The sequence below is a fragment of the Lepus europaeus genome, unplaced genomic scaffold, assembly GCF_033115175.1.
Source record: "Lepus europaeus isolate LE1 unplaced genomic scaffold, mLepTim1.pri SCAFFOLD_102, whole genome shotgun sequence".
Classification (NCBI taxonomy): Eukaryota; Metazoa; Chordata; class Mammalia; order Lagomorpha; family Leporidae; genus Lepus; species Lepus europaeus.
In genome coordinates, this window is record NW_026909020.1 from 15,537 (window position 1) to 303,894 (window position 288,358).

Here is a 288,358-nt window from a genome sequence, read left to right on the forward strand (position 1 = left end):
GCCCTAGGGGCTTGTCGGGCGGGGCCGACGCACGGTGGGTGGGTGAGGATGGCTTCTGCTGGCACACACCCACTCCTGAAGCCCACTGGGGGACGGTCCAAGGGCGATGAGCTTGGAGCTCGGGCACGGGGGCTGTCCCAGCAGGGCCTCCCGAGGGTGGACCGATATGCGCCAGGGGCCTTCCAGTGTTGCCTAAAGGCCCGGGGGCCTCGCCCTCTTGCGTCCCCCAGCAAGCACCTGCTGGGTTCCCGCCACCACCCTTGGACCGGGATGAGGTGCCACTTTGTGCCTGGAAGCCCCGCCCACAGGCAAGAAGCCCCCAAGGCCCGCGGGCGCGCCCGACCCTGCAGCCCCGCTGCAGCCCCAGGAAACGGGATGTCTGAGTGGGCAGCCCCCATTGCACAAGCCTTCCCCGGGCCGAAAACACGGAGTGCCCCGCGCCTCCCCGGGTTGCAAATAGGCCCCCCGGGAAGCCTCACCTGCCCTAGGGGCTTGTCGGGCGGGGCCGACGCACAGTGGGTGAGTGGGGAGGGCTGCTGCTGGCACACACCCACTCCTGAAGCCCACTGGGGGACGGTCCAAGGGCGATGCGCTCGGGTTCGGGCACGGGGGCTGTCCCAGCAGGGCCTCCCGAGGGTGGACCGATACGCCCCAGGGGCCTTCCAGTGTTGCCTAAAAGCCCGGGGGGCCTCGCCCTCTTGCATCCCCCAGCAAGCACCTGCTGGGTTCCCGCCACCACCCTTGGGCCGGGATGAGGTGCCACCTTGTGCGTGGAAGCCCCGCCCACAGGCAAGAAGCCCTCAAGGCCCGAGGACGCACCCGACCCTGCAGCACCGCTGCAGCCCCAGGGAACGGGATGTCTGAGTGGGCAGCCCCCACTGCCCAAGCCTCCGCTGCAAGTTCCCCGAAGGGCTGGTGGCGGCTGTGCCTCAGCAGCCAGCCTCCCTCCCTCCCTCCCTCCCTCCGTGCCTCCCTCCCTGCCTCCCTCTGGTCGGGCACTGCAAGCCACACAGCCACTTGTGTCCCTTGTGTCCCTGGAGGCCGCAGCGCGTTTTGGGTTTTGGCGCGGACGGGCCCCTCTCGGCTTCCGTAGTCCATTTGCCCCCGGAGCCTGCCAGACCCCTGGTTCTAGGAGGCTGCCCAGGCGGCGCTGCCAACTGCCCCCAGGTGCTGGCTAGCCACAGCGGCCGGCCACGGGGGGAGCTCACACACCTGCGCGTGTCCCCGGGCCGCACACACGGACTGCCACGCGCCTCCCTGGGTTGCAAATAGGCCCCCCGGCAAGCCTCGCCCGCCCTAGGGGCTTGTCGGGCGGGACCGACGCACCGTGGGTGAGTGGGGACGGCTGCTGCTGGCACACACCCACTCCTGAAGCCCACTGGAGTATGGTCCAAGGGCGATGAGCTCGGGCTCGGGCACGGGGGCTGTCCCAGCAGGGCCTCCTGAGGGTGGACCGATATGCCCCAGGGGCCTTCCAGTGTTGCCTAAAGGCCCGGGGGGCCTCGCCCTCTTGCGTCCCCCAGCAAGCACCTGCTGGGTTCCCGCAACCACTCTTGGGCCGGGATGAGGTGCCACCTTGTGCGTGGAAGCCCCGCCCACAGGCAGGAAGCCCCCAAGGCCCGCGGGCACACCCGACCCTGCAGCCCCGCTGCAGCCCCAGGGAACGGGATGTCTGAGTGGGCAGCCCCCACTGCCCAAGCCTCCGCTGCCAGATCCCCGAAGGGCTGGTTGCGGCTGCGCCTCAGCAGCCAGCCTCCCTCCCTCCCTCCCTGCCTCCCTCTGGTCGGGCACTGCAAGCCACACAGCCACTTGTATCCCCTGTGTCCCTGGAGGCCGCAGCGCGTTTTGGATTTTGGCGCGGACGGGCCCCTCTCGGCTTCCGTAGTCCATTTGCCCCTGGAGCCTGCCAGACCCCTGGCTCTAGGAGGCTGCCCAGGCGTCGCTGCCAACAGCCGTCAGGTGCTGGCTAGCCGCAGCGGCCGGCCACGGGGGGAGCACATAGACCTGCGAGTGTCCCCGGGCCGCACACACGGACTGCCCCGCGCCTCCCCGGGTTGCAAATAGGCCCCCCGGGAAGCCTCGCCCCCCTAGGGGCTTGTCGGGCGGGGCCAATGCATGGTGGGTGAGTGGGGAGGGCTGCTGCTGGCACACACCCACTCCTGAAGCCAACTGGGGGATGGTTCAAGGGCGATGTGCTCGGGCTCGGGGACGGGGGCTGTCCCAGCAGGGCCTCCCGAGGGTGGACCGATACGCCCCAGGGGCCTTCCAGTGTTGCCTAAAGGCCCGAGGGGCCTCACCCTCTGCGTCCCCCAAGAAGCACCTGCTGTGTTCCCGCCACCACCCTTGGGCCGGGATGAGGTGCCACCTTGTGCGTGGAAGCCCCGCCCACAGGCAAGAAGCCCCCAAGGCCCGCGGGCCCCCCTACCCTGCAGCCCCGCTGCAGCCCCAGGGAACGGGATCTCTGAGTGGGCAGCCCCCACTGCCCAAGCCTCCGCTGCCAGTTCCCCGAAGGGCTGGTGGCGGCTGCGCCTCAGCAGCCTGCCTCCCTCTGGTCGGGCACTGCAAGCCACACAGCCACTTGTGTCCCCTGTGTCCCTGGAGGCCGCAGCGCGTTTTGGGTTTTGGCGCGGACGGGCCCCTCTCGGCTTCCGTAGTCCATTTGCCCCCGGAGCCTGCCAGACCCCTGGCTCTAGGAGGCTGCCCAGGCGGCGCTGCCAACAGCCCCCAGGTGCTGGCTAGCTGCAGCGGCCGGCCACGGGGGGAGCACACACACCTGCGGGTGTCCCCGGGCCGCACACATGGACTGCCCCGCGCCTCCCGGTGTTGCAAATAGGCCCCCCGGGAAGCCTCGCCCGCCCTAGGGGCTTGTCGAGGGGGGCCGACGCACGGTGGGTGAGTGGGGAGGGCTGCTACTGGCAAACACCCACTCCTGAATCCCACTGGGGATGGTCTAAAGGCGATGAGCTTGGAGCTCGGGCACGGGGGCTGACCCAGCAGGGCCTACCGAGGGTGGACCGATACGCCCCAGGGGCCTTCCAGTGTTGCCTAAAGGCCCGGGGGGCCTCGCCCTCTTGCGTCCCCCAGCAAGCACCTGCTGGGTTCCCGCCACCACCCTTGGACCGGGATGAGGTGCCACCTTGTACCTGGAAGCCCCGCCCACAGGCAAGAAGCCCACAAGGCCCGCGGGCATGCCCGACCCTGCAGTCCCGCTGCAGCCCCAGGGAACGGGATGTCTGAGCGGGCAGGCACCACTGCCCAAGCCTCCGCTGCCAGTTCCCCGAAGGACTGGTGGCGGCTGCGCCTCAGCAACCAGACTCCCTCCCTCCCTGCCTCCCTCTGGTCAGGCACTGCAAGCCACACAGCCACTTGTGTCCCCTGTTTCTGGAAGCCGCAGCGCGTTTTGGGTTTTGGTGCGGATGGGCCCCTCTCGGCTTCTGTAGTCCATTTGCCAACGGAGCCTGCCAGACCCCTGGCTCTAGGAGGCTGCCCAGGCGGCGCTGCCTACAGCCCCCAGGTGCTGGCTAGCCACAGCGGCCGGCCACGGGGTGAGCACACACACCTGCGGGTGTCCCCGGGCCGCACACATGGACTGCTCCGCGCCTCCCCGGGTTGCAAATAGGCCCCCCGGGAAGCCTCGCCCTCCCTAGGGGCTTGTCGGGCGGGGCCGACGCACGGTGGGTGAGTGGGAAGGGCTGCTGCTGGCACACACCCACTCCTGAAGCCCACTGGAGTACGGTCCAAGGGCGATGAGCTCGGGCTCGGTTACGGGGGCTGTCCCAGCAGGGCCTCCCGAGGGTGGACCGATACGCCCCAGGGGCCTTCCAGTGTTGCCTAAAGGCCCGGGAGGCCTCGCCCTCTTGCGTCCCCCAGCAAGCACCTGCTGGGTTCCCGCCACCACCCTTGGGCCGGGATGAGGTGCCACCTTCTGCGTGGAAGCCCCGCCCACAGGCAAGAAGCCCCCAAGGCCCGCGGGCGCGCCCGACCCTGCAGCCCCGCTGCAGCCCCAGGGAACGGGATGTCTGAGTGGGCAGCCCCCACTGCCCAAGCCTCCGCTGCCAGTTCCCCGAAGGGCTGGTGGCGGCTGCGCCTCAGCAGCCAGCCTCCCTCCCTCCCTCCCTCCCTCCCTCACTCCCTCTCTGCCTCCCTCTGGTCGGGCACTGCAAGCCACACAGCCACTTGTGTCCCCTGTGTCCCTGGAGGCCGCAGCGCATTTTGGGTTTTGGCGCGGACGGGCCCCTCTCGGCTTCTGTAGTCCATTTGCCCCCGGAGCCTGCCAGACCCTTGGCTCTAGGAGGCTGCCCAGGCAGCGCTGCCAACAGCCCCCAGGTGCTGGCTAGCCGCAGCGGCCGACCACGGGGGGAGCACAGACACCTGCGGGTGTCCCCGGGCCGCACACACGGACTGCCCCGCGCCTCGCCGTGTTGCAAATAGGCCCCCCGGGAAGCCTCGCCCGCCCTAGGGGCTTGGGCTTGTCGGGCGAGGCCGACGCACATTGGGTGAGTGGGGAGGGCTGCTGCTGGCACACACCCACTCCTGAAGCCCACTGGGGGACGGTCCAAGGGCGATGAGCTCGGAGCTCGGGCACTGGGGCTGTCCCAGCAGGGCCTCCCGAGGGTGGACCGATACGCCCCAGGGGCCTTCCAGTGTTGCCTAAAGGCCCGGGGGGCCTCGCCCTCTTGCGTCCCCCAGCAAGCACCTGCTGGGTTCCCGCCACCACCCTTGGGCCGGGATGAGGTGCCACCTTGTGCGTGGAAGCCCCGCCCACAGGCAAGAAGCCCCCAAGGCCCGCGGGCGCGCCCGACCCTGCAGCCCCGCTGCAGCCCCAGGGAAAGGATGTCCGAGTGGGCAGCCCCCACTGCCCAAGCCTCCGCTGCCAGTTCCCCGAAGGGCTGGTGGCGGCTGCGCCTCAGCAGCCAGCCTCCCTCCCTCCCTCCCTGCCTCCCTCTGGTCGGGCACTGTAAGCCACACAGCCACTTGTGTCCCCTGTGTCCCTGGAAGCCGCAGCGCATTTTGGGTTTTGGCGCGGATGGGCCCCTCTTGGCTTCCATAGTCCATTTGCCCCCGGAGCCTGCCAGACCCCTGCCTCTAGGAGGCTGCCCAGGCGGCGGCGCTACCAACAGCCCCCAGGTGCTATCTAGCCACAGCGGCCGGCCCCGGGGGGAGCACACACACCTGCAGCTGTCCCCGGGCCGAACACACGGAGTGCCCCGCGCCTCCCCGGGTTGCAAATAGGCCCCCTGGGAAGCCTCACCTGCCCTAGGGGCTTGTCGGGCGGGGCCGACGCACGGTGGGTGAGTGGGGAGGGCTGCTGCTGGCACACACCCACTCCTGAAGCCCACTGGGGGACAGTCCAAGGGCGATGCGCTCGGGTTCGGGCACGGGGGCTGTCCCAGCAGGGCCTCCCGAGGGTGGACCGATAAGTCCCAGGGGCCTTCCAGTGTTGCCTAAATGCCCGGGGGGCCTCGCCCTCTTGCATCCCCCAGCAAGCACCTGCTGGGTTCCCGCCACCACCCTTTTGCCAGGATGAGGTGCCACCTTGTGCGTGGAAGCCCCGCCCACAGGCAAGAAGCCCCTTAGGCCCGCGGACGCACCCGACCCTGCAGCACCGCTGCAGCCCCAGGGAACGGGATGTCTGAGTGGGCAGCCCCCACTGCCCAAGCCTCCGCTGCCAGTTCCCCGAAGGGCTGGTGGCGGCTGCGCCTCAGCAGCCAGCCTCCCTCCCTCCCTCCCTCCCTCCCTGCCTCCCTCTGGTCGGGCACTGCAAGCCACACAGCCACTTGTGTCCCCTGTGTCCCTGGAGGCCGCAGCGCGTTTTGGGTTTTGGCGCGGACGGGCCCCTCTCGGCTTCCGTAGTCCATTTGCCCCCGGAGCCTGCCAGACCCCTGGCTCTAGGAGGCTGCCCAGGCGGCGCTGCCAACAGCCCCCAGGTGCTGGCTAGCTGCAGCGGCCGGCCACGGGGGGAGCACACACACCTGCGGGTGTCCCCGGGCCGCACACATGGACTGCCCCGCGCCTCCCGGTGTTGCAAATAGGCCCCCCGGGAAGCCTCGCCCGCCCTAGGGGCTTGTCGAGGGGGGCCGACGCACGGTGGGTGAGTGGGGAGGGCTGCTACTGGCAAACACCCACTCCTGAATCCCACTGGGGATGGTCTAAGGGCGATGAGCTTGGAGCTCGGGCACGGGGGCTGACCCAGCAGGGCCTACCGAGGGTGGACCGATACGCCCCAGGGGCCTTCCAGTGTTGCCTAAAGGCCCGGGGGGCCTCGCCCTCTTGCGTCCCCCAGCAAGCACCTGCTGGGTTCCCGCCACCACCCTTGGACCGGGATGAGGTGCCACCTTGTACCTGGAAGCCCCGCCCACAGGCAAGAAGCCCCCAAGGCCCGCGGGCACGCCCGACCCTGCAGCCCCGCTGCAGCCCCAGGGAACGGGATGTCTGAGCGGGCAGGCACCACTGCCCAAGCCTCCGCTGCCAGTTCCCCGAAGGACTGGTGGCGGCTGCGCCTCAGCAACCAGACTCCCTCCCTCCCTGCCTCCCTCTGGTCAGGCACTGCAAGCCACACAGCCACTTGTGTCCCCTGTTTCTGGAAGCCGCAGCGTGTTTTGGGTTTTGGCGCGGACGGGCCCCTCTCGGCTTCTGTAGTCCATTTGCCAACGGAGCCGGCCAGACCCCTGGCTCTAGGAGGCTGCCCAGGCGGCGCTGCCTACAGCCCCCAGGTGCTGGCTAGCCACAGCGGCCGGCCACGGGGTGAGCACACACACCTGTGGGTGTCCCCGGGCCACACACATGGACTGCCCCGCGCCTCCCCGGGTTGCAAATAGGCCCCCCAGGAAGCCTCGCCCGCCCTAGGGGCTTGTCGGGCGGGGCCGACGCACGGTGGGTGAGTGGGAAGGGCTGCTGCTGGCACACACCCACTCCTGAAGCCCACTGGAGTACGGTCCAAGGGCGAAGAGCTCGGGCTCGGTTACGGGGGCTGTCCCAGCAGGGCCTCCCGAGGGTGGACCGATACTCCCCAGGGGCCTTCCAGTGTTGCCTAAAGGCCCGGGAGGCCTCGCCCTCTTGCGTCCCCCAGCAAGCACCTGCTGGGTTCCCGCCACCACCCTTGGGCCGGGATGAGGTGCCACCTTCTGCGTGGAAGCCCCGCCCACAGGCAAGAAGCCCCCAAGGCCCGCGGGCGCGCCCGACCCTGCAGCCCCGCTGCAGCCCCAGGGAACGGGATGTCCGAGAGGGGAGCCCCCACTGCCCAAGCCTCCGCTGCCAGTTCCCCGAAGGGCTGGTGGCGGCTGCGCCTCAGCAGCCAGCCTCCCTCCCTCCCTCCCTGCCTCCCTCTGGTCGGGCACTGCAAGCCACACAGCCACTTGTGTCCCCTGTGTCCCTCCCTGGAGGCCACAGCGCGTTTTGTGTTTGGGCGCGGACGGGCCCCTCTCAGCTTCCGTAGTCCATTTGCCCCCGGAGCCTGCCAGACCCCTGGCTCTAGGAGGCTGCCCAGGTGGCGCTGCCAACAGCTCCCAGGTGCTGGCTAGCCACAGCGGCCAGCCATGGGGGGAGCACACACATCTGCGTGTGTCCCCGGGCCGCACACACGGACTGCCCCGCGCCTCTCCCCGGGTTGCAAATAGGCCCCCCGGGAAGCCTATCCCGCCCTAGGGGCTTGGGCTTGTCGGGCGAGGCCGACGCACAGTGGGTGAGTGGGGAGGGCTGCTGCTGGCACACACCCACTCCTGAAGCCCACTGGGGGAAGGTTCAAGGGCAATGAGCTCGGGCTCGGGCACGGGGGCTGTCCCAGCAGGCCTCCCGTGGGTGGACCGATACGCCCCAGGGGCTTTCCAGTGTTGCCTAAAGGCCCGGGGGGCCTCGCCCTCTTGCGTCCCCCTGCAAGCACCTGCTGGGTTTCCGCCACCACCCTTGGGCCGGGATGATGTGCCACCTTGTCCGTGGACGCCCCGCCCACAGGCAAGATGCCCCCAAGGCCCGCGGGCGCGCCCGACCCTGCAGCCCCGCTGCAGCCCCAGGGAATGGGATGTTTGAGTGGGCAGCACCCACTGCCGAAGCCTCCGCTGCCAGTTCCCCGAAGGGCTGGTGGCGGCTGTGGCTCAGCAGCCGGCCTCCCTCCCTCCCTGCCTCCCTCTGGTCAGGCACTGCAAGCCACACAGCCACTTGTGTCCCCTGTGTCCCTGGTGGCTGCAGCGCGTTTTGAGTTTTGGCGCGGACGGGCCCCTCTCGGCTTCCGTAGTCCATTTGCTCCCGGAGCCTGCCAGACCCCTGGCTCTAGGAGGCTGCCCAGGCGGCGCTGCCAACAGCCCCCAGTTGCTGGCTAGCCGCAGCGGCCGGCCATGGGGGGACCACACACACCTGCGCGTGTCCCCGGGCCGCACACACGGACTGCCCCGCGCCTCCCCCTGTTGCAAATCGCCCCCCGGGAAGCCTCGCCCGCCCTAGGGGCTTGTCGGGCGGGGCCGACGCACGGTGGGTGAGTGGGGAAGGCTGCTGCTGGCACACACCCACTCCTGAAGCCCACTGGGGGACGGTCCAAGGGCGATGAGCTCGGGCTCGGGCACGGGGCCTGTCCCAGCAGGGCCTCCCGAGGGTGGACCGATACGCCCCAGGGGCCTTCCAGTGTTGCCTAAAGGCCCGGGGGGCCTTGCCCTCTTGCGTCCCCCAGCAAGCACCTGCTGGGTTCCCACCACCACCCTTTGGCCGGGATGAGGTGCCACCTTGTGCGTGGAAGCCCCTCCCACAGGCAAGAAGCCCCTTAGGCCCGCGGGCGCGCCCGACCCTGCAGCCCCGCTGCAGCCCCAGGGAACGGGATGTCTGAGTGGGCAGCCCCCACTGCCCAAGCCTCCGCTGCCAGTTCCCCGAAGGGCTGGTGGCGGCTGCGCCTCAGCAGCCAGCCTCCCTCCCTCCCTCCCTCTCTCCCTCCCTCCCTCCCTGCCTCCCTCTGGTCGGGCACTGCAAGCCACACAGCCACTTGTGTCCCCTGTGTCCCTCCCTGGAGGCCGCAGCGCGTTTTGGGTTTTGGCGCGGACGGGCCCCTCTCGGCTTCCGTAGTCCATTTGCCCCCGGAGCCTGCCAGACCCCTCGCTCTAGGAGGCTGCCCAGGCGGCACTGCCAACAGCCGCCAGGTGCTGGCTAGCCGCAGCGGCCGACCACGGTGGGAGCACACACACCTGCGGGTGTCCCCGGGCCGCACACACGGACTGCCCTGCGCCTCCCCGGGTTGCAAATAGGCCCCCCGGGAAGCCTCGCCCGCCCTAGGGGCTTGGGCTTGTCGGGCGAGGCCGACGCACAGTGGGTGAGTGGGGAGGGCTGCTGCTGGCACACACACACTCCTGAAGCCCACTGGGGGAAGGTTCAAGGGCAATGAGCTCGGAGCTCGGGCACGGGGGCTGTCCCAGCAGGGCCTCCCGAGGGTGGACCGATACGCCCCAGGGGCCTTCCAGTGTTGCCTAAAGGCCCGGGGGGCCTCGCCCTCTTGCGTCCCCCTGTAAGCACCTGCTGGGTTCCCGCCACCACCCTTGGGCCGGGATGAGGTGCCACCTTGTGCGTGGAAGCCCCGCCCACAGGCAAGAAGCCCCCAAGGCCCGCGGGCGCGCCCTACCCTGCAGCCCCGCTACAGCCCCAGGGAACGGGATGTCTGAGTGGGCAGCCCCCACTGCCCAAGCCTCCGCTGCCAGTTCCCCGAAGGGCTGGTGGCAGCTGTGCCTCAGCAGCCAGCCTCCCTCCCTCCCTGCCTCCCTCTGGTCGGGCACTGCAAGCCACACAGCCACTTGTGTCCCCTGTGTCCCTGGAGGCCGCAGCGCGTTTTGGGTTTTGGCGCGGACAGGCCCCTCTCGGCTTCCATAATCCATTTGCCCCCGGAGCCTGCCAGACCCCTGGCTCTAGGAGGCTGCCCAGGCGGCACTGCCAACAGCTCCCAGGTGCTGGCTAGCCACAGCGGCCGGCCACGGGGGGAGCACACACACCTGCGCGTGTCCCCAGGCCGCACACACGGACAGCCCTGCACCTCCCGGTGTTGCAAATAGGCCCCCCGGGAAGCCTCGCCCACACTAGGGGCTTGTCGGGCGGGGCCGACGCACGGTGGGTGAGTGGGGAGGGCTGCTGCTGGCACACAACCACTCCTGAAGCCCACTGGGGGACGGTCCAAGGGTGATGAGCTCAGAGCTCGGGCACGGGGGCTGTCCCAGCAGGGACTCCTGAGGGTGAACCGATACGCCCCAGGTGCCTTCCAGGGTTGCCTAAAGGCCCGGGGGGCCTCGCACTCTTGCATCCCCCAGCAAGCACCTGCTGGGTTTCCGCCACAACCCTTGGGCCGGGATGAGGTGCCACCTTGTGCGTGGAAGCCCCGCCCACAGGCAAGAAGCCCCCAAGGCCCGCGGGCGCGCCCTACCCTGCAGCCCCGCTACAGCCCCAGGGAATGGGATGTCTGAGTGGGCAGCCCCCACTGCCCAAGCCTCCGCTGCCATTTCACCGAAGGGCTGGTGGCGGCTGTGCCTCAGCAGCCAGCCTCCCTCCCTCCCTGCCTCCCTCTGGTTAGGCACTGCAAGCCACACAGCCACTTGTGTCCCCTGTGTCCCTGGAGGCCGCAGCGCGTTTTGGGTTTTGGCGCGGACGGGCCCCTCTCGGCTTCTGTAGTCCATTTGCCCCCGGAGGCTGCCAGACCCCTGGCTCTAGGAGCCTGCCCCGGCGTCGCTGCGAACAGCCCCCAGGTGCTGGCTAGATGCAGCGGCCGGCCATGGGGGGAGCACACACACCTGCGGGTGTCCCCGGGCCGCACACACGGACTGCCCCGCGCCTCCCCGGGTTGCAAATAGGCCCCCCGGGAAGCCTCGCCCGCCCTAGGGGCTTGTCGGGCGGGGCCGACGCACGGTGGGTGAGTGGGAAGGGCTGCTGCTGGCACACACCCACTCCTGAAGCCCACTGGAGTACGGTCCAAGGGCGATGAGCTCGGGCTCGGTTACGGGGGCTGTCCCAGCAGGGCCTCCCGAGGGTGGACCGATACGCCCCAGGGGCCTTCCAGTGTTGCCTAAATGCCCGGGAGGCGTCGCCCTCTTGCGTCCCCCAGCAAGCACCTGCTGGGTTCCCGCCACCACCCTTGGGCTGGGATGAGGTGCTACCTTGTGCGTGGAAGCCCCACCCACAGGCAAGAAGCCCCCAAGGCCCGTGGGCGCGCCTGACCCTGCAGCCCCGCTACAGCCCCAGGGAACGGGATGTCTGAGTGGGCAGCCCCCACTGCCCAAGCCTCCGCTGCCAGTTCCCCGAAGGGCTGGTGGCAGCTGCGCCTCTGCAGCCAGCCTCCCTCCCTCCCTCCCTCCCTCCCTGCCTCCCTCTGGTCGGGCACTGCAAGCCACACAGCCACTTGTGTCCCCTGTGTCCCTGGAGGCCGCAGCGCGTTTTGGGTTTTGGCGCGGACGGGCCCCTCTCGGCTTCCATCTTCTAATGCTATCCCAGGCTATAGCTGAGAGCTGGATTGGAAGAGGAACAGCCAGGACTAGAATTAGTGCCCATATGGGATACCGGCGCTTCAGGCTAGGGCTTTAACCGCTGTACCATGGCGCCAGCTCCTCGATTCTTCTGTAAGTTTCCACTAGAACCATGTAAAACATCTTGAAGCTATGACAATAAAAAAAAAAATTTGAAACCAATGTGCATTCAGCTCAGATGGCTTTAAATCTTGCAGCCATGCTCAATTTGTCCTGATTCTGAATTATATTTCTTTATGCTTTTCCAACCTAACTAAATCTTATAAACATCTTAAAATCCAATGTAGGCCGGAGCCGCAGCTCACTAGGGTTATCCTCTGCCTGCAGTGCTGGTACCCTGGGTTCTATTCCCGGTTGGGGTGCCAGATTCTGTCCCGCTTGCTGCTCTTTCAGTCCAGCTCTCTGCTGTGGCCTGGGAAGGCAGTGGAGGATGGCCCAAGTCCTTGTACCCCGCACATGTATGGGAGACCAGCAGGAAGAATCTGGCTCCTGGTTTCGGATTGGCACAGCGTGCCAGCCGTAGCGACCTTTTGGGGGGTAAACCAATGGAAGAAAACCTTTCTCTCTCTCTCTGCCTGTTTCTAACTCTGCCTGTCAAAAATAAATACAATGTGAAAGAAGCTGAGGAATAAACAACTTACTGGCAACATATTCTTTTTTGTTGGTCTTGGGTACATGAAGATTTCTCCAGGATCTTATCTGTAAGAGAAACTATTCAGAGAGAGTGGTGAGACAAATAGTCTAGATTCTCCCTAGATTCCATTGTGCTAGCAAGATCATGAAGGAAAGGCATATAGACAAATGGGCATATTAGCTGGGCAACAGAAATAAAGTACCCGCCCTATGGGGGAATATAGGCTTTACACATGGGAAGAGCAGCAAAGACCCTGAAAGAGCACACACAACTCTACCAATCCCTCAGGTTAAACAGAAACTATTGTTAGGCTAATTAAAATATTCATTTGTTACCAATTCTGTAAAAAAAAAATAATCAGTGCCAAGGCCATCACTGTGGGGTAGTGGGTAAAGCTTCCTGCTGCAGTGTGCGCGTCTCACATGGACACCAAATTGAGTCCTACCTGCTCCACTTCTGATCTAGATCTCTGCTATGGACTGGGAAAGCAGTGGATGAAAACCCAAGTCCTGGGACCAGCACTGTGGCACACTGGGTTAATCTTCCACCTGCAGGACTGGCATCCCACATGGGCACTGGTTCTAGTCCCAGTTGCTTCTCTTCCAGTACAGCTCTCTGCTGTGGCCCGGGAGGGCAGTGGAGAATGGCCCCGGTGCTTGGGCTCCTGCACCCATGTGGGAGACCAGAAAGGGTCACCTGGCTCCTGTCTTCAGGTTGGCGCAGCTCCAGCTATGGTGGCCATTTGCAGGGTGAACCAATGGAAGGAAGACCTTTCTCTTTGTCTCTCTCTCTCACGGTCTATAACCCTTCTGTGGTGACTGTTCCTCACCACTGCCGGAGAATTAGGCAGGCTGCCCACAGCTTGCCTTAACCGAGGAGGGGAAAGTGCGCCACCTGCCACTCAGCCTTCCCCAAACCCAGGGGACAATCAGGCGCGGCGTGGAGCCCAGTCGAAGCAGGGTCTCACTTTATTGTAAAAGAGAGGTTGTATAGGCTGGCGCCGTGGCTTAACAGGCTAATCCTCCGCCTTGCGGCGCCGGCACACCAGCTTCTATTCCCGGTTGCCCCTCTTCCAGTCCAGCTCTCTGCTATGGCCCGGGAAGGCAATGGAGGATGGCCCAAGTCCTTGGGCCCTGCACCCGCATGGGAGACCAGGAGAAGCACCTGGCTCCTGGCTTCGGATCAGAGAGATGTGCTGGCCACAGTGGCCACTGGAGGGTGAACCAACGGCAAAAAGGAAGACCTTTCTCTCTGTCTCTCTCTCTCTCTCTCTCTCTCTCTCACTACCCACTCTGCCTGTCAAAAAAAGAGGTGGTGTATATAGCTGAGGTACAGGTTGGATGGTACAGAGTGGATGAGGGCATGTGGGCAAGGGGTGGGGTGTTGTGATGCAAAAGGGCCTTAGCAACTCCTATTGTACCACCTTAATGATCCTTAGGGAGAAGCACCCTGGGGCTGGGGTGTTTGCTACCAGGGAATTGAAACTTAAAGACAGGTTTTCAAATTTGAGGCAGGCTCAGGAAGTTCCTCTAGGCCTTTCCGGATTCAGCTTCCCCCACACCCTACCTGTCAAATGAGGGGAGGGGAGAGAAGACCCAAGTCCTTGGGTCCCTTGCACCAACATGGGAGATTTGGAAAAAATCTCCAGGCTCCTGGCTTCAGATTGGCCCAGCCTCAGCCAATGAGGCCATTTGGGGAGTGATCAGCAGATGTAAAACCATCTCTCTTTCTGCCTCTGCCTCTCTGTAACAGCCTTTGAAATAAATAAATAAATAAACCATAAAAAAGTCACTGCCTAAATAATTTATACTATTCATCAGGATTGTCCAATATTTAATTAGCAGTACACTAAAAAGAAATCTGTTTTCATTAGTATCTATATTACACAGAAAATTACTCAGGCAATACTAACTGTTTTCCTTGCAGCATCTCTCGTTTTTATGTATCTAAAATTCCCTTAAAGTATACAGCTTAAAGTTAGTTTTTGGCCACAATTATATGTATAGGAAAAATCGACATAATATATCTATTACAGCTTTCTTTAACTGTTCAATGACACTCCTCTCTGTATACAAACCTTGATAGAATTCTTCTCCACAGGGACCCCTGACATTTTCCAGTTCACTTTTGTTCTAGCCCATGAGACAACAGTCAATATGATACCACATAATTTGAAAAGTATTTTGCCTTTGGGAGTTTGCCTTCTTGTACAGTAATCATGTGGAGAATCCTGAGACTTGCCTGTTGGACACATGGGGCCTAGGTCACAGGCTGCACAAACCAGACATTGGAAGCGTAGGCATCATGCTACACTAGGTTAAGCTACTTCTCTGGACATACCACATATATATATCAGAGTGCTTGGTGTGTCTCCTGGCTATTTCAGACCTCCAAACCAACTTACTTCAAGTATTTTTTAAGTTATTTTTTAAAGTTTTAGTTATTTATTTGAAATGCATAGTTACAGAGACACAGAGACAGAGAGAGAGGTCTTCCATTTGCTGGTTCACTCCCCAGGTGGCTGCAATGGCTAGAGCTACACTGATCCAAAACCAGGAGCCAGGGGCTTCTTCCAGATCTCCCTCCCACACAGGCCCAAGGGCCCAAGGCCATGGGCCATCTTCTACTTTCTCAGGCCATAACAGAGAGCTGGATTGGAATCGGGCAGCCAGAACTCAATCTGATGCCCATATGGATTGCTGGCAATGCAGGTGGTGACTTTACTCATGACACCACAGCACCGGCACCACAAGTGTTCTTTTGAGTCAACAGGTCATGGTGCAAAAACTTGGATTTTTGCCATCTGCATGGAAACCCACATGGAGTCCCTGCATCCTGGCTTTCATAGATAGCACCCTGGCTGTTGTGGGCTTTTGCAGAGTGATCAGGCAGCCTTGGTTGGCAGTGTTCATATTTTTAAATATTTCACTTTTCTAGATTTTTGAGTCCGTATTCTGAGTCCTATTGCTTCTTTATTACCAAGAATTCCAAGACCTAACTCAGCATGGGTGCTATGGATAGCATAATGTGAGAGTTAAGATGAGGTGAGAGAACTCCCAACATTGTATCTAGTTAGCATACCTTAGAAATAGTGGCAGTCTGTAGAAGTTACAAATCTACCTACCAGAGTGGTGGGACATTTAGGGGATTTTAATGATTTCCCAAAGTTTATTAAAAGGAAAAATGGTAACATGGTTAAGGGCTTGCTTCCCATGATTCCTAACCATCTTCATCTTCCTGCACTACACACCCTCACCCATCACTCTCATCCATCCATGATCCATACCCACCCTGCCATGGCTTGCCTGGGCCACAGCTGGGTGCCCAGCCATGGCTGTGGGAGGGAGCTCCAATAGGAGAATAGCAGCTGTCCTAGGCACATGATCACAGCTGGGGGAGGGACATGGATAGCAGAGCACCACCACTCCAGTGGGCCCGGTGGGTGCTTGCCTGTGCCAAGGGTGGAGACTAAGCCCCGACCCCCCTGTCCCCAGTTTTGGGCTTGCCAGAGTACACCTGTGAAATGCATGTCAGTAGAGAATTGTGGTTACCAACGAGTGAGGGGAGAAATGGTGGGTTAAGGACAAAGGAGATACATTGGTCATGGGGCACAAAGTTTCCAGTAGACAGGAGAAATGAGTCTACAGCTGTACTGCAAAGCATGGAAACTACAAAGCTGTATTTCATATTTCAGCTTGTTAAGAGAGGCTTTTGAAAATACCCACCATACAGTATAGGAGGTGATGAATGAGTTATTCTGATTAGACAATTCCAGAATTAACACTCATCAAATGATCGCATTGTATCCCACAGGTATCTATAGCTATTTCTCAGTTGAATAGTTTAAAAAGGCAAAGATTGGCTGGTGCCATGGCTTAACAGGCTAATCCTCCACCTTGCGGTGCCGGTACACTGGCTTCTAGTCCTGGTTGGGGCGCCGGATTCTGTCCTGGTTGCCCCTCTTCCAGGCCAGCTCTCTGCTATGGCCCGGGAAAGCAGTGGAGGATGGCCCAAGTCCTTGGGCCCTGCACCCACATGGGAGACCAGGAGAAGCACCTGGCTCCTGGCTTCGGATCAGCGCGATACACTGGCCGCAGCAGCCATTGGAGGGTGAACCAACGGCAAAAAGGAAGACCTTTCTCTCTGTCTTTCTCTCACTATCCACTCTGCCTGTGAAAAATAAATAAATAAAAAATAAAAATAAATTTGGAAAGGATGACATTTTGGCATAGTAAGCTCACTACCTATGATGCCAGCATATAATATGGACACCTTTTACCTAATCCCAATTTAATTCCTCCCGAATATTCTTTTTTATGGTAGATTTAAATGATTTTTTTTTACCATTCCTTTGGATAACACTGATTGTGAAAAATTTACCTAAATAATACCTGGGTTTTTAAATTTTGTTTTGTTTTTATTTTTTTGTTTTATTCATTTGAAAGAGCTATAGAGAGAGGTAGAGACACAGAGAGGTATTCCATCTGCTGGTTTACTCCCCAGGTGGCTGCAATGTCCAGAGTTTTGCCAATTTGAAGCCAGGAGCCAGGAACTTCTTCTGGGTCTCCCATATGGGTGCAGGGGCCCAAGGGTTTGGGCCATTTATACTGCCTTCCCAGGCCATAGCAGAGAGCTGGGTCAAAAGAGGAGCAGCTGGGACTAGAATTGACATCATAGGGATGCTGGTGCTTCAGGCCAGGGCTTTAACCCACTGTGTCACTGCACCGATGCCTACAGTACCTGTTTTAAATCATTCAACTCACTATGAGCTATCAATGAACAGTTCTTCCACAAAGAATTTTAAATACTCCTACTCTATGTAAGTATTATGTCCATCAAGCCCTATGTCCTTTTTGATCTAAGTTCTCCCATCTTCTTGGCATATATTATATAGATGACATTTTGGTGGCTGGACCTCAGATTTGCCTTTTCATCTTCAACATCAAAATAGATCACTTAATCTTGTGTGTCTTAACCTAATTGATATCTATCTTCCCTTCTGAAAACAGGAAGAGAAAAATTTTCTCCAATTATCTTTTCAAAATGCTCTAACAGATTATGTGGATGATATTTCTCAAAACCTCCAAAAGGACTACCATTTCACTTTCTTCTGTTGTACCTATTTCTTTTCATTTCATTATCTCTGAAACTCCTATTCCTCAAGCCTTCACAGTGTTTTCTGGAGAAAGAAAGAACAGCAGCTTGTTATATTTCACCATTGGACTTCTCCATGTTACATAACCCCTGGAAAACTCACATCAATAGCATTTCTATATCAATCTAACAACTTGAAATTTATGATATTACAACTAGATAATACTTTTCATGTAAAGGGAGCCGAATTAACCATCATCTCTGTAAGTTGAAAACTACATCTTTTGTTGATTCCCAGGGATCCACAAAGAAATCAAGGTCAAAGCAGTTAATTTAGAACCCGGTGTGCTGGCGCCTCAAGGCAGAGGATTAGCATGTTGAGCCAAGGGGCCAGCCCAGTGAGTTTCTAGTTTTATCATGAGAATAGAAGGGAAGTTAACAATCCCACCCTTTGAACCTAGTTTTACCAAGAGAATTTGCCTATTGCATAGTTCCCAAGGTTTTTGGTTTTAACAAGAGCAGGCTAGACAAGATTATGATTCTGTCCTTCTGATGAGATTGTTAGCTGTTATTATTCTGCTCATCCAAATCGTGGTTCAAAAACTGCACTCCATTTTTCAGGTGTCCCTCTTTGGAGACCCCCTAGTGGCTGCTGTGGCAAGAGCTTTCTCATGTAAATAAATCTTGCTTTGCTCACTGCCTGTCCACATGGAAATTCCTTGTGAGACAGGCACCCCAGGCACCTTCCTTCATCACCATTTTCCCCCATTAATTTGGTGTGGTGATTCATGGCAGAGTTGCCAGTCTCTGGTTTCAGATGTCATGGCTTGTCGCTAGATCAATGACAGTGCTTAAGTTCTCTGATTCCTCCTGGTGGTCCTCAAACCTTCCAGCACCTGTGTCCTTCAGCTCTGTCTCAGCCTAACAGAGACCTGGGGCTCCCCTGCTCTCTTAAAAACCTACTGTAAATTTCCACAGATGCCCCTATGAAGTTGATTATGAGGAGGACTTAATAATAACTCGGATTTCTAATGGTTGGGTGTCTACTTCTCACTGTTTCTACACACACACACACACACACCTCACTCATGAACAAAATATTTCTCAGGTACAAAATTAGGTAACGTTATCAGACTCAGTACCCTCCTTTGCACCAGGCAAACAGGTTTCTCCTGGTGTGCCTTTATTGGAGGGGCAGGGTTTTGTAGTGTAAAGTGCTGGGCTGCTTTCCCAGGCCTGCCTCTAAGGCTGCTGCATTCCTTCTGCAGAGCACATGTTTTGTTTCCCATGGCTGCTTTCACACACATAGGCTAATTTCTATCTTCCTGTCTAAAAATAGTATTAAGAGCATGAAAATCTTTTTTTAATTTATTTGACAGATAGAGTTAGTGAGAAAGACAGAGAGAAAGGTCTTCCTTCTGTTGGTTCACCCCCCCAAATGGTCGCTATGGCAGAAGCTACACCGATCCAAAGCTAGGAGCCTGGTGCTTCCTCCTGGTCTCCCATGTGGGTGTGGGGGCCCAAGCACCTGGACCATCCTCCATTGCCTTCCTGGGACACAGCAGAGAGCTGGACTGGAAGAGGAGCTACCTGGACTAGAACCCAACACCCATATGAGATGCCTGCAGATGGAGGATTAGCCGATTGAGCCATGGCACTGGCCCCATGAAAACCTTGAATAGAAGAATACCCTTAGAAACAAAACCTGAAGGAATTGTCTGATTACATGAAAAAAATTAAACACATTAAGAAAAGACAGAAGAATCAAGTATCCTAGTGTTACCGGAGAAATTGCAGGGTTCTTGTCTTCGCGCAAGAAAGAATTCAGGCATGAGACAGAGAGTAGCGGGAGGTAAAACAGCAAGGTTTATTAGGAAGGAACCTCTGTAAGGACGGATGGGCACCTCTCCAGACAGAGCCTGAGAGACTGGGGTGGGGGGGAAGGAGGGAGGTTACAGGTTCCATGTTGAGTGGAGAGATTACACATGACCAGGCCAGGCGGGCGGCTCAGCAAAGATGCAGAGAGCTGAGCGCACAGTCCAGTTGAGGCTGGGAGTTTTTAAGGAGATGGGTCTTGCTTCCCCACCTCTGCTCCTCTTGGAACAAAGGGCTTTTTGGATGTAAATAGAAAAACTTCTCTTGAAGGTCTGAAACAAAGGACTTTATGGATGCAAATGTTATCAGACAAGAGGAAGCCAGCAGGGTGTTTGAGATGCAGATACTAGGCTGCACCTGGGAGATTGTGGAAGCTTGTCAGGCAGAAGGGGTGGGAACCGCCACCTGGCAGGTTAGCAGGTTGAAGGGGGCAGGGCAGGATGTGAACTCTGGGCTGCCCCTGAAACATTGTCATGATGACTTTGAGATGCAGATGCATCTCATGCTGGACATAGATGTCTTCTCTTTAGGCCTGTTACACACACAGAAGCTCATAACTGACTTCCTACCTAACACTTCCACCCAGCTTCCCTCCTCTACAGAGCACTGAAGCTATTCCTCCTCTTCTGGCTTTCTCTCTTCTTACTGAAATGTGCTCTGACTTAGGGATGTATGCAGACACACACCTACCCAAACCACACTCTCTGCCTCCCGACTATATTCCTATCTTTCCACCTGGTGACTGGGTTTATCTAAAACAAAATGAGGCTGCTCTAAAAACAAAGTGGAGTGGGCCCTACCAGGTGATATTGACTACCCCCACCGCAGCCAAACTCAAAGGGCACCCTCCCTGGGTGCATTTTACTTCATTAAAACTAGTTACATCTCCCTCATAAGAGTCCACCCCCACAGGACCCACCTCGCTCAGGTCGACATACTAACACGATGCATTTACAAGGTAACTCTGCCTCATTTTGGCCATTGTTTCCACCATGGGCCATGGCTCTAGTGTCTCTTTTGCCCTCATAATCATCGTGCTCCTATTTCTGCCATGCATAATTAATCCATTCCAAAGGTTCTTGCAGGAACAAATAACTGCTCTATCTCAAGCCAACTCACAGGAGCAATGCAAGACTGCTCTTCTCCAATCAATCTGATCCCAAGTATAGGTCACTGCTCAAGTCCTGGCTCCATGGCTAAGCCCCCTCTCAGCAGGAAGTAGCCAGACAGAAATTGGCACCCCTCTCCTTATCTGTACTCAGAGTCAGGATTGATGGAACAATGACAGAAGCCTCAGGTATTCTCCCTCATTGCCCACAATAGGTAAACACTGGAATGTATTCCTTGTCCTCAAAACTCAACTGGATTTCATACCCTATTGCCTTCATACTCCACTCCTTACAGCCACCTGAAAGACCAGCTGCTCTCAACACCTGAAAGACCAGTTGGCCCCTTCCCAAAATATAAAAAGGCCCAGCCCCTGGGGTTGGGGCCTTCTGTCCCGTGCTCCACTAGTGTGCATGTGGGCAGTTGATCACCCACCTCTACAGACTTATTTTCTCTGAATAAGTTCAGTCTGGCTGTAAATTTGTACACTGCCCCCTCTCTATTCTGCACCTCTTTCCCTAACATTTTGGTGCCCTGTGTGGGGAAGCAAAAATCTGCAACTCTTTTCCTAACAATTACCAATGCTCAATTTTGAGAAACTCATTCAGAAGTAATTTCCTTCTAATCTCAGCCAAAGTAATCTCACACAAAATTATCTGCTACAAATCTTCTGTAACATTCTTATATTACCTAAGTTATTTATTCTGTTTTGTACCTCCCTCTCCTTGCCAAACACCAGTTTTATTTCAGGTTAGACAAAGATCACTTGCTTCCTTTGTTATTCAAAACACATCTTGAGCACCAAGACACATTCTCATGTTTATAGATTCCTTAACATTTCTCTCCCCTATCTATTGGTTCCTTAATTTGCAATTTAAAGTGATCCCAAAAAAGCCTCTAAAATAAGAACAAAGCATTTTAATAAAACATAAATTTCAAATTATTTTAAAGTAGTCAAATCCAAAAGTCCATTGTCTTTTACAACTTTTACAAGGCCAACAGTACAAAAGTTTGAAAACATTTCTTTTATGTTTACCAATTTATTATTAACAAGTACAGACTTTTTAAGAAACTAAAATATTGGACTAGCATGGTTATAATCTTGAGTCATGTTTTGCCAAAGAACAACTCGAGGAGTTAAATTTTACTTCAAACAGGAATTAATGAACATTGCATTATACCACTAACCTGTATCATTTTTTCTTGTCCAAATTGAACATTTATGACTGAGTATCCAAAAAAAGTAAGTATGACTTTTGCTTGACCAGCAAACCCAGGGACAAAACCCTGATGATATTTCAATTTGTATCTATCAACAAAGTTAAAACAACCTATCAGATGCTTACTTAGGTCGCATGAATCAAAATATATTTTTGGCTGGCGCCACGGCTCACTAGGCTAATCCTCCACTTGTGGAACCCGCACACCAGGTTCTAGTCCCAGTCAGAGTGCCGCATTGATTGCCTGTATTTTAACCAAGACAAACAAATTTTCACACAGTGACTCTTCCAAACAATATTTCCCTTGTGGAGGGACTGATCAGAGTCTTAGAATATCATCTCCCCAGGGCCGGTGCTGTGGTATACTAGGCTAAAGCCTCTGCCTGAGGTGCTGACCTCCCATCTTAGAGCTGGTGTCCCATACGGGTGCCAGTTCTGTTCCTGGCTGCTCCTCTTCTGATGCAGCTCTCTGCTATGGCCTGAGAAAGCAGTCAAAAATGGCCCAAGTCCTTGGCCTCTGCACCCATGTGGGAGACCTGGAAGAAGCTTCTGGCTTCAGATCAGCCCATCTCCGGCTGTTGCAACCATTTGAGAAGTGAACCAGTGGATGTAAGACCTTTCTCTTTGTCTCTCCCTCTCTCTGTAACTCTACCTCTCAAATAAATAAATAAAAATCTTTAAAAAAAAATCTACCACCAGTGGGTACTGGAACAAATGACCTAAGCCAGGTCCAAATGGCATGAAACCTAAATGTCAGAGAAAGAGGATTCCCAGTGAGTATCATGTTTGATCTAGCCAGTCTTGGAGCCTCAACTGCCCAGCAAATACCATTTCTTTGTGTCAACACATATTCAGAGGGAGCTGATGCCAAGGCAGGGAGAAAAGGGAGAGTCTCCCAGAAAGGATTCTAGGCCTTTGCTTGGGCTATCTCTGAAATCCCTGCCCAGGGTCCGTTCATAACCAGCAGCCACCGGCTGAGAGCTGATGCAGGGAGACAGCCTCACACCCCTAGGAAGAGCTGTGCTAAGAGGACTTGCTTGTGGACTTGGTGACCTGCTTTCTAGCTGAGGGGAATTCTGTGATCCAGGAGGAGAAATAAGGGACAGGGATCCCAAAACTCACAGCTTCTCCCCCAATGCCGTGTATGAAGTCTGGATTCTCCCTGAGGACCCACGAACCCTAACCACACAATTTGGAAAAATACAGAGCTCTAGGGCTGAGCCAAAGTCACCACATTCAGGAATGAAACAAGATATCCAGGGTCCCATGCCAGCTGCCATCCTGCAAGCCAGAGGCACCTGCCCCCCCCACACTCACCTCATTCCAGATTCTGAGCTGCCCAGGCATCCTTCTGAGGGCTCTTGTACTGCGAGAAGTGCACAGAGAGGGAAGGGCTGAGCATCGTGGCACCTCCATGAGTATCAGACTGGAGAAGCTGTTTAGCAGCATACAGAAAGAGACCTCACTCCCATGAGTCTGATTGGACAGCTTGCTGAGCCAGTGAACAGGCAGCACATCAGATGATGCAGCCAGAGTCACACCTACCAGATTTCCCCAAGGGGTTGGGGGGAGGGGTGCAGTTCATCCAGGCTGTGGCTGGTGGGGGAAGTGAGGGTTGAGTCTTGGGCTCAGGTCTGGTGGTGCTCACGGGGGCCTAGCTATCCTAAGAGCCAGGGCTGCTGTCACCTTCCTGCTGACCCAACCACACAAGATTGGAGACCCTCCCTCCACTGTCTGTGATCCTGCTGGGAGCTTAGGACCTGGAGCTTCCAATAACCTCCTTCACAAGGGATACAAGTCACTCACAATTTACTGAATGTTGAGCTTTTCATCCTCTTCATGTTGTTGGCTTAATTTCCTTTTAGGTTTTCAATTTTGGGTTTTTTTTAATGATTAAAAAATATTTGCTGGCTCCGCAGCTCACTAGGCCTGCAGCACTGGTACTCCGGTTCTAGTCCCAGTTGGGGCACCGGTTCTGTCCTGGTTGCTCCTCTTCCTGTCCAGCTCTCTGCTGTGGCCCAGGAAGGCAGTGGAGGATGGCCCAAGTGCTTGGGCCCTACACCCACATGGGAGGCCAGGAGGAGGCACCTGGCTCCCTGCTTCGGATCAGCAAAGCCATTTGGGGGGTGAACAAATGGAAGGAAGACCTTTCTCTCTGTCTCTCTCTCACTAAGTCTGCCTGTCAAAAAAAAGAAAGAAAGAAAGAAAGAAAATATCTAAAGGTATTCTATAGAGGTTTTCTAGTCTGAATTGTGTCCTTTAAAATAGCTATCTATTTTTTCCTGCTGCTACATGGGAAGCCAGTTGACATATATTGATCTTGTACTCACTCATATCACTTAATTCTCTTAGCTTAAATTTTGTTTTGCATTGCCTCTGTAGATTGTAGAGTGATCCACATATATTGAAAATTTTGTTGCTTAAAAATTGAATCTGGGGCTGGCACCGTGGTGCAGTGGGTTAATCCTCCACCTGTGGTGCTGGCATTGGGAAAACAGTATAAGACGGCCCAAGTGCTTGGGCCCCTGTACCCATGTGGGAGACCAGGAAGAAGCTCATGCTCCTGGTTTCAGATCAGCCCATCTCCAGCCATTGCAACCATTTGGGGAGTAAACCAATGGAAGGAAGAGTTTTCTCTCTGTCTCTTCCTCTCTCTGTCTGTAACTCTACCTCTCAAATAAATAAATAAAACCTTAAACATAAATTAATTAATCCTTTTACTTAATGCTTCCATTTTTTGTTTCACTTTCCTAACTACACTTCCAGTACAATGTTGGAGAACGAGAATTTAAGGAGTCAGCTTTGGGTAAACTCCCAGGAAAAGAGGTGTTTTTTTTTTTTTAAGATTTTATTTTATTTATTCCAAAGTCAGAGTTACACACACACAGAGAGAAGTAGAGGCAGAGGGAGGGAGAGAGAGAGAGAGAGAGAGAGAGAGAGAGAGAGAGAGAGAGAGAGAGGTCTTCCATCTGCTGGTTCACTCCCTGGTTGGACTCAATGGCCAGAGCTATGTTGATCCAAAGCCAGGAGCCAGGAACTTATGTGTCTCCTACATGAGGACAGAAGCTCAAGGACTTGGGCCATCTTCCACTGCATTCCCAGGCAACAGCAGAGAGCTGAATCAGAAGTGGAGCAGCTGGGATTTAAACTGACACCCATATGGGATGCTGGTGCTGGCCCCAAGAGCTTTCAATGTCATGTTATTTATACTGGTTGCTATAGGTTCATCATAGACAATTTTAATTATAATAAAGAAATTCTGATATTTTACTTCTCTGCTTACAGGGTTTTTTTTAAGGCCAGATGCTGAATTTAATCAAATGCTTCCTAGCATTTAATTTAAATAATCACGTGATTTTTCTCCTTGAATTTTTATGATTTATTTGGAAGGCATACTGACAGAGAATTTGATCCATTGGTTCATGTCCCAAATGATCACAACAACCAAGCTAGGCTAAGCTGAAGCCAAAAGTCAGGAACACCAACTAGGTCTCACACATGAGTGTCAGAGACTCAAGTATTTGGGTCATTTTCTGCTTTCCTAGGTACAACAGCAGGGAACTGGGCAAAATGTCAATCATTCAGGATTCAAACCACTCTGATATGGGACTCCAGCATCGCAACTGGCATCACAACTGGCATCACTGTGCCACAAGGGCAGCCATTGATTTTGAGTGTTTTTCTTTTTTAGGAAATAGCTTGATTGACCAGATTTGTATATACTTGAAAGGCAGTTATGAACACACACGCACACACACAGAGAAAGAGAGAGAGGATGAATCTATCAGTGATGGCTAGGTCTGGGACAGGTTGAAGCAGGAGTCTTGACCTCCATCTGGGTCTCCACAAGGGTGCAGAGGGCCAAAGCCTTAGGTCATCTTTCACTGCATTCTCAGGCCTATTAGCAGGGAACTAGATCAGAAGTGCAGAAGGGGCTGGCGCTGTTGCGTAGCAGGTAAAGCCACTGCCTGCAGTGCCAGCTTCCCAAATGGATTCCAGTTTGAGTTCCAGCTGCTCCATTACTGATCCAGCTCTCTGCTGAAGTCTGGGAAAGCAGTAGAAAGTGATCCAAGTCCTTGGGCCCCTGCACCCATGTGGGAGACCCAGAGAAAGCTCCCGGCTCCTGAATTAGCTCAGATCCAACCATTGCGGCCATCTGGGGAGTGAACTAATGGATGGAAGACCTCTTTCTCTCTCTCTCTGACTCTGTCTCTCTGTAGCTCTGCCTTTCAAATAAATAAATACATCTTAAAAAATAAAGAAATACAGCAGTTAGTACACGAAGCCGTGCCCATGTAAGATGTCATCCTTGCAGGCAGTGGCCCCAAGATATATTTTTAATAACTGTAATGCTTGATATCTTAAGAATATTTCAATAGGTAAACACACACATAAATGGCATGCATCCCAGGGTTCATCCTTACCGTTTGGGTAGGGGCTAAACACCAAGGACTCCTCAGCACCTCAACTCAGAACCACTTTCAGTGGGCTTATACATTACACTAAAGAATAAACTTGCTTGAAGTGTTCCACAAATAAAAATCAACAAAATGTGGCAATTGAACTCTCTAGGGAGCAACAGTGATGATGCAATAAAACTGCCATCCAGTGAAGTATTGGCGCCTGTCTGTTGGGTCTTGTACCTACTCATGTAGTTTAAGGGAGCACAGGGAGGCTGAGGAGACTTCAGCTGACAAAACCTGTCCTTTGGAGGTTCAGAAAAGGGAGCAGCAGCATCTTTCTGTAACTTGGGGTCCCAGCAGGGAAATCTTGTGACGTTTTCTTCCAGTAGCACAGAGGCTGCTTCTCTCCTCCAGAGTCAGGCCCCAGATTTCAGGTCTCTACAACATTTAAATGTTCTTTTGCACCCCCATCCAGTGCTGAAGTCTTCTATGACCCCTTGCTAGCTGACAGCTGCTGTCATTTCAGCATCCCTTGTGACCTGGAGGATGGATGGGCTCTTGTGGCAACAGTGTCCTGTTCAAAACTGAATCTCAGAGGAAACAGGTTTGGAGGAGTGGTATCTCGGTTTCAGAATATGAGGAACACTGTCAACATGTTAAGGTACTGTAGTGTCTGACACATATAACACCCCTTGACAAATACTTGCTATCCAAGGAGAACTCTCGAAACTTCTGGGGGGTGGGAGAATGCTGTTGTGGCATAGTGGGTTAAGCCACTTCCTGTGATGCCAGCATTCCCATGTGGGTGCCAATTTGAGTCTTGGATGCTCCATTTCTGATCCAGCTCCATGCTAGTGCGGCATGTGGGAGATCTGGATGAAGCTCCGTGTTCGGGCTTCAGTTTGGCCCATTCCTGGATTTTGCAGGGATTTGTGGAGTGAACCAGTGGAAGGAAGGTCTCTCTCTGTCTCATCTCTCTCTCTCTATGTCTCATCTCTCTCTCTTTCTCTCTCTCCCTCTTTCTCTCTGTAACTCTGTGTTTCAAATAAGTAAATTTTTAAAAAGGACATTAAAAAAAACCTGCCAAATATTCTACATGCTGGGCACAGGACCAGCTCCCAATGTCTTGGTTCCCCTTCATTGTAGCATTGTTATCACACCATTGCATTTGTTAGCTAGGTGATTTCACAGACACAATCAGGAAGATACAGATTTCATTTAAAAAAAGATTTATTTATTTATTTATTTATTTATGTATTTATTTGAAAGGCAGAATGGCTGGCATTGTGGAGTAATGGGGAAAGCCACTGCCTGTGATGCTGGCATGCCATATGTTTATGTTCTGGCTGCTCCATTCCAATCCAGCTCCCTGCTAATGGTCTGGAAAAAGCAACAGAGGATGGCACAAGTGTTTGAGCCCCAACCACTCACATGGAGACTAGAAGAATCTCCAAACTCATGGCTTTAGCCTGAACCAGCACTAGCCATTGTAGCCATCTGGAGGGAGGGAACAAGCAGATGGAAGATTTCTCCCTCTGTATCTCTCCCTCTCTCTGTGGAACTCTGACTTTCAAAAGAAACAAATAAATATTTTAAAAATTAAAAAAGGGTGAGTGATACAGAAGGAGAGAGGCAGAGAGATATAGTTGAGAGAGAGAGAGAGAGAGAGAGAGAGAGAGATCTTCAATCTACTAATCTACTATTCAAATGGCCACAGTATCTGAGGCTGAGCTAGGACAAATCCAGGAGCCTGCAACTCCATTCAGGTCTCCCATGTGAGTGTAGGGGCCAAAGTACTTAGGTGATGACTCCAGTGCTTTCCCACATGTATTAACAGGGAGTTGGATTGGAAGAAGAGAAATAAGGACTCAAATGAATGCTCATACAAGATGCTGGTATTGCAGGTTGTGGCTGAACATTTGCACCACAGTGCTGAACATGGTTTTCAGATTTCTGTTGGTCACTGTGGATGTCATGTAGAAAGCATATTTTCTTGGAAGCAAGCAGTTAGACGGTTGCTCCAAAGACACCATGCTAATCTGTCATACAGATCTACATGTACTAGAAATCTCACATTGAGTATGCACACTGTCATCAAATGTCAGACAATAGTAACATTTACTATGACACTGCAGTGGATGTTAAAGCAGTTTAGAGTGTGAACCAAACTTTGAAAAGTTGGTGGATGTTGGTGAAGCATGAAGACCTGCATAGTAGACATTCCTGTAATTTCAGTATTTGTCTAAGAAAGATACTTGCTTACAACAGCTTGAATTAGAGCATCTCCCTGAGTCTTATCCTTCTGTTGAAAGGATTCTGGGATGCAGCATTGACATCATTGCTGAGGGTTTGCAATATGCTTAGTGTCTTGATCTATAAATATGCGCATCTCCGCTGAATGGTGTGTGACTTGTCTGTGGGCTTTTTGTTGGGTCAGTCCATGTTGGGCTGTTTTGTTGCACTGGAGCTTACCCATGTCATGCAAAAGCTGGAAGTGATAAGTGATATCACATGGAGGCTGCTAAAGTAGCATGTGTGGCACTTTTCCTGCATCAAGTCAAAAGCCTATGCCCTCATTTACACCATGAGGCGAGTTAGAGACAGTGGGAGGATGTTAATAGGTGAGAAAACAAGAGCCCTGGGAACAGACCATCCAGAGAGGGGAGCACAAGAAGGAGACTAATATGTGAAAGAGCCTGAGACACTGGAACATTTGGAAGAAAAGACAAGCAAAGAAATAACCTGAGGTGTGTTAAATATCCTCCAAGAACAAATCTGACTGAAACCTACATTTGTTCTCAGGAAAATAGACTTTTCTTCACCTTCCACTGCAGTTTAGCTCACAGGTTCCAGTGCAAATCTAGAGTAGGAAATAATCATCGAGAACATGAACATAAAACTCACTTGCTGGGACTGGCATTGTGGTACAGCACATTAAACTATCACTTATGATGCCTGCATCCCCTATCAGAGTGCCAACTTGAATTCTAGCTGTGTTCTTTCTGATCCAATTTCCTAACCTGTGCCTCGGAATTAGCAGATAATGGCCTGATTACTTGACTCCTTGCCACCCACATGAAGTACTCAGATGGGGTTCTTGACTTCTGGCTTCAGTCTGGCCCAGGTTCAACTGTTGGAGCCATTTAGGAGAGGGAACCAGTGAATGGAAATCTCTCTCTTTATCCCTCCCCTATGTATGTGTATCTCCCTTCTCACTCTGCCTTTCAGCAAAATAAATGAATCTCTAAAATATCTCCCTTCAGGATCAAGCATCTGGGGGATATTACACTTTAGGAAGAAGTGGATTGATTTGTTCAGAGTACTCAAAGCAGTTTCTTTTTTTTTTCTTTTTTGACAGGCAGAGTGGACAGTGAGAGAAAGAGACAGAGAGAAAGGTCTTCCTTTGCCATTGGTTCACCCTCCAATGGCTGCTGTGGCTGGTGCACCACGCCTACTCAAAGGCAGGAGCCAGGTGCTTATGCTGGTCTCCCATGGGGTGCAGGGCCCAAGCACTTGGGCCATCCTCCACTGTACTCCCTGGCCACAGCAGAGAGCTGGCCTGGAAGAGGGGCAACCAGGACAGTATCTGGTGCCCTGAACAGGACTAGAACCCAGTGTGCCAGCACTGCAAGGTGGAGGATTAGCCTATTGAGCTGCGGTGCCGGCCCTCAAAGCAGTTTCTTTATATCCCCATTCTTTGTACATACTTATGTTTTTATAGTACTTATTACAGCATCAGTGTGAATTTTCATTCATTTTCTCAAATCTAGTGTGTGACCTATTAAAAAGCAGCCTTCCTGATTGTGTGTCTTTTTGCTGCTCCATCCCAAATACTTAGAATAGTGTCTAGTGACTGACATGTGAAGATCATTTGTTGAATGAACAAACTGAACTATTTACTAAATGTTAATGAAGGAGCTTATGTGCAATCATTCCATTTATAAAATAAAGCTCAGCTGACTATGAAATGTTTATATTGTATAGAAAATATATATGAATTTGCAATCTGCCTTTGAACTCAGTCATAAGCATCAGCATCCAGGTCTCCTTAATTTGTTGTGGGCAGTAAGAAGACTTCTGCCTGCTCTGTTTAAAGATCCCCATGGTTCTCAGTGTTCAGAGAGCTTTTCTGCTGGTGACCTTCCATGTCCACCTGGTTTCTCTTTGTACCAAGCCTGGACTTGAGGATTGTGATTGTGGCTATGGATCCCAGGTCAAAACTCAAAATGTACCCACTGAAATATTCTCTGATTTCCTTTTTGATTTCCTCTTCAAGCCAATGGCTGTTTGACACTGTGTGGATTGACATCCACATACGTGTGACTTTTCCCATTTTTCTGGAATTGATTTCTATTTTTATTCTATTAGAGTTATGAAAGACAATGATATGACTCCAATTTTCTAAATGTTGTTGATGCATATTTTCTGAATTAACAGATGATCCCACCTGGAGACTTTAGACAGCTGTTGAGAAGAACACATGTTCTGCCTCTGCCAGGTAGAATGCTCTCTGTGTAACTGTTAGGAAAAGTTGATTTATAATATTGTTCAAATCCACCATTCTTTACTGATTTCCCACCTAGGTATTCTATTCTGTGTTGAAAGTGGAGTATTGATATGTTCTGCTTGTTCCCTTGCTGTTTATCTCTTCAGAGCTGTCAACATTTGCTTATATATTCTGATGATCTGAGGTTGGGTATGCATGTTGTTCAACCTAGAAAAGTACACAGAGGAACACGCAAGAATATCAAGAATAATATGGAAACAAAATGAGGAATTCAAAAAACACATAGAACAATGAAGAAGAATCAATCAATTTTCAAGATGTAGAAAATGGTGAATAAAAAGAAAAAAATCAAATAGAAAACTTTTACTCCAAGGAACACAACAGAAGAAATATTTTGTTATGCAGAAATGGGGTTGGACTTGTATGATCCTCCAGCTTTGATGCATTTCCCTGGCACAAATCCATGTCTTCTACTGAGAGCATCATTCCAGGACTTCTTCAGGGAGGGCTCCATCCCACCTGTCAGTGCAAGTGGTAAGTGAGGATAGAACTAGCTCCTGCTGCAGGGGCAAGGGTCATGCTTGTTCTTCCTGCTGTGGCATTGTTGGTGCATGAGGAGTTGGGGCTCAGGGGTGCACATTTTAGGAGGGAATGTATAGGGCCCAGGATTTAGCCCTGGCTATGGACATCTCTGTGTTCAGCTCAAGGCACACCTGCTTCCACCTAAGTGTAAGATGCCCAGTGGTGACCACATTATGTTTCCCTCAAACACAGCCAGGAGGGAGGGAACCCAGGCCACACCCACACAGAACATGGCTTCTGCACTCTGTCATCAGTGTCTTTAGTGAGAGAGGATTGCATCTGATTCTTATTTCAAAAAAAATGACATAGCAACTCAGCAAAATGGAATCAGCGATGTTACTATTTTGAAAATGGGCAAATATAAGCGATTATACAAAATTAATAAGTATTAACTGCACTTCTGAGAAAGCATAACATTAACTTTTATGAGATGTGTATTTGGCCACTTTTCAAATCAACTTTTTTTTAAAAGAGCTGTGTTGTTTATTTGAAAGGCATAGTTAGCGAAAGAGAGGTAGACAGAAAGAGATCTTCATCTGCTGGTTCACTCCCCAAATGCCCAGAGTGGGCCGAGCTAGGCCAATCTGAATCCAGGAGCCAGGAGTTTCTTCCAGGTCCCCCATGTGGGTGAAGGGGCCCAAGTATTTGGGCCATCTTCCTCTGCTTTCCCAGGCACATTAGCAGAGAGTTGGATGTGAAGTGGAGCACCCAGGACTTGAACCGGCACCCTTGTGGGATGCTGACATTGCAGGCCAGGGCTTTAACCTGTTGTGCCACAGCTCTAGCCCCCATTTGACCACTTTTAAAATGTATTGTTAGTGTGGTCCTGAAAAAAATATAGCTGATGAATTTTATCATCTTAAGTATTTCTGAGTGTATGGTTGAGTAATATTGAGTATATGCACATTGCTATGGGACCAATATTCAGAACTGTTTTTCCTTATGAGACTGAAACACTCTACCCATTGAATGAAAGTTTTTTTATAATTTCACCACCTCCAGATCCCAGCAATTGCCATTCTACTTGCCATTGCCCAGACCATGGAGTCTTTAGGAGGTATGGTGATATTTCAGGGTCACATAACTGAGAGGGTAGAGGGAACCCTCCTGGATCTCAGTCTGTCTCTGCAAAGTTGGGTTCGGATTATACCTGGAAACTCCCTGGGGTTTTCAGATTGGGCTATGTGGCATATATGTGTGTGATTATGGACATGGCATGAGGCAGATGGAGGATGAGACTTTGGAGAGGTCTTTTCTGCTGAGGAATCCCATGAAAGAGGATCCCAAGAAATGAAATCAATTTCTTGATGAAAGTCTACAATGGGACCTGGAACTCAGTGTGTCTAAGCTTTCTTTGCTGAAGCCCCACTGGAGAAAGCCATCTGTTCTGCTGCTTTGTCCTGACTTTCCAGGGGCCCAGCCTCAAGAAATCCTGGATGTGAATACTTTATAACTGAGATATTGGCTCAGCTCTTGCTATTGACACCTCGGGCATTTGGGCAGGAAGCATCCCATGGTGACATGGGTTGTCCCGAAGAAGGAAACTCTAGGCAAGGTCACCACTCTGATCCCATTTGGGTATTGCAACATTACTTCCCCTTTTGTGGGTATTTTTTGGGAGCCTCATGTAGGGTGTCCTGTCCCATCTAGGAACAATTTATTGGAAGAATTAAAATCTGGGTCAGCCTGTTAGGTCTGCAATCTAGGTCATGACGGCAGAATGGGAAGAGGAATGTTGTGCTGGCACTCATGTTTTATGTGAATCCTAAGCTAGAGAAATGTTCACACAGAAATCTCTGCTCCACCTTGCTAACAGAAAGTTACCTGGAACAGAAAGAGTATTAATAGCCAGATGGGGTTAGGATACCTCCAGACCTGGCTTTAGAACCACTGCAGGAAGTTGAAAATGTATTTAACGGAGTCATACACTTCTCCCTGGGTGATGGGCAATTTCACCACACTGACAATGAAGCCCAATGCTGATTCACCTTGAGTGCAAATGCAGAGGGATCTTCATAACCATGGCCAGTAATGGCCAATAAGACCTCCTGCTCCTGTTCTTTAAAAACAAACAAACAAAAAACCCAGGTGCATAATTTGATGAAGATAGAAAGATTTTCAGCTACATGTCCAGTGTCGGTGGTAATGTAAAATGATGCAACCACCACAGAAAACAGTTTGTTCTTCATTACATTGAAAATAAAATTTTTATATGATCTGATAATCTCAGTTCTGATTATATATCTAAAGTTATTTAAAGTTCAATATAAATAAGGTATTAGCACTATTTGCCACAGCATAATTCACTGTAGCCAAGACTTCTAGTGTGGCCTGCACTCAACAGTGGAAAGTTATGCAGGCACAGAAGAAAAGAAAATTCTATGTCATGGATGAACAGTGAGGTTCTTTTCCTAAGTGAAATTAGCCACAACTATCAGTCCCCCAAGGACAAGGATTCCAACATATGAAGTATTTAAAGTAGTCAGAGAGGCCAGTGCTGTAGTGCAGTAGTTTAAAGCCCCACCTGCAGTGTCGGCAATCCATATGGGTGCCTATTCAATTCCTGGCTATTCCACTTCTGACCCAGCTCTCTGTTATGGCCTGGGGAAGCAGTAGAAGATGGCCCAAGTCCTTGGTCCCCTGTACCTGTGTGGGAGATCTGGAAGAAACTTCCAGAAGCTCCTGGCTCCTGGCTTCAGATTGGCTCAGCTCTGGCTGGCTGTTGTGGTCATTTGGGGAGTGAACCTGTGGATGGAAGATCGCTCTCTGGCTCCACCTCTCTCTGTAACTCTTTCAATTAAATAAAATAAATCTTTTTAAAAAATAGAATATGAGAAGCATAAAGTAGAAGGGTAGTTATGGATGGTGGGGGGGTATGCTATTCAGTAGAAATGGAATTTTTAGGTGAAAAAATCCTAGAGATCTGGTGTGTGTGTGTAGACACATGTACATGTCACTTACCTTAGAGTGACATCTGTGCTTGTGAGATACAGTACTCAAGCCCTCTTCTACCTGACCTTGTATAAGAAAAGGGCTCCCCCTCTTGGTCTTTGGTCACTCTTCAGGTGCTTGTGAGTAGGATTGGTGGCAAGCTATTACCAAATGTGTGGAGATTCATGATTAGAGTCATCTAGGAATACTGGGAAAGACTGCAATGCAATATCTCCTCTCTCCCCAGCTTGGTCTCCTTAGTTTCCACACTGTATTTTGGTGAGAATGCAAGAAGATACACCAATCTCTGATGAGTTTATTACAATACAATTGAAATAGAATCCTATGAATGGATCTTCCTTTACAGAAAAGTCTCATCTTGGCCTGAGACTTCTAAATGCATCCAACAATATTAGTTCCAGTTTTATTTATTTTATTTTATTTGTTTAAAGATTTATTGACTTATTTGAAAATCAGAGTTACACAGAAAGAAGAGAGGCAGAGAGAGAGACAGAGAGACAGAGAGAGGCGTCTTCCTCTGATGGTTTACTCCCCAATTGGCTGCGACAGCCAGAACTGAACCAATCTGAAGCCAGGAGCTAGGAGCTTCTTTCAGTTCTCCTACATGGGTGCAGGGGCTCAAGGACTTGGGCCATCTTCCACTGCCTTCCCATGCCACAGCAGAAAGCTGGACTGGAAGAGGAGCAACCGGGACAGAATCCAGCACCCCAACCAGGACTAGAACCTGGGGTGCCTGCGCCGCAGGTGGAAGATTAACCAAATGAGCTGTGCTGCTGGCCTCCCAGGCAGGTTTGTAAAGATGGCCAAATGTGACTGTGGAGAATAAGATTTCTGCCAAAGCAAAGATATTTTCTTCCTAGTACACAGTGTGTGGTGCAGGGACTCAGTATAGTTTATGGTCCACTAACAAGAAGAGCACTGAGCCTTGTGGGAAGGTTGGCTTCCTGAAGACATGCAGCTGCTTTTCTAGACATGCTTATCTAATATGTCTTGCTAAACATGTTAAAGAGAATCCTTGGAGTTAGATGAGCATATGTATGAGCTGTACAATATGTGGTTGTATCCTTTTATTATTATTATTATTTTTCTCACAGACATAGTTAGTGAAAGAGAGAGACAGGGAGAAAGCTCTTCCTGCCATTGGTTCACACCCAAATGCCTGCTGTGGCTGGTGCTGCAAAGATCCTAAGCCAGGAGCCAGGTGCTTCCTTCTGGTCTCCCATGGGTGCAGGGCCCAAGTACTTGGGCCATCCTCCACTGCCTTCCCGGACAACAGCAGAAAGATGGACAGGAGGAGGGACAAACAGGACAGAATCTGCCCCGGACCTGGACTAGAACCCATGGTGCCAGCGAACAGGTGCCATCGCTGGCAGGTTCCCCGAAGGGCTGGCGCCAGCTGTGCCTCAGCAGCCAGCCTCCCTCCGTCCCTCTGGTCGGGCACTGCAAGCCACACAGCCACTTGTGTCCCCTGTGTCCCTGGAGGCCACAGTGCATTTTGGGTTTTGGAGCGGTGGGCCCCGCCTCGGCTTCCATAGTCCAATTGCCCCCAGAGCCTGCCAGACCCCTGGCTCTAGGAGGCTGCCCAGGCGGCGCTGCCAACAGCCCCCAGGTGCTGGATAGCCACAGCGGCCGGCCACGGGGGGAGCACACACACCTGCAGGTGTCCCCAGGCCACACACACGGACTGCCCCGCGCCTCCCCGGGTTGCAAATAGGCCCCCCGGGAAGCCCAGCCCACCCTAGGGGCTTGTCGGGCGGGGCCAATGCACGGTGGGTGAGTGGGGAGGGCTGCTGCTGGCACACACCCACACCTGAAGCCCACTGGGGGACGGTCCAAGGGCGATGAGCTTGGAGCTCGGGCATGGGCTGTCCCAGCAGGGCCTCCCGGGAGGGTGGACCGATATGCCCGCGGGCCCTCCAGTGTTGCCTAAAGGCCCGGGGGGCCTCGCCCTCTTGCATCCCCCAGCACCTGCTGGGTTCCCGCCACCACCCTTGGGCCGGGATGAGGTGCCACCTTGTGCGTGGAAGCCCCGCCCACAGGCAAGAAGCCCCCAAGGCCCACGGGTGCGCCTGACCCTGCAGCCCCGCTGCAGCCCCAGGGAACGGGATGTCTGAGTGGGCAGCCCCCACTGACCAAGCCTCCGCTGCCAGTTCCCCGAAGGGCTGGTGGCGGCTGTGCCTCAGCAGCCAGCCTCCCTCCCTCCCACCCTCCTTCCCTGCATCCCTCTGGTTGGGCACTGAAAGCCACACAGCCACTTGTGTCCCCTGTGTCCCTGGAAGCCGTAGCACATTTTGGGTTTTGGCGCAGACGGGCCCCTCTCGGCTTCCGTAGTCCATTTGCCCCCGGAGCCTGCCAGACCCCTGGCTCTAGGAGGCTGCCCAGGCAGCGCTGCCAACAGCCCCAAGGTGCTGGCTAGCCACAGCGGCCGGCCACGGGGGGAGCACACACACCTGCGGGTGTCCCCAGGCCGCACACACGGACTGCCCCGCGCCTCCCCGGGTTGCAAATAGGCACCCCGGGAAGCCCCGTCCACCCTAGGGGCTTGTCTGGTGGGGCCGATGCATGGTGGGTGAGTAGGGAGGGCTGCTGCTGGCACACACCCACTCCTGAAGCCCACTGGGGGACGGTCCAAGGGCGATGAGCTCGGAGCTCGGGCACGGGGGCTGTCCCAGCAGGGCCTCCCGAGGGTGGACCGATACGCCCGCGGGCCCTCCAGTGTTGCCTAAAGGCCCGGGAGGCCTCGCGCTCTTGCGGTCCCCCAGCACCTGCTGGGTTCCCGCCACCACCCTTGGGCCGGGATGAGGTGCCACCTTGTGCCTGAAAGCCCCGCCCACAGGCAAGAAGCCCCCAAGCCCCATGGGCGCGCCTGACCCTGCAGCCCCGCTGCAGCCCCAGGGAATGGGATGTCTGAGTGGGCAGCCCCCACTGCCCAAGCCTCCGCTGCCAGTTCCCCGAAGTGCTGGTGGCGGCTGCGCCTCAGCAGCCAGCCTCCCTCCCTCCTTCCCTGCCTCCCTCTGGTCGGGCACTGCAAGCCACACAGCCACTTGTGTCCCCTGTGTCCCTGGAGTCCGCAGCACGTTTTGGGTTTTGGCGCGGACGGGCCCCTCTCGGCTTCCGTAGTCCATTTGCCCCTGGAGCCTGTCAGAGCCCTGGCTCTAGGAGGCTGCCCAGGCGGCGCTGCCAACAGCCCCCAGGTGCTGGCTAGCCGCAATGGCTGGCCACGTGGGGAGCACACACACCTGCGGGTGTCCCCGGGCCGCACACATGGACTACCCCGCGCCTCCCCGGGTTGCAAATAGGCCCCCCGGGAAGCCCCGCCTGCCCTAGGGGCTTGTCTGGCAGGGCCGACGCACGGTGGGTGAGTGGGGAGGGCTGCTGCTGGGACACACACCCACTCCTGAAGCCCACTGGGGGACGGTCCAAGGGCGATGAGCTCGGAGCTCGGGCACGGGCTGTCCCAGCAGGGCCTCCCGGGAGGGTGGACCGATACGCCGGCATGCCCTCCAGTGTTGCCTAAAGGAACTGCGACAAGCAAACATGATATTTCTGTTTGTATAGATGACATTTTATCCACTCGCCTAACGAAAAGACTTTCCTTTTCTCCAAAACCATTTTTACTGGGATTTTCTCGGTCCATTGCACACGAAATCCAAACCACTTGGTCTGGATATGACTGGATGAAACCAGAAATATACAGTTGTGTTTTGGCTAACTCAATCCCAAATATTGTGAAAGCCTCTGTGTTTGTGTTTTCTGGATATTATCGATGGACTTTATGGTTTTGAATGTATTTTTCAGGGAACATTTCATTTTGTACCATTGGAACACTAATTGGTTCATCATGAGAAAACCAGCTCTACACATTCGTATTTTCTAGGGAGAAAGCTAGAGGAACTGCGGTAAACAAACATGATATTTCCGTTTGTATAGATGACATTTTATGCCTTTTCTCCAATACCATTTTTACTCTGATTTTCTCGGGCCATTGCATACAATTCCACACCAGTATATACAAATATGACTGGATGAAACCAGAAATATCCGGTTTTGTTTTGGCTAACTCAATCACAGATATTGCTACAGCCTCTGTGTTTGTGTTTTCTGGATATTATCAACGGACTTTATTGTTTTGAAAGTCTTTTATTGGGGAACATTTTATTTCGAGCTTGCATACAGTAATTGGTTCCACACTAGACACCAGCTCTACATATTCGTATTTTCTAGGGAGAAAGCTAGAAGAAGTGCTGCAAACAAACATGATATTTCTGTTTGTATAGATGACATTTTATGCACTTGCCTAATGAAAAGACTTTGCTTTTCTCCAAAACCATTTTTACTGTGATTTTCTCGGTCCATTGAATACAAATTTCACACCAGTTTGTCCGGATATGACTGCATGAAACTGGAAATATCTGGTTTTGTTTTGGGGAACTCAATCCCAGATATTGCTACAGCGTCTGTGTTTGTGTATTCCAGATATTATCCACGGACTTTATTGCTTTGAATTTTTTTTTATCAGGAAACATTGAAGTTTTTTCTTGGAAACACTAAGTGGTTCCACATGGAGATACTAGCTCTACACATTCGTATTTTCTAGGGAGAAAGCTAGAGGAACTGTGACAAACAAACCTGATATTTCTTTTTGTATAGATGACATTTTATGCACTTGCCTAACGAAAAGAAATGCTTTTCACCAAAACCATTTTTCTGTGATTTCTCGGTACACTTCATACGAAATCCACACCAGTTTGTCCAGATATGACTGAATGAAACCAGAAATATCCAGTTGTGTTTTGGCTAACGCAATCCCAGATATTGCTATAGGCTCTTTGTTTCTATATTTTGATATTATCAATGGACTTTATTGTTTTGAATGTTTTTTAAAGGGGAACATTTTATTTTGATCTTGGAAACACTAATTGGTTCCACATGGAGACACCAGCTCTACACATTCGTATTTTCTAGGGAGAAAGCTAGAAGAACTGCGGCAAACAAACATGATATTTCTGTTTGTGTAGATGACATTTTATGCACTTGCCTAACGAAAAGACTTTGCTGTTCTCCAAAACCATTTTTCTGTGATTTTCTCGGTCCACTGCATACGAATTCCACACGAGTTTGTCCGGATACGACTGGATGAAAAGAGAAATATCCGGTTATGTTTTGGCTAACTCAATCCGAAATATTGCTACAGACTGTGTTTGTGTTTTCTGGATATTATCGATGGACTTTATTGTTTTGAATGTTTTTATCAGGGAACATTTAATTTTCTGCTTGGAATCACTAATTGGTTCCACATGGAGATACCAGCTCTACACATTCGTGTTTTCTAGGGAGAAAGCTAGAGGAACTGCGACAAGCAAACATGATATTTCTGTTTGTATAGATGACATTTTATGCAGTTGCCTAACGAAAAGACTTTCCTTTTCTCCAAAACCATTTTTACTGTGATTTTCTAGGTCCATAGCATACGACATCCAAACGATTTTGTCTGGATATGACTGGATGAAACCAGAATTATCCGGTTGTGTTTTGGCTAACTCAATCCCAAATATTGTGAAAGCCTCTGTGTTTGTGTTTTCTGGATATTATCGATAGACTTTATGGTTTTGAATGTTTTTTTCAGGGAACATATCATTTTGTACCGTTGAAACACTAATTGGTTCATCATGGGAACACCAGCTCTACACATTCGTATATTCTAGGGAGAAAGCTAGAGGAACTGCGGCAAACCAACATCATATTTCTGTTTGTGTAGATGACATTTTATGCACTTAGCTAACAAAAAGTTTTGCTTTTCTCCAACACCATTTTTACTGTGATTTTCTCGGTCCATTGCATATGAATTCCACACCACAATGTCCGGATATGCCTGGATGAAAGGAGAAATATCCGGTTGTGTTTTGGCTAACTCAATGCGAAATATTTTGAAACCCTCTGTGTTTGTGTTTTCCTGATATTATCGATGGACTTTATTGCATTGAATGTTTTTATCAGGGAACATTTCATTTTGTACCGTAGAAACACTAATTGGATCCACATGGGGACACTAGCTCTACATATTCATATTTTCTAAGGAGAAAGCTAGAGGAACTGCAGCAAACAAACATGATATTTCTTTTAGTATCGATGACATTTTATGCACTTGCCTAACGAAAAGACTTTGCTTTTCTCCAAAACCATTTTTCCTGTGATTTTCTCAGTCCATTGCATACAAATTCCACACCAGTTTGTCCGGATATGACAGGATGAATGCGGAAATATCCGGTTTTATTTTGGCTAACTCAATGCCAGATATTGCTACAGCCTCTGTGTTTGTGTTTTCTGGATATTATCAATGGACTTTATTGTTTTCAGTATTTTTTATCGGGGAACATTTCATTTTGAGCTTGGATAGAGTAATTGGTTGCACATGGAGATACCAGCTCTACACATTCGTGTTTTCTAGGCATAAAGCTAGAGGAACTGCGACAAGCAAACATGATATTTCTGTTTGTATAGATGACATTTTATGCACTTGCCTAACGAAAAGACTTTGCTTTTCTCCAAAACCATTTTTACTGGGATTTTCTCAGTCATTACACACGAAATCCAAACCACTTTGTCTGGATATGACTGGATGAAACCAGAAATATACAGTTGTGTTTTGGCTAACTCAATCCCAAATATTGTGAAAGCCTCTGTGTTTGTGTTTTCTGGATATTATCGATGGACTTTATGGTTTTGAATGTTTTTTACAGGGAACATTTCATTTTGTACCATTGAAAAACTAATTGGTATATCATGGGAAAACCAGCTCTACACATTCGTATTTTCTAGGGAGAAAGCTAGAGGAACTGCGGTAAACAAACATGATATTTCCGTTTGTATAGATGACATTTTATGCACTTGCCTAACGAAAACACTTTCCTTTTCTCCAATACCAATTTTACTGTGATTTTCTTGGTCCACTGCATACGAATTCCACACCACTTTGTCCGGTTATGACTGCATGAAACCAGAATTATCGGGTTGTGTTTTTGCTAACTCAATCCTAAATATTGTGAAAGACTCTATGTTTGTTTTTTCTGGATATTATCGATGGAATGTATTGTTTTGAATGTTTTTTATCAGGGAACATTTCATTTTGTACCATTGAAACACTAAGTGGTTCATCATGGGGACACCAGCCCTACACGTTCGTATTTTCTAGGGAGAAAGCTAGAGGAACTGTGGCAAATATGATATTTATGTTTGTATCGATGACATTTGATGCACTTGCCTAACGAAAAGACTTTGCTTTTCTCCAAAACCATTTTTACAGTGATTTTCTCTGTCCATTGCATACGAATTCCACACCAGTATATCCAAATATGACTGCATGAAACCAGAAATATCCGGTTTTGTTTTGGCTAACTCAATCACAGATATTGCTACAGCCTCTGTGTTTGTGTTTTCTGGATATTATCAACAGACTTTATTGTTTTGAAAGTCTTTTATTGGGGAACATTTTATTTCGAGCTTGCATACAGTAATTGATTCCACACTGGACACCAGCTGTACATATTCGTATTTTCTAGGGAGAAAGCTAGAAGAAGTGCTGCAAACGAACATGATATTTCTGTTTGTATAGATGACATTTTATGCACTTGCCTAATGAAAAGACTTTGCTTTTCTCCAAAACCATTATTAATGTGATTTTCTCGGTCCATTGCATACGAATTCCACACCAGTCCGGACATGACTGGATGAAACCGGAAATATGCGGTTTTGTTTTAGGTAACTCAATCCCAGATATTGCTACCGCCTCTGTGTGTGTATTCCTGATATTATCCACGGAGTTTATTGTTTTGAATGTGTTTTATCAGGGAATATTTAATTTTGTACCGTTGAAAAACTAATTTGCTCCACATGGAGACACCAGCGCTACATATTCGTATTTTCTAGGGAGAAAGCTAGAGGAACTGCGACAAACAAACATGATATTTCTGTTTGTATAGATGACATTTTATGCAGTTGCCTAACGAAAAGACTTTGCTTTTCTCCAAAACCATTTTTACTGTGATTTTCTTGGTGCATTGCATACAAATTCCACACCAGTTTGTCCAGATATGACTGGATGCCAACGGAAATATCCGGCTGTGTTTTGGCTAACTCAATCCGAAATATTTTGAAAGCCTCTGTGTTTGTTTTTTCTGGTGAATATCCACGGACTTTATTGTTTTGCAGGTTTTTATCAGGGAACATTTAATTTGGTACCGATGAAACACTAATTGGTTCATCATGTGGACACCAGCTCCACACATTCGTATTTTCTAGGGAAAAAGCTAGAGGAACTGCGGTAAACAAACATGATATTTCTGTTTGTATAGATGACATTTTATGCACTTGCCTAACGAAAAGACTTTGCTTTTCTCCAAAACCATTTTTACTGTGATTTCTCGGTGCATTGCATACGAATTCCGCACCAGTTTGTCCGGATATGATAGGATGAAACCGGAAATATCCGGTTTTGTTTTGGGTAACTCAATCCCAGATATTTCTACAGCCTTGTGTTTGTGTAATCCTGATATTATCCACAGACTTTATTGTTTTGAATGTTTTTTATCAGAGAACTTTAATTTTCTGCTGCGAAACACTAATTGTTTACACAGGGACAGCAGCTCTACACATTCGTATTTTCTAGGGAGAAAGCTAGAGGAACTGCGGCAAACAAACATGATATTTCTGTTTGTATCAATGACATTTTATCTACTTGCCTAATGAAAAGACTTTGCTTTTCTCCAAAACGATTTTTACTGTGATTTTCTCGGTCCATTGCATACGAATTCCAAGCCACTTTGTCCGGATATGACTGGATGAAACCGGAAATATCCGGTTGTGTTTTGGCTAACTCAATCCGAAATATTGTGAAAGTTTCTGTGTTTGTGTTTTCTGGATATTATCGATGGACTTTCATGTTTTGAATGTTTTTATCAGGGAACATTTAATTTTGTACCGTAGAAACACTAATTGGTTCTTCATTGGAACAGGAGCTCTACACATTCGTATTTTCTGGGGAGAAAGCTAGAGGAACTGCGACAAACCAACATGATATTTCTGTTTGTATCGATGACATTTGATGCACTTGCCTAATGAAAAGACTTTGCTTTTCTCCAAATCCATTTTTACTGTGATTTTCTTGGTCCATTGCATACGAATTCCACACCAGTTTTTCTGGATATGACTGGATATAAACCAGAAATATCCAGTTTTGTTTTGGCTAACTCAATCCCAGATATTGCTACAGCCTCTGTGTTTGTGTTTTCTGGATATTATCGATGGAATTTATTGTTTTGAATGTTTTTTAAAGGGGAACATTTTATTTTGAGCTTGGATACAGTAATTGGTTCCACATGGAGACACCAGCTCTACATATTGTTATTTTCTATGGAAAAAGCTAGAGGAACTGCGGCAAACAAACATGATATTTCTGTTTGTATAGATGGCATTTTATGCAGTTGCCTAACGAAAAGACTTTGGTTTTCTCCAAAACCATTTTTACTGGGATATTCTCAGCCCATTGCATACGAATTCCACACCACTTTGTCCGGATATGACTGGATGAAACCGGAAATATCCGGTTTTGTTTTGGCTAACTCAATCCCAGATATTGCTACAGCCTCTGTGTTTGTGTTTTCCTGATATTATCAATGGACTTTATTGTTTTGAATATTTTTCATCAGGGAACATTCAATTTTTTGCTTGGAAACACTAATTGGTTCCACATGGAGACACCAGCTCTACACATTCGTAATTTCTAGGGAGATAGCTAGAGGAACTGCGACAAACAGACATGATATTTCTATTTGTATCGATGACATGTGATGCACTTGCCTAACGAAAAGACTTTACTTTTCCCGAAAACCATTTTTACTGTGATTTTCTCAGTCCATTGCATACGAATTCCACACCAGTTTGTCCGGATATGTCTGGATGACTCTGGAAATATCTGGTTGTGTTTTGGCTAACTCAATCCCAGATATTGCTACAGCCTCTGTGTTTGTGTTTTCTGGATATTATCAACGGACTTTATTGTTTTGAATGTTTTTTATCGGGGAACATTTTATTTTGAGCTTGGATAGAGTAATTGGTTGCACATGGAGACACCAGCTCTACACATTCGTATTTTCTAGGCAGAAAGTTAGAGGAACTGCGACAAGCAAACATGATATTTCTGTTTGTATAGATGACATTTTATGCAGTTGCCTAACGAAAAGACTTTCCTTTTCTCCAAAACCATTTTTACTGGGATTTTCTCGGTCCATTGCACACGAAATCCAATCCACTTTGTCTGGATATGACTGGATGAAACCAGAAATATACAGATGTGTTTTGGCTAACTCAATCCCAAATATTGTGAAAGCCTCTGTGTTTGTGTTTTCTGGATATTAACGATGGACTTTATGGTTCTGCATGCATTTTTCAGGGAACATTTAATTTTGTACCGTTGAAACACTAATTGGTTCATCATGGGAATACCAGCTCTACACATTCGTATTTTCTAGGGAGAAAGCTAGAGGAACTGCGGCAAACAAACATGATATTTCCGTTTGTATAGATGACATTTTATGCACTTGCCTAACGAAAATTCTTTCCTTTTCTCCAATACCAATTTTACTGTGATTTTCTCGGTGCATTGCATACGAATTCCACACCAGTTTGTCCGGATATGACTGGATGAAACCAGAAATATCCGGTTGTGTTTTGGCTAACTCAATCCGAAATATTGTGAAAGACTCTATGTTTGTGTTTTCTGGATATTATCGATGGGCTTTATTGTTTTGAATGTTTTTATCAGGGAACATTTAATTTTGTACCGTAGAAACACTAATTGGTTCATCATGGGGACACCAGCCCTACACATTCGTATTTTCTAGGAAGAAAGCTAGAGGAACTGTGGCAAACATGATATTTCTGTTTGTATAGATGACATTTTATGCACTTGCCTAAGGAAAAGACTGTGCTTTTCTCCAAAACCATTTTTACTAGGATTTTCTTGGTCCATTGCATATGAATTCCACACCAGTTTGTCCAGATATTACAGGATGAAACCGGAAATACCCAGTTTTGTTTTGGCTTACTCGATCCCAGATATTGCTACAGCCTCTGTGTTTGAGTTTTCTGGATATTATCGATGGACTTTATTGTTTTGAATGTTTTTTATAGGGGAACATTTTATTTTGAGCTTGGATACAGTAATTGGTTCCACATGGAGACACCAGCTCTACGTATTCTTATTTTCTAGGGAGAAAGCTAGAGGAACTGCCGCAAACAAACATGATATTTCTGTTTGTATCGATGATATTTTATGCACTTGCGTAACGAAAAGACTTTGCTTTTCTCCAAATCCATTTTTACTGTGATTTTCTCAGCCCATTACATACGAATTCCACACCAGTTTGTCCGGATATGACTGGATGAAACCAGAAATATCCGGTTGTGTTTTGGCTAACTCAATCCGAAATATTGTGAAAGTTTCTGTGTTTGTGTTTTCTGGATATTGTCGATGGACTTTCTTGTTTTGAATGTTTTTATCAGGGAACATTTAATTTTGTACCGTAGAAACACTAATTGGTTCATCATGGGGACACCAGCTCTACACATTCGTATTTTCTAGGGAGAAAGCTAGAGGAACTGCGGCAAAGCAACATGATATTTCTGTTTGTATCGATGATATTTTATGCACTTGCCTAACAAAAAGACTTTGCTTTTCTCCAAAACCATTTTTACTGTGATTTTCTTGGACCTTTGCATACGAATTCCGCACCACAATATCCGGATATGACTGGATGAAACCAGAAATATCCGGTTGTGTTTTGGCTAACTCAATGCAAAATATTGTGAAAGCCTCTTTGTTTGTGTTTTCCTGATATTATCGATGGACTTTATTGTATTGAATGTTTTTATCAGGGAACATTTAATTTTGTACCGTAGAAACACTAATTGGATCCACATGGGGACACCAGCTCTACATTTTCATATTTTCTAAGGAGAAAGCTAGAGGAAATGCAGCAGCAAATAAACATGATATTTCTTTTAGTATCGATGTCATTTTATGCACTTGCCTAACGAAAAGACTTTGCTTTTCTCCAAAACCATTTTTACTGTGATTTTCTCAGTCCATTGCATACAAATTCCACACCAGTTTGTCCGGATATGACAGGATGAAACCGGAAATATCCGGTTTTGTTTTGGGTAACTCAATCCCAGATATTTCTACAGCCTCTGTGTTTGTGTTTTCTGGATATTATCAATGGACTTTATTGTTTTGAATATTTTTCATCAGGGAACACTCAATGTTTTGCTTGGAAACACTAATTGGTTCCACATGGAGACACCAGCTCTACACATTCATAAAATCTAGCGAGATAGCTAGAGGAACTGCGACAAACAAACATGATATTTCTGTTTGTATCGATGACATTTTATGCACTTGCCTAACAAAAAGACTTTGCTTTTCTCCAAAACCATTTTTACTGTGATTTTCTCGGTCCATTGCATACGAATTCCACACCAGTTTGTCCGGATATGACTGGATGAAACTGGAAATATCTGGTTGTGTTTTGGCTAACTCAATTCCAGATATTGCTACAGCCTCTGTGTTTGTGTTTTCTGGATATTATCAACGGACTTTATTGTTTTGAATGTTTTTTTTATCGGGGAACATTTTATTTTGAGCTTGGATAGAGTAATTGGTTGCACATGGAGACTCCAGCTCTACACATTCGTATTTTCTAGGCAGAAAGCTAGAGGAACTGCGAGAAGCAAACATGATATTTCTGTTTGCATCGATGACATTTTATGCACTTGCCTAACGAAAACACTTTCCTTTTCTCCAATACCATTTTTACTGTGATTTTCTCGGTCCATTGCATACAAATTCCACACCAGTTTGTCCGGATATGAGTGGATGAAACCAGAAATATCCGGTTTTGTTTTGGCTAACTCAATTCGAAATATTGTGAAAGACTCTATGTTTGTGTTTTCTGGATATTATCGTTGGAATTTATTGTTTTGAAGGTTTTTATCAGGGAACATTTAATTTTGTACCGTAGAAACACTAATTGTTTCATCATGGGGACACCAGCCCTACACATTCGTATTTTCTAGGGAGAAAGCTAGAGGAACTGCGGCAAACAAACATGATATTTCTGTTTGCATCGATGACATTTTATGCACTTGCCTAACGAAAAGACTTTGCTTTTCTCCAAAACCATTTTTACTGTGATTTTCTCGGTCCATTACATACGAATTCCACACCAGTATATCCGAATATGACTGGATGAAACCAGAAATATCCGGTTTTTTTTTGGCTAACTCAATCACAGATACTGCTATAGACTCTGTGTTTGTTTTTTCTGGATATTATCAACAGACTTTATTGTTTTGAAAATCTTTTATTGGGGAACATTTTATTTCGAGCTTGCATGCAGAAATTGGTTCCACACTAGACACCAGCTCTACATATTCTTATTTTCTAGGGAGAAAGCTAGAGAAGTGCTGCAAACAAACATGATATTTCTGTTTGTATAGATGACATTTTATGCACTTGCCTAATGAAAAGACTTTGCTTTTCTCCAAAACCATTTTTACTCTGTTTTTCTGGGTCCATTGCATACGAATTCAACCCCAATTTTTCCGGATATGACTGGATGAAACCAGAAATGTCCGGTTGTGTTTTGGCTAACTCTATCGGAAATATTGTGAAAGCCTCTGTGTTTTTTTTTTCCTGATATTATCGATGGACTTTATTGTTTTGAATATTTTTAGCAGGGAACATTTAATTTTGTACCATAGAAACACTAATTGGTTCATCATGGGGACACCAGCTCTACACATTCGTATTTTCTAGGGAGAAAGCTAGGGGAACTGCGGCAAACAAACATGATATTTCTGTTTGTATCGATGATATTTTATGCATTGCATAACGAAAAGACTTTGCTTTTCTAAAAACCATTTTTACTGTGATTTTCTTGGTCCATTGCATACAAATTCCACAGCATTTTGTCCGGATATGACTGGATGAAACCAGAAATATGCGGTTTTGTTTTGGCTAACTCAATCCCAGATATTGCTACAGCCTCTTTGTTTGTGTAATCCTGATATTATCCACAGACTTTATTGTTTTGAATGTTTTTTATCAGGGAACTTTAATTTTCTGCTGCGAAACACTAATTGTTTCCACAGGGACTCCAGCTCTACACATTCGTATTTTCTAGGGAGAAAGCTAGAGGAACTGCGACAAACAAACATGATATTTCTGTTTCTATCGATGACATTTTATCTACTTGCCTAATGAAAAGACTTTGCTTTTCTCCAAAACCATTTTACTGTGATTTTCTCGGTCCACTGCATACGAATTCCAAGCCACTTTGTCCGGATATGACTGGATGAAACCAGAAGTATCTGGTTGTGTTTTGGCTAACTCAATCCGAAATATTGTGAAAGTTTCTGTGTTTGTGTTTTCTGGATATTATCGATGGACTTTATTGTTTTGAATGTTTTTATCAGGGAACATTTAATTTTGTACCATAGAAACACTAATTGGTTTACATGGAGACACCAGCTCTACATATTCTTATTTTCTAGGGAGATAGCTAGAGGAACTGCGGCAAACAAACATGATATTTCTATTTGTATCGATGATATTTAATGCATTGCATAACGAAAAGACTTTGCTTTTCTAAAAACCATTTTTACTGTGATTTTCTCGGTCCATTGCATACGAATTCCACACCACTTTGTCCGGATATGACTGGATGAAACCAGAAGTATCTGGTTGTGTTTTGTCTAACTCAATGCGACATATTGTGAAAGTTTCTCTGTTTGTGTTTTCTGGATATTATTGATGGAGTTTATTGTTTTGAAGGTTTTTATCAGGGAACATTTAATTCTGTACCGTAGAAACACTAATTGGTCATAATGGGGACACCATCTCTACACATTCGTATTTTCTAGATAGAAAGCTAGAGGAACTGCGGGAAACAAACATGATTTTTCTGTTGTATAGATGACATTTTATGCAATTGCCTAACGAAAAGACTTTGCCTTTCTCAAAAACCATTTGTACTGTGATTTTCTCGGTCCATTGCATACGAATTCCACACAAGTTTGTCCGGATATGACTGGATGAAGCCAGAAATATCCAGTTGTGTTTAGGCTAACTCAATCTGAAATATAGTGAAAGACGCTGTGTTTGTGTTTTCCTGATATTATCGATGGACTTTATTGTTTTGAATGTTTTTATCAGGGAACATTTAATTTTCTGCTTGGAAACACTAATTGGAAATATCCGGTTTGTTTTGGCTAACTCAATCCCAGATATTGCTACAGCCTCTGTGTGTGTGTATTCCTGATATTATCCACAGACTTAATTGTTTTGAATGTTTTTTATTAGGGAACTTTAATTTTATGCTGGGAATCACTAATTGTTTCCACATGGAGACACCAGCTCTACACATTCGTATTTTCTAAGGACAAAGCTAGAGGAAATGCGGCAAACAAACATGATATTTCTGTTTGTATCAATGACATTTATGCACTTGCCTAATGAAAAGACGTTTCTTTTCTCCAAAATCATTTTTACTGTGATTTTCTCGGTCCATTAAATACGAATTCCACACCAGTTTGTCCGGATATGGCTGGATGAATACAGAAATATCCGGTTGTGTTTTGGCTAACTCAATCCCAGATATTGCTATAGCCTCTGTGTATGTGTATTACTGATATTATCCACGGAGTGTACTGTTTTGCATGTTTTTATCAGGGAACATTTAATTTTGTGCTTAGAAACACTAATTGGCTCTACATGGAGACACCAGCTCTACAAATTCGTAGTTTCTAGGGAGAAAGCTAGAGGAACTGCAACAAATAAACATGATATTTCTGTTTGTATAGATCACATTTTATGCACTTGCCTAACGAAAAGACTTTGCTGTTCTCCAAAGCCATTTTTACTCTGATTTTCTCGGTCCATTGCATACAAATTCCACACCACTTTGTCCGGATATGACTGGATGAAGCCAGAAATATCCGGTTGTGTTTTGGCTAACTCAATCTGAAATATAGTGAAAGACGCTGTGTTTGTGTTTTCCTGATATTATCGATGGACTTTATTGTTTTGAATGTTTTTATCAGGGAACATTTAATTTTGTGCTTGGAAACACTAATTGGTTCCACATGGAGACACCAGCTCTACACATTCATATTTTCTATGGAGATATCTAGAGGAACTGCGACAAATGAACCTGATATCTCTGTTTGTAAGATGATATTTATCTACTTGCCTAATGAAAAGACTTTGCTTTTCTCCAAAACCATTTTTACTGTGATTTTCCCTGTCCATTGCATATGAATTCCAAACCACTTTGTCCGGATATGACTGGATGAAACAAGAAATATCTGGTTCTGTTTTGGCTAACTGAATCCGAAATATTGCTACAGCCTCTGTGTTTGTGTTTTCCAGATGTTATCGACGGACTTTATTGTTTTGAATGTTTTTATCAGGGAACATTTAATTTTGTACCACTGAAACACTAATTGGTTCATCATGGGGGCACCAGCTCTACATATTCGTATTTTCAAGGAGAAAGCTAGAGGAACTGCGGCAAAAAAACCTGATATTTCTGTTTGTGTAGATGACATTTTATGCACTTGCCTAACGAAAACACTTTCCTTTTCTCCATAACCATTTTTAATTTGATTTTCTCGGTCCATTGCATATGAATTCTAAACCACTTTGTCCGGATACGACTGGATGAAACCAGAAACATCCGGTTGTGTTTTGGCTAACTCAATCCGAAATATTGTGAAAGCCTCTGTGTTTGTGTTTTCTGGATATTATCGATGGACTTAATTGTTTTGAATGTTTTTATCAGGGAATATTTAATTTTGTACCGTAGAAACACTAATTGGTTCATCATGGGCACACCATCTCTACACATTCGTATTTTTTAGGGAGAAAGCTAGAGGAACTGTGGCAAACAAACATGATATTTCTGTGTGTATAGAAGACATTTTATGCACTTGCCTTACGAAAAGAGTTTGCTTTTCTCCAAAACCATTTTTACTCTGATTTTCTTGGTCCACTGCATACGAATTCTGCACCAGTTTGTCCGGATATGACTGGATGAAACCAGAAATATCCGGTTGTGTTTTGTCTAACTCAATCCGAAATATTGTGAAAGCCTCTGTGTTTGTGTTTTCTGGATATTATCAATGGATTATTGTTTTGAATGTTTTTATCAGGGAACATTTCATTTTGTACCGTTGAAACACTAAGTGGTTCATCATGGGGACACCAGCTCTACACATTCGTATTTTCTAGGGAGAAAGCTAGAGGAACTGTGGCAAATAAACATCATATTTCTGTTTGTATAGATGACATTTTATGCACTTGCCTAACGAAAAGACTTTGCTTTTCTCCAAAACCATTTTTAATTTGATTTTCTCGGTCCATTGCATACGAATTCCACCCCACTTTGTCCGGATATGACTAGATGAAACCAGAAATATCCGGTTGTGTTTTGGCTAACTCAATCCGAAATATTGTGAAAGCCTCTGTGTTTGTGTTTACTGGATATTACCGATGGACTTTATTGTTTTGAATGTTTTTATCAGGGAATATTTAATTTTGTACCGTAGAAACACTAATTGGTTCCACATGGGGACACCAGCTCTACACATTCGTATTTTCTAAGGAGAAAGCTAGAGGAACTGCGACAAATAAATATGATATTTCTATTTTTATAAATGACATTTTATGCACTTGCCTAACGAAAAGAGTTTGCTTTTCTCCAAAACCATTTTTACTGTGATTTTCTCGGTCCATTGCATACGAATTCCACTCCAGTTTGTCCGGATATTTCTGGATGAAACAGGAAGTATTCGGTTTTGTTGGCTAACTCAATCCCAGATATTGCTACAGCCTCTGTGTTTGTGTTTTCCGGTTACAATTAACGGACTTTATTGTTTTGAATTTTTTTATCAGGGAACATTTAATTTTGTGCTTCGAAACACTAATTGGTTCCACATGGAGACACCAGCTCAACATATTCGTATATTCTAGGGAGAAAGCTAGGCGAACTGCTAAAAACAAACATGATATTTTTGTTTGTATAGGTTACTTTTTATGCACTTGCCTAATGAAAAGACTTTGCTTTTCCCCAAAACCATTTTTGCAGTGATTTTCTCGGTCCAATGCATACGAATTCCACACCACCTTTTCCAGAAATGACTGGATAAAACCAGAATTATCCGGTTGTGTTTTGTCTAACTCAATCCAAAATATTGTGAAAGCCTCTGTGTTTGTGTTTTCTGGATATTATCCACGGACTTTATTGTTTTGAAGGTTTTTATCAGGGAACATTTAAATTTGTGCTTGGAAACACTAATTGTTTCCACATGGAGACACCAGCTCCACACATTCGTATTTTCTAGGGAGAAAGCTAGAGGAACTGCGACAAACAAACATGATATTTCTGTTTGTATCGATGACATTTTATGCACGTGCCTAATGAAAAGACTTTGCTTTTCTCCAAAAGCATTTATACGTTGATTTTCTCGGTACATTGCATATGAATTCACACCACTTGTCCGATTTGACTGGATGAAACCGGAAATATCTGCTTATGTTCTGGCTAACTCATTCTCAGATATTGCTACAGCCTCTGTGTTTGTGTTTTCTGGATATTATCGATGGACTTTATTGTTTTGAATTTTTTTATCAGGGAACATTTTATTTTGAGCTTGGATACAGTAATTGGTTTCACATGGAGACACCAGCTCTACACATTCGTATTTTCTAGGGAGAAAGCTAGAGGAACTGCGTCAAATAAACATCATATTTCTGTTTGTATAGATGACATTTTATGCACTTGCCTAACGAAAAGAGTTTGCTTTTCTCCAAAACCATTTTTACTGTGATTTTCTCGGTCCATTGCATACGTATTCCACACCAGTTTGTCCGGATTTGACAGGATGAAACCTGAAATATCCGGTTTTGTTTTGGCTAACTCAATCCCAGATATTGCTACAGCCTCTGTGTTTGTGTTTTCTGGATATTATCAATGGATTTTATTGTTTTGGATGTTTTTTATCTGGGAAAATTTAATTTTATGTTTGGAAACACTATTTGGACCTACATGGAGAAACCAGCTCTACGTATTCGTATTTTCTAGGGAGAAAGCTAGAGGAACTGTGGCAAACAAACATGATATTTCTGTTTGTTAGATGACATTTTATGCACTTCCCTAATGAAAAGACTTTCCTTTTCTCCAAAACCATTTTTACTGTGATTTTCTAGGTCCATTGCATACGAATTCCACACCACTTTGTCCGGGTATGACTGGATGAAACCAGAAATATCCGGTTGTGTTTTGGCTAACTCACTCCGAAATATTGCTGCAGCTTCTGTATTTGTGTATTCCTGATATTATCCACGGACTTTATTGTTTTGAATGTTTGTTATCAGGGAACATTTAATTTTGTGCTTCGAAACACTAATTGGTTCCACATGGAGACACCAGCTCTACACATTCCTATTTTCTAGGGAGAAAGCTAGAGGAACTGTGGCAAACAAACATGATATTTCTGTTTGTTAGATGACATTTTATGCACTTCCCTAATGAAAAGACTTTCCTTTTCTCCAAAACCATTTTTACTGTGATTTTCTCGGTCCATTGCATACGAATTCCAAACCCCCTTTTCCGAATATGACTGGATGAAACCAGAAATATCTGGGTGTGTTTTGGTTAACTCAGTCTGAAATATTGCTGCAGCCTCTGTTTTTGTGTTTCTGATATTATCGAAGGATTTTATTGTTTTGAATGTTTTTTTTTCAGGGAACATTTAATTTTGTGCTTGGAAACACTAATTCTTTCCACATGGAGACACCAGCTCTACACATTCGTATTTTCTAGGGAGAAAGCTAGAGGAACTTTGACAAACAAACATGATATTTCTGTTTGTCTAGATGACATTTTATGCCTTCCCTAACCAAAAGACGTTGCTTTTCTCCAAAACCATCTTTACTTTGATTTTCCCGCATCATTGCATACAAATTCCACACCAGTTTGTCCGGATATGACTGGATGAAACCGGAAATATCCGGTTTTGTTTTGGCTAACTCAATCCGAAATATTGCTACAGCTTCTGTGTTTGTGTATTCCTGATATTATCCACGGACTTTATTGTTTTGAATGCTTTTTTTCATGGAACATTTAATTTTGTGCTTGGAAACACTAATTGGTTCCACATGGTGACACCAGTTCTACACATTTGTATTTTCTAGGGAGATATCTAGAGGAACTGCGACAAACAAACATGATATCTCTGTTTCTATAGATGATATTTATCTACTTGCCTAATGAAAAGACTTTGCTTTTCTCCAAACCATTTTTACTGTGATTTTCTCTGTCCATTGCATATGAATTCCAAACCACTTTGTCCGGATACGACTGGATGAAACCAGAAATATCCGGTTGTGTTTTGGCTAACTCAATCCCAGATATTGCTATAGCCTCTGTGTATGTGTATTACTGATATTATCCACGGAGTGTACTGTTTTGCATGTTTTTATCAGGGAACATTTAATTTTGTGCTTAGAAACACTAATTGGCTCCACATGGAGACACCAGCTCTACAAATTCGTAGTTTCTAGGGAGAAAGCTAGAGGAACTGCAACAAATAAACATGATATTTCTGTTTGTATAGATCACATTTTATGCACTTGCCTAACGAAAAGACTTTGCTGTTCTCCAAAACCATTTTTACTCTGATTTTCTCGGTCCATTGCATACAAATTCCACACCACTTTGTCCGGATATGACTGGATGAAGCCAGAAATATCCGGTTGTGTTTTGGCTAACTCAATCTGAAATATAGTGAAAGACGCTGTGTTTGTGTTTTCCTGATATTATCGATGGACTTTATTGTTTTGAATGTTTTTATCAGGGAACATTTAATTTTGTGCTTGGAAACACTAATTGGTTCCACATGGAGACACCAGCTCTACACATTCATATTTTCTATGGAGATATCTAGAGGAACTGCGACAAATGAACCTGATATCTCTGTTTGTAAGATGATATTTATCTACTTGCCTAATGAAAAGACTTTGCTTTTCTCCAAAACCATTTTTACTGTGATTTTCCCTGTCCATTGCATATGAATTCCAAACCACTTTGTCCGGATATGACTGGATGAAACAAGAAATATCTGGTTCTGTTTTGGCTAACTGAATCCGAAATATTGCTACAGCCTCTGTGTTTGTGTTTTCCAGATGTTATCGACGGACTTTATTGTTTTGAATGTTTTTATCAGGGAACATTTAATTTTGTACCACTGAAACACTAATTGGTTCATCATGGGGGCACCAGCTCTACATATTCGTATTTTCAAGGAGAAAGCTAGAGGAACTGCGGCAAAAAAACCTGATATTTCTGTTTGTGTAGATGACATTTTATGCACTTGCCTAACGAAAACACTTTCCTTTTCTCCATAACCATTTTTAATTTGATTTTCTCGGTCCATTGCATATGAATTCTAAACCACTTTGTCCGGATACGACTGGATGAAACCAGAAACATCCGGTTGTGTTTTGGCTAACTCAATCCGAAATATTGTGAAAGCCTCTGTGTTTGTGTTTTCTGGATATTATCGATGGATTTAATTGTTTTGAATGTTTTTATCAGGGAATATTTAATTTTGTACCGTAGAAACACTAATTGGTTCATCATGGGCACACCATCTCTACACATTCGTATTTTTTAGGGAGAAAGCTAGAGGAACTGTGGCAAACAAACATGATATTTCTGTGTGTATAGAAGACATTTTATGCACTTGCCTTACGAAAAGAGTTTGCTTTTCTCCAAAACCATTTTTACTCTGATTTTCTTGGTCCACTGCATACGAATTCTGCACCAGTTTGTCCGGATATGACTGGATGAAACCAGAAATATCCGGTTGTGTTTTGTCTAACTCAATCCGAAATATTGTGAAAGCCTCTGTGTTTGTGTTTTCTGGATATTATCAATGGATTATTGTTTTGAATGTTTTTATCAGGGAACATTTCATTTTGTACCGTTGAAACACTAAGTGGTTCATCATGGGGACACCAGCTCTACACATTCGTATTTTCTAGGGAGAAAGCTAGAGGAACTGTGGCAAATAAACATCATATTTCTGTTTGTATAGATGACATTTTATGCACTTGCCTAACGAAAAGACTTTGCTTTTCTCCAAAACCATTTTTAATTTGATTTTCTCGGTCCATTGCATACGAATTCCACCCCACTTTGTCCGGATATGACTAGATGAAACCAGAAATATTGTGAAAGCCTCTGTGTTTGTGTTTTCTGGATATTACCGATGGACTTTATTGTTTTGAATGTTTTTATCAGGGAATATTTAATTTTGTACCGTAGAAACACTAATTGGTTCCACATGGGGACACCAGCTCTACACATCCGAACTGCGACAAATAAATATGATATTTCTATTTTTATAAATGACATTTTATGCACTTGCCTAACGAAAAGAGTTTGCTTTTCTCCAAAACCATTTTTACTGTGATTTTCTCGGTCCATTGCATACGAATTCCACACCAGTTTGTCCGGATATTTCTGGATGAAACAGGAAGTATTCGGTTTTGTTGGCTAACTCAATCCCAGATATTGCTACAGCCTCTGTGTTTGTGTTTTCCGGTTACAATTAACGGACTTTATTGTTTTGAATTTTTTTTATCAGGGAACATTTAATTTTGTGCTTTGAAACACTAATTGGTTCCACATGGAGACACCAGCTCAACATATTCGTATATTCTAGGGAGAAAGCTAGGCGAACTGCTAAAAACAAACATGATATTTTTGTTTGTATAGGTGACTTTTTATGCACTTGCCTAATGAAAAGACTTTGCTTTTCCCCAAAACCATTTTTGCGGTGATTTTCTCGGTCCAATGCATACGAATTCCACACCACCTTTTCCAGAAATGACTGGATAAAACCAGAATTATCCGGTTGTGTTTTGTCTAACTCAATCCAAAATATTGTGAAAGCCTCTGTGTTTGTGTTTTCTGGATATTATCCACGGACTTTATTGTTTTGAAGGTTTTTATCAGGGAACATTTAAATTTGTGCTTGGAAACACTAATTGTTTCCACATGGAGACACCAGCTCCACACATTCGTATTTTCTAGGGAGAAAGCTAGAGGAACTGCGACAAACAAACATGATATTTCTGTTTGTATCGATGACATTTTATGCACGTGCCTAATGAAAAGACTTTGCTTTTCTCCAAAAGCATTTATACGTTGATTTTCTCGGTACATTGCATATGAATTCACACCACTTGTCCGATTTGACTGGATGAAACCGGAAATATCTGCTTATGTTCTGGCTAACTCATTCTCAGATATTGCTACAGCCTCTGTGTTTGTGTTTTCTGGATATTATCGATGGACTTTATTGTTTTGAATGTTTTTATCAGGGAACATTTCATTTTGTACCGTTGAAACACTAAGTGGTTCATCATGGGGACACCAGCTCTACACATTCGTATTTTCTAGGGAGAAAGCTAGAGGAACTGCGTCAAATAAACATCATATTTCTGTTTGTATAGATGACATTTTATGCACTTCCCTAACGAAAAGAGTTTGCTTTTCTCCAAACTTAATTTTACTGTGATTTTCTTGGGCCATTGCATACGTATTCCACACCAGTTTGTCCGGATTTGACAGGATGAAACCTGAAATATCCGGTTTTGTTTTGGCTAACTCAATCCCAGATATTGCTACAGCCTCTGTGTTTGTGTTTTCTGGATATTATCAATGGATTTTATTGTTTTGGATGTTTTTTATCTGGGAAAATTTAATTTTATGTTTGGAAACACTATTTGGACCTACATGGAGAAACCAGCTCTACGTATTCGTATTTTCTAGGGAGAAAGCTAGAGGAACTGTGGCAAACAAACATGATATTTCTGTTTGTTAGATGACATTTTATGCACTTCCCTAATGAAAAGACTTTCCTTTTCTCCAAAACCATTTTTACTGTGATTTTCTAGGTCCATTGCATACGAATTCCACACCACTTTGTCCGGGTATGACTGGATGAAACCAGAAATATCCGGTTGTGTTTTGGCTAACTCACTCCGAAATATTGCTGCAGCTTCTGTATTTGTGTATTCCTGATATTATCCACGGACTTTATTGTTTTGAATGTTTGTTATCAGGGAACATTTAATTTTGTGCTTCGAAACACTAATTGGTTCCACATGGAGACACCAGCTCTACACATTCCTATTTTCTAGGGAGAAAGCTAGAGGAACTGCTGCAAACAAACATGATATTTCTGTTTGTATCGATGATATTTTATCTACTTGCCTTAGGAAAAGACTTGGCTTTTCTCCAAAACCAATTTTACTGTGATTTTCTCGGTCCATTGCATACGAATTCCAAACCCCCTTTTCCGAATATGACTGGATGAAACCAGAAATATCTGGGTGTGTTTTGGTTAACTCAGTCTGAAATATTGCTGCAGCCTCTGTTTTTGTGTTTCTGATATTATCGAAGGATTTTATTGTTTTGAATGTTTTTTTTTCAGGGAACATTTAATTTTGTGCTTGGAAACACTAATTCTTTCCACATGGAGACACCAGCTCTACACATTCGTATTTTCTAGGGAGAAAGCTAGAGGAACTTTGACAAACAAACATGATATTTCTGTTTGTCTAGATGACATTTTATGCCTTCCCTAACCAAAAGACGTTGCTTTTCTCCAAAACCATCTTTACTTTGATTTTCCCGCATCATTGCATACAAATTCCACACCAGTTTGTCCGGATATGACTGGATGAAACCAGAAATATCTGGTTGTGTTTTGGCTAACTCAATCCCAGATATTGCTATAGCCTCTGTGTATGTGTATTACTGATATTATCCACGGAGTGTACTGTTTTGCATGTTTTTATCAGGGAACATTTAATTTTGTGCTTAGAAACACTAATTGGCTCCACATGGAGACACCAGCTCTACAAATTCGTAGTTTCTAGGGAGAAAGCTAGAGGAACTGCAACAAATAAACATGATATTTCTGTTTGTATAGATCACATTTTATGCACTTGCCTAACGAAAAGACTTTGCTGTTCTCCAAAGCCATTTTTACTCTGATTTTCTCGGTCCATTGCATACAAATTCCACACCACTTTGTCCTGATATGACTGGATGAAGCCAGAAATATCCGGTTGTGTTTTGGCTAACTCAATCTGAAATATAGTGAAAGACGCTGTGTTTGTGTTTTCCTGATATTATCGATGGACTTTATTGTTTTGAATGTTTTTATCGGAACATTTAATTTTGTGCTTGGAAACACTAATTGGTTCCACATGGAGACACCAGCTCTACACATTCATATTTTCTATGGAGATATCTAGAGGAACTGCGACAAACAAACATGATATCTCTGTTTGTAAGATGATATTTATCTACTTGCCTAATGAAAAGACTTTGCTTTTCTCCAAAACCATTTTTACTGTGATTTTCCCTGTCCATTGCATATGAATTCCAAACCACTTTGTCCGGATATGACTGGATGAAACAAGAAATATCTGGTTCTGTTTTGGCTAACTGAATCCGAAATATTGCTACAGCCTCTGTGTTTGTGTTTTCCAGATGTTATCGACGGACTTTATTGTTTTGAATGTTTTTATCAGGGAACATTTAATTTTGTACCACTGAAACACTAATTGGTTCATCATGGGGGCACCAGCTCTACATATTCGTATTTTCAAGGAGAAAGCTAGAGGAACTGCGGCAAAAAAACCTGATATTTCTGTTTGTGTAGATGACATTTTATGCACTTGCCTAACGAAAACACTTTCCTTTTCTCCATAACCATTTTTAATTTGATTTTCTCGGTCCATTGCATATGAATTCTAAACCACTTTGTCCGGATACGACTGGATGAAACCAGAAACATCCGGTTGTGTTTTGGCTAACTCAATCCGAAATATTGTGAAAGCCTCTGTGTTTGTGTTTTCTGGATATTATCGATGGACTTAATTGTTTTGAATGTTTTTATCAGGGAATATTTAATTTTGTACCGTAGAAACACTAATTGGTTCATCATGGGCACACCATCTCTACACATTCGTATTTTTTAGGGAGAAAGCTAGAGGAACTGTGGCAAACAAACATGATATTTCTGTGTGTATAGAAGACATTTTATGCACTTGCCTTACGAAAAGAGTTTGCTTTTCTCCAAAACCATTTTTACTCTGATTTTCTTGGTCCACTGCATACGAATTCTGCACCAGTTTGTCCGGATATGACTGGATGAAACCAGAAATATCCGGTTGTGTTTTGTCTAACTCAATCCGAAATATTGTGAAAGCCTCTGTGTTTGTGTTTTCTGGATATTATCAATGGATTATTGTTTTGAATGTTTTTATCAGGGAACATTTCATTTTGTACCGTTGAAACACTAAGTGGTTCATCATGGGGACACCAGCTCTACACATTCGTATTTTCTAGGGAGAAAGCTAGAGGAACTGTGGCAAATAAACATCATATTTCTGTTTGTATAGATGACATTTTATGCACTTGCCTAACGAAAAGACTTTGCTTTTCTCCAAAACCATTTTTAATTTGATTTTCTCGGTCCATTGCATACGAATTCCACCCCACTTTGTCCGGATATGACTAGATGAAACCAGAAATATTGTGAAAGCCTCTGTGTTTGTGTTTTCTGGATATTACCGATGGACTTTATTGTTTTGAATGTTTTTATCAGGGAATATTTAATTTTGTACCGTAGAAACACTAATTGGTTCCACATGGGGACACCAGCTCTACACATCCGAACTGCGACAAATAAATATGATATTTCTATTTTTATAAATGACATTTTATGCACTTGCCTAACGAAAAGAGTTTGCTTTTCTCCAAAACCATTTTTACTGTGATTTTCTCGGTCCATTGCATACGAATTCCACACCAGTTTGTCCGGATATTTCTGGATGAAACAGGAAGTATTCGGTTTTGTTGGCTAACTCAATCCCAGATATTGCTACAGCCTCTGTGTTTGTGTTTTCCGGTTACAATTAACGGACTTTATTGTTTTGAATTTTTTTTATCAGGGAACATTTAATTTTGTGCTTTGAAACACTAATTGGTTCCACATGGAGACACCAGCTCAACATATTCGTATATTCTAGGGAGAAAGCTAGGCGAACTGCTAAAAACAAACATGATATTTTTGTTTGTATAGGTGACTTTTTATGCACTTGCCTAATGAAAAGACTTTGCTTTTCCCCAAAACCATTTTTGCGGTGATTTTCTCGGTCCAATGCATACGAATTCCACACCACCTTTTCCAGAAATGACTGGATAAAACCAGAATTATCCGGTTGTGTTTTGTCTAACTCAATCCAAAATATTGTGAAAGCCTCTGTGTTTGTGTTTTCTGGATATTATCCACGGACTTTATTGTTTTGAAGGTTTTTATCAGGGAACATTTAAATTTGTGCTTGGAAACACTAATTGTTTCCACATGGAGACACCAGCTCCACACATTCGTATTTTCTAGGGAGAAAGCTAGAGGAACTGCGACAAACAAACATGATATTTCTGTTTGTATCGATGACATTTTATGCACGTGCCTAATGAAAAGACTTTGCTTTTCTCCAAAAGCATTTATACGTTGATTTTCTCGGTACATTGCATATGAATTCACACCACTTGTCCGATTTGACTGGATGAAACCGGAAATATCTGCTTATGTTCTGGCTAACTCATTCTCAGATATTGCTACAGCCTCTGTGTTTGTGTTTTCTGGATATTATCGATGGACTTTATTGTTTTGAATGTTTTTATCAGGGAACATTTCATTTTGTACCGTTGAAACACTAAGTGGTTCATCATGGGGACACCAGCTCTACACATTCGTATTTTCTAGGGAGAAAGCTAGAGGAACTGCGTCAAATAAACATCATATTTCTGTTTGTATAGATGACATTTTATGCACTTCCCTAACGAAAAGAGTTTGCTTTTCTCCAAACTTAATTTTACTGTGATTTTCTTGGTCCATTGCATACGTATTCCACACCAGTTTGTCCGGATTTGACAGGATGAAACCTGAAATATCCGGTTTTGTTTTGGCTAACTCAATCCCAGATATTGCTACGGCCTCTGTGTTTGTGTTTTCTGGATATTATCAATGGATTTTATTGTTTTGGATGTTTTTTATCTGGGAAAATTTAATTTTATGTTTGGAAACACTATTTGGACCTACATGGAGAAACCAGCTCTACGTATTCGTATTTTCTAGGGAGAAAGCTAGAGGAACTGTGGCAAACAAACATGATATTTCTGTTTGTTAGATGACATTTTATGCACTTCCCTAATGAAAAGACTTTCCTTTTCTCCAAAACCATTTTTACTGTGATTTTCTAGGTCCATTGCATACGAATTCCACACCACTTTGTCCGGGTATGACTGGATGAAACCAGAAATATCCGGTTGTGTTTTGGCTAACTCACTCCGAAATATTGCTGCAGCTTCTGTATTTGTGTATTCCTGATATTATCCACGGACTTTATTGTTTTGAATGTTTGTTATCAGGGAACATTTAATTTTGTGCTTCGAAACACTAATTGGTTCCACATGGAGACACCAGCTCTACACATTCCTATTTTCTAGGGAGAAAGCTAGAGGAACTGCTGCAAACAAACATGATATTTCTGTTTGTATCTATGATATTTTATCTACTTGCCTTAGGAAAAGACTTGGCTTTTCTCCAAAACCAATTTTACTGTGATTTTCTCGGTCCATTGCATACGAATTCCAAACCCCCTTTTCCGAATATGACTGGATGAAACCAGAAATATCTGGGTGTGTTTTGGTTAACTCAGTCTGAAATATTGCTGCAGCCTCTGTTTTTGTGTTTCTGATATTATCGAAGGATTTTATTGTTTTGAATGTTTTTTTTTCAGGGAACATTTAATTTTGTGCTTGGAAACACTAATTCTTTCCACATGGAGACACCAGCTCTACACATTCGTATTTTCTAGGGAGAAAGCTAGAGGAACTTTGACAAACAAACATGATATTTCTGTTTGTCTAGATGACATTTTATGCCTTCCCTAACCAAAAGACGTTGCTTTTCTCCAAAACCATCTTTACTTTGATTTTCCCGCATCATTGCATACAAATTCCACACCAGTTTGTCCGGATATGACTGGATGAAACCAGAAATATCTGGTTGTGTTTTGGCTAACTCAATCCCAGATATTGCTATAGCCTCTGTGTATGTGTATTACTGATATTATCCACGGAGTGTACTGTTTTGCATGTTTTTATCAGGGAACATTTAATTTTGTGCTTAGAAACACTAATTGGCTCCACATGGAGACACCAGCTCTACAAATTCGTAGTTTCTACGGAGAAAGCTAGAGGAACTGCAACAAATAAACATGATATTTCTGTTTGTATAGATCACATTTTATGCACTTGCCTAACGAAAAGACTTTGCTGTTCTCCAAAGCCATTTTTACTCTGATTTTCTCGGTCCATTGCATACAAATTCCACACCACTTTGTCCTGATATGACTGGATGAAGCCAGAAATATCCGGTTGTGTTTTGGCTAACTCAATCTGAAATATAGTGAAAGACGCTGTGTTTGTGTTTTCCTGATATTATCGATGGACTTTATTGTTTTGAATGTTTTTATCGGAACATTTAATTTTGTGCTTGGAAACACTAATTGGTTCCACATGGAGACACCAGCTCTACACATTCATATTTTCTATGGAGATATCTAGAGGAACTGCGACAAACAAACATGATATCTCTGTTTGTAAGATGATATTTATCTACTTGCCTAATGAAAAGACTTTGCTTTTCTCCAAAACCATTTTTACTGTGATTTTCCCTGTCCATTGCATATGAATTCCAAACCACTTTGTCCGGATATGACTGGATGAAACAAGAAATATCTGGTTCTGTTTTGGCTAACTGAATCCGAAATATTGCTACAGCCTCTGTATTTGTGTTTTCCAGATGTTATCGACGGACTTTATTGTTTTGAATGTTTTTATCAGGGAACATTTAATTTTGTACCACTGAAACACTAATTGGTTCATCATGGGGGCACCAGCTCTACATATTCGTATTTTCAAGGAGAAAGCTAGAGGAACTGCGGCAAAAAAACCTGATATTTCTGTTTGTGTAGATGACATTTTATGCACTTGCCTAACGAAAACACTTTCCTTTTCTCCATAACCATTTTTAATTTGATTTTCTCGGTCCATTGCATATGAATTCTAAACCACTTTGTCCGGATACGACTGGATGAAACCAGAAACATCCGGTTGTGTTTTGGCTAACTCAATCCGAAATATTGTGAAAGCCTCTGTGTTTGTGTTTTCTGGATATTATCGATGGACTTAATTGTTTTGAATGTTTTTATCAGGGAATATTTAATTTTGTACCGTAGAAACACTAATTGGTTCATCATGGGCACACCATCTCTACACATTCGTATTTTTTAGGGAGAAAGCTAGAGGAACTGTGGCAAACAAACATGATATTTCTGTGTGTATAGAAGACATTTTATGCACTTGCCTTACGAAAAGAGTTTGCTTTTCTCCAAAACCATTTTTACTCTGATTTTCTTGGTCCACTGCATACGAATTCTGCACCAGTTTGTCCGGATATGACTGGATGAAACCAGAAATATCCGGTTGTGTTTTGTCTAACTCAATCCGAAATATTGTGAAAGCCTCTGTGTTTGTGTTTTCTGGATATTATCAATGGATTATTGTTTTGAATGTTTTTATCAGGGAACATTTCATTTTGTACCGTTGAAACACTAAGTGGTTCATCATGGGGACACCAGCTCTACACATTCGTATTTTCTAGGGAGAAAGCTAGAGGAACTGTGGCAAATAAACATCATATTTCTGTTTGTATAGATGACATTTTATGCACTTGCCTAACGAAAAGACTTTGCTTTTCTCCAAAACCATTTTTAATTTGATTTTCTCGGTCCATTGCATACGAATTCCACCCCACTTTGTCCGGATATGACTAGATGAAACCAGAAATATTGTGAAAGCCTCTGTGTTTGTGTTTTCTGGATATTACCGATGGACTTTATTGTTTTGAATGTTTTTATCAGGGAATATTTAATTTTGTACCGTAGAAACACTAATTGGTTCCACATGGGGACACCAGCTCTACACATCCGAACTGCGACAAATAAATATGATATTTCTATTTTTATAAATGACATTTTATGCACTTGCCTAACGAAAAGAGTTTGCTTTTCTCCAAAACCATTTTTACTGTGATTTTCTCGGTCCATTGCATACGAATTCCACACCAGTTTGTCCGGATATTTCTGGATGAAACAGGAAGTATTCGGTTTTGTTGGCTAACTCAATCCCAGATATTGCTACAGCCTCTGTGTTTGTGTTTTCCGGTTACAATTAACGGACTTTATTGTTTTGAATTTTTTTTATCAGGGAACATTTAATTTTGTGCTTTGAAACACTAATTGGTTCCACATGGAGACACCAGCTCAACATATTCGTATATTCTAGGGAGAAAGCTAGGCGAACTGCTAAAAACAAACATGATATTTTTGTTTGTATAGGTGACTTTTTATGCACTTGCCTAATGAAAAGACTTTGCTTTTCCCCAAAACCATTTTTGCGGTGATTTTCTCGGTCCAATGCATACGAATTCCACACCACCTTTTCCAGAAATGACTGGATAAAACCAGAATTATCCGGTTGTGTTTTGTCTAACTCAATCCAAAATATTGTGAAAGCCTCTGTGTTTGTGTTTTCTGGATATTATCCACGGACTTTATTGTTTTGAAGGTTTTTATCAGGGAACATTTAAATTTGTGCTTGGAAACACTAATTGTTTCCACATGGAGACACCAGCTCCACACATTCGTATTTTCTAGGGAGAAAGCTAGAGGAACTGCGACAAACAAACATGATATTTCTGTTTGTATCGATGACATTTTATGCACGTGCCTAATGAAAAGACTTTGCTTTTCTCCAAAAGCATTTATACGTTGATTTTCTCGGTACATTGCATATGAATTCACACCACTTGTCCGATTTGACTGGATGAAACCGGAAATATCTGCTTATGTTCTGGCTAACTCATTCTCAGATATTGCTACAGCCTCTGTGTTTGTGTTTTCTGGATATTATCGATGGACTTTATTGTTTTGAATTTTTTTATCAGGGAACATTTTATTTTGAGCTTGGATACAGTAATTGGTTTCACATGGAGACACCAGCTCTACACATTCGTATTTTCTAGGGAGAAAGCTAGAGGAACTGCGTCAAATAAACATCATATTTCTGTTTGTATAGATGACATTTTATGCACTTGCCTAACGAAAAGAGTTTGCTTTTCTCCAAAACCATTTTTACTGTGATTTTCTCGGTCCATTGCATACGTATTCCACACCAGTTTGTCCGGATTTGACAGGATGAAACCTGAAATATCCGGTTTTGTTTTGGCTAACTCAATCCCAGATATTGCTACGGCCTCTGTGTTTGTGTTTTCTGGATATTATCAATGGATTTTATTGTTTTGGATGTTTTTTATCTGGGAAAATTTAATTTTATGTTTGGAAACACTATTTGGACCTACATGGAGAAACCAGCTCTACGTATTCGTATTTTCTAGGGAGAAAGCTAGAGGAACTGTGGCAAACAAACATGATATTTCTGTTTGTTAGATGACATTTTATGCACTTCCCTAATGAAAAGACTTTCCTTTTCTCCAAAACCATTTTTACTGTGATTTTCTCGGTCCATTGCATACGAATTCCAAACCCCCTTTTCCGAATATGACTGGATGAAACCAGAAATATCTGGGTGTGTTTTGGTTAACTCAGTCTGAAATATTGCTGCAGCCTCTGTTTTTGTGTTTCTGATATTATCGAAGGATTTTATTGTTTTGAATGTTTTTTTTCAGGGAACATTTAATTTTGTGCTTGGAAACACTAATTCTTTCCACATGGAGACACCAGCTCTACACATTCGTATTTTCTAGGGAGAAAGCTAGAGGAACTTTGACAAACAAACATGATATTTCTGTTTGTCTAGATGACATTTTATGCCTTCCCTAACCAAAAGACGTTGCTTTTCTCCAAAACCATCTTTACTTTGATTTTCCCGCATCATTGCATACAAATTCCACACCAGTTTGTCCGGATATGACTGGATGAAACCGGAAATATCCGGTTTTGTTTTGGCTAACTCAATCCGAAATATTGCTACAGCTTCTGTGTTTGTGTATTCCTGATATTATCCACGGACTTTATTGTTTTGAATGCTTTTTTTCATGGAACATTTAATTTTGTGCTTGGAAACACTAATTGGTTCCACATGGTGACACCAGTTCTACACATTTGTATTTTCTAGGGAGATATCTAGAGGAACTGCGACAAACAAACATGATATCTCTGTTTCTATAGATGATATTTATCTACTTGCCTAATGAAAAGACTTTGCTTTTCTCCAAACCATTTTTACTGTGATTTTCTCTGTCCATTGCATATGAATTCCAAACCACTTTGTCCGGATACGACTGGATGAAACCAGAAATATCCGGTTGTGTTTTGGCTAACTCAATCCCAGATATTGCTATAGCCTCTGTGTATGTGTATTACTGATATTATCCACGGAGTGTACTGTTTTGCATGTTTTTATCAGGGAACATTTAATTTTGTGCTTAGAAACACTAATTGGCTCCACATGGAGACACCAGCTCTACAAATTCGTAGTTTCTAGGGAGAAAGCTAGAGGAACTGCAACAAATAAACATGATATTTCTGTTTGTATAGATCACATTTTATGCACTTGCCTAACGAAAAGACTTTGCTGTTCTCCAAAGCCATTTTTACTCTGATTTTCTCGGTCCATTGCATACAAATTCCACACCACTTTGTCCTGATATGACTGGATGAAGCCAGAAATATCCGGTTGTGTTTTGGCTAACTCAATCTGAAATATAGTGAAAGACGCTGTGTTTGTGTTTTCCTGATATTATCGATGGACTTTATTGTTTTGAATGTTTTTATCAGGGAACATTTAATTTTGTGCTTGGAAACACTAATTGGTTCCACATGGAGACACCAGCTCTACACATTCATATTTTCTATGGAGATATCTAGAGGAACTGCGACAAACAAACATGATATCTCTGTTTGTAAGATGATATTTATCTACTTGCCTAATGAAAAGACTTTGCTTTTCTCCAAAACCATTTTTACTGTGATTTTCCCTGTCCATTGCATATGAATTCCAAACCACTTTGTCCGGATATGACTGGATGAAACAAGAAATATCTGGTTCTGTTTTGGCTAACTGAATCCGAAATATTGCTACAGCCTCTGTGTTTGTGTTTTCCAGATGTTATCGACGGACTTTATTGTTTTGAATGTTTTTATCAGGGAACATTTAATTTTGTACCACTGAAACACTAATTGGTTCATCATGGGGGCACCAGCTCTACATATTCGTATTTTCAAGGAGAAAGCTAGAGGAACTGCGGCAAAAAAACCTGATATTTCTGTTTGTGTAGATGACATTTTATGCACTTGCCTAACGAAAACACTTTCCTTTTCTCCATAACCATTTTTAATTTGATTTTCTCGGTCCATTGCATATGAATTCTAAACCACTTTGTCCGGATACGACTGGATGAAACCAGAAACATCCGGTTGTGTTTTGGCTAACTCAATCCGAAATATTGTGAAAGCCTCTGTGTTTGTGTTTTCTGGATATTATCGATGGACTTAATTGTTTTGAATGTTTTTATCAGGGAATATTTAATTTTGTACCGTAGAAACACTAATTGGTTCATCATGGGCACACCATCTCTACACATTCGTATTTTTTAGGGAGAAAGCTAGAGGAACTGTGGCAAACAAACATGATATTTCTGTGTGTATAGAAGACATTTTATGCACTTGCCTTACGAAAAGAGTTTGCTTTTCTCCAAAACCATTTTTACTCTGATTTTCTTGGTCCACTGCATACGAATTCTGCACCAGTTTGTCCGGATATGACTGGATGAAACCAGAAATATCCGGTTGTGTTTTGTCTAACTCAATCCGAAATATTGTGAAAGCCTCTGTGTTTGTGTTTTCTGGATATTATCAATGGATTATTGTTTTGAATGTTTTTATCAGGGAACATTTCATTTTGTACCGTTGAAACACTAAGTGGTTCATCATGGGGACACCAGCTCTACACATTCGTATTTTCTAGGGAGAAAGCTAGAGGAACTGTGGCAAATAAACATCATATTTCTGTTTGTATAGATGACATTTTATGCACTTGCCTAACGAAAAGACTTTGCTTTTCTCCAAAACCATTTTTAATTTGATTTTCTCGGTCCATTGCATACGAATTCCACCCCACTTTGTCCGGATATGACTAGATGAAACCAGAAATATCTGGTTGTGTTTTGGCTAACTCAATCCGAAATATTGTGAAAGCCTCTGTGTTTGTGTTTTCTGGATATTACCGATGGACTTTATTGTTTTGAATGTTTTTATCAGGGAATATTTAATTTTGTACCGTAGAAACACTAATTGGTTCCACATGGGGACACCAGCTCTACACATCCGTATTTTCTAAGGAGAAAGCTAGAGGAACTGCGACAAATAAATATGATATTTCTATTTTTATAAATGACATTTTATGCACTTGCCTAACGAAAAGAGTTTGCTTTTCTCCAAAACCATTTTTACTGTGATTTTCTCGGTCCATTGCATACGAATTCCACACCAGTTTGTCCGGATATTTCTGGATGAAACAGGAAGTATTCGGTTTTGTTGGCTAACTCAATCCCAGATATTGCTACAGCCTCTGTGTTTGTGTTTTCCGGTTACAATTAACGGACTTTATTGTTTTGAATTTTTTTTATCAGGGAACATTTAATTTTGTGCTTTGAAACACTAATTGGTTCCACATGGAGACACCAGCTCAACATATTCGTATATTCTAGGGAGAAAGCTAGGCGAACTGCTAAAAACAAACATGATATTTTTGTTTGTATAGGTGACTTTTTATGCACTTGCCTAATGAAAAGACTTTGCTTTTCCCCAAAACCATTTTTGCGGTGATTTTCTCGGTCCAATGCATACGAATTCCACACCACCTTTTCCAGAAATGACTGGATAAAACCAGAATTATCCGGTTGTGTTTTGTCTAACTCAATCCAAAATATTGTGAAAGCCTCTGTGTTTGTGTTTTCTGGATATTATCCACGGACTTTATTGTTTTGAAGGTTTTTATCAGGGAACATTTAAATTTGTGCTTGGAAACACTAATTGTTTCCACATGGAGACACCAGCTCCACACATTCGTATTTTCTAGGGAGAAAGCTAGAGGAACTGCGACAAACAAACATGATATTTCTGTTTGTATCGATGACATTTTATGCACGTGCCTAATGAAAAGACTTTGCTTTTCTCCAAAAGCATTTATACGTTGATTTTCTCGGTACATTGCATATGAATTCACACCACTTGTCCGATTTGACTGGATGAAACCGGAAATATCTGCTTATGTTCTGGCTAACTCATTCTCAGATATTGCTACAGCCTCTGTGTTTGTGTTTTCTGGATATTATCGATGGACTTTATTGTTTTGAATTTTTTTATCAGGGAACATTTTATTTTGAGCTTGGATACAGTAATTGGTTTCACATGGAGACACCAGCTCTACACATTCGTATTTTCTAGGGAGAAAGCTAGAGGAACTGCGTCAAATAAACATCATATTTCTGTTTGTATAGATGACATTTTATGCACTTGCCTAACGAAAAGAGTTTGCTTTTCTCCAAAACCATTTTTACTGTGATTTTCTCGGTCCATTGCATACGTATTCCACACCAGTTTGTCCGGATTTGACAGGATGAAACCTGAAATATCCGGTTTTGTTTTGGCTAACTCAATCCCAGATATTGCTACGGCCTCTGTGTTTGTGTTTTCTGGATATTATCAATGGATTTTATTGTTTTGGATGTTTTTTATCTGGGAAAATTTAATTTTATGTTTGGAAACACTATTTGGACCTACATGGAGAAACCAGCTCTACGTATTCGTATTTTCTAGGGAGAAAGCTAGAGGAACTGTGGCAAACAAACATGATATTTCTGTTTGTTAGATGACATTTTATGCACTTCCCTAATGAAAAGACTTTCCTTTTCTCCAAAACCATTTTTACTGTGATTTTCTCGGTCCATTGCATACGAATTCCAAACCCCCTTTTCCGAATATGACTGGATGAAACCAGAAATATCTGGGTGTGTTTTGGTTAACTCAGTCTGAAATATTGCTGCAGCCTCTGTTTTTGTGTTTCTGATATTATCGAAGGATTTTATTGTTTTGAATGTTTTTTTTCAGGGAACATTTAATTTTGTGCTTGGAAACACTAATTCTTTCCACATGGAGACACCAGCTCTACACATTCGTATTTTCTAGGGAGAAAGCTAGAGGAACTTTGACAAACAAACATGATATTTCTGTTTGTCTAGATGACATTTTATGCCTTCCCTAACCAAAAGACGTTGCTTTTCTCCAAAACCATCTTTACTTTGATTTTCCCGCATCATTGCATACAAATTCCACACCAGTTTGTCCGGATATGACTGGATGAAACCGGAAATATCCGGTTTTGTTTTGGCTAACTCAATCCGAAATATTGCTACAGCTTCTGTGTTTGTGTATTCCTGATATTATCCACGGACTTTATTGTTTTGAATGCTTTTTTTCATGGAACATTTAATTTTGTGCTTGGAAACACTAATTGGTTCCACATGGTGACACCAGTTCTACACATTTGTATTTTCTAGGGAGATATCTAGAGGAACTGCGACAAACAAACATGATATCTCTGTTTCTATAGATGATATTTATCTACTTGCCTAATGAAAAGACTTTGCTTTTCTCCAAACCATTTTTACTGTGATTTTCTCTGTCCATTGCATATGAATTCCAAACCACTTTGTCCGGATACGACTGGATGAAACCAGAAATATCCGGTTGTGTTTTGGCTAACTCAATCCCAGATATTGCTATAGCCTCTGTGTATGTGTATTACTGATATTATCCACGGAGTGTACTGTTTTGCATGTTTTTATCAGGGAACATTTAATTTTGTGCTTAGAAACACTAATTGGCTCCACATGGAGACACCAGCTCTACAAATTCGTAGTTTCTAGGGAGAAAGCTAGAGGAACTGCAACAAATAAACATGATATTTCTGTTTGTATAGATCACATTTTATGCACTTGCCTAACGAAAAGACTTTGCTGTTCTCCAAAGCCATTTTTACTCTGATTTTCTCGGTCCATTGCATACAAATTCCACACCACTTTGTCCTGATATGACTGGATGAAGCCAGAAATATCCGGTTGTGTTTTGGCTAACTCAATCTGAAATATAGTGAAAGACGCTGTGTTTGTGTTTTCCTGATATTATCGATGGACTTTATTGTTTTGAATGTTTTTATCAGGGAACATTTAATTTTGTGCTTGGAAACACTAATTGGTTCCACATGGAGACACCAGCTCTACACATTCATATTTTCTATGGAGATATCTAGAGGAACTGCGACAAACAAACATGATATCTCTGTTTGTAAGATGATATTTATCTACTTGCCTAATGAAAAGACTTTGCTTTTCTCCAAAACCATTTTTACTGTGATTTTCCCTGTCCATTGCATATGAATTCCAAACCACTTTGTCCGGATATGACTGGATGAAACAAGAAATATCTGGTTCTGTTTTGGCTAACTGAATCCGAAATATTGCTACAGCCTCTGTGTTTGTGTTTTCCAGATGTTATCGACGGACTTTATTGTTTTGAATGTTTTTATCAGGGAACATTTAATTTTGTACCACTGAAACACTAATTGGTTCATCATGGGGGCACCAGCTCTACATATTCGTATTTTCAAGGAGAAAGCTAGAGGAACTGCGGCAAAAAAACCTGATATTTCTGTTTGTGTAGATGACATTTTATGCACTTGCCTAACGAAAACACTTTCCTTTTCTCCATAACCATTTTTAATTTGATTTTCTCAGTCCATTGCATATGAATTCTAAACCACTTTGTCCGGATACGACTGGATGAAACCAGAAACATCCGGTTGTGTTTTGGCTAACTCAATCCGAAATATTGTGAAAGCCTCTGTGTTTGTGTTTTCTGGATATTATCGATGGACTTAATTGTTTTGAATGTTTTTATCAGGGAATATTTAATTTTGTACCGTAGAAACACTAATTGGTTCATCATGGGCACACCATCTCTACACATTCGTATTTTTTAGGGAGAAAGCTAGAGGAACTGTGGCAAACAAACATGATATTTCTGTGTGTAGAAGACATTTTATGCACTTGCCTTACGAAAAGAGTTTGCTTTTCTCCAAAACCATTTTTACTCTGATTTTCTTGGTCCACTGCATACGAATTCTGCACCAGTTTGTCCGGATATGACTGGATGAAACCAGAAATATCCGGTTGTGTTTTGTCTAACTCAATCCGAAATATTGTGAAAGCCTCTGTGTTTGTGTTTTCTGGATATTATCAATGGATTATTGTTTTGAATGTTTTTATCAGGGAACATTTCATTTTGTACCGTTGAAACACTAAGTGGTTCATCATGGGGACACCAGCTCTACACATTCGTATTTTCTAGGGAGAAAGCTAGAGGAACTGTGGCAAATAAACATCATATTTCTGTTTGTATAGATGACATTTTATGCACTTGCCTAACGAAAAGACTTTGCTTTTCTCCAAAACCATTTTTAATTTGATTTTCTCGGTCCATTGCATACGAATTCCACCCCACTTTGTCCGGATATGACTAGATGAAACCAGAAATATCTGGTTGTGTTTTGGCTAACTCAATCCGAAATATTGTGAAAGCCTCTGTGTTTGTGTTTTCTGGATATTACCGATGGACTTTATTGTTTTGAATGTTTTTATCAGGGAATATTTAATTTTGTACCGTAGAAACACTAATTGGTTCCACATGGGGACACCAGCTCTACACATCCGTATTTTCTAAGGAGAAAGCTAGAGGAACTGCGACAAATAAATATGATATTTCTATTTTTATAAATGACATTTTATGCACTTGCCTAACGAAAAGAGTTTGCTTTTCTCCAAAACCATTTTTACTGTGATTTTCTCGGTCCATTGCATACGAATTCCACACCAGTTTGTCCGGATATTTCTGGATGAAACAGGAAGTATTCGGTTTTGTTGGCTAACTCAATCCCAGATATTGCTACAGCCTCTGTGTTTGTGTTTTCCGGTTACAATTAACGGACTTTATTGTTTTGAATTTTTTTTATCAGGGAACATTTAATTTTGTGCTTTGAAACACTAATTGGTTCCACATGGAGACACCAGCTCAACATATTCGTATATTCTAGGGAGAAAGCTAGGCGAACTGCTAAAAACAAACATGATATTTTTGTTTGTATAGGTGACTTTTTATGCACTTGCCTAATGAAAAGACTTTGCTTTTCCCCAAAACCATTTTTGCGGTGATTTTCTCGGTCCAATGCATACGAATTCCACACCACCTTTTCCAGAAATGACTGGATAAAACCAGAATTATCCAGTTGTGTTTTGTCTAACTCAATCCAAAATATTGTGAAAGCCTCTGTGTTTGTGTTTTCTGGATATTATCCACGGACTTTATTGTTTTGAAGGTTTTTATCAGGGAACATTTAAATTTGTGCTTGGAAACACTAATTGTTTCCACATGGAGACACCAGCTCCACACATTCGTATTTTCTAGGGAGAAAGCTAGAGGAACTGCGACAAACAAACATGATATTTCTGTTTGTATCGATGACATTTTATGCACGTGCCTAATGAAAAGACTTTGCTTTTCTCCAAAAGCATTTATACGTTGATTTTCTCGGTACATTGCATATGAATTCACACCACTTGTCCGATTTGACTGGATGAAACCGGAAATATCTGCTTATGTTCTGGCTAACTCATTCTCAGATATTGCTACAGCCTCTGTGTTTGTGTTTTCTGGATATTATCGATGGACTTTATTGTTTTGAATTTTTTTATCAGGGAACATTTTATTTTGAGCTTGGATACAGTAATTGGTTTCACATGGAGACACCAGCTCTACACATTCGTATTTTCTAGGGAGAAAGCTAGAGGAACTGCGTCAAATAAACATCATATTTCTGTTTGTATAGATGACATTTTATGCACTTCCCTAACGAAAAGAGTTTGCTTTTCTCCAAACTTAATTTTACTGTGATTTTCTTGGTCCATTGCATACGTATTCCACACCAGTTTGTCCGGATTTGACAGGATGAAACCTGAAATATCCGGTTTTGTTTTGGCTAACTCAATCCCAGATATTGCTACGGCCTCTGTGTTTGTGTTTTCTGGATATTATCAATGGATTTTATTGTTTTGGATGTTTTTTATCTGGGAAAATTTAATTTTATGTTTGGAAACACTATTTGGACCTACATGGAGACACCAGCTCTACGTATTCGTATTTTCTAGGGAGAAAGCTAGAGGAACTGTGGCAAACAAACATGATATTTCTGTTTGTTAGATGACATTTTATGCACTTCCCTAATGAAAAGACTTTCCTTTTCTCCAAAACCATTTTTACTGTGATTTTCTAGGTCCATTGCATACGAATTCCACACCACTTTGTCCGGGTATGACTGGATGAAACCAGAAATATCCGGTTGTGTTTTGGCTAACTCACTCCGAAATATTGCTGCAGCTTCTGTATTTGTGTATTCCTGATATTATCCACGGACTTTATTGTTTTGAATGTTTGTTATCAGGGAACATTTAATTTTGTGCTTCGAAACACTAATTGGTTCCACATGGAGACACCAGCTCTACACATTCCTATTTTCTAGGGAGAAAGCTAGAGGAACTGCTGCAAACAAACATGATATTTCTGTTTGTATCGATGATATTTTATCTATTTGTCTTAGGAAAAGACTTGGCTTTTCTCCAAAACCAATTTTACTGTGATTTTCTCGGTCCATTGCATACGAATTCCAAACCCCCTTTTCCGAATATGACTGGATGAAACCAGAAATATCTGGGTGTGTTTTGGTTAACTCAGTCTGAAATATTGCTGCAGCCTCTGTTTTTGTGTTTCTGATATTATCGAAGGATTTTATTGTTTTGAATGTTTTTTTTTCAGGGAACATTTAATTTTGTGCTTGGAAACACTAATTCTTTCCACATGGAGACACCAGCTCTACACATTCGTATTTTCTAGGGAGAAAGCTAGAGGAACTTTGACAAACAAACATGATATTTCTGTTTGTCTAGATGACATTTTATGCCTTCCCTAACCAAAAGACGTTGCTTTTCTCCAAAACCATCTTTACTTTGATTTTCCCGCATCATTGCATACAAATTCCACACCAGTTTGTCCGGATATGACTGGATGAAACCGGAAATATCCGGTTTTGTTTTGGCTAACTCAATCTGAAATATTGCTACAGCTTCTGTGTTTGTGTATTCCTGATATTATCCACGGACTTTATTGTTTTGAATGCTTTTTTTCATGGAACATTTAATTTTGTGCTTGGAAACACTAATTGGTTCCACATGGTGACACCAGTTCTACACATTTGTATTTTCTAGGGAGATATCTAGAGGAACTGCGACAAACAAACATGATATCTCTGTTTCTATAGATGATATTTATCTACTTGCCTAATGAAAAGACTTTGCTTTTCTCCAAACCATTTTTACTGTGATTTTCTCTGTCCATTGCATATGAATTCCAAACCACTTTGTCCGGATACGACTGGATGAAACCAGAAATATCCGGTTGTGTTTTGGCTAACTCAATCCGAAATGTTCTGAAAGCCTCTGTGTTTGTGTTTTCTGGATATTACTGATGGACTTATTATTTTGAGTGTTTTTATCAGGGAACATTTCATTTTGTACCACTGAAAAACTAATTGGTTCATCATGGGAACACCAGCTCTACACATTCGAATTTTCTAGGGAGAAAGCTAGAGGAACTACTGCAAACAAACATGATATATCTATTTGTATAGATGACATTTTATGCACTTGCCTAACGAAAAGACTTTGCTTTTCTCCAAAACCATTTTTAATTTGATTTTCTCGGTCCATTGCATATGAATTCCACCCCACTTTGTCCAGATATGACTAGATGAAACCAGAAATATCTGGTTGTGTTTTGGCTAACTCAATCCGAAATATTGTGAAAGCCTCTGTGTTTGTGTTTTCTGGATATTACCGATGGACTTTATTGTTTTGTATGTTTTTATCAGGGAATATTTAATTTTGTACCGTAGAAACACTAATTGGTTCCACATGGGGACACCAGCTCTACACATCCGTATTTTCTAAGGAGAAAGCTAGAGGAACTGCGACAAATAAACATGGTATTTCTGTTTTTATAAATGACATTTTATGCACTTGCCTAACGAAAAGACTTTGCTTTTCTCCAAAACCATTTTTACTGTGATTTTCTCGGTCCATTGCATACGAATTCCACCCCACTTTGTCCAGATATGACTAGATGAAACCAGAAATATCTGGTTGTGTTTTGGCTAACTCAATCCGAAATATTGTGAAAGCCTCTGTGTTTGTGTTTTCTGGATATTACCGATGGACTTTATTGTTTTGAATGTTTTTATCAGGGAATATTTAATTTTGTACCGTAGAAACACTAATTGGTTCCACATGGGGACACCAGCTCTACACATTCGTATTTTCTAAGGAGAAAGCTAGAGGAACTGCGACAAATAAACATGGTATTTCTGTTTTTATAAATGACATTTTATGCACTTGCCTAACGAAAAGACTTTGCTTTTCTCCAAAACCATTTTTACTGTGATTTTCTCGGTCCATTGCATACAATTCCACACCAGTTTGTCCGGATATTTCTGATGAAACAGGAAGTATCCGGTTTTGTTGGCTAACTCAATCCCAGATATTGCTACAGCCTCTGTGTTTGTGTTTTCCGGATACTATTAACGGACTTTATTGTTTTGAATTTTTTTTATCAGGGAACATTTAATTTTGTGCTTTGAAACACTAATTGGTTCCACATGGAGACACCAGCTCAACATATTCGTATATTCTAGGGAGAAAGCTAGGCGAACTGCTAAAAACAAACATGATATTTTTGTTTGTATAGGTGACTTTTTATGCACTTGCCTAATGAAAAGACTTTGCTTTTCCCCAAAACCATTTTTGCGGTGATTTTCTCGGTCCAATGCATACGAATTCCACACCACCTTTTCCAGAAATGACTGGATAAAACCAGAATTATCCGGTTGTGTTTTGTCTAACTCAATCCAAAATATTGTGAAAGCCTCTGTGTTTGTGTTTTCTGGATATTATCCACGGACTTTATTGTTTTGAAGGTTTTTATCAGGGAACATTTAAATTTGTGCTTGGAAACACTAATTGTTTCCACATGGAGACACCAGCTCCACACATTCGTATTTTCTAGGGAGAAAGCTAGAGGAACTGCGACAAACAAACATGATATTTCTGTTTGTATCGATGACATTTTATGCACGTGCCTAATGAAAAGACTTTGCTTTTCTCCAAAAGCATTTATACGTTGATTTTCTCGGTACATTGCATATGAATTCACACCACTTGTCCGATTTGACTGGATGAAACCGGAAATATCCGCTTATGTTCTGGCTAACTCAATCTCAGATATTGCTACAGCCTCTGTGTTTGTGTTTTCTGGATATTATCGATGGACTTTATTGTTTTGAATTTTTTTTATCAGGGAACATTTTATTTTGAGCTTGGATACAGTAATTGGTTTCACATGGAGACACCAGCTCTACACATTCGTATTTTCTAGGGAGAAAGCTAGAGGAACTGTGGCAAATAAACATCATATTTCTGTTTGTATAGATGACATTTTATGCACTTGCCTAACGAAAAGACTTTCCTTTTCTCCAAACTTAATTTTACTGTGATTTTCTCGGTCCATTGCATACGTATTCCACACCAGTTTGTCCGGACATGACTGGATGAAACCAGAAATATCCGGTTGTGTTTGGGCTAACTCAATCCGAAATATTGTGAAAGCCTCTGTGTTTGTGTTTTCTGGATATTATCGATGGACTTATTGTTTTGAATGTTTTTATCAAGGAACATTTAATTTTGTACCATTGAAACACTAATTGGTTCATCATGGGAACACTGGCTCTCCACATTCTTATTTTCTAGGGAGAAAGCTAGAGGAACTGCAGCAAACAAACCTGATATTTCTGTTACTATAGTTGACATTTATTGCAGTTGCCTAACGAACAGACTTTGCTTTTCTCCAAAACCATTTTTACTGTGATTTTCTCGGTTCATTGCATACGCATTCCACACCACTTTGTCCGGATATGACTGGCTGAAACCGGAAATATCCGGTTGTGTTTTCGCTAACTCAATCCGAAATATTGTGATAGATTCTGTGTTTGTGTTTTCCTGATATTATCCACGGACTTTATTGTTTTGTATGTTTTCATCAGGGAACATTTAATTTTGTGCTTGGAAACACTAATTGGTTCCACATGGGGACACCAGCTCTACACATTCGTATTTTCTAGGGAGAAAGCTAGAGGAACTGCGGCAAACAAACAGTATATGTCTGTTTGTCTGGATGGCATTTTATGCATTTGCCTAACGAAAAGACTTTGCTTTTCTCCAAAACCATTTTTACTGTCATTTACTCGGTCCATTGCATACGAATTCCAAACCACTTTGTCCGGATATGACTGGATGAAACCAGAAATATCCGGTTGTTTTTTGGCTAACTCAAGCCGAAATATTGTGAAAGCCTCTGTGTTTGTGTTTTCTGGATATTATCGATGGACTTTATTGTTTTGAATGTTTTTATCAGGGAACATTTAAGTTTGTACCGTTGAAAAACTAATGGGTTCATCATGGGGACACCAGCTCTACACATTCGTATTTTCTAGGGATAAAACTAGAGGAACTGCGGCAAACAAACATGATATTTCTGTTTGTATAGGTTATATTTTATGCACTTGCATAACGAAAAGACTTTGCTTTTCTCCAAAACCATCTTTACTTTGATTTTCTCGCATCATTGCATACAAATTCCACACCAGTTTGTCCGGATATGAATGGATGAAACCGGAAATATCCGGTTTTGTTTTGGCTAACTCAATCCGAAATATTGCTACAGCTTCTGTGTTTGTGTATTCCTGATATTATCCACGGACTTTATTGTTTTGAATGCTTTTTTTCATGGAACATTTAATTTTGTGCTTGGAAACACTAATTGGTTCCACATGGTGACACCAGTTCTACACATTTGTATTTTCTAGGGAGATATCTAGAGGAACTGCGACAAACAAACATGATATCTCTGTTTCTATAGATGATATTTATCTACTTGCCTAATGAAAAGACTTTGCTTTTCTCCAAACCATTTTTACTGTGATTTTCTCTGTCCATTGCATATGAATTCCAAACCACTTTGTCCGGATACGACTGGATGAAACCAGAAATATCCGGTTGTGTTTTGGCTAACTCAATCCGAAATGTTCTGAAAGCCTCTGTGTTTGTGTTTTCTGGATATTACTGATGGACTTATTATTTTGAGTGTTTTTATCAGGGAACATTTCATTTTGTACCACTGAAAAACTAATTGGTTCATCATGGGAACACCAGCTCTACACATTCGAATTTTCTAGGGAGAAAGCTAGAGGAACTACTGCAAACAAACATGATATATCTATTTGTATAGATGACATTTTATGCACTTGCCTAATGAAAAGACTTTGCTTTTCTCCAAAACCATTTTTACTGTGATTTTCTCGGTCCATTGCATACGAATTCCACCCCACTTTGTCCAGATATGACTAGATGAAACCAGAAATATCTGGTTGTGTTTTGGCTAACTCAATCCGAAATATTGTGAAAGCCTCTGTGTTTGTGTTTTCTGGATATTACCGATGGACTTTATTGTTTTGAATGTTTTTATCAGGGAATATTTAATTTTGTACCGTAGAAACACTAATTGGTTCCACATGGGGACACCAGCTCTACACATTCGTATTTTCTAAGGAGAAAGCTAGAGGAACTGCGACAAATAAACATGGTATTTCTGTTTTTATAAATGACATTTTATGCACTTGCCTAACGAAAAGACTTTGCTTTTCTCCAAAACCATTTTTACTGTGATTTTCTCGGTCCATTGCATACAATTCCACACCAGTTTGTCCGGATATTTCTGATGAAACAGGAAGTATCCGGTTTTGTTGGCTAACTCAATCCCAGATATTGCTACAGCCTCTGTGTTTGTGTTTTCCGGATACTATTAACGGACTTTATTGTTTTGAATTTTTTTTATCAGGGAACATTTAATTTTGTGCTTTGAAACACTAATTAGTTCCACATGGAGACACCAGCTCAACATATTCGTATATTCTAGGGAGAAAGCTAGGCGAACTGCTAAAAACAAACATGATATTTTTGTTTGTATAGGTGACTTTTTATGCACTTGCCTAATGAAAAGACTTTGCTTTTCCCCAAAACCATTTTTGCGGTGATTTTCTCGGTCCAATGCATACGAATTCCACACCACCTTTTCCAGAAATGACTGGATAAAACCAGAATTATCCGGTTGTGTTTTGTCTAACTCAATCCAAAATATTGTGAAAGCCTCTGTGTTTGTGTTTTCTGGATATTATCCACGGACTTTATTGTTTTGAAGGTTTTTATCAGGGAACATTTAAATTTGTGCTTGGAAACACTAATTGTTTCCACATGGAGACACCAGCTCCACACATTCGTATTTTCTAGGGAGAAAGCTAGAGGAACTGCGACAAACAAACATGATATTTCTGTTTGTATCGATGACATTTTATGCACGTGCCTAATGAAAAGACTTTGCTTTTCTCCAAAAGCATTTATACGTTGATTTTCTCGGTACATTGCATATGAATTCACACCACTTGTCCGATTTGACTGGATGAAACCGGAAATATCCGCTTATGTTCTGGCTAACTCAATCTCAGATATTGCTACAGCCTCTGTGTTTGTGTTTTCTGGATATTATCGATGGACTTTATTGTTTTGAATTTTTTTTATCAGGGAACATTTTATTTTGAGCTTGGATACAGTAATTGGTTTCACATGGAGACACCAGCTCTACACATTCGTATTTTCTAGGGAGAAAGCTAGAGGAACTGTGGCAAATAAACATCATATTTCTGTTTGTATAGATGACATTTTATGCACTTGCCTAACGAAAAGACTTTCCTTTTCTCCAAACTTAATTTTACTGTGATTTTCTCGGTCCATTGCATACGTATTCCACACCAGTTTGTCCGGACATGACTGGATGAAACCAGAAATATCCGGTTGTGTTTGGGCTAACTCAATCCGAAATATTGTGAAAGCCTCTCTGTTTGTGTTTTCTGGATATTATCGATGGACTTATTGTTTTGAATGTTTTTATCAAGGAACATTTAATTTTGTACCATTGAAACACTAATTGGTTCATCGTGGGAACACTGGCTCTCCACATTCTTATTTTCTAGGGAGAAAGCTAGAGGAACTGCAGCAAACAAACCTGATATTTCTGTTACTATAGTTGACATTTATTGCAGTTGCCTAACGAACAGACTTTGCTTTTCTCCAAAACCATTTTTACTGTGATTTTCTCGGTTCATTGCATACGCATTCCACACCACTTTGTCCGGATATGACTGGCTGAAACCGGAAATATCCGGTTGTGTTTTCGCTAACTCAATCCGAAATATTGTGATAGATTCTGTGTTCGTGTTTTCCTGATATTATCCACGGACTTTATTGTTTTGTATGTTTTTATCAGGGAACATTTAATTTTGTGCTTGGAAACACTAATTGGTTCCACATGGGGACACCAGCTCTACACATTCGTATTTTCTAGGGAGAAAGCTAGAGGAACTGCGGCAAACAAACAGTATATGTCTGTTTGTCTGGATGGCATTTTATGCATTTGCCTAACGAAAAGACTTTGCTTTTCTCCAAAACCATTTTTACTGTCATTTACTCGGTCCATTGCATACGAATTCCAAACCACTTTGTCCGGATATGACTGGATGAAACCAGAAATATCCGGTTGTTTTTTGGCTAACTCAAGCCGAAATATTGTGAAAGCCTCTGTGTTTGTGTTTTCTGGATATTATCGATGGACTTTATTGTTTTGAATGTTTTTATCAGGGAACATTTAAGTTTGTACCATTGAAAAACTAAGGGGTTCATCATGGGGACACCAGCTCTACACATTCGTATTTTCTAGGGATAAAACTAGAGGAACTGCGGCAAACAAACATGATATTTCTGTTTGTATAGGTTATATTTTATGCACTTGCATAACGAAAAGACTTTGCTTTTCTCCAAAACCATCTTTACTTTGATTTTCTCGCATCATTGCATACAAATTCCACACCAGTTTGTCCAGATATGACTGGATGAAACCGGAAATATCCGGTTTTGTTTTGGCTAACTCAATCCGAAATATTGCTACAGCTTCTGTGTTTGTGTATTCCTGATATTATCCACGGACTTTATTGTTTTGAATGCTTTTTTTCATGGAACATTTAATTTTGTGCTTGGAAACACTAATTGGTTCCACATGGTGACACCAGTTCTACACATTTGTATTTTCTAGGGAGATATCTAGAGAAACTGCGACAAACAAACATGATATCTCTGTTTCTATAGATGATATTTATCTACTTGCCTAATGAAAAGACTTTGCTTTTCTCCAAACCATTTTTACTGTGATTTTCTCTGTCCATTGCATATGAATTCCAAACCACTTTGTCCGGATACGACTGGATGAAACCAGAAATATCCGGTTGTGTTTTGGCTAACTCAATCCGAAATGTTCTGAAAGCCTCTGTGTTTGTGTTTTCTGGATATTACCGATGGACTTATTATTTTGAGTGTTTTTATCAGGGAACATTTCATTTTGTACCACTGAAAAACTAATTGGTTCATCATGGGAACACCAGCTCTACACATTCGAATTTTCTAGGGAGAAAGCTAGAGGAACTACTGCAAACAACCATGATATATCTATTTGTATAGATGACATTTTATGCACTTGCCTAATGAAAAGACTTTGCTTTTCTCCAAAACCATTTTTAATTTGATTTTCTCGGTCCATTGCATACGAATTCCACCCCACTTTGTCCAGATATGACTAGATGAAACCAGAAATATCTGGTTGTGTTTTGGCTAACTCAATCCGAAATATTGTGAAAGCCTCTGTGTTTGTGTTTTCTGGATATTATCGATGGACTTATTGTTTTGAATGTTTTTATCAAGGAACATTTAATTTTGTACCATTGAAACACTAATTGGTTCATCATGGGAACACTGGCTCTCCACATTCTTATTTTCTAGGGAGAAAGCTAGAGGAACTGCAGCAAACAAACCTGATATTTCTGTTACTATAGTTGACATTTATTGCAGTTGCCTAACGAACAGACTTTGCTTTTCTCCAAAACCATTTTTACTGTGATTTTCTCGGTTCATTGCATACGCATTCCACACCACTTTGTCCGGATATGACTGGCTGAAACCGGAAATATCCGGTTGTGTTTTCGCTAACTCAATCCGAAATATTGTGATAGATTCTGTGTTTGTGTTTTCCTGATATTATCCACGGACTTTATTGTTTTGTATGTTTTCATCAGGGAACATTTAATTTTGTGCTTGGAAACACTAATTGGTTCCACATGGGGACACCAGCTCTACACATTCGTATTTTCTAGGGAGAAAGCTAGAGGAACTGCGGCAAACAAACAGTATATGTCTGTTTGTCTGGATGGCATTTTATGCATTTGCCTAACGAAAAGACTTTGCTTTTCTCCAAAACCATTTTTACTGTCATTTACTCGGTCCATTGCATACGAATTCCAAACCACTTTGTCCGGATATGACTGGATGAAACCAGAAATATCCGGTTGTTTTTTGGCTAACTCAAGCCGAAATATTGTGAAAGCCTCTGTGTTTGTGTTTTCTGGATATTATCGATGGACTTTATTGTTTTGAATGTTTTTATCAGGGAACATTTAAGTTTGTACCGTTGAAAAACTAATGGGTTCATCATGGGGACACCAGCTCTACACATTCGTATTTTCTAGGGATAAAACTAGAGGAACTGCGGCAAACAAACATGATATTTCTGTTTGTATAGGTTATATTTTATGCACTTGCATAACGAAAAGACTTTGCTTTTCTCCAAAACCATCTTTACTTTGATTTTCTCGCATCATTGCATACAAATTCCACACCAGTTTGTCCGGATATGAATGGATGAAACCGGAAATATCCGGTTTTGTTTTGGCTAACTCAATCCGAAATATTGCTACAGCTTCTGTGTTTGTGTATTCCTGATATTATCCACGGACTTTATTGTTTTGAATGCTTTTTTTCATGGAACATTTAATTTTGTGCTTGGAAACACTAATTGGTTCCACATGGTGACACCAGTTCTACACATTTGTATTTTCTAGGGAGATATCTAGAGGAACTGCGACAAACAAACATGATATCTCTGTTTCTATAGATGATATTTATCTACTTGCCTAATGAAAAGACTTTGCTTTTCTCCAAACCATTTTTACTGTGATTTTCTCTGTCCATTGCATATGAATTCCAAACCACTTTGTCCGGATACGACTGGATGAAACCAGAAATATCCGGTTGTGTTTTGGCTAACTCAATCCGAAATGTTCTGAAAGCCTCTGTGTTTGTGTTTTCTGGATATTACTGATGGACTTATTATTTTGAGTGTTTTTATCAGGGAACATTTCATTTTGTACCACTGAAAAACTAATTGGTTCATCATGGGAACACCAGCTCTACACATTCGAATTTTCTAGGGAGAAAGCTAGAGGAACTACTGCAAACAAACATGATATATCTATTTGTATAGATGACATTTTATGCACTTGCCTAATGAAAAGACTTTGCTTTTCTCCAAAACCATTTTTACTGTGATTTTCTCGGTCCATTGCATACGAATTCCACCCCACTTTGTCCAGATATGACTAGATGAAACCAGAAATATCTGGTTGTGTTTTGGCTAACTCAATCCGAAATATTGTGAAAGCCTCTGTGTTTGTGTTTTCTGGATATTACCGATGGACTTTATTGTTTTGAATGTTTTTATCAGGGAATATTTAATTTTGTACCGTAGAAACACTAATTGGTTCCACATGGGGACACCAGCTCTACACATTCGTATTTTCTAAGGAGAAAGCTAGAGGAACTGCGACAAATAAACATGGTATTTCTGTTTTTATAAATGACATTTTATGCACTTGCCTAACGAAAAGACTTTGCTTTTCTCCAAAACCATTTTTACTGTGATTTTCTCGGTCCATTGCATACAATTCCACACCAGTTTGTCCGGATATTTCTGATGAAACAGGAAGTATCCGGTTTTGTTGGCTAACTCAATCCCAGATATTGCTACAGCCTCTGTGTTTGTGTTTTCCGGATACTATTAACGGACTTTATTGTTTTGAATTTTTTTTATCAGGGAACATTTAATTTTGTGCTTTGAAACACTAATTAGTTCCACATGGAGACACCAGCTCAACATATTCGTATATTCTAGGGAGAAAGCTAGGCGAACTGCTAAAAACAAACATGATATTTTTGTTTGTATAGGTGACTTTTTATGCACTTGCCTAATGAAAAGACTTTGCTTTTCCCCAAAACCATTTTTGCGGTGATTTTCTCGGTCCAATGCATACGAATTCCACACCACCTTTTCCAGAAATGACTGGATAAAACCAGAATTATCCGGTTGTGTTTTGTCTAACTCAATCCAAAATATTGTGAAAGCCTCTGTGTTTGTGTTTTCTGGATATTATCCACGGACTTTATTGTTTTGAAGGTTTTTATCAGGGAACATTTAAATTTGTGCTTGGAAACACTAATTGTTTCCACATGGAGACACCAGCTCCACACATTCGTATTTTCTAGGGAGAAAGCTAGAGGAACTGCGACAAACAAACATGATATTTCTGTTTGTATCGATGACATTTTATGCACGTGCCTAATGAAAAGACTTTGCTTTTCTCCAAAAGCATTTATACGTTGATTTTCTCGGTACATTGCATATGAATTCACACCACTTGTCCGATTTGACTGGATGAAACCGGAAATATCCGCTTATGTTCTGGCTAACTCAATCTCAGATATTGCTACAGCCTCTGTGTTTGTGTTTTCTGGATATTATCGATGGACTTTATTGTTTTGAATTTTTTTTATCAGGGAACATTTTATTTTGAGCTTGGATACAGTAATTGGTTTCACATGGAGACACCAGCTCTACACATTCGTATTTTCTAGGGAGAAAGCTAGAGGAACTGTGGCAAATAAACATCATATTTCTGTTTGTATAGATGACATTTTATGCACTTGCCTAACGAAAAGACTTTCCTTTTCTCCAAACTTAATTTTACTGTGATTTTCTCGGTCCATTGCATACGTATTCCACACCAGTTTGTCCGGACATGACTGGATGAAACCAGAAATATCCGGTTGTGTTTGGGCTAACTCAATCCGAAATATTGTGAAAGCCTCTCTGTTTGTGTTTTCTGGATATTATCGATGGACTTATTGTTTTGAATGTTTTTATCAAGGAACATTTAATTTTGTACCATTGAAACACTAATTGGTTCATCATGGGAACACTGGCTCTCCACATTCTTATTTTCTAGGGAGAAAGCTAGAGGAACTGCAGCAAACAAACCTGATATTTCTGTTACTATAGTTGACATTTATTGCAGTTGCCTAACGAACAGACTTTGCTTTTCTCCAAAACCATTTTTACTGTGATTTTCTCGGTTCATTGCATACGCATTCCACACCACTTTGTCCGGATATGACTGGCTGAAACCGGAAATATCTGGTTGTGTTTTCGCTAACTCAATCCGAAATATTGTGATAGATTCTGTGTTCGTGTTTTCCTGATATTATCCACGGACTTTATTGTTTTGTATGTTTTTATCAGGGAACATTTAATTTTGTGCTTGGAAACACTAATTGGTTCCACATGGGGACACCAGCTCTACACATTCGTATTTTCTAGGGAGAAAGCTAGAGGAACTGCGGCAAACAAACAGTATATGTCTGTTTGTCTGGATGGCATTTTATGCATTTGCCTAACGAAAAGACTTTGCTTTTCTCCAAAACCATTTTTACTGTCATTTACTCGGTCCATTGCATACGAATTCCAAACCACTTTGTCCGGATATGACTGGATGAAACCAGAAATATCCGGTTGTTTTTTGGCTAACTCAAGCCGAAATATTGTGAAAGCCTCTGTGTTTGTGTTTTCTGGATATTATCGATGGACTTTATTGTTTTGAATGTTTTTATCAGGGAACATTTAAGTTTGTACCATTGAAAAACTAAGGGGTTCATCATGGGGACACCAGCTCTACACATTCGTATTTTCTAGGGATAAAACTAGAGGAACTGCGGCAAACAAACATGATATTTCTGTTTGTATAGGTTATATTTTATGCACTTGCATAACGAAAAGACTTTGCTTTTCTCCAAAACCATCTTTACTTTGATTTTCTCGCATCATTGCATACAAATTCCACACCAGTTTGTCCGGATATGACTGGATGAAACCGGAAATATCCGGTTTTGTTTTGGCTAACTCAATCCGAAATATTGCTACAGCTTCTGTGTTTGTGTATTCCTGATATTATCCACGGACTTTATTGTTTTGAATGCTTTTTTTCATGGAACATTTAATTTTGTGCTTGGAAACACTAATTGGTTCCACATGGTGACACCAGTTCTACACATTTGTATTTTCTAGGGAGATATCTAGAGAAACTGCGACAAACAAACATGATATCTCTGTTTCTATAGATGATATTTATCTACTTGCCTAATGAAAAGACTTTGCTTTTCTCCAAACCATTTTTACTGTGATTTTCTCTGTCCATTGCATATGAATTCCAAACCACTTTGTCCGGATACGACTGGATGAAACCAGAAATATCCGGTTGTGTTTTGGCTAACTCAATCCGAAATGTTCTGAAAGCCTCTGTGTTTGTGTTTTCTGGATATTACCGATGGACTTATTATTTTGAGTGTTTTTATCAGGGAACATTTCATTTTGTACCACTGAAAAACTAATTGGTTCATCATGGGAACACCAGCTCTACACATTCGAATTTTCTAGGGAGAAAGCTAGAGGAACTACTGCAAACAACCATGATATATCTATTTGTATAGATGACATTTTATGCACTTGCCTAATGAAAAGACTTTGCTTTTCTCCAAAACCATTTTTACTGTGATTTTCTCGGTCCATTGCATACGAATTCCACCCCACTTTGTCCAGATATGACTAGATGAAACCAGAAATATCTGGTTGTGTTTTGGCTAACTCAATCCGAAATATTGTGAAAGCCTCTGTGTTTGTGTTTTCTGGATATTATCGATGGACTTATTGTTTTGAATGTTTTTATCAAGGAACATTTAATTTTGTACCATTGAAACACTAATTGGTTCATCATGGGAACACTGGCTCTCCACATTCTTATTTTCTAGGGAGAAAGCTAGAGGAACTGCAGCAAACAAACCTGATATTTCTGTTACTATAGTTGACATTTATTGCAGTTGCCTAACGAACAGACTTTGCTTTTCTCCAAAACCATTTTTACTGTGATTTTCTCGGTCCATTGCCTACGAATTCCACAGCAGTGTCTCCGGATATGACTGGATGAAACCGGAAATATCCGGTTTTGTTTGGCTAACTCAATCACAGATATTGCTACAGCTTCTGTGTTAGTGTATTCCTGATATTATCCACGAACTTTATTGTTTTGAATGTTTTTTATTAGGGAACATTTAATTTTGTGCTTGGAAACACTAATTGTTTCCACATGGAGATACAGGCTCTACATACTTCTAATTTCTAGGGAGAAAGCTAGAGGAACTGCAGCAAACCAACATGATATTTCTGTTTGTATAGATGACATTTTATGCACTTCCCTAATGAAAAGACTTTGCTTTTCTCCAAAACCATTTTTACTGTGATTTTCTCAGTCCATTGCATACGAATTACACACCAGTTAGTCCGGATATGACTGGTTGAATACAGAAATATCCGCTTGTGTTTTGGCTAACTCAATCCCAGATATTGCTACAGCCTCTGTATTTCTGTATTCCTGATATTATCCACTCAGTTTATTGTTTTCAATGTTTTTTATCAGGGAACATTTAATTTTCTCCTTGGTAAGACCAATTGGTTCCGCATGGAGACACCAGCTCTACACATTCATATTTTCTAGGGAGAAATCTAGTGGAACTGTGGCAAACAAACATGATATTTCTGTTAGTATAGATGACATTTTATGCACTTGCCTAATGAAAAGACTTGGCTTTTCTCCAAAACCAATTTTACTGTGATTTTCTCGGTCCGTTGCATACGAATTCCACACCACTTTGTCCAGATATGACTGGATAAAACCGGAAATATCCGGTTTTGTTTTGGCTAACTCAATCCCAGATATTGCTACAGCCTCTGTGTTTGTGTTTTCTGGATATTATCAACGGACTTTATTGTTTTGGATGTTATTTATCAGGGAACATTTAATTTTGTGCTTGGAAAGACTAGTTGGTTCCACATGCAGACACCAGCTCTACACATTCGTATTTTCTAGGGAGAAAGCTAGAAGAACTGTGGCAAACAATCATGATATTTCTGTTTGTATAGATGACATTTTATGCACTTCCCTAATGAAAAGACTTTGCTTTTCTCCAAAACCATTTTTACTGTGATTTTCTCAGTCCATTGCATACGAATTACACACCAGTTAGTCCGGATATGACTGGTTGAATACAGAAATATCCGCTTGTGTTTTGGCTAACTCAATCCCAGATATTGCTACAGCCTCTGTATTTCTGTATTCCTGATATTATCCACTCAGTTTATTGTTTTCAATGTTTTTTATCAGGGAACATTTAATTTTCTCCTTGGTAAGACCAATTGGTTCCGCATGGAGACACCAGCTCTACACATTCATATTTTCTAGGGAGAAATCTAGTGGAACTGTGGCAAACAAACATGATATATCTGTTAGTATAGATGACATTTTATGCACTTGCCTAATGAAAAGACTTGGCTTTTCTCCAAAACCAATTTTACTGTGATTTTCTCGGTCCATTGCATACGAATTCCACACCACTTTGTCCAGATATGACTGGATGAACCCCGAAGTATCCGATTGTGTTTTGGCTAACTCAATCCCAGATATTGCTACATCCTCTGTGTTTGTATTTTCTGGATATTATCGATGGACTGGTTGTTTTGAATGTGTTTTTCAGGGAACATTTTATTCTGTACCGTAGAAACACTAACTGGTTCATCATGGGGACACCAGCTCTACACATTCGTATTTTCTAGGGAGAAATCTAGAGGAACTGTGGCAAAAAAACATGATATTTCTGTTTGCATCGATGACATTTTATGCACTTGCCTAATGAAAAGACTTTGCTTTTCTCCAAAACCATTTTTACTGTGATTTTCTCGGTCCATTGCATACGAATTCAACACCACTTTGTCCAGATATGACTGGATAAAACCGGAAATATCCGGTTTTGTTTTGGCTAACTCAATCCCAGATATTGCTACAGCCTCTGTGTTTGTGTTTTCTGGATATTATCAACGGACTTTATTGTTTTGGATGTTATTTATCAGGGAACATTTAATTTTGTGCTTGGAAAGACTAGTTGGTTCCACATGCAGACACCAGCTCTACACATTCGTATTTTCTAGGGAGAAAGCTAGAAGAACTGTGGCAAACAATCATGATATTTCTGTTTGTATAGATGACATTTTATGCACTTGCCTAATGAAAAGACATTGCTTTTCTCCAAAACCATTTTAACTCTGATTTTCTCGGTCCATTGCATACGAATTCCACAACACTTTGTCCAGATATCTGGATGAATACAGAAATATCCGGTTTTGTTTGGCTAAATCTATTCCAGATATTGCTACAGCCACTGTATTCGTTTTTTCTGGATATCATTAATGGAATTTTTTGTTTTGAATGTTTTTATCAGGGAACATTTTATTTCAAGCTTGGATACAGTAATTGGTCCCACATGGAGACACCAGCTCTACACATTCGTATTTTCTAGTGAGAAAGCTAGAGGAACTGTGGCAAACAAACATGACATTTCTGTTTGTATAGATGACATTTTATGCACTTGCCTAACGAAAAGAATTTGCTTTTCTCCAAAATCATTTTTACTGTGATTTTCTCGGTCCATTGCATACGAATTCCACACCAGTTTTACTGGATATGACTGGATGAAACCGGAAATATCCGCTTTTTTTTGGCTAACTCAATCCCAGATTTTGCTACATCCTCTGTGTTTGTGTTTTCTTGATATTATCCACGGACTTTATTGTTTTGAATGTTTTTTATCAGGAAACATTTTATTTTGAACTTGGATACAGTAATTGGTTCCACATGGAGACACCAGCTCTACACATTCGTATTTTCTAGGGAGAAAGCTAGAGGAACTCTGGCAAACAAACATGACATTTCTGTTTGTATAGATGACATTTTATGCACTGGCCTAACCAAAATACGTTGCTTTTCTAAAAAACCATTTTTACTGTGATTTTCTTGGTCCATTGCATACGAATTCCAAACCACTTTGTCCGGTATGACTGGATGAAACCAGAAATATACGGTTGTGTTTTGGCTAATTCAATCCAAAATATTGTGATAGCCTCTGTGTTTGTGTTTTCCGGATATTATCCACGGACTTCATTGTTTTGAATGTTTTTTATCAGGGAACATTTAATTTTTTTTAACTTTTATTTAATGAATATAAATTTCCAGTGTACAGCTTATGGATTACAATGGCTGCCCCCTCCCATAACTTCCCTCCCACCCGCATCCCTCCCCTCTCCCGCTCCCTCTCCCCTTCCATTCACATCAAGATTCATTTTCAATTCTGTTTATATACAGAAGATCAATTTAGTATAGAGTTTTCCATGGTTTGCACCCACATAGAAACACAAAGTGAAACATACTGTTTGAGTACTAGTTATAGCATTAAAGCAAAATGTACAGTACATTAAGGACAGAGATCCCACATGAGGAGCAAGTGCACAGTGACTCCTTTTGTTGACCCTACAAATTGACACTCTAGTTTATGGCGCCAGTAACCACCCTAGGCTGTCGTCATGAGTTGCCAAGGCTATGGAAGCCTTCCAAGTTTGCCGACTCTGATCATATTTAGACAAGGTCATAAAAGACAGAGTGAGGATAGTAACCAATGATCCTAAGAGTGGCATTTACCAGGTTTGAACAATTATACAGCATTAAGTGGGGAAGAGGACCATCAGTACACACAGGTTGGGAGTAGAGCCATTGGTGGTAGAGTAGAGGTTATGATTACAAAGGAATGAGGCCCAAGTGCGCTAGTCAGGGTCTAGAACAAAGGACAGAGTCTTTATTAGAGGAGCTAAGAAAGGTGCTGTCTAAGCTACCATTAAGTTTTCTGATTGAGAGGCAAATAGAACCTGACAGAAGGGGCTTGATTATAATCTGGTGGGCTTTAGGCCTTGTAAGTTAAGAGGCCCAGACCTATCTCTCTCTTCACATGGGGTATATCCTAAGGGAGGTGTGAACCTCCTAGGGGAAGGCACTCTGTTGACTTTCATTACTTGGCTGGCCTGGGAGAGAGCTGGCCAGGTAAAGGCAGGGGGCATCTCTAACAAGAAATTTACAGTTCTGCCTGCAATGTTGCTGACCCTACTTGGCCGTCCCCTCAGCTACAGTGTTCACTTTGGAAGTTGGGCTGAGTGAAGGGCTTTTCAGCTTAGAGCCAATAAGATCTGTGGCTCTGACCTGGGCATCCTTCGACTCCAGGGCAGGTCCATTTCCAGTGATCCAACTCTTGGCAGAGCTGCCAGGGCTCTTCACAAGCTGACTTCTGCTGAAGCCCAGGCTTACCACATTGAAAGCCACTGCAGTGGACTGGCCTGTTGGGTCTCCTTGAGGGCAGATCACTGTACAGATCAGCCATTAATAGGCCTGCCACCCATTGCTTCTGATGCCGAGCTTTCTTTTCCTCCTGGTTTGTGTTAAAGCAGACCAGAGGATGCAAGTCAAGGGAGTGCCCGTGTCCCATCTCTAATCTTCGGTGGCCTGAACTACAAGTCTATAGTCACAGGCATGTTCTGTAGTAGTTTTTCTAAGGTAGACAATGCCCATGAGGAAAATTATATTCTCACTTAAAAACTTTCTTTCCCTTCGGTCTGAGAGGGAGGTTTTTTCTACTTACTGTATACTTCGCTGATGGCGAAGTGAATCTAGCTATGAGATTATTATTTAAGTTCTTATTTTGGCTATGCTGTTACAGAAAAATGTTAGCCATCTCTTTTATAAGGTCTAAAGATTAAATTGCACGTCCTACAGATGCCTTCATAATAGAATTAGTTTCCTACCTTGAAGAGAATAGAGAAATGAAAGAACAAGTTGGGCTTAGAATAGAGAATTGAGGGAGCAAGTCCTAGATCACTTGCTAACAATAGCAATATTACATGAATACTTAGCAAACCGTTTCAACCATTAGATAACAACTTAAGAAAACATTTACCAGAAGGTCCAATGCCTTCTATAAATTTTAAGAATCATGTATTTGAAAACACCTCTTAAATATCTAACATGGTGTAGTTTGTTTAGCCAGTAAACTTAAGCACAACCATCTAAAATATTTTTAGTTTCTTTCTACCAACAAGTTTAAAACATATGATACACAGATTCAGGTCACACGAATTAAAATGTATCTTTGATTGATTTTAGCAGCTTAAATTTATGGACAATCTTATCCATAAGCCATTTAAAATAAAACTCTTAATAAACGTTCCCCATGTGGACATACACTATGTACACACGCATAACATAGCATAATAGACCAATATAGCAATTTTAATAATAGCTTTTAAAATCTTTAACTCCTTTTGTAGATTGCCAATTGATTTGAATTGCTTTTTGTTTTCAGTAACCTCAGTTAACCATACTTTCTCTCAGTTGGTACTGTTAATACAGTATTGGCTTCATCTGTTTACAGAGCCATCCCAAAGTACTGAATACAATAGAAGTGGCTGGAAAAAGTCCATAGGAACCTATAGGAGGACAGCTAAACACAGAACCAACAATGCTTTAGTTTTATGAGCAGCAAATCATATATAACTGTGGATGACAAAAGACTTTAAGTCGCCATGTTTAAAATTATAAACTCATCAGCCAACAAGAGGCACTTGCTTACTTCACAGTATTTTTGAAAGCACCTGTAGGATTTTACAAGTATTTAACCCTTTAGGCCTCTGGGGCTTTCTCATTAAGATAACTATCATGTCTAGTAACACAAGATCATTAGACTTTTTACTTCTCCAACATTTCTATTCATAGCATTTTCCATTATAGAAACTTAAAGTTTGGTACCACATCACACCTTCACAGTACTTCTAATATAATCCAAATAGCCTGATTAGTTGGTGTCTCTATAAGATGAGAGACATAGGTCCTTCGATTTTTTCAGTTGGGCCCAAATTGGAAAAACCAAAGTCCAGGATTTACTGGAAATTTTAGAGTCCAGCTTGTTTGAAACTTTGATTTTTTGAATGCCTGTCAAGAATGCCAAGAAGGCTCAAAATCCAAAATATCTGGTTGAAATAAGATTCCTTAAAATCATGACATAACATAGACCAAATTTGATCATTGTTACAAGGTGATTATTCAAATCTTTGAAAATAAGCACATATTTAAATAACCCATAGCTCTTAATAAAAGTTCAGCTGTTTTTGAACAATTAGAATTTAACAGACATCAAGAGAACATAGTAGATTACTTTAGCACATTGCTTTCACAGAGCATCAGGTTTAATTCTATGTCAAAGAGAAATTGAGCTTCCTGTGATCTTTTGCTGTGAGGTTTCCTTCCTTTACCTTCTTTCATATTGGTGACCATGTTTCTGTGTTTCTGTGTGTAACATATCTTTAAGCATCTTTTGCAGGGCAGGATGAGTGGCAACAAATTCTTTCAGTTTCTGTTTGCTATGAAAAGTCTTAATTTCACCTTCATTCACAAATGAGAGCTTTGCAGGATATAATATTCCGGGCTGGCAGTTTTTCTCTCTTAGTGCCTGGGCTATGTCTCTTCATTCCCTTCTAGCTTGTAGGGTTTCTGATGAGAAGTCTGCTGTGAGTCTAATTGGAGATCCTCTAAGAGTAATCTGACATTTCTCTCTTGCACCTTTTAGAATCTTTTCTTTATGTTTCACTGTGGTGAGTTTGATTACAACGTGTCGTTGTGAGGATCTCTTTTGGTCATGTTTATTAGGGGTTCTATAAGCTTCCTGTACTAAGATGCCTCTGTCCTTCTCCAAACCTGGGAAATTTTCTGCTAGTATCTCACTGAAAATGCCTTCTAATCCTTTCTCCCTCTCCATGCCTTCAGGAACTCCTAGAACCCGAATGTTAGGTTTTTTAATAGTATCCTGTAGATTCCCGACAATATTTTTTAGATTTCTAATTTCTTCTTCTTTTCTTTGATTTGCCTGTTTCCTCTCCTGTTCTCTGTCTTCTAAGTCTGATATTCTCTCTTCTGCTTCGCCCATTCTGTTTTTAAGGCTCTCTAATGTGTTTGTCATTTGATCTATTGAATTCTTCATTTCATTATGATTTCTCGTCACTATCACAGTTTCTCGTTCTACTAGTTGTTTCATTTCATTTTGATTCCTCCTTAATATTTCATTTTCACGAGAGAGATTTTTCTATCTTGTCCATTAAGGATTTCTCTAGTTCAAGAATTTGTTTTTGAGAACTTCTTAATGTTCTTATCAATTTTTTGAGATCCGCTTCTTGCATTTCTTCGATCTCATCATCTTCATAATCTTGAATTGGGGTGTCTTTTTCATTTGGGGGCGTCATAGTGTCTTCCTTGTTCTTGTTAGCTTGGTTTTTGCGTTTGTTGTTTGGCATGTTGTAGATATTTGCTTTCTTCACTGTGGTGTTTTTTCTTGTTACATTATGGCTCTATATTAAGTGGACTGTCTGCTTTCGGTGGAGGCTTAGAGGCTTGAGATGAGTGTGGCCTGAGAGCTGTGTTTGATTCCTCAGGGTTGAGGGTGTGTCAAAGATGACACTCCCAGGTTAGGCGTGGTAAATCTCTCTTTCTTTTGATTCAAAAGGGAAGTAATTCCGCACAGCTGAACGTAATTGGAGGTAGTTAGCAGGCGAATGATATACCCCCAGGAGCCAGAGATCAGCTCTTTCCCAAGGACCACACAGGGAATCTCTGCTGCCCTCGGTGTGGGCTCCAATTCTCCTGCAGTCTCCCACTGGGTTGCCAAGTTAGATGCTAATCTCCTGTTATTTCACCCCTCCCCCCAGAATCAGGTTTTTCTGCTAGGCTCTGGGCTGGTGCAGACCTGAGGTCACCCTGCTTATGATGTATGTCCAAAATGGCGCCTGCTCTTTGTCTTGCTAGCCTTTGAGAGGTGAGGGGAGAGAGAGAAACTCGTGTCCGTATCGGTCACTTTTTTTTTCCTCTCTCTCTTCTAGTTAGCCTGGTGAATTTTCCCCACAGAGTTTCAAGCCTCATTCCCTGTAGTCTCCTCTTTCCGCTTGCCCGCTGGTTTCTCGGGCTATTAAGGTTCAGCTCACCTCGCGTTCCAGCGCTGGTGTGTTGACTCTGCCGCTGGGGTCCCGAACTTGGACTCCCAAGCTCTCCACGCAGGTCCACTGTGAATCACTAGTTCCAGAAGAGTTTCCTCTGCTGTTTCTTCACCTACACTTCCTTGACCCTGCAGTATCTCCACTTTTATGAACCTGTGTCTTGCCGAACTACCAATGTGCTCCTTTCCTATTCTGCCATCTTGCCGCTCTCCAAGGAACATTTAATTTTGTGCTTGGAAACACTAATTGGTTCCACATGGAGACACCAGCTCTACACATTCTTATTTTCTAGGGAGAAAGCTCGAGGAACTGTGGCAAACAAACATGATATTTTTGTTTGTATAGATGACATTTTATGCACTTGCCTAACGAAAAGACTTTGCTTTTCTCCAAAAGCATTTTTACTGTGATTTTCTCGGTCCATTGCATACGAATTCCAAACCACTTTGTCCGCATATGACTGAATGAAAACAGAAATATCCGGTTGTTCTTTGGCTAACTCAATGCGAAATATTGTGAAAGTTTCTAGGTTAGTGTTTTCTGGATATTATCGATGGACTTTCTTATTTTGAATGTTTTTATTAGGGAACATTTAATTTTGTACCATAGACACAAACTGGTTCATCATGGGGACACCAGCTCTACACATTCGTATTTTCTAGTGAGAAATCAAGAGGAACTGCGGCAAACAAACATGATATTTCTGTGTGTATAGATGACATTTTATGCACTTGTCTAAAGAAAAGACTTTGCTTTTCTCCAAAACCATTTTTACTGTGATTTTCTCCGTCCATTGCATACAAATTCCACACCAGTTTGTCCGGATATGACTGGATGAAACAGGAAATATCCGGTTCTGTTTTGGCTAACTCAATCCCAGATATTGCTACCGCTTCTGTGTATGTTTATTCCTGATATTATCCACGGAGTTTACTGTTTTGCATGTTTTTAATCAGGGAATATTTAATTTTGTGCTTGGAAACACTAATTGCACATGGAGACACCAGCTCTACACATTCTTATTTTCTAGGGAGAAAGCTCGAGGAACTGCAGTAAACAAACATTATATATCTGTTTCTACCAATGACATTTTATGCACTTGCCTAACGAAAAGACTTTGCTTTTCTCCAAAAGCATTTTTACTGTGATTTTCTCGGTCCATTGCATACGAATTCCAAACCACTTTGTCCGCATATGACAGGATGAAACCAGAAATATCCGGTTGTTCTTTGGCTAACTCAATGTGAAATATTGTGAAAGATTCTGTGTTAGTGTTTTCTGGATATTATCGATGGACTTTCTTGTTTTGAATGTAATTGTCAGTGAACATTTAATTTTGTACCGTAGAAACACTAACTGGTTCATCATGGGGACCCAGCTCTACACATTCATATTTTCTAGGGAGAAATCTAGAGGAACTGCGGCAAACAAACATGATATTTCTGTTTGTATAGATGACATTTTATGCACTTGCCTAACGAAAGACTTTGCTTTTCTCCAAAACCATTTTTACTCTGAATTTTTCCGTCCATTGCATACGAATTCCACACCAATTTGTCCGGATTTGATTGGATGAAACCGGAAATATCCGGTTTTGTTTTGGCTAACTCAATCCCAGATATGCTACAGCCTCTTTGTTTGTGTATTCCTGATATTATCTACAGATTTTATTGTTTTGAATGTTTTTTATCAGGAACATTTAATTTTGTGCTTCGAAACACTAATTGATTCCACATGGAGACACCACCTCTACACATTCGTATTTTCTAGGGAGAAACCTGGAGGAACTGCGACAAACAAACATGATATTATTGTTTGTATAGATGACTTTTTATGCACTTGCATACCAAAAAGACTTTGCTTTTCCAGAAAACCATTTTTACTGTGATTTTCTCGGTCCATTGCATACGAATTCCACAGCACTTTGTCCGGATATGACTGGATGAAACCAGAAATATCCGGTTGTGTTGGGGCTAACTCAATCCGAAATATTGTGAAACACTCTGTGTTTGTGTTTTCTGGATATTATCGATGGACTTATTGTTTTGAATGTTTTTATCAGGGAACATTTAATTTTGTACCATTGAAACAATAATTGATTCATCATGGGAACACTGGCTCTAGACATTCGTATTTTCTAGGGAGAAAGCTAGAGGAACTGCGGCAAACAAACATGATATTTCTGTCTGTATCGTTGACATTTTATGCACTTGCCTAGCGAAAAGACTTTGCTTTTCTCCAAAACCATTTTTACTGTGATTTTCTCGGTCCATTTCTTACAAATTCCACACCACTTTGTCCAGATATGACTGGATGAAACCAGAAATATCCGGTTGTGTTTTGACTAACTCAATCCGAAATATTGTGATAGATTCTGTGTTTGTGTTTTCCTGATATTATCCACAGACTTTATTGTTTTGAATGTTTTTATCGGGGAACATTTAATTTTGTACCGTTGAAACACTAATTGGTTCCACATGCAGACACCAGCTTTACACATTCGTATTTTCTAGGGAGAAAGCTAGAGGAACTGTGGCAAACAAACACGATATTTCTGTTTGTATAGATGACATTTTATGCACTTGCCTAAGAAAAGACTTTTCTTTTCTCCAAAACCATTTTTACTGTGATTTTCTCAGTCCATTGCATACGAATTCCACACCAGTTTGTCCGGATATGACTGGATGTAACCCGAAATATCCGGTTGTGTTTTGGATAACTCAACGGAAATATTGTGAAAGCCTCTGTGTTTGTGTTTTCTGGATATTATCGATGGCCTTTTTTTTAATGTTTTTATCAGGGAACATTTAATTTTGTAGCGTAGAAACACTAATTGGTTCATCATGGGAACACCAGCTCCATTGCATATGAATTCACTTTGTCCAGATATGACTGGATGAAATCAGAAATATACGGCTGTGTTTTGGCTAACTCAATCAGAACTATTGCTACAGCCTCTGTGTTTGTTTTTTCTGGATATTATCGATGGACTTATTTTTTGAATGTTTTTATCAGTGAACATTTAATTTTGTACTGTTGAAACACTAATTGGTTCATAATGGGAACACAAGCTCTACGCATTCGTATTTTCTAGGGAGAAAGCTAGAGGAACTGCGGCAAACAAACATGATATTTCTGTTTGTATCGATGACATTTTATGCACTTGCCTAACAAATAGACTTTGTTTTTCTCCAAAATCATTTTACTGTGATTTTCTCAGTCCATTGCATATGAATTCCACACCAGTTTGTCCGGATATGACCTGATGAAACCGGAAATATCCGGTTGTGTTTTGGCTAACTCAATCCCAGATATTGCTACAGACTCTGTGTTCTTGTATTGCTGATAAAACCACAGACTTTATTTTTTTGAATGTTTTTTTAATTAGGGAACATTATATTTTTAGCTTGGAAACACTAATTGTTTCCACATGGAGACACCAGCTCTACACATTCGTATTTTCTAGGGAGAAAGCTAGAGGAACTGCGGCAAAAAACATGATATTTCTGTTTGTATAGAAGACATTTTATGCACTTGCCTAACGAAAACGCTTTGCTTTTCTCCAAAACCATTTTTACTCTGATTTTCTCGGTCCATTGCATAAGAATTCTACACCACTTTGTCCAGATATGACTGGATGAAACCAGAAATATCTGTTTGTGTTTTAGCTAACTCAATCCAAAATATTGCTTCAGCCTCTGTGTTCGTGTATTGCTGATATTATCCACGGACTTTATTTTTTTGAGTGTTTTTTTCAGGGAACATTTAATTTTGTTCTTGGAAACACTAATTCAGGGAACATTTCATTTTGTATTGTGGAAACACTAATTGTTTCCTCATGGCAACACCAGCTCTACGCATTCGTAAATATCTGGTTGTGTTTTGCCTAACACAATCCCAGATATAGCTACAGCCTCTTTGTTTGTTTTTTCTGGATATTATCGATGGACTTTGTTGTTTTGAATGTTTTTTATCGGGTAACATTTTATTTTGAGCTTGGATACAGTAACTGGTTCCACATGGAGACACCTGCTCTGCATATTTGTATTTTCCAGGAAGAAAACTAGAGGAACTGTGGCAAACAAACATGATATTTCTGTTTCCATAGATGACAGTTTATGCATTTGCCTAACGAAAAGTATTTGCTTTTCTCCAAAACCATTTTTACTGTGATTTTCTCTGTCAATTGCATACGAATTCCAAACCACTTTGTCCGCATATGACTGGATGAAACCAGAAATATCAGATTGTGTTTCGGCTAACTGAATCCAAAATATTGTGAAAGCCTCTGTGTTTGTGTTTTCTGGATATTATCGATGGACTTTATTGTTTTGAATGTTTTTATCGGGGAACATTTCATTTTTTACCGTAGAAACACTAATTGGTTCATCATTTGAACACCAGCTCTACACATTCATATTTTCTAGGGAGAAAGCTCGAGGAACTGTGACAAACAAACATGATATTTCTGTTTGTATAGATGACATTTTATGCACTTGCCTAACGAAAATACGTTGCTTTTTTCCAAAACCATTTTTACTCTGATTTTCTTGGCCCATTGCATACATATTCCACAACACTTTGTCCAGATATGGTTGGATGAAACCAGAAATATCCGGTTGTGTTTTGACTAACTGAATCCGAAATATTGTGAAAGCCTCTATGTTTGAGTTTACTGGATATTATCGAGGGACTTATTGTTTTGTATGTTTTTTATCAGGGAACATTTAATTTTATTCTTGGAAACACTAATTGGTTCTACATGGAAACACCAGCTCTACACATTCATATTTTCTAGGGAGAAAGCTAGAGGAACAGCCGCAAACAAACAGGATATTTCTGTTTGTATAGATGACATTTTATGCACTTGCCTAACGAAAATATGTTGCTTTTCTCCAAAACCATTTTTACTGTGATTTTCTCGGTCCATTGCATACAAATTCCAAACCACTTTGTCAGGATATCACTCGATGAAAACAGAAATATCCGGGCTGTCGCCGTGGCTCAACAGGCTAATCCTCCGCCTTGCAGCACCGGCACACTGGGTTCTAGTCCCAGTCGGGGCACCGATCCTGTCCCGGTTACCCCTCTTCCAGGCCAGCTCTCTGCTGTGGCCAGGGAGTGCAGTGGAGGATGGCCCAAGTGCTTGGGTGCTGCACCCCATGGGAGACCAGGAGAAGCACCTGGCTCCTGCCATCGGAACAGCGTGGTGTGCCAGCCACAGCGCGCCTACCGCGGCGGCCATTGGAGGGTGAACCAACAGCAAAAGGAAGACCTTTCTCTGTCTCTCTCTCTCACTGTCCACTCTGCCTGTCAAAAATAAAAAAAAAAATAATAAAATAAAAAAAAAGAAAACAGAAATATCCGGTAGTGTTTTGGCTAACTAAATCCGAAATTTTGCTACAGCCTCTGTGTTTGTGTTTTACTGATATTATTGATGGGCTTCATTGTTTTGAATGTTTTTATAAGGGAACATTTCATTTTGTACCGTAGAAACACTAATTGGTTCATCATGGGCACACCATCTCTACACATTCATATTTTCTAGGGAGAAAGCTAGAGGAACTGTGGCAAACAAACATGATATTTCTGTTTGTATAGATGACATTTTATGTACTTGCCTAACGAAATGACTTTGATTTTCTCCAAAACCATTTTTACTCTGAATTTCTCCGTCCATTGCATACGAATTCCACACTACTTTTTCCGGATCTGAATGGATGAAACCAGAAATATCCGGTTGAGTTTTAGCTAACTCAATCCGTAATATTGTGAAAGCCTCTGTGTTTGTGTTTTCTGGATATTATCGATGGACTTTATTGCTTTGAATATTTTTATCAGGGAACATTTAATTGTGTACCATAGAAACACTAATTGGTTCATCATGGGGACACCAGGTCTACACATTTGTAGTTTCTAGGAGAAAGGTAGAGGAACTGTGGCAAATAAACATGATATTTCTGTTTGTATCGATGACATTTTATGCACTTGCCTAACGAAAATATTTGCTTTTCTCCAAAATCATTTTTACTGTGATTTTCTCAGTCCATTGCATACAAATTCCACACTACTTTGTCCGGATATGACTGGATGAAACCAGAAATATCCGGTTGTGTTTTGGCTAACTCAATCTGAAATATTGTGAAAGACTATGTGTTTGTGTTTTCTGGATATTATTAATGGACTTTATTGTTTTGAATGTTTTTATCAGGGAACATTTAATTTTGTACCGTTGAAACACTAATTGGTTCATCATACGAAGACCAACTCCACACATTCTTATTTTCTAGGAAGAAAGCTAGAGGAACTGTCACAAACAAACATGATATTTCTGTTTGTATAGATGACATTTTATGCACTTGCCTAACGAAAAGACTTTGCTTTTCTCCAAAACCATTTTTACTGTGATTTTCTCGGTCCATTGCATACGAATTACACACCACTTTGTCCAGATATGACTGGATGTAAACAGAAATATCTGGTAGCGTTTTGGCTAACTAAATCCGAAATATTGCTACAGCCTCTGTGTTTGTGTTTTCCGGATATTATCCACGGACTTTATTGTTTTGAATGTTTTTATCAGGGAACATTTCATTTTGTACCGTAGAAACACTAATTGGTTCATCATGGGCACACCAGCTCTACACATTCGTATTTTCTAGTGAGAAAGCTAGAGGAACTGTGGCAAACAAACATGACATTTCTGTTTGTATAGATGACATTTTATGCATTGCCTAACGAAAAAACTTTGCTTTTCTCCAAAACCATTTTTACTCTGATTTTCTCGGTCCATTGCATACAAATTCCACACCAGTTTGTCCGGATATGACTGGATGAAACCGGAAATATCCGGTTCTGTTTTGGCTAAATCAATCCCAGATATTGCTTCCGCCTCTGTGTATGTTTATTCCTGATATTATCCACGGAGTTTACTGTTTTGCATGTTTTTAATCAGGGAACATTTAATTTTGTGCTTGGAAACACTAATTGGCTGCACATGGAGACACCAGCTCTACATATTTGTGTTTTCTAGGGAGAAATCTAGAGGAACTGCACAAAACAAACATTATATATCTGTTTCTATCAATGACACTTTATGCACTTGCCTAATGAAAAGACTTTGTTTTTCTCCAAAACCATATTTACTGTGATTTTTCGGTCCATTGCATATGCATTCCACACCACTTTGTCCGCATATGACTGGATGAAACCAGAAATATCCGTTTGTGTATTGGCTAACTCAATGCGAAATATTGTGAAAGTTTCTGTGTTTCTGTTTTCTGGATATTATCGATGGCCTTTTTTTTAATGTTTTTATCAGGGAACATTTAATTTTGTAGCGTAGAAACACTAATTGGTTCATCATGGGAACACCAGCTCCATTGCATACGAATTCACTTTGTCCAGATATGACTGGATGAAACCAGAAATATATGGCTGTGTTTTGGCTAACTCAATCAGAACTATTGCTACAGCCTCTGTGTTTGTTTTTTCTGGATATTATCGATGGACTTATTGTTTGAATGTTTTTATCAGCGAACATTTCATTTTGTACTGTTGAAACACTAATTGGTTCATAATGGGAACACAAGCTCTACGGATTCGTATTTTCTAGGGAGAAAGCTAGAGGAACTGTGGCAAACAAACATGATATTTCTGTTTGTATCGATGACATTTTATGCACTTGCCTAACAAAAAGACTTTGTTTTTCTCCAAAACCATTTTTACTCTGATTTTCTAGGTCCTTTACATATGAATTCCACACCAGTTTGTCCGGATATGACTGGATGAAACCAGAAATATCCGGTTGTGTTTTGGCTAACTCAATCCCAGATATTGCTACAGACTCTGTGTTCATGTATTCCTGATATTATCCACAGACTTTATTTTTTTGAATGTTTTTTTAATCAGGGAACATTATATTTTTAGCTTGGAAACACTAATTGTTTCCACATGGAGACACCAGCTCTACACATTCGTATTTTCTAGGGAGAAAGCTAGAGGAACTGCGGCAAAAAAACATGATATTTCTGTTTGTATAGAAGACATTTTATGCACTTGCCTAACGAAAACGCTTTGCTTTTCTCCAAAACCATTTTTACTCTGATTTTCTCAGTCCATTGCATAAGAATTCCACACCACTTTTTCCAGATATGACTGGATGAAGCCAGAAATATCTGTTTGTGTTTTAGCTAACTCAATCCAAAATATTGCTTCAGCCTCTGTGTTCGTGTATTGCTGATATTATCCACGGACTTTATTTTTTTGAGTGTTTTTTCAGGGAACATAATTTTGTTCTTGGAAATACTAATTCAGGGAACATTTCATTTTGTACTGTGGAAACACTAATTGTTTCCACATGGCGACACCAGCTCTACGCATTCGTAAATATCCGGTTGTGTTTTGCCTAACACAATCCCAGATATAGCTACAGCCTCTTTGTTTGTTTTTTTCTGGATATTATTGATGGACTTTGTTGTTTTGAATGTTTTTTATCGGGTAACATTTTATTTTGAGCTTGGATACAGTAATTGGTTCCACATGGAGACACCAGCTCTACATATTTGTATTTTCTAGGAAGAAAGCTAGAGGAACTGTGGCAAACAAACATGATATTTCTGTTTCCATAGATGACAGTTTATGCACTTGCCTAACGAAAAGTCTTTCCTTTTCTCCAAAACCATTTTTACTTTGATTTTCTCTGTCCATTGCATACGAATTCCAAACCACTTTGTCCGCATATGACTGGATGAAACCAGAAATATCAGATTGTGTTTTGGCTAACTGAATCCGAAATATTGTGAAAGACTCTGTGTTTGTGTTTTCTGGATATTATCGATGGACTTTATTGTTTTGAATGTTTTTATCAGGGAACATTTCATTTTGTACCGTAGAAACACAAATTGGTTCATCATGGGGACACCAATTCTACGCATTCGTATTTTCTAGGGAGAAAGCTCGAGGAACTGCGGCAAACAAACATGATATTTCTGTTTGTATAGATGAGATTTTATGCACTTGCCTAACGAAAATACGTTGCTTTTTTCCAAAACCATTTTTTCTCTGATTTTCTCGGCCCATTGCATACAAATTCCACACCACTTTGTCCGGATATGATTGGATGAAACCAGATATCCGGTTGTGTTTTGACTAACTGAATCCGAAATATTGTGAAAGCCTCTGTGTTTGTGTTTTTTGGATATTATCGAGGGACTTATTGTTTTGAATGTTTTTTATCAGGGAACATTTAATTTTATTCTTGGAAACACTAGTTGGTTCCACATGGAGACACCAGCTCTACACATTCGTATTTTCTAGGGAGAAAGCTCGAGGAACTGCGGCAAACAAACATGATATTTCTGTTTGTATAGATGACATTTGATGCACTTGCCTAACGAAGACTTTGCTTTTCTCCAAAACCATTTTTACTGTGATTTTCTCGGTCCATTACATATGAATTCCACACCAGTTTGTCCAGATATGACTGGATGCAACCGGAAATATCCGGTTTGTTTTGGCTAACTCAATCCCAGGTATTGTTACCGCCTCTGTGTTTGTGTATTCCGGATATTATCCACAGACTTTATTGATTTCACTATTTTTTATCAGGGAACATTTAATTTTGTGCTGTAAAACACTAATTTTTTATACATGGAGACACCAGCTCTACAAATTCATATTTTGTAGGGAGAAAGCTAGAGGAACTGCGGCAAACAAATGTGATATTTCTGTTTGTATAGATGACATTTTATGCACTTGCCTAACGAAAAAACTTTGCTTTTCACCAAAACCATTTTTACTGTGATTTTCACGGTCCATTGCATCTGAATTCCACACGACTTTGTCCAGATATGACTGGATGAAACCAGAAATATCCGGTTGTGTTTTGGGTAACTCAATCCCAGATATTGCTACAGCCTCTGTATTCATGTATTCCTGATATTATCCACAGACTTTATTTTTTTGAATGTTTTTTATCAGGGAACATTTAATTTTGGGCTTGGAAACACTAATTGGTTCCACATGGAGACACCAGCTAACACATTCGTATTTTCTAGGGAGAAAGCTAGAGGAACTGCGGCCAACAAACATGAAATTTCTGTGTGTATAGATGACATTTTATGCATTGCCTAATGAAAAAACTTTGCTTTTCTCCAAAACCATTTTACTGTGATTTTCACGGTCCATTGCATCCGAATACCACACCAGTTTGTCTGGATATGAAGGGATGAAAACAGAAATATCCGGTTGTGTTTTGGCTAACTCAATCCGAAATATTGTGAAACACTCTGTGTTTGTGTATTCCTGATATTATCTACGGACTTTTTTGTTTTGAATATTTTTATCAGCGAACATTTAATTTTCTACAATGGAAACACTAATTGGTTCATCATGGGGACACCAATTCTACACATTCGTATTTTCTAGGGAGAAAGCTAGAGGAACTGCGGCAAACAAACTTGATATTTCTGTTTGTATAGATGACATTTTATCTACTTGCCTTATGAAAAGTCTTTACTTTTATTGAAATCCATATTTACTGAGATTTTCTCGGTCCACTGCATACGATATCCACACCACTTTGTCCGGATATGACTGGATGAAACCCGAAATATCTGGTTGTGTTTTGGCTAACTCAATCCGAAATATTACTACAGCCTCTGTGTTTGTGTTTTCTGGATATTAGCGATGGACATATTGTTTTGAATGTTTTTGTAAGGGAACATTTAATTTTGTACCATTGAAACAGTAATTGGTTCATCATGGGAACACCAGCTCTACACATTCGTATTTTCTAAGAAGAAAGCTAGAGGAACTGCGGCAAACAAACATGATATTTCTGTTTGTATCGATGACATTTGATGCACTTGCCTAACGAAAGACTTTGCTTTTCTCCAAAACTATTTTTACTGTGATTTTCTCGGTCCATTGCATACGAATTCCACGCTAGTTTGTCCGGATATGGCTAGATGAAACCGGAAATATCCAGTTTTGTTTTGGCTAACTCAATCCCAGATATTGCTACAGCCTCTGTGTTAGTGTTTTCTGGATATTATCAACGGATTTTATTGTTTTGAATATTTTTTATCAGGGTAACATTTTATTTTGTTCTTGGAATCACTAATTGGTTCCACATGGAGACACCAGCTCTACACATTCGTATTTTCTATGGACAAAGCTAGCGGAACTGCGGCAAACAAACATGATATTTCTGTTTGTATAGATGACATTTTATGCACTTGCCTAACGAAAAGACTGCTTTTCTCCAAAACCATTTTCACTGTGATTTTCACGGCCCATTGCATACGAATTCCGCACGACTTTGTCCAGATATGACTGGATGAAACCAGAAATATCCGGTTGTGTTTTGGCTAACTCAATCCCAGATATTGCCACAGCATCTGTCTGTGTTTTCTAGATATCATCGATGGGCTTTATTGTTTTGAATGTTTTTATCAGGGAACATTTCATTTTGTACTGTAGAAACACTAATTGGTTCATCATGGGTGAAAGAATTAGGCAGGTTAGGCAGGTTTAAGATGGAGTTGTTTGAGTTAACTGCATATTGTTCTGCTTCTGTACAAGTTGGCTGGGCTTGCAATAAGCTTGCAAGAAATGTGACTGCTTTCATAAGATGGCTGAGCTTGCAACATGTAACCATTTTTAGGAACTATAAAGGCTGAAGTTAACAGAAAATGTACCCAACCTGTATCCTGTTACAACACTACAAGTTACCACACACTACATACCCGGCTTGACGACCCCTGCCCTTGCTTGCTCAAGCTAAAGATAAAAACCGCAAGGCACGTACAGCATGTAACTTCTTCCTGTACCCTGTAACCATTTAAGTTACCCAATGAAATTGTAACACAGTGGAAATATGCTAATGTTGTGGTTTTAAGCCTTAAATACTCTGTGAAACTGATGAACGGGGCCGCTCTCTCTGCACTGCACTAGAGGGTGCTGTTGAGACGGCCCATTTGCAAATGAAATAAACTTCCCTCTTGCTCTTTGCATCGATTGGAGTGGAGCTCGTGTATCTGGGGTGCGGTCGATTTGTGGGACACCTGCTCTGGGGGTCCTACATTTTGGGGGCTCGTCCGGGATCCGAGATCCCAGACCCACGCTCCATCCTCCAATCGGAGGTAAGCTCCTTCTTTTCTGTGATTCTGTAAAATTTTCTGTTGATTGTTTCTGTAGGCGCCCTTTTGAAATTGTGCCTGTACAGGACCTGTATCTGTAGTGAGTCAGTAGTAGGAGGGGACAGACGTGTCTGAGCCCCCTGGCTCAAGCCTCTGGAGGATGCTCCAGTGGCAGTTTGGGAGGAGAAGGAGGTGGACTTTGTCTCCCTCCTTCTTCGGGTGAGCCTGGCTGCTAGGCAGCCGCTCCCGAGCCTGCCTGTCAGGCGGCTGCTCCCATCGGAAGTTTTGGTTTCAGTTTTGTCTCGTTCCATTGTCGCGTGCAGTGTGTTTGTGTGTTTTGTAATTACGTTCTGTGTTATAATTTACTTACCTTTTTTCTTCAATATGGGACAGGGATTAACTACACCTCTAAGCCTCACTTTAGGTCATTGGAAAGAGGTCCGAGAGCGGGCCCAAAACTTGTCTGTGGGAGTGCGGAAGAAGAATTGGACAGTTTTTTGTACGTCCGAATGGCCAGCCTTCAATGTCGGGTGGCCACGGGATGGGACTTTTGACTCTCATATTATCTTACAGGTGAAGAGCCAGGTCTGTAAGGAAGGGAAAGAGGGGCACCCGGATCAAGTGCCCTACATCTTTGTGTGGGAGGACCTGGCGCAAAACCCCCCAAAATGGGTAAAACCTTTCCTCCTTTCCAACAGGGTGGTGGCGGAGCTCGATCCCGCTACACCCGCCACCGCCCTGAGGATGGAGCCCAGTCCCGAGTCGCCGGCAGCCGCCCTGGTGGCGGAGTTGAGCCCCAAATCCACTCCGCCCTCATCCGCGACACCCCTAATGTCGAAGCTCGCGGATCGAAGCAATTCCCCAGTAGGAGGCTCCTCCTCAACCCTTTACCCATTAAAGGAGCTAGACTCCCTCAAATCTAAGAAACCCTCAGTCCTCCCGGGCGGGCAGGAGGACCTCTTACTCTTTGATATCCCACCACCTTACGCCCCCCTCCCGGAAGGGCCTATGGCACCTTCCCCGGATTCTACACAGGAAGGAGGGGAGGGAGAACCGCCGGCTCGCTTGACCCCCATGAGTGCCAGACTGCGTCTACATCGAAGGGGGGGGGAAGAGGACGATCAGTGGGAAGCTCAGGCTTTCCCCCTTCGCTCAGTGGGGGATCACATGCAATACTGGCCGTTTTCAGCCTCAGACTTGTATAATTGGAAAACCCATAACCCGTCTTTTTCCCAAGACCCACAGGCTTTAACAGGGTTAATCGAATCTATCCTTTTGACCCACCAACCGACTTGGGATGATTGCCAGCAGCTTTTGCAGACCCTCCTGACTACGGAGGAAAGACAACGAGTTCTCACGGAAGCTTGGAAGAGCGTTCCGCGGGATAATGGTCAACCCACCCAACTGCCAAACGAAATTGATGCAGCATTTCCGTTGACCAGACCAGATTGGGATTTCAATACGGCAGCCAGTAGGGAACGACTCCGTCTCTATTGCCAGATTCTCCTGACAGGTCTCAGAGGGGCAGGGAGGCGCCCCACCAATTTGGCTAAGGTACATGCCATAATCCAGGGTAAGGAAGAGACCCCGGCGGGGTTTCTGGAGAGGTTGATGGAGGGATACCGAATGTACACCCCGTTTGATCCCCAGGTCCCAGACCGACAGTCAGATGTAATAATGTCTTTCATAGGCCAGTCGGCCCCAGACATCCGGACGCGGCTGCAGAGGCTGGAGGGCCTACAGGGCTATACATTGCCGGACCTCCTAAAGGAAGCAGAAAGAATCTTCAATAAGAGAGAAACCGAGGAGGAAAAAGAGGAAAGATTACAAAAGGAGCGGGATCAGAGAGATAAAAAGAAAAATAGGGAATTAGCTAAAATCTTGGTCACCGCAGTGAACAAATCAAACAGGCAAGGTAGGTCAGGTTACGGTAGAGGTCAGACAGGGAAATACCCGGGAGACAATAATAAACCGCGGTTAGGTCGGGACCAATGCGCGTACTGCAAGGAGAAAGGACACTGGTATAGAGACTGTCCAAATAAAAATGCCACCAGAGAAAAGAGGGAAAAGGACATTCCAGTCCTTCACCTGGAGGAAGACGATGACTAGGGGGGTCAGGGCCAGGAGCCTCCCCCTGAGCCCCGGGTAACCTTAAGAGTGGGAGGCAGGCCGGTCACATTCCTAGTGGACACAGGAGCTCAACACTCTGTCTTAAACAAAAATACCGGCCCCCTTAGCTCAAAAACCTCATTTGTCCAGGGAGTGGCTGGAGGAAAGATGTACCGATGGACCACAGAACGCCAGGTAGACCTAGCCACCGGCCGGGTCACCCACTTGTTTCTCCTAGTGCCAGACTGTCCATACCCCTTATTAGGAAGAGACTTACTATCCAAAGTAGGAGCCCAGATCCACTTCCAGAAGGAAGGGGCCTCAGTAGCAGACCCTAGGGGACGTCCTCTACAAGTATTGACCCTTCAATTGGAAGATGAACATCGTCTATACGACAAAAGGGGAACGGAGGCCCCGCTAGCACCTGAGTGGCTAGAAAAATTTCCGGGGTCCTGGGCAGAGACTGGGGGAATAGGATTAGCAATTCAGCAGCCACCCATAATAGTAAATGTAAAGCCCACGGCTGAACCAATATCTGTATGGCAGTACCCGATGACTAAGGAAGCAAAGGATGGAATTCAGCCCCACATTAAGAGACTATTGGATTTAAAAATACTAAAGCCTTGCCAGTCCCCCTGGAACACGCCGTTATTGCTGGTAAGGAAACCAGGCACTAATGATTTCCGACCTGTGCAGGACTTACGCGAGGTAAATCGCCAGGTTGAAGATATACACCCGACAGTGCCAAATCCGTATAACTTGCTGAGTACCTTGCCCCCGTCACGTACCTGGTATACAGTGTTAGATTTAAAAGATGCTTTCTTCTGCCTGAGATTGAGCCCCCAGAGCCAACCCTTATTTGCCTTCGAGTGGAAGGATCCGGAGACCGGATTTTCAGGGCAGTTGACTTGGACACGGCTTCCTCAGGGATTCAAGAACTCGCCCACACTATTCGATGAGGCCCTACACCATGACTTGGCCAGTTTCAGGGTGAGTAACCCTCAATGGACGCTCTTACAGTATGTGGACGACCTGCTATTGGCAGCAGAAACTGAAGCGGACTGTAAACAAGGTACGGAAGCTTTGCTTAGAAGACTAGGTGAACTGGGATATCGCGCTTCTGCTAAAAAGGCCCAAATATGTGCCCGTCAGGTAGTCTACCTGGGCTATAAACTGGAAGGGGGCAGGAGGTGGCTTACGGAGGGGCGTAAAAAGGCGGTGGCACTCATCCCTCCACCCAAAAACCCACGCCAGTTGAGGGAATTTTTGGGGAGCGCCGGCTTCTGCCGCTTGTGGATTCCTGGGTTTGCAGAAATTGCGGCCTCTCTATATCCCCTCACAAGGGCCAATTCCCCCTACATATGGGGAGAAGAACAACAACTGGCTTTCGACAAACTGAAAAAGGCCCTCTTGGAAGCCCCCGCGCTGAGCCTACCTGACCCCAACAAGCCATTCACCCTTTATATAGATGAGAAAGGGGGAATTGCAAAAGGAGTCCTGACCCAAAAATTGGGACCTTGGAAGAGGCCAGTGGCCTATTTTTCAAAAAAATTGGACAGTGTCGCCTCTGGGTGGCCTCCATGTCTCCGCATGATAGCAGCGGTGGCCACAATTGTAAAAGACTCTGACAAACTGACTTTGGGACAGCCGCTGACCGTAGTGACGTCTCACACCATCGAGACGGTCATACGTCAGCCACCAGATCGATGGTTATCGAATGCCAGAATCACCCACTACCAGGCGATGTTGCTTAACCCCGAGTGCATTCGGTTTGAAACAACGGCCTCCCTCAATCCCGCCATGCTGCTGCCGGAACCAGGAGACCAAACGCAGGTCAGTCATAACTGCCGACAGGTGCTGGCCAAGGTCCACGGGGCCCGTGAGGACCTGACAGATCAGCCCCTACCAGATGCCGAGTACACCTGGTATACTGATGGCAGCAGCTTCCTCCATCAAGGTGAGAGGAGGGCAGGGGCGGCGGTGGTCGACGGGAAGACTGTTGTTTAGGCCTCTGCCTTACCACCAGGCACTTCAGCCCAAAAAGCTCAGTTAATTGCACTAACTCAAGCCCTAAAGCGGGCAAAGGCAAGGAGAGTAAACATTTATACGGACAGTCGGTACGCCTTTGCCACTGCACATGTGCATGGTGAAATATACAAAAGAAGGCGACTGCTAACTTCGGGAGGCAGAGAAATCAAAAATAAACAAGAAATCCTAGACCTCCTACAGGCCCTCTTCCTACCAAAGAAGGTGAGCATCATGCATTGCCCAGGTCACCAAAAAGGAGAGGACCCAGTGGCACAAGGTAACCGGATGGCAGATGAGGTGGCCAGGGCCAGTGCCTTAGGTAGCGACATGTTAAACTTTAACGCGCTGAACTCCCCCAGCCGGGAGCCAGTTTGGACTTATACCGAACAGGATGTGGCAGCTATACAAAGGCTGGGGGAATATATAATGAAGCTACCAAAAATTGGAAGATACAGGACAAGGTTGTGCTACCCAAAAAGGAAACTAAGAGACTAGTACAAGATTTACACAGATGGACTCACTTAGGATATAAAAAGCTAAAAACTTTGCTGGACAGAGAAGAGACTTCTCATTTTTTATTAGGGCTAGATACAGCGGTAAAGCAAACCATAGAGGCCTGCATCCCATGCGCCAAAGTAAATCCCAAATGCTCCAAAATACCTGAAGGAATAAGAGTGCGGGGAGCTAGACCAGGAACTAATTGGGAAATAGACTTCACCGAGATCCACCCTGGCAGGTATGGGATAAAGTACCTGTTAGTGTTTGTAGACACTTTTTCTTGCTGGCCCGAAGCTTACCCGGTGAAAAAGGAAACGGCACAAGTGGTGGTCAAAAAGCTGTTAGAAGAAATCTTCCCGCGGTTTGGCCTGCCTAAGGTATTGGGGTCAGATAATGGACCCGCTTTCGTCTCCCGGGTAAGTCAGTTGGTGGCCAAGGTGCTGGGGATTGATTGGAAATTACATTGTGCATACAGACCCCAGAGTTCAGGTCAGGTAGAACGTATGAACAGAACAATTAAAGAGACTCTAACTAAATTAATAGTGGAGACTGGCACTAGAGACTGGGTCGAGTTGCTGCCAATGGCTTTGTTTAGAGCTCGTAACACACCTTCTATATGTGGACTAACACCTTATGAAATATTGTATGGAGGCCCCCCACCCGCGGCGGATCTGTTAGGACCCAGTATTGACTCTTTTGCAACTTCCCCTACCCTGCAGACTCGTTTCCGTGCCTTGCAGCTGATTCACAAGCACATAGGGAAGCAGCTGGCTGCCGCATATCAGTCCAAAAGCCCCGTGCTCCCACACTCGTTCCAGGCTGGGGACACCGTCTACGTTCGCAGGCACCAGACCAAGAATCTTGAGCCGCGCTGGAAAGGACCTTACACAGTACTACTGACCACACCAACGGCGGTAAAGGTGGACGGGATCGCCGCCTGGATTCACGTGTCGCACGTCAAGAAGGCAGCAACTGAACAGAGTCAAGGGACAGGCAGCCCTGCCGACAAGCCGACACCGGAATGGAGACTACAACGCACTCAAAACCCCCTCAAGATAAGACTATTTCGCTCTTAGTATTCTTTTTCAGCATGGTTGTAGTAAACTCAAGTCCTCATATCTCTTATCATATTACTTGGCAGCTTATTAATTTAAGAACCGGAGCAATTGTCAATAGCACCTCTGGTTTTAATGTTCTTAGTGATTATTTTCCTGATTTGTATTTTGACCTTTGCCAACTTTTTGACGCTGATGATGTATGTGTTGGGAGGGGAGGAACCTATGTCTGTCCCGGGGGAAAGAATGGAAAATCCCTTCCAGGTTGTGGGGGCCCCGAAGTAGGATACTGTGAAAAATGGGGATGTGAAACCACTGGAAGTGCACACTGGAAACCCTCATCTTCATGGGACCTGATTACTATCGGGGCGGCTCCAGGCATAACATTTAACAACTGTGGGGGTAGGGACTGCAGTACTTGTATAAAGGGGACGTTGGGTAGGTGCCACCTCCAGATCCTTCGCTTCACAGATAAGGGAAAACAGGACAAATGGGTCGGGCCTAAATCATGGGGTATATACTTGTATAGACCGGCCAGAGACCCCTTTGCCCTATTCGCCTTGGGCCGGACGGTTACTGTCGCAACCGTATCGGTTGGACCAAATAAAATATTAACAGATCAGAGGAGCCCAACCTCCCCACACTTTGCAAAGGGGAAATCTCTTGGGCAGGTACCCGTCAGAAATCGGCCCAGTCAGACGCCTGCCAGCAGTCAGTCCAGTCTGGCTTCCCCAACACCCGTTTTCCCGAATGAGCACGTAGTAGCAACGCTTCCTCCACCTGGCCCCGAAAATTCCTCCTTACCCGGAACGGGGGATAGGCTCCTCAACCTAATACATGGGGCCTTCCAAGCATTGAATGGCTCTGACCCCAATAGGACCCGGGATTGCTGGCTGTGCCTTGCCTCACCTCCCCCTTATTATGAGGGAGTAGCTGTCATTGGGAATTGGACCAACCATACCATTGTCCCTCCCCAGTGCTCCAATCTGCCATCCCACCGACTAACTCTTACAGAAGTATCAGGACAGAGACTTTGCGTAGGCTCCATTCCCCCTCAATATCAGGGCCTCTGTAATAAAACTATGACTCTCAAACCAGGCACCTATTATTTAACAGGACCAAATGGGACATTTTGGGCATGCAATACAGGCCTAACCCCCTGCTTGGCAGGACAAGCTCATAATCAAACTCATGAATGGTGCGTCATGGTTGAAGTATGGCCTCGGGTCACACTACATGACCCTGAGGAAGTCTACCGACAATATGAGGGAAATCTCCGGCTCCCTAGGGAACCCCTATCCATAACGCTAGCCCTCATATTGGGAGGACTCACAGTCGGGGGCATCGGAGCAGGCATAGGTACCGGAGCCACTGCTGTGTCAAAGACAAATCAGTTTCACCTGTTACAGCAAGCTATGCATTCAGATTTACAAGCTTTAGAAGAATCCGTCAGTGCCTAGGAAAAGTCCCTAACTTCACTTTCCGAGGTAGTATTACAAAATAGAAGGGGGCTGGACCTGGTATTTTTAAAGGAAGGGGGACTCTGTGCAGCCCTAAAGGAAGAGTGTTGTTTCTATGCGGATCACACTGGAGTGGAAAGAGATAGCATGGCAAAATTAAGGGAAAGACTAAAACAACGACAGAGCCATTTTGAGGCAGGACAGTCATGGTTTCAGAGCTGGTTTAACTCATCCCCTTGGTTAACAACCCTAATTTCCACCATTACAGGACCCTTAATAATATTACTTTTAATTTTAACCTTTGGACCCTGCATAATAAATAGGCTTCTTCAGTTTATTAAAAGTAGATTGTCTATCACCCACGCCTTGGTCCTGACCCAGCAGTACCAAAGTTTAAAAACGGAGGACATAGAAGAAAAATTTCAGGATACAGCTATTCCTTAAATTTTAAGATTAATTTGCCAAAAACAAGAGGAGGGAATGAAAGAATTAGGCAGGTTAGGCAGGTTTAAGATGGAGTTGTTTGAGCTAACTGCATATTGTTCTGCTTCTGTACAAGTTGGCTGGGCTTGCAATAAGCTTGCAAGAAATGTGACCGCTTTCATAAGATGGCTGAGCTTGCAACATGTAACCGTTTTTAGGAACTATAAAGGCTGAAGTTAACAGAAAATGTACCCAACCTGTATCCTGTTACAACACTACAAGTTACCACACACTACATACCCGGCTTGACGACCCCTGCCCTTGCTTGCTCAAGCTAAAGATAAAAACCGCAAGGCACGTACAGCATGTAACTTCTTCCTGTACCCTGTAACCATTTAAGTTACCCAATGAAATTGTAACACAGTGGAAATATGCTAATGTTGTGGTTTTAAGCCTTAAATACTCTGTGAAACTGATGAACGGGGCCGCTCTCTCTGCACTGCACTAGAGGGTGCTGTTGAGACGGCCCATTTGCAAATGAAATGAACTTCCCTCTTGCTCTTTGCATCAATTGGAGTGGAGCTCGTGTATCTGGGGTGCGGTCGATTTGTGGGACACCTGCTCCGGGGGTCCTACAATGGGCACACCATCTCTACACATTCGTATTTTCTAGGGAGAAAGCTAGAGGAACTGCGGCAAACAAACATGATATTTCTGTTTGTATAGATGACATTTTATGCATTGCCTAACGAAAAACCTTTGCTTTTCTCCAAAACCATTTTTACTGTGATTTTCACGGTCCATTGCATCCGAATTCCACACCAGTTTGTCCGGATATGAAGGGATGAAAACAGAAATATCTGGTTGTGTTTTGGCTAACTCAATCCGAAATATTGTGAAACACTCTGTGTTTGTGTATTCCTGATATTATCCACGGACTTTATTGTTTTGAATGCTTTTATCAGGTAACATTTAAATTTGTACCATTGAAACACTAAGTGGTTGATCATGGGAAGAACAGCTCTACACATTCGTATTTTCTAGGGAGAAAGCTAGAGGAACTGCGGCAAACAAACATGATATTTCTGTTTGTATAGAGGACATTTTATGCACTTCCCTAATGAAAAGACTTTCCTTTTCTCCAAAACCATTTTTACTGTGATTTTCGCGGTCCATTGCATACGAATTCCACACCACTTTGTCCGCATATGACTGGATGAAACCAGAAATATCCGTTTGTGTATTGGCTAACTCAATGCGAAATATTGTGAAAGTTTCTGTGTTTGTGTTTTCTGGATATTATCGATGGCCTTTTATTTAATGTTTTTATCAGGGAACATTTAATTTTGTAGCGTAGAAACACTAATTGGTTCATCATGGGAACACCAGCTCCATTGCATACGAATTCACTTTGTCCAGATATGACTGGATGAAACCAGAAATATATGGCTGTGTTTTGGCTAACTCAATCAGAAATATTGCTACAGCCTCTGTGTTTGTTTTTTCTGGATATTATCGATGGACTTATTGTTTGAATGTTTTTATCAGCGAACATTTCATTTTGTACTGTTGAAACACTAATTGGTTCACAATGGGAACACAAGATCTACGCATTCGTATTTTCTAGGGAGAAAGCTAGAGGAACTGTGGCAAACAAACATGATATTTCTGTTTGTATCGATGACATTTTATGCACTTGCCTAACAAAAAGACTTTGTTTTTCTCCAAAATCATTTTTACTGTGATTTTCTCGGTCCATTACATATGAATTCCACACCAGTTTGTCCGGATATGACTGGATGAAACCGGAAATATCCGGTTGTGTTTTGGCTAACTCAATCCCAGATATTGCTACAGACTCTGTGTTCATGTATTCCTGATATTATCCACAGACTTTATTTTTTTGAATGTTTTTTTAATCAGGGAACATTATATTTTTAGCTTGGAAACACTAATTGTTTCCACATGGAGACACCAGCTCTACACATTCGTATTTTCTAGGGAGAAAGCTAGAGGAACTGCGGCAAAAAAACATGATATTTCTGTTTGTATAGAAGACATTTTATGCACTTGCCTAATGAAAAGACTTTCCTTTTCTCCAAAACCATTTTTACTCAGATTTTCTCGGTCCATTGCATAAGAATTCTACACCACTTTGTCCAGATATGACTGGATGAAACCAGAAATATCTGTTTGTGTTTTAGCTAACTCAATCCAAAATATTGCTACAGCCTCTGTGTTCGTGTATTGCTGATATTATCCACGGACTTTATTTTTTTGAGTGTTTTTTCAGGAAACATTTAATTTTGTTCTTCGAAATACTAATTCAGGGAACATTTCATTTTGTACTGTGGAAACACTAATTGTTTCCACATGGCGACACCAGCTCTACGCATTCGTAAATATCCGGTTGTGTTTTGCCTAACACAATCCCAGATATAGCTACAGCCTCTTTGTTTGTTTTTTTCTGGATATTATTGATGGACTTTGTTGTTTTGAATGTTTTTTATCGGGTAACATTTTATTTTGAGCTTGGATACAGTAATTGGTTCCACATGGAGACACCAGCTCTACATATTTGTATTTTCTAGGAAGAAAGCTAGAGGAACTGTGGCAAACAAACATGATATTTCTGTTTCCATAGATGACAGTTTATGCACTTGCCTAACGAAAAGTCTTTCCTTTTCTCCAAAACCATTTTTACTTTGATTTTCTCTGTCCATTGCATACGAATTCCAAACCACTTTGTCCGCATATGACTGGATGAAACCAGAAATATCAGATTGTGTTTTGGCTAACTGAATCCGAAATATTGTGAAAGACTCTGTGTTTGTGTTTTCTGGATATTATCAATGGACTTTATTGTTTTGAATGTTTTTATCAGGGAACATTTCATTTTGTACCGTAGAAACACTAATTGCTTCATCATGGGGACACCAATTCTACGCATTCGTATTTTCTAGGGAGAAAGCTCGAGGAACTGCGGCAAACAAACATGATATTTCTGTTTGTATAGATGAGATTTTATGCACTTGCCTAACGAAAATACGTTGCTTTTCTCCAAAACCATTTTTTCTCTGATTTTCTCGGCCCATTGCATACAAATTCCACACCACTTTGTCCGGATATGATTGGATGAAACCAGATATCCGGTTGTGTTTTGACTAACTGAATCCGAAATATTGTGAAAACCTCTGTGTTTGTGTTTTTTGGATATTATCGAGGGACTTATTGTTTTGAATGTTTTTTATCAGGGAACATTTAATTTTATTCTTGGAAACACTAATTGGTTCCACATGGAGACACCAGCTCTACACATTCGTATTTTCTAGGGAGAAAGCTCGAGGAACTGCGGCAAACAAACATGATATTTCTGTTTATATAGATGACATTTTATGCACTTGCCTAACGAAATGACTTTGCTTTCTCCAAAACATTTTTGCTATGATTTTCTCCGTCCATTGCATACGAATTCCACATCAGTTTGTCCAGATATGACTGGATGAAACCGGAAATATCCGGTTGTGTTTTGGCTAACTGAATCCTAGATATTGCTACAGCCTCTGTGTTCATGTATTCCTGATATTATCCACAGACTTTATTTTTTTGAATGTTTTTTTATCAGGGAACATTTAATTTTGGGCTTGGAAACATTTTATGCACTTGCCTAATGAAAAGACTTTGGTTTTCTCGATAACCTTTTTTACTGTGATTTTCTCGATCCATTGCATACGAATTCCACACCACCTTGTCCGGATATGACTGGATGAAACCAGAAATGTCCGGTTTTGTTCTGGCTAACTCAATCCCAGATATTGCTACAGCCTCTGTGTTTGTTTTTTCCGGATTTTATCAATTGGTTTTATTCTTTTGAATATTTTTTTATCGGGGAACATTTTATTTTGAGTTTGGATACAGTAATTGCTTCCACATGGAGACACCAGCTCTACACATTCGTATTTTCTAGGGAGAAAGCTAGAGGATCTGTGGCAGACAAACATGATATTTCTGTTTGTTATGATGATATTTTATCTACTTGCCTAATGAAAAGACTTTGCTTTTCTCCAAAACCATTTTTACTGTGATTTTCTCGGTCCATTGCATACGAATTCCGCACCAGTTTGTCCGGATATGACGGGATGAAACTGGAAATATCCGGATTTCTTCTGGCTAACTCATCACAGAAATTGCTACAGCCTTTGTATATGTGTATTCCTGATATTATCCACAGAGTTTAATGTTTGGAATGTTTTTTAACAGGGAGCATTTAATTTTGGTCTTGGAAACACTAATTGGTTCCACATGGCGACACCAGCTGTATACATTCCTATGTTCTAGGGCGAAAGCTAGAGGAACTGCGACAAAAAAACATGATATTTCTGTTTGTATAGATGACATTTATGCTCATGCCTAACGAAAAGACTTTGCTTTTCTCCAAAACCATTTTTACTGTGATTTTCTCGGTCCATTGCATAGGAATTCCACACCACTTTATCCGGATATGACTGGATAAAACCAGGAATATCCGGATGAGTTTTGGCTAACTCAATCCGAAATATTGTGAAAGCCTCTGTGTTTGTGTTTTCCTAATTTTATCGATGTACTTTATTGTTTTGAATATTTTTTATCAGGGAACATTTAATTTTGTCCTTGGAAAGACTAATTTGTTCCACATGGAAACACCAGCTCTACACATTCGTATTTTCGAGGGAGAAAGCTAGAGGAACTGCAGCAAACAAACATGATATTTCTGTTTGTATAGATGACATTTTATGCACTTGCCTAATGAAAAGACTTTGCTTATCTCCAAAACCATTTTTAGTGTGATATTCTCGGTCCATTGCATACGAATTCCACACCAGTTTGTCTGGATATGACTGGAAAACCGGAAATATCCGGTTGTGTTTTGGCTAACTCAATCCCAGATATTGATACAGTCTCTGTTTTTTTTATGATATAATCAATGGACTTTATTGTTTTCAATGTTTTTTTTTCGGGGAACATTTTATTTTGAGCTTGGATACAGTAATTATTTCCACATGGAGAACCCAGCTCTACACATTCGTATTTTCTAGGGAGAAAGCTAGAGGAACTGCGGCTAACAAACATGATATTTCTGTTTGTATCGATGACATTTTATGCACTTGCCTAATGAAAAGACTTTACTTTTCTCCAAAACCTTTTTTACTGTGATTTTCTTGGTAAATTGCATACGAATTCCACACTACATTGTCCGGATATGACTGGATGAAACCGCAAGTATCTGGTTTTTTTATGGCTCACTGAATCCCAGATATTGCTACAGCCTCTGTGTTTGTTTTTTCTGGATATTCAATGGACTTTATTGTTTTAAAAGTTTTTTATCAGGGAACATTTTGTTTTGAGCTTGTATACAGTAATTGGTTAAAATGGGGACACCAGCGCTACAGATTCATATTTTCTAAGGAGAAAGCTAGAGGAACTGCGGCAAACAAACATGATATTTCTCTTTGTATCAATGACATTTTATGCACTTGCCTACTGAAAAGACTTTACTTTTCTCCAATACCATTTTTACTCTGATTTTCTCCTTCCATTGCATATGAATTCCAAACCACTTTGTCCGGATATGACTGGATGAAACCAGGAATATCCGGCTGTGTTTTGGCTAACTCAATCCCAGATATTGCTACAGCCTCTGTGTTTGTGTTTTCCTGATATTATCGATGGACTTATTGTTTTGAATGTTTTTTATCAGGGAACATTTAATTTTGTGCTTGGAAACACTAACTGGTTCCACATGGAGACACCAGCTCTACACATTTGTATTTTCAAGGGAGAAAGCTAGAGGAACTGTGACAAACAAACATGATATTTCTGTTTGTACAGATGACATTTTATGCACTTGCCTAATGAAAAGATTTTGCTTTTCTCCAAAAACATTTTTACTGTGATTTTCTCGGTCCATTGTATACGAATTCCACACAACTTTGTCTGGATTTGACTGGATGAAAACAGAAATATCCCGTTTCGTTTTGGCTAACTCAATCCCAGATATTGCTACAGCCTCTGTGTTTGTGTATTCCTGATATTATCCACGCAGTTTATTTTTTTGAATGTTTTTTATCGGGGAACATTTTATTTTGAGCTTGGATACAGTAATTGGTTCCACATGGATACACAATCTCTAGACATTCGTATTTTCTAGGGAGAAAGGTAGAGGAACTGCGGCAAAGAAACAGGATATTTCTGTTTGTATAGATGACATTTTATGCACTTGCCTAATGAAAAGACTTTGCTTTTCTCCAAAACCAATTTTTACTGTGATTTTCTCGGTGCATTGCATACGAGTTCCACACCACTTTGTCTTGATATGACTGGATGAAACCAGAAATATCCGGTTGTGTTTGGGCTAACTCAATCCGAAATATTGTGAAAGCCTCTATGTTTGTGTTTTCTGGATATTATCGATGGACTTCATTGCTTTCAATGTTTTCATCAGGGAACATTTATTTTTATACGGTTGAAACACTAATTGGTTCATCATGGGAACACTAGCTGTACACATTCGTATTTTCTAGGGAGAAAGCTAGAGGAACTGCGGCAAACAAACATGATATTTCTGTTTGTATAGTTGACATTTTTTGCAGTTGCCTAACGAAAAGACTTTCCTTTTCTCCAAATCCATTTTTACTGTGATTATCTCGGTCCATTGTATACGAATTCCACACCAGTTTGTCCGGATATGACTGGATGAAACCAGAAATATCCGGTTGTGTTTCGGCTAGCTCAATCTGAAATATTGTGAAAGTTTCTGTGTTTGTTTTTTTCTGGTTATTATCGATGGACTTTATTGTTTTGAATGTATTTTTATCGGGGAACATTTTATTTTGTACCATAGAATCACTGATTGGTTCATCATGGTGACACCAGCTCTACACATTCGTATTTTCTAGGGAGAAAACTAGAGGAACTGCGGCAAACAAACATGATATTTCTTTGTCTATAGGTTACATTTTATGCACTTGCATAACGAAAAGACTTTGCTTTTCTCCAAAACCATTTTTACTGTGATTTTCTCGGTCCATTGCATACGAATTCTACAGCAGTGTCTCCGGATATGACTGGAAGAAACAGGAAATATCCGGTTGTGTTTGGGCTAACTCAATCCGAAATATTGTGAAAGCCTCTGTGTTTGTGTTTTCTGGATATTATCGATGGACTTTATTGTTTTGAATGTTTTTAATAGGGAACCTTTAATTATGTACCGTAGAAGCACTAATTGGTTCCACATGGGGACACCAGCTCTACACATTCTTATTTTCTGGGGAGAAAGCTAGAGGAACTGCGGCAAACAAACATGATATTTCTGTTTGTACAGATGACATTTTATGCATTTGCCGAATGAAAAGACTTTGCTTTTCTCCAAAACTATTTTTACTGTGATTTTCTCGGTCCATTGCATACGAATTCCACACCACTTTGTCCGGATCTGACTGGATGAAACCAGAAATATCCGGTTGTGTTTGGCTAACTCAATCCGAAATATTGTGAAAGTTTCTGTGTTTGTTTTTTCTGGAAATTATCGATGGACTTTATTGTTTTGAATGTATTTTTATCGGGGAACATTTAATTTTGTACCATAGAAACACTAATTGGTTCATCATGGTGACACCAGCTCTACACATTCGTATTTTCTAGGGAGAAAACTAGAGGAACTGCGGCACACAAACATGATATTTCTGTTTGTATAGGTTACATTTTATGCACTTGCATAACGAAAAGACTTTGCTTTTCTCCAAAACCATTTTTACTGTGATTTTCTCGGTCCATTGCATACGAATTCTACAGCAGTGTCTCCGGATATGACTGGAAGAAACAGGAAATATCCGGTTTTGTTTTGGCTAACTCAATCCCAGATATTGCTACAGCCTCTGTGTTTGTGTTTTCTGGATATTATCGATGGACTTTATTGTTTTGAATGTTTTTTATCAGGGAACATTTAATTGTGTCCTTAGAAACACTAATTTTTTCCACATGAAGACACAAGCTCTACACATTCGTATTTTCTAAGGAGAAAGCTAGAGGAACTGCGGCAAACAAACAGGATATTTCTGTTTGTATAGATGACATTTTATGCACTTCCCTAACGAAAAGCCTTTGATTTTCTCCAAAACCATTTTTACTGTGATTTTCTCGGTCCATTGCATACGAATTCCACACCACTTTGTCCGCATATGACTGGATGAAACCAGAAATATCCGGTTGTGTTTTGGCTAACTCAATCCGCAATATTGTGAAATCTTCTGTGTTTGTGTTTTCTGGAAATTATCGATGGAATTTATTGTTTTGAATATTTTTATCAGGGAACATTTAATTTTGTACCATAGAAACACTAATTGGTTCATCATGGGGACACCAGCTCTTCACATTCGTATTTTCTAGGGAGAAAACTAGAGGAACTGCGGCAAACAAACATGATATTTCTGTTTGTATAAGTTACATTTTATGCACTTGCAAAATGAAAAGACTTTGCTTTTCTCCAAAACCATTTTTAGTGTGATATTCTCGGTCCATTGCATACGAATTCTCCAGCAGTGTCTCCGGATATGACTGGAAAACCGGAAATCTCCAGTTGTGTTTTGGCTAACTCAATCCCAGATACTGCTACAGTCTCTGTTTTTTTAGGATATTATCAATGGACTTTATTGTTTTGAATGTTTTTTTATGGGGAACATTTTATTTTGAGCTTGGATACAGTAATTGGTTCCACATGGAGAACCCAGCTCTACACATTCGTATTTTCTAGGGAGAAAGCTAGAGGAACTGCGGCTAACAAACATGATATTTCTGTTTGTATCGATGACATTTTATGCACTTGCCTAATGAAAAGACTTTACTTTTCTCCAAAACCATTTTTAACGTGATTTTCTCGGTAAATTACATACGAATTCCACACTACATTGTCCGGATATGACTGGATGAAACCGCAAGTATCTGGTTTTTTTATGGCTCACTGAATCCCAGATATTGCTACAGCCTCTGTGTTTGTTTTTTCTGGATATTCAATGGACTTTATTGTTTTGAAAGTTTTTTATCGGGGAACATTTTGTTTTGAGCTTGTATACAGTAATTGGTTAAAATGGGGACACCAGCACTACAGATTCATATTTTCTAAGGAGAAAGCTAGAGGAACTGCTGCAAACAAACATGATATTTCTCTTTGTATCGATGACATTTTATGCACTTGCCTACTGAAAAGACTTTACTTTTCTCCAATACCATTTTTACTCTGATTTTCTCCTTCCATTGCATATGAATTCCAAACCACTTTGTCCGGATATGACTGGATGAAACCAGGAATATCCGGTTGTGTTTTGGCTAACGCAATCCCAGATATTGCTACAGCCTCTGTGTTTGTGTTTTCCTGATATTATCGATGGACTTATTGTTTTGAATGTTTTTTATCAGGGAACATTTAATTTTGTGCTTGGAAACACTAACTGGTTCCACATGGAGACACCAGCTCTACACATTTGTATTTTCAAGGGAGAAAGCTAGAGGAACTGCGACAAACAAACATGATATTTCTGTTTGTACAGATGACATTTTATGCACTTGCCTAATGAAAAGATTTTGCTTTTCTCCAAAAACATTTTTACTGTGATTTTCTCGGTCCATTGTATACGAATTCCACACAACTTTGTCTGGATTTGACTGGATGAAAATAGAAATATCCCGTTTCTTTTTGGCGTACTCAATCCCAGATATTGCTACAGCCTCTGTGTTTGTGTATTCCTGATATTATCCACGCAGTTTATTTTTTTGAATGTTTTTTATCGGGGAACATTTTATTTTGAGCTTAGATACAGGAATTGGTTCCACATGGAGACACAATCTCTAGACATTCGTATTTTCTAGGGAGAAATGTAGAGGAACTGCGGCAAAGAAACAGGATATTTCTGTTTGTATAGATGACATTTTATGCACTTGCCTAATGAAAAGACTTTGCTTTTCTCCAAAACCATTTTTACTGTGATTTTCTCGGTGCATTGCATACGAGTTCCACACCACTTTGTCTTGATATGACTGGATGAAACCAGAAATATCCGGTTGTGTTTTGGCTAACTCAATCCGAAATATTGTGAAAGCCTCTATGTTTGTGTTTTCTGGATATTATCGATGGACTTTATTGCTTTCAATGATTTTATCAGGGAACATTTAATTTTGTACGGTTGAAACACTAATTGGTTCATCATGGGAACACTAACTGTACACATTCGTATTTTCTAGGGAGAAAGCTAGAGGAACTGCGGCAAACAAACATGATATTTCTGTTTGTATAGTTGACATTTTTTGCAGTTGCCTAAGGAAAAGACTTTGCTTTTCTCCAAATCCATTTTTACTGTGATTATCTCGGTCCATTGCATACGAATTCCACACCACTTTGTCCGGATATGACTGGATGAAACCAGAAATATCCGGTTGTGTTTCGGCTAGCTCAATCCGAATTATTGTGAATGTTTCTGTGTTTGTTTTTTCTGGTTATTATCGATGGACTTTATTGTTTTGAATGTATTTTTATCGGGGAACATTTTATTTTGTACCATAGAAACACTAATTGGTTCATCATGTGGACACCAGCTCTACACATTCGTATTTTCTAGGGAGAAAACTAGAGGAACTGCGGCAAACAAACATGATATTTCTGTTTGTATAGGTTACATTTTATGCACTTGCATAACGAAAAGACTTTGCTTTTCTCCAAAACCATTTTTACTGTGATTTTCTCGGTCCGTTGCATACGAATTCTACAGCAGTGTCTCCGGATATGACTGGAAGGAACAGGAAATATCCGGTTTTGTTTTGGCTAACTCAATCCGAAATATTGTGAAAGCCTCTGTGTTTGTGTTTTCTGGATATTATCGATGGACTTTATTGTTTTGAATGTTTTTTATCAGGGAACATTTAATTGTGTCCTTAGAAACACTAATTTTTTCCACATGAAGACACAAGCTCTACACATTCGTATTTTCTAAGGAGAAAGCTAGAGGAACTGCGGCAAACAAACAGGATATTTCTGTTTGTATATGTTACATTTTATGCACTTGCAAAACGAAAAGACTTTGCTTTTCTCCAAAACCATTTTTAGTGTGATATTCTCGGTCCATTGCATACGAATTCCACCCCAGTTTGTCCGGATATGACTGGAAAACCGGAAATATCCGGTTGTGTTTTGGCTAACTCAATCCCAGATACTGCTACAGTCTCTGTTTTTTTAGGATATTATCAATGGACTTTATTGTTTTGAATGTTTTTTTATCGGGGAACATTTTATTTTGAGCTTGGATACAGTAATTGGTTCCACATGGAGAACCCAGCTCTACACATTCGTATTTTCTAGGGAGAAAGCTAGAGGAACTGCGGCTAACAAACATGATATTTCTGTTTGTATCGATGACATTTTATGCACTTGCCTAATGAAAAGACTTTACTTTTCTCCAAAACCATTTTTACTGTGATTTTCTTGGTAAATTGCATACGAATTCCACACTACATTGTCTGGATATGACTGGATGAAACCGCAAGTATCTGGTTTTTTTATGGCTCACTGAATCCCAGATATTGCTACAGCCTCTGTATTTGTTTTTTCTGGATATTCAATGGACTTTATTGTTTTAAAAGTTTTTTATCGGGGAACATTTTGTTTTGAGCTTGTATACAGTAATTGGTTAAAATGGAGACACCAGCGCTACAGATTCATATTTTCTAAGGAGAAAGCTAGAGGAACTGCTGCAAACAAACATGATATTTCTCTTTGTATCGATGACATTTTATGCACTTGCCTACTGAAAAGACTTTACTTTTCTCCAATACCATTTTTACTCTGATTTTCTCCTTCCATTGCATATGAATTCCAAACCACTTTGTCCGGATATGACTGGATGAAACCAGGAATATCCGGTTGTGTTTTGGCTAACGCAATCCCAGATATTGCTACAGCCTCTGTGTTTGTGTTTTCCTGATATTATCGATGGACTTATGGTTTTGAATGTTTTTTATCAGGGAACATTTAATTTTGTGCTTGGAAACACTAACTGGTTCCACATGGAGACACCAGCTCTACATATTCGTATTTTCAAGGGAGAAAGCTAGAGGAACTGCGACAAACAAACACGATATTTCTGTTTGTACAGATGACATTTTATGCACTTGCCTAATGAAAAGATTTTGCTTTTCTCCAAAAACATTTTTACTGTGATTTTCTCGGTCCATTGTATACGAATTCCACACAACTTTGTCTGGATTTGACTGGATGAAAACAGAAATATCCCGTTTCGTTTTGGCTAACTCAATCCCAGATATTGCTACAGCCTCTGTGTTTGTGTATTCCTGATATTATCCATGCAGTTTATTTTTTTGAATGTTTTTTATCGGGGAACATTTTATTTTGAGCTTGGATACAGTAATTGGTTCCACATGGAGACACAATCTCTACACATTCGTATTTTCTAGGGAGAAAGGTAGAGGAACTGCGGCAAAGAAACAGGATATTTCTGTTTGTATAGATGACATTTTATGCACTTGCCTAATGAAAAGACTTTGCTTTTCTCCAAAACCATTTTTACTGTGATTTTCTCGGTGCATTGCATACGAGTTCCACACCACTTTGTCTTGATATGACTGGATGAAACCAGAAATATCCGGTTGTGTTTTGGCTAACTCAATCCGAAATATTGTGAAAGCCTCTATGTTTGTGTTTTCTGGATATTATCGATGGACTTTATTGCTTTCAATGTTTTTATCAGGGAACATTTAATTTTGTACGGTTGAAACACTAATTGGTTCATCATGGGAACACTAGCTGTACACATTCGTATTTTCTAGGGAGAAAGCTAGAGGAACTGCGGCAAACAAACATGATATTTCTGTTTGTATAGTTGACATTTTTTGCAGTTGCCTAAGGAAAAGACTTTCCTTTTCTCCAAATCCATTTTTACTGTGATTATCTCGGTCCATTGTATACGAATTCCACACCAGTTTGTCCGGATACGACTGGATGAAACCAGAAATATCCGGTTGTGTTTTGGCTAGCTCAATCCGAAATATTGTGAAAATTTCTGTGTTTGTTTTTTCTGGTTATTATCGATGGACTTTATTGTTTTGAATGTATTTTTATCGGGGAACATTTTATTTTGTACCATAGAATCACTAATTGGTTCATCATGGTGACACCAGCTCTACACATTCGTATTTTCCTGGGAGAAAACTAGAGGAACTGCGGCAAACAAACATGATATTTCTGTTTGTATAGGTTACATTTTATGCACTTGCATAACGAAAAGACTTTGCTTTTCTCCAAAACCATTTTTACTGTGATTTTCTCGGTCCATTTCATATGAATTCTACAGCAGTGTCTCCGGATATGACTGGAAGAAACAGGAAATATCCGGTTTTGTTTTGGCTAACTCAATCCGAAATATTGTGAAAGCCTCTGTGTTTGTGTTTTCTGGATATTATCGATGGACTTTATTGTTTTGAATGTTTTTAATAGGGAACCTTTAATTATGTACCGTAGAAGCACTAATTGGTTCCACATGGGGACACCAGCTCTACACATTCGTATTTTCTAAGGAGAAAGCTAGAGGAACTGCGACAAATAAATATGATATTTCTGTTTGTACAGATGACATTTTATGCATTTGCCTAATTAAAAGACTTTGCTTTTCTCCAAAACTATTTTTACTGTGATTTTCTCGGTCCATTGCATACGAATTCCACACCACTTTGTCCAGATCTGACTGGATGAAACCAGAAATATCCGGTTGTGTTTGGCTAACTCAATCCGAAATATTGTGAAATCTTCTGTGTTTGTTTTTTCTGGATATTATCGATGGACTTTATTGTTTTGAATGTATTTTTATCGGGGAACATTTTATTTTGTACCATAGAATCACTAATTGGTTCATCATGGTGATACCAGCTCTACACATTCGTATTTTCTAGGGAGAAAGCTAGAGGAACTGCGGCAAACAAACATGATATTTCTGTTTGTATAGGTTACATTTTATGCACTTGCATAACGAAAAGACTTTGCTTTTCTCCAAAACCATTTTTACTGTGATTTTCTCGGTCCATTGCATACGAATTCTACAGCAGTGTCTCCGGATATGACTGGAAGAAACAGGAAATATCCGGTTTTGTTTTGGCTAACTCAATCCGAAATATTGTGAAAGCCTCTGTGTTTGTGTTTTCTGGATATTATCGATGGACTTTATTGTTTTGAATGTTTTTTATCAGGGAACATTTAATTGTGTCCTTAGAAACACTAATTTTTTCCACATGAAGACACAAGCTCTACACATTCGTATTTTCTAAGGAGAAAGCTAGAGGAACTGCGGCAAACAAACAGGATATTTCTGTTTGTATATGTTACATTTTATGCACTTGCAAAACGAAAAGACTTTGCTTTTCTCCAAAACCATTTTTAGTGTGATATTCTCGGTCCATTGCATACGAATTCTCCAGCAGTGTCTCCGGATATGACTGGAAAACCGGAAATCTCCGGTTGTGTTTTGGCTAACTCAATCCCAGATACTGCTACAGTCTCTGTTTTTTTAGGATATTATCAATGGACTTTATTGTTTTGAATGTTTTTTTATGGGGAACATTTTATTTTGAGCTTGGATACAGTAATTGGTTCCACATGGAGAACCCAGCTCTACACATTCGTATTTTCTAGGGAGAAAGCTAGAGGAACTGCGGCTAACAAACATGATATTTCTGTTTGTATCGATGACATTTTATGCACTTGCCTAATGAAAAGACTTTACTTTTCTCCAAAACCATTTTTACTGTGATTTTCTTGGTAAATTGCATACGAATTCCACACTACATTGTCCGGATATGACTGGATGAAACCGCAAGTATCTGGTTTTTTTATGGCTCACTGAATCCCAGATATTGCTACAGCCTCTGTGTTTGTTTTTCCTGGATATTCAATGGACTTTATTGTTTTGAAAGTTTTTTATCGGGGAACATTTTGTTTTGAGCTTGTATACAGTAATTGGTTAAAATGGAGACACCAGCGCTACAGATTCATATTTTCTAAGGAGAAAGCTAGAGGAACTGCTGCAAACAAACATGATATTTCTCTTTGTATCGATGACATTTTCTGCACTTGCCTACTGAAAAGACTTTACTTTTCTCCAATACCATTTTTACTCTGATTTTCTCCTTCCATTGCATATGAATTCCAAACCACTTTGTCCGGATATGACTGGATGAAACCAGGAATATCCGGTTGTGTTTTGGCTAACGCAATCCCAGATATTGCTACAGCCTCTGTGTTTGTGTTTTCCTGATATTATCGATGGACTTATTGTTTTGAATGTATTTTATCAGGGAACATTTAATTTTGTGCTTGGAAACACTAACTGGTTCCACATGGAGACACCAGCTCTACACATTCGTATTTTCAAGGGAGAAAGCTAGAGGAACTGCGACAAACAAACACGATATTTCTGTTTGTACAGATGACATTTTATGCACTTGCCTAATGAAAAGATTTTGCTTTTCTCCAAAAACATTTTTACTGTGATTTTCTCGGTCCATTGTATACGAATTCCACACAACTTTGTCTGGATTTGACTGGATGAAAACAGAAATATCCCGTTTCGTTTTGGCTAACTCAATCCCAGATATTGCTACAGCCTCTGTGTTTGTGTATTCCTGATATTATCCATGCAGTTTATTTTTTTGAATGTTTTTTATCGGGGAACATTTTATTTTGAGCTTGGATACAGTAATTGGTTCCACATGGAGACACAATCTCTACACATTCGTATTTTCTAGGGAGAAAGCTAGAGGAACTGCGGCAAACAAACATGATATTTCTGTTTGTATAGTTGACATTTTTTGCAGTTGCCTAACGAAAAGACTTTGCTTTTCTCCAAATCCATTTTTACTGTGATTATCTCGGTCCATTGTATACGAATTCCACACCAGTTTGTCCGGATACGACTGGATGAAACCAGAAATATCCGGTTGTGTTTTGGCTAGCTCAATCCGAAATATTGTGAAAGTTTCTGTGTTTGTTTTTTTCTGGTTATTATCGATGGACTTTATTGTTTTGAATGTATTTTTATCGGGGAACATTTTATTTTGTACCATAGAAACACTGATTGGTTCATCATGGTGACACCAGCTCTACACATTCGTATTTTCTAGGGAGAAAACTAGAGGAACTGCGGCAAACAAACATGATATTTCTGTTTGTATAGGTTACATTTTATGCACTTGCATAACGAAAAGACTTTGCTTTTCTCCAAAACCATTTTTACTGTGATTTTCTCGGTCCATTGCATACGAATTCTACAGCCGTGTCTCCGGATATGACTGGAAGAAACAGGAAATATCCGGTTTTGTTTTGGCTAACTCAATCCGAAATATTGTGAAAGCCTCTGTGTTTGTGTTTTCTGGATATTATCGATGGACTTTATTGTTTTGAATGTTTTAAATAGGGAACCTTTAATTATGTACCGTAGAAGCACTAATTGGTTCCACATGGGGACACCAGCTCTACATATTCGTATTTTCTAAGGAGAAAGCTAGAGGAACTGCGACAAATAAATATGATATTTCTGTTTGTACAGATGACATTTTATGCATTTGCCTAATTAAAAGACTTTGCTTTTCTCCAAACCATTTTTACTGTGATTTTCTCGGTCCATTGCATACGAATTCCACATCACTTTGTCCGGATCTGACTGGATGAAACCAGAAATATCCGGTTGTGTTTGGCTAACTCAATCTGAAATATTGTGAAATCTTCTTTGTTTTTTTTTTCAGGATATTATCGATGGACTTTATTGTTTTGAATGTATTTTTATCGGGGAACATTTTATTTTGTACCATAGAAACACTAATTGGTTCATCATGGTGACACCAGCTCTACACATTCGTATTTTCTAGGGAGAAAGCTAGAGGAACTGCGGCAAACAAACATGATATTTCTTTTTGTATAGGTTACATTTTATGCACTTGCATAACGAAAAGACTTTGATTTTCTCCAAAACCATTTTTACTGTGATTTTCTCGGTCCATTGCATACGAATTCTACAGCAGTGTCTCCGGATATGACTGGAAGAAACAGGAAATATCCGGTTTTGTTTTGGCTAACTCAATCCGAAATATTGTGAAAGCCTCTGTGTTTGTGTTTTCTGGATATTATCGATGGACTTTATTGTTTTGAATGTTTTTTATCAGGGAACATTTAATTGTGTCCTTAGAAACACTAATTTTTTCCACATGAAGACACAAGCTCTACACATTCGTATTTTCTAAGGAGAAAGCTAGAGGAACTGCGGCAAACAAACAGGATATTTCTGTTTGTATAGATGACATTTTATGCACTTCCCTAACGAAAAGCCTTTGATTTTCTCCAAAACCATTTTTACTGTGATTTTCTCGGTCCATTGCATACGCATCCACACCACTTTGTCCGCATATGACTGGATGAAACCAGAAATATCCGGTTGTGTTTTGGCTAACTCAATCCGCAATATTGTGAAATCTTCTGTGTTTGTGTTTTCTGGAAATTATCGATGGACTTTATTGTTTTGAATATTTTTATCAGGTAACATTTAATTTTGTACCATAGAAACACTAATTGGTTCATCATGGGGACACCAGCTCTTCACATTCGTATTTGCTAGGGAGAAAACTAGAGGAACTGCGGCAAACAAACAGGATATTTCTGTTTGTATATGTTACATTTTATGCACTTGCAAAACGAAAAGACTTTGCTTTTCTCCAAAACCATTTTTAGTGTGATATTCTCGGTCCATTGCATACGAATTCCACCCCAGTTTGTCCAGATATGACTGGAAAACCAGAAATATCTGGTTGTGTTTTGGCTAACTCAATCCCAGATACTGCTACAGTCTCTGTTTTTTTAGGATATTATCAATGGACTTTATTGTTTTGAATGTTTTTTTATCGGGGAACATTTTATTTTGAGCTTGGATACAGTAATTGGTTCCACATGGAGAACCCAGCTCTACACATTCGTATTTTCTAGGGAGAAAGCTAGAGGAACTGCGGCTAACAAACATGATATTTCTGTTTGTATCGATGACATTTTATGCACTTGCCTAATGAAAAGACTTTACTTTTCTCCAAAACCATTTTTACTGTGATTTTCTCGGTAAATTGCATACGAATTCCACACTACATTGTCCGGATATGACTGGATGAAACCGCAAGTATCTGGTTTTTTTATGGCTCACTGAATCCCAGATATTGCTACAGCCTCTGTGTTTGTTTTTTCTGGATATTCAATGGACTTTATTGTTTTGAAAGTTTTTTATCGGGGAACATTTTGTTTTGAGCTTGTATACAGTAATTGGTTAAAATGGAGACACCAGCGCTACAGATTCATATTTTCTAAGGAGAAAGCTAGAGGAACTGCGGCAAACAAACATGATATTTCTCTTTGTATCGATGACATTTTCTGCACTTGCCTACTGAAAAGACTTTACTTTTCTCCAATATCATTTTTACTCTGATTTTCTCCTTCCATTGCATATGAATTCCAAACCACCTTGTCCGGATATGACTGGATGAAACCAGGAATATCTGGTTGTGTTTTGGCTAACGCAATCCCAGATATTGCTACAGCCTCTGTGTTTGTGTTTTCCTGATATTATCGATGGACTTATTGTTTTGAATGTTTTTTATCAGGGAACATTTAATTTTGTGCTTGGAAACACTAACTGGTTCCACATGGAGACACCAGCTCTACACATTCGTATTTTCAAGGGAGAAAGCTAGAGGAACTGCGACAAACAAACATGATATTTCTGTTTGTACAGATGACATTTTATGCACTTGCCTAATGAAAAGATTTTGCTTTTCTCCAAAAACATTTTTACTGTGATTTTCTCGGTCCATTGTATACAAATTCCACACAACTTTGTCTGGATTTGACTGGATGAAAACAGAAATATCCAGTTTCATTTTGGCTAACTCAATCCCAGATATTGCTACAGCCTCTGTGTTTGTGTATTCCTGATATTATCCACGCAGTTTATTTTTTTGAATGTTTTTTATCGGGGAACATTTTTTTTGAGCTTGGATACAGTAATTGGTTCCACATGGAGACACAATCTCTACACATTCGTATTTTCTAGGGAGAAAGGTAGAGGAACTGCGGCAAAGAAACAGGATATTTCTGTTTGTATAGATGACATTTTATGCACTTGCCTAATGAAAAGACTTTGCTTTTCTCCAAAACCATTTTTACTGTGATTTTCTCGGTGCATTGCATACGAGTTCCACACCACTTTGTCTTGATATGACTGGATGAAACCAGAAATATCCGGTTGTGTTTGGGTTAACTCAATCCGAAATATTGAGAAAGCCTCTATGTTTGTGTTTTCTGGATATTATCGATGGACTTTATTGCTTTCAATGTTTTTATCAGGGAACATTTAATTTTGTATGGTTGAAGCACTAATTGGTTCATCATGGGAACACTAGCTGTACACATTCGTATTTTCTAGGGAGAAAGCTAGAGGAACTGCGGCAAACAAACATGGTATTTCTGTTTGTATAGTTGACATTTTTTGCAGTTGCCTAAGGAAAAGACTTTCCTTTTCTCCAAATCCATTTTTACTGTGATTATCTCGGTCCATTGTATACGAATTCCACACCAGTTTGTCCGGATACGACTGGATGAAACCAGAAATATCCGGTTGTGTTTCGGCTAGCTCAATCCGAAATATTGTGAAAGTTTCTGTGTTTGTTTTTTTCTGGTTATTATCGATGGACTTTATTGTTTTGAATGTATTTTTATCGGGGAACATTTTATTTTGTACCATAGAAACACTGATTGGTTCATCATGGTGACACCAGCTCTACACATTCGTATTTTCTAGGGAGAAAACTAGAGGAACTGCGGCAAACAAACATGATATTTCTGTTTGTATAGGTTACATTTTATGCACTTGCATAACGAAAAGACTTTGCTTTTCTCCAAAACCATTTTTACTGTGATTTTCTCGGTCCATTTCATACGAATTCTACAGCAGTGTCTCCGGATATGACTGGAAGAAACAGGAAATATCCGGTTTTGTTTTGGCTAACTCAATCCGAAATATTGTGAAAGCCTCTGTGTTTGTGTTTTCTGGATATTATCGATGGACTTTATTGTTTTGAATGTTTTTAATAGGGAACCTTTAATTATGTACTGTAGAAGCACTAATTGGTTCCACATGGGGACACCAGCTCTACACATTCGTATTTTCTAAGGAGAAAGCTAGAGGAACTGCGACAAATAAATATGATATTTCTGTTTGTACAGAAGACATTTTATGCACTTGCAAAATGAAAAGACTTTGCTTTTCTCCAAAACCGTTTTTAGTGTGATATTCTCGGTCCATTGCATACGATTTCCACACCAGTTTGTCCGGATCTGACTGGAAAACCGGAAATATCCGGTTGTGTTTTGGCTAACTCAATCCCAGATACTGCTACAGTCTCTGTTTTTTTTAGGATATTATCAATGGACTTTATTGTTTTGAATGTTTTTTTTATCGGGGAACATTTTATTTTGAGCTTGGATACAGTAATTGGTTCCACATGGAGAACCGAGCTCTACACATTCGTATTTTCTAGGGAGAAAGCTAGAGGAACTGCGGCTAACAAACATGATATTTCTGTTTGTATCGATGACATTTTAAGCACTTGCCTAATGAAAAGACTTTACTTTTCTCCAAAACCATTTTTACTGTGATTTTCTCGGTAAATTGCATACGAATTCCACACTACATTGTCCGGATATGACTGGATGAAACCGCAAGTATCTGGTTTTTTTATGGCTCACTGAATCCCAGATATTGCTACAGCCTCTGTATTTGTTTTTTCTGGATATTCAATGGACTTTATTGTTTTAAAAGTTTTTTATCGGGGAACATTTTGTTTTGAGCTTGTATACAGTAATTGGTTAAAATGGAGACACCAGCGCTACAGATTCATATTTTCTAAGGAGAAAGCTAGAGGAACTGCTGCAAACAAACATGATATTTCTCTTTGTATCGATGACATTTTATGCACTTGCCTACTGAAAAGACTTTACTTTTCTCCAATACCATTTTTACTCTGATTTTCTCCTTCCATTGCATATGAATTCCAAACCACTTTGTCCGGATATGACTGGATGAAACCAGGAATATCCGGTTGTGTTTTGGCTAACGCAATCCCAGATATTGCTACAGCCTCTGTGTTTGTGTTTTCCTGATATTATCGATGGACTTATTGTTTTGAATGTTTTTTATCAGGGAACATTTAATTTTGTGCTTGGAAACACTAACTGGTTCCACATGGAGACACCAGCTCTACATATTCGTATTTTCAAGGGAGAAAGCTAGAGGAACTGCGACAAACAAACACGATATTTCTGTTTGTACAGATGACATTTTATGCACTTGCCTAATGAAAAGATTTTGCTTTTCTCCAAAAACATTTTTACTGTGATTTTCTCGGTCCATTGTATACAAATTCCACACAACTTTGTCTGGATTTGACTGGATGAAAACAGAAATATCCCGTTTCGTTTTGGCTAACTCAATCCCAGATATTGCTACAGCCTCTGTGTTTGTGTATTCCTGATATTATCCATGCAGTTTATTTTTTTGAATGTTTTTTATCGGGGAACATTTTATTTTGAGCTTGGATACAGTAATTGGTTCCACATGGAGACACAATCTCTACACATTCGTATTTTCTAGGGAGAAAGGTAGAGGAACTGCGGCAAAGAAACAGGATATTTCTGTTTGTATAGATGACATTTTATGCACTTGCCTAATGAAAAGACTTTGCTTTTCTCCAAAACCATTTTTACTGTGATTTTCTCGGTGCATTGCATACGAGTTCCACACCACTTTGTCTTGATATGACTGGATGAAACCAGAAATATCCGGTTGTGTTTTGGCTAACTCAATCCGAAATATTGTGAAAGCCTCTATGTTTGTGTTTTCTGGATATTATCGATGGACTTTATTGCTTTCAATGTTTTTATCAGGGAACATTTAATTTTGTACGGTTGAAACACTAATTGGTTCATCATGGGAACACTAGCTGTACACATTCGTATTTTCTAGGGAGAAAGCTAGAGGAACTGCGGCAAACAAACATGATATTTCTGTTTGTATAGTTGACATTTTTTGCAGTTGCCTAAGGAAAAGACTTTCCTTTTCTCCAAATCCATTTTTACTGTGATTATCTCGGTCCATTGTATACGAATTCCACACCAGTTTGTCCGGATACGACTGGATGAAACCAGAAATATCCGGTTGTGTTTTGGCTAGCTCAATCCGAAATATTGTGAAAATTTCTGTGTTTGTTTTTTCTGGTTATTATCGATGGACTTTATTGTTTTGAATGTATTTTTATCGGGGAACATTTTATTTTGTACCATAGAATCACTAATTGGTTCATCATGGTGACACCAGCTCTACACATTCGTATTTTCCTGGGAGAAAACTAGAGGAACTGCGGCAAACAAACATGATATTTCTGTTTGTATAGGTTACATTTTATGCACTTGCATAACGAAAAGACTTTGCTTTTCTCCAAAACCATTTTTACTGTGATTTTCTCGGTCCATTTCATATGAATTCTACAGCAGTGTCTCCGGATATGACTGGAAGAAACAGGAAATATCCGGTTTTGTTTTGGCTAACTCAATCCGAAATATTGTGAAAGCCTCTGTGTTTGTGTTTTCTGGATATTATCGATGGACTTTATTGTTTTGAATGTTTTTAATAGGGAACCTTTAATTATGTACCGTAGAAGCACTAATTGGTTCCACATGGGGACACCAGCTCTACACATTCGTATTTTCTAAGGAGAAAGCTAGAGGAACTGCGACAAATAAATATGATATTTCTGTTTGTACAGATGACATTTTATGCATTTGCCTAATTAAAAGACTTTGCTTTTCTCCAAAACTATTTTTACTGTGATTTTCTCAGTCCATTGCATACGAATTCCACACCACTTTGTCCAGATCTGACTGGATGAAACCAGAAATATCCGGTTGTGTTTGGCTAACTCAATCCGAAATATTGTGAAATCTTCTGTGTTTGTTTTTTCTGGATATTATCGATGGACTTTATTGTTTTGAATGTATTTTTATCGGGGAACATTTTATTTTGTACCATAGAATCACTAATTGGTTCATCATGGTGACACCAGCTCTACACATTCGTATTTTCTAGGGAGAAAGCTAGAGGAACTGCGGCAAACAAACATGATATTTCTGTTTGTATAGGTTACATTTTATGCACTTGCATAACGAAAAGACTTTGCTTTTCTCCAAAACCATTTTTACTGTGATTTTCTCGGTCCATTGCATACGAATTCTACAGCAGTGTCTCCGGATATGACTGGAAGAAACAGGAAATATCCGGTTTTGTTTTGGCTAACTCAATCCGAAATATTGTGAAAGCCTCTGTGTTTGTGTTTTCTGGATATTATCGATGGACTTTATTGTTTTGAATGTTTTTTATCAGGGAACATTTAATTGTGTCCTTAGAAACACTAATTTTTTCCACATGAAGACACAAGCTCTACACATTCGTATTTTCTAAGGAGAAAGCTAGAGGAACTGCGGCAAACAAACAGGATATTTCTGTTTGTATATGTTACATTTTATGCACTTGCAAAACGAAAAGACTTTGCTTTTCTCCAAAACCATTTTTAGTGTGATATTCTCGGTCCATTGCATATGAATTCCACCCCAGTTTGTCCGGATATGACTGGAAAACCGGAAATATCCGGTTGTGTTTTGGCTAACTCAATCCCAGATACTGCTACAGTCTCTGTTTTTTTAGGATATTATCAATGGACTTTATTGTTTTGAATGTTTTTTTATCGGGGAACATTTTATTTTGAGCTTGGATACAGTAATTGGTTCCACATGGAGAACCCAGCTCTACACATTCGTATTTTCTAGGGAGAAAGCTAGAGGAACTGCGGCTAACAAACATGATATTTCTGTTTGTATCGATGACATTTTATGCACTTGCCTAATGAAAAGACTTTACTTTTCTCCAAAACCATTTTTACTGTGATTTTCTTGGTAAATTGCATACGAATTCCACACTACATTGTCCGGATATGACTGGATGAAACCGCAAGTATCTGGTTTTTTTATGGCTCACTGAATCCCAGATATTGCTACAGCCTCTGTGTTTGTGTATTCCTGATATTATCCATGCAGTTTATTTTTTTGAATGTTTTTTATCGGGGAACATTTTATTTTGAGCTTGGATACAGTAATTGGTTCCACATGGAGACACAATCTCTACACATTCGTATTTTCTAGGGAGAAAGTTAGAGGAACTGCGGCAAAGAAACAGGATATTTCTGTTTGTATAGATGACATTTTATGCACTTGCCTAATGAAAAGACTTTGCTTTTCTCCAAAACCATTTTTACTGTGATTTTCTCGGTCCATTGTATACGAATTCCACACCAGTTTGTCCGGATATGACTGGATGAAACCAGAAATATCCGGTTGTGTTTCGGCTAGCTCAATCCGAAATATTGTGAAAGTTTCTGTGTTTGTTTTTTCTGGTTATTATCGATGGACTTTATTGTTTTGAATGTATTTTTATCCGGGAACATTTTATTTTGTACCATAGAATCACTAATTGGTTCATCATGGTGACACCAGCTCTCCACATTCGTATTTTCTAGGGAGAAAACTAGAGGAACTGCGGCAAACAAACATGATATTTCTGTTTGTATAGGTTACATTTTATGCACTTGCATAACGAAAAGACTTTGCTTTTCTCCAAAACCATTTAACTGTGATTTTCTCGGTCCATTGCATACGAATTCTACAGCAGTGTCTCCGGATATGACTGGAAGAAACAGGAAATATCCGGTTTTGTTTTGGTTAACTCAATCCGCAATATTGTGAAATCTTCTGTGTTTGTGTTTTCTGGAAATTATCGATGGACTTTATTGTTTTGAATATTCTTATTAGGGAACATTTAATTTTGTACCATAGAAACACTAATTGGTTCATCATGGGACACCAGCTCTTCACATTCGTATTTGCTAGGGAGAAAACTAGAGGAACTGCGGCAAACAAACATGATATTTCTGTTTGTATATGTTACATTTTATGCACTTGCAAAACGAAAAGACTTTGCTTTTCTCCAAAACCATTTTTAGTGTGATATTCTCGGTCCATTGCATACGAATTCCACACCAGTTTGTCCGGATATGACTGGAAAACCGGAAATATCCGGTTGTGTTTTGGCTAACTCAATCCCAGATACTGCTACAGTCTCTGTTTTTTTTAGGATATTATCAATGGACTTTATTGTTTTGAATGTTTTTTTATCGGGGAACATTTTATTTTGAGCTTGGATACAGTAATTGGTTCCACATGGAGAACCCAGCTCTACACATTCGTATTTTCTAGGGAGAAAGCTAGAGGTACTGCGGCTAACAAACATGATATTTCTGTTTGTATCGATGACATTTTATGCACTTGCCTAATGAAAAGACTTTACTTTTCTCCAAAACCATTTTTACTGTGATTTTCTCGGTAAATTGCATACGAATTCCACACTACATTGTCCGGATATGACTGGATGAAACCGCAAGTATCTGGTTTTTTTATGGCTCACTGAATCCCAGATATTGCTACAGCCTCTGTGTTTGTTTTTTCTGGATATTCAATGGACTTTATTGTTTTGAAAGTTTTTTATCGGGGAACATTTTGTTTTGAGCTTGTATACAGTAATTGGTTAAAATGGAGACACCAGCGCTACAGATTCATATTTTCTAAGGAGAAAGCTAGAGGAACTGCGGCAAACAAACATGATATTTCTCTTTGTATCGATGACATTTTCTGCACTTGCCTACTGAAAAGACTTTACTTTTCTCCAATACCATTTTTACTCTGATTTTCTCCTTCCATTGCATATGAATTCCAAACCACCTTGTCCGGATATGACTGGATGAAACCAGGAATATCCGGTTGAGTTTTGGCTAACGCAATCCCAGATATTGCTACAGCCTCTGTGTTTGTGTTTTCCTGATATTATCGATGGACTTATTGTTTTGAATGTTTTTTATCAGGGAACATTTAATTTTGTGCTTGGAAACACTAACTGGTTCCACATGGAGACACCAGCTCTACACATTCGTATTTTCAAGGGAGAAAGCTAGAGGAACTGCGACAAACAAACATGATATTTCTGTTTGTACAGATGACATTTTATGCACTTGCCTAATGAAAAGATTTTGCTTTTCTCCAAAAACATTTTTACTGTGATTTTCTCGGTCCATTGTATACAAATTCCACACAACTTTGTCTGGATTTGACTGGATGAAAACAGAAATATCCAGTTTCATTTTGGCTAACTCAATCCCAGATATTGCTACAGCCTCTGTGTTTGTGTATTCCTGATATTATCCACGCAGTTTATTTTTTTGAATGTTTTTTATCGGGGAACATTTTTTTTGAGCTTGGATACAGTAATTGGTTCCACATGGAGACACAATCTCTACACATTCGTATTTTCTAGGGAGAAAGGTAGAGGAACTGCGGCAAAGAAACAGGATATTTCTGTTTGTATAGATGACATTTTATGCACTTGCCTAATGAAAAGACTTTGCTTTACTCCAAAACCATTTTTACTGTGATTTTCTCGGTGCATTGCATACGAGTTCCACACCACTTTGTCTTGATATGACTGGATGAAACCAGAAATATCCGGTTGTGTTTGGGCTAACTCAATCCGAAATATTGTGAAAGCCTCTATGTTTGTGTTTTCTGGATATTATCGATGGACTTTATTGCTTTCAATGTTTTTATCAGGGAACATTTAATTTTGTACGGTTGAAGCACTAATTGGTTCATCATGGGAACACTAGCTGTACACATTCGTATTTTCTAGGGAGAAAGCTAGAGGAACTGCGGCAAACAAACATGATATTTCTGTTTGTATAGTTGACATTTTTTGCAGTTGCCTAACGAAAAGACTTTGCTTTTCTCCAAATCCATTTTTACTGTGATTATCTCGGTCCATTGTATACGAATTCCACACCAGTTTGTCCGGATACGACTGGATGAAACCAGAAATATCCGGTTGTGTTTCGGTTAGCTCAATCCGAAATATTGTGAAAGTTTCTGTGTTTGTTTTTTTCTGGTTATTATCGATGGGCTTTATTGTTTTGAATGTATTTTTATCGGGGAACATTTTATTTTGTACCATAGAATCACTAATTGGTTCATCATGGTGACACCAGCTCTACACATTCGTATTTTCTAGGGAGAAAACTAGAGGAACTGCGGCAAACAAACATGATATTTCTGTTTGTATAGGTTACATTTTATGCACTTGCATAACGAAAAGACTTTGCTTTTCTCCAAAACCATTTTTACTGTGATTTTCTCGGTGCATTGCATACGAGTTCCACACCACTTTGTCTTGATATGACTGGATGAAACCAGAAATATCCGGTTGTGTTTTGGCTAACTCAATCCGAAATATTGTGAAAGCCTCTATGTTTGTGTTTTCTGGATATTATCGATGGACTTTATTGCTTTCAATGTTTTTATCAGGGAACATTTAATTTTGTACGGTTGAAGCACTAATTGGTTCATCATGGGAACACTAGCTGTACACATTCGTATTTTCTAGGGAGAAAGCTAGAGGAACTGCGGCAAACAAACATGATATTTCTGTTTGTATAGTTGACATTTTTTGCAGTTGCCTAACGAAAAGACTTTGCTTTTCTCCAAATCCATTTTTACTGTGATTATCTCGGTCCATTGTATACGAATTCCACACCAGTTTGTCCGGATACGACTGGATGAAACCAGAAATATCCGGTTGTGTTTCGGTTAGCTCAATCCGAAATATTGTGAAAGTTTCTGTGTTTGTTTTTTTCTGGTTATTATCGATGGGCTTTATTGTTTTGAATGTATTTTTATCGGGGAACATTTTATTTTGTACCATAGAATCACTAATTGGTTCATCATGGTGACACCAGCTCTACACATTCGTATTTTCTAGGGAGAAAACTAGAGGAACTGCGGCAAACAAACATGATATTTCTGTTTGTATAGGTTACATTTTATGCACTTGCATAACGAAAAGACTTTGCTTTTCTCCAAAACCATTTTTACTGTGATTTTCTCGGTCCATTTCATACGAATTCTACAGCAGTGTCTCCGGATATGACTGGAAGAAACAGGAAATATCCGGTTTTGTTTTGGCTAACTCAATCCGAAATATTGTGAAAGCCTCTGTGTTTGTGTTTTCTGGATATTATCGATGGACTTTATTGTTTTGAATGTTTTTAATAGGGAACCTTTAATTATGTACCGTAGAAGCACTAATTGGTTCCACATGGGGACACCAGCTCTACACATTCGTATTTTCTAAGGGGAAAGCTAGAGGAACTGCGACAAATAAATATGATATTTCTGTTTGTACAGAAGACATTTTATGCACTTGCAAAATGAAAAGACTTTGCTTTTCTCCAAAACCATTTTTAGTGTGATATTCTCGGTCCATTGCATACGATTTCCACACCAGTTTGTCCGGATCTGACTGGAAAACCGGAAATATCTGGTTTCATTTTGGCTAACTCAATCCCAGATACTGCTACAGTCTCTGTTTTTTTAGGATATTATCAATGGACTTTATTGTTTTGAATGTTTTTTTATCGGGGAACATTTTATTTTGAGCTTGGATACAGTAATTGGTTCCACATGGAGAACCCAGCTCTACACATTCGTATTTTCTAGGGAGAAAGCTAGAGGAACTGCGGCTAACAAACATGATATTTCTGTTTGTATCGATGACATTTTAAGCACTTGCCTAATGAAAAGACTTTACTTTTCTCCAAAACCATTTTTACTGTGATTTTCTCGGTAAATTGCATACGAATTCCACACTACATTGTCCGGATATGACTGGATGAAACCGCAAGTATCTGGTTTTTTTATGGCTCACTGAATCCCAGATATTGCTACAGCCTCTGTGTTTGTTTTTTCTGGATATTCAATGGACTTTATTGTTTTGAAAGTTTTTTATCGGGGAACATTTTGTTTTGAGCTTGTATACAGTAATTGGTTAAAATGGAGACACCAGCGCTACAGATTCATATTTTCTAAGGAGAAAGCTAGAGGAACTGCGGCAAACAAACATGATATTTCTCTTTGTATCGATGACATTTTATGCACTTGCCTACTGAAAAGACTTTACTTTTCTCCAATACCATTTTTACTCTGATTTTCTCCTTCCATTGCATATGAATTCCAAACCACTTTGTCCGGATATGACTGGATGAAACCAGGAATATCCGGTTGAGTTTTGGCTAACGCAATCCCAGATATTGCTACAGCCTCTGTGTTTGTGTTTTCCTGATATTATCGATGGACTTATTGTTTTGAATGTATTTTATCAGGGAACATTTAATTTTGTGCTTGGAAACACTAACTGGTTCCACATGGAGACACCAGCTCTACACATTCGTATTTTCAAGGGAGAAAGCTAGAGGAACTGCGACAAACAAACATGATATTTCTGTTTGTACAGATGACATTTTATGCACTTGACTAATGAAAAGATTTTGCTTTTCTCCAAAAACATTTTTACTGTGATTTTCTCGGTCCATTGTATACGAATTCCACACAACTTTGTCTGGATTTGACTGGATGAAAACAGAAATATCCAGTTTCATTTTGGCTAACTCAATCCCAGATATTGCTACAGCCTCTGTGTTTGTGTATTCCTGATATTTTCCACGCAGTTTATTTTTTTGAATGTTTATTATCGGGGAACATTTTATTTTGAACTTGGATACAGTAATTGGTTCCACATGGAGACACAATCTCTACACATTCGTATTTTCTAGGGAGAAAGTTAGAGGAACTGCAGCAAAGAAACAGGATATTTCTGTTTGTATAGATGACATTTTATGCACTTGCCTAATGAAAAGACTTTGCTTTTCTCCAAAACCATTTTTACTGTGATTTTCTCGGTGCATTGCATACGAGTTCCACACCACTTTGTCTTGATATGACTGGATGAAACCAGAAATATCCGGTTGTGTTTGGGCTAACTCAATCCGAAATATTGTGAAAGCCTCTATGTTTGTGTTTTCTGGATATTATCGATGGACATTATTGCTTTCAATGTTTTTATCAGGGAACATTTAATTTTGTACGGTTGAAACACTAATTGGTTCATCATGGGAACACTAGCTGTACACATTCGTATTTTCTAGGGAGAAAGCTAGAGGAACTGCGGCAAACAAACATGATATTTCTGTTTGTATAGTTGACATTTTATGCACTTGCCTAATGAAAAGACTTTGCTTTTCTCCAAAACCATTTTTACTGTGATTTTCTCGGTCCATTGTATACGAATTCCACACCAGTTTGTCCGGATATGACTGGATGAAACCAGAAATATCCGGTTGTGTTTCGGCTAGCTCAATCCGAAATATTGTGAAAGTTTCTGTGTTTTTTTTTTCTGGTTATTATCGATGGACTTTATTGTTTTGAATGTATTTTTATCCGGGAACATTTTATTTTGTACCATAGAATCACTAATTGGTTCATCATGGTGACACCAGCTCTCCACATTCGTATTTTCTAGGGAGAAAACTAGAGGAACTGCGGCAAACAAACATGATATTTCTGTTTGTATAGGTTACATTTTATGCACTTGCATAACGAAAAGACTTTGCTTTTCTCCAAAACCATTTAACTGTGATTTTCTCGGTCCATTGCATACGAATTCTACAGCAGTGTCTCCGGATATGACTGGAAGAAACAGGAAATATCCGGTTTTGTTTTGGTTAACTCAATCCGCAATATTGTGAAATCTTCTGTGTTTGTGTTTTCTGGAAATTATCGATGGACTTTATTGTTTTGAATATTCTTATTAGGGAACATTTAATTTTGTACCATAGAAACACTAATTGGTTCATCATGGGACACCAGCTCTTCACATTCGTATTTGCTAGGGAGAAAACTAGAGGAACTGCGGCAAACAAACATGATATTTCTGTTTGTATATGTTACATTTTATGCACTTGCAAAACGAAAAGACTTTGCTTTTCTCCAAAACCATTTTTAGTGTGATATTCTCGGTCCATTGCATACGAATTCCACACCAGTTTGTCCGGATATGACTGGAAAACCGGAAATATCCGGTTGTGTTTTGGCTAACTCAATCCCAGATACTGCTACAGTCTCTGTTTTTTTTAGGATATTATCAATGGACTTTATTGTTTTGAATGTTTTTTTATCGGGGAACATTTTATTTTGAGCTTGGATACAGTAATTGGTTCCACATGGAGAACCCAGCTCTACACATTCGTATTTTCTAGGGAGAAAGCTAGAGGTACTGCGGCTAACAAACATGATATTTCTGTTTGTATCGATGACATTTTATGCACTTGCCTAATGAAAAGACTTTACTTTTCTCCAAAACCATTTTTACTGTGATTTTCTCGGTAAATTGCATACGAATTCCACACTACATTGTCCGGATATGACTGGATGAAACCGCAAGTATCTGGTTTTTTTATGGCTCACTGAATCCCAGATATTGCTACAGCCTCTGTGTTTGTTTTTTCTGGATATTCAATGGACTTTATTGTTTTGAAAGTTTTTTATCGGGGAACATTTTGTTTTGAGCTTGTATACAGTAATTGGTTAAAATGGAGACACCAGCGCTACAGATTCATATTTTCTAAGGAGAAAGCTAGAGGAACTGCGGCAAACAAACATGATATTTCTCTTTGTATCGATGACATTTTCTGCACTTGCCTACTGAAAAGACTTTACTTTTCTCCAATACCATTTTTACTCTGATTTTCTCCTTCCATTGCATATGAATTCCAAACCACCTTGTCCGGATATGACTGGATGAAACCAGGAATATCCGGTTGAGTTTTGGCTAACGCAATCCCAGATATTGCTACAGCCTCTGTGTTTGTGTTTTCCTGATATTATCGATGGACTTATTGTTTTGAATGTTTTTTATCAGGGAACATTTAATTTTGTGCTTGGAAACACTAACTGGTTCCACATGGAGACACCAGCTCTACACATTCATATTTTCAAGGGAGAAAGCTAGAGGAACTGCGACAAACAAACATGATATTTCTGTTTGTACAGATGACATTTTATGCACTTGCCTAATGAAAAGATTTTGCTTTTCTCCAAAAACATTTTTACTGTGATTTTCTCGGTCCATTGTATACAAATTCCACACAACTTTGTCTGGATTTGACTGGATGAAAACAGAAATATCCAGTTTCATTTTGGCTAACTCAATCCCAGATATTGCTACAGCCTCTGTGTTTGTGTATTCCTGATATTATCCACGCAGTTTATTTTTTTGAATGTTTTTTATCGGGGAACATTTTTTTTGAGCTTGGATACAGTAATTGGTTCCACATGGAGACACAATCTCTACACATTCGTATTTTCTAGGGAGAAAGGTAGAGGAACTGCGGCAAAGAAACAGGATATTTCTGTTTGTATAGATGACATTTTATGCACTTGCCTAATGAAAAGACTTTGCTTTTCTCCAAAACCATTTTTACTGTGATTTTCTCGGTGCATTGCATACGAGTTCCACACCACTTTGTCTTGATATGACTGGATGAAACCAGAAATATCCGGTTGTGTTTGGGCTAACTCAATCCGAAATATTGTGAAAGCCTCTATGTTTGTGTTTTCTGGATATTATCGATGGACTTTATTGCTTTCAATGTTTTTATCAGGGAACATTTAATTTTGTACGGTTGAAGCACTAATTGGTTCATCATGGGAACACTAGCTGTACACATTCGTATTTTCTAGGGAGAAAGCTAGAGGAACTGCGGCAAACAAACATGATATTTCTGTTTGTATAGTTGACATTTTTTGCAGTTGCCTAACGAAAAGACTTTGCTTTTCTCCAAATCCATTTTTACTGTGATTATCTCGGTCCATTGTATACGAATTCCACACCAGTTTGTCCGGATACGACTGGATGAAACCAGAAATATCCGGTTGTGTTTCGGTTAGCTCAATCCGAAATATTGTGAAAGTTTCTGTGTTTGTTTTTTTCTGGTTATTATCGATGGGCTTTATTGTTTTGAATGTATTTTTATCGGGGAACATTTTATTTTGTACCATAGAATCACTAATTGGTTCATCATGGTGACACCAGCTCTACACATTCGTATTTTCTAGGGAGAAAACTAGAGGAACTGCGGCAAACAAACATGATATTTCTGTTTGTATAGGTTACATTTTATGCACTTGCATAACGAAAAGACTTTGCTTTTCTCCAAAACCATTTTTACTGTGATTTTCTCGGTGCATTGCATACGAGTTCCACACCACTTTGTCTTGATATGACTGGATGAAACCAGAAATATCCGGTTGTGTTTTGGCTAACTCAATCCGAAATATTGTGAAAGCCTCTATGTTTGTGTTTTCTGGATATTATCGATGGACTTTATTGCTTTCAATGTTTTTATCAGGGAACATTTAATTTTGTACGGTTGAAGCACTAATTGGTTCATCATGGGAACACTAGCTGTACACATTCGTATTTTCTAGGGAGAAAGCTAGAGGAACTGCGACAAACAAACACGATATTTCTGTTTGTATAGTTGACATTTTTTGCAGTTGCCTAACGAAAAGACTTTGCTTTTCTCCAAATCCATTTTTACTGTGATTATCTCGGTCCATTGTATACGAATTCCACACCAGTTTGTCCGGATACGACTGGATGAAACCAGAAATATCCGGTTGTGTTTCGGTTAGCTCAATCCGAAATATTGTGAAAGTTTCTGTGTTTGTTTTTTTCTGGTTATTATCGATGGGCTTTATTGTTTTGAATGTATTTTTATCGGGGAACATTTTATTTTGTACCATAGAATCACTAATTGGTTCATCATGGTGACACCAGCTCTACACATTCGTATTTTCTAGGGAGAAAACTAGAGGAACTGCGGCAAACAAACATGATATTTCTGTTTGTATAGGTTACATTTTATGCACTTGCATAACGAAAAGACTTTGCTTTTCTCCAAAACCATTTTTACTGTGATTTTCTCGGTCCATTTCATACGAATTCTACAGCAGTGTCTCCGGATATGACTGGAAGAAACAGGAAATATCCGGTTTTGTTTTGGCTAACTCAATCCGAAATATTGTGAAAGCCTCTGTGTTTGTGTTTTCTGGATATTATCGATGGACTTTATTGTTTTGAATGTTTTTAATAGGGAACCTTTAATTATGTACCGTAGAAGCACTAATTGGTTCCACATGGGGACACCAGCTCTACACATTCGTATTTTCTAAGGGGAAAGCTAGAGGAACTGCGACAAATAAATATGATATTTCTGTTTGTACAGAAGACATTTTATGCACTTGCAAAATGAAAAGACTTTGCTTTTCTCCAAAACCATTTTTAGTGTGATATTCTCGGTCCATTGCATACGATTTCCACACCAGTTTGTCCGGATCTGACTGGAAAACCGGAAATATCCGGTTTCATTTTGGCTAACTCAATCCCAGATACTGCTACAGTCTCTGTTTTTTTAGGATATTATCAATGGACTTTATTGTTTTGAATGTTTTTTTATCGGGGAACATTTTATTTTGAGCTTGGATACAGTAATTGGTTCCACATGGAGAACCCAGCTCTACACATTCGTATTTTCTAGGGAGAAAGCTAGAGGAACTGCGGCTAACAAACATGATATTTCTGTTTGTATCGATGACATTTTAAGCACTTGCCTAATGAAAAGACTTTACTTTTCTCCAAAACCATTTTTACTGTGATTTTCTCGGTAAATTGCATACGAATTCCACACTACATTGTCCGGATATGACTGGATGAAACCGCAAGTATCTGGTTTTTTTATGGCTCACTGAATCCCAGATATTGCTACAGCCTCTGTGTTTGTTTTTTCTGGATATTCAATGGACTTTATTGTTTTGAAAGTTTTTTATCGGGGAACATTTTGTTTTGAGCTTGTATACAGTAATTGGTTAAAATGGAGACACCAGCGCTACAGATTCATATTTTCTAAGGAGAAAGCTAGAGGAACTGCGGCAAACAAACATGATATTTCTCTTTGTATCGATGACATTTTATGCACTTGCCTACTGAAAAGACTTTACTTTTCTCCAATACCATTTTTACTCTGATTTTCTCCTTCCATTGCATATGAATTCCAAACCACTTTGTCCGGATATGACTGGATGAAACCAGGAATATCCGGTTGAGTTTTGGCTAACGCAATCCCAGATATTGCTACAGCCTCTGTGTTTGTGTTTTCCTGATATTATCGATGGACTTATTGTTTTGAATGTATTTTATCAGGGAACATTTAATTTTGTGCTTGGAAACACTAACTGGTTCCACATGGAGACACCAGCTCTACACATTCGTATTTTCAAGGGAGAAAGCTAGAGGAACTGCGACAAACAAACATGATATTTCTGTTTGTACAGATGACATTTTATGCACTTGACTAATGAAAAGATTTTGCTTTTCTCCAAAAACATTTTTACTGTGATTTTCTCGGTCCATTGTATACGAATTCCACACAACTTTGTCTGGATTTGACTGGATGAAAACAGAAATATCCAGTTTCATTTTGGCTAACTCAATCCCAGATATTGCTACAGCCTCTGTGTTTGTGTATTCCTGATATTTTCCACGCAGTTTATTTTTTTGAATGTTTATTATCGGGGAACATTTTATTTTGAACTTGGATACAGTAATTGGTTCCACATGGAGACACAATCTCTACACATTCGTATTTTCTAGGGAGAAAGTTAGAGGAACTGCAGCAAAGAAACAGGATATTTCTGTTTGTATAGATGACATTTTATGCACTTGCCTAATGAAAAGACTTTGCTTTTCTCCAAAACCATTTTTACTGTGATTTTCTCGGTGCATTGCATACGAGTTCCACACCACTTTGTCTTGATATGACTGGATGAAACCAGAAATATCCGGTTGTGTTTGGGCTAACTCAATCCGAAATATTGTGAAAGCCTCTATGTTTGTGTTTTCTGGATATTATCGATGGACATTATTGCTTTCAATGTTTTTATCAGGGAACATTTAATTTTGTACGGTTGAAACACTAATTGGTTCATCATGGGAACACTAGCTGTACACATTCGTATTTTCTAGGGAGAAAGCTAGAGGAACTGCGGCAAACAAACATGATATTTCTGTTTGTATAGTTGACATTTTTTGCAGTTGCCTAAGGAAAAGACTTTCCTTTTCTCCAAATCCATTTTTACTGTGATTATCTCGGTCCATTGTATACGAATTCCACACCAGTTTGTCCGGATATGACTGGATGAAACCAGAAATATCCGGTTGTGTTTCGGCTAGCTCAATCCGAAATATTGTGAAAGTTTCTGTGTTTTTTTTTTCTGGTTATTATCGATGGACTTTATTGTTTTGAATGTATTTTTATCCGGGAACATTTTATTTTGTACCATAGAATCACTAATTGGTTCATCATGGTGACACCAGCTCTACACATTCGTATTTTCTAGGGAGAAAACTAGAGGAACTGCGGCAAACAAACATGATATTTCTGTTTGTATAGGTTACATTTTATGCACTTGCATAACGAAAAGACTTTGCTTTTCTCCAAAACCATTTTTACTGTGATTTTCTCGGTCCATTGCATACGAATTCTACAGCAGTGTCTCCGGATATGACTGGAAGAAACAGGAAATATCCGGTTTTGTTTTGGCTAACTCAATCCGAAATATTGTGAAAGCCTCTGTGTTTGTGTTTTCTGGATATTATCGATGGACTTTATTGTTTTGAATGTTTTTAATAGGGAACCTTTAATTATGTACTGTAGAAGCACTAATTGGTTCCACATGGGGACACCAGCTCTACACATTCGTATTTTCTAAGGAGAAAGCTAGAGGAACTGCGACAAATAAATATGATATTTCTGTTTGTACAGATGACATTTTATGCACTTGCAAAACGAAAAGACTTTGCTTTTCTCCAAAACCATTTTTAGTGTGATATTCTCGGTCCATTGCATACGAATTCCACACCAGTTTGTCCGGATCTGTCTGGAAAACCGGAAATATCCATTTGTGTTTTGGCTAACTCAATCCCAGATACTGCTACAGTCTCTGTTTTTTTAGGATATTATCAATGGACTTTATTGTTTTGAATGTTTTTTTATCGGGGAACATTTTATTTTGAGCTTGGATACAGTAATTGGTTCCACATGGAGAACCCAGCTCTACACATTCGTATTTTCTAGGGAGAAAGCTAGAGGAACTGCGGCTAACAAACATGATATTTCTGTTTGTATCGATGACATTTTATGCACTTGCCTAATGAAAAGACTTTACTTTTCTCCAAAACCATTTTTACTGTGATTTTCTCGGTAAATTGCATACGAATTCCACACTACATTGTCCGGATATGACTGGATGAAACCGCAAGTATCTGGTTTTTTTATGGCTCACTGAATCCCAGATATTGCTACAGCCTCTGTGTTTGTTTTTTCTGGATATTCAATGGACTTTATTGTTTTGAAAGTTTTTTATCGGGGAAAATTTTGTTTTGAGCTTCTATACAGTAATTGGTTAAAATGGAGTCACCAGCGCTACAGATTCATATTTTCTAAGGAGAAAGCTAGAGGAACTGCTGCAAACAAACATGATATTTCTCTTTGTATCGATGACATTTTATGCACTTGCCTACTGAAAAGACTTTACTTTTCTCCAATACCATTTTTACTCTGATTTTCTCCTTCCATTGCATATGAATTCCAAACCACTTTGTCCGGATATGACTGGATGAAACCAGGAATATCCGGTTGAGTTTTGGCTAACGCAATCCCAGATATTGCTACAGCCTCTGTGTTTGTGTTTTCCTGATATTATCGATGGACTTATTGTTTTGAATGTATTTTATCAGGGAACATTTAATTTTGTGCTTGGAAACACTAACTGGTTCCACATGGAGACACCAGCTCTACACATTCGTATTTTCAAGGGAGAAAGCTAGAGGAACTGCGACAAACAAACATGATATTTCTGTTTGTACAGATGACATTTTATGCACTTGCCTAATGAAAAGATTTTGCTTTTCTCCAAAAACATTTTTACTGTGATTTTCTCGGTCCATTGTATACGAATTCCACACAACTTTGTCTGGATTTAACTGGATGAAAACAGAAATATCCAGTTTCATTTTGGCTAACTCAATCCCAGATATTGCTACAGCCTCTGTGTTTGTGTATTCCTGATATTTTCCATGCAGTTTATTTTTTTGAATGTTTTTTATCGGGGAACATTTTATTTTGAGCTTGGATACAGTAATTGGTTCCACATGGAGACACAATCTCTACACATTCGTATTTTCTAGGGAGAAAGTTAGAGGAACTGCAGCAAAGAAACAGGATATTTCTGTTTGTATAGATGACATTTTATGCACTTGCCTAATGAAAAGACTTTGCTTTTCTCCAAAACCATTTTTACTGTGATTTTCTCGGTGCATTGCATACGAGTTCCACACCACTTTGTCTTGATATGACTGGATGAAACCAGAAATATCCGGTTGTGTTTGGGCTAACTCAATCCGAAATATTGTGAAAGCCTCTATGTTTGTGTTTTCTGGATATTATCGATGGACATTATTGCTTTCAATGTTTTTATCAGGGAACATTTAATTTTGTACGGTTGAAACACTAATTGGTTCATCATGGGAACACTAGCTGTACACATTCGTATTTTCTAGGGAGAAAGCTAGAGGAACTGCGGCAAACAAACATGATATTTCTGTTTGTATAGTTGACATTTTTTGCAGTTGCCTAAGGAAAAGACTTTCCTTTTCTCCAAATCCATTTTTACTGTGATTATCTCGGTCCATTGTATACGAATTCCACACCAGTTTGTCCGGATATGACTGGATGAAACCAGAAATATCCGGTTGTGTTTCGGCTAGCTCAATCCGAAATATTGTGAAAGTTTCTGTGCTTGTTTTTTCTGGTTATTATCGATGGACTTTATTGCTTTCAATGTTTTTATCAGGGAACATTTAATTTTGTACGGTTGAAACACTAATTGGTTCATCATGGGAACACTAGCTGTACACATTCGTATTTTCTAGGGAGAAAGCTAGAGGAACTGCAGCAAACAAACATGATATTTCTGTTTGTATAGTTGACATTTTTTGCAGTTGCCTAACGAAAAGACTTTGCTTTTCTCCAAAACCATTTTTAGTGTGATATTCTCGGTCCATTGCATACGAATTCCACACCAGTTTGTCCGGATCTGACTGGAAAACCGGAAATATCCGTTTGTGTTTTGGCTAACTCAATCCCAGATACTGCTACAGTCTCTGTTTTTTTAGGATATTATCAATGGACTTTATTGTTTTGAATGTTTTTTTATCGGGGAACATTTTATTTTGAGCTTGGATACAGTAATTGGTTCCACATGGAGAACCCAGCTCTACACATTCGTATTTTCTAGGGAGAAAGCTAGAGGAACTGCGGCTAACAAACATGATATTTCTGTTTGTATCGATGACATTTTATGCACTTGCCTAATGAAAAGACTTTACTTTTCTCCAAAACCATTTTTACTGTGATTTTCTCGGTAAATTGCATACGAATTCCACACTACATTGTCCGGATATGACTGGATGAAACCGCAAGTATCTGGTTTTTTTATGGCTCACTGAATCCCAGATATTGCTACAGCCTCTGTGTTTGTTTTTTCTGGATATTCAATGGACTTTATTGTTTTGAAAGTTTTTTATCGGGGAAAATTTTGTTTTGAGCTTCTATACAGTAATTGGTTAAAATGGAGTCACCAGCGCTACAGATTCATATTTTCTAAGGAGAAAGCTAGAGGAACTGCTGCAAACAAACATGATATTTCTCTTTGTATCGATGACATTTTATGCACTTGCCTACTGAAAAGACTTTACTTTTCTCCAATACCATTTTTACTCTGATTTTCTCCTTCCATTGCATATGAATTCCAAACCACTTTGTCCGGATATGACTGGATGAAACCAGGAATATCCGGTTGAGTTTTGGCTAACGCAATCCCAGATATTGCTACAGCCTCTGTGTTTGTGTTTTCCTGATATTATCGATGGACTTATTGTTTTGAATGTATTTTATCAGGGAACATTTAATTTTGTGCTTGGAAACACTAACTGGTTCCACATGGAGACACCAGCTCTACACATTCGTATTTTCAAGGGAGAAAGCTAGAGGAACTGCGACAAACAAACATGATATTTCTGTTTGTACAGATGACATTTTATGCACTTGCCTAATGAAAAGATTTTGCTTTTCTCCAAAAACATTTTTACTGTGATTTTCTCGGTCCATTGTATACGAATTCCACACAACTTTGTCTGGATTTAACTGGATGAAAACAGAAATATCCAGTTTCATTTTGGCTAACTCAATCCCAGATATTGCTACAGCCTCTGTGTTTGTGTATTCCTGATATTTTCCATGCAGTTTATTTTTTTGAATGTTTTTTATCGGGGAACATTTTATTTTGAGCTTGGATACAGTAATTGGTTCCACATGGAGACACAATCTCTACACATTCGTATTTTCTAGGGAGAAAGGTAGAGGAACTGCAGCAAAGAAACAGGATATTTCTGTTTGTATAGATGACATTTTATGCACTTGCCTAATGAAAAGACTTTGCTTTTCTCCAAAACCATTTTTACTGTGATTTTCTCGGTGCATTGCATATGAGTTCCACACCACTTTGTCTTGATATGACTGGATGAAACCAGAAATATCCGGTTGTGTTTGGGCTAACTCAATCCGAAATATTGTGAAAGCCTCTATGTTTGTGATTTCTTGATATTATCGATGGACATTATTGCTTTCAATGTTTTTATCAGGGAACATTTAATTTTGTATGGTTGAAACACTAATTGGTTCATCATGGGAACACTAGCTGTACACATTCGTATTTTCTAGGGAGAAAGCTAGAGGAACTGCGGCAAACAAACATGATATTTCTGTTTGTATAGTTGACATTTTTTGCAGTTGCCTAAGGAAAAGACTTTCCTTTTCTCCAAATCCATTTTTACTGTGATTATCTCGGTCCATTGTATACGAATTCCACACCAGTTTGTCCGGATATGACTGGATGAAACCAGAAATATCCGGTTGTGTTTCGGCTAGCTCAATCCGAAATATTGTGAAAGTTTCTGTGCTTGTTTTTTCTGGTTATTATCGATGGACTTTATTGCTTTCAATGTTTTTATCAGGGAACATTTAATTTTGTACCGTTGAAACACTAATTGGTTCATCATGGGAACACTAGCTGTACACATTCGTATTTTCTAGGGAGAAAACTAGAGGAACTGCGGCAAACAAACATGATATTTCTGTTTGTATAGGTTACATTTTATGCACTTGCATAACGAAAAGACTTTGCTTTTCTCCAAAACCATTTAACTGTGATTTTCTCGGTCCATTGCATACGAATTCTACAGCAGTGTCTCCGGATATGACTGGAAGAAACAGGAAATATCCGGTTTTGTTTTGGTTAACTCAATCCGCAATATTGTGAAATCTTCTGTGTTTGTGTTTTCTGGAAATTATCGATGGACTTTATTGTTTTGAATATTCTTATTAGGGAACATTTAATTTTGTACCATAGAAACACTAATTGGTTCATCATGGGACACCAGCTCTTCACATTCGTATTTGCTAGGGAGAAAACTAGAGGAACTGCGGCAAACAAACATGATATTTCTGTTTGTATATGTTACATTTTATGCACTTGCAAAACGAAAAGACTTTGCTTTTCTCCAAAACCATTTTTAGTGTGATATTCTCGGTCCATTGCATACGAATTCCACACCAGTTTGTCCGGATATGACTGGAAAACCGGAAATATCCGGTTTTGTTTTGGCTAACTCAATCCCAGATACTGCTACAGTCTCTGTTTTTTTTAGGATATTATCAATGGACTTTATTGTTTTGAATGTTTTTTTATCGGGGAACATTTTATTTTGAGCTTGGATACAGTAATTGGTTCCACATGGAGAACCCAGCTCTACACATTCGTATTTTCTAGGGAGAAAGCTAGAGGTACTGCGGCTAACAAACATGATATTTCTGTTTGTATCGATGACATTTTATGCACTTGCCTAATGAAAAGACTTTACTTTTCTCCAAAACCATTTTTACTGTGATTTTCTCGGTAAATTGCATACGAATTCCACACTACATTGTCCGGATATGACTGGATGAAACCGCAAGTATCTGGTTTTTTTATGGCTCACTGAATCCCAGATATTGCTACAGCCTCTGTGTTTGTTTTTTCTGGATATTCAATGGACTTTATTGTTTTGAAAGTTTTTTATCGGGGAAAATTTTGTTTTGAGCTTCTATACAGTAATTGGTTAAAATGGAGTCACCAGCGCTACAGATTCATATTTTCTAAGGAGAAAGCTAGAGGAACTGCTGCAAACAAACATGATATTTCTCTTTGTATCGATGACATTTTATGCACTTGCCTACTGAAAAGACTTTACTTTTCTCCAATACCATTTTTACTCTGATTTTCTCCTTCCATTGCATATGAATTCCAAACCACTTTGTCCGGATATGACTGGATGAAACCAGGAATATCCGGTTGAGTTTTGGCTAACGCAATCCCAGATATTGCTACAGCCTCTGTGTTTGTGTTTTCCTGATATTATCGATGGACTTATTGTTTTGAATGTATTTTATCAGGGAACATTTAATTTTGTGCTTGGAAACACTAACTGGTTCCACATGGAGACACCAGCTCTACACATTCGTATTTTCAAGGGAGAAAGCTAGAGGAACTGCGACAAACAAACATGATATTTCTGTTTGTACAGATGACATTTTATGCACTTGCCTAATGAAAAGATTTTGCTTTTCTCCAAAAACATTTTTACTGTGATTTTCTCGGTCCATTGTATACGAATTCCACACAACTTTGTCTGGATTTAACTGGATGAAAACAGAAATATCCAGTTTCATTTTGGCTAACTCAATCCCAGATATTGCTACAGCCTCTGTGTTTGTGTATTCCTGATATTTTCCATGCAGTTTATTTTTTTGAATGTTTTTTATCGGGGAACATTTTATTTTGAGCTTGGATACAGTAATTGGTTCCACATGGAGACACAATCTCTACACATTCGTATTTTCTAGGGAGAAAGGTAGAGGAACTGCAGCAAAGAAACAGGATATTTCTGTTTGTATAGATGACATTTTATGCACTTGCCTAATGAAAAGACTTTGCTTTTCTCCAAAACCATTTTTACTGTGATTTTCTCGGTGCATTGCATACGAGTTCCACACCACTTTGTCTTGATATGACTGGATGAAACCAGAAATATCCGGTTGTGTTTGGGCTAACTCAATCCGAAATATTGTGAAAGCCTCTATGTTTGTGATTTCTTGATATTATCGATGGACATTATTGCTTTCAATGTTTTTATCAGGGAACATTTAATTTTGTATGGTTGAAACACTAATTGGTTCATCATGGGAACACTAGCTGTACACATTCGTATTTTCTAGGGAGAAAGCTAGAGGAACTGCGGCAAACAAACATGATATTTCTGTTTGTATAGTTGACATTTTTTGCAGTTGCCTAAGGAAAAGACTTTCCTTTTCTCCAAATCCATTTTTACTGTGATTATCTCGGTCCATTGTATACGAATTCCACACCAGTTTGTCCGGATATGACTGGATGAAACCAGAAATATCCGGTTGTGTTTCGGCTAGCTCAATCCGAAATATTGTGAAAGTTTCTGTGCTTGTTTTTTCTGGTTATTATCGATGGACTTTATTGCTTTCAATGTTTTTATCAGGGAACATTTAATTTTGTACCGTTGAAACACTAATTGGTTCATCATGGGAACACTAGCTGTACACATTCGTATTTTCTAGGGAGAAAACTAGAGGAACTGCGGCAAACAAACATGATATTTCTGTTTGTATAGGTTACATTTTATGCACTTGCATAACGAAAAGACTTTGCTTTTCTCCAAAACCATTTAACTGTGATTTTCTCGGTCCATTGCATACGAATTCTACAGCAGTGTCTCCGGATATGACTGGAAGAAACAGGAAATATCCGGTTTTGTTTTGGTTAACTCAATCCGCAATATTGTGAAATCTTCTGTGTTTGTGTTTTCTGGAAATTATCGATGGACTTTATTGTTTTGAATATTCTTATTAGGGAACATTTAATTTTGTACCATAGAAACACTAATTGGTTCATCATGGGACACCAGCTCTTCACATTCGTATTTGCTAGGGAGAAAACTAGAGGAACTGCGGCAAACAAACATGATATTTCTGTTTGTATATGTTACATTTTATGCACTTGCAAAACGAAAAGACTTTGCTTTTCTCCAAAACCATTTTTAGTGTGATATTCTCGGTCCATTGCATACGAATTCCACACCAGTTTGTCCGGATATGACTGGAAAACCGGAAATATCCGGTTTTGTTTTGGCTAACTCAATCCCAGATACTGCTACAGTCTCTGTTTTTTTTAGGATATTATCAATGGACTTTATTGTTTTGAATGTTTTTTTATCGGGGAACATTTTATTTTGAGCTTGGATACAGTAATTGGTTCCACATGGAGAACCCAGCTCTACACATTCGTATTTTCTAGGGAGAAAGCTAGAGGTACTGCGGCTAACAAACATGATATTTCTGTTTGTATCGATGACATTTTATGCACTTGCCTAATGAAAAGACTTTACTTTTCTCCAAAACCATTTTTACTGTGATTTTCTCGGTAAATTGCATACGAATTCCACACTACATTGTCCGGATATGACTGGATGAAACCGCAAGTATCTGGTTTTTTTATGGCTCACTGAATCCCAGATATTGCTACAGCCTCTGTGTTTGTTTTTTCTGGATATTCAATGGACTTTATTGTTTTGAAAGTTTTTTATCGGGGAACATTTTGTTTTGAGCTTGTATACAGTAATTGGTTAAAATGGAGACACCAGCGCTACAGATTCATATTTTCTAAGGAGAAAGCTAGAGGAACTGCGGCAAACAAACATGATATTTCTCTTTGTATCGATGACATTTTCTGCACTTGCCTACTGAAAAGACTTTACTTTTCTCCAATACCATTTTTACTCTGATTTTCTCCTTCCATTGCATATGAATTCCAAACCACCTTGTCCGGATATGACTGGATGAAACCAGGAATATCCGGTTGAGTTTTGGCTAACGCAATCCCAGATATTGCTACAGCTTCTGTGTTTGTGTTTTCCTGATATTATCGATGGACTTATTGTTTTGAATGTTTTTTATCAGGGAACATTTAATTTTGTGCTTGGAAACACTAACTGGTTCCACATGGAGACACCAGCTCTACACATTCGTATTTTCAAGGGAGAAAGCTAGAGGAACTGCGACAAACATGATATTTCTGTTTGTACAGATGACATTTTATGCACTTGCCTAATGAAAAGATTTTGCTTTTCTCCAAAAACATTTTTACTGTGATTTTCTCGGTCCATTGTATACGAATTCCACACAACTTTGTCTGGATTTGACTGGATGAAAACAGAAATATCCAGTTTCATTTTGGCTAACTCAATCCCAGATATTGCTACAGCCTCTGTGTTTGTGTATTCCTGATATTATCCACGCAGTTTATTTTTTTGAATGTTTTTTATCGGGGAACATTTTTTTTGAGCTTGGATACAGTAATTGGTTCCACATGGAGACACAATCTCTACACATTCGTATTTTCTAGGGAGAAAGGTAGAGGAACTGCAGCAAAGAAACAGGATATTTCTGTTTGTATAGATGACATTTTATGCACTTGCCTAATGAAAAGACTTTGCTTTTCTCCAAAACCATTTTTACTGTGATTTTCTCGGTGCATTGCATACGAGTTCCACACCACTTTGTCTTGATATGACTGGATGAAACCAGAAATATCTGGTTGTGTTTGGGCTAACTCAATCCGAAATATTGTGAAAGCCTCTATGTTTGTGTTTTCTGGATATTATCGATGGACATTATTGCTTTCAATGTTTTTATCAGGGAACATTTAATTTTGTACGGTTGAAACACTAATTGGTTCATCATGGGAACACTAGCTGTACACATTCGTATTTTCTAGGGAGAAAGCTAGAGGAACTGCGGCAAACAAACATGATATTTCTGTTTGTATAGTTGACATTTTTTGCAGTTGCCTAAGGAAAAGACTTTCCTTTTCTCCAAATCCATTTTTACTGTGATTATCTCGGTCCATTGTATACGAATTCCACACCAGTTTGTCCGGATATGACTGGATTAAACCAGAAATATCCGGTTGTGTTTCGGCTAGCTCAATCCGAAATATTGTGAAAGTTTCTGTGCTTGTTTTTTCTGGTTATTATCGATGGACTTTATTGCTTTCAATGTTTTTATCAGGGAACATTTAATTTTGTACGGTTGAAACACTAATTGGTTCATCATGGGAACACTAGCTGTACACATTCGTATTTTCTAGGGAGAAAGCTAGAGGAACTGCAGCAAACAAACATGATATTTCTGTTTGTATAGTTGACATTTTTTGCAGTTGCCTAACGAAAAGACTTTGCTTTTCTCCAAAACCATTTTTAGTGTGATATTCTCGGTCCATTGCATACGAATTCCACACCAGTTTGTCCGGATCTGACTGGAAAACCGGAAATATCCGTTTGTGTTTTGGCTAACTCAATCCCAGATACTGCTACAGTCTCTGTTTTTTTAGGATATTATCAATGGACTTTATTGTTTTGAATGTTTTTTTATCGGGGAACATTTTATTTTGAGCTTGGATACAGTAATTGGTTCCACATGGAGAACCCAGCTCTACACATTCGTATTTTCTAGGGAGAAAGCTAGAGGAACTGCGGCTAACAAACATGATATTTCTGTTTGTATCGATGACATTTTATGCACTTGCCTAATGAAAAGACTTTACTTTTCTCCAAAACCATTTTTACTGTGATTTTCTCGGTAAATTGCATACGAATTCCACACTACATTGTCCGGATATGACTGGATGAAACCGCAAGTATCTGGTTTTTTTATGGCTCACTGAATCCCAGATATTGCTACAGCCTCTGTGTTTGTTTTTTCTGGATATTCAATGGACTTTATTGTTTTGAAAGTTTTTTATCGGGGAAAATTTTGTTTTGAGCTTCTATACAGTAATTGGTTAAAATGGAGTCACCAGCGCTACAGATTCATATTTTCTAAGGAGAAAGCTAGAGGAACTGCTGCAAACAAACATGATATTTCTCTTTGTATCGATGACATTTTATGCACTTGCCTACTGAAAAGACTTTACTTTTCTCCAATACCATTTTTACTCTGATTTTCTCCTTCCATTGCATATGAATTCCAAACCACTTTGTCCGGATATGACTGGATGAAACCAGGAATATCCGGTTGAGTTTTGGCTAACGCAATCCCAGATATTGCTACAGCCTCTGTGTTTGTGTTTTCCTGATATTATCGATGGACTTATTGTTTTGAATGTATTTTATCAGGGAACATTTAATTTTGTGCTTGGAAACACTAACTGGTTCCACATGGAGACACCAGCTCTACACATTCGTATTTTCAAGGGAGAAAGCTAGAGGAACTGCGACAAACAAACATGATATTTCTGTTTGTACAGATGACATTTTATGCACTTGCCTAATGAAAAGATTTTGCTTTTCTCCAAAAACATTTTTACTGTGATTTTCTCGGTCCATTGTATACGAATTCCACACAACTTTGTCTGGATTTAACTGGATGAAAACAGAAATATCCAGTTTCATTTTGGCTAACTCAATCCCAGATATTGCTACAGCCTCTGTGTTTGTGTATTCCTGATATTTTCCATGCAGTTTATTTTTTTGAATGTTTTTTATCGGGGAACATTTTATTTTGAGCTTGGATACAGTAATTGGTTCCACATGGAGACACAATCTCTACACATTCGTATTTTCTAGGGAGAAAGGTAGAGGAACTGCAGCAAAGAAACAGGATATTTCTGTTTGTATAGATGACATTTTATGCACTTGCCTAATGAAAAGACTTTGCTTTTCTCCAAAACCATTTTTACTGTGATTTTCTCGGTGCATTGCATACGAGTTCCACACCACTTTGTCTTGATATGACTGGATGAAACCAGAAATATCCGGTTGTGTTTGGGCTAACTCAATCCGAAATATTGTGAAAGCCTCTATGTTTGTGTTTTCTGGATATTATCGATGGACATTATTGCTTTCAATGTTTTTATCAGGGAACATTTAATTTTGTACGGTTGAAACACTAATTGGTTCATCATGGGAACACTAGCTGTACACATTCGTATTTTCTAGGGAGAAAGCTAGAGGAACTGCGGCAAACAAACATGATATTTCTGTTTGTATAGTTGACATTTTTTGCAGTTGCCTAAGGAAAAGACTTTCCTTTTCTCCAAATCCATTTTTACTGTGATTATCTCGGTCCATTGTATACGAATTCCACACCAGTTTGTCCGGATATGACTGGATGAAACCAGAAATATCCGGTTGTGTTTCGGCTAGCTCAATCCGAAATATTGTGAAAGTTTCTGTGCTTGTTTTTTCTGGTTATTATCGATGGACTTTATTGCTTTCAATGTTTTTATCAGGGAACATTTAATTTTGTACGGTTGAAACACTAATTGGTTCATCATGGGAACACTAGCTGTACACATTCGTATTTTCTAGGGAGAAAGCTAGAGGAACTGCAGCAAACAAACATGATATTTCTGTTTGTATAGTTGACATTTTTTGCAGTTGCCTAACGAAAAGACTTTGCTTTTCTCCACAACTATTTTTACTGTGATTTCTCGGTCCATTGCATACGAATTCCACACCACTTTGTCGGATCTGACTGGATGAAACCAGAAATATCCGGTTGTGTTTGGCTAACTCAATCCCAGATATTGCTACAGCCTCTCTGTTTGTGTTTTCTGGATATTATCAATGGACTTTATTGTTTTGAATGTTTTTTTATCGGGGAACATTTAATTTTGTGCTTGGAAACACTAATTGGTTCCATATGGAGACACCAGCTCTACACATTCATATTTTCTAGGGAGAAAGTTAGAGGAACTGTGGCAAACAAACATGATATTTCGGTTTGTATATGTTACATTTTATGCACTTGCATAACGAAAAGACTTTGCTTTTCTCCAAAACCATTTTTACTGTGATTATCTCGGTCCATTGCATACGAATTCCACAGCATTGTCTCCGGATATGACTGGATGAAACCGGAAATATCCGGTTTTGTTTTGGCTAACTCAATCCGCAATATTGTGAAAGCCTCTGTGTTTGTGTTTTCTGGATATTATCGATGGACTTTATTGTTTTGAATGTTTTTTATCAGGGAACCTTTAATTATGTACCGTAGAAGCACTAATTGGTTCATCATGGGGACACCAGCTCTACACATTCGTATTTTCTAGGGAGAAAGCTAGAGGAACTGCGGCAAACAAACATGATATTTCGGTTTGTATATGTTACATTTTATGCACTTGCATAACGAAAAGACTTTGCTTTTCTCCAAAACCATTTTTACTGTGATTATCTCGGTCCATTGCATACGAATTCCACAGCATTGTCTCCGGATATGACTGGATGAAACCGGAAATATCCGGTGTTGTTTTGGCTAACTCAATCCGCAATATTGTGAAAGCCTCTGTGTTTGTGTTTTCTGGATATTATCGATGGACTTTATTGTTTTGAATGTTTTTTATCAGGGAACCTTTAATTATGTACCGTAGAAGCACTAATTGGTTCATCATGGGGACACCAGCTCTACACATTCGTATTTTCTAAGAAGAAAGCTGAGGAACTGTGGCAAACAAACATGATATTTCGGTTTGTCTAGATGACCTTTTATGCACTTGCCTAACGAAAAGACTTTGCTTTTCTCCAAAACCATTTTTACTGTGATTTTCTCGGTCCATTACATACGAATTCCACACCACTTTGTCTGGATTTGACTGGATGAAAACAGAAATATCCGGTTTTGTTTTGGCTAACTCAATCCCAGATATTGCTACAGCCTCTCTGTTTGTGTATTCCTGATATTATCCACGAACTTTATTGTTTTGAAAGTTTTTTATCGGGGAACATTTTGTTTTGAGCTTGGATACAGTAATTGGTTCCACATGGGGACACCAGCTCTACACATTCTTATTTTCTGGGGAGAAAGCTAGAGGAACTGCGAGAAACAAACATGATATTTCTGTTTGTACAGATGACATTTTATGCATTTGCCTAATGAAAAGGCTTTGCTATTCTTCAAAACCATTTTTACTGTGATTTTCTCGGTCCATTGCATACGCATTCCACACCACTTTGTCCAGATCTGACTGGATGAAACCAGAAATATCCGGTTGTGTTTTGGCTAACTCATTCCGAAATATTGTGAAAGTTTCTGTGTTTGTTTTTTCTGGATATTATCGATGGACTTTATTGTTTTGAATGTATTTTTATGGGGGAACATTTAATTTTGTACCATAGAAACACTAACTGGTTCATCATGTGGACACCAGCTCTACACATTCGTATTTTCTAGGGAGATAACTAGAGGAACTGCGAGAAACAAACATGATATTTCTGTTTGTATATGTTACAGTTTATGCACTTGCAAAACGAAAAGACTTTGCTTTTCTCCAAAACCATTTTTACTGTGATTTTCTCGGTCCATTGCATACGCATTCCACACCACTTTGTCCAGTATGACTGGATGAAACCAGAAATATCCGGTTGTGTTTTGGCTAACTCAATCCGAAATATTGTGAAAGCCTCTATGTTTGTGTTTTCTGGATATTATCAATGGACTTTATTGCTTTCAATGTTTTTATCAGGGAACATTTAATTTTGTACGGTTGAAACACTAATTGGTTCATCATGGGAACACTAGCTGTACACATTCGTATTTTCTAGGGAGAAAGCTAGAGGAACTGCGGCAAACAAACATGATATTTCTGTTTGTATAGATGACATTTTTTGCAGTTGCCTAAGGAAAAGACTTTCCTTTTCTCCAAAACCATTTTTACTGTGATTTTCTCGGTCCATTGCATACGTTTCCACACCAGATTGTATGGATATGACTGGATGACACCAAAAATATCCGGTTGTGTTTTGTCAGACTCAATCCGAAATATTGTGAAAGCCTCTGTGTTGGTGTTTTCTGGAAATTATCGATGGACTTTATTGTTTTGAATGTTTTTTTATCGGGGTCATTTAATTTTGTACCGTTGAAACACTAATTGGTTCCACATGGGGACACCAGCTCTACACATTCTTATTTTCTAAGGAGAAAGCTAGAGGAACTGTGGCAAACAAACATGATATTTCTGTTTGTCTAGATGGCATTTTATGCACTTGCCTAACAAAAAGACTTTGCTTTTCTCCAAAACCATTATTACTGTGATTTTCTCAGTCCATTTCATACGAATTCCACACCAGTTTGTCCGGATATGACTGGATGAAACCGGAAATATCCAGTTTTGTTTTGGCTAACTCAATCCCAGATATTGCTACAGCCTCTGTGTTTGTGTTTTCTGGATATTATCAATGGACGTTATTGTTTTGAATGTTTTTTTATCGGGGAACATTTAATTTTGTGCTTGGAAACACTAATTGGTTCCATATGGAGACACCAGCTCTACACATTCGTATTTTCTAGGGAGAAAGCTAGAGGAACTGCGGCAAACAAACATGATATTTCGGTTTGTATATGTTACATTTTATGCACTTGCATAACGAAAAGACTTTGCTTTTCTCCAAAACCATTTTTACTGTGATTATCTCGGTCCATTGCATACGAATTCCACAGCATTGTCTCCGGATATGACTGGATGAAACCGGAAATATCCGGTTTTGTTTTGGCTAACTCAATCCGCAATATTGTGAAAGCCTCTGTGTTTGTGTTTTCTGGATATTATCGATGGACTTTATTGTTTTGAATGTTTTTTATCAGGGAACCTTTAATTATGTACCGTAGAAGCACTAATTGGTTCATCATGGGGACACCAGCTCTACACATTCGTATTTTCTAAGAAGAAAGCAAGAGGAACTGCGGCAAACAAACATGATATTTCTGTTTGTCTAGATGACCTTTTATGCACTTGCCTAACGAAAAGACTTTGCTTTTCTCCAAAACCATTTTTACTGTGATTTTCTCGGTCCATTACATACGAATTCCACACCACTTTGTCTGGATTTGATTGGATGAAAACAGAAATATCCGGTTTTGTTTTGGCTAACTCAATCCCAGATATTGCTACAGCCTCTCTGTTTGTGTATTCCTGATATTATCCACGAACTTTATTGTTTTGAAAGTTTTTTATCGGGGAACATTTTGTTTTGAGCTTGGATACAGTAATTGGTTCCACATGGGGACACCAGCTCTACACATTCTTATTTTCTGGGGAGAAAGCTAGAGGAACTGCGAGAAACAAACATGATATTTCTGTTTGTACAGATGACATTTTATGCATTTGCCTAATGAAAAGGCTTTGCTATTCTTCAAAACCATTTTTACTGTGATTTTCTCGGTCCATTGCATACGCATTCCACACCACTTTGTCCAGATCTGACTGGATGAAACCAGAAATATCCGGTTGTGTTTTGGCTAACTCATTCCGAAATATTGTGAAAGTTTCTGTGTTTGTTTTTTCTGGATATTATCGATGGACTTTATTGTTTTGAATGTATTTTTATCGGGGAACATTTAATTTTGTACCATAGAAACACTAACTGGTTCATCATGTGGACACCAGCTCTACACATTCGTATTTTCTAGGGAGAAAACTAGAGGAACTGCGGCAAACAAACATGATATTTCTGTTTGTATATGTTACATTTTATGCACTTGCAAAACGAAAAGACTTTGCTTTTCTCCAAAACCATTTTTACTGTGATTTTCTCGGTCCATTGCATACGCATTCCACACCACTTTGTCCGGATATGACTGGATGAAACCAGAAATATCCGGTTGTGTTTTGGCTAACTCAATCCGAAATATTGTGAAAGCCTCTATGTTTGTGTTTTCTGGATATTATCAATGGACTTTATTGCTTTCAATGTTTTTATCAGGGAACATTTAATTATGTACTGTAGAAGCACTAATTGGTTCCACATGGGGACACCAGCTCTACACATTCGTATTTTCTAAGGAGAAAGCTAGAGGAACTGCGACAAATAAATATGATATTTCTGTTTGTACAGAAGACATTTTATGCACTTGCAAAATGAAAAGACTTTGCTTTTCTCCAAAACCATTTTTAGTGTGATATTCTCGGTCCATTGCATACGATTTCCACACCAGTTTGTCCGGATCTGACTGGAAAACCGGAAATATCCGGTTGTGTTTTGGCTAACTCAATCCCAGATACTGCTACAGTCTCTGTTTTTTTAGGATATTATCAATGGACTTTATTGTTTTGAATGTTTTTTTTATCGGGGAACATTTTATTTTGAGCTTGGATACAGTAATTGGTTCCACATGGAGAACCCAGCTCTACACATTCGTATTTTCTAGGGAGAAAGCTAGAGGAACTGCGGCTAACAAACATGATATTTCTGTTTGTATCGATGACATTTTAAGCACTTGCCTAATGAAAAGACTTTACTTTTCTCCAAAACCATTTTTACTGTGATTTTCTCGGTAAATTGCATACGAATTCCACACTACATTGTCCGGATATGACTGGATGAAACCGCAAGTATCTGGTTTTTTTATGGCTCACTGAATCCCAGATATTGCTACAGCCTCTGTGTTTGTTTTTCCTGGATATTCAATGGACTTTATTGTTTTGAAAGTTTTTTATCGGGGAACATTTTGTTTTGAGCTTGTATACAGTAATTGGTTAAAATGGAGACACCAGCGCTACAGATTCATATTTTCTAAGGAGAAAGCTAGAGGAACTGCTGCAAACAAACATGATATTTCTCTTTGTATCGATGACATTTTCTGCACTTGCCTACTGAAAAGACTTTACTTTTCTCCAATACCATTTTTACTCTGATTTTCTCCTTCCATTGCATATGAATTCCAAACCACTTTGTCCGGATATGACTGGATGAAACCAGGAATATCCGGTTGAGTTTTGGCTAACGCAATCCCAGATATTGCTACAGCCTCTGTGTTTGTGTTTTCCTGATATTATCGATGGACTTATTGTTTTGAATGTATTTTATCAGGGAACATTTAATTTTGTGCTTGGAAACACTAACTGGTTCCACATGGAGACACCAGCTCTACACATTCATATTTTCAAGGGAGAAAGCTAGAGGAACTGCGACAAACAAACATGATATTTCTGTTTGTACAGATGACATTTTATGCACTTGCCTAATGAAAAGATTTTGCTTTTCTCCAAAAACATTTTTACTGTGATTTTCTCGGTCCATTGTATACGAATTCCACACAACTTTGTCTGGATTTGACTGGATGAAAACAGAAATATCCAGTTTCATTTTGGCTAACTCAATCCCAGATATTGCTACAGCCTCTGTGTTTGTGTATTCCTGATATTTTCCACGCAGTTTATTTTTTTGAATGTTTTTTATCGGGGAACATTTTATTTTGAGCTTGGATACAGTAATTGGTTCCACATGGAGACACAATCTCTACACATTCGTATTTTCTAGGGAGAAAGTTAGAGGAACTGCAGCAAAGAAACAGGATATTTCAGTTTGTATAGATGACATTTTATGCACTTGCCTAATGAAAAGACTTTGCTTTTCTCCAAAACCATTTTTACTGTGATTTTCTCGGTCCATTGTATACGAATTCCACACCAGTTTGTCCGGATATGACTGGATGAAACCAGAAATATCCGGTTGTGTTTCGGCTAGCTCAATCCGAAATATTGTGAAAGTTTCTGTGTTTTTTTTTTCTGGTTATTATCGATGGACTTTATTGTTTTGAATGTATTTTTATCCGGGAACATTTTATTTTGTACCATAGAATCACTAATTGGTTCATCATGGTGACACCAGCTCTCCACATTCGTATTTTCTAGGGAGAAAACTAGAGGAACTGCGGCAAACAAACATGATATTTCTGTTTGTATAGGTTACATTTTATGCACTTGCATAACGAAAAGACTTTGCTTTTCTCCAAAACCATTTAACTGTGATTTTCTCGGTCCATTGCATACGAATTCTACAGCAGTGTCTCCGGATATGACTGGAAGAAACAGGAAATATCCGGTTTTGTTTTGGTTAACTCAATCCGCAATATTGTGAAATCTTCTGTGTTTGTGTTTTCTGGAAATTATCGATGGACTTTATTGTTTTGAATATTCTTATTAGGGAACATTTAATTTTGTACCATAGAAACACTAATTGGTTCATCATGGGACACCAGCTCTTCACATTCGTATTTGCTAGGGAGAAAACTAGAGGAACTGCGGCAAACAAACATGATATTTCTGTTTGTATATGTTACATTTTATGCACTTGCAAAACGAAAAGACTTTGCTTTTCTCCAAAACCATTTTTAGTGTGATATTCTCGGTCCATTGCATACGAATTCCACACCAGTTTGTCCGGATATGACTGGAAAACCGGAAATATCCGGTTGTGTTTTGGCTAACTCAATCCCAGATACTGCTACAGTCTCTGTTTTTTTTAGGATATTATCAATGGACTTTATTGTTTTGAATGTTTTTTTATCGGGGAACATTTTATTTTGAGCTTGGATACAGTAATTGGTTCCACATGGAGAACCCAGCTCTACACATTCGTATTTTCTAGGGAGAAAGCTAGAGGTACTGCGGCTAACAAACATGATATTTCTGTTTGTATCGATGACATTTTATGCACTTGCCTAATGAAAAGACTTTACTTTTCTCCAAAACCATTTTTACTGTGATTTTCTCGGTAAATTGCATACGAATTCCACACTACATTGTCCGGATATGACTGGATGAAACCGCAAGTATCTGGTTTTTTTATGGCTCACTGAATCCCAGATATTGCTACAGCCTCTGTGTTTGTTTTTTCTGGATATTCAATGGACTTTATTGTTTTGAAAGTTTTTTATCGGGGAACATTTTGTTTTGAGCTTGTATACACTAATTGGTTAAAATGGAGACACCAGCGCTACAGATTCATATTTTCTAAGGAGAAAGCTAGAGGAACTGCGGCAAACAAACATGATATTTCTCTTTGTATCGATGACATTTTCTGCACTTGCCTACTGAAAAGACTTTACTTTTCTCCAATACCATTTTTACTCTGATTTTCTCCTTCCATTGCATATGAATTCCAAACCACCTTGTCCGGATATGACTGGATGAAACCAGGAATATCCGGTTGAGTTTTGGCTAACGCAATCCCAGATATTGCTACAGCCTCTGTGTTTGTGTTTTCCTGATATTATCGATGGACTTATTGTTTTGAATGTTTTTTATCAGGGAACATTTAATTTTGTGCTTGGAAACACTAACTGGTTCCACATGGAGACACCAGCTCTACACATTCGTATTTTCAAGGGAGAAAGCTAGAGGAACTGCGACAAACAAACATGATATTTCTGTTTGTACAGATGACATTTTATGCACTTGCCTAATGAAAAGATTTTGCTTTTCTCCAAAAACATTTTTACTGTGATTTTCTCGGTCCATTGTATACAAATTCCACACAACTTTGTCTGGATTTGACTGGATGAAAACAGAAATATCCAGTTTCATTTTGGCTAACTCAATCCCAGATATTGCTACAGCCTCTGTGTTTGTGTATTCCTGATATTATCCACGCAGTTTATTTTTTTGAATGTTTTTTATCGGGGAACATTTTTTTTGAGCTTGGATACAGTAATTGGTTCCACATGGAGACACAATCTCTACACATTCGTATTTTCTAGGGAGAAAGGTAGAGGAACTGCGGCAAAGAAACAGGATATTTCTGTTTGTATAGATGACATTTTATGCACTTGCCTAATGAAAAGACTTTGCTTTTCTCCAAAACCATTTTTACTGTGATTTTCTCGGTGCATTGCATACGAGTTCCACACCACTTTGTCTTGATATGACTGGATGAAACCAGAAATATCCGGTTGTGTTTGGGCTAACTCAATCCGAAATATTGTGAAAGCCTCTATGTTTGTGTTTTCTGGATATTATCGATGGACATTATTGCTTTCAATGTTTTTATCAGGGAACATTTAATTTTGTACGGTTGAAACACTAATTGGTTCATCATGGGAACACTAGCTGTACACATTCGTATTTTCTAGGGAGAAAGCTAGAGGAACTGCGGCAAACAAACATGATATTTCTGTTTGTATAGTTGACATTTTTTGCAGTTGCCTAAGGAAAAGACTTTCCTTTTCTCCAAATCCATTTTTACTGTGATTATCTCGGTCCATTGTATACGAATTCCACACCAGTTTGTCCGGATATGACTGGATGAAACCAGAAATATCCGGTTGTGTTTCGGCTAGCTCAATCCGAAATATTGTGAAAGTTTCTGTGTTTGTTTTTTTCTGGTTATTATCGATGGACTTTATTGTTTTGAATGTATTTTTATCCGGGAACATTTTATTTTGTACCATAGAATCACTAATTGGTTCATCATGGTGACACCAGCTCTACACATTCGTATTTTCTAGGGAGAAAACTAGAGGAACTGCGGCAAACAAACATGATATTTCTGTTTGTATAGGTTACATTTTATGCACTTTCATAACGAAAAGACTTTGCTTTTCTCCAAAACCATTTTTACTGTGATTTTCTCGGTCCATTGCATACGAATTCTACAGCAGTGTCTCGGGATATGACTGGAAGAAACAGGAAATATCCGGTTTTGTTTTGGCTAACTCAATCCGAAATATTGTGAAAGCCTCTGTGTTTGTGTTTTCTGGATATTATCGATGGACTTTATTGTTTTGAATGTTTTTAATAGGGAACCTTTAATTATGTACTGTAGAAGCACTAATTGGTTCCACATGGGGACACCAGCTCTACACATTCGTATTTTCTAAGGAGAAAGCTAGAGGAACTGCGACAAATAAATATGATATTTCTGTTTGTACAGATGACATTTTATGCACTTGCAAAACGAAAAGACTTTGCTTTTCTCCAAAACCATTTTTAGTGTGATATTCTCGGTCCATTGCATACGAATTCCACACCAGTTTGTCCGGATCTGACTGGAAAACCGGAAATATCCGTTTGTGTTTTGGCTAACTCAATCCCAGATACTGCTACAGTCTCTGTTTTTTTAGGATATTATCAATGGACTTTATTGTTTTGAATGTTTTTTTATCGGGGAACATTTTATTTTGAGCTTGGATACAGTAATTGGTTCCACATGGAGAACCCAGCTCTACACATTCGTATTTTCTAGGGAGAAAGCTAGAGGAACTGCGGCTAACAAACATGATATTTCTGTTTGTATCGATGACATTTTATGCACTTGCCTAATGAAAAGACTTTACTTTTCTCCAAAACCATTTTTACTGTGATTTTCTCGGTAAATTGCATACGAATTCCACACTACATTGTCCGGATATGACTGGATGAAACCGCAAGTATCTGGTTTTTTTATGGCTCACTGAATCCCAGATATTGCTACAGCCTCTGTGTTTGTTTTTTCTGGATATTCAATGGACTTTATTGTTTTGAAAGTTTTTTATCGGGGAAAATTTTGTTTTGAGCTTCTATACAGTAATTGGTTAAAATGGAGACACCAGCGCTACAGATTCATATTTTCTAAGGAGAAAGCTAGAGGAACTGCTGCAAACAAACATGATATTTCTCTTTGTATCGATGACATTTTATGCACTTGCCTACTGAAAAGACTTTACTTTTCTCCAATACCATTTTTACTCTGATTTTCTCCTTCCATTGCATATGAATTCCAAACCACTTTGTCCGGATATGACTGGATGAAACCAGGAATATCCGGTTGAGTTTTGGCTAACGCAATCCCAGATATTGCTACAGCCTCTGTGTTTGTGTTTTCCTGATATTATCGATGGACTTATTGTTTTGAATGTATTTTATCAGGGAACATTTAATTTTGTGCTTGGAAACACTAACTGGTTCCACATGGAGACACCAGCTCTACACATTCGTATTTTCAAGGGAGAAAGCTAGAGGAACTGCGACAAACAAACATGATATTTCTGTTTGTACAGATGACATTTTATGCACTTGCCTAATGAAAAGATTTTGCTTTTCTCCAAAAACATTTTTACTGTGATTTTCTCGGTCCATTGTATACGAATTCCACACAACTTTGTCTGGATTTAACTGGATGAAAACAGAAATATCCAGTTTCATTTTGGCTAACTCAATCCCAGATATTGCTACAGCCTCTGTGTTTGTGTATTCCTGATATTTTCCATGCAGTTTATTTTTTTGAATGTTTTTTATCGGGGAACATTTTATTTTGAGCTTGGATACAGTAATTGGTTCCACATGGAGACACAATCTCTAGACATTCGTATTTTCTAGGGAGAAAGGTAGAGGAACTGCAGCAAAGAAACAGGATATTTCTGTTTGTATAGATGACATTTTATGCACTTGCCTAATGAAAAGACTTTGCTTTTCTCCAAAACCATTTTTACTGTGATTTTCTCGGTGCATTGCATACGAGTTCCACACCACTTTGTCTTGATATGACTGGATGAAACCAGAAATATCCGGTTGTGTTTGGGCTAACTCAATCCGAAATATTGTGAAAGCCTCTATGTTTGTGTTTTCTGGATATTATCGATGGACATTATTGCTTTCAATGTTTTTATCAGGGAACATTTAATTTTGTACGGTTGAAACACTAATTGGTTCATCATGGGAACACTAGCTGTACACATTCGTATTTTCTAGGGAGAAAGCTAGAGGAACTGCGGCAAACAAACATGATATTTCTGTTTGTATAGTTGACATTTTTTGCAGTTGCCTAAGGAAAAGACTTTCCTTTTCTCCAAATCCATTTTTACTGTGATTATCTCGGTCCATTGTATACGAATTCCACACCAGTTTGTCCGGATATGACTGGATGAAACCAGAAATATCCGGTTGTGTTTCGGCTAGCTCAATCCGAAATATTGTGAAAGTTTCTGTGCTTGTTTTTTCTGGTTATTATCGATGGACTTTATTGCTTTCAATGTTTTAATCAGGGAACATTTAATTTTGTACGGTTGAAACACTAATTGGTTCATCATGGGAACACTAGCTGTACACATTCGTATTTTCTAGGGAGAAAGCTAGAGGAACTGCAGCAAACAAACATGATATTTCTGTTTGTATAGTTGACATTTTTTGCAGTTGCCTAACGAAAAGACTTTGCTTTTCTCCAAAACCATTTTTAGTGTGATATTCTCGGTCCATTGCATACGAATTCCACACCAGTTTGTCCGGATCTGACTGGAAAACCGGAAATATCCGTTTGTGTTTTGGCTAACTCAATCCCAGATACTGCTACAGTCTCTGTTTTTTTAGGATATTATCAATGGACTTTATTGTTTTGAATGTTTTTTTATCGGGGAACATTTTATTTTGAGCTTGGATACAGTAATTGGTTCCACATGGAGAACCCAGCTCTACACATTCGTATTTTCTAGGGAGAAAGCTAGAGGAACTGCGGCTAACAAACATGATATTTCTGTTTGTATCGATGACATTTTATGCACTTGCCTAATGAAAAGACTTTACTTTTCTCCAAAACCATTTTTACTGTGATTTTCTCGGTAAATTGCATACGAATTCCACACTACATTGTCCGGATATGACTGGATGAAACCGCAAGTATCTGGTTTTTTTATGGCTCACTGAATCCCAGATATTGCTACAGCCTCTGTGTTTGTTTTTTCTGGATATTCAATGGACTTTATTGTTTTGAAAGTTTTTTATCGGGGAAAATTTTGTTTTGAGCTTCTATACAGTAATTGGTTAAAATGGAGTCACCAGCGCTACAGATTCATATTTTCTAAGGAGAAAGCTAGAGGAACTGCTGCAAACAAACATGATATTTCTCTTTGTATCGATGACATTTTATGCACTTGCCTACTGAAAAGACTTTACTTTTCTCCAATACCATTTTTACTCTGATTTTCTCCTTCCATTGCATATGAATTCCAAACCACTTTGTCCGGATATGACTGGATGAAACCAGGAATATCCGGTTGAGTTTTGGCTAACGCAATCCCAGATATTGCTACAGCCTCTGTGTTTGTGTTTTCCTGATATTATCGATGGACTTATTGTTTTGAATGTATTTTATCAGGGAACATTTAATTTTGTGCTTGGAAACACTAACTGGTTCCACATGGAGACACCAGCTCTACACATTCGTATTTTCAAGGGAGAAAGCTAGAGGAACTGCGACAAACAAACATGATATTTCTGTTTGTACAGATGACATTTTATGCACTTGCCTAATGAAAAGATTTTGCTTTTCTCCAAAAACATTTTTACTGTGATTTTCTCGGTCCATTGTATACGAATTCCACACAACTTTGTCTGGATTTAACTGGATGAAAACAGAAATATCCAGTTTCATTTTGGCTAACTCAATCCCAGATATTGCTACAGCCTCTGTGTTTGTGTATTCCTGATATTTTCCATGCAGTTTATTTTTTTGAATGTTTTTTATCGGGGAACATTTTATTTTGAGCTTGGATACAGTAATTGGTTCCACATGGAGACACAATCTCTACACATTCGTATTTTCTAGGGAGAAAGGTAGAGGAACTGCAGCAAAGAAACAGGATATTTCTGTTTGTATAGATGACATTTTATGCACTTGCCTAATGAAAAGACTTTGCTTTTCTCCAAAACCATTTTTACTGTGATTTTCTCGGTGCATTGCATACGAGTTCCACACCACTTTGTCTTGATATGACTGGATGAAACCAGAAATATCCGGTTGTGTTTGGGCTAACTCAATCCGAAATATTGTGAAAGCCTCTATGTTTGTGTTTTCTGGATATTATCGATGGACATTATTGCTTTCAATGTTTTTATCAGGGAACATTTAATTTTGTACGGTTGAAACACTAATTGGTTCATCATGGGAACACTAGCTGTACACATTCGTATTTTCTAGGGAGAAAGCTAGAGGAACTGCGGCAAACAAACATGATATTTCTGTTTGTATAGTTGACATTTTTTGCAGTTGCCTAAGGAAAAGACTTTCCTTTTCTCCAAATCCATTTTTACTGTGATTATCTCGGTCCATTGTATACGAATTCCACACCAGTTTGTCCGGATATGACTGGATGAAACCAGAAATATCCGGTTGTGTTTCGGCTAGCTCAATCCGAAATATTGTGAAAGTTTCTGTGTTTGTTTTTTTCTGGTTATTATCGATGGACTTTATTGTTTTGAATGTATTTTTATCCGGGAACATTTTATTTTGTACCATAGAATCACTAATTGGTTCATCATGGTGACACCAGCTCTACACATTCGTATTTTCTAGGGAGAAAACTAGAGGAACTGCGGCAAACAAACATGATATTTCTGTTTGTATAGGTTACATTTTATGCACTTTCATAACGAAAAGACTTTGCTTTTCTCCAAAACCATTTTTACTGTGATTTTCTCGGTCCATTGCATACGAATTCTACAGCAGTGTCTCCGGATATGACTGGAAGAAACAGGAAATATCCGGTTTTGTTTTGGCTAACTCAATCCGAAATATTGTGAAAGCCTCTGTGTTTGTGTTTTCTGGATATTATCGATGGACTTTATTGTTTTGAATGTTTTTAATAGGGAACCTTTAATTATGTACTGTAGAAGCACTAATTGGTTCCACATGGGGACACCAGCTCTACACATTCGTATTTTCTAAGGAGAAAGCTAGAGGAACTGCGACAAATAAATATGATATTTCTGTTTGTACAGATGACATTTTATGCACTTGCAAAACGAAAAGACTTTGCTTTTCTCCAAAACCATTTTTAGTGTGATATTCTCGGTCCATTGCATACGAATTCCACACCAGTTTGTCCGGATCTGACTGGAAAACCGGAAATATCCGTTTGTGTTTTGGCTAACTCAATCCCAGATACTGCTACAGTCTCTGTTTTTTTAGGATATTATCAATGGACTTTATTGTTTTGAATGTTTTTTTATCGGGGAACATTTTATTTTGAGCTTGGATACAGTAATTGGTTCCACATGGAGAACCCAGCTCTACACATTCGTATTTTCTAGGGAGAAAGCTAGAGGAACTGCGGCTAACAAACATGATATTTCTGTTTGTATCGATGACATTTTATGCACTTGCCTAATGAAAAGACTTTACTTTTCTCCAAAACCATTTTTACTGTGATTTTCTCGGTAAATTGCATACGAATTCCACACTACATTGTCCGGATATGACTGGATGAAACCGCAAGTATCTGGTTTTTTTATGGCTCACTGAATCCCAGATATTGCTACAGCCTCTGTGTTTGTTTTTTCTGGATATTCAATGGACTTTATTGTTTTGAAAGTTTTTTATCGGGGAAAATTTTGTTTTGAGCTTCTATACAGTAATTGGTTAAAATGGAGACACCAGCGCTACAGATTCATATTTTCTAAGGAGAAAGCTAGAGGAACTGCTGCAAACAAACATGATATTTCTCTTTGTATCGATGACATTTTATGCACTTGCCTACTGAAAAGACTTTACTTTTCTCCAATACCATTTTTACTCTGATTTTCTCCTTCCATTGCATATGAATTCCAAACCACTTTGTCCGGATATGACTGGATGAAACCAGGAATATCCGGTTGAGTTTTGGCTAACGCAATCCCAGATATTGCTACAGCCTCTGTGTTTGTGTTTTCCTGATATTATCGATGGACTTATTGTTTTGAATGTATTTTATCAGGGAACATTTAATTTTGTGCTTGGAAACACTAACTGGTTCCACATGGAGACACCAGCTCTACACATTCGTATTTTCAAGGGAGAAAGCTAGAGGAACTGCGACAAACAAACATGATATTTCTGTTTGTACAGATGACATTTTATGCACTTGCCTAATGAAAAGATTTTGCTTTTCTCCAAAAACATTTTTACTGTGATTTTCTCGGTCCATTGTATACGAATTCCACACAACTTTGTCTGGATTTAACTGGATGAAAACAGAAATATCCAGTTTCATTTTGGCTAACTCAATCCCAGATATTGCTACAGCCTCTGTGTTTGTGTATTCCTGATATTTTCCATGCAGTTTATTTTTTTGAATGTTTTTTATCGGGGAACATTTTATTTTGAGCTTGGATACAGTAATTGGTTCCACATGGAGACACAATCTCTAGACATTCGTATTTTCTAGGGAGAAAGGTAGAGGAACTGCAGCAAAGAAACAGGATATTTCTGTTTGTATAGATGACATTTTATGCACTTGCCTAATGAAAAGACTTTGCTTTTCTCCAAAACCATTTTTACTGTGATTTTCTCGGTGCATTGCATACGAGTTCCACACCACTTTGTCTTGATATGACTGGATGAAACCAGAAATATCCGGTTGTGTTTGGGCTAACTCAATCCGAAATATTGTGAAAGCCTCTATGTTTGTGTTTTCTGGATATTATCGATGGACATTATTGCTTTCAATGTTTTTATCAGGGAACATTTAATTTTGTACGGTTGAAACACTAATTGGTTCATCATGGGAACACTAGCTGTACACATTCGTATTTTCTAGGGAGAAAGCTAGAGGAACTGCGGCAAACAAACATGATATTTCTGTTTGTATAGTTGACATTTTTTGCAGTTGCCTAAGGAAAAGACTTTCCTTTTCTCCAAATCCATTTTTACTGTGATTATCTCGGTCCATTGTATACGAATTCCACACCAGTTTGTCCGGATATGACTGGATGAAACCAGAAATATCCGGTTGTGTTTCGGCTAGCTCAATCCGAAATATTGTGAAAGTTTCTGTGCTTGTTTTTTCTGGTTATTATCGATGGACTTTATTGCTTTCAATGTTTTTATCAGGGAACATTTAATTTTGTACGGTTGAAACACTAATTGGTTCATCATGGGAACACTAGCTGTACACATTCGTATTTTCTAGGGAGAAAGCTAGAGGAACTGCAGCAAACAAACATGATATTTCTGTTTGTATAGTTGACATTTTTTGCAGTTGCCTAACGAAAAGACTTTGCTTTTCTCCAAAACCATTTTTAGTGTGATATTCTCGGTCCATTGCATACGAATTCCACACCAGTTTGTCCGGATCTGACTGGAAAACCGGAAATATCCGTTTGTGTTTTGGCTAACTCAATCCCAGATACTGCTACAGTCTCTGTTTTTTTAGGATATTATCAATGGACTTTATTGTTTTGAATGTTTTTTTATCGGGGAACATTTTATTTTGAGCTTGGATACAGTAATTGGTTCCACATGGAGAACCCAGCTCTACACATTCGTATTTTCTAGGGAGAAAGCTAGAGGAACTGCGGCTAACAAACATGATATTTCTGTTTGTATCGATGACATTTTATGCACTTGCCTAATGAAAAGACTTTACTTTTCTCCAAAACCATTTTTACTGTGATTTTCTCGGTAAATTGCATACGAATTCCACACTACATTGTCCGGATATGACTGGATGAAACCGCAAGTATCTGGTTTTTTTATGGCTCACTGAATCCCAGATATTGCTACAGCCTCTGTGTTTGTTTTTTCTGGATATTCAATGGACTTTATTGTTTTGAAAGTTTTTTATCGGGGAAAATTTTGTTTTGAGCTTCTATACAGTAATTGGTTAAAATGGAGTCACCAGCGCTACAGATTCATATTTTCTAAGGAGAAAGCTAGAGGAACTGCTGCAAACAAACATGATATTTCTCTTTGTATCGATGACATTTTATGCACTTGCCTACTGAAAAGACTTTACTTTTCTCCAATACCATTTTTACTCTGATTTTCTCCTTCCATTGCATATGAATTCCAAACCACTTTGTCCGGATATGACTGGATGAAACCAGGAATATCCGGTTGAGTTTTGGCTAACGCAATCCCAGATATTGCTACAGCCTCTGTGTTTGTGTTTTCCTGATATTATCGATGGACTTATTGTTTTGAATGTATTTTATCAGGGAACATTTAATTTTGTGCTTGGAAACACTAACTGGTTCCACATGGAGACACCAGCTCTACACATTCGTATTTTCAAGGGAGAAAGCTAGAGGAACTGCGACAAACAAACATGATATTTCTGTTTGTACAGATGACATTTTATGCACTTGCCTAATGAAAAGATTTTGCTTTTCTCCAAAAACATTTTTACTGTGATTTTCTCGGTCCATTGTATACGAATTCCACACAACTTTGTCTGGATTTAACTGGATGAAAACAGAAATATCCAGTTTCATTTTGGCTAACTCAATCCCAGATATTGCTACAGCCTCTGTGTTTGTGTATTCCTGATATTATCCACGCAGTTTATTTTTTTGAATGTTTTTTATCGGGGAACATTTTTTTTGAGCTTGGATACAGTAATTGGTTCCACATGGAGACACAATCTCTACACATTCGTATTTTCTAGGGAGAAAGGTAGAGGAACTGCAGCAAAGAAACAGGATATTTCTGTTTGTATAGATGACATTTTATGCACTTGCCTAATGAAAAGACTTTGCTTTTCTCCAAAACCATTTTTACTGTGATTTTCTCGGTGCATTGCATATGAGTTCCACACCACTTTGTCTTGATATGACTGGATGAAACCAGAAATATCCGGTTGTGTTTGGGCTAACTCAATCCGAAATATTGTGAAAGCCTCTATGTTTGTGATTTCTTGATATTATCGATGGACATTATTGCTTTCAATGTTTTTATCAGGGAACATTTAATTTTGTATGGTTGAAACACTAATTGGTTCATCATGGGAACACTAGCTGTACACATTCGTATTTTCTAGGGAGAAAGCTAGAGGAACTGCGGCAAACAAACATGATATTTCTGTTTGTATAGTTGACATTTTTTGCAGTTGCCTAAGGAAAAGACTTTCCTTTTCTCCAAATCCATTTTTACTGTGATTATCTCGGTCCATTGTATACGAATTCCACACCAGTTTGTCCGGATATGACTGGATGAAACCAGAAATATCCGGTTGTGTTTCGGCTAGCTCAATCCGAAATATTGTGAAAGTTTCTGTGCTTGTTTTTTCTGGTTATTATCGATGGACTTTATTGCTTTCAATGTTTTTATCAGGGAACATTTAATTTTGTACCGTTGAAACACTAATTGGTTCATCATGGGAACACTAGCTGTACACATTCGTATTTTCTAGGGAGAAAACTAGAGGAACTGCGGCAAACAAACATGATATTTCTGTTTGTATAGGTTACATTTTATGCACTTGCATAACGAAAAGACTTTGCTTTTCTCCAAAACCATTTAACTGTGATTTTCTCGGTCCATTGCATACGAATTCCACAGCATTGTCTCCGGATATGACTGGATGAAACCGGAAATATCCGGTTTTGTTTTGGTTAACTCAATCCGCAATATTGTGAAATCTTCTGTGTTTGTGTTTTCTGGAAATTATCGATGGACTTTATTGTTTTGAATATTCTTATTAGGGAACATTTAATTTTGTACCATAGAAACACTAATTGGTTCATCATGGGACACCAGCTCTTCACATTCGTATTTGCTAGGGAGAAAACTAGAGGAACTGCGGCAAACAAACATGATATTTCTGTTTGTATATGTTACATTTTATGCACTTGCAAAACGAAAAGACTTTGCTTTTCTCCAAAACCATTTTTAGTGTGATATTCTCGGTCCATTGCATACGAATTCCACACCAGTTTGTCCGGATATGACTGGAAAACCGGAAATATCCGGTTTTGTTTTGGCTAACTCAATCCCAGATACTGCTACAGTCTCTGTTTTTTTTAGGATATTATCAATGGACTTTATTGTTTTGAATGTTTTTTTATCGGGGAACATTTTATTTTGAGCTTGGATACAGTAATTGGTTCCACATGGAGAACCCAGCTCTACACATTCGTATTTTCTAGGGAGAAAGCTAGAGGAACTGCGGCTAACAAACATGATATTTCTGTTTGTATCGATGACATTTTATGCACTTGCCTAATGAAAAGACTTTACTTTTCTCCAAAACCATTTTTACTGTGATTTTCTCGGTAAATTGCATACGAATTCCACACTACATTGTCCGGATATGACTGGATGAAACCGCAAGTATCTGGTTTTTTTATGGCTCACTGAATCCCAGATATTGCTACAGCCTCTGTGTTTGTTTTTTCTGGATATTCAATGGACTTTATTGTTTTGAAAGTTTTTTATCGGGGAACATTTTGTTTTGAGCTTGTATACAGTAATTGGTTAAAATGGAGACACCAGCGCTACAGATTCATATTTTCTAAGGAGAAAGCTAGAGGAACTGCGGCAAACAAACATGATATTTCTCTTTGTATCGATGACATTTTCTGCACTTGCCTACTGAAAAGACTTTACTTTTCTCCAATACCATTTTTACTCTGATTTTCTCCTTCCATTGCATATGAATTCCAAACCACCTTGTCCGGATATGACTGGATGAAACCAGGAATATCCGGTTGAGTTTTGGCTAACGCAATCCCAGATATTGCTACAGCCTCTGTGTTTGTGTTTTCCTGATATTATCGATGGACTTATTGTTTTGAATGTTTTTTATCAGGGAACATTTAATTTTGTGCTTGGAAACACTAACTGGTTCCACATGGAGACACCAGCTCTACACATTCGTATTTTCAAGGGAGAAAGCTAGAGGAACTGCGACAAACATGATATTTCTGTTTGTACAGATGACATTTTATGCACTTGCCTAATGAAAAGATTTTGCTTTTCTCCAAAAACATTTTTACTGTGATTTTCTCGGTCCATTGTATACGAATTCCACACAACTTTGTCTGGATTTGACTGGATGAAAACAGAAATATCCAGTTTCATTTTGGCTAACTCAATCCCAGATATTGCTACAGCCTCTGTGTTTGTGTATTCCTGATATTATCCACGCAGTTTATTTTTTTGAATGTTTTTTATCGGGGAACATTTTTTTTGAGCTTGGATACAGTAATTGGTTCCACATGGAGACACAATCTCTACACATTCGTATTTTCTAGGGAGAAAGGTAGAGGAACTGCAGCAAAGAAACAGGATATTTCTGTTTGTATAGATGACATTTTATGCACTTGCCTAATGAAAAGACTTTGCTTTTCTCCAAAACCATTTTTACTGTGATTTTCTCGGTGCATTGCATACGAGTTCCACACCACTTTGTCTTGATATGACTGGATGAAACCAGAAATATCTGGTTGTGTTTGGGCTAACTCAATCCGAAATATTGTGAAAGCCTCTATGTTTGTGTTTTCTGGATATTATCGATGGACATTATTGCTTTCAATGTTTTTATCAGGGAACATTTAATTTTGTACGGTTGAAACACTAATTGGTTCATCATGGGAACACTAGCTGTACACATTCGTATTTTCTAGGGAGAAAGCTAGAGGAACTGCGGCAAACAAACATGATATTTCTGTTTGTATAGTTGACATTTTTTGCAGTTGCCTAAGGAAAAGACTTTCCTTTTCTCCAAATCCATTTTTACTGTGATTATCTCGGTCCATTGTATACGAATTCCACACCAGTTTGTCCGGATATGACTGGATGAAACCAGAAATATCCGGTTGTGTTTCGGCTAGCTCAATCCGAAATATTGTGAAAGTTTCTGTGCTTGTTTTTTCTGGTTATTATCGATGGACTTTATTGCTTTCAATGTTTTTATCAGGGAACATTTAATTTTGTACGGTTGAAACACTAATTTTTTCATCATGGGAACACTAGCTGTACACATTCGTATTTTCTAGGGAGAAAGCTAGAGGAACTGCAGCAAACAAACATGATATTTCTGTTTGTATAGTTGACATTTTTTGCAGTTGCCTAACGAAAAGAATTTGCTTTTCTCCAAAACCATTTTTAGTGTGATATTCTCGGTCCATTGCATACGAATTCCACACCAGTTTGTCCGGATCTGACTGGAAAACCGGAAATATCCGGTTGTGTTTTGGCTAACTCAATCCCAGATACTGCTACAGTCTCTGTTTTTTTAGGATATTATCAATGGACTTTATTGTTTTGAATGTTTTTTTATCGGGGAACATTTTATTTTGAGCTTGGATACAGTAATTGGTTCCACATGGAGAACCCAGCTCTACACATTCGTATTTTCTAGGGAGAAAGCTAGAGGAACTGCGGCTAACAAACATGATATTTCTGTTTGTATCGATGACATTTTATGCACTTGCCTAATGAAAAGACTTTACTTTTCTCCAAAACCATTTTTACTGTGATTTTCTCGGTAAATTGCATACGAATTCCACACTACATTGTCCGGATATGACTGGATGAAACCGCAAGTATCTGGTTTTTTTATGGCTCACTGAATCCCAGATATTGCTACAGCCTCTGTGTTTGTTTTTTCTGGATATTCAATGGACTTTATTGTTTTGAAAGTTTTTTATCGGGGAAAATTTTGTTTTGAGCTTCTATACAGTAATTGGTTAAAATGGATTCACCAGCGCTACAGATTCATATTTTCTAAGGAGAAAGCTAGAGGAACTGCTGCAAACAAACATGATATTTCTCTTTGTATCGATGACATTTTATGCACTTGCCTACTGAAAAGACTTTACTTTTCTCCAATACCATTTTTACTCTGATTTTCTCCTTCCATTGCATATGAATTCCAAACCACTTTGTCCGGATATGACTGGATGAAACCAGGAATATCCGGTTGAGTTTTGGCTAACGCAATCCCAGATATTGCTACAGCCTCTGTGTTTGTGTTTTCCTGATATTATCGATGGACTTATTGTTTTGAATGTATTTTATCAGGGAACATTTAATTTTGTGCTTGGAAACACTAACTGGTTCCACATGGAGACACCAGCTCTACACATTCGTATTTTCAAGGGAGAAAGCTAGAGGAACTGCGACAAACAAACATGATATTTCTGTTTGTACAGATGACATTTTATGCACTTGCCTAATGAAAAGATTTTGCTTTTCTCCAAAAACATTTTTACTGTGATTTTCTCGGTCCATTGTATACGAATTCCACACAACTTTGTCTGGATTTAACTGGATGAAAACAGAAATATCCAGTTTCATTTTGGCTAACTCAATCCCAGATATTGCTACAGCCTCTGTGTTTGTGTATTCCTGATATTTTCCATGCAGTTTATTTTTTTGAATGTTTTTTATCGGGGAACATTTTATTTTGAGCTTGGATACAGTAATTGGTTCCACATGGAGACACAATCTCTACACATTCGTATTTTCTAGGGAGAAAGGTAGAGGAACTGCAGCAAAGAAACAGGATATTTCTGTTTGTATAGATGACATTTTATGCACTTGCCTAATGAAAAGACTTTGCTTTTCTCCAAAACCATTTTTACTGTGATTTTCTCGGTGCATTGCATACGAGTTCCACACCACTTTGTCTTGATATGACTGGATGAAACCAGAAATATCCGGTTGTGTTTGGGCTAACTCAATCCGAAATATTGTGAAAGCCTCTATGTTTGTGTTTTCTGGATATTATCGATGGACATTATTGCTTTCAATGTTTTTATCAGGGAACATTTAATTTTGTACGGTTGAAACACTAATTGGTTCATCATGGGAACACTAGCTGTACACATTCGTATTTTCTAGGGAGAAAGCTAGAGGAACTGCGGCAAACAAACATGATATTTCTGTTTGTATAGTTGACATTTTTTGCAGTTGCCTAAGGAAAAGACTTTCCTTTTCTCCAAATCCATTTTTACTGTGATTATCTCGGTCCATTGTATACGAATTCCACACCAGTTTGTCCGGATATGACTGGATGAAACCAGAAATATCCGGTTGTGTTTCGGCTAGCTCAATCCGAAATATTGTGAAAGTTTCTGTGCTTGTTTTTTCTGGTTATTATCGATGGACTTTATTGCTTTCAATGTTTTTATCAGGGAACATTTAATTTTGTACGGTTGAAACACTAATTGGTTCATCATGGGAACACTAGCTGTACACATTCGTATTTTCTAGGGAGAAAGCTAGAGGAACTGCAGCAAACAAACATGATATTTCTGTTTGTATAGTTGACATTTTTTGCAGTTGCCTAACGAAAAGACTTTGCTTTTCTCCACAACTATTTTTACTGTGATTTCTCGGTCCATTGCATACGAATTCCACACCACTTTGTCGGATCTGACTGGATGAAACCAGAAATATCCGGTTGTGTTTGGCTAACTCAATCCCAGATATTGCTACAGCCTCTCTGTTTGTGTTTTCTGGATATTATCAATGGACTTTATTGTTTTGAATGTTTTTTTATCGGGGAACATTTAATTTTGTGCTTGGAAACACTAATTGGTTCCATATGGAGACACCAGCTCTACACATTCATATTTTCTAGGGAGAAAGTTAGAGGAACTGTGGCAAACAAACATGATATTTCGGTTTGTATATGTTACATTTTATGCACTTGCATAACGAAAAGACTTTGCTTTTCTCCAAAACCATTTTTACTGTGATTATCTCGGTCCATTGCATACGAATTCCACAGCATTGTCTCCGGATATGACTGGATGAAACCGGAAATATCCGGTTTTGTTTTGGCTAACTCAATCCGCAATATTGTGAAAGCCTCTGTGTTTGTGTTTTCTGGATATTATCGATGGACTTTATTGTTTTGAATGTTTTTTATCAGGGAACCTTTAATTATGTACCGTAGAAGCACTAATTGGTTCATCATGGGGACACCAGCTCTACACATTCGTATTTTCTAGGGAGAAAGCTAGAGGAACTGCGGCAAACAAACATGATATTTCGGTTTGTATATGTTACATTTTATGCACTTGCATAACGAAAAGACTTTGCTTTTCTCCAAACCCATTTTTACTGTGATTATCTCGGTCCATTGCATACGAATTCCACAGCATTGTCTCCGGATATGACTGGATGAAACCGGAAATATCCGGTTTTGTTTTGGCTAACTCAATCCGCAATATTGTGAAAGCCTCTGTGTTTGTGTTTTCTGGATATTATCGATGGACTTTATTGTTTTGAATGTTTTTTATCAGGGAACCTTTAATTATGTACCGTAGAAGCACTAATTGGTTCATCATGGGGACACCAGCTCTACACATTCGTATTTTCTAAGAAGAAAGCTGAGGAACTGTGGCAAACAAACATGATATTTCGGTTTGTCTAGATGACCTTTTATGCACTTGCCTAACGAAAAGACTTTGCTTTTCTCCAAAACCATTTTTACTGTGATTTTCTCGGTCCATTACATACGAATTCCACACCACTTTGTCTGGATTTGACTGGATGAAAACAGAAATATCCGGTTTTGTTTTGGCTAACTCAATCCCAGATATTGCTACAGCCTCTCTGTTTGTGTATTCCTGATATTATCCACGAACTTTATTGTTTTGAAAGTTTTTTTCGGGGAACATTTTGTTTTGAGCTTGGATACAGTAATTGGTTCCACATGGGGACACCAGCTCTACACATTCTTATTTTCTGGGGAGAAAGCTAGAGGAACTGCGAGAAACAAACATGATATTTCTGTTTGTACAGATGACATTTTATGCATTTGCCTAATGAAAAGGCTTTGCTATTCTTCAAAACCATTTTTACTGTGATTTTCTCGGTCCATTGCATACGAATTCCACACCACTTTGTCCAGATCTGACTGGATGAAACCAGAAATATCCGGTTGTGTTTTGGCTAACTCATTCCGAAATATTGTGAAAGTTTCTGTGTTTGTTTTTTCTGGATATTATCGATGGACTTTATTGTTTTGAATGTATTTTTATCGGGGAACATTTAATTTTGTACCATAGAAACACTAACTGGTTCATCATGTGGACACCAGCTCTACACATTCGTATTTTCTAGGGAGAAAACTAGAGGAACTGCGGCAAACAAACATGATATTTCTGTTTGTATATGTTACATTTTATGCACTTGCAAAACGAAAAGACTTTGCTTTTTCTCCAAAACCATTTTTACTGTGATTTTCTCGGTCCATTGCATACGCATTCCACACCACTTTGTCCAGTATGACTGGATGAAACCAGAAATATCCGGTTGTGTTTTGGCTAACTCAATCCGAAATATTGTGAAGCCTCTATGTTTGTGTTTTCTGGATATTATCAATGGACTTTATTGCTTTCAATGTTTTTATCAGGGAACATTTAATTTTGTACGGTTGAAACACTAATTGGTTCATCATGGGAACACTAGCTGTACACATTCGTATTTTCTAGGGAGAAAGCTAGAGGAACTGCGGCAAACAAACATGATATTTCTGTTTGTATAGATGACATTTTTTGCAGTTGCCTAAGGAAAAGACTTTCCTTTTCTCCAAAACCATTTTTACTGTGATTTTCTCGGTCCATTGCATACGTTTCCACACCAGATTGTATGGATATGACTGGATGACACCAAAAATATCCGGTTGTGTTTTGTCAGACTCAATCCGAAATATTGTGAAAGCCTCTGTGTTGGTGTTTTCTGGAAATTATCGATGGACTTTATTGTTTTGAATGTTTTTTTATCGGGGTCATTTAATTTTGTACCGTTGAAACACTAATTGGTTCCACATGGGGACACCAGCTCTACACATTCTTATTTTCTAAGGAGAAAGCTAGAGGAACTGTGGCAAACAAACATGATATTTCTGTTTGTCTAGATGGCATTTTATGCACTTGCCTAACAAAAAGACTTTGCTTTTCTCCAAAACCATTTTTACTGTGATTATCTCGGTCCATTGCATACGAATTCCACAGCATTGTCTCCGGATATGACTGGATGAAACCGGAAATATCCGGTTTTGTTTTGGCTAACTCAATCCGCAATATTGTGAAAGCCTCTGTGTTTGTGTTTTCTGGATATTATCGATGGACTTTATTGTTTTGAATGTTTTTTATCAGGGAACCTTTAATTATGTACCGTAGAAGCACTAATTGGTTCATCATGGGGACACCAGCTCTACACATTCGTATTTTCTAGGGAGAAAGCTAGAGGAACTGCGGCAAACAAACATGATATTTCGGTTTGTATATGTTACATTTTATGCACTTGCATAACGAAAAGACTTTGCTTTTCTCCAAAACCATTTTTACTGTGATTATCTCGGTCCATTGCATACGAATTCCACAGCATTGTCTCCGGATATGACTGGATGAAACCGGAAATATCCGGTTTTGTTTTGGCTAACTCAATCCGCAATATTGTGAAAGCCTCTGTGTTTGTGTTTTCTGGATATTATCGATGGACTTTATTGTTTTGAATGTTTTTTATCAGGGAACCTTTAATTATGTACCGTAGAAGCACTAATTGGTTCATCATGGGGACACCAGCTCTACACATTCGTATTTTCTAAGAAGAAAGCAAGAGGAACTGCGGCAAACAAACATGATATTTCTGTTTGTCTAGATGACCTTTTATGCACTTGCCTAACGAAAAGACTTTGCTTTTCTCCAAAACCATTTTTACTGTGATTTTCTCGGTCCATTACATACGAATTCCACACCACTTTGTCTGGATTTGACTGGATGAAAACAGAAATATCCGGTTTTGTTTTGGCTAACTCAATCCCAGATATTGCTACAGCCTCTCTGTTTGTGTATTCCTGATATTATCCACGAACTTTATTGTTTTGAAAGTTTTTTATCGGGGAACATTTTGTTTTGAGCTTGGATACAGTAATTGGTTCCACATGGGGACACCAGCTCTACACATTCTTATTTTCTGGGGAGAAAGCTAGAGGAACTGCGAGAAACAAACATGATATTTCTGTTTGTACAGATGACATTTTATGCATTTGCCTAATGAAAAGGCTTTGCTATTCTTCAAAACCATTTTTACTGTGATTTTCTCGGTCCATTGCATACGCATTCCACACCACTTTGTCCAGATCTGACTGGATGAAACCAGAAATATCCGGTTGTGTTTTGGCTAACTCATTCCGAAATATTGTGAAAGTTTCTGTGTTTGTTTTTTCTGGATATTATCGATGGACTTTATTGTTTTGAATGTATTTTTATCGGGGAACATTTAATTTTGTACCATAGAAACACTAACTGGTTCATCATGTGGACACCAGCTCTACACATTCGTATTTTCTAGGGAGAAAACTAGAGGAACTGCGGCAAACAAACATGATATTTCTGTTTGTATATGTTACATTTTATGCACTTGCAAAACGAAAAGACTTTGCTTTTTCTCCAAAACCATTTTTACTGTGATTTTCTCGGTCCATTGCATACGCATTCCACACCACTTTGTCCAGTATGACTGGATGAAACCAGAAATATCCGGTTGTGTTTTGGCTAACTCAATCCGAAATATTGTGAAGCCTCTATGTTTGTGTTTTCTGGATATTATCAATGGACTTTATTGCTTTCAATGTTTTTATCAGGGAACATTTAATTTTGTACGGTTGAAACACTAATTGGTTCATCATGGGAACACTAGCTGTACACATTCGTATTTTCTAGGGAGAAAGCTAGAGGAACTGCGGCAAACAAACATGATATTTCTGTTTGTATAGATGACATTTTTTGCAGTTGCCTAAGGAAAAGACTTTCCTTTTCTCCAAAACCATTTTTACTGTGATTTTCTCGGTCCATTGCATACGTTTCCACACCAGATTGTATGGATATGACTGGATGACACCAAAAATATCCGGTTGTGTTTTGTCAGACTCAATCCGAAATATTGTGAAAGCCTCTGTGTTGGTGTTTTCTGGAAATTATCGATGGACTTTATTGTTTTGAATGTTTTTTTATCGGGGTCATTTAATTTTGTACCGTTGAAACACTAATTGGTTCCACATGGGGACACCAGCTCTACACATTCTTATTTTCTAAGGAGAAAGCTAGAGGAACTGTGGCAAACAAACATGATATTTCTGTTTGTCTAGATGGCATTTTATGCACTTGCCTAACAAAAAGACTTTGCTTTTCTCCAAAACCATTTTTACTGTGATTATCTCGGTCCATTGCATACGAATTCCACAGCATTGTCTCCGGATATGACTGGATGAAACCGGAAATATCCGGTTTTGTTTTGGCTAACTCAATCCGCAATATTGTGAAAGCCTCTGTGTTTGTGTTTTCTGGATATTATCGATGGACTTTATTGTTTTGAATGTTTTTTATCAGGGAACCTTTAATTATGTACCGTAGAAGCACTAATTGGTTCATCATGGGGACACCAGCTCTACACATTCGTATTTTCTAGGGAGAAAGCTAGAGGAACTGCGGCAAACAAACATGATATTTCGGTTTGTATATGTTACATTTTATGCACTTGCATAACGAAAAGACTTTGCTTTTCTCCAAACCCATTTTTACTGTGATTATCTCGGTCCATTGCATACGAATTCCACAGCATTGTCTCCGGATATGACTGGATGAAACCGGAAATATCCGGTTTTGTTTTGGCTAACTCAATCCGCAATATTGTGAAAGCCTCTGTGTTTGTGTTTTCTGGATATTATCGATGGACTTTATTGTTTTGAATGTTTTTTATCAGGGAACCTTTAATTATGTACCGTAGAAGCACTAATTGGTTCATCATGGGGACACCAGCTCTACACATTCGTATTTTCTAAGAAGAAAGCTGAGGAACTGTGGCAAACAAACATGATATTTCGGTTTGTCTAGATGACCTTTTATGCACTTGCCTAACGAAAAGACTTTGCTTTTCTCCAAAACCATTTTTACTGTGATTTTCTCGGTCCATTACATACGAATTCCACACCACTTTGTCTGGATTTGACTGGATGAAAACAGAAATATCCGGTTTTGTTTTGGCTAACTCAATCCCAGATATTGCTACAGCCTCTCTGTTTGTGTATTCCTGATATTATCCACGAACTTTATTGTTTTGAAAGTTTTTTTCGGGGAACATTTTGTTTTGAGCTTGGATACAGTAATTGGTTCCACATGGGGACACCAGCTCTACACATTCTTATTTTCTGGGGAGAAAGCTAGAGGAACTGCGAGAAACAAACATGATATTTCTGTTTGTACAGATGACATTTTATGCATTTGCCTAATGAAAAGGCTTTGCTATTCTTCAAAACCATTTTTACTGTGATTTTCTCGGTCCATTGCATACGAATTCCACACCACTTTGTCCAGATCTGACTGGATGAAACCAGAAATATCCGGTTGTGTTTTGGCTAACTCATTCCGAAATATTGTGAAAGTTTCTGTGTTTGTTTTTTCTGGATATTATCGATGGACTTTATTGTTTTGAATGTATTTTTATCGGGGAACATTTAATTTTGTACCATAGAAACACTAACTGGTTCATCATGTGGACACCAGCTCTACACATTCGTATTTTCTAGGGAGAAAACTAGAGGAACTGCGGCAAACAAACATGATATTTCTGTTTGTATATGTTACATTTTATGCACTTGCAAAACGAAAAGACTTTGCTTTTTCTCCAAAACCATTTTTACTGTGATTTTCTCGGTCCATTGCATACGCATTCCACACCACTTTGTCCAGTATGACTGGATGAAACCAGAAATATCCGGTTGTGTTTTGGCTAACTCAATCCGAAATATTGTGAAGCCTCTATGTTTGTGTTTTCTGGATATTATCAATGGACTTTATTGCTTTCAATGTTTTTATCAGGGAACATTTAATTTTGTACGGTTGAAACACTAATTGGTTCATCATGGGAACACTAGCTGTACACATTCGTATTTTCTAGGGAGAAAGCTAGAGGAACTGCGGCAAACAAACATGATATTTCTGTTTGTATAGATGACATTTTTTGCAGTTGCCTAAGGAAAAGACTTTCCTTTTCTCCAAAACCATTTTTACTGTGATTTTCTCGGTCCATTGCATACGTTTCCACACCAGATTGTATGGATATGACTGGATGACACCAAAAATATCCGGTTGTGTTTTGTCAGACTCAATCCGAAATATTGTGAAAGCCTCTGTGTTGGTGTTTTCTGGAAATTATCGATGGACTTTATTGTTTTGAATGTTTTTTTATCGGGGTCATTTAATTTTGTACCGTTGAAACACTAATTGGTTCCACATGGGGACACCAGCTCTACACATTCTTATTTTCTAAGGAGAAAGCTAGAGGAACTGTGGCAAACAAACATGATATTTCTGTTTGTCTAGATGGCATTTTATGCACTTGCCTAACAAAAAGACTTTGCTTTTCTCCAAAACCATTTTTACTGTGATTATCTCGGTCCATTGCATACGAATTCCACAGCATTGTCTCCGGATATGACTGGATGAAACCGGAAATATCCGGTTTTGTTTTGGCTAACTCAATCCGCAATATTGTGAAAGCCTCTGTGTTTGTGTTTTCTGGATATTATCGATGGACTTTATTGTTTTGAATGTTTTTTATCAGGGAACCTTTAATTATGTACCGTAGAAGCACTAATTGGTTCATCATGGGGACACCAGCTCTACACATTCGTATTTTCTAGGGAGAAAGCTAGAGGAACTGCGGCAAACAAACATGATATTTCGGTTTGTATATGTTACATTTTATGCACTTGCATAACGAAAAGACTTTGCTTTTCTCCAAAACCATTTTTACTGTGATTATCTCGGTCCATTGCATACGAATTCCACAGCATTGTCTCCGGATATGACTGGATGAAACCGGAAATATCCGGTTTTGTTTTGGCTAACTCAATCCGCAATATTGTGAAAGCCTCTGTGTTTGTGTTTTCTGGATATTATCGATGGACTTTATTGTTTTGAATGTTTTTTATCAGGGAACCTTTAATTATGTACCGTAGAAGCACTAATTGGTTCATCATGGGGACACCAGCTCTACACATTCGTATTTTCTAAGAAGAAAGCAAGAGGAACTGCGGCAAACAAACATGATATTTCTGTTTGTCTAGATGACCTTTTATGCACTTGCCTAACGAAAAGACTTTGCTTTTCTCCAAAACCATTTTTACTGTGATTTTCTCGGTCCATTACATACGAATTCCACACCACTTTGTCTGGATTTGACTGGATGAAAACAGAAATATCCGGTTTTGTTTTGGCTAACTCAATCCCAGATATTGCTACAGCCTCTCTGTTTGTGTATTCCTGATATTATCCACGAACTTTATTGTTTTGAAAGTTTTTTATCGGGGAACATTTTGTTTTGAGCTTGGATACAGTAATTGGTTCCACATGGGGACACCAGCTCTACACATTCTTATTTTCTGGGGAGAAAGCTAGAGGAACTGCGAGAAACAAACATGATATTTCTGTTTGTACAGATGACATTTTATGCATTTGCCTAATGAAAAGGCTTTGCTATTCTTCAAAACCATTTTTACTGTGATTTTCTCGGTCCATTGCATACGCATTCCACACCACTTTGTCCAGATCTGACTGGATGAAACCAGAAATATCCGGTTGTGTTTTGGCTAACTCATTCCGAAATATTGTGAAAGTTTCTGTGTTTGTTTTTTCTGGATATTATCGATGGACTTTATTGTTTTGAATGTATTTTTATCGGGGAACATTTAATTTTGTACCATAGAAACACTAACTGGTTCATCATGTGGACACCAGCTCTACACATTCGTATTTTCTAGGGAGAAAACTAGAGGAACTGCGGCAAACAAACATGATATTTCTGTTTGTATATGTTACATTTTATGCACTTGCAAAACGAAAAGACTTTGCTTTTTCTCCAAAACCATTTTTACTGTGATTTTCTCGGTCCATTGCATACGCATTCCACACCACTTTGTCCAGTATGACTGGATGAAACCAGAAATATCCGGTTGTGTTTTGGCTAACTCAATCCGAAATATTGTGAAGCCTCTATGTTTGTGTTTTCTGGATATTATCAATGGACTTTATTGCTTTCAATGTTTTTATCAGGGAACATTTAATTTTGTACGGTTGAAACACTAATTGGTTCATCATGGGAACACTAGCTGTACACATTCGTATTTTCTAGGGAGAAAGCTAGAGGAACTGCGGCAAACAAACATGATATTTCTGTTTGTATAGATGACATTTTTTGCAGTTGCCTAAGGAAAAGACTTTCCTTTTCTCCAAAACCATTTTTACTGTGATTTTCTCGGTCCATTGCATACGTTTCCACACCAGATTGTATGGATATGACTGGATGACACCAAAAATATCCGGTTGTGTTTTGTCAGACTCAATCCGAAATATTGTGAAAGCCTCTGTGTTGGTGTTTTCTGGAAATTATCGATGGACTTTATTGTTTTGAATGTTTTTTTATCGGGGTCATTTAATTTTGTACCGTTGAAACACTAATTGGTTCCACATGGGGACACCAGCTCTACACATTCTTATTTTCTAAGGAGAAAGCTAGAGGAACTGTGGCAAACAAACATGATATTTCTGTTTGTCTAGATGGCATTTTATGCACTTGCCTAACAAAAAGACTTTGCTTTTCTCCAAAACCATTTTTACTGTGATTATCTCGGTCCATTGCATACGAATTCCACAGCATTGTCTCCGGATATGACTGGATGAAACCGGAAATATCCGGTTTTGTTTTGGCTAACTCAATCCGCAATATTGTGAAAGCCTCTGTGTTTGTGTTTTCTGGATATTATCGATGGACTTTATTGTTTTGAATGTTTTTTATCAGGGAACCTTTAATTATGTACCGTAGAAGCACTAATTGGTTCATCATGGGGACACCAGCTCTACACATTCGTATTTTCTAGGGAGAAAGCTAGAGGAACTGCGGCAAACAAACATGATATTTCGGTTTGTATATGTTACATTTTATGCACTTGCATAACGAAAAGACTTTGCTTTTCTCCAAACCCATTTTTACTGTGATTATCTCGGTCCATTGCATACGAATTCCACAGCATTGTCTCCGGATATGACTGGATGAAACCGGAAATATCCGGTTTTGTTTTGGCTAACTCAATCCGCAATATTGTGAAAGCCTCTGTGTTTGTGTTTTCTGGATATTATCGATGGACTTTATTGTTTTGAATGTTTTTTATCAGGGAACCTTTAATTATGTACCGTAGAAGCACTAATTGGTTCATCATGGGGACACCAGCTCTACACATTCGTATTTTCTAAGAAGAAAGCTGAGGAACTGTGGCAAACAAACATGATATTTCGGTTTGTCTAGATGACCTTTTATGCACTTGCCTAACGAAAAGACTTTGCTTTTCTCCAAAACCATTTTTACTGTGATTTTCTCGGTCCATTACATACGAATTCCACACCACTTTGTCTGGATTTGACTGGATGAAAACAGAAATATCCGGTTTTGTTTTGGCTAACTCAATCCCAGATATTGCTACAGCCTCTCTGTTTGTGTATTCCTGATATTATCCACGAACTTTATTGTTTTGAAAGTTTTTTTCGGGGAACATTTTGTTTTGAGCTTGGATACAGTAATTGGTTCCACATGGGGACACCAGCTCTACACATTCTTATTTTCTGGGGAGAAAGCTAGAGGAACTGCGAGAAACAAACATGATATTTCTGTTTGTACAGATGACATTTTATGCATTTGCCTAATGAAAAGGCTTTGCTATTCTTCAAAACCATTTTTACTGTGATTTTCTCGGTCCATTGCATACGAATTCCACACCACTTTGTCCAGATCTGACTGGATGAAACCAGAAATATCCGGTTGTGTTTTGGCTAACTCATTCCGAAATATTGTGAAAGTTTCTGTGTTTGTTTTTTCTGGATATTATCGATGGACTTTATTGTTTTGAATGTATTTTTATCGGGGAACATTTAATTTTGTACCATAGAAACACTAACTGGTTCATCATGTGGACACCAGCTCTACACATTCGTATTTTCTAGGGAGAAAACTAGAGGAACTGCGGCAAACATGATATTTCTGTTTGTATATGTTACATTTTATGCACTTGCAAAACGAAAAGACTTTGCTTTTTCTCCAAAACCATTTTTACTGTGATTTTCTCGGTCCATTGCATACGCATTCCACACCACTTTGTCCAGTATGACTGGATGAAACCAGAAATATCCGGTTGTGTTTTGGCTAACTCAATCCGAAATATTGTGAAGCCTCTATGTTTGTGTTTTCTGGATATTATCAATGGACTTTATTGCTTTCAATGTTTTTATCAGGGAACATTTAATTTTGTACGGTTGAAACACTAATTGGTTCATCATGGGAACACTAGCTGTACACATTCGTATTTTCTAGGGAGAAAGCTAGAGGAACTGCGGCAAACAAACATGATATTTCTGTTTGTATAGATGACATTTTTTGCAGTTGCCTAAGGAAAAGACTTTCCTTTTCTCCAAAACCATTTTTACTGTGATTTTCTCGGTCCATTGCATACGTTTCCACACCAGATTGTATGGATATGACTGGATGACACCAAAAATATCCGGTTGTGTTTTGTCAGACTCAATCCGAAATATTGTGAAAGCCTCTGTGTTGGTGTTTTCTGGAAATTATCGATGGACTTTATTGTTTTGAATGTTTTTTTATCGGGGTCATTTAATTTTGTACCGTTGAAACACTAATTGGTTCCACATGGGGACACCAGCTCTACACATTCTTATTTTCTAAGGAGAAAGCTAGAGGAACTGTGGCAAACAAACATGATATTTCTGTTTGTCTAGATGGCATTTTATGCACTTGCCTAACAAAAAGACTTTGCTTTTCTCCAAAACCATTTTTACTGTGATTATCTCGGTCCATTGCATACGAATTCCACAGCATTGTCTCCGGATATGACTGGATGAAACCGGAAATATCCGGTTTTGTTTTGGCTAACTCAATCCGCAATATTGTGAAAGCCTCTGTGTTTGTGTTTTCTGGATATTATCGATGGACTTTATTGTTTTGAATGTTTTTTATCAGGGAACCTTTAATTATGTACCGTAGAAGCACTAATTGGTTCATCATGGGGACACCAGCTCTACACATTCGTATTTTCTAGGGAGAAAGCTAGAGGAACTGCGGCAAACAAACATGATATTTCGGTTTGTATATGTTACATTTTATGCACTTGCATAACGAAAAGACTTTGCTTTTCTCCAAAACCATTTTTACTGTGATTATCTCGGTCCATTGCATACGAATTCCACAGCATTGTCTCCGGATATGACTGGATGAAACCGGAAATATCCGGTTTTGTTTTGGCTAACTCAATCCGCAATATTGTGAAAGCCTCTGTGTTTGTGTTTTCTGGATATTATCGATGGACTTTATTGTTTTGAATGTTTTTTATCAGGGAACCTTTAATTATGTACCGTAGAAGCACTAATTGGTTCATCATGGGGACACCAGCTCTACACATTCGTATTTTCTAAGAAGAAAGCAAGAGGAACTGCGGCAAACAAACATGATATTTCTGTTTGTCTAGATGACCTTTTATGCACTTGCCTAACGAAAAGACTTTGCTTTTCTCCAAAACCATTTTTACTGTGATTTTCTCGGTCCATTACATACGAATTCCACACCACTTTGTCTGGATTTGACTGGATGAAAACAGAAATATCCGGTTTTGTTTTGGCTAACTCAATCCCAGATATTGCTACAGCCTCTCTGTTTGTGTATTCCTGATATTATCCACGAACTTTATTGTTTTGAAAGTTTTTTATCGGGGAACATTTTGTTTTGAGCTTGGATACAGTAATTGGTTCCACATGGGGACACCAGCTCTACACATTCTTATTTTCTGGGGAGAAAGCTAGAGGAACTGCGAGAAACAAACATGATATTTCTGTTTGTACAGATGACATTTTATGCATTTGCCTAATGAAAAGGCTTTGCTATTCTTCAAAACCATTTTTACTGTGATTTTCTCGGTCCATTGCATACGCATTCCACACCACTTTGTCCAGATCTGACTGGATGAAACCAGAAATATCCGGTTGTGTTTTGGCTAACTCATTCCGAAATATTGTGAAAGTTTCTGTGTTTGTTTTTTCTGGATATTATCGATGGACTTTATTGTTTTGAATGTATTTTTATCGGGGAACATTTAATTTTGTACCATAGAAACACTAACTGGTTCATCATGTGGACACCAGCTCTACACATTCGTATTTTCTAGGGAGAAAACTAGAGGAACTGCGGCAAACAAACATGATATTTCTGTTTGTATATGTTACATTTTATGCACTTGCAAAACGAAAAGACTTTGCTTTTTCTCCAAAACCATTTTTACTGTGATTTTCTCGGTCCATTGCATACGCATTCCACACCACTTTGTCCAGTATGACTGGATGAAACCAGAAATATCCGGTTGTGTTTTGGCTAACTCAATCCGAAATATTGTGAAGCCTCTATGTTTGTGTTTTCTGGATATTATCAATGGACTTTATTGCTTTCAATGTTTTTATCAGGGAACATTTAATTTTGTACGGTTGAAACACTAATTGGTTCATCATGGGAACACTAGCTGTACACATTCGTATTTTCTAGGGAGAAAGCTAGAGGAACTGCGGCAAACAAACATGATATTTCTGTTTGTATAGATGACATTTTTTGCAGTTGCCTAAGGAAAAGACTTTCCTTTTCTCCAAAACCATTTTTACTGTGATTTTCTCGGTCCATTGCATACGTTTCCACACCAGATTGTATGGATATGACTGGATGACACCAAAAATATCCGGTTGTGTTTTGTCAGACTCAATCCGAAATATTGTGAAAGCCTCTGTGTTGGTGTTTTCTGGAAATTATCGATGGACTTTATTGTTTTGAATGTTTTTTTATCGGGGTCATTTAATTTTGTACCGTTGAAACACTAATTGGTTCCACATGGGGACACCAGCTCTACACATTCTTATTTTCTAAGGAGAAAGCTAGAGGAACTGTGGCAAACAAACATGATATTTCTGTTTGTCTAGATGGCATTTTATGCACTTGCCTAACAAAAAGACTTTGCTTTTCTCCAAAACCATTATTACTGTGATTTTCTCAGCCCATTTCATACGAATTCCACACCAGTTTGTCCGGATATGACTGGATGAAACCGGAAATATCCAGTTTTGTTTTGGCTAACTCAATCCCAGATATTGCTACAGCCTCTGTGTTTGTGTTTTCTGGATATTATCAATGGACGTTATTGTTTGGAATGTTTTTTTATCGGGGAACATTTAATTTTGTGCTTGGAAACACTAATTGGTTCCATATGGAGACACCAGCTCTACACATTCGTATTTTCTAGGGAGAAAGCTAGAGGAACTGCGGCAAACAAACATGATATTTCGGTTTGTATATGTTACATTTTATGCACTTGCATAACGAAAAGACTTTGCTTTTCTCCAAAACCATTTTTACTGTGATTATCTCGGTCCATTGCATACGAATTCCACAGCATTGTCTCCGGATATGACTGGATGAAACCGGAAATATCCGGTTTTGTTTTGGCTAACTCAATCCGCAATATTGTGAAAGCCTCTGTGTTTGTGTTTTCTGGATATTATCGATGGACTTTATTGTTTTGAATGTTTTTTATCAGGGAACCTTTAATTATGTACCGTAGAAGCACTAATTGGTTCATCATGGGGACACCAGCTCTACACATTCGTATTTTCTAAGAAGAAAGCAAGAGGAACTGCGGCAAACAAACATGATATTTCTGTTTGTCTAGATGACCTTTTATGCACTTGCCTAACGAAAAGACTTTGCTTTTCTCCAAAACCATTTTTACTGTGATTTTCTCGGTCCATTACATACGAATTCCACACCACTTTGTCTGGATTTGACTGGATGAAAACAGAAATATCCGGTTTTGTTTTGGCTAACTCAATCCCAGATATTGCTACAGCCTCTCTGTTTGTGTATTCCTGATATTATCCACGAACTTTATTGTTTTGAAAGTTTTTTATCGGGGAACATTTTGTTTTGAGCTTGGATACAGTAATTGGTTCCACATGGGGACACCAGCTCTACACATTCTTATTTTCTGGGGAGAAAGCTAGAGGAACTGCGAGAAACAAACATGATATTTCTGTTTGTACAGATGACATTTTATGCATTTGCCTAATGAAAAGGCTTTGCTATTCTTCAAAACCATTTTTACTGTGATTTTCTCGGTCCATTGCATACGCATTCCACACCACTTTGTCCAGATCTGACTGGATGAAACCAGAAATATCCGGTTGTGTTTTGGCTAACTCATTCCGAAATATTGTGAAAGTTTCTGTGTTTGTTTTTTCTGGATATTATCGATGGACTTTATTGTTTTGAATGTATTTTTATCGGGGAACATTTAATTTTGTACCATAGAAACACTAACTGGTTCATCATGTGGACACCAGCTCTACACATTCGTATTTTCTAGGGAGAAAACTAGAGGAACTGCGGCAAACAAACATGATATTTCTGTTTGTATATGTTACATTTTATGCACTTGCAAAACGAAAAGACTTTGCTTTTCTCCAAAACCATTTTTACTGTGATTTTCTCGGTCCATTGCATACGCATTCCACACCACTTTGTCCGGATATGACTGGATGAAACCAGAAATATCCGGTTGTGTTTTGGCTAACTCAATCCGAAATATTGTGAAAGCCTCTATGTTTGTGTTTTCTGGATATTATCAATGGACTTTATTGCTTTCAATGTTTTTATCAGGGAACATTTAATTTTGTACGGTTGAAACACTAATTGGTTCATCATGGGAACACTAGCTGTACACATTCGTATTTTCTAGGGAGAAAGCTAGAGGAACTGCGGCAAACAAACATGATATTTCTGTTTGTATAGATGACATTTTTTGCAGTTGCCTAAGGAAAAGACTTTCCTGTTCTCCAAAACCATTTTTACTGTGATTTTCTCGGTCCATTGCATACGTTTCCACACCAGATTGTATGGATATGACTGGATGACACCAAAAATATCCGGTTGTGTTTTGTCAGACTCAATCCGAAATATTGTGAAAGCCTCTGTGTTGGTGTTTTCTGGAAATTATCGATGGACTTTATTGTTTTGAATGTTTTTATCAGGGAACATTTAATTTTGTACCGTTGAAACACTAATTGGTTCCACATGGGGACACCAGTTCTACACATTCTTATTTTCTAAGGAGAAAGCTAGAGGAACTGCGGCAAACAAACATGATATTTCTGTTTGTCTAGATGGCATTTTATGCACTTGCCTAACAAAAAGACTTTGCTTTTCTCCAAAACCATTATTACTGTGATTTTCTCAGCCCATTTCATACGAATTCCACACCAGTTTGTCCGGATATGACTGGATGAAACCGGAAATATCCAGTTTTGTTTTGGCTAACTCAATCCCAGATATTGCTACAGCCTCTGTGTTTGTGTTTTCTGGATATTATCAATGGACTTTATTGTTTTGAATGTTTTTTTATCGGGGAACATTTAATTTTGTGCTTGGAAACACTAATTGGTTCCATATGGAGACACCAGCTCTACACATTCGTATTTTCTAGGGAGAAAGCTAGAGGAACTGCGGCAAACAAACATGATATTTCGGTTTGTATATGTTACATTTTATGCACTTGCATAACGAAAAGACTTTGCTTTTCTCCAAAACCATTTTTACTGTGATTATCTCAGTCCATTTCATACGAATTCCACAGCATTGTCTCCGGATATGACTGGATGAAACCGGAAATATCCGGTTTTGTTTTGGCTAACTCAATCCGCAATATTGTGAAAGCCTCTGTGTTTGTGTTTTCTGGATATTATCGATGGATGTTATTGTTTGGAATGTTTTTTATCAGGGAACCTTTAATTATGTACCGTAGAAGCACTAATTGGTTCATCATGGGGACACCAGCTCTACACATTCGTATTTTCTAAGAAGAAAGCAAGAGGAACTGCGGCAAACAAACATGATATTTCGGTTTGTATATGTTACATTTTATGCACTTGCATAACGAAAAGACTTTGCTTTTCTCCAAAACCATTTCTACTGTGATTATCTCGGTCCATTGCATACGAATTCCACAGCATTGTCTCCGGATATGACTGGATGAAACCGGAAATATCCGGTTTTGTTTTGGCTAACTCAATCCGCAATATTGTGAAAGCCTCTGTGTTATTGTTTTCTGGATATTATCGATGGACTTTATTGTTTTGAATGTTTTTTATCAGGGAACCTTTAATTATGTACCGTAGAAGCACTAATTGGTTCATCATGGGGACACCAGCTCTACACATTCGTATTTTCTAAGAAGAAAGCAAGAGGAACTGCGGCAAACAAACATGATATTTCTGTTTGTCTAGATGACATTTTATGCACTTGCCTAACGAAAAGACTTTGCTTTTCTCCAAAACCATTTTTACTGTGATTTTCTCGGTCCATTACATACGAATTCCACACCACTTTGTCTGGAATTGATTGGATGAAAACAGAAATACCCGGTTTCATTTTGGCTAACTCAATCCCAGATATTGCTACAGCCTCTCTGTTTGTGTATTCCTGATATTATCCACGAACTTTATTGTTTTGAAAGTTTTTTATCAGGGAACATTTTGTTTTGAGCTTGGATACAGTAATTGGTTCCACATGGGGACACCAGCTCTACACATTCTTATTTTCTGGGGAGAAAGCTAGAGGAACTGCGAGAAACAAACATTATATTTCTGTTTGTACAGATGACATTTTATGCATTTGCCTAATGAAAAGGCTTTGCTATTCTTCAAAACCATTTTTACTGTGATTTTCTCGGTCCATTGCATACGCATTCCACACCACTTTGTCCAGATCTGACTGGATGAAACCAGAAATATCCGGTTGTGTTTTGGCTAACTCATTCCGAAATATTGTGAAAGTTTCTGTGTTTGTTTTTTCTGGATATTATCGATGGACTTTATTGTTTTGAATGTATTTTTATTGGGGAACATTTAATTTTGTACCATAGAAACACTAACTGGTTCATCATGTGGACACCAGCTCTACACATTCGTATTTTCTAGGGAGAAAACTAGAGGAACTGCGGCAAACAAACATGATATTTCTGTTTGTATATGTTACATTTTATGCACTTGCAAAACGAAAAGACTTTGCTTTTCTCCAAAACCATTTTTACTGTGATTTTCTCGGTCCATTGCATACGCATTCCACACCACTTTGTCCAGTATGACTGGATGAAACCAGAAATATCCGGTTGTGTTTTGGCTAACTCAATCCGAAATATTGTGAAAGCCTCTATGTTTGTGTTTTCTGGATATTATCAATGGACTTTATTGCTTTCAATGTTTTTATCAGGGAACATTTAATTTTGTACGGTTGAAACACTAATTGGTTCATCATGGGAACACTAGCTGTACACATTCGTATTTTCTAGGGAGAAAGCTAGAGGAACTGTGGCAAACAAACATGATATTTCTGTTTGTATAGATGACATTTTTTGCAGTTGCCTAAGGAAAAGACTTTCCTGTTCTCCAAAACCATTTTTACTGTGATTTTCTCGGTCCATTGCATACGTTTCCACACCAGATTGTATGGATATGACTGGATGACACCAAAAATATCCGGTTGTGTTTTGTCAGACTCAATCCGAAATATTGTGAAAGCCTCTGTGTTGGTGTTTTCTGGAAATTATCGATGGACTTTATTGTTTTGAATGTTTTTATCAGGGAACATTTAATTTTGTACCGTTGAAACACTAATTGGTTCCACATGGGGACACCAGCTCTACACATTCTTATTTTCTAAGGAGAAAGCTAGAGGAACTGTGGCAAACAAACATGATATTTCTGTTTGTCTAGATGGCATTTTATGCACTTGCCTAACAAAAAGACTTTGCTTTTCTCCAAAACCATTATTACTGTGATTTTCTCAGCCCATTTCATACGAATTCCACACCAGTTTGTCCGGATATGACTGGATGAAACCGGAAATATCCAGTTTTGTTTTGGCTAACTCAATCCCAGATATTGCTACAGCCTCTGTGTTTGTGTTTTCTGGATATTATCAATGGACTTTATTGTTTTGAATGTTTTTTTATCGGGGAACATTTAATTTTGTGCTTGGAAACACTAATTGGTTCCATATGGAGACACCAGCTCTACACATTCGTATTTTCTAGGGAGAAAGCTAGAGGAACTGTGGCAAACAAACATGATATTTCGGTTTGTATATGTTACATTTTATGCACTTGCATAATGAAAAGACTTTGCTTTTCTCCAAAACCATTTTTACTGTGATTATCTCGGTCCATTGCATACGAATTCCACAGCATTGTCTCCGGATATGACTGGATGAAACCGGAAATATCCGGTTTTGTTTTGGCTAACTCAATCCGCAATATTGTGAAAGCCTCTGTGTTTGTGTTTTCTGGATATTATCGATGGACTTTATTGTTTTGAATGTTTTTTATCAGGGAACCTTTAATTATGTACCGTAGAAGCACTAATTGGTTCATCATGGGGACACCAGCTCTACACATTCGTATTTTCTAAGAAGAAAGCAAGAGGAACTGCGGCAAACAAACATGATATTTCGGTTTGTATATGTTACATTTTATGCACTTGCATAACGAAAAGACTTTGCTTTTCTCCAAAACCATTTTTACTGTGATTATCTCGGTCCATTGCATACGAATTCCACAGCATTGTCTCCAGATATGACTGGATGAAACCGGAAATATCCGGTTTTGTTTTGGCTAACTCAATCCGCAATATTGTGAAAGCCTCTGTGTTTGTGTTTTCTGGATATTATCGATGGACTTTATTGTTTTGAATGTTTTTTATCAGGGAACCTTTAATTATGTACCGTAGAAGCACTAATTGGTTCATCATGGGGACACCAGCTCTACACATTCGTATTTTCTAAGAAGAAAGCAAGAGGAACTGCGGCAAACAAACATGATATTTCTGTTTGTCTAGATGACCTTTTATGCACTTGCCTAACGAAAAGACTTTGCTTTTCTCCAAAACCATTTTTACTGTGATTTTCTCGGTCCATTGCATATGCATTCCACACCACTTTGTCCAGTATGACTGGATGAAACCAGAAATATCCGGTTGTGTTTTGGCTAACTCAATCCGAAATATTGTGAAAGCCTCTATGTTTGTGTTTTCTGGATATTATCAATGGACTTTATTGCTTTCAATGTTTTTATCAGGGAACATTTAATTTTGTACGGTTGAAACACTAATTGGTTCATCATGGGAACACTAGCTGTACACATTCGTATTTTCTAGGGAGAAAGCTAGAGGAACTGTGGCAAACAAACATGATATTTCTGTTTGTATAGATGACATTTTTTGCAGTTGCCTAAGGAAAAGACTTTCCTGTTCTCCAAAACCATTTTTACTGTGATTTTCTCGGTCCATTGCATACGTTTCCACACCAGATTGTATGGATATGACTGGATGACACCAAAAATATCCGGTTGTGTTTTGTCAGACTCAATCCGAAATATTGTGAAAGCCTCTGTGTTGGTGTTTTCTGGAAATTATCGATGGACTTTATTGTTTTGAATGTTTTTATCAGGGAACATTTAATTTTGTACCGTTGAAACACTAATTGGTTCCACATGGGGACACCAGCTCTACACATTCTTATTTTCTAAGGAGAAAGCTAGAGGAACTGTGGCAAACAAACATGATATTTCTGTTTGTCTAGATGGCATTTTATGCACTTGCCTAACAAAAAGACTTTGCTTTTCTCCAAAACCATTATTACTGTGATTTTCTCAGCCCATTTCATACGAATTCCACACCAGTTTGTCCGGATATGACTGGATGAAACCGGAAATATCCAGTTTTGTTTTGGCTAACTCAATCCCAGATATTGCTACAGCCTCTGTGTTTGTGTTTTCTGGATATTATCAATGGACTTTATTGTTTTGAATGTTTTTTTATCGGGGAACATTTAATTTTGTGCTTGGAAACACTAATTGGTTCCATATGGAGACACCAGCTCTACACATTCGTATTTTCTAGGGAGAAAGCTAGAGGAACTGTGGCAAACAAACATGATATTTCGGTTTGTATATGTTACATTTTATGCACTTGCATAATGAAAAGACTTTGCTTTTCTCCAAAACCATTTTTACTGTGATTATCTCGGTCCATTGCATACGAATTCCACAGCATTGTCTCCGGATATGACTGGATGAAACCGGAAATATCCGGTTTTGTTTTGGCTAACTCAATCCGCAATATTGTGAAAGCCTCTGTGTTTGTGTTTTCTGGATATTATCGATGGACTTTATTGTTTTGAATGTTTTTTATCAGGGAACCTTTAATTATGTACCGTAGAAGCACTAATTGGTTCATCATGGGGACACCAGCTCTACACATTCGTATTTTCTAAGAAGAAAGCAAGAGGAACTGCGGCAAACAAACATGATATTTCGGTTTGTATATGTTACATTTTATGCACTTGCATAACGAAAAGACTTTGCTTTTCTCCAAAACCATTTTTACTGTGATTATCTCGGTCCATTGCATACGAATTCCACAGCATTGTCTCCAGATATGACTGGATGAAACCGGAAATATCCGGTTTTGTTTTGGCTAACTCAATCCGCAATATTGTGAAAGCCTCTGTGTTTGTGTTTTCTGGATATTATCGATGGACTTTATTGTTTTGAATGTTTTTTATCAGGGAACCTTTAATTATGTACCGTAGAAGCACTAATTGGTTCATCATGGGGACACCAGCTCTACACATTCGTATTTTCTAAGAAGAAAGCAAGAGGAACTGCGGCAAACAAACATGATATTTCTGTTTGTCTAGATGACCTTTTATGCACTTGCCTAACGAAAAGACTTTGCTTTTCTCCAAAACCATTTTTACTGTGATTTTCTCGGTCCATTGCATACGCATTCCACACCACTTTGTCCAGTATGACTGGATGAAACCAGAAATATCCGGTTGTGTTTTGGCTAACTCAATCCGAAATATTGTGAAAGCCTCTATGTTTGTGTTTTCTGGATATTATCAATGGACTTTATTGCTTTCAATGTTTTTATCAGGGAACATTTAATTTTGTACGGTTGAAACACTAATTGGTTCATCATGGGAACACTAGCTGTACACATTCGTATTTTCTAGGGAGAAAGCTAGAGGAACTGTGGCAAACAAACATGATATTTCTGTTTGTATAGATGACATTTTTTGCAGTTGCCTAAGGAAAAGACTTTCCTGTTCTCCAAAACCATTTTTACTGTGATTTTCTCGGTCCATTGCATACGTTTCCACACCAGATTGTATGGATATGACTGGATGACACCAAAAATATCCGGTTGTGTTTTGTCAGACTCAATCCGAAATATTGTGAAAGCCTCTGTGTTGGTGTTTTCTGGAAATTATCGATGGACTTTATTGTTTTGAATGTTTTTATCAGGGAACATTTAATTTTGTACCGTTGAAACACTAATTGGTTCCACATGGGGACACCAGCTCTACACATTCTTATTTTCTAAGGAGAAAGCTAGAGGAACTGTGGCAAACAAACATGATATTTCTGTTTGTCTAGATGGCATTTTATGCACTTGCCTAACAAAAAGACTTTGCTTTTCTCCAAAACCATTATTACTGTGATTTTCTCAGCCCATTTCATACGAATTCCACACCAGTTTGTCCGGATATGACTGGATGAAACCGGAAATATCCAGTTTTGTTTTGGCTAACTCAATCCCAGATATTGCTACAGCCTCTGTGTTTGTGTTTTCTGGATATTATCAATGGACTTTATTGTTTTGAATGTTTTTTTATCGGGGAACATTTAATTTTGTGCTTGGAAACACTAATTGGTTCCATATGGAGACACCAGCTCTACACATTCGTATTTTCTAGGGAGAAAGCTAGAGGAACTGTGGCAAACAAACATGATATTTCGGTTTGTATATGTTACATTTTATGCACTTGCATAATGAAAAGACTTTGCTTTTCTCCAAAACCATTTTTACTGTGATTATCTCGGTCCATTGCATACGAATTCCACAGCATTGTCTCCGGATATGACTGGATGAAACCGGAAATATCCGGTTTTGTTTTGGCTAACTCAATCCGCAATATTGTGAAAGCCTCTGTGTTTGTGTTTTCTGGATATTATCGATGGACTTTATTGTTTTGAATGTTTTTTATCAGGGAACCTTTAATTATGTACCGTAGAAGCACTAATTGGTTCATCATGGGGACACCAGCTCTACACATTCGTATTTTCTAAGAAGAAAGCAAGAGGAACTGCGGCAAACAAACATGATATTTCGGTTTGTATATGTTACATTTTATGCACTTGCATAACGAAAAGACTTTGCTTTTCTCCAAAACCATTTTTACTGTGATTATCTCGGTCCATTGCATACGAATTCCACAGCATTGTCTCCAGATATGACTGGATGAAACCGGAAATATCCGGTTTTGTTTTGGCTAACTCAATCCGCAATATTGTGAAAGCCTCTGTGTTTGTGTTTTCTGGATATTATCGATGGACTTTATTGTTTTGAATGTTTTTTATCAGGGAACCTTTAATTATGTACCGTAGAAGCACTAATTGGTTCATCATGGGGACACCAGCTCTACACATTCGTATTTTCTAAGAAGAAAGCAAGAGGAACTGCGGCAAACAAACATGATATTTCTGTTTGTCTAGATGACCTTTTATGCACTTGCCTAACGAAAAGACTTTGCTTTTCTCCAAAACCATTTTTACTGTGATTTTCTCGGTCCATTACATACGAATTCCACACCACTTTGTCTGGATTTGACTGGATGAAAACAGAAATATCCGGTTTTGTTTTGGCTAACTCAATCCCAGATATTGCTACAGCCTCTCTGTTTGTGTATTCCTGATATTATCCACGAACTTTATTGTTTTGAAAGTTTTTTATCGGGGAACATTTTGTTTTGAGCTTGGATACAGTAATTGGTTCCACATGGGGACACCAGCTCTACACATTCTTATTTTCTGGGGAGAAAGCTAGAGGAACTGTGAGAAACAAACATGATATTTCTGTTTGTACAGATGACATTTTATGCATTTGACTAATGAAAAGGCTTTGCTATTCTTCAAAACCATTTTTACTGTGATTTTCTCGGTCCATTGCATACGCATTCCACACCACTTTGTCCAGATCTGACTGGATGAAACCAGAAATATCCGGTTGTGTTTTGGCTAACTCATTCCGAAATATTGTGAAAGTTTCTGTGTTTGTTTTTTCTGGATATTATCGATGGACTTTATTGTTTTGAATGTATTTTTATCGGGGAACATTTAATTTTGTACCATAGAAACACTAACTGGTTCGTCATGTGGACACCAGCTCTACATATTCGTATTTTCTAGGGAGAAAACTAGAGGAACTGCGGCAAACAAACATGATATTTCTGTTTGTATATGTTACATTTTATGCACTTGCAAAACGAAAAGACTTTGCTTTTCTCCAAAACCATTTTTACTGTGATTTTCTCGGTCCATTGCATACGCATTCCACACCACTTTGTGCGGATATGACTGGATGAAACCAAAAATATCCGGTTGTGTTTTGGCTAACTCAATCCGAAATATTGTGAAAGCCTCTGTGTTTGTGTTTTCTGGATATTATCAATGGACTGTATTGCTTTGAATGTTTTTATCAGGGAACATTTAATTTTGTACGGTTGAAACACTAATTGGTTCATCATGGGAACACTAGCTGTACACATTCGTATTTTCTAGGGAGAAAGCTAGAGGAACTGCGGCAAACAAACATGATATTTCTGTTTGTATAGATGACATTTTTTGCAGGTGCCTAAGGAAAAGACTTTCCTTTTCTCCAAAACCATTTTTACTGTGATTTTCTCGGTCCATTGCATACGTTTCCACACCAGATTGTATGGATATGACTGGATGACACCAAAAATATCCGGTTGTGTTTTGTCAGACTCAATCCGAAATATTGTGAAAGCCTCTGTGTTGGTGTTTTCTGGAAATTATCGATGGACTTTATTGTTTTGAATGTTTTTATCAGGGAACATTTAATTTTGTACCGTTGAAACACTAATTGGTTCCACATGGGGACACCAGCTCTACACATTCTTATTTTCTAAGGAGAAAGCTAGAGGAACTGTGGCAAACAAACATGATATTTCTGTTTGTCTAGATGGCATTTTATGCACTTGCCTAACAAAAAGACTTTGCTTTTCTCCAAAACCATTATTACTGTGATTTTCTCAGCCCATTTCATACGAATTCCACACCAGTTTGTCCGGATATGACTGGATGAAACCGGAAATATCCAGTTTTGTTTTGGCTAACTCAATCCCAGATATTGCTACAGCCTCTGTGTTTGTGTTTTCTGGATATTATCAATGGACTTTATTGTTTTGAATGTTTTTTTTATCGGGTAACATTTAATTTTGTGCTTGGAAACACTAATTGGTTCCATATGGAGACACCAGCTCTACACATTCGTATTTTCTAGGGAGAAAGCTAGAGGAACTGTGGCAAACAAACATGATATTTCGGTTTGTATATGTTACATTTTATGCACTTGCATAACGAAAAGACTTTGCTTTTCTCCAAAACCATTTTTACTGTGATTATCTCGGTCCATTGCATACGAATTCCACAGCATTGTCTCCGGATATGACTGGATGAAACCGGAAATATCCGGTTTTGTTTTGGCTAACTCAATCCGCAATATTTTGAAAGCCTCTGTGTTATTGTTTTCTGGATATTATCGATGGACTTTATTGTTTTGAATGTTTTTTATCAGGGAACCTTTAATTATGTACCGTAGAAGCACTAATTGGTTCATCATGGGGACACCAGCTCTACACATTCGTATTTTCTAAGAAGAAAGCAAGAGGAACTGTGGCAAACAAACATGATATTTCTGTTTGTCTAGATGACCTTTTATGCACTTGCCTAACGACAAGACTTTGCTTTTCTCCAAAACCATTTTTACTGTGATTTTCTCGGTCCATTACATACGAATTCCACACCACTTTGTCTGGATTTGACTGGATGAAAACAGAAATATCCGGTTTTGTTTTGGCTAACTCAATCCCAGATATTGCTACAGCCTCTCTGTTTGTGTATTCCTGATATTATCCATGAACTTTATTGTTTTGAAAGTTTTTTATCGGGGAACATTTTGTTTTGAGCTTGGATACAGTAATTGGTTCCACATGGGGACACCAGCTCTACACATTCTTATTTTCTGGGGAGAAAGCTAGAGGAACTGCGAGAAACAAACATTATATTTCTGTTTGTACAGATGACATTTTATGCATTTGCCTAATGAAAAGGCTTTGCTATTCTTCAAAACCATTTTTACTGTGATTTTCTCGGTCCATTGCATACGAATTCCACACCACTTTGTCCAGATCTGACTGGATGAAACCAGAAATATCCGGTTGTGTTTTGGCTAACTCATTCCGAAATATTGTGAAAGTTTCTGTGTTTGTTTTTTCTGGATATTATCGATGGACTTTATTGTTTTGAATGTATTTTTATCGGGGAACATTTAATTTTGTACCATAGAAACACTAACTGGTTCATCATGTGGACACCAGCTCTACACATTCGTATTTTCTAGGGAGAAAACTAGAGGAACTGCGGCAAACAAACATGATATTTCTGTTTGTATAGATGACATTTTTTGCAGGTGCCTAAGGAAAAGACTTTCCTTTTCTCCAAAACCATTTTTACTGTGATTTTCTCGGTCCATTGCATACGTTTCCACACCAGATTGTATGGATATGACTGGATGACACCAAAAATATCCGGTTGTGTTTTGTCAGACTCAATCCGAAACATTGTGAAAGCCTCTGTGTTGGTGTTTTCTGGAAATTATCGATGGACTTTATTGTTTTGAATGTTTTTATCAGGGAACATTTAATTTTGTACCGTTGAAACACTAATTGGTTCCACATGGGGACACCAGCTCTACACATTCTTATTTTCTAAGGAGAAAGCTAGAGGAACTGTGGCAAACAAACATGATATTTCTGTTTGTCTAGATGGCATTTTATGCACTTGCCTAACAAAAAGACTTTGCTTTTCTCCAAAACCATTATTACTGTGATTTTCTCAGCCCATTTCATACGAATTCCACACCAGTTTGTCCGGATATGACTGGATGAAACCGGAAATTTCCAGTTTTGTTTTGGCTAACTCAATCCCAGATATTGTTACAGCCTCTGTGTTTGTGTTTTCTGGATATTATCAATGGACTTTATTGTTTTGAATGTTTTTTTATCGGGGAACATTTAATTTTGTGCTTGGAAACACTAATTGGTTCCATATGGAGACACCAGCTCTACACATTCGTATTTTCTAGGGAGAAAGCTAGAGGAACTGCGGCAAACAAACATGATATTTCTGTTTGTATATGTTACATTTTATGCACTTGCCTAACGAAAAGACTTTGCTTTTCTCCAAAACCATTTTTACTGTGATTATCTCGGTCCATTGCATACGAATTCCACAGCATTGTCTCCGGATATGACTGGATGAAACCGGAAATATCCGGTTTTGTTTTGGCTAACTCTATCCGCAATATTGTGAAAGCCTCTGTGTTTGTGTTTTCTGGATATTATCGATGGACTTTATTGTTTTGAATGTTTTTTATCAGGGAACCTTTAATTATGTACCGTAGAAGCACTAATTGGTTCATCATGGGGACACCAGCTCTACACATTCGTATTTTCTAAGAAGAAAGCAAGAGGAACTGCGGCAAACAAACATGATATTTCGGTTTGTATATGTTACATTTTATGCACTTGCATAACGAAAAGACTTTGCTTTTCTCCAAAACCATTTTTACTGTGATTATCTCGGTCCATTGCATACGAATTCCACAGCATTGTCTCCGGATATGACTGGATGAAACCGGAAATATCCGGTTTTGTTTTGGCTAACTTAATCCGCAATATTGTGAAAGCCTCTGTGTTTGTGTTTTCTGGATATTATCGATGGACTTTATTGTTTTGAATGTTTTTAATAGGGAACCTTTAATTATGTACCGTAGAAGCACTAATTGGTTCATCATGGGGACACCAGCTCTACACATTCGTATTTTCTAAGAAGAAAGCAAGAGGAACTGCGGCAAACAAACATGATATTTCTGTTTGTATATGTTACATTTTATGCACTTGCAAAACGAAAAGACTTTGCTTTTCTCCAAAACCATTTTTACTGTGATTTTCTCGGTCCATTTCATACGAATTCCACACCAGTTTGTCCGGAAATGACTGGATGAAACCGGAAATATCCGGTTTTGTTTTGGCTAACTCAATCCGCAATATTGTGAAAGCCTCTGTGTTTGTGTTTTCTGGATATTATCGATGGACTTTATTGTTTTGAATGTTTTTTATCAGGGAACCTTTAATTATGTACCGTAGAAGCACTAATTGGTTCATCATGGGGACACCAGCTCTACACATTCGTATTTTCTAAGAAGAAAGCAAGAGGAACTGTGGCAAACAAACATGATATTTCTGTTTGTCTAGATGACCTTTTATGCACTTGCCTAACGAAAAGACTTTGCTTTTCTCCAAAACCATTTTTACTGTGATTTTCTCGGTCCATTGCATACGCATTCCACACCACTTTGTCCGCATATGACTGGATGCAACCAGAAATATCCGGTTGTGTTTTGGCTAACTCAATCTGCAATATTGTGAAATCTTCTGTGTTTGTGTTCTCTGGAAATTATCGATGGACTTTATTGTTTTGAATATTTTTATCAGGGAACATTTAATTTTGTACCATAGAAACACTAATTGGTTCATCATGGGGACACCAGCTCTACACATTCATATTTTCTAGGGAGAAAACTAGAGGAACTGCGGCAAACAAACATGATATTTCTGTTTGTATATGTTACATTTTATGCACTTGCAAAACGAAAAGACTTTGCTTTTCTCCAAAACCATTTTTAGTGTGATTTTCTCGCTCCATTGCATACGAATTCCACCCCACTTTGTCCGGATATGACTGGATGAAACCAGAAATATCTGGTTGTGTTTTGACTAACTCAATCCGAAATATTGTGAAAGCCTCTATGTTTGTGTTTTCTGGATATTATCGATGGACTTTATTGCTTTCAATGTTTTTATCAGGGAACATTTAATTTTGTACGGTTGAAACACTAATTGGTTCATCATGGGAACACCAGCTCTACACATTCGTATTTTCTAGGGAGAAAGCTAGAGGAACTGTGGCAAACAAACATGATATTTCGGTTTGTATATGTTACATTTTATGCACTTGCACAACGAAAAGACTTTGCTTTTCTCCAAACCCATTTTTACTGTGATTATCTCGGTCCATTGCATACCAATTCCACAGCATTGTCTCCGGATATGACTGGATGAAACCGGAAATATCCGGTTTTGTTTTGGCTAAATCAATCCGCAATACTGTGAAAGCCTCTGTGTTTGTGTTTTCTGGAAATTATCGATGGACTTTATTGTTTTGAATGTTTTTTATCAGGGAACCTTTAATTATGTACCGTAGAAGCACTAATTGGTTCATCATGGGGACACCAGCTCTACACATTCGTATTTTCTAAGAAGAAAGCAAGAGGAACTGCGGCAAACAAACATGATATTTCGGTTTGTATATGTTACATTTTATGCACTTGCATAACGAAAAGACTTTGCTTTTCTCCAAAACCATTTTTACTGTGATTATCTCGGTCCATTGCATACGAATTCCACAGCATTGTCTCCGGATATGACTGGATGAAACCGGAAATATCCGGTTTTGTTTTGGCTAACTCAATCCGCAATATTGTGAAAGCCTCTGTGTTTGTGTTTTCTGGATATTATCGATGGAATTTATTGTTTTGAATGTTTTTAATAGGGAACCTTTAATTATGTACCGTAGAAGCACTAATTGGTTCATCATGGGGACACCAGCTCTACACATTCGTATTTTCTAAGAAGAAAGCAAGGGAACTGTGGCAAACAAACATGATATTTCTGTTTGTCTAGATGACCTTTTATGCACTTGCCTAACGAAAAGACTTTGCTTTTCTCCAAAACCATTTTTACTGTGATTTTCTCGGTCCATTGCATACGCATTCCACACCACTTTTTCCGCATATGACTGGATGCAACCAGAAATATCCGGTTGTGTTTTGGCTAACTCAATCTGCAATATTGTGAAATCTTCTGTGTTTGTGTTCTCTGGAAATTATCGATGGACTTTATTGTTTTGAATATTTTTATCAGGGAACATTTAATTTTGTACCATAGAAACACTAATTGGTTCATCATGGGGACACCAGCTCTACACTTTCGTATTTTCTAGGGAGAAAACTAGAGGAACTGCGGCAAACAAACATGATATTTCTGTTTGTATATGTTACATTTTATGCACTTGCAAAACGAAAAGACTTTGCTTTTCTCCAAAACCATTTTTAGTGTGATTTTCTCGGTCCATTGCATACGAATTCCACCCCACTTTGTCCGGATATGACTGGATGAAACCAGAAATATCTGGTTGTGTTTTGACTAACTCAATCCGAAATATTGTGAAAGCCTCTATGTTTGTGTTTTCTGGATATTATCGATGGACTTTATTGCTTTCAATGTTTTTATCAGGGAACATTTAATTTTGTACGGTTGAAACACTAATTGGTTCATCATGGGAACACCAGCGCTACACATTCGTATTTTTAGGGAGAAAGCTAGAGGAACTGTGGCAAACAAACATGATATTTCGGTTTGTATATGTTACATTTTATGCACTTGCACAACGAAAAGACTTTGCTTTTCTCCAAACCCATTTTTACTGTGATTATCTCGGTCCATTGCATACCAATTCCACAGCATTGTCTCCGGATATGACTGGATGAAACCGGAAATATCCGGTTTTGTTTTGGCTAACTCAATCCGCAATATTGTGAAAGCCTCTGTGTTTGTGTTTTCTGGATATTATAGATGGACTTTATTGTTTTGAATGTTTTTTATCAGGGAACCTTTAATTATGTACCGTAGAAGCACTAATTGGTTCATCATGGGGACACCAGCTCTACACATTCGTATTTTCTAAGAAGAAAGCAAGGGAACTGTGGCAAACAAACATGATATTTCTGTTTGTCTAGATGACCTTTTATGCACTTGCCTAACGAAAAGACTTTGCTTTTCTCCAAAACCATTTTTACTGTGATTTTCTCGGTCCATTGCATACGCATTCCACACCACTTTTCCGCATATGACTGGATGCAACCAGAAATATCCGGTTGTGTTTTGGCTAACTCAATCTGCAATATTGTGAAATCTTCTGTGTTTGTGTTCTCTGGAAATTATCGATGGACTTTATTGTTTTGAATATTTTTATCAGGGAACATTTAATTTTGTACCATAGAAACACTAATTGGTTCATCATGGGGACACCAGCTCTACACTTTCGTATTTTCTAGGGAGAAAACTAGAGGAACTGCGGCAAACAAACATGATATTTCTGTTTGTATATGTTACATTTTATGCACTTGCAAAACGAAAAGACTTTGCTTTTCTCCAAAACCATTTTTAGTGTGATTTTCTCGGTCCATTGCATAGGAATTCCACCCCACTTTGTCCGGATATGACTGGAGGAAACCAGAAATATCTGGTTGTGTTTTGACTAACTCAATCCGAAATATTGTGAAAGCCTCTATGTTTGTGTTTTCTGGATATTATCGATGGACTTTATTGCTTTCAATGTTTTTATCAGGGAACATTTAATTTTGTACGGTTGAAACACTAATTGGTTCATCATGGGAACACCAGCTCTACACATTCGTATTTTCTAGGGAGAAAGCTAGAGGAACTGTGGCAAACAAACATGATATTTCGGTTTGTATATGTTACATTTTATGCACTTGCACAACGAAAAGACTTTGCTTTTCTCCAAACCCATTTTTACTGTGATTATCTCGGTCCATTGCATACCAATTCCACAGCATTGTCTCCGGATATGACTGGATGAAACCGGAAATATCCGGTTTTGTTTTGGCTAACTCAATCCGCAATATTGTGAAAGCCTCTGTGTTTGTGTTTTCTGGATATTATCGATGGACTTTATTGTTTTGAATGTTTTTTATCAGGGAACCTTTAATTATGTACCGTAGAAGCACTAATTGGTTCATCATGGGGACACCAGCTCTACACATTCGTATTTTCTAAGAAGAAAGCTAGAGGAACTGCGGCAAACAAACATGATATTTCGGTTTGTATATGTTACATTTTATGCACTTGCCTAACGAAAAGACTTTGCTTTTCTCCAAAACCATTTTTACTGTGATTATCTCGGTCCATTGCATACGAATTCCACAGCATTGTCTCCGGATATGACTGGATGAAACCGGAAATATAAGGTTTTGTTTTGGCTAACTCAATCCGCAATATTGTGAAAGCCTCTGTGTTTGTGTTTTCTGGATATTATCGATGGACTTTATTGTTTTGAATGCTTTTTATCAGGGAACCTTTAATTATGTACCGTAGAAGCACTAATTGGTTCATCATGGGGACACCAGCTCTACACATTCGTATTTTCTAAGAAGAAAGCAAGAGGAACTGCGGCAAACAAACATGATATTTCTGTTTGTCTAGATGACCTTTTATGCACTTGCCTAACGAAAAGACTTTGCTTTTCTCCAAAACCATTTTTACTGTGATTTTCTCGGTCCATTACATACGAATTCCACACCACTTTGTCTGGATTTGACTGGATGAAAACAGAAATATCCGGTTTTGTTTTGGCTAACTCAATCCCAGATATTGCTACAGCCTCTCTGTTTGTGTATTCCTGATATTATCCACGAACTTTATTGTTTTGAAAGTTTTTTATCGGGGAACATTTTGTTTTGAGCTTGGATACAGTAATTGGTTCCACATGGGGACACCAGCTCTACACATTCTTATTTTCTGGGGAGAAAGCTAGAGGAACTGCGAGAAACAAACATGACATTTCTGTTTGTACAGATGACATTTTATGCATTTGCCTAATGAAAAGGCTTTGCTATTCTTCAAAACCATTTTTACTGTGATTTTCTCGGTCCATTGCATACGCATTCCACACCACTTTGTCCAGATCTGACTGGATGAAACCAGAAATATCCGGTTGTGTTTTGGCTAACTCATTCCGAAATATTGTGAAAGTTTCTGTGTTTGTTTTTTCTGGATATTATCGATGGACTTTATTGTTTTGAATGTATTTTTATCGGGGAACATTTAATTTTGTACCATAGAAACACTAACTGGTTCATCATGTGGACACCAGCTCTACACATTCGTATTTTCTAGGGAGAAAACTAGAGGAACTGCGGCAAACAAACATGATATTTCTGTTTGTATATGTTACATTTTATGCACTTGCAAAACGAAAAGACTTTGATTTTCTCCAAAACCATTTTTACTGTGATTTTCTCGGTCCATTGCATACGCATTCCACACCACTTTGTGCGGATATGACTGGATGAAACCAGAAATATCCGGTTGTGTTTTGGCTAACTCAATCCGAAATATTGTGAAAGCCTCTGTGTATGTGTTTTCTGGATATTATCAATGGACTTTATTGCTTTCAATGTTTTTATCAGGGAACATTTAATTTTGTACGGTTGAAACACTAATTGGTTCATCATGGGAACACTAGCTGTACACATTCGTATTTTCTAGGGAGAAAGCTAGAGGAACTGCGGCAAACAAACATGATATTTCTGTTTGTATAGATGACATTTTTTGCAGGTGCCTAAGGAAAAGACTTTCCTTTTCTCCAAAACCATTTTTACTGTGATTTTCTCGGTCCATTGCATACGTTTCCACACCAGATTGTATGGATATGACTGGATGACACCAAAAATATCCGGTTGTGTTTTGTCAGACTCAATCCGAAATATTGTGAAAGCCTCTGTGTTGGTGTTTTCTGGAAATTATCGATGGACTTTATTGTTTTGAATGTTTTTATCAGGGAACATTTAATTTTGTACCGTTGAAACACTAATTGGTTCCACATGGGGACACCAGCTCTACACATTCTTATTTTCTAAGGAGAAAGCTAGAGGAACTGTGGCAAACAAACATGATATTTCTGTTTGTCTAGATGGCATTTTATGCACTTGCCTAACAAAAAGACTTTGCTTTTCTCCAAAACCATTATTACTGTGATTTTCTCAGCCCATTTCATACGAATTCCACACCAGTTTGTCCGGATATGACTGGATGAAACCGGAAATATCCAGTTTTGTTTTGGCTAACTCAATCCCAGATATTGCTACAGCCTCTGTGTTTGTGTTTTCTGGATATTATCAATGGACTTTATTGTTTTGAATGTTTTTTTATCGGGGAACATTTAATTTTGTGCTTGGAAACACTAATTGGTTCCATATGGAGACACCAGCTCTACACATTCGTATTTTCTAGGGAGAAAGCTAGAGGAACTGCGGCAAACAAACATGATATTTCGGTTTGTATATGTTACATTTTATGCACTTGCATAACGAAAAGACTTTGCTTTTCTCCAAAACCATTTTTACTGTGATTATCTCGGTCCATTGCATACGAATTCCACAGCATTGTCTCCGGATATGACTGGATGAAACCGGAAATATCCGGTTTTGTTTTGGCTAACTCAATCCGCAATATTGTGAAAGCCTCTGTGTTATTGTTTTCTGGATATTATCGATGGACTTTATTGTTTTGAATGTTTTTTATCAGGGAACCTTTAATTATGTACCGTAGAAGCACTAATTGGTTCATCATGGGGACACCAGCTCTACACATTCGTATTTTCTAAGAAGAAAGCAAGAGGAACTGCGGCAAACAAACATGATATTTCGGTTTGTCTAGATGACCTTTTATGCACTTGCCTAACGAAAAGACTTTGCTTTTCTCCAAAACCATTTTTACTGTGATTATCTCGGTCCATTGCATACGAATTCCACAGCATTGTCTCCGGATATGACTGGATGAAACCGGAAATATCCGGTTTTGTTTTGGCTAACTCAATCCGCAATATTGTGAAAGCCTCTGTGTTATTGTTTTCTGGATATTATCGATGGACTTTATTGTTTTGAATGCTTTTTATCAGGGAACCTTTAATTATGTACCGTAGAAGCACTAATTGGTTCATCATGGGGACACCAGCTCTACACATTCGTATTTTCTAAGAAGAAAGCAAGAGGAACTGCGGCAAACAAACATATATTTCTGTTTGTCTAGATGACCTTTTATGCACTTGCCTAACGAAAAGACTTTGCTTTTCTCCAAAACCATTTTTACTGTGATTTTCTCGGTCCATTACATACGAATTCCACACCACTTTGTCTGGATTTGACTGGATGAAAACAGAAATATCCGGTTTTGTTTTGGCTAACTCAATCCCAGATATTGCTACAGCCTCTCTGTTTGTGTATTCCTGATATTATCCACGAACTTTATTGTTTTGAAAGTTTTTTATCGGGGAACATTTTGTTTTGAGCTTGGATACAGTAATTGGTTCCACATGGGGACACCAGCTCTACACATTCTTATTTTCTGGGGAGAAAGCTAGAGGAACTGCGAGAAACAAACATGATATTTCTGTTTGTACAGATGACATTTTATGCATTTGCCTAATGAAAAGGCTTTGCTATTCTTCAAAACCATTTTTACTGTGATTTTCTCGGTCCATTGCATACGCATTCCACACCACTTTGTCCAGATCTGACTGGATGAAACCAGAAATATCCGGTTGTGTTTTGGCTAACTCATTCCGAAATATTGTGAAAGTTTCTGTGTTTGTTTTTTCTGGATATTATCGATGGACTTTATTGTTGTGAATGTATTTTCATCGGGGAACATTTAATTTTGTACCATAGAAACACTAACTGGTTCATCATGTGGACACCAGCTCTACACATTCGTATTTTCTAGGGAGAAAGCTAGAGGAACTGCGGCAAACAAACATGATATTTCTGTTTGTATAGATGACATTTTTTGCAGGTGCCTAAGGAAAAGACTTTCCTTTTCTCCAAAACCATTTTTACTGTGATTTTCTCGGTCCATTGCATACGTTTCCACACCAGATTGTATGGATATGACTGGATGACACCAAAAATATCCGGTTGTGTTTTGTCAGACTCAATCCGAAACATTGTGAAAGCCTCTGTGTTGGTGTTTTCTGGAAATTATCGATGGACTTTATTGTTTTGAATGTTTTTATCAGGGAACATTTAATTTTGTACCATAGAAACACTAACTGGTTCATCATGTGGACACCAGCTCTACACATTCGTATTTTCTAGGGAGAAAACTAGAGGAACTGCGGCAAACAAACATGATATTTCTGTTTGTATATGTTACATTTTATGCACTTGCAAAACGAAAAGACTTTGCTTTTCTGCAAAACCATTTTTACTGTGATTTTCTCGGTCCATTGCATACGCATTCCACACCACTTTGTCCGGATATGACTGGATGAAACCAGAAATATCCGGTTGTGTTTTGGCTAACTCAATCCGAAATATTGTGAAAGCCTCTGTGTTTGTGTTTTCTGGATATTATCAATGGACTTTATTGCTTTCAATGTTTTTATCAGGGAACATTTAATTTTGTACGGTTGAAACACTAATTGGTTCATCATGGGAACACTAGCTGTACACATTCGTATTTTCTAGGGAGAAAGCTAGAGGAACTGCGGCAAACAAACATGATATTTCTGTTTGTATAGATGACATTTTTTGCAGTTGCCTAAGGAAAAGACTTTCCTTTTCTCCAAAACCATTTTTACTGTGATTATCTCGGTCCATTGCATACGTTTCCACACCAGATTGTATGGATATGACTGGATGACACCAAAAATATCCGGTTGTGTTTTGTCAGACTCAATCCGAAATATTGTGAAAGCCTCTGTGTTGGTGTTTTCTGGAAATTATCGATGGACTTTATTGTTTTGAATGTTTTTATCAGGGAACATTTAATTTTGTACCGTTGAAACACTAATTGGTTCCACATGGGGACACCAGCTCTACACATTCTTATTTTCTAAGGAGAAAGCTAGAGGAACTGTGGCAAACAAACATGATATTTCTGTTTGTCTAGATGGCATTTTATGCACTTGCCTAACAAAAAGACTTTGCTTTTCTCCAAAACCATTATTACTGTGATTTTCTCAGCCCATTTCATACGAATTCCACACCAGTTTGTCCGGATATGACTGGATGAAACCGGAAATATCCAGTTTTGTTTTGGCTAACTCAATCCCAGATATTGCTACAGCCTCTGTGTTTGTGTTTTCTGGATATTATCAATGGACTTTATTGTTTTGAATGTTTTTTTATCGGGGAACATTTAATTTTGTGCTTGGAAACACTAATTGGTTCCATATGGAGACACCAGCTCTACACATTCGTATTTTCTAGGGAGAAAGCTAGAGGAACTGCGGCAAACAAACATGATATTTCGGTTTGTATATGTTACATTTTATGCACTTGCATAACGAAAAGACTTTGCTTTTCTCCAAAACCATTTTTACTGTGATTATCTCGGTCCATTGCATACGAATTCCACAGCATTGTCTCCGGATATGACTGGATGAAACCGGAAATATCCGGTTTTGTTTTGGCTAACTCAATCCGCAATATTGTGAAAGCCTCTGTGTTATTGTTTTCTGGATATTATCGATGGACTTTATTGTTTTGAATGTTTTTTATCAGGGAACCTTTAATTATGTACCGTAGAAGCACTAATTGGTTCATCATGGGGACACCAGCTCTACACATTCGTATTTTCTAAGAAGAAAGCTAGAGGAACTGCGGCAAACAAACATGATATTTCGGTTTGTATATGTTACATTTTATGCACTTGCATAACGAAAAGACTTTGCTTTTCTCCAAAACCATTTTTACTGTGATTATCTCGGTCCATTGCATACGAATTCCACAGCATTGTCTCCGGATATGACTGGATGAAACCGGAAATATCCGGTTTTGTTTTGGCTAACTCAATCCGCAATATTGTGAAAGCCTCTGTGTTATTGTTTTCTGGATATTATCGATGGACTTTATTGTTTTGAATGTTTTTTATCAGGGAACCTTTAATTATGTACCGTAGAAGCACTAATTGGTTCATCATGGGGACACCAGCTCTACACATTCGTATTTTCTAAGAAGAAAGCAAGAGGAACTGCGGCAAACAAACATGATATTTCTGTTTGTCTAGATGACCTTTTATGCACTTGCCTAACGAAAAGACTTTGCTTTTCTCCAAAACCATTTTTACTGTGATTTTCTCGGTCCATTACATACGAATTCCACACCACTTTGTCTGGATTTGACTGGATGAAAACAGAAATATCCGGTTTTGTTTTGGCTAACTCAATCCCAGATATTGCTACAGCCTCTCTGTTTGTGTATTCCTGATATTATCCACGAACTTTATTGTTTTGAAAGTTTTTTATCGGGGAACATTTTGTTTTGAGCTTGGATACAGTAATTGGTTCCACATGGGGACACCAGCTCTACACATTCTTATTTTCTGGGAAGAAAGCTAGAGGAACTGCGAGAAACAAACATGATATTTCTGTTTGTACAGATGACATTTTATGCATTTGCCTAATGAAAAGGCTTTGCTATTCTTCAAAACCATTTTTACTGTGATTTTCTCGGTCCATTGCATACGCATTCCACACCACTTTGTCCAGATCTGACTGGATGAAACCAGAAATATCCGGTTGTGTTTTGGCTAACTCATTCCGAAATATTGTGAAAGTTTCTGTGTTTGTTTTTTCTGGATATTATCGATGGACTTTATTGTTGTGAATGTATTATCATCGGGGAACATTTAATTTTGTACCATAGAAACACTAACTGGTTCATCATGTGGACACCAGCTCTACACATTCGTATTTTCTAGGGAGAAAGCTAGAGGAACTGCGGCAAACAAACATGATATTTCTGTTTGTATAGATGACATTTTTTGCAGTTGCCTAAGGAAAAGACTTTCCTTTTCTCCAAAACCATTTTTACTGTGATTTTCTCGGTCCATTGCATACGTTTCCACACCAGATTGTATGGATATGACTGGATGACACCAAAAATATCCGGTTGTGTTTTGTCAGACTCAATCCGAAACATTGTGAAAGCCTCTGTGTTGGTGTTTTCTGGAAATTATCGATGGACTTTATTGTTTTGAATGTTTTTATCAGGGAGCATTTAATTTTGTACCATAGAAACACTAACTGGTTCATCATGTGGACACCAGCTCTACACATTCGTATTTTCTAGGGAGAAAACTAGAGGAACTGCGGCAAACAAACATGATATTTCTGTTTGTATATGTTACATTTTATGCACTTGCAAAACGAAAAGACTTTGCTTTTCTGCAAAACCATTTTTACTGTGATTTTCTCGGTCCATTGCATACGCATTCCACACCACTTTGTCCGGATATGACTGGATGAAACCAGAAATATCCGGTTGTGTTTTGGCTAACTCAATCCGAAATATTGTGAAAGCCTCTGTGTTTGTGTTTTCTGGATATTATCAATGGACTTTATTGCTTTCAATGTTTTTATCAGGGAACATTTAATTTTGTACGGTTGAAACACTAATTGGTTCATCATGGGAACACTAGCTGTACACATTCGTATTTTCTAGGGAGAAAGCTAGAGGAACTGCGGCAAACAAACATGATATTTCTGTTTGTATAGATGACATTTTTTGCAGTTGCCTAAGGAAAAGACTTTCCTTTTCTCCAAAACCATTTTTACTGTGATTTTCTCGGTCCATTGCATACGTTTCCACACCAGATTGTATGGATATGACTGGATGACACCAAAAATATCCGGTTGTGTTTTGTCAGACTCAATCCGAAATATTGTGAAAGCCTCTGTGTTGGTGTTTTCTGGAAATTATCGATGGACTTTATTGTTTTGAATGTTTTTATCAGGGAACATTTAATTTTGTACCGTTGAAACACTAATTGGTTCCACATGGGGACACCAGCTCTACACATTCTTATTTTCTAAGGAGAAAGCTAGAGGAACTGTGGCAAACAAACATGATATTTCTGTTTGTCTAGATGGCATTTTATGCACTTGCCTAACAAAAAGACTTTGCTTTTCTCCAAAACCATTATTACTGTGATTTTCTCAGCCCATTTCATACGAATTCCACACCAGTTTGTCCGGATATGACTGGATGAAACCGGAAATATCCAGTTTTGTTTTGGCTAACTCAATCCCAGATATTGCTACAGCCTCTGTGTTTGTGTTTTCTGGATATTATCAATGGACTTTATTGTTTTGAATGTTTTTTTATCGGGGAACATTTAATTTTGTGCTTGGAAACACTAATTGGTTCCATATGGAGACACCAGCTCTACACATTCGTATTTTCTAGGGAGAAAGCTAGAGGAACTGCGGCAAACAAACATGATATTTCGGTTTGTATATGTTACATTTTATGCACTTGCATAACGAAAAGACTTTGCTTTTCTCCAAAACCATTTTTACTGTGATTATCTCGGTCCATTGCATACGAATTCCACAGCATTGTCTCCGGATATGACTGGATGAAACCGGAAATATCCGGTTTTGTTTTGGCTAACTCAATCCGCAATATTGTGAAAGCCTCTGTGTTATTGTTTTCTGGATATTATCGATGGACTTTATTGTTTTGAATGTTTTTTATCAGGGAACCTTTAATTATGTACCGTAGAAGCACTAATTGGTTCATCATGGGGACACCAGCTCTACACATTCGTATTTTCTAAGAAGAAAGCAAGAGGAACTGCGGCAAACAAACATGATATTTCTGTTTGTCTAGATGACCTTTTATGCACTTGCCTAACGAAAAGACTTTGCTTTTCTCCAAAACCATTTTTACTGTGATTTCCTCGGTCCATTACATACGAATTCCACACCACTTTGTCTGGATTTGACTGGATGAAAACAGAAATATCCGGTTTTGTTTTGGCTAACTCAATCCCAGATATTGCTACAGCCTCTCTGTTTGTGTATTCCTGATATTATCCACGAACTTTATTGTTTTGAAAGTTTTTTATCGGGGAACATTTTGTTTTGAGCTTGGATACAGTAATTGGTTCCACATGGGGACACCAGCTCTACACATTCTTATTTTCTGGGGAGAAAGCTAGAGGAACTGCGAGAAACAAACATGATATTTCTGTTTGTACAGATGACATTTTATGCATTTGCCTAATGAAAAGGCTTTGCTATTCTTCAAAACCATTTTTACTGTGATTTTCTCGGTCCATTGCATACGCATTCCACACCACTTTGTCCAGATCTGACTGGATGAAACCAGAAATATCCGGTTGTGTTTTGGCTAAGTCATTCCGAAATATTGTGAAAGTTTCTGTGTTTGTTTTTTCTGGATATTATCGATGCACTTTATTGTTGTGAATGTATTTTCATCGGGGAACATTTAATTTTGTACCATAGAAACACTAACTGGTTCATCATGTGGACACCAGCTCTACACATTCGTATTTTCTAGGGAGAAAACTAGAGGAACTGTGGCAAACAAACATGATATTTCTGTTTGTATATGTTACATTTTATGCACTTGCAAAACGAAAAGACTTTGCTTTTCTGCAAAACCATTTTTACTGTGATTTTCTCGGTCCATTGCATACGCATTCCACACCACTTTGTCCGGATATGACTGGATGAAACCAGAAATATCCGGTTGTGTTTTGGCTAACTCAATCCGAAATATTGTGAAAGCCTCTGTGTTTGTGTTTTCTGGATATTATCAATGGACTTTATTGCTTTCAATGTTTTTATCAGGGAACATTTAATTTTGTACGGTTGAAACACTAATTGGTTCATCATGGGAACACTAGCTGTACACATTCGTATTTTCTAGGGAGAAAGCTAGAGGAACTGCGGCAAACAAACATGATATTTCTGTTTGTATAGATGACATTTTTTGCAGTTGCCTAAGGAAAAGACTTTCCTTTTCTCCAAAACCATTTTTACTGTGATTTTCTCGGTCCATTGCATACGTTTCCACACCAGATTGTATGGATATGACTGGATGACACCAAAAATATCCGGTTGTGTTTTGTCAGACTCAATCCGAAATATTGTGAAAGCCTCTGTGTTGGTGTTTTCTGGAAATTATCGATGGACTTTATTGTTTTGAATGTTTTTATCAGGGAACATTTAATTTTGTACCGTTGAAACACTAATTGGTTCCACATGGGGACACCAGCTCTACACATTCTTATTTTCTAAGGAGAAAGCTAGAGGAACTGTGGCAAACAAACATGATATTTCTGTTTGTCTAGATGGCATTTTATGCACTTGCCTAACAAAAAGACTTTGCTTTTCTCCAAAACCATTATTACTGTGATTTTCTCAGCCCATTTCATACGAATTCCACACCAGTTTGTCCGGATATGACTGGATGAAACCGGAAATATCCAGTTTTGTTTTGGCTAACTCAATCCCAGATATTGCTACAGCCTCTGTGTTTGTGTTTTCTGGATATTATCAATGGACTTTATTGTTTTGAATGTTTTTTTATCGGGGAACATTTAATTTTGTGCTTGGAAACACTAATTGGTTCCATATGGAGACACCAGCTCTACACATTCGTATTTTCTAGGGAGAAAGCTAGAGGAACTGCGGCAAACAAACATGATATTTCGGTTTGTATATGTTACATTTTATGCACTTGCATAACGAAAAGACTTTGCTTTTCTCCAAAACCATTTTTACTGTGATTATCTCGGTCCATTGCATACGAATTCCACAGCATTGTCTCCGGATATGACTGGATGAAACCGGAAATATCCGGTTTTGTTTTGGCTAACTCAATCCGCAATATTGTGAAAGCCTCTGTGTTATTGTTTTCTGGATATTATCGATGGACTTTATTGTTTTGAATGTTTTTTATCAGGGAACCTTTAATTATGTACCGTAGAAGCACTAATTGGTTCATCATGGGGACACCAGCTCTACACATTCGTATTTTCTAAGAAGAAAGCAAGAGGAACTGCGGCAAACAAACATGATATTTCTGTTTGTCTAGATGACCTTTTATGCACTTGCCTAACGAAAAGACTTTGCTTTTCTCCAAAACCATTTTTACTGTGATTTTCTCGGTCCATTACATACGAATTCCACACCACTTTGTCTGGATTTGACTGGATGAAAACAGAAATATCCGGTTTTGTTTTGGCTAACTCAATCCCAGATATTGCTACAGCCTCTCTGTTTGTGTATTCCTGATATTATCCACGAACTTTATTGTTTTGAAAGTTTTTTATCGGGGAACATTTTGTTTTGAGCTTGGATACAGTAATTGGTTCCACATGGGGACACCAGCTCTACACATTCTTATTTTCTGGGGAGAAAGCTAGAGGAACTGCGAGAAACAAACATGATATTTCTGTTTGTACAGATGACATTTTATGCATTTGCCTAATGAAAAGGCTTTGCTATTCTTCAAAACCATTTTTACTGTGATTTTCTCGGTCCATTGCATACGAATTCCACACCACTTTGTCCAGATCTGACTGGATGAAACCAGAAATATCCGGTTGTGTTTTGGCTAACTCATTCCGAAATATTGTGAAAGCCTCTGTGTTTGTGTTTTCTGGATATTATCGATGGACTTTATTGTTTTGAATGTTTTTTTATCGGGGAACATTTAATTTTGTACCATAGAAACACTAACTGGTTCATCATGTGGACACCAGCTCTACACATTCGTATTTTCTAGGGAGAAAACTAGAGGAACTGCGGCAAACAAACATGATATTTCTGTTTGCATATGTTACATTTTATGCACTTGCAAAATGAAAAGACTTTGCTTTTCTCCAAAACCATTTTTACTGTGATTTTCTCGGTCCATTGCATACGCATTCCACACCACTTTGTGCGGATATGACTGGATGAAACCAGAAATATCCGGTTGTGTTTTGGCTAACTCAATCCGAAATATTGTGAAAGCCTCTGTGTTTGTGTTTTCTGGATATTATCAATGGACTTTATTGCTTTCAATGTTTTTATCAGGGAACATTTAATTTTGTACGGTTGAAACACTAATTGGTTCATCATGGGAACACTAGCTGTACACATTCGTATTTTCTAGGGAGAAAGCTAGAGGAACTGCGGCAAACAAACATGATATTTCTGTTTGTATAGATGACATTTTTTGCAGTTGCCTAAGGAAAAGACTTTCCTTTTCTCCAAAACCATTTTTACTGTGATTTTCTCGGTCCATTGCATACGTTTCCACACCAGATTGTATGGATATGACTGGATGACACCAAAAATATCCGGTTGTGTTTTGTCAGACTCAATCCGAAATATTGTGAAAGCCTCTGTGTTGGTGTTTTCTGGAAATTATCGATGGACTTTATTGTTTTGAATGTTTTTATCAGGGAACATTTAATTTTGTACCGTTGAAACACTAATTGGTTCCACATGGGGACACCAGCTCTACACATTCTTATTTTCTAAGGAGAAAGCTAGAGGAACTGTGGCAAACAAACATGATATTTCTGTTTGTCTAGATGGCATTTTATGCACTTGCCTAACAAAAAGACTTTGCTTTTCTCCAAAACCATTATTACTGTGATTTTCTCAGCCCATTTCATACGAATTCCACACCAGTTTGTCCGGATATGACTGGATGAAACCGGAAATATCCAGTTTTGTTTTGGCTAACTCAATCCCAGATATTGCTACAGCCTCTGTGTTTGTGTTTTCTGGATATTATCAATGGACTTTATTGTTTTGAATGTTTTTTTATCGGGGAACATTTAATTTTGTGCTTGGAAACACTAATTGGTTCCATATGGAGACACCAGCTCTACACATTCGTATTTTCTAGGGAGAAAGCTAGAGGAACTGCGGCAAACAAACATGATATTTCGGTTTGTATATGTTACATTTTATGCACTTGCATAACGAAAAGACTTTGCTTTTCTCCAAAACCATTTTTACTGTGATTATCTCGGTCCATTGCATACGAATTCCACAGCATTGTCTCCGGATATGACTGGATGAAACCGGAAATATCCGGTTTTGTTTTGGCTAACTCAATCCGCAATATTGTGAAAGCCTCTGTGTTATTGTTTTCTGGATATTATCGATGGACTTTATTGTTTTGAATGTTTTTTATCAGGGAACCTTTAATTATGTACCGTAGAAGCACTAATTGGTTCATCATGGGGACACCAGCTCTACACATTCGTATTTTCTAAGAAGAAAGCAAGAGGAACTGCGGCAAACAAACATGATATTTCTGTTTGTCTAGATGACCTTTTATGCACTTGCCTAACGAAAAGACTTTGCTTTTCTCCAAAACCATTTTTACTGTGATTTTCTCGGTCCATTACATACGAATTCCACACCACTTTGTCTGGATTTGACTGGATGAAAACAGAAATATCCGGTTTTGTTTTGGCTAACTCAATCCCAGATATTGCTACAGCCTCTCTGTTTGTGTATTCCTGATATTATCCACGAACTTTATTGTTTTGAAAGTTTTTTATCGGGGAACATTTTGTTTTGAGCTTGGATACAGTAATTGGTTCCACATGGGGACACCAGCTCTACACATTCTTATTTTCTGGGGAGAAAGCTAGAGGAACTGCGAGAAACAAACATGATATTTCTGTTTGTACAGATGACATTTTATGCATTTGCCTAATGAAAAGGCTTTGCTATTCTTCAAAACCATTTTTACTGTGATTTTCTCGGTCCATTGCATACGAATTCCACACCACTTTGTCCAGATCTGACTGGATGAAACCAGAAATATCCGGTTGTGTTTTGGCTAACTCATTCCGAAATATTGTGAAAGCCTCTGTGTTTGTGTTTTCTGGATATTATCGATGGACTTTATTGTTTTGAATGTTTTTTTATCGGGGAACATTTAATTTTGTACCATAGAAACACTAACTGGTTCATCATGTGGACACCAGCTCTACACATTCGTATTTTCTAGGGAGAAAACTAGAGGAACTGCGGCAAACAAACATGATATTTCTGTTTGCATATGTTACATTTTATGCACTTGCAAAATGAAAAGACTTTGCTTTTCTCCAAAACCATTTTTACTGTGATTTTCTCGGTCCATTGCATACGCATTCCACACCACTTTGTGCGGATATGACTGGATGAAACCAGAAATATCCGGTTGTGTTTTGGCTAACTCAATCCGAAATATTGTGAAAGCCTCTGTGTTTGTGTTTTCTGGATATTATCAATGGACTTTATTGCTTTCAATGTTTTTATCAGGGAACGGTTGAAACACTAATTGGTTCATCATGGGAACACTAGCTGTACACATTCGTATTTTCTAGGGAGAAAGCTAGAGGAACTGCGGCAAACAAACATGATATTTCTGTTTGTATAGATGACATTTTTTGCAGTTGCCTAAGGAAAAGACTTTCCTTTTCTCCAAAACCATTTTTACTGTGATTTTCTCGGTCCATTGCATACGTTTCCACACCAGATTGTATGGATATGACTGGATGACACCAAAAATATCCGGTTGTGTTTTGTCAGACTCAATCCGAAATATTGTGAAAGCCTCTGTGTTGGTGTTTTCTGGAAATTATCGATGGACTTTATTGTTTTGAATGTTTTTATCAGGGAACATTTAATTTTGTACCGTTGAAACACTAATTGGTTCCACATGGGGACACCAGCTCTACACATTCTTATTTTCTAAGGAGAAATTCTAGAGGAACTGTGGCAAACAAACATGATATTTCTGTTTGTCTAGATGGCATTTTATGCACTTGCCTAACAAAAAGACTTTGCTTTTCTCCAAAACCATTATTACTGTGATTTTCTCAGCCCATTTCATACGAATTCCACACCAGTTTGTCCGGATATGACTGGATGAAACCGGAAATATCCAGTTTTGTTTTGGCTAACTCAATCCCAGATATTGCTACAGCCTCTGTGTTTGTGTTTTCTGGATATTATCAATGGACTTTATTGTTTTGAATGTTTTTTTATCGGGGAACATTTAATTTTGTGCTTGGAAACACTAATTGGTTCCATATGGAGACACCAGCTCTACACATTCGTATTTTCTAGGGAGAAAGCTAGAGGAACTGCGGCAAACAAACATGATATTTCGGTTTGTATATGTTACATTTTATGCACTTGCATAACGAAAAGACTTTGCTTTTCTCCAAAACCATTTTTACTGTGATTATCTCGGTCCATTGCATACGAATTCCACAGCATTGTCTCCGGATATGACTGGATGAAACCGGAAATATCCGGTTTTGTTTTGGCTAACTCAATCCGCAATATTGTGAAAGCCTCTGTGTTATTGTTTTCTGGATATTATCGATGGACTTTATTGTTTTGAATGCTTTTTATCAGGGAACCTTTAATTATGTACCGTAGAAGCACTAATTGGTTCATCATGGGGACACCAGCTCTACACATTCGTATTTTCTAAGAAGAAAGCTAGAGGAACTGCGGCAAACAAACATGATATTTCGGTTTGTATATGTTACATTTTATGCACTTGCATAACGAAAAGACTTTGCTTTTCTCCAAAACCATTTTTACTGTGATTATCTCGGTCCATTGCATACGAATTCCACAGCATTGTCTCCGGATATGACTGGATGAAACCGGAAATATCCGGTTTTGTTTTGGCTAACTCAATCCGCAATATTGTGAAAGCCTCTGTGTTTGTGTTTTCTGGATATTATCGATGGACTTTATTGTTTTGAATGTTTTTTATCAGGGAACCTTTAATTATGTACCATAGAAGCACTAATTGGTTCATCATGGGGACACCAGCTCTACACATTCGTATTTTCTAAGAAGAAAGCAAGAGGAACTGCGGCAAACAAACATGATATTTCTGTTTGTCTAGATGACCTTTTATGCACTTGCCTAACGAAAAGACTTTGCTTTTCTCCAAAACCATTTTTACTGTGATTTTCTCGGTCCATTACATACGAATTCCACACCACTTTGTCTGGATTTGACTGGATGAAAACAGAAATATCCGGTTTTGTTTTGGCTAACTCAATCCCAGATATTGCTACAGCCTCTCTGTTTGTGTATTCCTGATATTATCCACGAACTTTATTGTTTTGAAAGTTTTTTATCGGGGAACATTTTGTTTTGAGCTTGGATACAGTAATTGGTTCCACATGGGGACACCAGCTCTACACATTCTTATTTTCTGGGGAGAAAGCTAGAGGAACTGCGAGAAACAAACATGATATTTCTGTTTGTACAGATGACATTTTATGCATTTGCCTAATGAAAAGGCTTTGCTATTCTTCAAAACCATTTTTACTGTGATTTTCTCGGTCCATTGCATACGCATTCCACACCACTTTGTCCAGATCTGACTGGATGAAACCAGAAATATCCGGTTGTGTTTTGGCTAACTCATTCCGAAATATTGTGAAAGTTTCTGTGTTTGTTTTTTCTGGATATTATCGATGGACTTTATTGTTTTGAATGTATTTTTATCGGGGAACATTTAATTTTGTACCATAGAAACACTAACTGGTTCATCATGTGGACACCAGCTCTACACATTCGTATTTTCTAGGGAGAAAACTAGAGGAACTGCGAGAAACAAACATGATATTTCTGTTTGTATATGTTACAGTTTATGCACTTGCAAAACGAAAAGACTTTGCTTTTCTCCAAAACCATTTTTACTGTGATTTTCTCTGTCCATTGCATACGCATTCCACACCACTTTGTGCGGATATGACTGGATGAAACCAGAAATATCCGGTTGTGTTTTGGCTAACTCAATCCGAAATATTGTGAAAGCCTCTATGTTTGTGTTTTCTGGATATTATCAATGGACTTTATTGCTTTCAATGTTTTTATCAGGGAACATTTAATTTTGTACGGTTGAAACACTAATTGGTTCATCATGGGAACACTAGCTGTACACATTCGTATTTTCTAGGGAGAAAGCTAGAGGAACTGCGGCAAACAAACATGATATTTCTGTTTGTATAGATGACATTTTTTGCAGTTGCCTAAGGAAAAGACTTTCCTTTTCTCCAAAACCATTTTTACTGTGATTTTCTCAGTCCATTGCATACGTTTCCACACCAGATTGTATGGATATGACTGGATGACACCAAAAATATCCGGTTGTGTTTTGTCAGACTCAATCCGAAATATTGTGAAAGTCTCTGTGTTGGTGTTTTCTGGAAATTATCGATGGACTTTATTGTTTTGAATGTTTTTATCAGGGAACATTTAATTTTGTACCGTTGAAACACTAATTGGTTCCACATGGGGACACCAGCTCTACACATTCTTATTTTCTAAGGAGAAAGCTAGAGGAACTGTGGCAAACAAACATGATATTTCTGTTTGTCTAGATGGCATTTTATGCACTTGCCTAACAAAAAGACTTTGCTTTTCTCCAAAACCATTATTACTGTTATTTTCTCAGCCCATTTCATACGAATTCCACACCAGTTTGTCCGGATATGACTGGATGAAACCGGAAATATCCAGTTTTGTTTTGGCTAACTCAATCCCAGATATTGCTACAGCCTCTGTGTTTGTGTTTTCTGGATATTATCAATGGACTTTATTGTTTTGAAAGTTTTTTTTATCGGGGAACATTTAATTTTGTGCTTGGAAACACTAATTGGTTCCATATGGAGACACCAGCTCTACACATTCGTATTTTCTAGGGAGAAAGCTAGAGGAACTGCGGCAAACAAACATGATATTTCGGTTTGTATATGTTACATTTTATGCACTTGCATAACGAAAAGACTTTGCTTTTCTCCAAAACCATTTTTACTGTGATTATCTCGGTCCATTGCATACGAATTCCACAGCATTGTCTCCGGATATGACTGGATGAAACCGGAAATATCCGGTTTTGTTTTGGCTAACTCAATCCGCAATATTGTGAAAGCCTCTGTGTTTGTGTTTTCTGGATATTATCGATGGACTTTATTGTTTTGAATGCTTTTTATCAGGGAACCTTTAATTATGTACCGTAGAAGCACTAATTGGTTCATCATGGGGACACCAGCTCTACACATTCGTATTTTCTAAGAAGAAAGCAAGAGGAACTGCGGCAAACAAACATGATATTTCTGTTTGTCTAGATGACCTTTTATGCACTTGCCTAACGAAAAGACTTTGCTTTTCTCCAAAACCATTTTTACTGTGATTTTCTCGGTCCATTACATACGAATTCCACACCACTTTGTCTGGATTTGACTGGATGAAAACAGAAATATCCGGTTTTGTTTTTGCTAACTCAATCCCAGATATTGCTACAGCCTCTCTGTTTGTGTATTCCTGATATTATCCACGAACTTTATTGTTTTGAAAGTTTTTTATCGGGGAACATTTTGTTTTGAGCTTGGATACAGTAATTGTTTCCACATGGGGACACCAGCTCTACACATTCTTATTTTCTGGGGAGAAAGCTAGAGGAACTGCGAGAAACAAACATGATATTTCTGTTTGTACAGATGACATTTTATGCATTTGCCTAATGAAAAGGCTTTGCTATTCTTCAAAACCATTTTTACTATGATTTTCTCGGTCCATTGCATACGCATTCCACACCACTTTGTCCAGATCTGACTGGATGAAACCAGAAATATCCGGTTGTGTTTTGGCTAACTCATTCCGAAATATTGTGAAAGTTTCTGTGTTTGTTTTTTCTGGATATTATCGATGGACTTTATTGTTTTGAATGTATTTTTATCGGGGAACATTTAATTTTGTACCATAGAAACACTAACTGGTTCATCATGTGGACACCAGCTCTACACATTCGTATTTTCTAGGGAGATAACTAGAGGAACTGCGAGAAACAAACATGATATTTCTGTTTGTATATGTTACATTTTATGCACTTGCAAAACGAAAAGACTTTGCTTTTCTCCAAAACCATTTTTACTGTGATTTTCTCGGTCCATTGCATACGCATTCCACACCACTTTGTGCGGATATGACTGGATGAAACCAGAAATATCCGGTTGTGTTTTGGCTAACTCAATCCGAAATATTGTGAAAGCCTCTGTGTTTGTGTTTTCTGGATATTATCAATGGACTTTATTGCTTTCAATGTTTTTATCAGGGTACATTTAATTTTGTACGGTTGAAACACTAATTGGTTCATCATGGGAACACTAGCTGTACACATTCGTATTTTCTAGGGAGAAAGCTAGAGGAACTGCGGCAAACAAACATGATATTTCTGTTTGTATAGATGACATTTTTTGCAGTTGCCTAAGGAAAAGACTTTCCTTTTCTCCAAAACCATTTTTACTGTGATTTTCTCGGTCCATTGCATACATTTCCACACCAGATTGTATGGATATGACTGGATGACACCAAAAATATCCGGTTGTGTTTTGTCAGACTCAATCCGAAATATTGTGAAAGCCTCTGTGTTGGTGTTTTCTGGAAATTATCGATGGACTTTATTGTTTTGAATGTTTTTATCAGGGAACATTTAATTTTGTACCGTTGAAACACTAATTGGTTCCACATGGGGACACCAGCTCTACACATTCTTATTTTCTAAGGAGAAAGCTAGAGGAACTGTGGCAAACAAACATGATATTTCTGTTTGTCTAGATGGCATTTTATGCACTTGCCTAACAAAAAGACTTTGCTTTTCTCCAAAACCATTATTACTGTGATTTTCTCAGCCCATTTCATACGAATTCCACACCAGTTTGTCCGGATATGACTGGATGAAACCGGAAATATCCAGTTTTGTTTTGGCTAACTCAATCCCAGATATTGCTACAGCCTCTGTGTTTGTGTTTTCTGGATATTATCAATGGACTTTATTGTTTTGAATGTTTTTTTATCGGGGAACATTTAATTTTGTGCTTGGAAACACTAATTGGTTCCATATGGAGACACCAGCTCTACATATTCGTATTTTCTAGGGAGAAAGCTAGAGGAACTGCGGCAACAAACATGATATTTCGGTTTGTATATGTTACATTTTATGCACTTGCATAACGAAAAGACTTTGCTTTTCTCCAAAACCATTTTTACTGTGATTATCTCGGTCCATTGCATACGAATTCCACAGCATTGTCTCCGGATATGACTGGATGAAACCGGAAATATCCGGTTTTGTTTTGGCTAACTCAATCCGCAATATTGTGAAAGCCTCTGTGTTTGTGTTTTCTGGATATTATCGATGGACTTTATTGTTTTGAATGCTTTTTATCAGGGAACCTTTAATTATGTACCGTAGAAGCACTAATTGGTTCATCATGGGGACACCAGCTCTACACATTCGTATTTTCTAAGAAGAAAGCAAGAGGAACTGCGGCAAACAAACATGATATTTCGGTTTGTATATGTTACATTTTATGCACTTGCATAACGAAAAGACTTTGCTTTTCTCCAAAACCATTTTTACTGTGATTATCTCGGTCCATTGCATACGAATTCCACAGCATTGTCTCCGGATATGACTGGATGAAACCGGAAATATCCGGTTTTGTTTTGGCTAACTCAATCCGCAATATTGTGAAAGCCTCTGTGTTATTGTTTTCTGGATATTATCGATGGACTTTATTGTTTTGAATGTTTTTTATCAGGGAACCTTTAATTATGTACCGTAGAAGCACTAATTGGTTCATCATGGGGACACCAGCTCTACACATTCGTATTTTCTAAGAAGAAAGCAAGAGGAACTGCGGCAAACAAACATGATATTTCTGTTTGTCTAGATGACCTTTTATGCACTTGCCTAACGAAAAGACTTTGCTTTTCTCCAAAACCATTTTTACTGTGATTTTCTCGGTCCCTTACATACGAATTCCACACCACTTTGTCTGGATTTGACTGGATGAAAACAGAAATATCCGGTTTTGTTTTGGCTAACTCAATCCCAGATATTGCTACAGCCTCTCTGTTTGTGTATTCCTGATATTATCCACGAACTTTATTGTTTTGAAAGTTTTTTATCGGGGAACATTTTGTTTTGAGCTTGGATACAGTAATTGGTTCCACATGGGGACACCAGCTCTACACATTCTTATTTTCTGGGGAGAAAGCTAGAGGAACTGCGAGAAACAAACATGATATTTCTGTTTGTACAGATGACATTTTATGCATTTGCCTAATGAAAAGGCTTTGCTATTCTTCAAAACCATTTTTACTGTGATTTTCTCGGTCCATTGCATACGCATTCCACACCACTTTGTCCAGATCTGACTGGATGAAACCAGAAATATCCGGTTGTGTTTTGGCTAACTCATTCCGAAATATTGTGAAAGTTTCTGTGTTTGTTTTTTCTGGATATTATCGATGGACTTTATTGTTTTGAATGTATTTTTATCGGGGAACATTTAATTTTGTACCATAGAAACACTAACTGGTTCATCATGTGGACACCAGCTCTACACATTCGTATTTTCTAGGGAGAAAACTAGAGGAACTGCGGCAAACAAACATGATATTTCTGTTTGTATATGTTACAGTTTATGCACTTGCAAAACGAAAAGACTTTGCTTTTCTCCAAAACCATTTTTACTGTGATTTTCTCGGTCCATTGCATACGCATTCCACACCACTTTGTGCGGATATGACTGGATGAAACCAGAAATATCCGGTTGTGTTTTGGCTAACTCAATCCGAAATATTGTGAAAGCCTCTATGTTTGTGTTTTCTGGATATTATCAATGGACTTTATTGCTTTCAATGTTTTTATCAGGGAACATTTAATTTTGTACGGTTGAAACACTAATTGGTTCATCATGGGAACACTAGCTGTACACATTCGTATTTTCTAGGGAGAAAGCTAGAGGAACTGCGGCAAACAAACATGATATTTCTGTTTGTATAGATGACATTTTTTGCAGTTGCCTAAGGAAAAGACTTTCCTTTTCTCCAAAACCATTTTTACTGTGATTTTCTCAGTCCATTGCATACGTTTCCACACCAGATTGTATGGATATGACTGGATGACACCAAAAATATCCGGTTGTGTTTTGTCAGACTGAATCCGAAATATTGTGAAAGTCTCTGTGTTGGTGTTTTCTGGAAATTATCGATGGACTTTATTGTTTTGAATGTTTTTATCAGGGAACATTTAATTTTGTACCGTTGAAACACTAATTGGTTCCACATGGGGACACCAGCTCTACACATTCTTATTTTCTAAGGAGAAAGCTAGAGGAACTGTGGCAAACAAACATGATATTTCTGTTTGTCTAGATGGCATTTTATGCACTTGCCTAACAAAAAGACTTTGCTTTTCTCCAAAACCATTATTACTGTGATTTTCTCAGCCCATTTCATACGAATTCCACACCAGTTTGTCCGGATATGACTGGATGAAACCGGAAATATCCAGTTTTGTTTTGGCTAACTCAATCCCAGATATTGCTACAGCCTCTGTGTTTGTGTTTTCTGGATATTATCAATGGACTTTATTGTTTTGAAAGTTTTTTTATCGGGGAACATTTAATTTTGTGTTTGGAAACACTAATTGGTTCCATATGGAGACACCAGCTCTACACATTCGTATTTTCTAGGGAGAAAGCTAGAGGAACTGTGGCAAACAAACATGATATTTCGGTTTGTATATGTTACATTTTATGCACTTGCATAACAAAAAGACTTTGCTTTTCTCCAAAACCATTTTTACTGTGATTATCTTGGTCCATTGCATACGAATTCCACAGCATTGTCTCCGGATATGACTGGATGAAACCGGAAATATCCGGTTTTGTTTTGGCTAACTCAATCCGCAATATTGTGAAAGCCTCTGTGTTTGTGTTTTCTGGATATTATCGATGGACTTTATTGTTTTGAATGTTTTTTATCAGGGAACCTTTAATTATGTACCGTAGAAGCACTAATTGGTTCATCATGGGGACACCAGCTCTACACATTCGTATTTTCTAAGAAGAAAGCAAGAGGAACTGCGGCAAACAAACATGATATTTCGGTTTGTCTAGATGACCTTTTATGCACTTGCCTAACGAAAAGACTGCTTTTCTCCAAAACCATTTTTACTGTGATTATCTCGGTCCATTGCATACGAATTCCACAGCATTGTCTCCGGATATGACTGGATGAAACCGGAAATATCCGGTTTTGTTTTGGCTAACTCAATCCGCAATATTGTGAAAGCCTCTGTGTTTGTGTTTTCTGGATATTATCGATGGACTTTATTGTTTTGAATGCTTTTTATCAGGGAACCTTTAATTATGTACCGTAGAAGCACTAATTGGTTCATCATGGGGACACCAGCTCTACACATTCGTATTTTCTAAGAAGAAAGCAAGAGGAACTGCGGCAAACAAACATGATATTTCTGTTTGTCTAGATGACCTTTTATGCACTTGCCTAACGAAAAGACTTTGCTTTTCTCCAAAACCATTTTTACTGTGATTTTCTCGGTCCATTACATACGAATTCCACACCACTTTGTCTGGATTTGACTGGATGAAAACAGAAATATCCGGTTTTGTTTTGGCTAACTCAATCCCAGATATTGCTACAGCCTCTCTGTTTGTGTATTCCTGATATTATCCACGAACTTTATTGTTTTGAAAGTTTTTTATCGGGGAACATTTTGTTTTGAGCTTGGATACAGTAATTGGTTCCACATGGGGACACCAGCTCTACACATTCTTATTTTCTGGGGAGAAAGCTAGAGGAACTGCGAGAAACAAACATGATATTTCTGTTTGTACAGATGACATTTTATGCATTTGCCTAATGAAAAGGCTTTGCTATTCTTCAAAACCATTTTTACTATGATTTTCTCGGTCCATTGCATACGCATTCCACACCACTTTGTCCAGATCTGACTGGATGAAACCAGAAATATCCGGTTGTGTTTTGGCTAACTCATTCCGAAATATTGTGAAAGTTTCTGTGTTTGTTTTTTCTGGATATTATCGATGGACTTTATTGTTTTGAATGTATTTTTATCGGGGAACATTTAATTTTGTACCATAGAAACACTAACTGGTTCATCATGTGGACACCAGCTCTACACATTCGTATTTTCTAGGGAGATAACTAGAGGAACTGCGAGAAACAAACATGATATTTCTGTTTGTATATGTTACATTTTATGCACTTGCAAAACGAAAAGACTTTGCTTTTCTCCAAAACCATTTTTACTGTGATTTTCTCGGTCCATTGCATACGCATTCCACACCACTTTGTGCGGATATGACTGGATGAAACCAGAAATATCCGGTTGTGTTTTGGCTAACTCAATCCGAAATATTGTGAAAGCCTCTGTGTTTGTGTTTTCTGGATATTATCAATGGACTTTATTGCTTTCAATGTTTTTATCAGGGAACATTTAATTTTGTACGGTTGAAACACTAATTGGTTCATCATGGGAACACTAGCTGTACACATTCGTATTTTCTAGGGAGAAAGCTAGAGGAACTGCGGCAAACAAACATGATATTTCTGTTTGTATAGATGACATTTTTTGCAGTTGCCTAAGGAAAAGACTTTCCTTTTCTCCAAAACCATTTTTACTGTGATTTTCTCGGTCCATTGCATACGTTTCCACACCAGATTGTATGGATATGACTGGATGACACCAAAAATATCCGGTTGTGTTTTGTCAGACTCAATCCGAAATATTGTGAAAGCCTCTGTGTTGGTGTTTTCTGGAAATTATCGATGGACTTTATTGTTTTGAATGTTTTTATCAGGGAACATTTAATTTTGTACCGTTGAAACACTAATTGGTTCCACATGGGGACACCAGCTCTACACATTCTTATTTTCTAAGGAGAAAGCTAGAGGAACTGTGGCAAACAAACATGATATTTCTGTTTGTCTAGATGGCATTTTATGCACTTGCCTAACAAAAAGACTTTGCTTTTCTCCAAAACCATTATTACTGTGATTTTCTCAGCCCATTTCATACGAATTCCACACCAGTTTGTCCGGATATGACTGGATGAAACCGGAAATATCCAGTTTTGTTTTGGCTAACTCAATCCCAGATATTGCTACAGCCTCTGTGTTTGTGTTTTCTGGATATTATCAATGGACTTTATTGTTTTGAATGTTTTTTTATCGGGGAACATTTAATTTTGTGCTTGGAAACACTAATTGGTTCCATATGGAGACAACAGCTCTACATATTCGTATTTTCTAGGGAGAAAGCTAGAGGAACTGCGGCAACAAACATGATATTTCGGTTTGTATATGTTACATTTTATGCACTTGCATAACGAAAAGACTTTGCTTTTCTCCAAAACCATTTTTACTGTGATTATCTCGGTCCATTGCATACGAATTCCACAGCATTGTCTCCGGATATGACTGGATGAAACCGGAAATATCCGGTTTTGTTTTGGCTAACTCAATCCGCAATATTGTGAAAGCCTCTGTGTTTGTGTTTTCTGGATATTATCGATGGACTTTATTGTTTTGAATGTTTTTTATCAGGGAACCTTTAATTATGTACCGTAGAAGCACTAATTGGTTCATCATGGGGACACCAGCTCTACACATTCGTATTTTCTAAGAAGAAAGCAAGAGGAACTGCGGCAAACAAACATGATATTTCGGTTTGTATATGTTACATTTTATGCACTTGCATAACGAAAAGACTTTGCTTTTCTCCAAAACCATTTTTACTGTGATTATCTCGGTCCATTGCATACGAATTCCACAGCATTGTCTCCGGATATGACTGGATGAAACCGGAAATATCCGGTTTTGTTTTGGCTAACTCAATCCGCAATATTGTGAAAGCCTCTGTGTTTGTGTTTTCTGGATATTATCGATGGACTTTATTGTTTTGAATGTTTTTTATCAGGGAACCTTTAATTATGTACCGTAGAAGCACTAATTGGTTCATCATGGGGACACCAGCTCTACACATTCGTATTTTCTAAGAAGAAAGCAAGAGGAACTGCGGCAAACAAACATGATATTTCTGTTTGTCTAGATGACCTTTTATGCACTTGCGTAACGAAAAGACTTTGCTTTTCTCCAAAACCATTTTTACTGTGATTTTCTCGGTCCATTACATACGAATTCCACACCACTTTGTCTGGATTTGACTGGATGAAAACAGAAATATCCGGTTTTGTTTTGGCTAACTCAATCCCAGATATTGCTACAGCCTCTCTGTTTGTGTATTCCTGATATTATCCACGAACTTTATTGTTTTGAAAGTTTTTTATCGGGGAACATTTTGTTTTGAGCTTGGATACAGTAATTGGTTCCACATGGGGACACCAGCTCTACACATTCTTATTTTCTGGGGAGAAAGCTAGAGGAACTGCGAGAAACAAACATGATATTTCTGTTTGTACAGATGACATTTTATGCATTTGCCTAATGAAAAGGCTTTGCTATTCTTCAAAACCATTTTTACTGTGATTTTCTCGGTCCATTGCATACGCATTCCACACCACTTTGTCCAGATCTGACTGGATGAAACCAGAAATATCCGGTTGTGTTTTGGCTAACTCATTCCGAAATATTGTGAAAGTTTCTGTGTTTGTTTTTTCTGGATATTATCGATGGACTTTATTGTTTTGAATGTATTTTTATCGGGGAACATTTAATTTTGTACCATAGAAACACTAACTGGTTCATCATGTGGACACCAGCTCTACACATTCGTATTTTCTAGGGAGATAACTAGAGGAACTGCGAGAAACAAACATGATATTTCTGTTTGTATATGTTACAGTTTATGCACTTGCAAAACGAAAAGACTTTGCTTTTCTCCAAAACCATTTTTACTGTGATTTTCTCGGTCCATTGCATACGCATTCCACACCACTTTGTGCGGATATGACTGGATGAAACCAGAAATATCCGGTTGTGTTTTGGCTAACTCAATCCGAAATATTGTGAAAGCCTCTGTGTTTGTGTTTTCTGGATATTATCAATGGACTTTATTGTTTTGAATGTTTTTTTATCGGGGAACATTTAATTTTGTGCTTGGAAACACTAATTGGTTCCATATGGAGACACCAGCTCTACATATTCGTATTTTCTAGGGAGAAAGCTAGAGGAACTGCGGCAACAAACATGATATTTCGGTTTGTATATGTTACATTTTATGCACTTGCATAACGAAAAGACTTTGCTTTTCTCCAAAACCATTTTTACTGTGATTATCTCGGTCCATTGCATACGAATTCCACAGCATTGTCTCCGGATATGACTGGATGAAACCGGAAATATCCGGTTTTGTTTTGGCTAACTCAATCCGCAATATTGTGAAAGCCTCTGTGTTTGTGTTTTCTGGATATTATCGATGGACTTTATTGTTTTGAATGTTTTTTATCAGGGAACCTTTAATTATGTACCGTAGAAGCACTAATTGGTTCATCATGGGGACACCAGCTCTACACATTCGTATTTTCTAAGAAGAAAGCAAGAGGAACTGCGGCAAACAAACATGATATTTCGGTTTGTATATGTTACATTTTATGCACTTGCATAACGAAAAGACTTTGCTTTTCTCCAAAACCATTTTTACTGTGATTATCTCGGTCCATTGCATACGAATTCCACAGCATTGTCTCCGGATATGACTGGATGAAACCGGAAATATCCGGTTTTGTTTTGGCTAACTCAATCCGCAATATTGTGAAAGCCTCTGTGTTATTGTTTTCTGGATATTATCGATGGACTTTATTGTTTTGAATGTTTTTTATCAGGGAACCTTTAATTATGTACCGTAGAAGCACTAATTGGTTCATCATGGGGACACCAGCTCTACACATTCGTATTTTCTAAGAAGAAAGCAAGAGGAACTGCGGCAAACAAACATGATATTTCTGTTTGTCTAGATGACCTTTTATGCACTTGCGTAACGAAAAGACTTTGCTTTTCTCCAAAACCATTTTTACTGTGATTTTCTCGGTCCATTACATACGAATTCCACACCACTTTGTCTGGATTTGACTGGATGAAAACAGAAATATCCGGTTTTGTTTTGGCTAACTCAATCCCAGATATTGCTACAGCCTCTCTGTTTGTGTATTCCTGATATTATCCACGAACTTTATTGTTTTGAAAGTTTTTTATCGGGGAACATTTTGTTTTGAGCTTGGATACAGTAATTGGTTCCACATGGGGACACCAGCTCTACACATTCTTATTTTCTGGGGAGAAAGCTAGAGGAACTGCGAGAAACAAACATGATATTTCTGTTTGTACAGATGACATTTTATGCATTTGCCTAATGAAAAGGCTTTGCTATTCTTCAAAACCATTTTTACTGTGATTTTCTCGGTCCATTGCATACGCATTCCACACCACTTTGTCCAGATCTGACTGGATGAAACCAGAAATATCCGGTTGTGTTTTGGCTAACTCATTCCGAAATATTGTGAAAGTTTCTGTGTTTGTTTTTTCTGGATATTATCGATGGACTTTATTGTTTTGAATGTATTTTTATCGGGGAACATTTAATTTTGTACCATAGAAACACTAACTGGTTCATCATGTGGACACCAGCTCTACACATTCGTATTTTCTAGGGAGAAAACTAGAGGAACTGCGGCAAACAAACATGATATTTCTGTTTGTATATGTTACATTTTATGCACTTGCAAAACGAAAAGACTTTGCTTTTCTCCAAAACCATTTTTACTGTGATTTTCTCGGTCCATTGCATACGCATTCCACACCACTTTGTGCGGATATGACTGGATGAAACCAGAAATATCCGGTTGTGTTTTGGCTAACTCAATCCGAAATATTGTGAAAGCCTCTGTGTTTGTGTTTTCTGGATATTATCAATGGACTTTATTGCTTTCAATGTTTTTATCAGGGAACATTTAATTTTGTACGGTTGAAACACTAATTGGTTCATCATGGGAACACTAGCTGTACACATTCGTATTTTCTAGGGAGAAAGCTAGAGGAACTGCGGCAAACAAACATGATATTTCTGTTTGTATAGATGACATTTTTTGCAGTTGCCTAAGGAAAAGACTTTCCTTTTCTCCAAAACCATTTTTACTGTGATTTTCTCGGTCCATTGCATACGTTTCCACACCAGATTGTATGGATATGACTGGATGACACCAAAAATATCCGGTTGTGTTTTGTCAGACTCAATCCGAAATATTGTGAAAGCCTCTGTGTTGGTGTTTTCTGGAAATTATCGATGGACTTTATTGTTTTGAATGTTTTTATCAGGGAACATTTAATTTTGTACCGTTGAAACACTAATTGGTTCCACATGGGGACACCAGCTCTACACATTCTTATTTTCTAAGGAGAAAGCTAGAGGAACTGTGGCAAACAAACATGATATTTCTGTTTGTCTAGATGGCATTTTATGCACTTGCCTAACAAAAAGACTTTGCTTTTCTCCAAAACCATTATTACTGTGATTTTCTCAGCCCATTTCATACGAATTCCACACCAGTTTGTCCGGATATGACTGGATGAAACCGGAAATATCCAGTTTTGTTTTGGCTAACTCAATCCCAGATATTGCTACAGCCTCTGTGTTTGTGTTTTCTGGATATTATCAATGGACTTTATTGTTTTGAATGTTTTTTTATCGGGGAACATTTAATTTTGTGCTTGGAAACACTAATTGGTTCCATATGGAGACACCAGCTCTACATATTCGTATTTTCTAGGGAGAAAGCTAGAGGAACTGCGGCAACAAACATGATATTTCGGTTTGTATATGTTACATTTTATGCACTTGCATAACGAAAAGACTTTGCTTTTCTCCAAAACCATTTTTACTGTGATTATCTCGGTCCATTGCATACGAATTCCACAGCATTGTCTCCGGATATGACTGGATGAAACCGGAAATATCCGGTTTTGTTTTGGCTAACTCAATCCGCAATATTGTGAAAGCCTCTGTGTTTGTGTTTTCTGGATATTATCGATGGACTTTATTGTTTTGAATGTTTTTTATCAGGGAACCTTTAATTATGTACCGTAGAAGCACTAATTGGTTCATCATGGGGACACCAGCTCTACACATTCGTATTTTCTAAGAAGAAAGCAAGAGGAACTGCGGCAAACAAACATGATATTTCGGTTTGTATATGTTACATTTTATGCACTTGCATAACGAAAAGACTTTGCTTTTCTCCAAAACCATTTTTACTGTGATTATCTCGGTCCATTGCATATGAATTCCACAGCATTGTCTCCGGATATGACTGGATGAAACCGGAAATATCCGGTTTTGTTTTGGCTAACTCAATCCGCAATATTGTGAAAGCCTCTGTGTTTGTGTTTTCTGGATATTATCGATGGACTTTATTGTTTTGAATGTTTTTTATCAGGGAACCTTTAATTATGTACCGTAGAAGCACTAATTGGTTCATCATGGGGACACCAGCTCTACACATTCGTATTTTCTAAGAAGAAAGCAAGAGGAACTGCGGCAAACAAACATGATATTTCTGTTTGTCTAGATGACCTTTTATGCACTTGCCTAACGAAAAGACTTTGCTTTTCTCCAAAACCATTTTTACTGTGATTTTCTCGGTCCATTACATACGAATTCCACACCACTTTGTCTGGATTTGACTGGATGAAAACAGAAATATCCGGTTTTGTTTTGGCTAACTCAATCCCAGATATTGCTACAGCCTCTCTGTTTGTGTATTCCTGATATTATCCACGAACTTTATTGTTTTGAAAGTTTTTTATCGGGGAACATTTTGTTTTGAGCTTGGATACAGTAATTGGTTCCACATGGGGACACCAGCTCTACACATTCTTATTTTCTGGGGAGAAAGCTAGAGGAACTGCGAGAAACAAACATGATATTTCTGTTTGTACAGATGACATTTTATGCATTTGCCTAATGAAAAGGCTTTGCTATTCTTCAAAACCATTTTTACTGTGATTTTCTCGGTCCATTGCATACGCATTCCACACCACTTTGTCCAGATCTGACTGGATGAAACCAGAAATATCCGGTTGTGTTTTGGCTAACTCATTCCGAAATATTGTGAAAGTTTCTGTGTTTGTTTTTTCTGGATATTATCGATGGACTTTATTGTTTTGAATGTATTTTTATCGGGGAACATTTAATTTTGTACCATAGAAACACTAACTGGTTCATCATGTGGACACCAGCTCTACACATTCGTATTTTCTAGGGAGATAACTAGAGGAACTGCGAGAAACAAACATGATATTTCTGTTTGTATATGTTACATTTTATGCACTTGCAAAACGAAAAGACTTTGCTTTTCTCCAAAACCATTTTTACTGTGATTTTCTCGGTCCATTGCATACGCATTCCACACCACTTTGTGCGGATATGACTGGATGAAACCAGAAATATCCGGTTGTGTTTTGGCTAACTCAATCCGAAATATTGTGAAAGCCTCTGTGTTTGTGTTTTCTGGATATTATCAATGGACTTTATTGCTTTCAATGTTTTTATCAGGGAACATTTAATTTTGTACGGTTGAAACACTAATTGGTTCATCATGGGAACACTAGCTGTACACATTCGTATTTTCTAGGGAGAAAGCTAGAGGAACTGCGGCAAACAAACATGATATTTCTGTTTGTATAGATGACATTTTTTGCAGTTGCCTAAGGAAAAGACTTTCCTTTTCTCCAAAACCATTTTTACTGTGATTTTCTCGGTCCATTGCATACGTTTCCACACCAGATTGTATGGATATGACTGGATGACACCAAAAATATCCGGTTGTGTTTTGTCAGACTCAATCCGAAATATTGTGAAAGCCTCTGTGTTGGTGTTTTCTGGAAATTATCGATGGACTTTATTGTTTTGAATGTTTTTATCAGGGAACATTTAATTTTGTACCGTTGAAACACTAATTGGTTCCACATGGGGACACCAGCTCTACACATTCTTATTTTCTAAGGAGAAAGCTAGAGGAACTGTGGCAAACAAACATGATATTTCTGTTTGTCTAGATGGCATTTTATGCACTTGCCTAACAAAAAGACTTTGCTTTTCTCCAAAACCATTATTACTGTGATTTTCTCAGCCCATTTCATACGAATTCCACACCAGTTTGTCCGGATATGACTGGATGAAACCGGAAATATCCAGTTTTGTTTTGGCTAACTCAATCCCAGATATTGCTACAGCCTCTGTGTTTGTGTTTTCTGGATATTATCAATGGACTTTATTGTTTTGAATGTTTTTTTATCGGGGAACATTTAATTTTGTGCTTGGAAACACTAATTGGTTCCATATGGAGACACCAGCTCTACATATTCGTATTTTCTAGGGAGAAAGCTAGAGGAACTGCGGCAACAAACATGATATTTCGGTTTGTATATGTTACATTTTATGCACTTGCATAACGAAAAGACTTTGCTTTTCTCCAAAACCATTTTTACTGTGATTATCTCGGTCCATTGCATATGAATTCCACAGCATTGTCTCCGGATATGACTGGATGAAACCGGAAATATCCGGTTTTGTTTTGGCTAACTCAATCCGCAATATTGTGAAAGCCTCTGTGTTTGTGTTTTCTGGATATTATCGATGGACTTTATTGTTTTGAATGTTTTTTATCAGGGAACCTTTAATTATGTAAAGTAGAAGCACTAATTGGTTCATCATGGGGACACCAGCTCTACACATTCGTATTTTCTAGGGAGAAAGCTAGAGGAACTGCGGCAAACAAACATGATATTTCGGTTTGTATATGTTACATTTTATGCACTTGCGTAACGAAAAGACTTTGCTTTTCTCCAAAACCATTTTTACTGTGATTATCTTGGTCCATTGCATACGAATTCCACAGCATTGTCTCCGGATATGACTGGATGAAACCGGAAATATCCGGTTTTGTTTTGGCTAACTCAATCCGCAATATTGTGAAAGCCTCTGTGTTTGTGTTTTCTGGATATTATCGATGGACTTTATTGTTTTGAATGTTTTTTATCAGGGAACCTTTAATTATGTACCGTAGAAGCACTAATTGGTTCATCATGGGGACACCAGCTCTACACATTCGTATTTTCTAAGAAGAAAGCAAGAGGAACTGCGGCAAACAAACATGATATTTCTGTTTGTCTAGATGACCTTTTATGCACTTGCATAACGAAAAGACTTTGCTTTTCTCCAAAACCATTTTTACTGTGATTATCTCGGTCCATTGCATACGAATTCCACAGCATTGTCTCCGGATATGACTGGATGAAACCGGAAATATCCGGTTTTGTTTTGGCTAACTCAATCAGCAATATTGTGAAAGCCTCTGTGTTTGTGTTTTCTGGATATTATCGATGGACTTTATTGTTTTGAATGTTTTTTATCAGGGAACCTTTAATTATGTACCGTAGAAGCACTAATTGGTTCATCATGGGGACACCAGCTCTACACATTCGTATTTTCTAAGAAGAAAGCTAGAGGAACTGCGGCAAACAAACATGATATTTCTGTTTGTCTAGATGACCTTTTATGCACTTGCCTAACGAAAAGACTTTGCTTTTCTCCAAAACCATTTTTACTGTGATTTTCTCGGTCCCTTACATACGAATTCCACACCACTTTGTCTGGATTTGACTGGATGAAAACAGAAATATCCGGTTTTGTTTTGGCTAACTCAATCCCAGATATTGCTACAGCCTCTCTGTTTGTGTATTCCTGATATTATCCACGAACTTTATTGTTTTGAAAGTTTTTTATCGGGGAACATTTTGTTTTGAGCTTGGATACAGTAATTGGTTCCACATGGGGACACCAGCTCTACACATTCTTATTTTCTGGGGAGAAAGCTAGAGGAACTGCGAGAAACAAACATGATATTTCTGTTTGTACAGATGACATTTTATGCATTTGCCTAATGAAAAGGCTTTGCTATTCTTCAAAACCATTTTTACTGTGATTTTCTCGGTCCATTGCATACGCATTCCACACCACTTTGTCCAGATCTGACTGGATGAAACCAGAAATATCCGGTTGTGTTTTGGCTAACTCATTCCGAAATATTGTGAAAGTTTCTGTGTTTGTTTTTTCTGGATATTATCGATGGACTTTATTGTTTTGAATGTATTTTTATCGGGGAACATTTAATTTTGTACCATAGAAACACTAACTGGTTCATCATGTGGACACCAGCTCTACACATTCGTATTTTCTAGGGAGATAACTAGAGGAACTGCGAGAAACAAACATGATATTTCTGTTTGTATATGTTACAGTTTATGCACTTGCAAAACGAAAAGACTTTGCTTTTCTCCAAAACCATTTTTACTGTGATTTTCTCGGTCCATTGCATACGCATTCCACACCACTTTGTGCGGATATGACTGGATGAAACCAGAAATATCCGGTTGTGTTTTGGCTAACTCAATCCGAAATATTGTGAAAGCCTCTGTGTTTGTGTTTTCTGGATATTATCAATGGACTTTATTGTTTTGAATGTTTTTTTATCGGGGAACATTTAATTTTGTGCTTGGAAACACTAATTGGTTCCATATGGAGACACCAGCTCTACATATTCGTATTTTCTAGGGAGAAAGCTAGAGGAACTGCGGCAACAAACATGATATTTCGGTTTGTATATGTTACATTTTATGCACTTGCATAACGAAAAGACTTTGCTTTTCTCCAAAACCATTTTTACTGTGATTATCTCGGTCCATTGCATACGAATTCCACAGCATTGTCTCCGGATATGACTGGATGAAACCGGAAATATCCGGTTTTGTTTTGGCTAACTCAATCCGCAATATTGTGAAAGCCTCTGTGTTTGTGTTTTCTGGATATTATCGATGGACTTTATTGTTTTGAATGTTTTTTATCAGGGAACCTTTAATTATGTACCGTAGAAGCACTAATTGGTTCATCATGGGGACACCAGCTCTACACATTCGTATTTTCTAAGAAGAAAGCAAGAGGAACTGCGGCAAACAAACATGATATTTCGGTTTGTATATGTTACATTTTATGCACTTGCATAACGAAAAGACTTTGCTTTTCTCCAAAACCATTTTTACTGTGATTATCTCGGTCCATTGCATACGAATTCCACAGCATTGTCTCCGGATATGACTGGATGAAACCGGAAATATCCGGTTTTGTTTTGGCTAACTCAATCCGCAATATTGTGAAAGCCTCTGTGTTATTGTTTTCTGGATATTATCGATGGACTTTATTGTTTTGAATGTTTTTTATCAGGGAACCTTTAATTATGTACCGTAGAAGCACTAATTGGTTCATCATGGGGACACCAGCTCTACACATTCGTATTTTCTAAGAAGAAAGCAAGAGGAACTGCGGCAAACAAACATGATATTTCTGTTTGTCTAGATGACCTTTTATGCACTTGCGTAACGAAAAGACTTTGCTTTTCTCCAAAACCATTTTTACTGTGATTTTCTCGGTCCATTACATACGAATTCCACACCACTTTGTCTGGATTTGACTGGATGAAAACAGAAATATCCGGTTTTGTTTTGGCTAACTCAATCCCAGATATTGCTACAGCCTCTCTGTTTGTGTATTCCTGATATTATCCACGAACTTTATTGTTTTGAAAGTTTTTTATCGGGGAACATTTTGTTTTGAGCTTGGATACAGTAATTGGTTCCACATGGGGACACCAGCTCTACACATTCTTATTTTCTGGGGAGAAAGCTAGAGGAACTGCGAGAAACAAACATGATATTTCTGTTTGTACAGATGACATTTTATGCATTTGCCTAATGAAAAGGCTTTGCTATTCTTCAAAACCATTTTTACTGTGATTTTCTCGGTCCATTGCATACGCATTCCACACCACTTTGTCCAGATCTGACTGGATGAAACCAGAAATATCCGGTTGTGTTTTGGCTAACTCATTCCGAAATATTGTGAAAGTTTCTGTGTTTGTTTTTTCTGGATATTATCGATGGACTTTATTGTTTTGAATGTATTTTTATCGGGGAACATTTAATTTTGTACCATAGAAACACTAACTGGTTCATCATGTGGACACCAGCTCTACACATTCGTATTTTCTAGGGAGAAAACTAGAGGAACTGCGGCAAACAAACATGATATTTCTGTTTGTATATGTTACATTTTATGCACTTGCAAAACGAAAAGACTTTGCTTTTCTCCAAAACCATTTTTACTGTGATTTTCTCGGTCCATTGCATACGCATTCCACACCACTTTGTGCGGATATGACTGGATGAAACCAGAAATATCCGGTTGTGTTTTGGCTAACTCAATCCGAAATATTGTGAAAGCCTCTGTGTTTGTGTTTTCTGGATATTATCAATGGACTTTATTGCTTTCAATGTTTTTATCAGGGAACATTTAATTTTGTACGGTTGAAACACTAATTGGTTCATCATGGGAACACTAGCTGTACACATTCGTATTTTCTAGGGAGAAAGCTAGAGGAACTGCGGCAAACAAACATGATATTTCTGTTTGTATAGATGACATTTTTTGCAGTTGCCTAAGGAAAAGACTTTCCTTTTCTCCAAAACCATTTTTACTGTGATTTTCTCGGTCCATTGCATACGTTTCCACACCAGATTGTATGGATATGACTGGATGACACCAAAAATATCCGGTTGTGTTTTGTCAGACTCAATCCGAAATATTGTGAAAGCCTCTGTGTTGGTGTTTTCTGGAAATTATCGATGGACTTTATTGTTTTGAATGTTTTTATCAGGGAACATTTAATTTTGTACCGTTGAAACACTAATTGGTTCCACATGGGGACACCAGCTCTACACATTCTTATATTCTAAGGAGAAAGCTAGAGGAACTGTGGCAAACAAACATGATATTTCTGTTTGTCTAGATGGCATTTTATGCACTTGCCTAACAAAAAGACTTTGCTTTTCTCCAAAACCATTATTACTGTGATTTTCTCAGCCCATTTCATACGAATTCCACACCAGTTTGTCCGGATATGACTGGATGAAACCGGAAATATCCAGTTTTGTTTTGGCTAACTCAATCCCAGATATTGCTACAGCCTCTGTGTTTGTGTTTTCTGGATATTATCAATGGACTTTATTGTTTTGAATGTTTTTTTATCGGGGAACATTTAATTTTGTGCTTGGAAACACTAATTGGTTCCATATGGAGACACCAGCTCTACATATTCGTATTTTCTAGGGAGAAAGCTAGAGGAACTGCGGCAACAAACATGATATTTCGGTTTGTATATGTTACATTTTATGCACTTGCATAACGAAAAGACTTTGCTTTTCTCCAAAACCATTTTTACTGTGATTATCTCGGTCCATTGCATACGAATTCCACAGCATTGTCTCCGGATATGACTGGATGAAACCGGAAATATCCGGTTTTGTTTTGGCTAACTCAATCCGCAATATTGTGAAAGCCTCTGTGTTTGTGTTTTCTGGATATTATCGATGGACTTTATTGTTTTGAATGTTTTTTATCAGGGAACCTTTAATTATGTACCGTAGAAGCACTAATTGGTTCATCATGGGGACACCAGCTCTACACATTCGTATTTTCTAAGAAGAAAGCAAGAGGAACTGCGGCAAACAAACATGATATTTCGGTTTGTATATGTTACATTTTATGCACTTGCATAACGAAAAGACTTTGCTTTTCTCCAAAACCATTTTTACTGTGATTATCTCGGTCCATTGCATACGAATTCCACAGCATTGTCTCCGGATATGACTGGATGAAACCGGAAATATCCGGTTTTGTTTTGGCTAACTCAATCCGCAATATTGTGAAAGCCTCTGTGTTTGTGTTTTCTGGATATTATCGATGGACTTTATTGTTTTGAATGTTTTTTATCAGGGAACCTTTAATTATGTACCGTAGAAGCACTAATTGGTTCATCATGGGGACACCAGCTCTACACATTCGTATTTTCTAAGAAGAAAGCAAGAGGAACTGCGGCAAACAAACATGATATTTCTGTTTGTCTAGATGACCTTTTATGCACTTGCCTAACGAAAAGACTTTGCTTTTCTCCAAAACCATTTTTACTGTGATTTTCTCGGTCCATTACATACGAATTCCACACCACTTTGTCTGGATTTGACTGGATGAAAACAGAAATATCCGGTTTTGTTTTGGCTAACTCAATCCCAGATATTGCTACAGCCTCTCTGTTTGTGTATTCCTGATATTATCCACGAACTTTATTGTTTTGAAAGTTTTTTATCGGGGAACATTTTGTTTTGAGCTTGGATACAGTAATTGGTTCCACATGGGGACACCAGCTCTACACATTCTTATTTTCTGGGGAGAAAGCTAGAGGAACTGCGAGAAACAAACATGATATTTCTGTTTGTACAGATGACATTTTATGCATTTGCCTAATGAAAAGTCTTTGCTATTCTTCAAAACCATTTTTACTGTGATTTTCTCGGTCCATTGCATACGCATTCCACACCACTTTGTCCAGATCTGACTGGATGAAACCAGAAATATCCGGTTGTGTTTTGGCTAACTCATTCCGAAATATTGTGAAAGTTTCTGTGTTTGTTTTTTCTGGATATTATCGATGGACTTTATTGTTTTGAATGTATTTTTATCGGGGAACATTTAATTTTGTACCATAGAAACACTAACTGGTTCATCATGTGGACACCAGCTCTACACATTCGTATTTTCTAGGGAGATAACTAGAGGAACTGCGAGAAACAAACATGATATTTCTGTTTGTATATGTTACATTTTATGCACTTGCAAAACGAAAAGACTTTGCTTTTCTCCAAAACCATTTTTACTGTGATTTTCTCGGTCCATTGCATACGCATTCCACACCACTTTGTGCGGATATGACTGGATGAAACCAGAAATATCCGGTTGTGTTTTGGCTAACTCAATCCGAAATATTGTGAAAGCCTCTGTGTTTGTGTTTTCTGGATATTATCAATGGACTTTATTGCTTTCAATGTTTTTATCAGGGAACATTTAATTTTGTACGGTTGAAACACTAATTGGTTCATCATGGGAACACTAGCTGTACACATTCGTATTTTCTAGGGAGAAAGCTAGAGGAACTGCGGCAAACAAACATGATATTTCTGTTTGTATAGATGACATTTTTTGCAGTTGCCTAAGGAAAAGACTTTCCTTTTCTCCAAAACCATTTTTACTGTGATTTTCTCGGTCCATTGCATACGTTTCCACACCAGATTGTATGGATATGACTGGATGACACCAAAAATATCCGGTTGTGTTTTGTCAGACTCAATCCGAAATATTGTGAAAGCCTCTGTGTTGGTGTTTTCTGGAAATTATCGATGGACTTTATTGTTTTGAATGTTTTTATCAGGGAACATTTAATTTTGTACCGTTGAAACACTAATTGGTTCCACATGGGGACACCAGCTCTACACATTCTTATTTTCTAAGGAGAAAGCTAGAGGAACTGTGGCAAACAAACATGATATTTCTGTTTGTCTAGATGGCATTTTATGCACTTGCCTAACAAAAAGACTTTGCTTTTCTCCAAAACCATTATTACTGTGATTTTCTCAGCCCATTTCATACGAATTCCACACCAGTTTGTCCGGATATGACTGGATGAAACCGGAAATATCCAGTTTTGTTTTGGCTAACTCAATCCCAGATATTGCTACAGCCTCTGTGTTTGTGTTTTCTGGATATTATCAATGGACTTTATTGTTTTGAATGTTTTTTTATCGGGGAACATTTAATTTTGTGCTTGGAAACACTAATTGGTTCCATATGGAGACACCAGCTCTACATATTCGTATTTTCTAGGGAGAAAGCTAGAGGAACTGCGGCAACAAACATGATATTTCGGTTTGTATATGTTACATTTTATGCACTTGCATAACGAAAAGACTTTGCTTTTCTCCAAAACCATTTTTACTGTGATTATCTCGGTCCATTGCATATGAATTCCACAGCATTGTCTCCGGATATGACTGGATGAAACCGGAAATATCCGGTTTTGTTTTGGCTAACTCAATCCGCAATATTGTGAAAGCCTCTGTGTTTGTGTTTTCTGGATATTATCGATGGACTTTATTGTTTTGAATGTTTTTTATCAGGGAACCTTTAATTATGTAAAGTAGAAGCACTAATTGGTTCATCATGGGGACACCAGCTCTACACATTCGTATTTTCTAGGGAGAAAGCTAGAGGAACTGCGGCAAACAAACATGATATTTCGGTTTGTATATGTTACATTTTATGCACTTGCGTAACGAAAAGACTTTGCTTTTCTCCAAAACCATTTTTACTGTGATTATCTTGGTCCATTGCATACGAATTCCACAGCATTGTCTCCGGATATGACTGGATGAAACCGGAAATATCCGGTTTTGTTTTGGCTAACTCAATCCGCAATATTGTGAAAGCCTCTGTGTTTGTGTTTTCTGGATATTATCGATGGACTTTATTGTTTTGAATGTTTTTTATCAGGGAACCTTTAATTATGTACCGTAGAAGCACTAATTGGTTCATCATGGGGACACCAGCTCTACACATTCGTATTTTCTAAGAAGAAAGCAAGAGGAACTGCGGCAAACAAACATGATATTTCTGTTTGTCTAGATGACCTTTTATGCACTTGCATAACGAAAAGACTTTGCTTTTCTCCAAAACCATTTTTACTGTGATTATCTCGGTCCATTGCATACGAATTCCACAGCATTGTCTCCGGATATGACTGGATGAAACCGGAAATATCCGGTTTTGTTTTGGCTAACTCAATCAGCAATATTGTGAAAGCCTCTGTGTTTGTGTTTTCTGGATATTATCGATGGACTTTATTGTTTTGAATGTTTTTTATCAGGGAACCTTTAATTATGTACCGTAGAAGCACTAATTGGTTCATCATGGGGACACCAGCTCTACACATTCGTATTTTCTAAGAAGAAAGCTAGAGGAACTGCGGCAAACAAACATGATATTTCTGTTTGTCTAGATGACCTTTTATGCACTTGCCTAACGAAAAGACTTTGCTTTTCTCCAAAACCATTTTTACTGTGATTTTCTCGGTCCCTTACATACGAATTCCACACCACTTTGTCTGGATTTGACTGGATGAAAACAGAAATATCCGGTTTTGTTTTGGCTAACTCAATCCCAGATATTGCTACAGCCTCTCTGTTTGTGTATTCCTGATATTATCCACGAACTTTATTGTTTTGAAAGTTTTTTATCGGGGAACATTTTGTTTTGAGCTTGGATACAGTAATTGGTTCCACATGGGGACACCAGCTCTACACATTCTTATTTTCTGGGGAGAAAGCTAGAGGAACTGCGAGAAACAAACATGATATTTCTGTTTGTACAGATGACATTTTATGCATTTGCCTAATGAAAAGGCTTTGCTATTCTTCAAAACCATTTTTACTGTGATTTTCTCGGTCCATTGCATACGCATTCCACACCACTTTGTCCAGATCTGACTGGATGAAACCAGAAATATCCGGTTGTGTTTTGGCTAACTCATTCCGAAATATTGTGAAAGTTTCTGTGTTTGTTTTTTCTGGATATTATCGATGGACTTTATTGTTTTGAATGTATTTTTATCGGGGAACATTTAATTTTGTACCATAGAAACACTAACTGGTTCATCATGTGGACACCAGCTCTACACATTCGTATTTTCTAGGGAGAAAACTAGAGGAACTGCGGCAAACAAACATGATATTTCTGTTTGTATATGTTACAGTTTATGCACTTGCAAAACGAAAAGACTTTGCTTTTCTCCAAAACCATTTTTACTGTGATTTTCTCGGTCCATTGCATACGCATTCCACACCACTTTGTGCGGATATGACTGGATGAAACCAGAAATATCCGGTTGTGTTTTGGCTAACTCAATCCGAAATATTGTGAAAGCCTCTGTGTTTGTGTTTTCTGGATATTATCGATGGACTTTATTGTTTTGAATGTTTTTAATAGGGAACCTTTAATTATGTACCGTAGAAGCACTAATTGGTTCATCATGGGGACACCAGCTCTACACATTCTTATTTTCTGGGGAGAAAGCTAGAGGAACTGCGAGAAACAAACATGATATTTCTGTTTGTACAGATGACATTTTATGCATTTGCCTAATGAAAAGGCTTTGCTATTCTTCAAAACCATTTTTACTATGATTTTCTCGGTCCATTGCATACGCATTCCACACCACTTTGTCCAGATCTGACTGGATGAAACCAGAAATATCCGGTTGTGTTTTGGCTAACTCATTCCGAAATATTGTGAAAGTTTCTGTGTTTGTTTTTTCTGGATATTATCGATGGACTTTATTGTTTTGAATGTATTTTTATCGGGGAACATTTAATTTTGTACCATAGAAACACTAACTGGTTCATCATGTGGACACCAGCTCTACACATTCGTATTTTCTAGGGAGATAACTAGAGGAACTGCGAGAAACAAACATGATATTTCTGTTTGTATATGTTACATTTTATGCACTTGCAAAACGAAAAGACTTTGCTTTTCTCCAAAACCATTTTTACTGTGATTTTCTCGGTCCATTGCATACGCATTCCACACCACTTTGTGCGGATATGACTGGATGAAACCAGAAATATCCGGTTGTGTTTTGGCTAACTCAATCCGAAATATTGTGAAAGCCTCTGTGTTTGTGTTTTCTGTATATTATCAATGGACTTTATTGCTTTCAATGTTTTTATCAGGGAACATTTAATTTTGTACGGTTGAAACACTAATTGGTTCATCATGGGAACACTAGCTGTACACATTCGTATTTTCTAGGGAGAAAGCTAGAGGAACTGCGGCAAACAAACATGATATTTCTGTTTGTATAGATGACATTTTTTGCAGTTGCCTAAGGAAAAGACTTTCCTTTTCTCCAAAACCATTTTTACTGTGATTTTCTCGGTCCATTGCATACGTTTCCACACCAGATTGTATGGATATGACTGGATGACACCAAAAATATCCGGTTGTGTTTTGTCAGACTCAATCCGAAATATTGTGAAAGTCTCTGTGTTGGTGTTTTCTGGAAATTATCGATGGACTTTATTGTTTTGAATGTTTTTATCAGGGAACATTTAATTTTGTACCGTTGAAACACTAATTGGTTCCACATGGGGACACAGCTCTACACATTCTTATTTTCTAAGGAGAAAGCTAGAGGAACTGTGGCAAACAAACATGATATTTCTGTTTGTCTAGATGGCATTTTATGCACTTGCCTAACAAAAAGACTTTGCTTTTCTCCAAAACCATTATTACTGTGATTTTCTCAGCCCATTTCATACGAATTCCACACCAGTTTGTCCGGATATGACTGGATGAAACCGGAAATATCCAGTTTTGTTTTGGCTAACTCAATCCCAGATATTGCTACAGCCTCTGTGTTTGTGTTTTCTGGATATTATCGATGGACTTTATTGTTTTGAATGTTTTTTATCAGGGAACCTTTAATAATGTACCGTAGAAGCACTATTTGGTTCATCATGGGGACACCAGCTCTACACATTCGTATTTTCTAGGGAGAAAGCTAGAGGAACTGCGGCAAACAAACATGATATTTCGGTTTGTATATGTTACATTTTATGCACTTGCATAACGAAAAGACTTTGCTTTTCTCCAAAACCATTTTTACTGTGATTATCTCGGTCCATTGCATACGAATTCCACAGCATTGTCTCCGGATATGACTGGATGAAACCGGAAATATCCGGTTTTGTTTTGGCTAACTCAATCCGCAATATTGTGAAAGCCTCTGTGTTTGTGTTTTCTGGATATTATCGATGGACTTTATTGTTTTGAATGTTTTTTATCAGGGAACCTTTAATTATGTACCGTAGAAGCACTAATTGGTTCATCATGGGGACACCAGCTCTACACATTCGTATTTTCTAGGGAGAAAGCTAGAGGAACTGCGGCAAACAAACATGATATTTCGGTTTGTATATGTTACATTTTATGCACTTGCATAACGAAAAGACTTTGCTTTTCTCCAAAACCATTTTTACTGTGATTATCTCGGTCCATTGCATACCAATTCCACAGCATTGTCTCCGGATATGACTGGATGAAACCGGAAATATCCGGTTTTGTTTTGGCTAACTCAATCCGCAATATTGTGAAAGCCTCTGTGTTTGTGTTTTCTGGATATTATCGATGGACTTTATTGTTTTGAATGTTTTTTATCAGGGAACCTTTAATTATGTACCGTAGAAGCACTAATTGGTTCATCATGGGGACACCAGCTCTACACATTCGTATTTTCTAAGAAGAAAGCAAGAGGAACTGCGGCAAACAAACATGATATTTCTGTTTGTCTAGATGACCTTTTATGCACTTGCCTAACGAAAAGACTTTGCTTTTCTCCAAAACCATTTTTACTGTCATTTTCTCGGTCCATTACATACGAATTCCACACCACTTTGTCTGGGTTTGACTGGATGAAAACAGAAATATCCGGTTTTGTTTTGGCTAACTCAATCCCAGATATTGCTACAGCCTCTCTGTTTGTGTATTCCTGATATTATCCACGAACTTTATTGTTTTGAAAGTTTTTTATCGGGGAACATTTTGTTTTGAGCTTGGATACAGTAATTGGTTCCACATGGGGACACCAGCTCTACACATTCTTATTTTCTGGGGAGAAAGCTAGAGGAACTGCGAGAAACAAACATAATATTTCTGTTTGTACAGATGACATTTTATGCATTTGCCTAATGAAAAGGCTTTGCTATTCTTCAAAACCATTTTTACTGTGATTTTCTCGGTCCATTGCATACGCATTCCACACCACTTTGTCCAGATCTGACTGGATGAAACCAGAAATATCCGGTTGTGTTTTGGCTAACTCATTCCGAAATATTGTGAAAGTTTCTGTGTTTGTTTTTTCTGGATATTATCGATGGACTTTATTGTTTTGAATGTATTTTCATCGGGGAACATTTAATTTTGTACCATAGAAACACTAACTGGTTCATCATGTGGACACCAGCTCTACACATTCGTATTTTCTAGGGAGAAAACTAGAGGAACTGCGGCAAACAAACATGATATTTCTGTTTGTATATGTTACATTTTATGCACTTGCAAAACGAAAAGACTTTGCTTTTCTCCAAAACCATTTTTACTGTGATTTTCTCGGTCCATTGCATACGCATTCCACACGACTTTGTCCGGATATGACTGGATGAAACCAGAAATATCCGGTTGTGTTTTGGCTAACTCAAATCGAAATATTGTGAAAGCCTCTATGTTTGTGTTTTCTGGATATTATCAATGGACTTTATTGCTTTCAATGTTTTTATCAGGGAACATTTAATTTTGTACGGTTGAAACACTAATTGGTTCATCATGGGAACACTAGCTGTACACATTCGTATTTTCTAGGGAGAAAGATAGAGGAACTGCGGCAAACAAACATGATATTTCTGTTTGTATAGATGACATTTTTTGCAGTTGCCTAAGGAAAAGACTTTCCTTTTCTCCAAAACCATTTTTACTGTGATTTTCTCGGTCCATTGCATACGCATTCCACACCACTTTGTCCGGATATGACTGGATGAAACCAGAAATATCCGGTTGTGTTTTGGCTAACTCAATCCGAAATATTGTGAAAGCCTCTGTGTTTGTGTTTTCTGGATATTATCGATGGACTTTATTGTTTTGAATGTTTTTAATAGGGAACCTTTAATTATGTACCGTAGAAGCACTAATTGGTTCCACATGGGGACACCAGCTCTACACTTTCTTATTTTCTAAGGAGAAAGCTAGAGGAACTGTGGCAAACAAACATGATATTTCTGTTTGTCTAGGTGGCATTTTATGCTATTGCCTAACAAAAAGACTTTGCTTTTCTCCAAAACCATTATTACTGTGATTTTCTCAGCCCATTTCATACGAATTCCACACCAGTTTGTCCGGATATGACTGGATGAAACCGGAAATATCCAGTTTTGTTTTGGTTAACTCAATCCCAGATATTGCTACAGCCTCTGTGTTTGAATTTCCTGGATATTATCAATGGACTTTATTGTTTTGAATGTTTTTTTTATCGGGGAGCATTTAATTTTGTGCTTGGAAACACTAATTGGTTCCATATGGAGACAGCAGCTCTACACATTCGTATTTTCTAGGGAGAAAGCTAGAGGAAATGCCGCAAACACACATGATATTTCTGTTTGTCTAGATGACCTTTTATGCACTTGCCTAACGAAAAGACTTTGCTTTTCTCCAAAACCATTTTTACTGTGATTTTCTCGGTCCATTACATACGAATTCCACATCACTTTGTCTGGATTTGACTGGATGAAAATAGAAATATCCGGTTTTCTTTTGGCTAACTCAATCCCAGATATTGCTACAGCCTCTCTGTTTGTGTATTCCTGATATTATCCACGAACTTTATTGTTTTGAAAGTTTTTTATCGGGGAACATTTTGTTTTGAGCTTGGATACAGTAATTGGTTCCACATGGGGACACCAGCTCTACACATTCTTATTTTCTGGGGAGAAAGCTAGAGGAACTGCGAGAAACAAACATGATATTTCTGTTTGTACAGATGACATTTTATGCATTTGCCTAATGAAAAGGCTTTGCTATTCTTCAAAACCATTTTTACTATGATTTTCTCGGTCCATTGCATACGCATTCCACACCACTTTGTCCAGATCTGACTGGATGAAACCAGAAATATCCGGTTGTGTTTTGGCTAACTCATTCCGAAATATTGTGAAAGTTTCTGTGTTTGTTTTTTCTGGATATTATCGATGGACTTTATTGTTTTGAATGTATTTTTATCGGGGAACATTTAATTTTGTACCATAGAAACACTAACTGGTTCATCATGTGGACACCAGCTCTACACATTCGTATTTTCTAGGGAGAAAACTAGAGGAACTGTGGCAAACAAACATGATATTTCTGTTTGTATATGTTACATTTTATGCACTTGCAAAACGAAAAGACTTTGCTTTTCTCGAAAACCATTTTTACTGTGATTTTCTCGGTCCATTGCATACGCATTCCACCCCACTTTGTCCGGATATGAGTGGATGAAACCAGAAATATCCGGTTTTGTTTTGGCTAACTCAATCCGAAATATTGTGAAAGCCTCTATGTTTGTGTTTTCTGGATATTATCGATGGACTTTATTGCTTTCAATGTTTTTATCAGGGAACATTTAATTTTGTACGGTTGAAACACTAATTGGTTCATCATGGGAACACTAGCTGTACACATTCGTATTTTCTAGGGAGAAAGCTAGAGGAACTGCGGCAAACAAACATGATATTTCTGTTTGTATAGATGACATTTTTTGCAGTTGCCTAAGGAAAAGACTTTCCTTTTCTCCAAAACCATTTTTACTGTGATTTTCTCGGTCCATTGCATATGTTTCCACACCAGATTGTATGGATATGACTGGATGACACCAAAAATATCCGGTTGTGTTTTGTCAGACTCAATCCCAAATATTGTGAAAGCCTCTGTGTTGGTGTTTTCTGGAAATTATCGATGGACTTTATTGTTTTGAATGTTTTTATCAGGGAACATTTAATTTTGTACCGTTGAAACACTAATTGGTTCATCATGGGGACACAGCTCTACACATTCGTATTTTCTAAGGAGAAAGCTAGAGGAACTGCGGCAAACAAACATGATATTTCGGTTTGTATATGTTACATTTTATGCACTTGCATAACGAAAAGACTTTGCTTTTCTCCAAAACCATTTTTACTGTGATTATCTCGGTCCATTGCATATGAATTCCACAGCATTGTCTCCGGATATGACTGGATGAAACCGGAAATATCCGGTTTTGTTTTGGCTAACTCAATCCGCAATATTGTGAAAGCCTCTGTGTTTGTGTTTTCTGGATATTATCGATGGACTTTATTGTTTTGAATGTTTTTTATCAGGGAACCTTTAATTATGTAAAGTAGAAGCACTAATTGGTTCATCATGGGGACACCAGCTCTACACATTCGTATTTTCTAGGGAGAAAGCTAGAGGAACTGTGGCAAACAAACATGATATTTCGGTTTGTATATGTTACATTTTATGCACTTGCAAAACGAAAAGACTTTGCTTTTCTCGAAAACCATTTTGAGTGTGATTTTCTCGGTCCATTGCACACGAATTCCACCCCACTTTGTCCGGATATGACTGGATGAAACCAGAAATATCTGGTTCTGTTTTGACTAACTCAATCCGAAATATTGTGAAAGCCTCTATGTTTGTGTTTTCTGGATATTATCGATGGTCTTTATTGCTTTCAATATTTTTATCAGGGAACATTTAATTTTGTACGGATGAAACACTAATTGGTTCATCATGGGAACACTAGCTGTACACATTCGTATTTTCTAAGAAGAAAGCTAGAGGAACTGCGAGAAACAAACATATTTCTGTTTTTATAGATGACAATTTTTTGTAGTTGCCTAACGAAAAGACTTTGCTTTTCTCCAAAACCATTTTTACTGTGATTTTCTCGGTCCATTTTATACGAATTCCATACCACTTTGTCTGGATTTGACTGGATGAAAACAGAAATATCCGGTTTCGTTTTGGCTAACTCAGTCCCAGATATTGCTACAGCCTCTGTGTTTGTGTATTCCTGATATTATCCACACAGTTTATTTTTTTGAATGTTTTTTATCGGGTAACATTTTTTATTGAGCTTGGATACAGTAATTGGATGCATATGTGGACACAATCTCTACATATTCGTATTTTCTAGGGAGAAATGTAGAGGAACTGCGGCAAACAAACATGATATTTCTGTTTGTATAGATGACATTTTATTCACTTGCCTAATGAAAAGACTTTGCTTTTCTCCAAAACCATTTTTACTGTGATTTTCTCGGTCCATTGCATACGAATTCCACACCAGTTTGTCTTGATATGACTGGATGAAACCAGAAATATCCGGTTGTGTTTTGGCTAACTCTATCCGAAATATTGTGAAAGCCTCTATGTTTGTGTTTTCTGGATATTATCAATGGACTTTATTGCTTTCAATGTTTTTATCAGGGAACATTTAATTTTGTATGGTTGAAACACTAATTGGTTCATCATGGGAACACTAGCTGTACACATTCGTATTTTCTAGGGAGAAAGATAGAGGAACTGCGGCAAACAAACATGATATTTCTGTTTGTATAGATGACATTTTTTGCAGTTGCATAAGGAAAAGACTTTCCTTTTCTCCAAAACCATTTTTAGTGTGATTTTCTCGGTCCATTGCATACGTTTCCACACCAGATTGTATGGATATGACTGGATGACACCAAAAATATCCGGTTGTGTTTTGTCAGACTCAATCCGAAATATTGTGAAAGTCTCTGTGTTGGTGTTTTCTGGAAATTATCGATGGACTTTATTGTTTTGAATGTTTTTATCAGGGAACATTTAATTTTGTACCGTTGAAACACTAATTGGTTCCACATGGGGACACCAGCTCTACACATTCTTATTTTCTAAGGAGAAAGCTAGAGGAACTGTGGCAAACAAACATGATATTTCTGTTTGTCTAGATGGCATTTTATGCTATTGCCTAACGAAAAGACTTTGCTTTTCTCCAAAACCATTATTACTGTGATTTTCTCAGCCCATTTCATACGAATTCCACACCAGTTTGTCCGGATATGACTGGATGAAACTGGAAATATCCAGTTTTGTTTTGGCTAACTCAATCCCAGATATTGTTACAGCCTCTGTGTTTGTGTTTTCTGGATATTATCAATGGACTTTATTGTTTTGAATGTTTTTTTATCGGGGAACATTTAATTTTGTGCTTGGAAACACTAATTGGTTCCATATGGAGACACCAGCTCTACACATTCGTATTTTCTAGGGAGAAAGCTAGAGGAACTGCGGCAAACAAACATGATATTTCGTTTTGTATATGTTACATTTTATGCACTTGCATAACGAAAAGACTTTGCTTTTCTCCAAAACCATTTTTACTGTGATTTTCTCGGTCCATTGCATACGAATTCCACAGCATTGTCTCCGGATATGACTGGATGAAACCGGAAATATCCGGTTTTGTTTTGGCTAACTCAATCCGCAATATTGTGAAAGCCTCTGTGTTTGTGTTTTCTGGATATTATCGATGGACTTTATTGTTTTGAATGTTTTTTATCAGGGAACCTTTAATTATGTACCGTAGAAGCACTAATTGGTTCATCATGGGGACACCAGCTCTACACATTCGTATTTTCTAAGAAGAAAGCAAGAGGAACTGCGGCAAAGAAACATGATATTTCTGTTTGTATATGTTACATTTTATGCACTTGCAAAACGAAAAGACTTTGCTTTTCTCCAAAACCATTTTTAGTGTGATTTTCTCGGTCCATTGCATACGAATTCCACCCCACTTTGTCCGGATATGACTGGATGAAACCAGAAATATCCGGTTGTGTTTTGACTAACTCAATCCGAAATATTGTGAAAGCCTCTATGTTTGTGTTTTCTGGATATTATCGATGGACTTTATTGTTTTGAATGTTTTTAATAGGGAACCTTTAATTATGTACCGTAGAAGCACTAATTGGTTCCTCATGGGGACACCAGCTCTACACATTCGTATTTTCTAAGAAGAAAGCAAGAGGAACTGCAAGAAACAAACATGATATTTCTGTTTTTCTAGATGACCTTTTATGCACTTGCCTAACGAAAAGACTTTGCTTTTCTCCAAAACCATTTTTACTGTGATTTTCTCGGTCCATTACATACGAATTCCACACCACTTTGTCTGGATTTGACTGGATGAAAACAGAAATATCCGGTTTTGTTTTGGCTAACTCAATCCCAGATATTGCTACAGCCTCTGTGTTTGTGTATTCCTGATATTATCCACGAACTTTATTGTTTTGAAAGTTTTTTATCGGGGAACATTTTGTTTTGAGCTTGGATACAGTAATTGGTTCCACATGGGGACACCAGCTCTACACATTCTTATTTTCTGGGGAGAAAGCTAGAGGAACTGCGAGAAACAAACATGATATTTCTGTTTGTACAGATGACATTTTATGCATTTGCCTAATGAAAAGGCTTTGCTATTCTTCAAAACCATTTTTACTGTGATTTTCTCGGTCCATTGCATACGAATTCCACACCACTTTGTCCGGATCTGACTGGATGAAACCAGAAACATCCGGTTGTGTTTTGGCTAACTCAATCCGAAATATTGTGAAAGTTTCTGTGTTTGTTTTTTCTGGATATTATCAATGGACTTTATTGTTTTGAATGTATTTTTATCGGGGAACATTTAATTTTGTACCATAGAAACACTAACTGGTTCATCATGTGGACACCAGCTCTATACATTCGTATTTTCTAGGGAGAAAACTAGAGGAACTGCGGCAAACAAACATGATATTTCTGTTTATATAGGTTACATTTTATGCACTTGCCTAACGAAAAGACTTTGCTTTACTCCAAAACCAATTTTACTGTGATTTTCTCGGTCCATTGCATACGAATTCTACAGCAGTGTCTCCGGATATGACTGGAAGAAACAGGAAATATCCGGTTTTGTTTTGGCTAACTCAATCCGAAATATTGTGAAAGCCTCTGTGTTTGTGTTTTCTGGATATTATCGATGGACTTTATTGTTTTGAATGTTTTTTATCAGGGAACCTTTAATTATGTACCGTAGAAGCACTAATTGGTTCATCATGGGGACACCAGCTCTACACATTCGTATTTTCTAAGAAGAAAGCAAGAGGAACTGCGGCAAAGAAACATGATATTTCTGTTTGTATATGTTACATTTTATGCACTTGCAAAACAAAAAGACTTTGCTTTTCTCCAAAACCATTTTTAGTGTGATTTTCTCGGTCCATTGCATACGAATTCCACCCCACTTTGTCCGGATATGACTGGATGAAACCAGAAATATCCGGTTGTGTTTTGACTAACTCAATCCGAAATATTGTGAAAGCCTCTATGTTTGTGTTTTCTGGATATTATCGATGGACTTTATTGTTTTGAATGTTTTTAATAGGGAACCTTTAATTATGTACCGTAGAAGCACTAATTGGTTCCTCATGGGGACACCAGCTCTACACATTCGTATTTTCTAAGAAGAAAGCAAGAGGAACTGCAAGAAACAAACATGATATTTCTGTTTTTCTAGATGACCTTTTATGCACTTGCCTAACGAAAAGACTTTGCTTTTCTCCAAAACCATTTTTACTGTGATTTTCTCGGTCCATTACATACGAATTCCACACCACTTTGTCTGGATTTGACTGGATGAAAACAGAAATATCCGGTTTTGTTTTGGCTAACTCAATCCCAGATATTGCTACAGCCTCTCTGTTTGTGTATTCCTGATATTATCCACGAACTTTATTGTTTTGAAAGTTTTTTATCGGGGAACATTTTGTTTTGAGCTTGGATACAGTAATTGGTTCCACATGGGGACACCAGCTCTACACATTCTTATTTTCTGGGGAGAAAGCTAGAGGAACTGCGAGAAACAAACATGATATTTCTGTTTGTACAGATGACATTTTATGCATTTGCCTAATGAAAAGGCTTTGCTATTCTTCAAAACCATTTTTACTGTGATTTTCTCGGTCCATTGCATACGAATTCCACACCACTTTGTCCGGATCTGACTGGATGAAACCAGAAACATCCGGTTGTGTTTTGGCTAACTCAATCCGAAATATTGTGAAAGTTTCTGTGTTTGTTTTTTCTGGATATTATCAATGGACTTTATTGTTTTGAATGTATTTTTATCGGGGAACATTTAATTTTGTACCATAGAAACACTAACTGGTTCATCATGTGGACACCAGCTCTATACATTCGTATTTTCTAGGGAGAAAACTAGAGGAACTGCGGCAAACAAACATGATATTTCTGTTTATATAGGTTACATTTTATGCACTTGCCTAACGAAAAGACTTTGCTTTACTCCAAAACCAATTTTACTGTGATTTTCTCGGTCCATTGCATACGAATTCTACAGCAGTGTCTCCGGATATGACTGGAAGAAACAGGAAATATCCGGTTTTGTTTTGGCTAACTCAATCCGAAATATTGTGAAAGCCTCTGTGTTTGTGTTTTCTGGATATTATCGATGGACTTTATTGTTTTGAATGTTTTTTATCAGGGAACCTTTAATTATGTAAAGTAGAAGCACTAATTGGTTCATCATGGGGACACAAGCTCTACACATTCGTATTTTCTAAGGAGAAAGCTAGAGGAACTGCGGCAAACAAACAGGATATTTCTGTTTGTCTAGATGACCTTTTATGCACTTGCCTAACGAAAAGACTTTGCTTTTCTCCAAAACCATTTTTACTGTGATTTTCTCGGTCCATTGCATACGCATTCCACACCACTTTGTCCGCATATGACTGGATGAAACCAGAAATATCCGGTTGTGTTTTGGCTAACTCATTCCGAAATATTGTGAAATCTTCTGTGTTTGTGTTTTCTGGAAATTATCGATGGACTTTATTGTTTTGAATATTTTTATCAGGGAACATTTAATTTTGTACCATAGAAATACTAATTGGTTCATCATGGGGACACCAGCTCTACACATTCGTATTTTCTAGGTAGAAAACTAGAGGAACTGTGGCAAACAAACATGATATTTCTGTTTGTATATGTTACATTTTATGCACTTGCAGAAAGAAAAGACTTTGCTTTTCTCCAAAACCAATTTTACTGTGATTTTCTCGGTCCATTGCATACGAATTCCACCCCACTTTGTCCGGATATGACTGGATGAAACCAGAAATATCTGGTTGTGTTTTGACTAACTCAATCCGAAATATTGTGAAAGCCTCTATGTTTGTGTTTTCTGGATATTATCGATGGACTTTATTGCTTTCAATGTTTTTATCAGGGAACATTTAATTTTGTACGGTTGAAACACTAATTGGTTCATCATGGGAACACTAGCTGTACACATTCGTATTTTCTAGGGAGAAAGCTAGAGGAACTGCGGCAAACAAACATGATATTTCTGTTTTCATAGATGACAATTTTTTGTAGTTGCCTAACGAAAAGACTGCTTTTCTCCAAAACCATTTTTACTGTGATTTTCGGTCCATTTTATACGAATTCCATACCACTTTGTCTGGATTTGACTGGATGAAAAGAGAAATATCCGGTTTCGTTTTGGCTAACTCAATCCCAGATATTGCTACAGCCTCTGTGTTTGTGTATTCCTGATATTATCCACGCAGTTTATTTTTTTGAATGTTTTTTATCGGGGAACTTTTTTTTTGAGCTTGGATACAGTAATTGGATCCACATGTAGACACAATCTCTACACATTCGTATTTTCTAGGGAGAAAGGTAGAGGAACTGCGGCAAACAAACATGATATTTCTGTTTGTCTAGATGACCTTTTATGCACTTGCCTAACGAAAAGACTTTGCTTTTCTCCAAAACCATTTTTACTGTGATTTTCTCGGTCCATTACATACGAATTCCACACCACTTTGTCTGGATTTGACTGGATGAAAACAGAAATATCCGGTTTTGTTTTGGCTAACTCAATCCCAGATATTGCTACAGCCTCTGTGTTTGTGTATTCCTGATATTATCCACGAACTTTATTGTTTTGAAAGTTTTTTATCGGGGAACATTTTGTTTTGAGCTTGGATACAGTAATTGGTTCCACATGGGGACACCAGCTCTACACATTCTTATTTTCTGGGGAGAAAGCTAGAGGAACTGCGAGAAACAAACATGATATTTCTGTTTGTACAGATGACATTTTATGCATTTGCCTAATGAAAAGACTTTGCTATTCTTCAAAACCATTTTTACTGTGATTTTCTCGGTCCATTGCATACGAATTCCACACCACTTTGTCCGGATCTGAATGGATGAAACCAGAAATATCCGGTTGTGTTTTGGCTAACTCAATCCGAAATATTGTGAAAGTTTCTGTGTTTGTATTTTCTGGATATTATCGATGGACTTTATTGTTTTGAATGTATTTTTATCGGGGAACATTTAATTTTGTACCATAGAAACACTAACTGGTTCATCATGTGGACACCAGCTCTACACATTCGTATTTTCTAGGGAGAAAACTAGAGGAACTGCGGCAAACAAACATGATATTTCTGTTTATATAGGTTACATTTTATGCACTTGCCTAACGAAAAGACTTTGCTTTACTCCAAAACCAATTTTACTGTGATTTTCTCGGTCCATTGCATACGAATTCTACAGCAGTGTCTCCGGATATGACTGGAAGAAACAGGAAATATCCGGTTTTGTTTTGGCTAACTCAATCCGAAATATTGTGAAAGCCTCTGTGTTTGTGTTTTCTGGATATTATCGATGGACTTTATTGTTTTGAATGTTTTTTATCAGGGAACATTTAATTGTGTCCTTAGAAACACTAATTTTTTCCACATGAAGACACAAGCTCTACACATTCGTATTTTCTAAGGAGAAAGCTAGAGGAACTGCGGCAAACAAACAGGATATTTCTGTTTGTCTAGATGACCTTTTATGCACTTGCCTAACGAAAAGACTTTGCTTTTCTCCAAAACCATTTTTACTGTGATTTTCTCGGTCCATTGCATACGCATTCCACACCACTTTGTCCGCATATGACTGGATGAAACCAGAAATATCCGGTTGTGTTTTGGCTAACTCATTCCGAAATATTGTGAAATCTTCTGTGTTTGTGTTTTCTGGAAATTATCGATGGACTTTATTGTTTTGAATATTTTTATCAGGGAACATTTAATTTTGTACCATAGAAATACTAATTGGTTCATCATGGGGACACCAGCTCTACACATTCGTATTTTCTAGGTAGAAAACTAGAGGAACTGTGGCAAACAAACATGATATTTCTGTTTGTATATGTTACATTTTATGCACTTGCAGAAAGAAAAGACTTTGCTTTTCTCCAAAACCAATTTTACTGTGATTTTCTCGGTCCATTGCATACGAATTCCACCCCACTTTGTCCGGATATGACTGGATGAAACCAGAAATATCTGGTTGTGTTTTGACTAACTCAATCCGAAATATTGTGAAAGCCTCTATGTTTGTGTTTTCTGGATATTATCGATGGACTTTATTGCTTTCAATGTTTTTATCAGGGAACATTTAATTTTGTACGGTTGAAACACTAATTGGTTCATCATGGGAACACTAGCTGTACACATTCGTATTTTCTAGGGAGAAAGCTAGAGGAACTGCGGCAAACAAACATGATATTTCTGTTTTCATAGATGACAATTTTTTGTAGTTGCCTAACGAAAAGACTGCTTTTCTCCAAAACCATTTTTACTGTGATTTTCGGTCCATTTTATACGAATTCCATACCACTTTGTCTGGATTTGACTGGATGAAAAGAGAAATATCCGGTTTCGTTTTGGCTAACTCAATCCCAGATATTGCTACAGCCTCTGTGTTTGTGTATTCCTGATATTATCCACGCAGTTTATTTTTTTGAATGTTTTTTATCGGGGAACTTTTTTTTTGAGCTTGGATACAGTAATTGGATCCACATGTAGACACAATCTCTACACATTCGTATTTTCTAGGGAGAAAGGTAGAGGAACTGCGGCAAACAAACATGATATTTCTGTTTGTCTAGATGACCTTTTATGCACTTGCCTAACGAAAAGACTTTGCTTTTCTCCAAAACCATTTTTACTGTGATTTTCTCGGTCCATTACATACGAATTCCACACCACTTTGTCTGGATTTGACTGGATGAAAACAGAAATATCCGGTTTTGTTTTGGCTAACTCAATCCCAGATATTGCTACAGCCTCTGTGTTTGTGTATTCCTGATATTATCCACGAACTTTATTGTTTTGAAAGTTTTTTATCGGGGAACATTTTGTTTTGAGCTTGGATACAGTAATTGGTTCCACATGGGGACACCAGCTCTACACATTCTTATTTTCTGGGGAGAAAGCTAGAGGAACTGCGAGAAACAAACATGATATTTCTGTTTGTACAGATGACATTTTATGCATTTGCCTAATGAAAAGACTTTGCTATTCTTCAAAACCATTTTTACTGTGATTTTCTCGGTCCATTGCATACGAATTCCACACCACTTTGTCCGGATCTGACTGGATGAAACCAGAAATATCCGGTTGTGTTTTGGCTAACTCAATCCGAAATATTGTGAAAGTTTCTGTGTTTGTATTTTCTGGATATTATCGATGGACTTTATTGTTTTGAATGTATTTTTATCGGGGAACATTTAATTTTGTACCATAGAAACACTAACTGGTTCATCATGTGGACACCAGCTCTACACATTCGTATTTTCTAGGGAGAAAACTAGAGGAACTGCGGCAAACAAACATGATATTTCTGTTTATATAGGTTACATTTTATGCACTTGCCTAACGAAAAGACTTTGCTTTACTCCAAAACCAATTTTACTGTGATTTTCTCGGTCCATTGCATACGAATTCTACAGCAGTGTCTCCGGATATGACTGGAAGAAACAGGAAATATCCGGTTTTGTTTTGGCTAACTCAATCCGAAATATTGTGAAAGCCTCTGTGTTTGTGTTTTCTGGATATTATCGATGGACTTTATTGTTTTGAATGTTTTTTATCAGGGAACATTTAATTGTGTCCTTAGAAACACTAACTTTTTTCCACATGAAGACACAAGCTCTACACATTCGTATTTTCTAAGGAGAAAGCTAGAGGAACTGCGGCAAACAAACAGGATATTTCTGTTTGTCTAGATGACCTTTTATGCACTTACCTAACGAAAAGACTTTGCTTTTCTCCAAAACCATTTTTACTGTGATTTTCTCGGTCCATTGCATACGAATTCCACACCACTTTGTCCGCATATGACTGGATGAAACCAGAAATATCTCGTTGTGTTTTGACTAACTCAATCCGAAATATTGTGAAAGCCTCTATGTTTGTGTTTTCTGGATATTATCCATGGACTTTATAGCTTTCAATGTTTTTATCAGGGAACATTTAATTTTGTACGGTTGAAACACTAATTGGTTCATCATGGGAACACTAGCTGTACACATTCGTATTTTCTAGGGAGAAAGCTAGAGGAACTGCGGCAAACAAACATGATATTTCTGTTTATATAGATGAAAATTTTTTGTAGTTGCCTAACGAAAAGACTTTGCTTTTCTCCAAAACCATTTTTACTGTGATTTTCTCGGTCCATTTTATACGAATTCCATACCACTTTGTCTGGATTTGACTGGATGAAAACAGAAATATCCGGTTTCATTTTGGCTAACTCAATCCCAGATATTGCTACAGCTTCTCTGTTTGTGTATTCCTGATATTATCCACGCAGTTTATTTTTTTGAATGTTTTTTATCGGGGAACATTTTGTTTTAGCTTGGATACAGTAATTGGTTCCACATGGGGACACCAGCTCTACACATTCTTATTTTCTGGGGAGAAAGCTAGAGGAACTGCGAGAAACAAACATCATATTTCTGTTTGTACAGATGACATTTTATGCATTTGCCTAATGAAAAGGCTTTGCTATTCTTCAAAACCATTTTTCCTGTGATTTTCTCGGTCCATTGCATATGAATTCCACACCACTTTGTCCGGATTTGACTGGATGAAACCAGAAATATCCGGTTGTGTTTTGGCTAACTCATTCCGAAATATTGTGAAAGTTTCTGTGTTTGTTTTTTCTGGATATTATCGATGGGCTTTATTGTTTTGAATGTATTTTTATCGGGGAACATTTAATTTTGTACCATAGAAACACTAACTGGTTCATCATGTGGACACCAGCTCTACACATTCGTATTTTCTAGGGAGAAAACTAGAGGAACTGCGGCAAACAAACAAGATATTTCTGTTTGTATATGTTACATTTTATGCACTTGCAAAACGAAAAGACTTTGCTTTTCTCCAAAACAATTTTTAGTGTGATTTTCTCGGTCCATTGCATACGAATTCCACCCCACTTTGTCCGGATATGAGTGGATGACACCAGAAATATCCGGTTGTGTTTTGACTAACTCAATCCGAAATATTGTGAAAGCCTCTATGTTTGTGTTTTCTGGATATTATCGATGGACTTTATTGCTTTCAATGTTTTTATCAGGGAACATTTAATTTTGTACGGTTGAAACACTAATTGGTTCATCATGAGAACACTAGCTGTACACATTCGTATTTTCTAGGGAGAAAGCTAGAGGAACTGCGGCAAACAAACATGATATTTCTGTTTGTCTAGATGACAATTTTTTGTAGTTGCCTAACGAAAAGACTTTGCTTTTCTCCAAAACCATTTTTACTGTGATTTGCTCGGTCCATTTTATACGAATTCCATAGCACTTTGTCTGGATTTGACTGGATGAAAACAGAAATATCCGGTTTCATTTTGGCTAACTCATTCCCAGATATTGCTACAGCCTCTGTGTTTGTGTATTCCTGATATTATCCACGCAGTTTATTTTTTTGAATGTTTTTTATCGGGGAACATTTTTTTTTGAGCTTGGATACAGTAATTGGATCCACATGTAGACACAATCTCTACACATTCGTATTTTCTAGGGAGAAAGGTAGAGGAACTGTGGCAAACAAACATGATATTTCTGTTTGTATAGATGACATTTTATTCACTTGCCTAATGAAAAGACTTTGCTTTTCTCCAAAACCATTTTTACTGTGTTTTTCTCGTTCCATTGCATATGAATTCCACACCAGTTTGTCTTGATATGACTGGATGAAACCAGAAATATCCGGTTGTGTTTTGGCTAACTCAATCCGAAATATTGTGAAAGCCTCTATGTTTTTTTTTCTGGATATTATCGATGGACTTTATTGCTTTCAATGTTTTTATCAGGGAACATTTAATTTTGTATGGTTGAAACACTAATTGGTTCATCATGGGAACACTAGCTGTACACATTCGTATTTTCTAGGGAGAAAGCTAGAGGAACTGCGGCAAACAAACATGATATTTCTGTTTGTATAGATGACATTTTTTGCAGTTGCCTAAGGAAAAGACTTTCCTGTTCTCCAAAACCATTTTTAATGTGATTTTCTCGGTCCATTGCGTACGTTTCCACACCAGATTGTATGGATATGACTGGAAGACACCAAAAAAATATCCGGTTGTGTTTTGTCAGACTCAATCCGAAATATTGTGAAAGCCTCTGTGTTTGTGTTTTCTGGAAATTATCGATGGACTTTATTGTTTTGAATGTTTTTATCAGGGAACATTTAATTTTGTACCGTTGAAACACTAATTGGTTCCACATGGGGACACCAGCTCTACACATTCTTATTTTCTAAGGAGAAAGCTAGAGGAACTGTGGCAAACAAACATGATATTTCTGTTTGTCTAGATGGCATTTTATGCTATTGCCTAACGAAAAGACTTTGCTTTTCTCCAAAACCATTATTACTGTGATTTTCTCAGCCCATTTCATACGAATTCCACACCAGTTTGTCCGGATATGACTGGATGAAACCGGAAATATCTGGTTGTGTTTTGGCAAACTCAATCACAGATATTGCTACAGCCTCTGTGTTTGTGTTTTCTGGATATTATCAATGGACTTTATTGTTTTGAATGTTTTTTTATCAGGGAACATTTAATTTTGTGCTTGGAAACACTAATTGGTTCCATATGGAGACAGCAGCTCTACACATTCGTATTTTCTAGGGAGAAAGCTAGAGGAAATGCCGCAAACAAACATGATATTTCGGTTTGTATATGTTACATTTTATGCACTTGCATAACGAAAAGACTTTGCTTTTCTCCAAAACCATTTTTACTGTGATTATCTCGGTCCATTGCATACGAATTCCACAGCATTGTCTCCGGATATGACTGGATGAAACCGGAAATATCCGGTTTTGTTTTGGCTAACTCAATCCGCAATATTGTGAAAGCCTCTGTGTTTGTGTTTTCTGGATATTATCGATGGACTTTATTGTTTTGAATGTTTTTTATCAGGGAACCTTTAATTATGTACCGTAGAAGCACTAATTGGTTCATCATGGGGACACCAGCTCTACACATTCGTATTTTCTAAGAAGAAAGCAAGAGGAACTGCGGCAAACAAACATGATATTTCTGTTTGTATATGTTACATTTTATGCACTTGCAAAACGAAAAGACTTTGCTTTTCTCCAAAACCATTTTTAGTGTGATTTTCTCGGTCCATTGCATACGAATTCCACCCCACTTTGTCCGGATATGACTGGATGAAACCAGAAATATCTGGTTGTGTTTTGACTAACTCAATCCGAAATATTGTGAAAGCCTCTATGTTTGTGTTTTCTGGATATTATCGATGGACTTTATTGTTTTGAATGTTTTTAATAGGGAACCTTTAATTATGTACCGTAGAAGCACTAATTGGTTCATCATGGGGACACCAGCTCTACACATTCGTATTTTCTAAGAAGAAAGCAAGAGGAACTGCAAGAAACAAACATGATATTTCTGTTTTTCTAGATGACCTTTTATGCACTTGCCTAACGAAAAGACTTTGCTTTTCTCCAAAACCATTTTTACTGTGATTTTCTCGGTCCATTACATACGAATTCCACACCACTTTGTCTGGATTTGACTGGATGAAAACAGAAATATCCGGTTTTGTTTTGGCTAACTCAATCCCAGATATTGCTACAGCCTCTCTGTTTGTGTATTCCTGATATTATCCACGAACTTTATTGTTTTGAAAGTTTTTTATCGGGGAACATTTTGTTTTGAGCTTGGATACAGTAATTGGTTCCACATGGGGACACCAGCTCTAAACATTCTTATTTTCTGGGGAGAAAGCTAGAGGAACTGCGAGAAACAAACATGATATTTCTGTTTGTACAGATGACATTTTATGCATTTGCCTAATGAAAAGACTTTGCTATTCTTCAAAACCATTTTTACTGTGATTTTCTCGGTCCATTGCATACGAATTCCACACCACTTTGTCCGGATCTGACTGGATGACACCAGAAACATCCGGTTGTGTTTTGGCTAACTCAATCCGAAATATTGTGAAAGTTTCTGTGTTTGTTTTTTCTGGATATTATCAATGGACTTTATTGTTTTGAATGTATTTTTATCGGGGAACATTTAATTTTGTACCATAGAAACACTAACTGGTTCATCATGTGGACACCAGCTCTATACATTCGTATTTTCTAGGGAGAAAACTAGAGGAACTGCGGCAAACAAACATGATATTTCTGTTTATATAGGTTACATTTTATGCACTTGCCTAACGAAAAGACTTTGCTTTACTCCAAAACCAATTTTACTGTGATTTTCTCGGTCCATTGCATACGAATTCTACAGCAGTGTCTCCGGATATGACTGGAAGAAACAGGAAATATCCGGTTTTGTTTTGGCTAACTCAATCCGAAATATTGTGAAAGCCTCTGTGTTTGTGTTTTCTGGATATTATCGATGGACTTTATTGTTTTGAATGTTTTTTATCAGGGAACATTTAATTGTGTCCTTAGAAACACTAATTTTTTCCACATGAAGACACAAGCTCTACACATTCGTATTTTCTAAGGAGAAAGCTAGAGGAACTGCGGCAAACAAACAGGATATTTCTGTTTGTCTAGATGACCTTTTATGCACTTGCCTAACGAAAAGACTTTGCTTTTCTCCAAAACCATTTTTACTGTGATTTTCTCGGTCCATTGCATACGCATTCCACACCACTTTGTCCGCATATGACTGAATGAAACCAGAAATATCCGGTTGTGTTTTGGCTAACTCATTCCGAAATATTGTGAAATCTTCTGTGTTTGTGTTTTCTGGAAATTATCGATGGACTTTATTGTTTTGAATATTTTTATCAGGGAACATTTAATTTTGTACCATAGAAACACTAATTGGTTCATCATGGGGACACCAGCTCTACACATTCGTATTTTCTAGGTAGAAAACTAGAGGAACTGTGGCAAACAAACATGATATTTCTGTTTGTATATGTTACATTTTATGCACTTGCAGAAAGAAAAGACTTTGCTTTTCTCCAAAACCAATTTTACTGTGATTTTCTCGGTCCATTGCATACGAATTCCACCCCACTTTGTCCGGATATGACTGGATGAAACCAGAAATATCTGGTTGTGTTTTGACTAACTCAATCCGAAATATTGTGAAAGCCTCTATGTTTGTGTTTTCTGGATATTATCGATGGACTTTATTGCTTTCAATGTTTTTATCAGGGAACATTTAATTTTGTACGGTTGAAACACTAATTGGTTCATCATGGGAACACTAGCTGTACACATTCGTATTTTCTAGGGAGAAAGCTATGGGAACTGCGGCAAACAAACATGATATTTCTGTTTTCATAGATGACAATTTTTTGTAGTTGCCTAACGAAAAGACTGCTTTTCTCCAAAACCATTTTTACTGTGATTTTCGGTCCATTTTATACGAATTCCATACCACTTTGTCTGGATTTGACTGGATGAAAAGAGAAATATCCGGTTTCGTTTTGGCTAACTCAATCCCAGATATTGCTACAGCCTCTGTGTTTGTGTATTCCTGATATTATCCACGCAGTTTATTTTTTTGAATGTTTTTTATCGGGGAACTTTTTTTTTGAGCTTGGATACAGTAATTGGATCCACATGTAGACACAATCTCTACACATTCGTATTTTCTAGGGAGAAAGGTAGAGGAACTGCGAGAAACAAACATGATATTTCTGTTTTTCTAGATGACCTTTTATGCACTTGCCTAACGAAAAGACTTTGCTTTTCTCCAAAACCATTTTTACTGTGATTTTCTCGGTCCATTACATACGAATTCCACACCACTTTGTCTGGATTTGACTGGATGAAAACAGAAATATCCGGTTTTGTTTTGGCTAACTCAATCCCAGATATTGCTACAGCCTCTCTGTTTGTGTATTCCTGATATTATCCACGAACTTTATTGTTTTGAAAGTTTTTTATCGGGGAACATTTTGTTTTGAGCTTGGATACAGTAATTGGTTCCACATGGGGACACCAGCTCTACACATTCTTATTTTCTGGGGAGAAAGCTAGAGGAACTGCGAGAAACAAACATGATATTTCTGTTTGTACAGATGACATTTTATGCATTTGCCTAATGAAAAGACTTTGCTATTCTTCAAAACCATTTTTACTGTGATTTTCTCGGTCCATTGCATACGAATTCCACACCACTTTGTCCGGATCTGACTGGATGAAACCAGAAATATCCGGTTGTGTTTTGGCTAACTCAATCCGAAATATTGTGAAAGTTTCTGTGTTTGTATTTTCTGGATATTATCGATGGACTTTATTGTTTTGAATGTATTTTTATCGGGGAACATTTAATTTTGTACCATAGAAACACTAACTGGTTCATCATGTGGACACCAGCTCTACACATTCGTATTTTCTAGGGAGAAAACTAGAGGAACTGCGGCAAACAAACATGATATTTCTGTTTATATAGGTTACATTTTATGCACTTGCCTAACGAAAAGACTTTGCTTTACTCCAAAACCAATTTTACTGTGATTTTCTCGGTCCATTGCATACGAATTCTACAGCAGTGTCTCCGGATATGACTGGAAGAAACAGGAAATATCCGGTTTTGTTTTGGCTAACTCAATCCGAAATATTGTGAAAGCCTCTGTGTTTGTGTTTTCTGGATATTATCGATGGACTTTATTGTTTTGAATGTTTTTTATCAGGGAACATTTAATTGTGTCCTTAGAAACACTAACTTTTTTCCACATGAAGACACAAGCTCTACACATTCGTATTTTCTAAGGAGAAAGCTAGAGGAACTGCGGCAAACAAACAGGATATTTCTGTTTGTCTAGATGACCTTTTATGCACTTACCTAACGAAAAGACTTTGCTTTTCTCCAAAACCATTTTTACTGTGATTTTCTCGGTCCATTGCATACGAATTCCACACCACTTTGTCCGCATATGACTGGATGAAACCAGAAATATCTCGTTGTGTTTTGACTAACTCAATCCGAAATATTGTGAAAGCCTCTATGTTTGTGTTTTCTGGATATTATCCATGGACTTTATAGCTTTCAATGTTTTTATCAGGGAACATTTAATTTTGTACGGTTGAAACACTAATTGGTTCATCATGGGAACACTAGCTGTACACATTCGTATTTTCTAGGGAGAAAGCTAGAGGAACTGCGGCAAACAAACATGATATTTCTGTTTATATAGATGAAAATTTTTTGTAGTTGCCTAACGAAAAGACTTTGCTTTTCTCCAAAACCATTTTTACTGTGATTTTCTCGGTCCATTTTATACGAATTCCATACCACTTTGTCTGGATTTGACTGGATGAAAACAGAAATATCCGGTTTCATTTTGGCTAACTCAATCCCAGATATTGCTACAGCTTCTCTGTTTGTGTATTCCTGATATTATCCACGCAGTTTATTTTTTTGAATGTTTTTTATCGGGGAACATTTTGTTTTAGCTTGGATACAGTAATTGGTTCCACATGGGGACACCAGCTCTACACATTCTTATTTTCTGGGGAGAAAGCTAGAGGAACTGCGAGAAACAAACATCATATTTCTGTTTGTACAGATGACATTTTATGCATTTGCCTAATGAAAAGGCTTTGCTATTCTTCAAAACCATTTTTCCTGTGATTTTCTCGGTCCATTGCATATGAATTCCACACCACTTTGTCCGGATTTGACTGGATGAAACCAGAAATATCCGGTTGTGTTTTGGCTAACTCATTCCGAAATATTGTGAAAGTTTCTGTGTTTGTTTTTTCTGGATATTATCGATGGGCTTTATTGTTTTGAATGTATTTTTATCGGGGAACATTTAATTTTGTACCATAGAAACACTAACTGGTTCATCATGTGGACACCAGCTCTACACATTCGTATTTTCTAGGGAGAAAACTAGAGGAACTGCGGCAAACAAACATGATATTTCTCTTTGTATATGTTACATTTTATGCACTTGCAAAACGAAAAGACTTTGCTTTTCTCCAAAACAATTTTTAGTGTGATTTTCTCGGTCCATTGCATACGAATTCCACCCCACTTTGTCCGGATATGAGTGGATGAAACCAGAAATATCCGGTTGTGTTTTGACTAACTCAATCCGAAATATTGTGAAAGCCTCTATGTTTGTGTTTTCTGGATATTATCGATGGACTTTATTGCTTTCAATGTTTTTATCAGGGAACATTTAATTTTGTACGGTTGAAACACTAATTGGTTCATCATGAGAACACTAGCTGTACACATTCGTATTTTCTAGGGAGAAAGCTAGAGGAACTGCGGCAAACAAACATGATATTTCTGTTTTTATAGATGACAATTTTTTGTAGTTGCCTAACGAAAAGACTTTGCTTTTCTCCAAAACCATTTTTACTGTGATTTGCTCGGTCCATTTTATACGAATTCCATACCACTTTGTCTGGATTTGACTGGATGAAAACAGAAATATCCGGTTTCATTTTGGCTAACTCATTCCCAGATATTGCTACAGCCTCTGTGTTTGTGTATTCCTGATATTATCCACGCAGTTTATTTTTTTGAATGTTTTTTATCGGGGAACATTTTTTTTTGAGCTTGGATACAGTAATTGGATCCACATGTAGACACAATCTCTACACATTCGTATTTTCTAGGGAGAAAGGTAGAGGAACTGTGGCAAACAAACATGATATTTCTGTTTGTATAGATGACATTTTATTCACTTGCCTAATGAAAAGACTTTGCTTTTCTCCAAAACCATTTTTACTGTGTTTTTCTCGTTCCATTGCATATGAATTCCACACCAGTTTGTCTTGATATGACTGGATGAAACCAGAAATATCCGGTTGTGTTTTGGCTAACTCAATCCGAAATATTGTGAAAGCCTCTATGTTTTTTTTTCTGGATATTATCGATGGACTTTATTGCTTTCAATGTTTTTTTCAGGGAACATTTAATTTTGTATGGTTGAAACACTAATTGGTTCATCATGGGAACACTAGCTGTACACATTCGTATTTTCTAGGGAGAAAGCTAGAGGAACTGCGGCAAACAAACATGATATTTCTGTTTGTATAGATGACATTTTTTGCAGTTGCCTAAGGAAAAGAC

General features: G+C 39.3%; 1 protein-coding gene across 1 annotated transcript; it reads left to right on the plus strand.

Annotated features, from left to right (window-relative positions):
- Positions 1-115,578: 115,578 nt before the first annotated feature.
- LOC133754371 (MLV-related proviral Env polyprotein-like) lies at positions 115,579-117,414 on the plus strand (the record flags this gene model as incomplete). The annotated part of the gene is given in 2 exon segments (XM_062184856.1): positions 115,579-116,190; positions 116,299-117,414. Coding segments are annotated over 2 exon segments (1,728 nt in total), but the record flags the coding sequence as incomplete, so codon positions are not given.
- Between the last annotated feature and the right edge of the window lie 170,944 nt (positions 117,415-288,358).